Consider the following 286,386-nt stretch of genomic DNA (forward strand, 5'->3'; position numbering starts at 1 on the left):
GTTTTCAAAAGTGGCTTTTCAGATGCTTTTGGACCACCTTTCTTTTTCCTTTTCAAGACTTCAAAAAATATATATATGTATACATATATATATATTTTTTCAACGTTTATGCAATTATTTTTCTATGAGCAGCCAAGATTCACTTGGTAGTGGATGATGAAGAAAGTGGTAATTACATTTCAATGAAGGGGAACTCAAGGCTACTCACCTCTTTTCTTCAGGGAATTTTGTTTGGAGTTGGGGTCGAAGGTCACAAGTTTTATATGTACCTAATTATTGACCAAATGAAACAAATCCAAATGTTGGTCTTTTTAGTGTCACTCCATTTAGGCTACAATACTAGAAGAAAGTAGAAGCGACTAAAATGGGGATTAATTAGGAGGGGGAAATCCCATGAACAGACATCTTACCAACCATCTAATCACTTGTAAGTGGTAACAACCAGGGAATATGATTCACCAATTAATTATGTGCATCTAATCTGTCATCAAAATGTTTAATGCAAGGTTCTTTAGATCTTAAGTAATGTGGATGACAAGCAACACAAAAATAATTAATGCCGAGTACTTGTTCTTTATCTAACGTTACATATTCTGGTTTGCAGATGCTATGTTCAAATACTCACTCATGAGTTGGTTGGTTTTTCCAATTCTTCACGGCAACGTCTTCTAGAGCACTTAGATAAGCTTTAGCCTTTGGCTAGTGGAGTTTTCCATTATAAACTTCACGTTATACTTTTTACTACTCCCTCCATCCCATTGTTAATGTCATGTTTCACCTTTTTCATTGTCCCAAAATTAGAGTCACCCTACACTATTTTCCTTCTAACGTTCCGTCCTTGCCCTCATAGTGCATGTGCTAGAAAATCCAAATAAATTTGGTGGGACCTGCTATTTATTATCCATTTGGAGAAGCAAGAGGAGTACGTGAGACTAACTCTCACTTTATAAGGCCAATAATAGGGCGTGTCTCTAACATTCAAAGGGATGCTTTTGGTTAAGATGGGACCCACGAAATCATTACTCCATGAAAAAACACAAAGTGCAGCTGACCATTGTACTTGCGACGGGGCAAATTTGGAACAAAGGCTTGGCTGTCAATAATGATACCACTGTACATAAAAGGTTGCATTCCCTATAAACGTCTCTAATATTGGGACGGAGGGAGTATTTTTTATTTATCTAAATAAAATATACCAATAAATTATAATTTCACCGTGAATTTTTAAAAGAATAGAAGTAGAAGTATATATGACAACGGGTAGTTAAACATAAAACAATAGAAGTAGAAGTGAATTTTTTTTTTTCGGCACCAATAGTTTTGTACTTGTACCCTGTTAGAATAACATTATTGTTCCGATGGATATATTCTGAGTAATTAGCCCAGTAGAGAGCCATGTCATATGTTCTACTAATTTAAAAACTCAACACCCCATGAAAATAAAATAAAAATTGAAAAATAAATAAACAAAATAGAATTTTGGAATTTGGGTTCTAAAATAAATATATATCTGATTGCGCAATTTGTCGGGAATCTGGAACTCTTAGTCGCTGTTAGACGAAGTCAACAGATCAAAGAGACGATTAGTATATCGTCAATCATTCAATATTCAATGACATCAGTCATTTTCATTGAAACATGCAAAAAAAAAATGTGTTTGACAAATTTCCAGTGTTAGTTTCGGATTGTGGAAAAATATAAAGGCCCCCATCAATTCTGTTGACTCTTTCGCTTTTGATTACGCTCTATCCAACTTCCTGCGTCAAATAAAATAGAGAGTAAGATATGCATACGGAATCTTGAATGCGATGGCAGCAGCAATAATTCTGCATCTCCTGAAATTATCGGCCCACTTTACGTGTGTAAGTTAGCAGTTTAGTAAAGGGGTTTGCAATTTTGGGCTCAAGCGTTTCAAAAATGGCTACAGCCCTTTGTTTCAGTTGCTCTTCCAAGCCTAGTACTGTTACAGATAAGGATTTCTTGCCAGGAAGACGCAAAGCTGGAAAGATTATTGAAAACCTTGACGTTGGCATCAACGTGAGGAGTCCCATTTCAACCGGCGATTCCCCGAACATGACTAGAGGCATGAAATCCTCACTTGAACAACGTAGGAGATTACTGAGTTGTGTAGACTCGGGTTGTTTTGAAAATGCGCTCCATGTGTTTGAAGAAATCACTAGACCAAGCACGTTTATTTGGAATGTTTTGATAAGGGGATTAACAGATAACGGGTTCTATCAAGAAGCCATTGATTTGTATTACAGGATGGAGTGGGAAGGAGTTGGGTCAGATAAATACACTTTTCCTTTCGTAATTAAGGCGTGTGTTGGGTTATTTTCTTTGGTTGATGGACAGAGGATTCATTCCAGGGTAATTAAGATGGGGTTCGATAAAGATCTTTACGTTTGCAATTCCCTTGTTATTATGTATTCAAAGCTCGGCTGCATAGAGCAGTCCGAGAAAATATTTGCAGATATGCTGGTTAAAGACGCGGTATCTTGGAATTCTATGATCAGTGGGTATGTTGCATCGGGCGACTGTTTGAGCTCGTTGACTTGTTTCCGCGATATGCAGGCAGCACGGATAAGTTGTGACAGATTCTCTGTGATCAGCATTCTTGGTGCTTGTTCTCTTTATGGTTGTTTGTTGAAGGGAAAGGAAGTCCATTGCCAAGTAATCAGGAGACAACTGGATTCAGATCCCATGATCGAAACGTCACTTATTGACATGTATGGTAAATGTGGACTGGTAGAGTACTCTGACAGATTGTTTAATAGGGTCTCTCAAAGAAGTGTAGCTGTTTGGAATGCTATTATAGGAGCATATGGTCTTAATGATGAACCCGTAAGATCTTTTTCTTGCTTCGAGAGAATGCTAGAGAGTGACAATTTGGACCCTAATGCAGTGACATTGATAAACCTACTGCCATCCTGTGCAAGAATGAGAGCTCTCGTGCAGGGTAAGTCTATGCATGGTTTTGCCATTAGAAAAGGAATGTTTCCTCATGTAGTATTAGAGACTGCACTACTTGACATGTATGGGAAGTGTGGTTGCCTGAATTTAGCAGATTCTATGTTTGTTCAAATGAAGGAGACTAATCTGATATCATGGAATGCAAGAATCGCGGCCTACGTACAGAGTGGTAATGAAAAAGGAGCATTACATGTTTTCCAGGATATGTGCAGTGAACATCTTCACCCAGATGAGATCACATTTGTGAATATCCTACCTGCCTACGCTGAAATTGCCTTACCAAAGGAGGGCCAGCAAATACATGCTAACATCATAAAGTTGGGATTTGGTTCAAGTATTTTCATTTGTAATGCCTTGATTTACATGTATGCAAAATGTGGTGATATCCAGGCTGCACAGCTTGTTTTTAACTGCATAGTGTATAAGGATGTCATTTCCTGGAACACGATCATTCTGGCCTATGGTATTCATGGATTTGGAGAAATTTCAGTTCGATTATTCTCTGATATGATGGCAGAGGGCATCAAACCCAATGGGAGCACATTTGTTTCACTTCTAGCATCTTGCAGTATTTGTGGCATGGTGGATGAAGGCCAGAATTATTTTAGTTCAATGAAAAAAGAGTATAATATTGATCCTGGAATAGAGCACTATGGATGTATGGTAGATCTTCTAGGACGCAGTGGTAACATTGACCTAGCCAAACATTTTATAGATGAAATGCCATTGGTCCCAACTGCAAGGATATGGGGATCTCTTCTGTCTGCAAGTCGATACCACAGAAACATAGAACTTGCTGAACTTGTCGCAGACCGTATTTTGTCATTGGAACACGATAATACTGGCTGTTACGTGTTGCTTTCTAACATGTATGCTGAACTAAGGAGATGGGCAGATGTAGAGCGCATAAGATGTTCCATGCAGAGCCAAGGGTTAAGGAGGACCACTGCATGCAGTTTGATCGAGTATAATGGGAAAGCTCTCCAAATCACCAATAATGATTGTTCGCATGCTGAGGCCAGCATGATTTATGACGCATTAGATATCATTTCAAGAAAGATAGGTGATGACCCGCATGTTTGTGGAGTGTTGAAGTTCAAGCCACCGGATCTAATCAGAAGAAGAGCACATTCTACAATGTACCACAGCGCAAGGTTGGCAATTTGTGCTGGTTTACTATCCACACCGGTAGGAACTCCCGTTCTTGTTAGGAAAAACGTTAGGATCTGTGAAGATTGCCATAATGCTGCAAAAATAATTTCAGAAATGACAGACAGGGAGATAGTGGTGGGGGATCCAAAATTCTATCACCGCTTTAGTAACGGGAAATGCACTTGTAAAGATTATTGGTAGCTATTGTCTAGGTAAACAAGTTTTGTATGCATAAATTCCTTTCATCATTAAAATATGGATTTGTACATAATATATGTATGCTCCATCAAGTTTCTACATAATATATGCACTTCTTGGATTGTTGTTTATACATATGTTACGTCTTTTGCAAGAACAGTACAAGTTTGACAATTCTCTCTGTATGTTTTCTTTTCTTGTATCTTGAAAATGTATGATGCCAAATTAGCCAAGGGCTTTTATAACATTTGGTATGCCTTTGTTTATATCGCTGGAAAATAGACACAAGCGGGAATAAGAATTGCCAGGGATATATAGAACTTTCTGTGCTAAAAATATCATTAACTAAATTAGGTCTTACAACTGACGGAAGAGGGAAGATTGAATTATACCATCTAACTCATCTAACTCCGGTGTAGTTTTTGAGAACTAAAGATTCTTTGTTACGATAAGTTCTGCACTGCTAGAAACAAAACTCTGAGCTGACGCATGTGCTGGCCAGTCTTTGATTTCTGCAATCATCTAAATCACTGGTTAAAAACCCTTTAATGATGATCCGTGGTTGCAGTTGAGGATAATCTTGAATCACAACGGTCTTGAATGCATGTTTTTGTCTACTATCATTGTCTCAAACTCTGCTGCATGTATCAAATTCGGTAGAGTAGCATTTTGTCACATGATCTAACTGTAACTTTATCCGGGTTCAATTCATTTCTCCATTTCCTATTTACTTTGTTCTCTTGTTAGTCATTTGATCGTAATTGTATATTTTGTTCATCTCCTCTGAAGAATTCTCGGATTCATCTGGTTCATTTCACCACAGCATTCTCAATCTCCTTATCAAGAAGCCACCCAGCCTAACAACCAGTCTTAAACCTCAAGCTGATTGTTAGAAGCTGTGTCTGTGCAAGTGAAGAGGATAATGTGCATAGTTTACTCTAGAACTAGAAATTAAACATTCCTCATCAATGATTAAAAGTACAGCTCTTTTCGCAGCGCAAACCTAGAGGTAAAGCAATGACTGCGTCCACAATTGGTCGGTAAAAGTGCTGATTGCTGTAACCGTCCAAAAAGAAAAAAAAAAAAAAACGAGTAACATTCAAAGGCGAAAAGCAAAGCACTAGATGCTGCTCCCTTCCATCTTCTTTTTGGTATAGCTAATTCAGGCTGTGATCATTCTAATGATGTGCAAGCCATGCCATGTGTATCAAGAAATGAAAGGTGCAAAAGCTCAATGTCAATATGTGAAATCTAGTGACATTAATATTGAGAAAGAACATCATAGATTTTGTAAGAATGGGCAAATGATATTGGTGCAGTGGGCTCAAATGATTAAAGAAAGCCCTCCCTACTCCAGCGCTGCTCTGAGTACCTTGCTTGGCCCCAAATCCAGTAGTGTCTCCTGTTGGTGGTGGGGCGTGAAGTGAACGAGCTGAAGATGATTGGGTCTAATGTGATCATTGGAAGTCTCTTGTGGATTCATTTTCTGTTTGTTCTTGTTCAAGCAGCAACAATTAATTGATGTTCCATAATGAAGTCATCATGTTTTACTTAACGAAATTTATCGACAGTTCTGTCATAATATGCAATACATAGGCATTTTAAATACCAAGAGTTAAATATCCACGTTTGGAATGTGAGTTTTTGGGTATTTGTCTAAAACTTTACTGTAGCTTACTGTAGAAGTTTTTTAAAAAATTTTTGAAGTGTATTTTTTTTTGAATATTTTGAAGTATATAGTTTAAAAATTTTGAAAAGTTTTTTGAGGTTATTGTAACTAAAGTTTTTAAAAAACTTGTAGCAGACAAACTTGGCAAAAAACTTGACTTCCAAACAAGGCCGCATTTTACTGACTTTTAACTAGAAAAGGAATATATATATATTGCATTGATCCAGTGGAGATTAATTAAATGAAGATGTACAATGGGAGAGGAAACATTTCCAGTAACTGAGGATTATAGAATTTTTATTATTGGTAGCTTTCATGACGCTAACCTATATCAAATATAGCATGCTAGTTCCTCGAGCTTGTAATTTATTGTAACTGAAGTTCAATAACCTAATAAATTAGGCAAGGAATTAGCAAGCCTTTCACAATTCAAAAGACAATAATACAATGAATTCCTAATGCTGGCTCTTTTTAATAGACACCCAACGACGGACCTTTTTTTTTTTTTTTAAATCTGATATCAATTCGATGTGTAAATATTAGTGATTTTATTTTCTGGGATATAATTTTAAATATTAAGTAATTTAAAGTTCTAGTTTGCTAATATCCTTTTAAATAGTCAAATTGCTAGTAATATGCATCTTTTATATTATGACAGGCAGCTATCAATTTTTTACGCTATACAATTTGTCTTGAATTTTCTAATAGTGTAAAATAAAATAATAATGAAATTAAGTAAAAGATAATTACAAAATTATAATAAGCATACAATTTAGTAATACTAATTGGAAAGTGAAATAAAATAGTGACACGAGAGAAGTGAAATAAAAAATAAAAAATAAAAGAAAATAATGGAAAAGAAAAAAAATGGACGAATGAATACACAAAAAATAAAATAGTAAGGACCCTTATGTCTTAAAATATCAAATAAGTGGGTAAAGTTCTTATTTAATGAATTCGGGGGGCAAAGCGCGACTAATGATAAAGTTTAGGGAGGTTTAGCGCATATAACCCCATAAACTAATAATGTACATTATCTCACTGACTTGCCTGAAACTGAAAGGTTGATTGACAACTGTACTGCTCTTATGTGTTATCCAAATTTGGTTCCTCATCAGAAATTGAATAACATGGAACATCAAGAAAGACAAACAGTAGAAGAACCAAAATACAAATGTTGATGATGAAAAATGATAGTACTTGATTATCATCGAAGTGATGAAAATTTGCAGAAACAGCAACGTTGTTAAGCACATGGAAGATGGTAGATGGCAACAACTGATACATGTGGTGCCGCTTTAACTTCTTCCTTGACGACAGTATAACTCATTCCGTTCACCTGCTCCTTTCCTTTGCCTTCGTTGTTCTAGGCCTCATCTACTGTTATGGACTGTTTGAGATTGAGCTCCTAAGTTACACCAACATGGAAAAAGAGATTCTTCTGCTGTGTCTGTCCATATTCTGGAAATAGGGAGCATGGTTTCGGAAATGGCAAATGAACTTTGACAGGTGCCGAACCTGTGCAATAATAAATACCTACTCGAGAAAAATACAGATTTTGTATATAGCGGTGAGTAGGGTCGAATCCACAGGGACTGGGGATAATTCGTTTCTTCTAGAGTCCAAAGTATGGGGGGTTTTGGATTAAATGCTAACTAAATAAATTAACTGCAGAAAATAATTAATTAAAAGAAATGATTGGGGAAACTCCAGCCAAGGGTACACATCAGAAATGGTTCATGCACTGATCATTGATGCAGAAATAATTCCAACATTTAGCAATAGATTAGTTATAGTTGTCATGCACACGATAAACAACCAACCCTTCCTTAATTTCTCGATAGCTAAGGTACGACCGTTAGCTATTTCTCTAACCCAAAAATAACCCTAGGTACGACCGTAGGATTTAATTTCTAGATTGCATTAATAATTAGAAAGGCCCAATCCTAACCAACAAACACGCTACGAGGGTTTGTTTAAGCTAGATCATATGTTCCCCAGACATAAATCCAATTACGCCAGTTGCTACTGAGATAAAGATAACGAACAATTACGGATTCAATTACCCCTATTTAGCAAAAATAGCCTATATGAATAATTAATTATTGCGCACTAATCAATCATACACAAGGCCATAGCAATTAAAATCAAGGAACATATAAATACCAATAAATGAAGAAAACAATTAAAACAGATTCGATCTCACAGTAGTTGTCGAACCAAATCGTCAGTTGTCCCCTTGACTAGAAAAGCTTAACCACGCCTCATGAGAAAATCTCCCCGTTGGGGAATATTGTCGAATACCTGGCGTGTGTCAGAGGCCAGTCCAAAGAAAGAAAACTAGAACTAAACTAAAAAACTAAAACTAAAGCCCTAGATATCTTTTTCTTCTGTACGTTGTCTCCTTTTAAAGCAACAAAAGAAAGATGACTAAAAGCTATCTAGGTGGTCCCCACACATGTGGACAAAGCCTCCCAAGTACTTTTTGTTCCAAGTCTCTCTACGTTGCTTTCTTTGAAGCCCAAATGACCAAATGCCTTTCACTAGCTTGTGGTCCCCCACCAATTCAAGGGCCCAAGGATTGAAACCCTTAGAAGTCTCCATATTTTTCACAAAGTCCCTCCTTTTTGGTAGTTTTCTGCTTCATTCCTGAAATTGATTCCAAATACCAAATATGAGTAAATATCAGCAATTAACACAATATTTGTCAGGGATAGAAGGGAAAATTAATAATAAAAATACCAACAATTAACACCCTATCAATTCCCCCCACACCTAAACCATGCTTGTCCTCAAGCATGAGAACAAGAAACAAACACCAATATTTGATAGTGGCTATTGCTCTATCCAACAAATTGCCAAGATACCAAGAAAAATAATATTCAAGCATCAATGGTCAAGTCCAAGAAACATCACTCCGGTTAGCTTCTAAACCACAAACTCCTCTAATTCTAGGTTAACTAATCTAAGAAAAAGGAATGACACACAACATTTATCAGCAAATGGTCCAACTATTAACCAAAATCTCAACATTAAATCCATAATTCGGCAAGCTGACTTTTATTACACACTAACACAACCTTCACTTTTTTTCACATTTTTTTCTACTTTTCTCTCTTTTTTTTTTTTTTGATTCTCTTTTTTTTTTTTTTTGATTCTCTTTTCTTTTTTCAATAGTAACAAAAGACTTAGTCGCTAGCCATTAGAGCCTTTTGACGCGAACTCCAACATTGGCCAGATGAAGGAGCCCGGTTACTCAGCTTCTATCGCCACGTGACCACGTACTCATATGAATTACTACCTTTTGACGCGAGAATCAACACTTTTAGGTGCAGATCCCCGGTTACTCAGTAGTAACTAATAGCGGAGTACAGTCAAGTTTATTCATAGCTAAAAATCACAAAAACTCAATATAACACAAGAACCAAAAGAAAACTTGCATCAGCTAGCCTCATTTCCAAACATGGAGAACTAAAGTTAATAACCGGACCAATTCACATAAAAAATGCCAACTATCATTCCCTATGCCTAGAAAAGTTAACCAAAAATTGGAAAAGTCAAGCAATTACCGATATTCACCAGAGAGATGTTCATGAACTCAACCACATTAATTTAATACCCTTTTATTAATAAAACTTGGCAATAGCATAATTAGAGGCAACAATCCAGCATCAAAACTTGGTATTCATTTAAGGACTGACCACTAGAAAGAAAAATAAAATAAAATAAATGAAAGATAGGCAAAAACTAACTAAAAATAAAGGAAAAGCCCCTAGAAACTAAAAACAAAAATACTAGCACCACAACGATCCCCCCCCCACCTAATTCACACATTGCCCTCAATGTGATAATGTAAAAGCAGAAGGAAGGAGAGGGGCAACGGTACTTCCCTGAAATCATCAAAATAGGGACGGGGTCACAGCGGCGGTTGAGGTGGAAATTGAGGTGCAAGACCCGTATGGTACATAAACACTCCAACAATGATGTGGGTCGAGGGGTCCTAGACAATTCAATAACAACTACAGCCACCAATAAGGACAATAAGCAAGTCAATATCCACCAATGTGTCTCACTTAACAATCCGACCAACAATAGAAACTGGTGTCCCAGAAAATGTATTAAACCAGTAAAGCAGAAGTCGCACCTAAGGGTAAGGCAACAATCAAGTGAGTAAACAATATTATCCCGCAACCGGACAATTAAATGCAAAATGCGTCCACCCAAGTACTCGACAAATGTCCCCCCGGTCAATTTCTCCCAACAATAGCAAATTGTTCCCAACAAGTCAATGAAAATCAACCAATGGCAATAACCAAACAAGGGACACAGGTGCCGCGAGAGTCAATAGACAAACCCAACAGTTATCCTACTAACGGCACAACAGAAATTCCAAGCAAAGTAGCACTTCGTCACAGCCCAAAATATTCCAACATATCACGTCAATGGACTCAATACAGAAATCAGCAAAATAGGACTCAAGTGATACCAAAAATGACCCCAACAAAGCAGTGAATTCAACCAATTCGAGCAAGTGAAACTCAATAAATGTCACCAATTGGACAGTCAATTACCCACGTCAAACGCTCAAAAGTAGCACTTGAGCCACGGAACTAGCAATTCCAGCAGTAACCAAATAGAAATTGAGAATTAATAATTTTAAGCAACACTGCAACCAGTACCACTGGTGCTCAGACAGGAAAGTATTAAATCAACGGCAGCAACTCAACCACGAGAACTTAAACTTTAAAATAAGCAAGTAGCTTCAAATAGCCGCAACAACGATAGGCAAAAGATCTCAACCAGTACCACTGGTGAGTCACAGGGAAAAATTAGTCAAACGGCTAACAATGCAATAAATAGCAGAAAATATCCCCATTAAGGCAGCAATTCAACGTAATAGCACCCTCAGAATGAAACCCAGAAAAATGCCCAAATCACCTCCTGCCTTATCCAAACACTCAATCACAGGGTGGACAGGAACGACTCAATCACAAATGCCCAGTAGTCACAACTTGCTTAATTAGGCAATCCAGAACACAAGATTATCAGATGCTAAACAACTACCATCACCAGTACCACTGGTGAGTGTATAGGGAGAAATTAAAGCCAATAACCAACAAAGTGAACAAAATAGATTCGAACACCCGAGCAGCGCCAAAAATGAGCGGAAATTAAAGCCAGAAGCAATTGGCAACTTACTCCCAAGGTACCCCCAAATATCGCAGCAGTTTAACTCAATTCTACCCAAAATTAACCCCAGAAAATGTCCAAAATCACTGCCTGCTGTTTTCCAACAAGAAGCTCAAGCAAAGGTACAAAATTTCGCAATTTAGGGTTCAGAATAAGACAAATTGAGGCAGGAATTGCAATACCTCCACCTGCCAAAAATTGACAGGTGGTAACGTGCTGGGGTGGACGGCCGCGAGAGGGTTAGAGCTGGAGGTAGGCGCGATGAGCTGGTGACGTGGCTGAGGTGCGGCGTGCAACACAGGAGAAGCTGCGGCCGAGGGCTGGTGGCGGTTGTCGTGGAGTTTGGGCAGGCGGCGGCAGCTGTGGGAGAGTGAGGGAGAAAGAGAGGGAGACTGGCGGCGAGCGGCGATGGCAGTCCGGGAGCTGTGCGTCGCGTGGGTGGAGCTGCTGTGGTGGTGCGCGGCTGGGCAGGGGGAGCTCGAGAGGGAGGAGCGTGTGCGGTGGAGCTCGCGGACAGGCGGCTGAGCTCGTGAGCAGCGTGGCTGTCTGGCGCGGCTGTGCGCAGCGTGTGGCCGAGCTGACGGAGCGTGGGCAGGGGAGTTGATGGGGTCGCACTGCCGCGCGATGGGGTCGATCTGTCGGCTGGAGTTGCGCGCGCGCGAGGTGGACAGCAGCTGCGGTGCAGAGGTTGGTGGTGGGAGAAGGCAGAACTGGTGGCGCAACGTGAAGCTTGGCCGCGAGCTGGCAGCTCGCGGGCTGCGTGGGATGAGCTCAGTGGGGGCTGGAGCTTGGCGGCGATGGAAGCGGGTCACCACTGGAGAAGGAGAAGGAGATCGGCGAGGGGAGAGTGGTGGCGCGCGGCTGACGAAGTTGGAGGAGAGCTTGTGGTGGTGGCGATGGCGTTGGTGGAGCGTGAGCTGCGGTAGCGGCGTGAAAGAAAAAGAAGGAAAAAGAGAGAAACAGGGGAGCGGCGGAGAAGAAGAAGAAGAAAGAAAGAAAGAAGAAAAAAAAGAAAGAAAGAAAAAGGAAGAAAAAAAAAAAAAGAAAAAAGAAAAAAAAATGGGAATTTTTTTTTTTTTCAAAAACTATCCGAACGTAGATCTGAAATCTGAAATTATTTTATTTTTTTTTTGAATGTAATAATAATAATAATAATAACAATAAATTTTTTTTTTTAATAAAAAAACATGGTTTGGGTCGTCCAACACCGCGCGGGCACGCCAAGATTGGTCTTCGTCCTCTGGTCTCAGAAAACACAAACACCGCGCGGGCACGCCAAGATTTCACTTCCTAGTCACAGTAGAGGAGATATTAGCCTTGATACTACCCAATGGAGAAATGACAAAACGAAAAAAATAAACAACTAAAACCAATAAAATCAATATTCGGGTTGCCTCCCAAACGAGCGCCTTTCTTTAATGTCTTTGGCTAGACATGCTATGCTTGTTCACGGAGGATAAAATCTTGTAGCTCGTTTCAATGCTTCATCTTCAATGTGATCCTGGTAACCCTCATAGATGGAGTAATCTTTGAGCACACGAGCTACGATCTTCCATAGACTAGTTGATGGCGCCAAATAATCAAGTATTGATCGCAATTCTTCATCTACTCCTCCATCAAGAGCATTCGACGGTTCAAGATATTTGACCATAGCTACTCTTAATTCATTCCTGCCATGAGACTCAAGAACTTCTGGTATAACAAAATCAATCTCATTAACAGAAATCATAGAGTAAGAGTTAAGAAAATGCAGGTTAGGGAATGGAGGTGGTGTCACCACATTTGCTGATTCTTCACTGGATTCTTTCACTTGAATGGGTTGCAGTTGGGGTTCCATTTCTTCCTTTTCGGCTTCTTTTTCAACTGCATCTGCACATCTCTCTTCTTGAAAATCTTGCAGCTCCTCATCACTAGTCAGGCAAATTGCACTCTCATTTTCTTCAAAATCAACAATGGTTTTCGAGGGCAATTCTTCAAATTGAGAAGCCAATCGATTTATTCTGGATGTCAATAGACACATTTGATCTTCCAGATTACTCATTGCCTCCTTCATCATCTCATTTCTCCTTTGTGTCTCCTGTTGGAATTGATAAGTATTAATAACTATTGATTCAACTATTTCTTCAAGAGACATACCTGACATAGATGATGATTCTTGAGACTCATACTGTTGAGAATTCATTGGCCCTGTTGTATAATCATAACTGGAGTTATCCCACCATCCTTGATCATACCCGTTTGGATTAGGGTTATACCACGTTTGAGACCAGGGTGAAAAATCTCCATAATTATTGAGGGGGACACTCAGATTATCTTGATATTCGGGGCACATACCGGTTGAATGATCCCTGGCATAACAAATTTTACAGGTTGCAGCAGCCATTCTTTCTCTAATAGAGTTTAGTGCCTCTGAATATGTAAACTTAGAAAAGAAACTAGTCTCATCGCCTTTCCCGGAAACAAAATCCAGACTTTCACCAAAATATGGAGTGTTAGAAGCCATAAACTATATAATAATAATAAAAAAAGAGATAAATAAAATAAATAAATAAATAAATAAAATAAAATAAAATAAAATAAAAACAAGATGAACTCCAAAAGAAATAAATTAATCTGACACCAGTCCCCGGCAACGGCGCCAAAAATTGACAGGTGCCGAACCTGTGCAATAATAAATACCTACTCGAGAAAAATACAGATTTTGTATATAGCGGTGAGTAGGGTCGAATCCACAGGGATTGGGGATAATTCGTTTCTTCTAGAGTCCAAAGTATGGGGGGTTTTGGATTAAATGCTAACTAAATAAATTAACTGCAGAAAATAATTAATTAAAAGAAATGATTGGGGAAACTCCAGCCAAGGGTACACATCAGAAATGGTTCATGCACTGATCATTGATGCAGAAATAATTCCAACATTTAGCAATAGATTAGTTATAGTTGTCATGCACACGATAAACAACCAACCCTTCCTTAATTTCTCGATAGCTAAGGTACGACCGTTAGCTATTTCTCTAACCCAAAAATAACCCTAGGTACGACCGTAGGATTTAATTTCTAGATTGCATTAATAATTAGAAAGGCCCAATCCTAACCAACAAACACGCTACGAGGGTTTGTTTAAGCTAGATCATATGTTCCCCAGACATAAATCCAATTACGCCAGTTGCTACTGAGATAAAGATAACGAACAATTACGGATTCAATTACCCCTATTTAGCAAAAATAGCCTATATGAATAATTAATTATTGCGCACTAATCAATCATACACAAGGCCATAGCAATTAAAATCAAGGAATATATAAATACCAATAAATGAAGAAAACAATTAAAACAGATTCGATCTCACAGTAGTTGTCGAACCAAATCGTCAGTTGTCCCCTTGACTAGAAAAGCTTAACCACGCCTCATGAGAAAATCTCCCCGTTGGGGAATATTGTCGAATACCTGGCGTGTGTCAGAGGCCAGTCCAAAGAAAGAAAACTAGAACTAAACTAAAAAACTAAAACTAAAGCCCTAGATATCTTTTTCTTCTGTACGTTGTCTCCTTTTAAAGCAACAAAAGAAAGATGACTAAAAGCTATCTAGGTGGTCCCCACACATGTGGACAAAGCCTCCCAAGTACTTCTTGTTCCAAGTCTCTCTACGTTGCTTTCTTTGAAGCCCAAATGACCAAATGCCTTTCACTAGCTTGTGGTCCCCCACCAATTCAAGGGCCCAAGGATTGAAACCCTTAGAAGTCTCCATATTTTTCACAAAGTCCCTCCTTTTTGGTAGTTTTCTGCTTCATTCCTGAAATTGATTCCAAATACCAAATATGAGTAAATATCAGCAATTAACACAATATTTGTCAGGGATAGAAGGGAAAATTAATAATAAAAATACCAACAATTAACACCCTATCAAACTTGGCAACTTTTGTAATCCAACTGCTAAATTTTAATGAACGAAGAAAAGAAGAGTCAAGGGAAAAATAAAAATTGGAGGGAAGGGAGTAAAAGCAAGGAGGGCCCCAGCGGATGTGGTTATTCCTCTTTAGACATGTCTATCAAAGTTCGAGTCCCGCTGTTAACACGTGTTCGAAGTGGGTTGGGACGCCCTCTTCCGAACCACAGGGGATTAGTCGGGTCGAATGCTCGGACACCCCTGTGTCGACAAAAATAAAGTAAAAGCAGGGAGGTCAATTCTAACCTGTCCTGCCTTCTAGCCTAAATTAATTAAAGAGGTGCCAAAACAAGGGCTGCAAATAATTCCCACTCTCAATAATATTAGTGCTGAGCAGAAGGTGCAAAAATGCTTTGTCAATGTGATGTTTGGTGTTCAACTAATTTTTAAAATTTACCGCATTGCCTTGCAATATGATTTGTTTAATTATTGAAATGGCAATTTTTAATCTACTCCTACCTTAGGGGACGTAGCCCGTAGGGGATCACTGGGGTAGTTCATATGGTGGGGAGACTAGAACCCCGAACCCAACACTCAGGGTAATTTGTAAATCTTTATTGGTGGCGGATTCAGCTGGTCTAAATAGTATATCAAAGTATTTTATCTCTGGACAAATTATCTGGTTGGCCCTCAAACTATTTGGTAGTACGCTTTTAGCCCTTCAACTATTATTTGTATATTTTTAGCACTCCAATTTCTAAAAGCGTGTACTTCTGACCTTTTTGTCTATTCAAGCCGTTAAAACCAATAGAAACTACATCATGCACAACACATGAGCAAAAATCTAGTCATAACTAGCATGATTCATAAAAATTTGAGTCCAGATTCAGAATCTACTCAAAAAATAGAGTTAGAAATTGTTATTTCATTTAAATTTGATAACTCTGAAATAATGATCAACTATTGGTCAACAACGATCAATGGTTGTCGATCAGCATGTAGTAGCTGCGATAGTGTTAGATGTGATTGAAAAATTGAAAATGATCAAAATTATGCCATTTTGAGGTACATTTCGTTAGGAGTAATAGTTGAAATTGACAAAAGAGCTAAAAATATAGTGCATTTTTAGATGTAAGAGAGTTAAAAGTATACGAATAATAGTTAAAGAGTAAAAAGTGTATAAAATTAATAGTTCGAAAGCCGACCAGGTATTTTGCCCTTTATCTTTTACGAATACTTGGAGGGAAGATAAACATTCCTCGATAAATGTAGGCCTATCCATTTTCACATATAGTAGGAGGTGGAAGTTAGTGTAGTTAAAAGTAATCGTTATTGCTTAGTACGTTCCACATACATCATTCCATTGATATAAGATGGCTCATATCTTTCCATTCGAATTAGTGACTCTTGTTCCAAAATCATACTTGGAAGTCATCACTTTTTTATATCATACATACGACCACGTTTACTGGTAACAATGGACCGTAAATATGTAGTATATACTTGAAAATTTATGTAAATTAATTATTCATTTAACAAAAGATCTATATAATTTGAGGCAAACACAAAAGAAAAATGAAAACTACATATCTAAATGGGAGGGAAATTGCACCATTCTTTATGACATGGGATTTGGGGGGGGGGGGGTCAAGTTTGTAAGTGTACGAAAGTGGATTCACTTTTATTGTCTCTCTTTTCTGTTAGGACGCAAAGGTGAAACTGAAAGTGCCCAGAAAAAAGTGAAATATGGCGACTAGGGCCATCCATCCATCTCTTTTGACCTTTGTTTAATCGAAAAATAAACTATATGGAATTCAGGCTTTCTTGCGAGAGTGTCGGTGGCAATGGTAGAGATTGCATTATCTATTACCAAACCAGTTGGCGACACACATAATCAAAGCTTTAAAATTCTTAACCTCTCTCCTAATTGCAGGTATCTTTATCATCATTATGGGTTACCATGCAAGTCACTTGCCTATAATGTCTTGTTTATTTGACTTTTGGGTTAAGTTTAATTTAATGTGGCTTGGTACTCATTGGTGACTCCATCAAATGCACTAATTACTTTGGCTCATCAAACTTTTGATTTGTTTAATAGGGGACAATCACAAACTCACTTATTATTCCTCCAATTTTGGGCTAAAGGGTTTACTTGGGTTGTTCGCATGTACGTCTGTCTTTATTCCGGTAGTGAGTGAAAGATAGCTTTTTGGTGGCTTAAGCTAAGGTTTTCAATCAAAATTTGATCACGAGAAGATGATGGTGAGGATAACCCTTCCTATTTAGGGATTATTAGATTTTTTGCCCAAATTCAATTAATTCAAATTAAAGGGAGGGCTCCAAAAAGATAGTAAAAAAGAAGGTAGCACAGGAAATTAATTAGCACAAGTAGATCTTTAGCATTTAAGTCTTGCTGGATTGGGAGACAGAACAAAAAGAAAAGTACGGCAGATGGAACACAAGCCACCTTTGCTCGATAAAATGAGACGTTTCGGCATTAATTTCCTTGCTCCTGGATGATATAATAAATACTACTCCCTCCGTCTCACTTTGATAGTCCTAATTTTTTTTCACACAGTTTAAGAAAAAGTAGTTAACTTTGTTGGAACAATCAATTGAGGTAGCTATTTTCCTAAAATACCCTCTCATTAATTAGAGTACAACTTTATGGGAACTTGAATTAATAGTAAAAAAAGAATCAACTCTCATTAAATGAAGTTGGTTTATAGTAACAACAATTTACATTGAATAAGGGTATTTTAGGAAAATTAAAATATAACTACATTCTTCAATTGGAAAGTGGACTACAATTTGGGACAGACGAAAAAGGAAAACAGGACTATCAAAGTGGGACGGAGGGAATAAAATATACTTCCCCACTTATCACCTATGGACCTGTTTGGCAAACAAATTTTTGGTTAAATTTATCTGTTATAAGTTTTTTAACAACTTTAACTACAGTAATCTTAAAAACTTCTTAAAATTTTTAAACTTTACACTTCAAAATATCCAAAAAAATTCACATTTAAAAAATTTTCTTACAATTTTTATAATAAGTTACAGTAAAATTTTAGATAAACACCCAAAAAACTCATTTGTCAAACAGGCCTATATTTGACTATTTTGTAATGGGTTTGGCTTTGGTGGCATTGGCCACCATAATAAGCCGTGAGCTGGTGTTTTTTTTTCCCCTTCTTTTTTCTACAAAATGATTATCAAAAGTGTTTGCCATTGGGGAGTGAGCGGTAACTCTAAAGCTTTCACAATAGGTCCCCTCTCGTTTTTGCGTGTAGGACTATCAAATATCAAATCGGGTTTTGTGCGTATCCAAACTCAACTCACTAAAATGGTAAAATTCATAATGTGAGCCCCATGCATACATACTGAGCTCTTTTTCTTTTCTTTTTTTAAAGAAACATATTAAGTTTCATGCCTAATTCCGGTTCTGTCCAAATTCATATGTGTATAATATCATACATTATTGTTATGTAATTATATAGATTATAAGTTATACACGTTATAATATACATATAATTGTTTGATTATACACATCATTTTACATATTTAATATATGTATAATTATTCGCGTTAGGCATTAATCGAGCCAAACCTATTAAAGCCTAGTCTCATCTCACAATTTTTTGGATATTATATTTATATCTAAACTCAATCCAACTTGGTAATATATAAGGATTGGTCTTAAATTTTTGGGTCAGTCGAGCTAAGTTTGGTTAATCCTTCCCATTAATAATTCTGTGTATGTGTGTGTGTTAGAAAAGCTTTTCTTATTTGTCATAACAAAGATGGATTATAAGTGCAAAAGATCCTCCTATCACCTTTCATTATATTGTTATTTTTTCTTCACAATCATCCTTTTTCAATTTTTTGTTGTTTTATTAATTTCTAATAACTAATAACAACATAAAAAATAAAATAGAAAAGACTAAAATAAAATAAAATATCAGAGTAAAGAAGAATCTTTATGATTTTTATATTGTTTTTTTTTTGTGTCGTATAGTGTCGTTTTAACATGTTGTATGTATTTTTTTCTTACCTTGGTAATAGTTATTAAAACTTAAGAAAACCAAAAAAAAAAAAAATAGAATATTTAAAAAAAAATGATAATATGATGAAAGAAATGATAGAAAGTGGGATAAGAAGTGAAACAATAGATTGTTTGCAAGTCATAAGACTTTATCATCTAGATTGTAGTTGGTCGTGAAGTTTCACAATAGTTAACATTACATACTTGATATTACCAACAATGCCTTATGTACCATGCGACCAATATGCTTAAATACGTCATTGGATGGAAAATTTTTTAGAATGATAGTTGTAACATTTTTGTGGCGTGATGTATGTAAAATAAGAAGGCGATTAAAAAATATACTTGTGATGAAATTTAGTTGCGTGGATTGGTTTTCTTGAAAAGCTGTATAAAGTGTTTAGCTAATGGATTATTTGTCATTTTTTATTTATTTATATCATTAACATATTTTTTAACCTTTTTTTATCTCACATACATCATATTAGAAAGCGCTATAATATTTTTTTTACAAAAAAAAAAAATATCCAAAATAATTTATCATCCCAACTAGTGATGTAATTGAACCGATCTACTAGTGAACTTGACTCGCACTCGATCAAAACCGAGTGCGAGTCGAGCTCGAGTAGCTCGTTAATATATCAAGCCGAGTTCGAGTATTAATTTGTCAAGCTCGGTGGCTCGTCGAGCCTTAACGAGCACAAATTAATTAATTAAAAATTATATATTTAGTTATTACAATTTTACTCTTTTAGACTTGGAGTTGCTTAAATTACCAAAATGTTGGCTATAACTTTAAAATATTTATAGGTCATATAATCATTTCACAAGGCAAAAAAATAACTTGAGAGGTAAAAAACAAAATTGGCTTTTCCTAATTCCTCTTTGCTCCTCAATTTATAACTTCTACTTTCTAGTTTCTACAACTGTTTATGGACCTTTCTTGTGACGAATTGCAAATGTTCCAACTTGTTTCAATTGCTAATAGCCTGTTCTAAATCAAGAAATTGGGTTTGCATCAATCTACTTTGCATGAAGAGTTATATTCTGCAAATATGGAAGTGGACATGGATCTCGAACTTGAGTCAAGTACTCGAGCTCGATCATACTCGCAAGAAAATCGAGTCGATTTCGAATTTTCGAGCAATTTTTTCAAGTTCGAGTCCGAACTCAATTTTTGCTACTCGTTTGAGCTTGAACAATATATCTCTGCTGTTGAGTCGAGCTCTAATATAGCGATACTCACGCTTGATTCGATTCGATTCGATTACCGCCCTAATCCAAACACAAAAATATCTTGGAAAGAAATCAAATTGCAAGAGGAAAAGGTTAAGAAGAGGACTAGCATACGTCCAAGGTTCAAAGATGTGAATGTCAAACCGTGAGAGGTGAGGAAGCGGCGAACGCATTTGTGGTCTTTGCTTTCACCAATTCCTGGTTCCCCAGCCCATGTAGGCGGATCCCACTAATTTTATTCTTTTCTTTATACTTTTCCCACGTGTCAATGCCTTGCCTAGATTACATGGATAGACGGTGTCGTGTGTGCACCTCAGAATCAGAGATCTCAAATCTGTACACTCCACCTCTCCACATATTTATGCAGCAGCCCCCCGCCCCCCCCTCCAAAACCCAACTCAAAAAGTACAACTACAAGTCTTCTTCCAGGTTCTATCACTTCTTCTTACCTCTGCTAGGACAGTGGTAGTTTAACATACAACTAACAGAAAAAAGAAGAAGAAGAAGAAGAAGAGAGAGAGAAGCAAAGCCAAGCCCACAGGCCACAACAACAAAAACAAGTCTTGGTGAGGTGGAAGAAGCATCCCTTTTGGTTTTTAGTCCCTTTCTCTTTCACTCTCACACGTTCTGATGCATATTCTCTTTCTTTCTCTCTCACACACTACACACACTAGGTCACATTAGTGTCTGAACTCAACATAAACATAAGTAGTAGAAAACCAAACGATAGCAACTCTTCCTTTAGCTTCACTTCACAATTTCCATTGCTATTCTTCTAAAGCTTCTTCCTTTATGACATAGCAGCAGTATTAACTTCTTCTTTCTCTTCCAACACCCCCCCCCTCCTCTCTTTTTTTTTTTTTTTTTTTTTGCTTTTGTCTCGCTCTTTGTCACACACACACGCGCACACACACACACACACAGAATCACACTTAAATATTGTATAATTTTCCAGATCTAAAGTGAGCACATTCATTTTCAAGAATGACGGACAGGGTGTACCCATCAAGCAAGCCCAATGGCACCGCCGCCACGGCCGCCACCGCCAACCCCACGCCCACCAACAATCCACCACAGTTCCCACCGGCCAAATCCCACGTCTACAATCCCATGCGCCACCCTTACCGCCCCAACCCGGCCCTCCACGCCCGCCATAACCACCGCAGGTGCAGCTGCCGCCGCTGCTTCTGCCTCTGTTGCTTCTGGTCCATCCTCGTATTCCTCTGCATTCTTCTCCTCGTCGCCATTGCCTGTGCTGCCCTCTACGTCCTCTACCGCCCCCACCGCCCGGCCTTCTCCCTCTCCTCCTTAAAAGTCTCCCAGTTCAACCTCACCACCACCCCTGATGACGTCACCCGGCTCACCTCGAAGCTCAACTTTACGCTTTCCTCCAAGAATCCCAACAAGAAAATCACGTTTTACTACAACCCCATCACCGTAAATCTGTATCTTTCCGACCAACAGAAAGTTTTGCTAGCAAATGGGACTTTCTCAAACTTCACCAGTCAGCCGGGGGACGTCACCATCCTGCACTCCACCCTGTCGACGACGTCACAGGTGCTGGATGCCGACTCTGTAACTTCACTGAAGTCAGATCTGAAGAGGAAAAATGGGTTGCCAATGGCTATAGAGATGGAGACCAAGATGAAGGTGAAAGTGGAGAAGCTCAATAGTAAGAAAGTTGGGATCAAAATCGTTTGCGATGGGATTCATGGGCTGGTTCCGACGGGTAAAACTCCAGCAGTGGCTTCAACTGCTAATGCCAAGTGTAAGGTTGATCTTCAAGTCAAGATCTGGAAATTCAACTTTTAATTACACTTACATTAATACCATTTTCCAAATTAATACACTAGTACCTTAATTTGGTTTGATTTTGTTTTTGTTCAATTCTTGCTGTAACTCTATAGTTCCTTTTTTCAAAAAAAAAATTAAATTAAATTTTTTTTTGAAGAAAGTAAGTTTTTCTTTTTTTATTTTTATTTTTGGGGGTTGTTTATAGGTATTTCATAGGATGTTTAGTAGAGACAGAGTAGAATGCAGACGCGGTGGATTGACAAAATATTGGTGGGATTCAATCAAATTCAGAAGAAAATGAGGAATTATATAATTGTGTTAACCTTAATTTTTGGTATATTAGGTGAAGTGTAATAAGAGTGTACTGGACTACTTTTCATTGATATCTCAATTCCAAATCGGCGATTTTACTTGGAATTTGTTTACCATATTCATGCATATTTAGTCCGTTTTATTCAGCTTTGATGCTTTTTTTTTTTTTTTCAAAGTTACAAATCTCTTATGAAATGGAGCATAATACTCGGTTTTATACATTTTTAATCTAAAATAAGAAATGTAGGCAAATTTGACCATTTCTGTTTGGAGGCAAATTGCTCCAGTTGCAGAGGGAAGAAAGAGAAATTATTGAATAAAATAAGAAATACTCCACTTAATAGTAAAAGGGAAAAAGAAAATTTATTGACCATCAGAGTGGACTCTTTTAAGTAATTTTTCTGAATAAACTTTCTTTGCATTGAACGGGTTTCAATTCTTTGGTGTTTTTCTTTAATGTCATAAATTTAGTATAGTACTAAGAAATTCAATTTCAATAACGCATAGAACCAGGAATTCGGTCCTTTGCGATTGCATTCATTGATGCCTCCGGCCATTCCCACTAAGACTTGAAAGTTTTTTTTTTTTTTTTTTGCTTTTGGGGTGCTTAAAAAGCCACCAGTTCAAGTAAAATTTAAAAATAAAGTAACTACAAAATTTCATTGAAGTCTCAAAAGGTGACATATGATGAAGAATGAAGAGTTGCTAAAATTAGCAATCATATAGTAGGAATGTCCGTATTGAATTTTGTTTGGTGTGCAATTTTTACCTTGTTGCCTATCACAATTGTTGCCAGAGGAGCCAAAAAATGGTTGGTAAGGTCATTTGCGACTGACTATACAGGGGTGGAAAATGGGATGTTACTGTACAGTCAATGGATCAAATCCCTTGCCTTCATTCTTAGCCTTGTTTGGTTAGCATTTTCTAGGATTTTTTATAAAAAATTTACTGTAGCGATTTGATATATGTGAGGAAAAAATGTAATACGAAAATATGATCATAGAAAACGGCGTAATTTTCCGACGGAAAATGATTGTCCAAAAGGGGCCAAATCAAATCCCTTGTCTTCATTCTAAAAAATTTAGGTTTTTTTAAAAGTGTCGTCAGTGGATGTGTGGATACCCGTTTGGGTCAATGGTGGTTCAGTCTTTTTCGGATTGTCCTTGGGATATTTTCAGGTTTCCCTCCCTCTAGTATAGAATAATATAGGTCCATCGTGTTTGGTAATAAAAAAAAAAAGGAAAATGGGATATTACAATTGTTGTTTTGATTGGCCCAGTTGGGACTCTATTTGTCATGACGAAGACACTAGAAAATAGAAGTTGTAAATAAGGGAATGGGATATACGATACTATTTGGAGGATTATTATGTGCATTGCATGACAAGCATGCATGCGCAAAAGAGTTGGTATTGAGTTTGTGAGCGTCGAGTCCAGGCCATTCTATTACTAATGACTAATGAGTTGGTAGTTGCTGCCATAAAAGGTTTTACACTTTTGACTCCTAAATGGGTCCAAAACCAGTACAGGTTTACAGCTAATAGTTTGCGTGCATGCCTTTCCTTCCTAGTCCAATTACAAATCTATCTCATGGATGCTGTTGGGGTTTCTCTTTTTCTTTGTCTTCTTCATTTTTTTTTTTTTTTTTGTCTCAGGCCACTTTTTTTGAGGGGAAAGGGAAAAGGGATTTAAATTTAGTACCTCTAAGTTTTGACGAGGTATCAATCTTAAATGGCTACTAGACCAAGGCTTTTTTTTTCTTGCATCACTTTCTTTCTTTCCTTTTTTTTTTTTTGTCTTTTTTTCTGGCCTTTGAAGCTAATGAATGTCTTTCTTCTAATGTATCGTTTTCTTTCAATTTTATTTTTTTAAAATTTTTTTTCCTTCTGAAGCTAATAAATTACTTTCTTCTCTCAACTTTTGTTAGCATTCGGAAGAAAAGTTATAAAAAAAAATGAAAAAGAAAAAGAAAAAATGACACCTTGCTGCAAAACTACTTTCATTCCCTTCCTTGTTTCAGATTGATAATCTAAAAGATAGAAAACCTTAGAGAAGAATGGAATGTTCATTCATTATGAAATATTCTATGAAAAAAATTAGTAATACTTAATTTCCATGAGTTTTGAAGGCTAATAGTAAATCTAATAGTAAATCATCAGGTCTACCATTTGACTGACCCGCTGATTGCACATGCATCTAAGCCTAGCTCTAGCTGGTTGAAATTTTGACCGGTGCAAATGACAGGCAGCGGATGCATGTAACATGATGGATTTCTTTCGCGGACGAAATTCATAGGAAGATCGAATTGGCAAAATGAATATGAGTAGAAGATAAGGTAATGATGGATGTAGAGTCTTGTTGGCAAAATGATAATTGACACTAATCAGATGCCACATTATTGTTCTCCAGCGTCATTAGTACTGAAGAAGTGGCTTTTACTTCTGTGCAAACAAGCAAAATGATTTCCAAGTGCCAGTGGATGATTGAGGTGATGCCCCAACAAATGTGGGAAGGATTGTGCTGTCACGTATTGACCAGAGACTTGAAACAAGCTGTCTTATTAGTAGATTGGTAAAACTTGAAAAACAAATGCACTTTCGTGGGAAAATCTTCTTGTGTGCTAAAAGACACATTCTGCGTTCAAATAAGATTCAAACAGATGATTCGAAACTGAGACACCCAATTTCCACAGCGTTAATTTATTGTCGCTGGAGATTGATGCAAATTCAAGGGCTGTGTGCTTACGAGGGAAGTCGGACGATAGTGTGGTAAGGATGAGGATGTGTGGAGTGCACTTATGAATTATGATGTGTGAGTAGCTAGTTTTGGATTGCAGATTTTCAAAGAAAAATTATTAGGTTTTTCGTGAATACATTTTTCAATCACCTTTTTATCTTACATATATTAAATCGCTACAGTACGTTTTTTTTTACAAAAAATCCAGAAAAATGTAATCCAAGCACATCCTTAATTCTCCAATAAGAGACCTACCATTGAAATTTGAAATTTTAACCTAAGGTTTTATGGCAAAAGAAACAAGGATTTGTTAGGTGTTGATTCTTTTTTTTTTTTTTTTTCCATTTAAGAGAGACTCTAAATCTATAACCCCTTGTTTGATACGCCGAATGTTTAGAATGAAAAGGTCTTTTCTACTTCGAATGCATTTTTACCCAAATTGATAGAGAAGAAAATTTATTATCAATCTCTGCAAGACTAGTTAGAGTGAAATGTCCATTCCATTTTCAATGCTTGATATAATCAATTTTTAGATGTTAGAATGAAATGAAATATGTACAAATTTATTTAATTAGCCTGAAATCTATTGTAGAGCATTGCATGCCTTTTCTTGCTATGCAATTTGTTTGTCTTATACAATGAAATTTGACCTTTTTTTGGCATTAAAAATAATCATGTACTTGTTACAATAATTCAATTATAATATTTCATTTATTTTGAAATCTAAATCTTTATTTTACCTTTTTGTTTTCATTAACAGTATAATTACTAGCTTATAAAAAATTAAATCACATGGAATCAAACATTCATATTTTCTCTTTATTATATTTTCACTATCTATATCAAGCTAAAAAAGTCATCAAAGAGAAAATAAATATTTTAAAAATAACTAAAATTCTTTGTTAAAATAATTTTGATCAATTATTGATTAAGCTAACAAAAAAGATTGACATTTGAGAATAAACTTGACCCCCACTAATTTCAGGCATTTCAGGATAAAGTTGCAAAGTGCTTTCCTTACAATTTTGTGAGGGGTAGTGTTAGCATGAAAAAGCTTTAATGAGTTTTCTCGGGAAAAAGATCTTTCCAACTCAAAAGGTCCGTTATCAAATATGAGAATGGAATGGACAAATCGGAAAGGCATTTCCATTTTAAACATTCCTGCATACCAAACCAATTAATAAAAGGAACTGATTTCAAAGTCCAATCAAGGAAATCATTTTTTTTTTATCCCTAACTTGGATTTTGGAGACAAATTGGTTGTCTTAACCATTGTCCATTGACCTTTTTGCACAAAATCCAACAAAATGTTGCATTGCCCCCAAGGCGGGCTTTTAGTAGTACGTCCTTAATCAAGGTTTCTTCTAGTCAATGCATTTGGGCTAGATCATATTGGGTTTGTTACCTAGCCCAAAATGAACTTCGCAATGGCTCACAATCTTTAAGTATTCGGACCTTGGCACTGTACCACTCAAACTTCACCAATTGCAATAGACAATTAATCGTACAAATTCTTGATCAGGTGATAATCAAATTAAGTATCACTTGACTTGATTAACATTTTCCATAAAATTCATTGCTGTTACTGTTGGGCCTATTTTTTCGTCTTCAGTTCCATCCATACTACTAGTAGCCAATCTGATCTGACTGAGCATAATGTACGATTTTGGATCACAACGTCATAATTTGTTGTCTTTTTGTAGTTTGTACTTTGATGGACAAGTTTAGCCAAAGTTTCGCATTCAACTAAAACCATTTTGGAACAAAAAAATGTTTACTGGGTTGAGTTTCAACTTTTGGAAAGTTGCCACCTTGAAATTTCGGTTACCCCACAAAAAGAAAAAAAAAAAGAATCGAAGTTAACAAAGACTTGTAGTCTAGTCTAATAGCTGCAAAAGGAATTGCAAGGGACAGGTTTAAGAGTCCTTAATAGGTGTCCAAAATACTGAATTTGACAAGTTCAGCACTTGTTAAAAATCCACCCTGAAATCATTGGCTTTGGGCAAATGTAGCATTTGATCAAATTAACTTTAAGTTTTTTTTTTTTTTTTTGCTTGAGTTTTAAATTGAAACAATAATCACTATGTTAGTTGTAACCCCCCTTTTTTTTTGGGGGGGGGGGGGTTCAACAGAGATATTAAACCTTACAAGGGGGATAGAGGAAAGGGAAAGATTTGAAAGTCGAATCCGAGACCTCACGGTCATCTAATTAATATTTTTACCGGTTAAATTGGATTTTGAAAACATGTTAGTTGTAACGTAGCTACTGTTTATAACCGACTACGAGTTATGCAAATTTAGGGTGCTGATTTTGGACTCGAAAAAGCTCTAGTTTTTTTTATTGTCTTTCTGTTGGATTTGAGTTTTATCCCATCAACCATTTGCGGTCATACTATGTAGTTCTATAAGAGGAGCATGTATGGCAATTTCCTAAAGTCGAAAGCTCCAAGAGCTCTGCTATAACATCATCCCATGCGAATTTGATTTGAATTTGCAACTATCATAAAGTAGAGCAGCTACAATCCCATGGTGAATGGCTCCAATATGAAGCTCCTGGTCACGAGGGGTTCCTACTTCAACAGCCTCCAGGCTCCACCCCTGCATACATATGCAAACTTTTCCACTGCGTCTGATCGTGTTTAGGCATGTGAATTTGAGCCCACTCGAGATTTTGAATCACATAGGACAGGAGGACCATTCACCAATCTGAATTTGTCAAGGTAATGAATGGATTACTCAATTGTACTGATCTTTTAGCCAATAGATGGTATAATTGTATTATTACATTAACAAAATTAGTAAAAGAAATTAAAAGCTAGTCGTAGAATTTGGCTAAAGAAACAGGCATTGGTCCCCATCTTTGTATTTTATGATGTATCTGAATACTTAACTACGAAAAGGATGTCCTGTGGGCTCATCTTTAATGCTCCACACAAAAGAGAGATTCTGGCATTTCTTTTTTTTTTTTTTTCAGGTCCTGGCAAATTTTATTTATGTTGCCATCAATTGCAGGCTACAACTTAGCTGGAAACAACTTGAAACGTCCAATAAGTTGGTGAACGGCCCTTAAAGAAATTGAGATTTATAGCCCTTGTTAATTGATGATTGCCTTTTACTTTTTTTTTAAAGAAAAATTTGTAGAAAAAGATTGGAAAAAATACAAGTGTAAAAGCCATCAGCAGTATGAGCTGATCCATCACTTTCGAATGTGATGTGAACTTCCTTAACTAGGGGATTGTCTTTGATTATATTCATGTGAGCTATTAATTTTCCTTTCTTTCCCTTTTGGTCCTCTTATACGAAAGGGCAAAAAAAAAAGGTATAACACATGTTAAGTCTGGAAAAGAATTAAAAATGGATCAGAAAATATTGTGCATTAATCATTTGCAACGACACATACCAACCTCCAACAATCCCACAAATACCACATATCACTAGACGGTGGACAAGGTAATACGGAAATTGAGGGCCATTCCTGTTGTCAGTAGTTCATTCCTGTTGTCAGGACAAGGTAATATAGTCGGTTGGATTTTTAGTCCTCCCACGAACGAGATTAATATTTTCTGGAGTTTTTTTTTTTTAGAAAAATGTATAGTAACGATTTGATATACAATATAAGATGAAAAGGTGATTGAAAAATGTATTTAGAAAAAATGAAATTTTTTTTGAAAAAAAAAAATGGCAGTCCGAAAAGAAATTAGTATTTCTCTTTCCAACAATAGGCAGAAATAAATTTTAAACCTTAAACCTCAATCCAACTCAAAAGGCAATTGCTAGAAATTAGTATTGCTTCACTTGATTGTTTGACAGTATTTTTTAGATTTTTGAATAAGTAAATTAGCAGAGTTTAATGAAATTGAACTAGTATTATGGTACAAAATAAAGAAAGTATTTGTGTATCCAGTCAAAATTTTGAGTTAAAATATTTGTTTACACACCATCACCAATTTCACTACTTGTATATCGTTCACCCAGAAAAAAACAAAAGTATTTGTGTATCCAGATAATATCACAATACCATGAAGTATAAATGAAGACAGTAGAACAAATATTTCAAAATGTTGTGGTGGAGAAAAGCTTATAGCAATTAAATCTAGGAGTACGTGGTTGTTCAAGAAGACTGAAAGAACACTACTGTAGTGTCATTTTTTTTAGTTTTATTGATTTTCATACAAATTGAATTGATTGTCCGAAGTTCATAAAGTAATCTGGCACTGCAGGTACATCATTTATATCACCATCCTGGCATTAAATACAACATACAGAGATGGAGAAAATAGTCATAAGAAAAGCCATAGAAACACTCATTATTGGCTCAAAATGAAAACGACAAAAAAGGAATATTTTTTGTTTGAATTTTATTTTTTATTTTTTTATAAATATATATCTATATATCTTTATGTATTGTAGAAGGGGTTTTTAGCAGAGACCCTCTCAATAACTTCCAAACTTCTCATTCTTTTTTCTAGATTTTTTTATTTATTTTAATACATAAAAAGTAGTGGGTTATAACCAACCCTATCACCAGTCAAATTTAAAATTTAAAACTTTCTCATAATCTATTTCATAAACCGTTTATAGTTTGTTATTTATACTTTAAATCCTTTTTACTCTTTAATTAAAGACAAATGCTCATTCACATGCTATTTTAATACAATTTTAATTTTCAAGCATACAACATGATCAAGAAACAACAGAACCAATTAGGACTAGATTTTGACCCAAAAAAAATTAGGCCTAGATGGCACTGGAGCCCTTCTCTTCGCTTGTTCAATCGGATGCCTCCCCGAGCCATCCTCTTGAGGAGTTTACTGAGTTAAATTGAGTTTTGTTGCCCTAACCAGGACGTTGCCGTAACTTGCGATGCCAATTAGGACTATTTAGTGCTTTTTTTTTTTTTGCAAGGAGTTAGGACACTGTAAAGTTTATTTAAACAAATTTGACTCATCGGTGATTTGAGTATCAAGTTATTGAATATACTACAAATCCTATAATATCAGTCTGCTACAAAAAAATAATATTTTACTAGCATACGGTATTTGTGTACGAAATTTCAGAGGTAAATCAAATGCTTTTACTTATACTCTATATAATTTGAATAGTTTTTTAGCGAATATCCATACTATACAGGACCATCACTTTGTACAATTGAAACTAGCAAATTGTGTATCAATCACAATTTAGATTTTGCTCAATACCTGCGCAGTTGGTGAGTTCCATCAGTAAAACTACATCAAATTTTTAATGTTTTTTCATACTCTTATCAACATGTATTTCAAAAAATTGTAGGTTTGAAAATGATACATGTGTTCGAAAGTTAGTTACGTGGTTGAGGTTAAGCAATTTTACAACATCACAAGTATTGTTGATAGCAAATTCAAAGAGAATATGGATATCCGAATATACAATCATGCGTATGGTAAACTTATTCTATTTAATTTAATTACTGCACAAATTTTTTAAATTTATAATCCTAACCTATACCTTCTTTCATTCTTAATAGGTTAAATATTTTGGAATACTTGCTTACATTCAGAGCATTAACATAGAAAACATGTTCTATGAGCTATGCAAAAATTGTGGATAACTATGTGAAGGTCGTTTTTCAAAAACAGTGTGTATGCATTGTAATGACGTGGTCGACATTGTTGTTAGATAATTAATTTCATGTACCTTTAATTTTAACAATTTTTTCTGTATTGTATATAACTTTTTATTTGTCAAATAGGTACAATGTTAACATACAAATCAAAGATTCCAGTTGTAACATGCATCTTAATCTACATAACAGACATGCACGATTCATATTTGATTGTAATGTTTCTTATATCAGAAAATTACAAAGGAAGATATAATTTCTTGATATATATTTATTTTTTATGATGCTATTTATAAACTATGTAAAAAAAATACACTAATTTTGAATTTTGCACGTACTTAATTCTCAGAACAACGGTGATAGGTTGTTCAACTAACGAATCAATTCATACAAAGATCGTGCATTTTCATTTGTAGTACGCATTCCATAAAATTCAACAGAATTAATTAAATCACCAATTTTGGCTTTCGTACTAAAAGTTGATTTGTGTGAAGAGTGTTCGCACATTCATGCAAGATTATCAAATCGAATGCATAATATTTGTAAGTATTTTATTTTAACAACATTTAATTACATTCATTTTTATTCATATATCATTCATTTTTTAATATAAATTTTTATTATTTTTTCAGGATCTATCTTCCGAAAAAAGGTAATTTTTGAATAATATACATATTTTATCATATTTCAAACTATTGTTAGACAGATATTATATTTTAATTATGTTGGTACAGTTTTTTAACCTTTTTTAATTAACCATTTTATTTTCATTTTTTCAATAATGTTAGCACCGTGCGTAGTACGGGTATTCACACTAGTCTATATGTATTGCAGAGGGGGTTTTAGTGGAGAAGCTCTCAATGGCTTCTAAACTCCTAATTCTTTTTTCTAGATTTTTTATTTATTTTAATACATAAAAAATAGTAGGTTATAACCAATCCTATCACCAGTTAAATTTAAAATTTAAAACTTTCCCACTATCTATTTCATAAACCGTTTATAGTTTGTTATTTATACTTTAAGTCCATTTTACTCCTTAATTAAAGACAAATGCTCATTTGTATGCTATTTTAATACAATTTTACATTTTTATAATTAAGATATGTTTATCACTAAACTAATCTTATAACCACCCTGCAAATGAGCATTGCAAATTGCAATCACGTTTCAAAAAAATCACCATATCACCACCACGTTTTCCACTTCAATTAACACTCCTCCAATTTAAGAATTTCACTCTAATTAAAACTCCTTCAAGACATAGCATCCTATAGTTCATTCTTTCAACCAAATTACCCCATATGCTCATTTGTCATCTTTTGGTTAATAAAAGGGGCATTCAGATCGTTATTTTTTGGAGTGTTTATCAAAAATTTTAAAACAAATATTTGTTTAAACGATTATCTTGGGAAATCATCACAAAAAATAGTAGTATTTCACCAAAGTTATGCCCAATTATTTTTCCTTCATGATTATAATTCTGATTCTTTATTTGAAAAAAAATCTTGAAAAGTAAGATAATGAATTCTAAATGATTAAAGGAATAGAAAGATTGGAGTATAAGGCCGGAAAGGGTAAAAATAAGGTAATGAATCCTAAATAGTAAAAGGAGTATAAAGACAGGAGTATAAGATTGGGGAGGGTAAAGTCAAGGAAGCTATAGTTGTGGGTTGGGATGAAACTATCAAAATGGATTATTTATATGGCTTAAATGGATATAATTTTATGTGATTTTGGTTATCTTATCCATTTATAATCCACTACAAGATTTTATTTATATTTTCTCCCATATTCTTTCAGCAACAAAAAAATAGATCATTGTAATCAACAAAAATAAGAACACGTTGCATTAATAAATAAAGTTTAACTAAAAAATTACATAGAAGAACCCATAGTGGTGATCATAAGGAGTTTTAATTTTGTCACTCTACAAGAATCTTAAAATAATTTAGATATGAATGCAAGAAATCAATTTATACTTAATGAGTTAATTAAAACTTTGAAAGAGGGGAGGGAGGAAGTAGGATAAAATTTAACAAAATTAAAAAACAGGAAAAGAATTTACAAAAAGTATAATATAATTATTGAATTTGTTACTAATGAATTTGAATCTAAGTCTAATTTAATTAGGTCCAAATAGGTAGTCCCAATCTATCCATTTAATAGCCACTAATTAATGAGTTTAATTGGGTTACCGATTTAAAGACAATAAAATTGCATACCCATACCCATTTGTTGAAGAGCAAGTTGAAAAATTGGTCATTATTTACAACTATATATGGAGAGTAACAGGATATAAGGTAAATATGATGCGAAATTGGGTAAGAGATTACATAATTTGATAGAAGTAAGTTAGAGTGAAGGAAAGGTAGAGTTTGCAGGATAGAGAAGAGTTTGAAGGAAATGAAAAGTTTTGGTTAAAAAGGTGAGGAAGAGAGTAATGAAAAGTAGGAAAAAGTCAATAAGACGTGATGCAAAAAAAGAGAACATGGTAGGGAGGGATAACATTTTATGATTGGTATGCTTTTAGTATTTCTTTAGATATTTTTGTGACCTTTGTTCATATTTTTTAATATACGGCAAGGTTTTAGATAAAGTATATAAATACAATATAAATTAAATACTAAAATAGTACTCTTTTGATTTTTTAACCTTTTTTCATGTAATTAATATAAATAATTCATTTATTATTATTATTATTATATTAAACATTAATCCGTGCATTGCACGGGTTGCAACACTAGTATTACATGTATTTAAAAGTGTCATTATAGATTATTCTTAATCTTTTTTGTCATGTTTCGAAAATCCAACTATTTAAGAATAGTAGTTTAATTGTGATATTTGTACTTTTCTTTTCAGTCTTGCCTTCACAAATTCAAAATTTAAATTTAAATGATAATATGCATATGATTAAAAGGAGCAACTATATTAGAAAAAAGATTAAAAAATACCTTAACTTTCTTAATATGATAAATATTTTGAGATATATTTTAAAATAAAAAAATGACGCGTTCAATAACAATCATGAAAACATGACATTTTCAACTACAAGGAAGAGTAGAGTAGTAGAATATTCCGTGAGAAAGTTTTAGCCATTGTGACATAGTCTAGCTTTGGAAATGCGCAAAAGGCGGAAAAAGCGTCTTTCCGCTGCCGTACGGCCATAGAAACGCAGCATCCTATATAACATAACATAAACAGTAGTGGTGCAGTGGGATCCAACTGCCAACAGGGAGGAATCAATCACCAGTTCTGCTTCCATCCCGTGTTTGCTTTTCCACCACGTATGGGAAAAAAGGCTCTTTAACTCTTAGTGTCATGATTTGTTTTTGCTCTTCCCATCACCTTTAGTCCGTTGTATGTTTTAATAATCAATCATTAAGGCAGCATAAAACAAAAGCATAGAGGTAGTAATTAACATGATCATCAATAATCACAATGCACTACAACCTCGTAGCACCATGAAGAAGTCTCTTCTTGTTTATTACTTTGTTGCAAGTCGCCCCTTTCTTCACGCGCACATTAGCATTTGAGATCTTTGTTTTCAGTCTTTGCGGCCGCAAAATCAGTCTTGGCAATTGAACCATACACTCGTCACAATTTGTATGTTTGTATGTTTGAGGTGTGTGTGTTGGATATAAGCTCCTCAGCTCAACCCATAAGTCAGCATATGCCTTTTGGGTTGGGTTGTGGGTTTAGTTTATATCCGGTGTGTGTGTGTTTCTTAACTAAGGTATGAGAGGTATCAGCTAGTAAACCACCAGCTTGGGTCGGTTGCCACTACCAAAGCGTTAATGCTTATAGGGCGGAAGGTGAAAGATTTAAATCTTGTCTTTCACCAATTGCTATAATATATGGATCTATTTAAAAAATTTATATGGATACGTAGTGCATCCGTTTAATCCGATAGTGGTTTAGTCCCTTTCAAATTATCCTTCGACCTCTTCAGGTTCTCCCTTTGCCTAATATAGAATAGTGTAAGTCTATCGTATTCGATCAAAAAAAAAAAAGAGGTATCAGCTAGTAGAATTAACCGTGTCAACTTGGTTTCTTTTTGATAGTCTTATTTTTTCTTTTTGTATCTGCATCAAATTATAATTCACTTTTTAACTGAAAAATATAGTTAATTTTTAAGTTTTAAAATATTTTTATTTAATATACTTTGTTATCAGTGCTTTGATTCGACCTTCTATCAATAATTGTTCTGATCCACGTCTTGAATAGTGTAACTTTCCATAGGTATTATTGTTGTAATTAATACAAATGAATACTGGTTAGTAGGCTTACTCTTAATATTACCATACTAACACCTTAAAAAAAATTAACAGATAAGATTTCCTCTTCCAACAAAAAGTTAATTGATTGTTTTAAACTGCGTAAAAAGAAATTAAGACTATTAAAGTGAAGAAGTATAAATTATCTATAAACGGTTTTATGATATTTAACGGGAGGTTCTTGAGTATTTGCGGTATTGACGTTTGTGTAGCAAATTTTTTAAATGTCCAAAAGGTCATGTTGAGACATGTGCTGCTTAGCACTTAAAAGGAGATTAGCGTCAAAAGTCAAGAAATGAGTATCCAAAAATGTAATATTAGAACACCTTAAGGATAGGATATACTCCTACCATTTATTTGTGTAAGAAATTAGTGTAGCTTTCTCGGTAACTCAATTGGACTCTTGGTTTTGTTCGGTATGGCAAATTAAATTTTATGCTTCTTTTTTCTTTAAATACATTTTTCATGGAATTTAACAAATCTTTTAATCGCAAAAATAATCTCATCGCCAGCCATCAATTCACCCTTATTAAAATCCAGCTACTCATCACTCTGTTTCTTGCAACCTAAATTGCGATTGGAAATTTGGGACCAAAGCCAGGCCACCACATTGATATCAGACTGTCAAAGCAAGCTCGTTGCAAAGCATTATGGCATGTCATTATCCAGATATCAAATATAGACCTAATAAGATTTGAGTCTATCCGTAAATTGCAACGCGGGCGTATTAGTTAGAACAACTCTTGAAAGGCTAATTGACTTAAATTTGTTACTTAAGTAATGTCCTCAAAAAATGAATTCATTCTAATTACGCATTATTTTTTAGCTCACTTATTTATCAATAATTAATTATATTGTTGTTCATATATAATATTGAGTTTGTTTCACTAGCCATTATTTTTTTTAAATGTTAGTATTTCACTTGCATCACAATTACAATTTTTAATCAATTTTTTTTAATAATTTTTTTATTTCACATGTATCATATTAGTATAAAAAAGGATTAATCTTCTATATTCTGACAGTGTATACACTTTCACTATTAGATGCATGACACATAATCTGAATTTGAACTTGAAACTCAAATTTTACATGTGTAAAATCTCAAACTACGTTTGGACAGCCATTTTCTGCCGGAAAATTGCGTCGTTTTTTCGTGATCACATTTTCCTATTACCTTTTTTCTTCACATACATCAAATCGCTACAGTAATTTTTCTGTAAAAAATCCTAGAAAATGCAATTCAAACAAGGCTTAGATTTTATAATTTTAATTAAAAATTATAATTTGAAACTCAGATTTTACATATGTGTTGTATATCCAACGTGATAGTGATAGTGTATGTATAAGATTTACTCTTTAAAAAAAAAGAGTATTAGCATATTATTTTAAATAATTTCTCAAATAATCTCATGTCCAAAGACGGTCGATCCATATTCCCACCCACGTATTTTATTTTATTTTTTTTCCGGAAACGTTAGAAGGTTGTATTGATAATCCCACGTAATGACAAGTAGCATATTTAGTAGACGCTCGTTTAAAAAAAAAAAATCGAAATTCAACCCATAAATTGTTCTATCCGTTTCAGACACCAGTAACAATCAAGAAACTGGAAGGAAGAGAGAGAAATGGTGGTTGTTGGATATCACAAGCAGCTCCGGCAGATTCCTCTCTTGATCCTTGCGTTCTTCTTCTCTTCCTTTTTTGCCTCCTGTAGCAGCCTGAAAGCTAATGTCAAGAGTGATTTTACTATTTTGTTAGTTTTCAAATCTTCTTCTGATTCTTCAAATTCTCTAGCTTCCTGGACCAACATTTCTTCCCACCACCCTTGTTCTGCATGGCTTGGGGTTACGTGCAACCCCAAGACTCAGCGGGTCACTAAACTCGTTCTCAACTACCTTAACCTGACTGGGTCAATCCAGGATTTAGCTGAGCTCACTCAGCTCCGCCACCTCAGCCTCCACCACAACCGCCTCTCCGTCACGCCCAATTTCACCGCTTGGCCCAGCCTTAGGCACCTTTACCTCTCTCACAACCACTTCACCGGAAAATTCCCCGCCGGGATTTCCCATCTGAAGGGCCTCCGGCGCCTCGACTTGTCCTTCAATTATTTCTCAGGCGAAATTCCGGTGACCGAGTTGACTCAGTTGACTCACTTGCTCACTCTCCGGCTTGAGTCTAACTGGTTTAACGGAACTTTGGGTCCCGATAATTCGTCTCTTGAATCGCTTTTGAACTTCAACGTCTCCGAAAATGGCCTCACCGGAGAAATCCCATCGTGGCTGTCCAAGTTTCCTGCGTCGTCGTTCGCCGGAAATGTTCGTCTCTGCGGAAGGCCATTGCCGTCTGATTGTTCATTTAAGCCAGCTGTGGTTAATCCAAGAGCTGGGAAGGATGGTCCCCTGCCAATTGGAGTTACCGATGTTAAAAAGGAGAGGAGCTCCAAAAATGGGATGGTGCTAATGATCATTATGATCGATGTAGTCGCAGTTATGCTGATTACTTTGGCCGTTGCATGTTGTTGTTACAGGAGAAAATACAGTCAAGCTCGAGAAAGAAGGAAAAATGCGAAAGGTACAACTGGTATAGCGTACGGTACTACCGCGAGGGACGGTGCCAGTGGGGAAATGATTTGTTTTGAGGGCTGCAAGGGTTTTGCTAAGGTTGAAGACTTGTTGACGGCGTCGGCAGAGATGTTAGGGAAGGGGAGTGTGGGGACCACTTACAGGGTTGTGATGGACGGTGGTGATGTGGTGGTGGTGAAGAGGGTGAGGGAGAAGGTAAAGAAAATGAAGGATGTTGATGGGTTTTTGAGGGAGATTGGTGGGTTGAGACACCCTAATATCGTCAGTCTCAGAGCATATTATTCTTCCAGGGAGGAGTTGCTTCTGGTCTATGATTTTCTCCAAGCTGGAAGCCTCCACAATCTATTGCATGGTATGTTCATACTTGATGAGCATTTCTGCAGCGTCAGGTTTCTCATTCTCTTGTTTTCTGATGGAAGTATAAATTCAATTTTTTAATGATTCCTTGATGTTTAATACTTTCTGCTAATTATCCAGGACTCCAAAGTTTGTGATTAGCCCTCCACAGCTCTTTAATTATTGCGTTTTTTCTTGGATTATGTGCCATGAACAGAGTGATTCCCCTTTTAGTTTTAGTTGTTAGAGAGGAAAAAAAGAGACAGAGATGAAAGTTAGTAAAGAAGCCAACAAGAAATTTGCTCTTTTTTTTTAAAGTGAAAGTGATCCTGCCTACAGCATTTCTTTTGCAGTACTAACAATAATGGTGTTTTTTGTTGTGGTTTTATTATAGGAAACCGTGGTCCAGGAAGGACACCTTTAGATTGGCCTACGAGATTAAAGTTTGCGTTAGGATCTGCAGGAGGCCTTGCTTTCCTGCACTGTTACACTAAAGCCAAGCTCTTTCACGGACATCTTACATCGGCCAACATACTCATAGACTATCAAGGCAATGCCTGCATCTCTGATATTGGCGTCCACCAACTCTTGCAAGTGCCGTCTTCATCAACTAATAATAGTAATAATGCCTACAAGGCACCAGAAATGCTGCTTGGCAACGCTGCTGCTAATTACAATCAAACTAGAAAGTACTCCCAAAAGTGCGATGTTTACAGCTTTGGCGTGGTCTTGTTGGAGATCTTGACAGGAAAAATGGCAACCAGCGAAGGGGAAACGAGTTTAGCCAAGTGGGTTCAGCGGGTATCGCGTGAGGAGTGGACGTGGGATGTGTTTGATTTTGAGCTGGTGAGGTTCAAAGAGATGGAAGAAGAGATGACGGCTCTATTGCAAGTAGCAATTCTTTGCTTGGCTTCATCTGCTAAAGATCGTCCTAAAATGACTGCAGTGCACAAGATGATTGAAGATATTATTAGAGACCAAAAGGGGTGAATAGCAGCTAGGACTTCCATGAATGAATGAATTATCACGATTCTTATTCTTGACCATTTTTCTTTGAAAAAAAAAAAAAAACAGTCCAAATTTCACTAGCAGCCGAGCATGTTGATCACTTGGATATATGAGTTGGTTATTATAGTCTGCATTCATTCGATTTGATATGTTGCAGAAGTGAAATAGACTCGTCTTTAATTCATGTGTTATTCTTGTATGTCTGGTCTTTTTCTCTTTATTTCTTTCTTTCTTTCTGCTGGATGTTTTGCCCTTTTGTTTTTGGTTGGGGTACAAACTACAAAAGGAGTTGTTAGGTCAATTTTAAAGACCAGAGAAATCGAAGCTCCTAAGGAAGCTCGTCACTCGTGAGCAACAATTTGTGGAAAATGTGAGAGATAAGTAAGTAGTAACAAACAACAATGGAGGGGTACTTTTTGGTATCAATTCTATAATCTAATGAATGGAGGGGCCGCCTAATATTTGAGTCAAAATATTTGGCACAATCTGTCGAGAGCTGGTTAAGTGATTGACAAGTTTTGGTATGTGCACGATCAATTGATTTGAGGGCCACCTGCCATACACAAAGTCTTATTGCTGGAGACAAACTGTAATCACATTCCCATCTCCATGCTCCAAAAGTTTCTGTATAGATACTTCCGACAAATCATATATAGACAAAGGACGATTGTATCCTGCTAGCTCCCCGACACTTTGTCTTTCCTCGAACCATTAGGGAGTAATCTAACTTTTCCAAGTAACCCAAGACCAGAAGAAAGTTTTCTATTGATGCAGCCTGTGGCTTTCTTGTACTCCTTACTTCCTTTCTAATCGAAATTTAGTACTACTTTCTTTTCTTGTAGTACTTCCTAGCAGTATAATAATGAGTGTGTTTGGATGGTAAATTATTTGAGATAATTTTGTGAAAATTAAAATAAAAAAAATACTATAGCACTTTTTAAATGTGATATATATGAGATAAAAAGATGATTGAAAAACGTGTTGACGATACAAGCAAGTCGGTATATAGTCAGTGTATATAAATAAGGTATAAATAATATGCAATCCAAACAAATTGTGCGTGAGCACAAACACACTCGATATCTTTGAGTGAACCCAAATTGACCAATCATCCATTTTTAAAATTTTTGTTTGTCGGAATCCTAACAGTCATTCACATAGCCCATACCTAGTGTTGGCCCAATACGTTCTTGGGGTTAGCTAAGAAGCCATTGTTTTACGAAGCCCAACAGGAATTCACAGCATTCGTGGTCCAGATGTTTCCTTTAACGTGTTATTAAAATTTGGCACTTATACGTATACATATATTATGTATGTTTGTATGTATGTGTATATATATATATATATATATCCTTCACGTTATTACAACTTACAATTAATTAAGCTTAACCTCGCAAATGAAAGAAGATTCGATCCTAAGGAGCTTGAATGAAGTGAGAATCCTGATCGTTTAGAACTAAAAGCTCGATTAACTTTCCATAATGTCCAGATTCGACGGCAACTAAAAGATTATCAATCGCCATTCTAGGTTCTCATCATTTGGTTTGGCCTAATTAGATTTCTACTGGTTTAGTCTTGGAAAATATTTCAAACTCAAGCAATTAAGCGTTAAGCATTTGATAAGTTCTCCAGTCAATCTGTCAAAATTATTTTGATAGGTTGGAAACCAAAAAAATCAAGGGGCATATTGGTCTTTTTAAGGACCATATTAATCCATCTAATAATGGTCAGAATTGTTAACTTCCATAAATTAGTCATAATTGAATATTCCGAATTACGGAAATTAATTTGAACATGATATTACTGGTCTTGTATTCTATGGTGGGGCTAAATCCACACCCTTATAATCAAGTCGATCAAAAAGCCCGTAGCATTTACGGGGCTTAGTAGAAACTTTTTTCAGTAAAAAATTAATCTTTTTTTTCATGAAAATGGATGGTGCTAATTTGAATTTAAAATTTACATCAACCAGAATGGTCTTAAATTTTCCAACATTTTTTTTTCATTCCCTTTGATGGTATTTATGTTTCCCTCTTATTTGGTAGAGAGAGTGCTTTTCTCTCTTTTTATCATGTAAGAGGAGATGAGAAGTTTTTTTTTTTTTTTTTAAATTGTGTTAAAAAAAACATTTTTACCTTTTTGGTATGTTGCACTTCAAAATTGATTGAAGTATAATTTTAGAAAACACTATCAGATCAACAATTAAGATGATGGTATGAAAGACTTTCAATTAATTAAAATGTGTAATTGACTTTTAAAACATCCCTTGTCGTGTGAATACCAAGTTTTTATATTGAAAAAAGTATGTATCAAACTGATCCTATGGGCTTTATTGTCATCTTAATGCTAGGGTTGGGTGCATGGACTTAGATTGAGGGGTGTAGATTTAGTCCCCTCCTATACTTCAACCATGAGATTTCAACTTATCCACCCTTGGCAAAAGTAGTTTCCATGGTCTTATAGTTAATATTTAAACCTTTCCTTTTAAGTTACTCTAATTGAAGAAAAAAAAGGTAATTCTATCTTATAACGAGATTGGTTTTCACAGGACATCTAAAGACAATGTACATTAAATTTCTCCACTTTTTTCCAACCTATTTCTACTTACTATCTTAAAGTATATCTTTTAAGTTTTTTTTTTTGAGGGAATATCTCTTTAAGCGCTAGGCTCTAGGGTTAGAAGAGCAGATTGGTATTGTGATGAGAACTCTCTAACCCCTTAAATACTACTAGCAAGCAGCTGCTGTCATTCAATATCCTCAGTGAATTACCAAGCGGATGAATCATAATCAAATCAAATCGGTTAACATGTATGCTCAAATGATTATGAAAAATGAAATCTTGTAGACGTGGGAAAAAAAATCAATTTAATTTACAACTGGGGAAAATAAAGTAAAATTTCTAGTTTCTCCAACTATTTGTAAACCATAACCCTAAGGAAATCCGTACAAATATAAAAACTATGTGCCGCTGAAGGAAAAAATACAAGTCTCTTCTTTTGTACTCTGCTTCTGCTATTTATTTTGTTCAAATTTAACAAAACAACAAACATCCGTGAGGAAAAAAATGAAAAAGAAAGAATTTTTTTAAATATAACCAATAGTATGCCGTCAACTTTGGCCTAATGTTGGTCCACTTTTGTCAAGGCAACAAAATTGGACATGCAGGTAGAGCTGTAAACGAGCTGAATTGAACCGAGTATCTCTCATGTTTGAACTCTGTTCGTTAAGCGATTCGAACAACGTTCGTGTTCGTTCGTTAATTTTCGAACTCCAAACCTGTGTTCGTGTTCGGCTTGTTAAGCAAAGTTCATGTTCGAGTTCGAGTTCGAATTCGTGTTCGACTCGTTTAACATAAATGAGCCGTTCGCGAACATACTTGAAATGCTGGATCCACATTATTTTAAGTCTTAAATATGCCATATAAATCATTAATCATTCTAAAAAATAATTAAAGCACTAAGTGACTAAATTCTATTATTCATTAACTATATAACTAACATTAACATAAAAATAACAAATGAAACCCTACAAATATAAAAGTCTAGCCATAAAATTAATCCTAAAATTTGTCAAGTGATAATTATGTTCGTGTTCGCGAACGTTCGTTAAAACTCGCGAACATGCTCGTGTTTGCTCGATTATTAATCGAACAAAAAAATTCGTTCGAACTCGGTTCGTTTAAGGTTTCGAACGAGTCTTTCACTAACACGAATATGTCGAAACAAACCGAACTACCGAACAGTTCGGTTCATTTAACAGCTCTACATGCAGGTGACTCATAAACACTACTATTCCAAAGTAACCCTCTAAGAACTTAGGGCAAATATTAATGAGAAACCCATAATCAAGTTGCATTCTCGATGTTTTCTTGCTTGGGCTGTTTTGGAATATTAACTTCATCTTTTGGCTCCTCGTCTTCACTGCAGGAAAAGAAAAGATTTGAATTAACAAAAAGCTTAAAAAAAATTGTAAAAGAAAGTAGCATCTAAATAAAATTGAACATAGAAACTTCCTTTAACTAGCAAATCAAACAAGTCAATAAATTACATAAGCAAATTTTAAACAATCTTTTCATGAAAAGCTAAGTAGTTAGTGGGGAGTTAGCCGCAAACCTTCATGCAAATGAAGACTAAGTGAGGTTATAAGAAAAAAAAATAAGATGGTGACTTCCTATAACATTCCTTCTACAAATGGTGGAGTTCTGGTTGTAATTGAAGTTTCGAGACAACAGTTTAAAGAACGAAGATTTGGTTCGAAAAAACATGTAACTTCGTGTTGTACCACCTAAGATACTGACTCTCACTCAACTAGTTGCATTTTTTACTTGTAATTCAGTTTTTTTAAGTGTTTCTTCACGCCTATAGATTAGCATAATTATAGCAATGCAATCAATACAATTTTAAAATCTTCCGTCAATATAATAATTAATATAATTGTAAGAAATCTGCTAATATATTTAAGATTTGGCATGCTTCCTAAATGATAATTCAACCTTTATATTTTCAAATCTTCCAAAATTATTTCAAAATCTTTTCGAGACATATTTTTCCACATTACCTTTTGAATTTCTTATTTTTATTTCCTGTTTTAAGTAGGGATACAGTTATAAGCATTATTCATCTTATTCAGCTCTATAAATCGCAAATAATCACCTTGAACACCATGAAAAAACTATTAATTGATTGATAATAGAATGAAAATGAAACCATTTGAAAGAAATGACAGTACCTTGACAGATTTAAATTTTTTGACTCGATTAAATCGGGCTTGATATCTTCATATCCATCAAACAAAACTTTGATATCCTCAGATCCATCAACCAATAATGGAGTTGGACTAAGATGACCATACGATGTACTGGGATTAATATCACCCTGGATATCTTCATCTTTATGCCCTACGTACAAATCTGCATAACCACCAAAGTCTTCAGGCTCAGGCTGGATATGCATGGATTGTGCTCCAGCAACATACATGCCCGGATTGATAGGATTGGGTAAAGGTTCTTCTGCACCGGTCCCGGCGGCGCTTCGAAGGCTATGAATATGGGCCAATTGGGTAAGAACAAGGTCCAATTCAGCCCTACAAAATTGTATTTGTTTTTGCAGCTCTTGAATGACTCGATGACAGCCGCCAACAGGGTCACTTGCACGTATATTGGCTTGAATAATCATTGATTGCATCGCACGATGTCGGTCGTTTGGATTAACAGTATTATATACCTTCATCATATTCCTCAACCCAAACAATTTGTGGGCATTTAGGAACTGTTTTTGGTGGTCGGGAGGGAAGTATCGGGCCAAGGGACAACCCGGAGCACATTTCCTGCGGTGGTATTTGCATGCAGCACAAGCCCTTGTGTCACTAGTGCTTGCACCAGCGGTTGTACGCTTAGTATTATTGCTATTGCTACTGCTACTGCTTGGTTCGGCTGTGTTGTTGAGAACTTTGCTCTTGTTATTTTGGTGGTTATTAGTACCATTCATGGTAGAAATGGTAGTAAAGATCGGCAGCAAATGTGCCGAAGGAGGATCCCTATGTTTTCTCCACTTCCGTTAAGCACCTTGGTTTATGGGAGAAAAGAGAGAGAAGATCGAGGGAGAGAGATCTCAGTTATGATATGGATGCGGGGAGAGGCATATGCCTATCGTGTGTCGTGGGGAGGCATACTGGGGCTACGACTCTTTTCTTTTGCATTGAATGGAAAAAAGGATATCAATCAAATATTTTTGTTCAATTAGCAGGCTACTTTCCTTTCCCCTTCTTCTCTATTTCTCTTCTGTCTGCTTTCTTTCCTTTTTGTTTTAGTTTTTTTTTTTTTTGTGTAAACCCTTTTTTTAGTTTCTTTAGTGGCAAGGAACATGAAATTAATCTATATCACCTGTCAAAAAAATCAAGATTTATTTTCTTTCATTTTATTTCTTACCTACTTTTTAACTAAATGAAACCTCTTAACCTTACTAATCCAGAATTTTACTATATGCCAATAAGGAAGTAATGAAAAGAGGGTGTTGTCTACTATGACAAAAGCTTTCAATGGGGGATTATTGTTGGTTTTTGACTTTGGAAACCACATAAACCTACATGTCTATCATGGTACGATCACCTTAAAAGTTTTTAAAATTTTAAATTTTAAAGCATATGCTCTAAAGGCTACCAAGAAAACCTCTCTTCCTCGTTAATTACGTAGAATACATTTCCAACCAGAATGATATAAACTAAAAAAATTAGGGTGAGATAATAAGACAGTAATTTAAGGTGATATAAACTAAAAAAAAAGGGTGAAGTTTAAAAGCTAGTGATTAGAAGTACAAAATTTTGGGGTTCGATAATTCTGATTACTTCTTATTCGAGGTTAGGACTTTTGCAGCTAATTAAGATAGTCCTTCAACAACATTATCCTTATCTTGGTAGATCTAGAAACGAAATTTGCAGTCACTTTGTATGGTAGAGTTTAGACCACAGCCTATTTGGACCATGACTTAGCATCTGCAATAACGAATAATACCTTTGATTTGCATGCGTCTTAATATATCGTTGGAGCCCATTTGGACCATGACTTAGGCTAAAACTTGTAGTACTCTGTGTTGTTGGAAAAGCTAGTACTATAAATGGGCATAATGCAATGCAAAACAACATGATGGTGATCCCGTCTTATGACCACATCATATCCCTTATCTTCACTGAGATTTTGTTCGAGTAGAAGTTTAGGTACAGTTGATTTGTTGGGAGAGATTTTGTTCGAGTAGAAGTTTAGGTACAGTTGATTTGTTGGGAGAGATGGTAAAGTGTAGATTGGAGAATTTGTCCATCCTTATAGAAGAGGTGAGTAAAAGGAAACTAGGAAGTTGATATACGGATTAGGGACCTCCATTCAATCATTGCAAAGTGGAGTTCAAACAGCCCAGGGCCAGGCCTTACCCATGAGCAAGAGTCGGACTCTGCGGGCGCAACCTGAGCCGAATCCAGATTAGTCTGAGCAATGGCTCTGGATACCGGGTGGTCTGACCAAAAAAAAAATATATAGAGTTGTACAAGCGAATAGTTTAATGACATTCGGTGCAATTTGCTCAAATAGTAATTATGTACGCTAATACAAAAATATATAAATCTTGAATTTTGTAAAGTACCATCATATAGATATTAGCATAGTATTGATTGTATTGTACACTAAATACTAATACAATAGTTATGTGCCCTAACCCTAAGACCTAAGGTACCGATGTACAAAACATTAACATTTATTTAACATATTTTCCCGAGTTTTTTCTTTTTATGTAAGTGAGAAGTTTCGAATTCAAAATCTTTCACTTATAGTCACTCCTTCGTACCGTTCAATCCATCCTTTCCTTCCTTTTTTTTGATTAAATCTAATCAGGGTTGTTCAATTCAAAAAGTACTTAATCTAAACCATACACTACACTCCACCATCCTATTTGCAACTGTAGAGACTCCTTAACCATCGATATGTATACTCGTCCCTCAAACCAACAGCTAAATTCTTGTATTATTCTAGCAAACAAGTACGTTAGCGACCAAGATTTTTAGGTCTTGCTGGATAGACTAGGTTTAATTCCATACCGTATCGTTTAAACTCAAAATTTAGGTCCTAAATTTATAAAATGGATAGAGTTCCAATTTAATGTCTATAAAACTTTAGTAATATTCTCAACAAAAGATAAATGGTGCATTTCATAAAATTGAAATCTAAAATTTGAAATCTGAATCCATTAAGTTACTGTATTATTAAGTACTAAATTTGATATATTTAAATATACATCACATTAAGGGATAAGTGAATGGTTTATCACTTATTTTTGGAGCAAGTTCAACGTAGAAAATTTAGTGTCATTTAATTAATTTAAAAGTTATATTTTAAGTTATCAAACATGTCTGAATATGTTAAAATCTTAATTCATTAAACTTAAATATTGAATTAGATTATTAAATAGGACCAAAACGTTCATTAAAAAAAATTTCCCTACAAATATATATTTTCTAAAGAATAGGAATAAAATCTTTGTTGAAGATTCAATTCAAACAAAAGTCATCTATTATTTTATTGTACTAAGGATTTGTTTAACGAATCCCTAGGAGTACTTGTTAATTGGAGTTTTTTGCATTAATGTAATGAAAAAGTACGACTAAAGCCCTATATGATAATTCAATTTACCACCTAAAGTTAATAGATTTAGAACTTCATATGTTCAAACATGTTTGATAGTAAGAAAATAGAATGTCTTAATTAATTAAGTAGCTCTGAATTATCTAGATGAAACTTACTACTTTAATAAATAAGTGATAAAATGTTCACTTATCACTTAATGCAGAATACGCTCAAATATTAATATTTTAGTATTTCATAATGCAATAATTTAACATATTCAAATTTCAATTTCAATTTTATCAAACGCTTCTAAATCCAAAAATTAGCTGAACGCAATGCGAAATAAAAGCTAAGATTAATTGTATTTATATGGAATGTTGTAAGCGTCAATAAGTGCCCATTACAAAATTTAAACTCAAACCCCGCTTGAGCTGACCCCGTGTGTATTTGGAATGCAATGGGCTTGCGTCTAAATTTGGGTTATATAGACTTGGACTTTACCCAAGCCAGTGATTGACTTACCAGTCGACAGAAATTTGAAAATTGAGGCCCAAATTAACAAAAACTGTGATAGCTTGGATGCATTTGAATAATATTCAAACCATTGACATGTTGCCATGATCAATAGACAATGAAGAAAATAGGGTACATGAATTTGAAAAACTTGGCCAAATTCACAAAACTATGATGGTTTTAGGCCCCAATATTTGGATAGACGCAAACAATTGACATTACTGCAATAATCAATAATCACTTGGATAAAAAAAATAAAAGCTAAAAGAGACGGGAAATAAAATGTTGACCTATTAATTACATCTATAAGGCACAAAGAACTTCCCTTAGCAAATAATATTAGAGTATATTTTTTATGCATTGTCAGTTTATACACATGCGTGCGATATTAGGTGTATGCCACGTAGTTTAATCTCAAATTTGAAATTTAGTTTTCGTACAAATGTCATACATTTATAACTGCTAGTGTAAAACTCTTTACATTGACAGTGTATAAAAACTTAATTCATAATATGAGATCAACTTCTCACTTATAATTTGGGGGCACACCATCCAGTGATCCAGTACACATCCTTAAATTCACACACTTATCAGGATGAAAACTAGACCATCATGCTCTCTTATGTTCCCTTTTTTTTTTCTTTCTTCTTTTTCTCTCCAGGCTAGTATTTTCATTATTTTCTAAACCTTGGAAACTAGGCCTTTCGCTTACATTTAAAAAGAAATATATTTAAAAAAAATAAGTATTAATCCTCGTCAATATGTCAATTTTCTCTAGCCTACTTAGTGGCTCCCTGATTATTCAGAAGTGCAAGAAGTTCCATCTTGACATAGAATTTATTCAACATTGATACCAAGGTAACTAAGCCAGAAAATTGCAAGTCTATTGCTGAAATACATTTGTTTTAGCTCATGGACATAGAATTGATTCAATATTGATACCAAACTAACCCCAAAAATTGCAGATCTATTGCTGAAATACATTTGTTATAGCTTGAATACTGAGGGTGCTCACCTTGGCAACCCCGTGTGTCCGAGGTGAACTCACCTCGTCCCTCATCAGAGCTCATCCGTGTCTCGGGCATATCCCCTAAAGCGCGGCCGGATCCCTAGTCTACCGTATAGGTGACCTCGGCACCTCCACCTCAGCTGCACGCGGATGAGGTCAGGACACCTGACATCACCCAGGATCAGTGATTTATCTGAAAAGCACTGTCGCACTTAATGGCTACTGCGAAGGACTCCTCGTCACCCTGTCCAGGCGGCTACAGTGTCAGAGTCAGGCCACCAGACAGTGAGCAGAGCCGTAATGGCAGGGCATGGGTCCCACCGACATAAGACCTCCGTCCTGCCCTCCGCTCTCACTCTATAAATACCCCACACACTCCCAACAAGTAAACATACTGTTCATTCTCATATACCATTATCTTTCTCGTTCTCATACTAACTTAATCGTCGGAGTGATACCAGGGGAGAAGCCCCGCCATCCACTTCGGACAAGCAAAGGTGTACCACCTCATCTCAGAGAGGCCTGATTTAGGTCGGTCCATTTACCCACCAAAAATCACCTCTTCAAATACAAATTTGTTTTACCGTCAATTTGTATTGTAGAGTTTAGACCACAACCTAATCGGAAATTGGACCATGACTTAGCATCTGCAATAACGATTAATACCTTTGATTTGCACGCGTCTTAATATGGTAAATTCTGTAGTGTATTCAGCTAATCAAAGACAGGTGTGAAAAGGTAAAGAATATGACAAAGAAATCGACACGTTGCAAGCTGACATGTACGGACGATGAAGGGAATATTTCTACAAAAGCAAGTGGTGACCTATAACATGCGCGGGCGGTTTGGAAATGTTGTGTACTGCAGAAGCTGAAAATGTATTGAGGTGTCACGGAATTAACATAAATATAATGGATCTAGAAATAAAACACCGAAGAGGAAGCGTAAGCAGTACTAAACACAGCCATGCTTGGCTTTGAAGCAACATATGGTCATTATTGAATAACGAGTTGAGGGCCTTAAGAAGTGAAACTTAAGAAAATAAATGTTTGAAATATTAAGTTTTTTAATTATGTAATCTCTTTTGATTATAGCTGTTCCAATATATAGTCATTTGGAGGACTTCTAGAGCTGAAGTGCTGAATCCTTTTTGGATTTTTAATAAATTTGAGTTATTTTTCTTTTGGTTTCTCACTTTTCTAACAACTTTTATCTAACCTACTACATTTGAATTATTGAAATTGATTTTAATTGTTATATTAGTAAAATATTAACATTTGTGGAAATTGAGTTCATGGAAAAACAGATTGTTGTCTGTTTCACATTTAATTGAATACAAATATCTCTACTTTACATAAAGCGTCCAAGGCTGAGGAACAGTGGATTCCAATTGATTCTCCCGATTATGGGCATTACATCAACAAAATACTATCTATTTATGGATATTTTACTCTGAATCATTACATTTATGTAAAATATATAAATGTTTGTAACTAAAATTGAAAAACTGTTACACTAATATTTTTACGAAAGGGAAACTGGTTGTCCTGTATTTAACATAAACTGATTTTTGTGAAAGTAAAAAACATATTGCTCATAACATACTTGCTCTTTATGATTTTTTTGCATTACATCAACAAAATACTAGCTATTTATGGGTATTTTACTCTGAATCATTACATTTATGTAAAATACATAAATGTTTGTAACTAAAATTGAAAAAGTGTTACACTAATATTTTTACGAAAAGGAAACTAGTAAATTTTGTATTTAACAAATTTTAAATATGTGAAAGTAAAAAAGTTTTTGCCCATAACATACCAGCTTTTTATGAGTTTTTTGCATTACATCAATAAAATACTAATTATTTATGGGTATTTTATTCTGAATCATTATATTTATATAAAATACATAAATGTTTGTAACTAAAATTGAAAAAGTGTTATACTTATATTTTTATGAAAGGGAAACTGGTAGATTTTGTATTTAACAAATTTTAAATATGTGAAAGTAAAAAAGATTGCGCCCATAACATACTAACTCTTTATGGATTTTTTGCATTACATCAACAAAATACTAGTTATTTATGGGCATTTTACTCTGAATCATTACATTTATGTAAAATACATAAATGTATGTAACTAAAATTGAAAAAATATTACACTTATATTTTTATGAAAGGGACACTGGTAGAATTTGTATTTAACATAAATTAAATATGCTAAAGTAACATTACAGGTGATTTTATTAGTTACTTAATTTGTTGGCAAGAAACAATGTTTCTTTTACAAAATTTGTTCATTAGATTTTTCCAAATAATTAGGGTATAAAGGTAAATTTTCACAATCTTTTGCTAGCAATAGGCCCTAATTTCCTCATAGGCAGTGACGAAGCCAAGATTTTTTCCTTGGGGGGGAGGGGCCAAAATGATTGACAAACAAAATTATTTTAATATGTTATGTTCAAAATAATTTTCATCTATTTAAATATATGGCATCCTAAACTATCAAATATTAACTTTAATTATAAAGATATGTCTATTTAATAAATATGTAGTATAGTCATAACTAAAATTAAGACAATAAATAACATTTGATTAAATGTCTTATAGGAAAAAATGGACTTTTCATCTTCAAAGTTTGGGTGGTTGGCCAATTTCATCCTCTAAGTTTCACCCCAAACACATTGCATCCTCAAAGTTCCGTAATTTTAACAAATTAAGGACAATTGACGGAAAATGAAGAATTGATCGTTAGAACCAACGATTTTACCCATAAATGGTACTCTGTTCTTATAATGGAGGAAAGCCATAAAAAACTGGTGTTTTATTGGAGAACGGGTTTATTTTTATTTTATCCGATAAATAAATTTGTTTATGGAAAAATGGGTACTCTGTTCTTATAATGGAGAAAAGTCATAAAGAGTTGGTGTTTTATTGAAAAACGGGTTTATTTTTATTTTATCCGATAAATAAATTTATTTATGGAAAAATGGGTACTCTGTTCTTATAATGGAGAAAAACCATAAAGAGCTGGTCTTTTATTGAAAAATGGATTTATTTTTATTTTATCCGATAAATAAGTTTATTTATGAAAAATGGGTACTCTGTTCTTATAATGGAGAAAAATCATAAAGAGCTGGTGTTTTATTGAAAAACGGATTTATTTTTATTTTATCCGATAAATAAATTTGTTTATGAGAAAATGGGTACTCTGTTCTTATAATAGAGGAAAGTCATAAAAAGTTGGTCTTTTATGGGAAAGTGATACTTTATAGAAAGTGGCTGCGATTTGGTTTATGAAATTATCCCAAATAAAAATTTAGAATAAATTTGTTTGTTTTAAAAGTTATATAACGGTCGTTAAAACTCTAGAGATTGGCAAAAAAATTTTAGGGTTGCAAAAAGGCAGAGGGAAGAAGGAGAAGAATGGAGTTTTTCGTCCGTTGCAATTGTTCCGTTAAAAATGGCTCCATTCGATTTTACCCATTTTTTATTAGGTAAAACCGTTGGTTCTAATGATCAATTCTTCATTTCCCGTCAATTATCCCTAATTGGCCAAAATTACGGAACATTGAGGATGCCTTTCTGCAACCCCAAAATTTTTTTGCCAATAATTCAAGGGAGGAAAAAGTGTATTACTATAGTTTAAGAAGTAAACTGCAATTAAATATATAGTTAGTGTGACGCCCCACATCTCCCTAAGGCGGACCAAAGGGTATCCGCAGACGCCTGCCCAACTCTCGCCAGGACTCAAGCAATTCCATTCAATTTAAAACCGGACTAAACACTTCGAAAAGAACAACATGAATACAATAATGCGGAAGCGTTCAAGCTTATCAAGTCACTTAACACGTAACCATTACATCGGTAATCATAAAACAACTTAAATTCAACATACACGTCAGGGCCCAAACTTTCAAATTTACAATTTCCAAAAGTACAACCCAAACCAGGGCCTAGTCAAAATATAGCAGGAGTCTTAACAAAAGTGTAACGAATGGTTTCTCCATACTTCTCCAAGATTCGGTCCTGTTAAGGAAAACAAAACTATAGGGTGAGCTAAACGCTCGTGAGGCCAAGAACACACATGCAAGCACTTTGTTCAAATAGCAATCCCAAATTTAATAAATAAAACCATGTCCCTTCAATAATCAATCATTCGAACAGGAAAAGTAATCAGAAACAATTCAAGGATATAGTAGCTCTCAGGAGCTAAGTTCCACTCGCTCTGCCGATGTCATTCGTATACCTTCCCGCGTTGACCCTCCTATCAACCGGGTCGGTATTTCCATTTTCGTAGATCACCACTTACTTCCCTCCGTCCACCGTACACCTCAAGGGCCCACAAGTCATTTATAAGGCGATACTCCACGAGTATGCCAAGCAAGACCTCTCATTAGGTCGAACTTATATATCTCATGGCTCGCCCAGGTTCCCGACCAAACCCATTGCCGGCTCGAATCCAAGGACGGCCTATGAGTTTGGGCGTCCCCCATTCATTTGAAAGTCGAGGAGGTTCACTCCAATGACTTATGTAATCATAACATAACATTGCATTTCATTCATTCAATACATTTCAATCATTCATTTGAAATTAGAACGAGTGCGGTGAAGTACGCACCCGCCCTTATTTTTAAAACTTCCGACAATTACCACAAATAAGCAAGTATCACAGATTCACACACTTGATACTCACCGAGCAATTCAATAAGAATTATTTTCTGGGAGTTCAAGTGTCCACAGTAAGATCCTCTTGAATGCCTTCTTGCGCGCCTGGCAATTAATAGCGGATAATCACACAAATAACCCACTTGTCAAGGAAGATTGTACACTAGTACAATCTAAGGAATATTTCACGAAATGAACCTCAATTACTCGTAAATCGAGGTTCAACTTGCCTTTTATTATGTACAATATTATTTGAGTTTTTATCATGAAAAGCGAGGGCAAAACGTTTGAATAATACTAAGAGAATTAAGAGTTTTGGAAAAACTCCTTTGCCTTGAAAATTGAGAAATTTCAGTTTTATCCTAAATCTTTGAAAATTCGTATCTCTCTCGATATAAGTCCAAAACTGGAAAACTTTATACCGTTGGAAACCTTTTGAAAAGTGTTAAAAGTTCTTAGAAGACACCTTTCCATGAATCTAAATGAAAAGTACTCAAAAATGAGCTTGAAGATACAGACTCGGCGTACAAGGCAGAATTAAGTTGGATTTCGGCCAACTTTGAAAATTCGGCACGATTCACACATTGCAAACCGGCCTCTGAAATTTGTAACTCAATTAGAGTTGCAAGTGAGGTTTATAGAAAAACAAGCGGATCAAGAATCGGAGTTTCGAGTACCGAGATACGATAGCTCAAAGTTGAAGAAGATTCAAGACTGAAGAAGAATTTCCAGTTTTGAACCTCAAACACTAGAAATTTAATTCGGTATCGAAACGAACTTGAATTGATGCCAAAATTGGCAGTATTTTACTCCTATATGCAAGGTACTTCTCTTTCAAATTTCAGGGAAAAGTACCCTCGGGAAGGTAGTTAACTAATCATCCAAAGTTCCGGAAAATTTCTAAGGCAATCTGCCTTTTGACTTTCATTTCCAAATTTCAAATCGTTTAACCAAGAAAGCTATCCAACCATGGTTCATTGGTGAAATAAAGGTATAAGATACATCCATGATACCTTTGGTAATGGTTTAGCATCAAAATTTCAATTAATAAGATCACTCCCAAGTTTTTGTCCCACATCAGTCCAAATACTACGTTTTTCCAAAACAGGGCAGTCCTCTTGTTTTGGTCACAAATCAATCAATTTAACTCAGAATGAGGCATTGTTTATGGCGTTAGAAAATACATTCATAGGACTAAAAGTTTACAGAAGAAAACGTTCTGAAATTTGGCAAGCAACCAGCTCAAAATTGAGCCTCAAGTTGCTGCTTCTACAAACCATTCCAGCAAATCCGAGAGACAGGACAGCTATCTTAAAACATTTGGTTCGGCTCACTCACAAAGAATCAGAACGTGCATTTTATCTCAAATTAAATCCAGGAATGTCTAGTTTTAAACGCCACCAACGGCACTTGATTTCGACACCCGAGGACAGAGTTATGGTCAAAATGTTACCGCTGGACAGGGTTACCCGAAAATAACTTTCCAGCTTGCCTAGTCCACGAATAAATTCATTTGCCCATCCAAACGTTAATGTTTTCCAACGAAAATTTTTACACATATAATATAGTATATAAACATCAGGTTCATGCCAATAAATCACCAAAAATTGGCCTTATCATGGCCGAACAAAACAGGGGCAGTTTCAGAAATTTCTTGTCAAGACCTCTACTTTGAGTTTCCAACAATAATACTCCATAAATCCATCATTATAACCATTAAACTACCATTAAATCCAACATTAATCCTCTATTCAGCAACAACAACCCAAGTGTGGGAATACAAAGAGCCCACTATCACATTTTACAACCATATCAAGCCACCCATCCACATGCAATAGCTTAAAGATGCATATCTACCATCATAATCCAAGTTTAAGGTATAGGATGAAGTTATACCTCCTTAGTGCCTTAACCCAGAAATTTTCGGCCCTCAAGAGCTCCAAGAAACCGTGAAAATGCAGCCCTTTTTGTTAGCTAAATCCAACCTCCAAGTAGTATGCTAGATGATCTTCAAGTTTGGTGAAGATTGGTTGAGGTTTTGGGTTGATTTGATGAAGGAATTTGTGAAGCAAGAGAGTGAGTGAGAGGGGGGTGTTGGCCGGCTGCTAGGTGAGAGAAGGTGGAGTGAAGTTTGATCAAAATTAGCTTCCAAGAGAAGATTAAATGAGTGGTACACATTCACTCCAAAGTCAACTCTTATTAGGGCTCGTTTGGCACGTTTTAGGTTCGATTTCTCGCGCGTTTGGTTCACTAATGCACTGAACCTCCAATGCATATATATTCATGTAAGTATTATTCACTCTTAATTGTCCCGAAATAAGGGTGTAAAGTCCCTCAAATAAAGTCGCGCGTGTGAAAACGCGTACCTTCAGTTTTAACGCTATAACGCGAAACTTCCAATAAATTCTTATAACGATTGCACTACTAACTATCACTTGAGTATTTATTCATAAGATTACCTATTTTAGGACCATAGTACAAGTCTCCAATACTCCAAGCTTATTGTGCTACTACGCGGATAAAATCTCCAAGTACTATTCACTATTTTTATTAAACGTACTCCAGGAAATTAATTTTTAGAACGAGTCACTTTAAAAATATAACGAAGTTATATTACCATGTATTTAAGTCTAATAAGACTAGAAAATATTCCTTGGGATAAAATCCAATTAAATAATTTATTAAGCCATGAATTAGGCATAAAATAATAGTATTTTACGAGTCCTCACATCCTCTCCCCCTTAAGAAAATTTCGTTCTCGAAATTTACCTTGGTTGATGAACAAGTCTGGATACTTCTCTCTGATTGTCTCTTCAACTTCCCATGTTGCCTCCTCGACTCCATGGTTCTTCCATAGAACTTTCACTAGTGGTATCTGCTTGTTCCTCAATTCCTTCACCTTTCGATCCAGAAGTTTCACCGGTCTCTCCTCATAGGTCAGGGTTTCATCGATCTCAATATTCTCCGGTTGTAAAACATGAGAGGGGTCTGGATGATATTTCTTAAGCATGAACACATGAAACACGTTATGAATACGAGATAAGCTCGGTGGTAATTCCAGCTTATAGGCTACATTCCCAATTCGTTGAATAATCTTATATGGCCCTACAAATCTTGGTTGTAGTTTCTTCCCTTTTCCGGACATCAAGCTTGCTTTTAAAGGCGTAATCTTGAGAAATACCACATCTCCAACAGTGAACTCCAAATCCTTTCTCCGATTGTCGGCATAACTTTTTTGTCTACTCTGAGCGGTTTGAATCCTTTGCCGTACCAATTTTACCTTTTCATTGGCCTCCTCAATCCAAGATACGGTAGTCGGGTCTAAAATTTTTCGTTCACCTATTTCATCCCAACAAATTGGGGATCTACACTTCCGACCATAAAGTGCTTCGTATGGAGCCATTTGTATAGAAGAGTGGAAACTATTGTTATAGGCAAATTTCACTAAAGTCAAAAACTTACTCCAACTCTCTCCAAAATCCAGCACACAAGTCCTTAACATGTCCTCAAGGGTCTGAATTGTCCTTTCCGATTGTCCATCAGTTTGAGGATGATAGGTGGTACTAAAGTTTAACTTAGTCCCCAACACTTCTTGCATCTTTTGCCAAAACCTCGAAACAAATCTTGGATCCCTATCTGACACAATACTCACAGGTATACCATGTAGTCTGATGATCTCATCCAAGTACAACCTGGCCAGCTTTTCTAACGAGTATTTCATGTTAATCGGTAGAAAATGAGCCAATTTAGTCAATCTATCCACTATTACCCAAATGGCATCATGGCCTCTCTGTGTCCTTGGTAAGCCTGATACAAAATCCATGGTAATATTCTCCCATTTCCACTCAGGTATTTCTAGAGGTTGCAAAAGTCCTGATGGTTTCTGATGTTCGGCTTTAACTTGTTGACAAATCAAGCATGTCTGAACAAATTGAGCAATTTCTTTCTTCATATTTTCCCACCAATATAGACTTTTCAAGTCCTGGTACATTTTATTCCCTCCAGGGTGTACCGTAAACTTCGATCGGTGTGCTTCCTCCAAAACTTCCTTCTTAAGTGTTTCATCCTTTGGTACTACCATCCGATTTCGAAATCTCAATATTCCATCTGATCCCAAATTGAAATCCGTCTGGTCTCCCATCTTAACTTTCTCCACCAACTTTTGCACTTCAGGGTCCTTTTCCTTAGATTCCTTAATGCGTTCCATTAAAGTGGAGGTTATCACAATATTCTCCAAAATTACTTTGCTTGGTTCTAATCGAGGATTCCAATAGCTAACTTCCTCCAACAAATGAAATTTCTTAACCATCAATCCAGCCATTTGTACCTGACGGCTCAAAGCATCGGCCACTACATTGGCCTTTCCAGGGTGGTACTTAATCGTACAATCATAATCTTCCAGAAATTCCATCCATCTACGTTGCCTTAAGTTCAGCTCCTTCTGAGAAAATAAGTACTTAAGGCTTTTGTGATCTGTAAAAACCTCAAATGTTACTCCGTACAAATAGTGTCTCCATTTCTTCAAAGCAAAGACCACAGCCGCTAACTCCAAATCATGGGTCGGATAGTTTCCTTCATGCGGTTTCAATTTCCTAGAGGCATAAGCTATCACTTTATCATTTTGCATCAAAACACATCCCAAACCTTCCTTAGAAGCATCTGTGTAAACCACAAAACTATCCTGTCCATTAGGTAGAGCTAGAACAGGCGCTCTAGTCAACCGTCTTTTCAACTCCTGAAAACTTCCTTCACACTTAGGACTCCAAATAAATTTTTCATTCTTCTTGGTCAACTCAGTCATAGGCCCAGCAATTTTTGAAAAATCCTGGATGAATCTCCGGTAATACCCTGCCAATCCTATAAAACTCCGAACTTCCGTTGGGTTTTCCGGTCGTTTTCATTTCGAAACAGCTTCAACTTTAGCTGGATCCACTTTAATCCCATCCTGAGAAATTATATGCCCTAGGAAAGTCACTTCTTTTAGCCAAAATTCACACTTGCTAAACTTAGCATATAACCGATGTTCCCTCAGGATTTGTAAAATAATTCTCAAATGTTTCTCATGATCCTTCGTATTCTTAGAATACACCAAAATATCATCAATGAAGATCACCACAAATTGATCCAAGTAAGGCTTAAAAACCCTATGCATTAAATTCATGAAAGCGGCAGGTGCATTGGTTAACCCAAAAGGCATTACTGCAAACTCGAAGTGCCCATACCTCGAGTTAAAAGCAGTCTTAGGTATGTCCTTCTCCAAAATCCTCAATTGATAGTAACCTTGCCTTAGATCCAACTTTGAAAACACTACCGCCCCTTGCAGTTGGTCAAACAGTTCATCAATGTGGGGTAGTGGGTATTTATTCTTAATCGTAACATCATTTAAGTCTCGATAATCTATACATAACCTCAAACTCCCATCTTTCTTCTTTACAAACAAAACTGGGGCTCCCCACGGGAAATCACTCTCTCGTATAAAACCCCGTTCCAACAAATCCTGTAATTGTAACTTCAACTCTTTCAACTCAGCTGGAGCCATCCTATATGGTGTCCTTGAGATAGGTGCTGTTCCCGGAGTTACATCAATTTTAAAAGCTATTTCCCGTTCCGGGGGTAAAGACTCCAATTCTTCAGGAAAAACATCGGAAAATTCTTTCACTACCGGTGTGTCCTCCAGATTCACCTTATCGCTAAGGGTATTAATAAGAAAAGCCAAATATCCTAGAGCTCCCTTATTCAACAATTTTCTAGCCCGAATTCCCGAAATAAGTGCAGATGAGGCTAACTTACCCCTCACATCCAATTTCAGGGTTGCCTCCCCTGGAATACACAATTTTACAATTTTCATCCTCCCTTTTCTCTTGGATTAAGGGCGGAAGAAACTTTTCATTAAACTCCCTTGTGAAATTCTCCCAAGTCCAAGGGGTTCGAGCCCTTTCCCATTTTCCTTTTATCCAATCCCACCAAGCACAGGCCACTCCCTCAAATTGGAAAGCAGCAAAATTCACTCGTCTATCCTCAGTGTAGTTTAGAGCGGTGAATATATTGGTCATCCTTTCTAACCAATTCTCCGCTACTTCAGGGTCAGGTTCACCCATAAACTTAGGCGGGTTAAACTTTAAGAATCTTTCCAGGGCTCTATCCTCTCCTCTATCCTGGCCCCCAGGTTGGTTAAATGGTCCAGGACCCTGTCTCTCCGCTAGACGTTCTAGGATATCAGTCATCCTATTGATGGCAGTAGCCACTTGGTTACCCTCAATGTTTTCCTGTCCCTGGGTCGGTCCAGTTGCCGATCCCTGGTCATCCCCCTGAGGTTGGGCCTGTCTAGACGCTCGCCCACGGCCTCGACCACTCCTTAATCCTTCCATTAGTCTAAAAGTGCCTAGTGCAAGAAATAGATTTATTTAAGCAGAAACGAAGTAATATATCAAAATTAGAACCAACCAAAAAAGCATTGAAATTAACAATAATTTACATTCATAAGCATGTCAAGTTCGTACAATTAGCAAGTTAGGGACAATTCACAAAAATATAGCACACAGGTGCTCAAAAGTATACTTTTGGTCACAGAAGACTAAAGTAGGAACAAGTGCCCAAAAGTAGGCCACACAAGCATGCAAAATACAATGGCCTCGGCACTCGCGTCACCCTAACTAGTCCTAACTGTACCGGTCAAAAGTCAAAAGGGGTCAACGACTAAGATCATAGTCCACAGCAGGGCTATCGGGAGGAACCTCCTCCTCGGGATCCTCCTCCTCAGCATCAGGAATCACCTCAGTAGCGTCCTCAACCAATCTAGAAGCATCAGCCAGGATCTCGAAAGCCCGGTTACGGACATCCCGTCCTAGCCTAGTGAGTCGAGCCCTAGTATCTCGAAACTCCTCATTAACCACTGCAGATGTGGCTACCTCACCCTCCAGCACCTCCTCGAGCTCGGCAATCCGCTCACCCTGAGCGCTAACCATCTGCCTAAGCTCGTCTACCTCAGTCTGTAGATCGCGGTTGGCATCCACCAACTGACGACGCTCGTCGTCCAGAGCATGCACTATATGGCTCGGGTAGGCGAAAGTCAACCTACACGGACATCGAGGGTATCTATCATACGGTGAATAGCGTACTCGAGCTCCTCCCGCTAGAGCTCGGTAAAAGATAGTCCTAAGAGGCTCATAATGACCATTCGCATAGCCATTCCCGTTAGCTGTCGGGGCTCCATTTCCGTCATCCATCCCTGCAAAATAATAATACTTTTCAGGTTAGAAACTTAAATCACTACTCAGTTCCATTATCCTGCAATGCATGCCTAACTTAATCGTTGGTTCATCCCAATCATCACTTGAGGTAGGACTAACTTAGTTGCTAGCTCGCCTCAAGTATCACTTAGGGTAGGATTAAGTCATCCCGTATCGAGTCTTAAAGGTAGAGTACCTAATATGTCTCCCATATAGACCTCTAACCTAGTGCTCTGATACCAACTGTGACGCCCCACATCTCCCTAAGGCGGACCAAAGGGTATCCGCGGACGCCTGCCCAGCTCTCGCCAGGACTCAAGCAATTCCATTCAATTTAAAACCGGACTAAACATTTCGAAGAGAACAACATGAATACAATAATGCGGAAGCGTTCAAGCTTATCAAGTCACTTAACACGTAACCATTACATCGGTAATCATAAAACAACTTAAATTCAACATACACGTCAGGGCCCAAACTTTCAAATTTACAATTTCCAAAAGTACAACCCAAACCAGGGCCTAGTCAAAATATAGCAGGAGTCTTAACAAAAGTGTAACGAATGGTTTCTCCATACTTCTCCAAGATTCGGTCCTGTTAAGGAAAACAAAACTATAGGGTGAGCTAAACGCTCGTGAGGTCAAGAACACACATGCAAGCACTTTGTTCAAATAGCAATCCCAAATTTAATAAATAAAACCATGTCCCTTCAATAATCAATCATTCGAACAGGAAAAGTAATCAGAAACAATTCAAGGATATAGTAGCTCTCAGGAGCTAAGTTCCACTCGCTCTGCCGATGTCATTCGTATACCTTCCCGCGTTGACCCTCCTATCAACCGGGTCGGTATTTTCATTTCCGTAGATCACCACTTACTTCCCTCCGTCCACCGTACACCTCAAGGGCCCACAAGTCATTTATAAGGCGATACTCCACGAGTATGCCAAGCAAGACCTCTCATTAGGTCGAACTTATATATCTCATGGCTCGCCCAGGTTCCCGACCAAGCCCATTGCCGGCTCGAGTCCAAGGACGGCCTATGAGTTTGGGCGTCCCCCATTCATTTGAAAGTCGAGGAGGTTCACTCCAACGACTTATGTAATCATAACATAACATTGCATTTCATTCATTCATTCAATACATTTCATTCATTCAATACATTTCAATCATTCATTTGAAATTAGAACGAGTGCGGTAAAGTACGCACCCGCCCTTATTTTTAAAACTTCCAACAATTACCACAAATAAGCAAGTATCACAGATTCACACACTTGATACTCACCGAGCAATTCAATAAGAATTATTTTCTGGGAGTTCAAGTGTCCACAGTAAGATCCTCTTGAATGCCTTCTTGCGCGCCTGGCAATTAATAGCGGATAATCACACAAATAACCCACTTGTCAAGGAAGATTGTACACTAGTACAATCTAAGGAATATTTCACGAAATGAACCTCAATTACTCGTAAATCGAGGTTCAACTTGCCTTTTATTATGTACAATATTATTTGAGTTTTTATCATGAAAAGCGAGGGCAAAACGTTTGAATAATACTAAGAGAATTAAGAGTTTTGGAAAAACTCCTTTGCCTTGAAAATTGAGAAATTTCAGTTTTATCCTAAATCTTTGAAAATTCGTATCTCTCTCGATATAAGTCCAAAACTGGAAAACTTTATACCGTTGGAAACCTTTTGGAAAGTGTTAAAAGTTCTTAGAAGACACCTTTCCATGAATCTAAATGGAAAGTACTCAAAAATGAGCTTGAAGATACAGACTCGGCGTACAAGGCAGAATTAAGTTGGATTTCGGCCAACTTTGAAAATTCGGCACGATTCACACATTGCAAACCGGCCTCTGAAATTTGTAACTCAATTAGAGTTGTAAGTGAGGTTTATAGAAAAACAAGCGGATCAAGAATCGGAGTTTCGAGTACCGAGATACGGTAGCTCAAAGTTGAAGAAGATTCAAGACTGAAGAAGAATTTCCAGTTTTGAACCTCAAACACTAGAAATTTAATTCGGTATCGAAACGAACTTGAATTGATGCCAAAATTGGCAGTATTTTACTCCTATATGCAAGGTACTTCTCTTTCAAATTTCAGGGAAAAGTACCCTCGGGAAGGTAGTTAACTAATCATCCAAAGTTCCGGAAAATTTCTAAGGCAATCTGCCTTTTGACTTTCATTTCCAAATTTCAAATCGTTTAACCAAGAAAGCTATCCAACCATGGTTCATTGGTGAAATAAAGGTATAAGATACATCCATGATACCTTTGGTAATGGTTTAGCATCAAAATTTCAATTAATAAGATCACTCCCAAGTTTTTGTCCCACATCAGTCCAAATACTACGTTTTTCCAAAACAGGGCAGTCCTCTTGTTTTGGTCACAAATCAATCAATTTAACTCAGAATGAGGCATTGTTTATGGCGTTAGAAAATACATTCATAGGACTAAAAGTTTACAGAAGAAAACGTTCTGAAATTTGGCAAGCAACCAGCTCAAAATTGAGCCTCAAGTTGCTGCTTCTACAAACCATTCCAGCAAATCCGAGAGACAGGACAGCTATCTTAAAACATTTGGTTCGGCTCACTCACAAAGAATCAGAACGTGCATTTTATCTCAAATTAAATCCAGGAATGTCTAGTTTTAAACGCCACCAACGGCACTTGATTTCGACACCCGAGGACAGAGTTATGGTCAAAATGTTACCGCTGGACAGGGTTACCCGAAAATAACTTTCCAGCTTGCCTAGTCCACGAATAAATTCATTTGCCCATCCAAACGTTAATGTTTTCCAACGAAAATTTTTACACATATAATATAGTATATAAACATCAGGTTCATGCCAATAAATCACCAAAAATTGGCCTTATCATGGCCGAACAAAACAGGGGCAGTTTCAGAAATTTCTTGTCAAGACCTCTACTTTGAGTTTCCAACAATAATACTCCATAAATCCATCATTATAACCATTAAACTACCATTAAATCCAACATTAATCCTCTATTCAGCAACAACAACCCAAGTGTGGGAATACAAAGAGCCCACTATCACATTTTACAACCATATCAAGCCACCCATCCACATGCAATAGCTTAAAGATGCATATCTACCATCATAATCCAAGTTTAAGGTATAGGATGAAGTTATACCTCCTTAGTGCCTTAACCCAGAAATTTTCGGCCCTCAAGAGCTCCAAGAAATCGTGAAAATGCAGCCCTTTTTGTTAGCTAAATCCAACCTCCAAGTAGTATGCTAGATGATCTTCAAGTTTGGTGAAGATTGGTTGAGGTTTTGGGTTGATTTGATGAAGGAATTTGTGAAGCAAGAGAGTGAGTGAGAGGGGGGTGTTGGCTGGCTGCTAGGTGAGAGAAGGTGGAGTGAAGTTTGATCAAAATTAGCTTCCAAGAGAAGATTAAATGAGTGGTGCACATTCACTCCAAAGTCAACTCTTATTAGGGCTCGTTTGGCACGTTTTAGGTTCGATTTCTCGCGCGTTTGGTTCACTAATGCACTGAACCTCCAATGCATATATATTCATGTAAGTATTATTCACTCTTAATTGTCCCGAAATAAGGGTCTAAAGTCCCTCAAATAAAGTCGCGCGTGTGAAAACGCGTACCTTCAGTTTTAACGCTATAACGCGAAACTTCCAATAAATTCTTATAACGATTGCACTACTAACTATCACTTGAGTATTTATTCATAAGATTACCTATTTTAGGACCATAGTACAAGTCTCCAATACTCCAAGCTTATTGTGCTACAACGCGGATAAAATCTCCAAGTACTATTCACTATTTTTATTAAACGTACTCCAGGAAATTAATTTTTAGAACGAGTCACTTTAAAAATATAACGAAGTTATATTACCATGTATTTAAGTCTAATAAGACTAGAAAATATTCCTTGGGATAAAATCCAATTAAATAATTTATTAAGCCATGAATTAGGCATAAAATAATAGTTTTTTACGAGTCCTCACAGTTAGTCATGATTTTATTGCATTTAACCCCAACAATTTACGTTAGACATAGTGTATTCTGGTGCAAAAATTTCAATTATTATGAGCATTGGTTATGACACACTGAATAGGTGTAGTAATAATAAAAAATTATGATAAAAAATTAGTTTAAATGTCAAGCAGACAAAGGCACTTGAAAATACTTTCACATTAGTGCTTAATAAATAGTTGGCAGTTTGTTTTACTGTTACCAACTTTGTTTCCAAAACTTTTAATAAATGAAAACCAATTTTGTTTCCAAAAGTTTTAATAAATGAAAATTAAAGAATAGGAAACACTGGATAGATATGACTTTGCAAAAACTTTGATATAATTATTGTGTATACGAATTCAAATTCATTTGCTTACTAATGAATTTGAATTTACGTCTACTTGAATTAATTATAAATAGGCAGTCGAAATCTGTCCATTTAATAGCCACTAATTAATTGGTTTTATTCAGCTATCCATTTGAAACTAATAAAATCACATATCCATTTGGATTAATATGGTGAATAAGAGAGCAATGAAAAGTAGAAAAATATCTAGGGGAAGTGCTGCATGAACAGAGAATGTAGAAGGGAAAGAAAATAATGTTGTGCTTTGCTAGCAAATAATAATAGTAATTCTATTACTATTATTATTATATTAAAGGCAAATCCGCCAACCGCACATATAATTTAGGTATTCAGGTAAAATCTTAGAAATAGTTTTATTCAGGCAAAATATGCTCCAACTGCACAAAAAAAATGGCCCATTACACCAAAAATTATTTCTATTATTAAACAAATTCAACTCATATACATGTATAAGGGATATTTATGGAATAAACAATTAAGGGATATTATTATACTCCCATTTTTTCACTTCACTCCCCCATGTAAAGTAATTTTTTTAATATTAGTAAACTTCGTTGGAATTAAATTTGTAATATAAACCTTAAAGTTTTTGAAGTTTTGTATAGTTTTGTAAATGTTAGGGAAGGCTGTGTGAATATGTCAAAAACCTATAGGAGGTTTCTACAATTATGTCTAATTTTATAATTAACCAAATCAAAAGGCAAGCAAATGCATGTACTATTTTACTTCAAGTAATAGCAAGTTTAATTCAAGTAATAGTAAGTTTTTATACATAAATAGTAATTATTACTGATAACATGGCAAATTTGATTAATAATCAAGATTTTCTGATTTATGGGATACATGTACTATTTTACTTTAAAACTTATCTCAAACTAGTATTGGAAAGTTTATTTGAAATAATGATAAGATGTTTTATCAATGATTAAAGCTTAGTACCTTAGTTAGTAAGTACTCATAATATACTCGTATGATACATGATTATAGGTATAATTTCAAATTTTTTTGTACTTATATATTTTTAAATACTATGAAAAATAGTATGAACTAAACCTACTCTCCAAAAAGTAAATTTCGGATATAGAGTAGTAATTTATTTTTAAAAAAATTAAGTTGCATATTTATTCCAATTTATGCATGAAGATACATCGATCGGTGCTCTCTGGATGCGTCCAAACTCCAGTGAATGTCTTTAAACTAAATTATAATTAAAGTAGTATCCAAGATAAAAAATACTACTCGTATAAAAAAAATCAATATAATTTCGCTAATAGCAATTAAATTTGAAGTTTTAAAATATGCGTAAATAGTAATTTAGTTTAAAAATATAATTAGTATGAAGAGTATAATTGGCATAAATAAGTGTATTCAGTAAGTCAATATTGTAAACCTCCCCTGAGGTTTCTCTTTATTTCGCCTGACACCCCTAAAGTTCTAAAAATATCACTAACCTACCTTACTTTTGTTGTTTGTATAGCAAGATTTTTAAATATCCTAACTACCTATTTGCTCGCTAGATAGGAATATTCGTAAACCACTTTGTTTATTTGAAAAAAACTATCATTATTTACATGGTATTTCTTTTGTATTACTACTACATCATAATGCTATACAATCACGGATAAAACTATAATTTGAAAAGTAAAAATGAAATTTGAAAACAAATACACTTGCATAGTCATACCTCATTTGATCACAATCACAAAAACTACAAGAAAAACAAAATTCTATTTATTATAATTTAGAAATACATTATTGCATAGTTATCCATTATTCCAGGTTCAAGTGAACAGCAGTTTGCATTGACATTTGCATGTCTAATTGTATATATGAATTTACCATATAGACATACATATGTATATATATAATTATATATTTTGAAAATGTATGTATGTATACACATTGTAAAAAAAGTAAGAAATTTAGAGAATGAAAGAAAGATTTAAAATTTAAATATGAGGGTAATATTTGAGAATTCTTCACTTTTGATATTGACATATTAAACTACTATCACGAAAAATGAAATTATACTCATGGGAGTTCAATGATATTTCAGATAACTTCATCCGAGGCTCTACAAAGTTATCCCATTCACAATATATTTATATAAAGACATACATATCCATATATCTATATATATGTATAAATGTATATTTTTAAAATGTATGTATGTATACACGTTCTAAAAAAAGTAGGAAATTTATATGTAAATGAAAAAAATTTAAAATTTAAATATGAGAGTATTGTTAGATAATTTTTCACCATTGATATTGGCATATTAAACTACTATCACGAGAAACGAAATTATACTCAGTGGAGTCCAATGATATTTCGAAAATATCACTTATCCGAACTTGTACAAAGTTATACCATTCACAAAAATATATATATAGACATACATGCTAGGATATATACAAATATATATTTTTGAAGCATTTATTTCAGCCGCCAACTCCATAACGAATATGCTTTTCGCGGTAATTCCTGTTCATTTTATATGCAGTGTTTAGCTTCTCCGCCAAGCTTGGCGCCTTTTTCAATGCCCTTAGTTTCACCCGCAACCCTCTACCTTTGGCAGTTGATTATTTTAGGCACTCCACCTTTCCCATTTATGCTTTCAAATCCCCCAACTTTTCATATGGCCCTTCCATTCAACTTCAACACCCAATGGCTATTCAAGTTCCAGGTTATAAAATGCCTTTACACGTGCCCATCCAAGACACATTTCCTATCATTTGTGGCCACAATCGCTTGTCCCGTCTTTTTCCTTACCTTTCCACACCTCTTTTTTGACCAATAAACATGCCACAGCAACATCCGTCTTAATATATCGTTGGAGCCTATTTGGACAATGACTTGTGCTAAAACTAGCAGTCCTCTGTGTTGTTGGAAAAGCTAGTACTATGAATAGGCATAATGCAATGCAAAATAACATGATGGTGATCCCGTCTTATGACCATATCATATCCCTTATCTTCACTGAAATTTTGTTCGAGTAGAAGTTTAGGTTCAATCGATATCTTTGGACAGATGGTAAAGTGTAGATTGGAGAATTTGTCCATCCTTATAAAAGAGGTGAGTGAAAGGAAACTAGGAAGTTGATATACGGATTAGGGACCTCCATTCGATCATTGCAAAGTAGAGTTGTTTAACGAATCCCTAGGAGTACTTGCTAATTGGAGTTTTCTGCGTTAATGTAATGAAAAAGTACGACTAAAGCCCTATATGACAATTCAATTTACCACCTAAAGTTAATAGATTCAAAACTTCATATGTTCAAATGTATTTGATAATAAAAAAAATAGAACGCCTTAATTAATTAAATGGTTCTGAATTATCCAGATGAAACTTACTACTTTAATAACTAAGTGATAAAATGTTCATTTATCACTTAATGTAGAATATGCTCAAATATTAATATTTTAGTATTTCATAATGTAATAATTTAACATATTAAAATTTCAAATTTTAATTTTATCAAACGCCTCTAAAGCCAAAAATTAGCTGAATGCAATGCGAAATGATAGCTATGATTAATTGTATCTATATGGAATGTTGTAAGCGTTAATAAGTGCCCATTACAAAATTAAACTCAAACCCCGCTTGATCTGACACCTGTGTGTAGTTGGTATGCAATGGGCTTGCGTCTAAATTTGGGTAATATATGGATTTGGCTTTTCCCAAGCCAGTGATTGACTTACCAGTTGACATGAATTTGAAATTTGAGGCCCAAGTTCACAAAAAACTGTGATAGCTTGGGCTGCATTTGAATAATATTCAAACCATTGACATGTTGCCATGATCAATAGACAACGAAAAAAACAGCGGCCATGAATTTGAAAATCTTGGCCAAATTCACAAAACTATGATGGTTTTAGGCCGCAATATTTGGATAGACACAAACAATTGACATTACTGCGATAATCAATAATTACTTGGATAAAAAAAATAAAAGCTAAAAGAGACGGGAAAGAAAATGTTGACCTATTAATTACATGTATAAGGCACAAACAACTTCCCTTAGCAAATAATATTAGGATATATTTTGTATACATTGTTAGTATATACACATGCGTGCGATATTAGGTGTATGTCACGTAGTTTAATCTCAAATTTGAAATTCAGTTTTCGTACAAGTGTCATACATTTACAGTTACTAGTATAAAACTCTTTACATTGACAGTGTATAAAAATTTAATTCATAATATGAGATCAACTTTTCACTTATAATTTGGGGCACACCAACCAGTGATCCAATACACATCCTTAAATTCACACACTTATCAGGATGAAAACTAGGACATCATGCTCTCTTATTTTCCTTTTTTTTTTCTTTCTTCTTTTTCTCTCCATGCTAGTATTTTCATTATTTTCTAAACTTTGGAAACTAGGCCTCAAATTTTTAGTTGCTAACTACCTAGACAGGAAAAAAATTGACCAACCACTAAGGACTTCCATTCCATGTAAATGGTTGGCCTCAATTTTTAATGTACTAATGTACCTTGGTGCTAAGATAAACAAAATTTCAGTGTGCTTGAGATAAAGGAAACAAGTACTAATTTGGTGGGGGGGAGGGTTGTGTAGTTTGGGGAGAGGGAGTATAAATAAGAGATCTCTGTTTCAAGCCTTCCGCTTACACTTAAAAGAAATCTATTAGAAAAAACAAGTATTAATCATAATCAATATGTCAATTTTCCCTAGCCTACTTTGTGGTTCCCTAATTATTCAGAAGTGCAAGAAGTTCCATCTTGACATAGTATTGATTTAACATTGATACCGAGGTAACTAAGCCAGAAAATTGCAACAGCCTACTTAGTGGGTTCCCTAATTCTCCAGAAGTGCAAGAAATTCCATCTTGACATAGTTATGATAGTTAGTGGGTTCCCTGATTCTCCAGAAGCGCAAGAAGTTCCGTCTTGACATAGAATTGATTCAACATTGATACCGAGGTAACTAAGCCAGAAAATTGCAAGTCCATTGCTGAAATACATTTGTTTTAGCTCATGAACATAGAATTGATTCAACATTGATACCGAGGTAACTAAGCCAGAAAATTGCAAGTCTATTATTGCTGAAATACATTTGTTTTTAGCTTGAATACACTTTTGTTAGTTAGTATCATCCTTGACTCTTATGGTTGGGAAGTAGGGTTACAAACACTCAAGTATACTTCCAAAGAATGTAGTATACATTGACCATTTCAGTAATCAACAAATTGAAACCAACATTGCAAAGGAGGAATCTAAAGATTGCATCAAGAAACAAGTTTTGTAAACTCTTTAACTATCAATTGATAAGAATACGAGTAGATGCAGACGAAGCCAAGGATGACTAAAAATTCGCTACTAAGTTCCTGGACCAATTCTCTCATTCCAGGATGTCCTGTCGACGTCAAATTTGTTGTAACCATTTGCACAGCTATTTCATTGAATCCGTCTATTTCCAAGACAAAAATAATTTATCTTAATAATTAGAAGACTGGATACGATCCAAAGACCACATGTTTGGATCACATGACTTGTCACTGAGTTGAAGTTTCCTAAGCAGTTTTTCTTGCTGACGAGACACCATAATAACACAAAACAAAAGTTGTATTACTTTAACAGCAAAAGTGAAGGGAAGGGATAGTTAACTGTACGTGGTGGAATAAGGAAGAAATGAGAGCTATAGCACTTGCAAGTAGAAAAAGCACGTCCGAAAATTGCAACCTAGATCCAATCAACATTCCCAAAATTTCAAAGAGACTCTGAAAACAAAGAAGACAGAAAATAAACTTGAAGACAATTACAGCCTAGGTCCAATCAACAAAATCTTGTATTGGAGCAAGCTAGATGAGAAAGATGAAATCAACTATCCCAAAAAGATATGACCTGATCCACAGCCAACATTAGCTGATATCACTCAAATGCAGATTGGAGACATTTATTCAAAGCCTCCAAAAAATGGTAGAAGATGGACTATATGAATGTGTCTGACTATTACACATATGAGATGGGAATTTTTTCCTGATATCACAATAATAAAGCATGAAAGATTGTAATGGAGAGACTTAATCTCGCACCAAAAGCTGCAATAACCATAAATAATTTGACTTACAAATTGTGACTAAAAAATAAAGCTTTAAAGATTTTGCTCTCAACCGTGAGTATTAACGGCTTCCCAGACTAGATTCTTTGGAACAGGCTTGGTGAAATCACGAGCCTGCAATGCTGCATTTCTAAGTGTCTTGCATGTCATCACGTTGGCCTCCCAAAATGATGCAGCATTATAGGGCAAACCATGCTTCTTGCAGAGCTCCTTTACAAAAGGTGAAATTTTCCGAAGTTGGCATGTGGGCAACCTGGGAAACAAATGATGCTCGGTCTGAAATTGCAAGCCACCATGAAACCAATCCATCCAGGACGGGCACAAAATATCAAGAGTTCCACTAGTTTGCTTCTCAAACCAATCATGTCCAGTAGGTGGCCCAACATAAACACTAGTGGAGAAATGGTTCAAGCAAAATTGAACATGCTGAATTCCAGTTACCGTGAAACTAGCCACAACAAACATTAGCCTTTCACCCCAGTTGGGCAAACAAGACACCAGAAGTGGGTACCAAATCCAGAATACAAGCAGCCCCAAGAGCTCCTGACCCCTTCGTGGCACGCTTCTCTTGGACGACAACAACAATATAAATGATTGAGCAAACAAATTGATTCTAGCAAAACACATAACAGGATAAAATGTCCAATGCTGATTACTAACTAGGAACCTAGCAACTGAATCAAAAGCCATCTTCCTCTCATAAAAATAAGAAGTGAGTGAATTGAAAAGCTTGGGAGATACCGCAAAGAAAGGCATGTGTTGAAGATCAGGGTCAAATTCAAGACTGTTGCAAGCAATGTGATGAGCATTGTGGTTCCACTTCCACCAACTAATACTGATTCCTGCAAGACAATTCCCACTCAGGATCTGAGCGAATCGGTTGATGCCACGAGTCGTCATTACCTGATAATGCCCTGAATCATGCCCGATCCACCCACTCTGAATCCAAAGGAACCCCATCAATCCACCACAAATCAAATGAACCAAAACCCTTTCACAGCATAAAACACCATAGACACTCAAACAGAACAGCACTGCCATGAAGCACATCCTCAATAAAACCCCGTGCCCTTTCTGCTCAAACAATCCCATTTTGTTAAACTCATAAACGAGCTTCCTGTAATCCTTAGACACCTCAGAGACAGAATGGTCTTTCAGATAAAACCCATTAAAGAACTTATCGAGGAACTTCCAGGCTGTGCCTGGATGAAATGCTACAAAGGCATCAGTCGCATCTTGGCCTGAAAGATTCAAGAGTGGGAATGCACCACCTGGATGGTCTTTCACCCAATCTGAGACATCATAAATCTTGCCCTGAATGGAGATCCACAGATCCCCTGGTTTGTTATGCTTCTTGAGCTCATCAGAGGTAACGTAGCTCTTGGATTCAGCCATAGATCCAAGAAGGGAACCCAATAAAAAGTGCAAATCTTTTTAGTAGTAAAATGAGAAACGGATCCGAGAAGAACCCTTTTGTTTCTTCTCTTTCCCCCTTTCTTAAACTGAAGAAAATGCGAAAAAGTAGAAGAAATTTTTTAGGTCATTGGAAGAAGGACGGAAGAAGGATCAATTCTTGGAGCGAAGTGGGGTGAGGCGGAGTGTGAATGCACAGTGATAATGTCTGATATAGTATGTGGGGATTTAAGAAGCGCCACAGAATGTTTTAAATGGAAATATGTGATGTTCAACAAAAACAGAGGAGAATGGGCGTCAGCTAAATACTACACAGATTACTTGAAAGTGGTAGTATTTATTTTTTTTGTTTCCTTTGAAATGGCATGTACAACTTTTCTCATAAATTGGTGCAATTAGCTTATGGACCGAGTGTGTTTGGATAGGAGATTATTTGAAGTAAAAACTGTAACACTTTTTATGGTGTGATATATATAAGATAAAAAAGGTAATTAAGAAGATAAAAATATGTGTTTAAAATTGTATTTGTGATGCAAGTAAATAATAATAGTTATCCAAAGTATAAAAAAACTTTTTTCAATAATTTCTTTTTTACTTATATCATAAACACGTTATTAAACCCCCTTTTTAAAATTTTCAAATATTTTTTTATTTTAGATGCGTCATATAATAACACATCATGAAAGTATTATAATGATTATTTAAAATAATGTTTCAAATAATATTATATCCGAACTAATACTAATGCAATATTAGGATACAAATTCCACCTCAAGAGTTGATCCAATAACTTCATATTTTTGGAGGTCAAGACATTAATTGCGTTCATGTTAGTGAAGAAGAAGTGATGGTAGATTAACCACTAATCAATTCATTTTCATGCATTAAGGTATCTATTGTAGAAGTTATGAAGATGGATACTCTTGCATTAAATTGATGTGTGGAGAAAAATATCAATTTGGGAACTATAAATAGTATCATGGAAACTTTTGATGGCATCATAGGGAGTACTTTTAACTGGAAAGGATATCATAAGAACTCAAGAAGTAAGAAGGGGACATGTTTTGACTTAAATTGATCTCATTATTTGAATATGTCCAGTGTTACCCCTTAAACATCAAACCCTTATATTGCTTAAATTGGACTCATCATTTTTTTTTTTTTGAAGGAATTGGTCTCATCATTTGAACAAGTGTTACCCCTCAAACACCAAAATCTTATAGAACTTTCTCGGGTCTTTGGCTGCTTTATCCGGAGGTGTTTGCTTCGCATTTTAAAAATCAATATCAGAAACCATAAAAAAAAAAAAAACAATATCAGAATCAGGAAGATCAACCCCTCTATGGGCATGGGTATAGGTTATCGACAATCCCCCTGAAATATTTGGTTTGAAAGTAATATCATTTTTATCCTATTAAGAATCAAGATAGATTTAAGTGTTAATTTCTTCAAAAATAAGTATAATTATTTCTTCAAAAACATGATAAATTAGGTGGAAATACATCAAATGCCCATCCATCAATTTGAAACCTAAATAAACTAGGCAATAATAAACGGTTTTTCTAACGGATGTCCGATATGCAGGTGTTAATACATTTAAATCATAGCTAACCTACCCTGTAAATACATATACTAGCAATTATTATCTTCATTTGTATCTATACACTTTTCCTAATTAAATTTACATTTTCAAAAATTAACACTCGAGCTATTTCCTAATGAGTGACCATTGGATACTTCTAATTCTACCGAATGATTCACCAAAAATTATTGGGCACTCTTCACACAAACCAATAATAAATTGCAACAACTAACACTTCTAGACTCTCTATTATTGAATGATTTTGGTAGTCATCTAGGAACAACAAATACCCTTATCAAATACTCTTTAATGATACACTCCATCTTATTAGGGTGACAGTCTCTAACATGATCCTTCATTATGTATGGGCGTACACACCAAAAGATGTAGGTGAGGATCCAAAACCCCTGCCGAGATCTGAAACTTGTGTTTGGATTGCAATTTTTCAAAGAAAAATTGTTACGTTTTTCGTGGACACATTTTTCAATCACTTTTTTATTTCATATATATCAAATTATTACAGTACTTTTTCTATAAAAGATCCAGAAAAATGCAATCCTGTCGAAATTCGTCCGGATTTTCTTTGAAATGCAAGATTTCCGGGGGCGTTTAAGACGGTTGAAACGTGAAATTGGTAGGCCGGAGTTGAATGGTGGTTCGGGGCAGTTTTGTATGGTTTTGCAATAACAGGTCAGTGACTTAGAAATGCACGTGGTGGGGTGGGAGTATGGTACAACGTTGGACTTGTGCGGCTGGCGTCTACAGTTACCTGTTCCCTACTTTTTTCCTACAAAAAGTATTGGGTTCGTTTGGATTCTTGTTTTTGGGCTTGTTTTTGAAAAACTGTTTTTCACAATCCAAATGCTACAGTAAATGTGTATTTCAAAAACAACTCCAAAAACACCATATCCAAACAATATATCAAAAACAACTCCAAATACATATTTAATATGTTTATTTCAATTTATATATTTCAATTATGTATAGGATATCTATATATTATATTAATTTAAATATATTTATTTATACATATTATAAATATTTTATTTTATATAAAATATATTTTTATATATTTATATAAATATTATATATTATATAAATTATAAATGTGTTATTATACATTTATATAAATGTTATATATTATATATATTTAATATATACATAATATATATTATATATATTGAACATTTATAAAAATGTACATTTAAACATAATATATATATTTATGTATATTTATAATATACACTTATATTATGTATTATATATAATATAATACATTTATACATTTATATTAATATACATAATATTAATTATAAATTTATACATAATATTAATAAATTTATACATTTATATTTATTACATTAATACATTTATGCATAGTATTAATATATATTTATAATATATTAATTTATACATTTATATAATATTCATTTATAATTTATACACATTTATAATAATATACATTTATACATTTATAAATATATTTATATTATGTATTATATATAATATAATACACTTATAATACATTTATATATTTATTTATAAATATAATACATAATAAATAAATATAATACACTTATTTATTTATATATAATATATAAATTTATTTATAAATATAATACACTTATTTATTTATACATAATATATAAATATATTTATTTATAAATATTTATAATTGTATTATAAATGCATAAATGTATATAAATATAAAAACATAAAAATTATAAATTATAAATTATAATATACATTTATATAATATTCATTTATAATTTATACACATTTATAATAATATACATTTATAAATATATTTATGTTATGTATTATATATAATATAATACACTAATAATACATTTATATATTTATTTATAAATATAATATATAATAAATAAATAAATATAATACACTTATTTATTTATATATAATATATAAATTTATTTATATATATAATACACTTACTTATTTATAATAATATATAAATATATTTATTTATAAATATTTATAATTGTATTATAAATGCATAAACGTATATAAATATAAAAACATAAAAATTATAAATTATAAATTATAATTTACATTTATAATTTATATATTTATAGTAATATACATTTAAACATTTATATATAAATATATGAATATATTTATTCATAAAAGTATAAATATATTTATTTATAAATATTTATAAATGTATTATAAATGCATAAATGTATATAAATATAAAAATTATAAATTATAATTTATACATTTATATAATATTCATTTATAATTTATACATTTATAAATATATTTATATTATGTATATTTTTATATAAATATATTTATTTATAAATATTTATAAATGTATAATTGTATATTGTTATAAAAATTTAAAAATTATACATTATAAAAATACTCGAAAATATGTTTTAAAAATACATCTAAAAATAATCCATAAAACATCTACAGTAAAAGTTTTTTATATAATTTTTGAAAAACAACCCCAAAAACAACTAATCCAAACGGACTTGTATTTGAAAAACGAAATGCTACAGTGCTGTTTTTGAAAAACAACCCCAAAAACAGCTAATCCAAACAGTATAAGGTTTATTTAACAATTTTCCGTTGTGCTTGGAGTTGGCTCAAATGATTTCGGAATAACTTAATTAGGTTCTGAGATCGTGTGTTCAAATCACTTTTTTACTGCTTGTGTATTATTGGGAGGTGGGTGGGGTGCACAGACGCAGAGAAATTAGTCTGACAAAACTGGAATATTTCCTGTGTTGAAAAAAAAAAATTAACAATTTTCCAAATGAGTATTCCTTAATATACCTAAATGATACTACATGACTTATTATGTTTTTTTTTTTTGATAATTACATGACTTATTATGTTAATATACACAATCACAATGAACACACACCCCTTACATAGAACAGAATTGTTATTGAAATCTACTTATAGTTTTTTTGTGGTGACGCAAATTAATTCGGAAAATGACATAAGAATTATTTTTTTATTCTTTTATTTTAATTCAAAGGAGATTCTAAAGTTTACAAAGGGAAAAAAAATAGAAGAGAAGATTTGGGAGTTAAACTAAGGATGCCATGGTCTCTAAGTTAAAACTGGATTGGATCTTAAAGGGACGTACAGAATCATGTATGTTTAGCAACTTAGCATTTGCACATAATGTTTGGAGCTTTACAAAAGACCATTTTCATAAACTAGAAAGCGTTGCGGATGGCAGCAAACAAACTCTCTTACTATAAAATTAGGAGAATAGGCTTTTTGTCCTTCTTTTTTGGTTATAAGTAAAACTTTACGAGTGTAGGTTTTTCCTCTTGAAACAATTTTATCACAAGCTCTAAAATAGTGCTTCAAAATCAAGTGCTGTCACAATTGTCCTGATTTGGTAGGTATTTGATGCCAAACCAAAGATAATTTTTAGACAATTAGAGTAATAGCTGTCTTACCTAATCATCCCCGAAAGGAAAATAAAAACCCAAAAAAAAAAAATTGACTGTTAGATATTGTTCATTATGAAAAGAAGAACTCCATCAAGAATCGACTCAAGTAAGGTTGATCTTGATCCTATCATATTTTTTTACGTGTGACAAACACTTTTGGATATCAAATTTTTTTAAATAATATTTAGCTTGTATCATAATCATATTTTTAAATTATATTTTTATTTTATATACATCACATCATAAAAAATATTATAATAATTATTTTAAATAATAACTCTCTATTTCTGTCCAGACAAACTTACCTAATTATAAAAGGCTGTACCGACCATACAACAAGCTTTGGTTGCGTGGCTGTACTGACCATACAAAATTAAATGAGTGCAACTTGCATGATGGGAATGTACCTCTTGCATGTGCTTTCGGTCTATGAATGAAAAATATCTGTCCAAAGGCAAAGAAATTTCGTGGTAGGTGGGATACAGTGATAGGATGGGACAAGATCTATAAGTAATTTTGGCTTTTTATTGTGTTTGGCACTGGTGTCAATGTTGAGGTAGGTTTCGTGACAAGGGAGGTTGAGTGTCAGTCATGAATCTAGCCGGGGGACACGATTATGCAAAATGAGCAGCAGGGCACCCGTGGGGTTTCTATCCCACATTACTTGGGGGTTTGGGTGTTGGGTTTATCAGTCTCTTCAGTATCCTTCCTAATTATCGTGACTTTTGAGGTGTACTGTAGATTAAGGTTTATCAAAGTTAATAGTCAAGTTTCTTGCCGTTTGACAAACAAAAAAGATTTCCTTGTACTGTGTTAAGGTTTGACTAAGGACTAATCATTTGCAATTGACCTACAAAAACATCAAAGGTAACTAATTTCAATTAATTTCGATTGTTGAAAAAATCAAGAAATTTGGAGTGGCAGTGCTCCGCGGCGGGGCCAGCATCCATCCCACATCGAAAGATTGTGAGGTAGTTACCCTGGGTTTAAGGTCCTCAGTCGCACTTCTAGTTATCAATTAATTGGATGGTGTTGGTTTGTGGGTTCCACCTTAGATTGTGTTTAGCACCAGAATTTTCATTACCTCTGAGTGTTAATCTAACTTTGTTGTGTGATTTCAATTAATTTCGATTGTTGAAAAACTAAAAATTAATTGTTTGTAAAAGCAATTTTTAATAAAACAGCCTCATGGATACACTTTGCATCGAGGGAATTGTGGGTTCAGTTCCTCAAAGTCTCCAAGTTAAATTTTATGGTATTATTATTAGTATCTTATTGATATACTTTGCCGTACGTAGTTTAGGGTTGTTTTCACTTCAATATGGTAACAAGAAGAAGAAGAGGAGGAGGAGGACGAGGAGAGGAGGATTGTTGCAACTTGCAAAGCCAATGAACTGGTGATGCTAAATCGAATAGTTGTATAGTTTTTTTTTTTTAAGTAGATTTTGTTTTATTTTCACCAAAATACATCGTACACAAGGATACCTAAATGCACTCAAACGCTCGTGTGTTTTCTTTAACTTGAAAATTTGAGGTCATCAACCAGAATTGGCACTCGTGTAACCTTCAACCTTTTTGGTAAATGATATAAATATTATTGAAGATTAATATTAGTGGTTGTGAGAGTTCAGAAATGAGAAATCCTGATGGAGACTAGATACCAAATGACGGGGGAATAAGTACGATCGTTAGTATAAGCGTTCTTGAATAATGTAATTATTATCGGGAGAATGGATGGGTTGGGTGATTTGAAAGGAAGGAACGTAAGTGAGAGATTTCGAATTCAAACATTCACGCTTACACTAAAAGGACAAAAAGAAAAGAACAATGTAATTGTTATTAAACACATTGTAATGCACTATAAACTATATGTATAATTTTATAACATAGATATTATACTTACTAATGAGTCCTTACATGTTCGTTGTATAAGACTTAAGTGAATTCTCTCGCTTATGCATTTTGAATTTTGGCCTTATTGACCAATTATGAATCATTTCTCGTTTTAGATAACAATTATCCTTGCCCTGTATCCTGCCAAAGCATGACTAGATAGGTTTTTTTTTTTAAAAATAAAAAATAAGTATCTATAAAAGGCAAACACTTGTTGGATCATGTATTGGGGCCACTTTATTTGTATTTGCATCCTTAATTTTTATATTTCTTCAAATATGTCTTAATAACTTGTTTGTACAGTCACAACGTGTATTTGAAATTTTAAAAAATCCAAATTGGAGTTAGATTTGAAAAGTTTTGAATCATAAAACGTTATCAAAAGCAATGGAAACACAAAAGGGGCATTTGTCATCACAAAAAGTAAAGACAAGGAAGAAAAATTTGAATCCGGAAGTTCTAATTTCAAGGGTCTCAACCTCTCCCCCTTTGCAATGGGCGTTGTAATAGATTAACCATGATACTTGGTAGTATTTATTAGTGATTCACATTTTATTAAATAACTGATGTAGAGGAGGCGGGATGAATTGGATGATTTGGACGGAGGGAATATAGGTGAGAAGTTTTGGATTCAAGTCTTCTCAATGACACTTAAAAACAAAAAAACTGGTGTAAGAAAAGATGGAATCTATTCCAGAAGAAGTAGAATTAGAAAAAAAAATAAAAAGTAGTGGAATTAGCAAAATTGTTCGGGCCAGCCCAACCAAATATGAGAAGACAATAATTCAAAAGTGCTTGGGCCTACGACTAAGTAAAATGAAGGAATTCGAGGGAAAGTGTCTTCACAGTTGGTTTGTTTTTGTTTGGAAAAATGAGTAGGATAATTCCACTTCTGATCCTCGGCCCTCCTCACTCATCAAATCCTGACAAATTCGTGATTTAGACACAAGGAAAATGGCAGCGGAAAAACCACAGCCGGTTCAAGTTCCCTACTGCCAGGGTTGTACGTTACCTGCAGAGTACTGCGAATTCGGGCCGGATTTTGAGAAATGCAAGCCGTGGTTGATCCGCAACGTTCCCAATCTCTACCCACACCTCCTCCAAGGTTGCACTAATCCTTTTAATTTTTTTCCCCAATAAACATTTTCTCTTTTTTATGCTAGAATTAAATACCATACTTGCTCACCAGTTTCATTTTCTTTTTTTAAATTTTAATTCTTTTGGGGGGTTTTGTTTGGTAGAGGCGAATGATAAAGAAGCAGAGAAGCTATCGGAGCAGCTTCAAGGGTCTGGTATATCCCCAGCTGGATCACCAGCTGCAACCGCTGGTGAGTTTTTTTTTTTTTGTTTTTTAATATACTCGTGATCAAGCACATTTTTGAGATTTTGTTTTTGTTTTTATATTTTAAGCAATTGCTAATTGGAATCTGTTATAATTTTGATTACTAGAATGCTGAAAGTGGAAAGTTTGAAAAAAAAAAAAGAATGTTTAAGGTATAGATATCTGTATTGTTTCAGCCATTGTTATGCATCTACATCTTTCAGCAAATTTTTACAACAGGAAAGAAGTGATTTTTTTTTTCCTGTGGAAAAGCTTATCAGAGAGAGATGAATTGGCATCTTATTGAATCATATGTAGAATGAAATTTCTATGACAAGCAGATTAATACCTGAAACCATTTTGCCTTCAAAGTTTAGTTTCTAAGTGAGCAGCTTGTAATCTGGCAAACTGTATATCTAAGTTGTAGCTGAAGAGTATCTTTACTAGACTAGAGATGTCTGTATTGATTCTGGTTATACATTACCAAGTTTCGGTGCATTTTAGGGGAACCTTCAGCCAGCAAGCAAGAAGATGTCAAACGACTTCCTGGTGGAAAAATTAAGAGAAAGGTAAGTCTTATCTTCTAAGCACCGTCAGTTTTGGTTGTTTAGCTAGCTGGGTAAAATGTTTTGGCAAGAAGAAAGTTTTTCATATCAATAGCTAATCTATGAAATAGGGTACTGTTTCTTTGGTTAGATAAATAATTTTCAATATTAAGATGCGAATTGTACATGTTCAGGAAGGTTGCATAACGAACTACATGCAGGATTACATATGAATCTGGCATATACTATTGTTTACATGTCTATATGGTGGAAATTTTGACATATATGTGAACATCAGTTAATTTCACACCCACATCTATTCATTTTATTCATGGACATCCATGGCTTCAAATTCTTCATGCTGGGATGTTTTCATGCTCACTTGTTTTACAGTAAGCCTGAATCCTGATCAGAGTGTGTAACCACGTTAATTTGTGTTGTTGTTTGGCTTTTTGGCATGACTTTTATGTGGTTTTGCTTGATATGAACAGCACATTGGGTGGTGGTGATTCATGAAAACAGGAATTTAATGTATCTGAATCGACGGCATACGTAATGAGAAGTTTTTTTTGAAAATCTATTTTAATGCTTTATTATTCAAATTTTCTTTTCGAGCTAATAATCCAAAATGTCTTCTTGCAATTGCTACCTGATCTGTTTATTCACAACAATTCGTGATACACAAACTTTGTAAAATTTTAGAGCAAATCAGTTGTTACTCCCCCCCCCCCCCTCCTCCTCCCAAAAAAAAGGGAAAAAAATCCTTCTTGTACTTTATTGTTGTTTGGTCGATAGATTCCCATTGCTCAGATACAGTATATGTGCAAATGAAGGAATTCTGTTTCTGTTAACACTTTTGTGTTTTTTGATGCTTGACATTTTGGCCATTAAGGATGGTTAAGTGATGATGATTCTGCTGGAAAACTAACAAAGACTGACACATGCTGATGGAGATATTTTGCAGGAGAAACAAGAAGTTGTTATTGAAAAGATTGTGCGGAATAAACGCAAATGTATCACCACAGTAAAAGGATTAGAACTATTTGGTAAGTATGATGCTGATTTCATTCTATGAAAACTTGAAATTAATTTGATGTGGAGTTCAGACATTGTTAATACATGTTGCAGGTATTAAACTTAGTGATGCTTCAAAGAAGTTTGGAAAGAAATTTGCTACAGGTGCATCTGTAGTTAAGGTAATAGCTAATTGGGTGATGCATTTGTAGCATTATATCTGTTGGTTGACTGTACCATTTGTTGCTGGTTGTAGGGACCGACTGAGAAGGATCAAATTGATGTTCAAGGAGATATTGCTTATGACATAGTAGACTTCATTAGAGAAACATGGGGTGAGGTAACTTCCTGAGACCGCTTCTCTTTTGGTTGGATTTTGATTCAAAAGACTTGATTTTGCGAAATAGGAAGACACTTTTGTGGTAGAAAAACATTGACAGTTAAATGTACTCCTGCTGAATCAGAAGGCTATATAAATTGTTACTGGAAATTGATAAAGGCGCATAAGGGTTAGTCCTTGCTCCATAATGTTGTATATGACAGTTCATTGACATTCTCGTATGTTTTTTGTTTAAATGTTGACTGTGCTCGTAGCATGCCGCTAGTCTGTTTTTCGTTTTTGGTTCTTGTAAAATTGCATCAACTGTGAGAATTATTTAAAAAGGAATACAATTCCTGAAAATCCAGGTATTTTTGTTCAGTCTAAATTATTCTCTTTATGCTGTGCCATTCCAGGTGCCAGAAAGCGCTATATTCTTTATTGTGGATGGGAAAAGGGTATCTGCAGCTTGAGCTTTTAGTTTGTGCCATGAGGAGTTGATGCTAAATTTCGGTCGCATGCTAGCAGAGATTTTGAGTTGATGACATGCTGGAAAGCAATCTCTCTTTTGTACCTATTATGACAGTTGATTCAGATGTTAAAATTTGCAAGATAATATCTACTTTAGGTCTAGGTAAACGTCTTACAATTACATTAGCCCCTCCATTCTTCGATAGGGATGTTAAAATTTGCAGTTGGGGTTTAAATACAGAGCTTTCTACAGGAAGAAGAAGAGAATCCGATATACCGGTGTACTATTTATTGATCAAACATGGTGTCGTATTTTTCATGGGAACGTGTTCCTTCTTAGTTAAAATTTTGAATGTCTTAAACATGTAACTAACCATCAAGGACCCAAATTTGTACTGATCGATATTTCTCAGCACAAGAAAAAGATAAACCTTAGCTGACAATTGATCTATTTGGTCTTCAAAGTATCCCTTCCTGCTAATGGATTTTTTGTTGTTGCTGGTATTTGCTGCTGCTGCTTGGTAATGCATATTTTCTGTTGCTAAAAACCCTTAATTTGGAAATTCTACGCCAAATCTGAGGGAATTCCTTCTAGTTGCTATTGTTTACCTGTTAATATTATTGTTTTGGGAATCACATTTTCTGCCTTCGATTTCTTTGTGTAAGTTCTGAGCAAAAGAACGGACGCAAGGTTTCTTTTGACAGAAAGTGGTGGCTTGTAACTCGAATATAATGTTCAAAATAGATGAAAGACCTCGGCAGAGTATTGGGTTCGACTCCGAGTGACTATTCTCAGCAGTATCATTGCTGCTGCCTCAAGCAATGAAGTGTAGTTGAAATTATTTGAAGTCTAGTCGTGTCTTGCGAACGCCAAAACCTTTCTCTAAAGCTGGGAATCGGGGTCAGCAAAGCAACAAAAATTTCGTTACTGTATTTCGTGGGCAAGATCAACAAGCCAAATGTTACATTCATCCATGCAGTAAAGTTACCTTGTTTGAATTGTCATTTTTATTTTAATTTTTTTAAAATATTTTTTATGAACATTTTTTTCAATCGTTTTTTTATTTCACACATATCAAATTATTACAGTACACTAAAAAAAAAAAAAGCAATTCGAAAGGGCTTGCAATTGAAGGTTTAAATCATACTCTCTTTATTTACCTCCTAGCACCGAAGAAATAAATAAAGGTCCTGTTTGGATTGTTAGTTTGAGGATTTTTTGTAAGAAAATATACTGTAACGATTTCATGTATGTGAAGTAAAAAGGTGATTGCAAAATATGTTCATAAAATACGTAAATTTTTTTGACAGAAAATCACAATGCAAACACAGTTTTAGGGAAATAAGAAGATCAAATCAAATCAAATCACGAGAAAGTCAACAAAATGAGAAACCCAGCAGGAAGGTTTGGAAAATGTAAGGGTACAAATGTAACTTAACATCTAGCATTATACTATCGAGCATATCCAGAATATCCCCTTGAGCCATTGCTATTGATGCTCCCGAAAGGACGGACCAGTAGTAAGTACCTTGAAAAACACAGCCGAAGGAAAGTCCATCCCCCTGGAGACTGGAGTGGAGCTCGTAGACACTGATGTGAGTGATCAATTTTCATCTGGAAGTTGGATTCTTGACAGACCCTTTCGGATTTGCTCTCTGATTCTTCTGTCGTAGTAAGGTAAATAATTTTCCAACTCGACTAATTCTCATCAATCTCTCTGGCTCTAAAGTTTCAGTAGCATGCCTTTTGCTGCGGTTGCTCTCTCTCTTTCTCTCTATCTGTTTATGTAGTCCAATTTTTACTGGTCTATGAACCGTAATTTTTTAGCACAGCTTGGTTAATTCTTGACTTGGATAGTAGGTTGAAGACTGAAAAAAAAAAAAGGTAAAGCAGGGGTCTTTTGTTCTTGGGATGGACTGGGCATTCAAGTAGCAATGGACTCGTTAAATAATGCAGAACTGTTGGAAAAGAAGTAAAAGGCTCACTCATTATACAAATTTTCATTAGAACTTTGGAGTTGGTTAACTTAAAAAATTGAATAAAATGGGTTGTTTTTATCACAATGATTCTTTGTCAGTCTGCTTCTTGTATTTATATAGAGCAGCAAAGTAGTGACTTTGAAGATTGATTTCGAGTTTAAGTACAGACTGTGCAGGTTTAATACAGTTTAAGAGTCCAATTGGCAGCTACTATGGCGCATTTGCTTTCTACCTCTTGTTCTTTGAATATCTCTCCAAGCTGCAAAAAGCCAAAATGCTTGTTAGTGAATCAGTGTTCATCATCGGGATTTCCCGCATCTTTTAGTTTGCCAACTTCAACCTCTCGTTCGAAAAAGCTCATCCTGCATGGAAAAGGGCCAAAAAGATCCTCCACCATCTATGCTATGGCTGTTTCTCTGAGTCAAGAATCCAAAGCTCAGCCTGGCTCTAGCTTTCCTCAAGAAACCGGTGAAGCTGGTAGTCCAAAGAAGGTCATGGTTATTGGTGGTGATGGTTACTGTGGTTGGGCTACTGCACTCCATCTATCAAACAGAAACTATGAAGTTGCTATTGTTGACAACCTTGTTCGTCGCCTTTTTGACCACCAGCTCGGTCTTGACTCCCTCACACCTATTTCGTCTATCCATAATCGTATCCGTTGTTGGAAGTCCCTTACTGGCAAGGATATCCAACTTCACATCGGGGATATATGTGACTTTGAGTTCCTGGCTGAGACTTTTAAGTCATTTGAACCTGATGCTGTTGTCCACTTTGGAGAGCAGAGATCTGCTCCTTACTCCATGATTGATAGGTCAAGAGCTGTATTTACCCAACAGAACAATGTCATTGGGACACTTAATGTTCTGTTTGCCATAAAGGAATTTAGAGATGAGTGTCACTTGGTGAAGCTTGGAACCATGGGAGAGTATGGGACCCCAAACATAGACATTGAGGAAGGTTACATTACAATTACTCATAATGGAAGGACAGACACTCTGCCTTATCCCAAGCAGGCAAGTTCTTTCTATCATTTGAGTAAGGTCCATGATTCCCATAATATTGCATTTACTTGCAAGGCGTGGGGAATCCGAGCCACTGATCTAAACCAAGGAGTAGTTTATGGTCTGAGAACAGATGAGACTGCAATGCATGATGAGCTATGTAATAGATTTGATTATGATGGAGTTTTTGGAACTGCGTTAAATAGGTTTTGTGTTCAGGCTGCTGTCGGTCATCCACTTACTGTCTATGGCAAAGGGGGCCAGGTATTTTCTCCTTTCATGTCTCTGTCACATTAATCATATGATATTTCCTGCAGAACTGGAGATGCTTCTCAGCTGCAAACTTCGAGTAGTTATATTGCAATAGGCACAGTCTAATATCTATTTCTTTTCCTGTGTGAAAGCATCATGAATCGATAGATGGGTAGTTCCTACTGTTATTAGTCACTGGAAACAACAAATTTAAACTCTTAGCACATTCAGCAAATAAAACTGTGCAACACATATTGCATAAGCCTCCTCCATCGGATTACATGTGACCTAATAGGTTTGTCTCTCACATGCTTCATAGATCTACATATTGAAGCAGTATTATGTTCTGAAATGGTATATTAATTGACAAAGTCTTGAGTACCTAGGTAAGATTAGTTTTTATAGTTCACATTTTTGGTATGGTTTTGCTAGAAGGCGGCTGAAGCTTCCTCTTGAAATCACTTATAAGTCCATCCCTATTTTAGGCTAGTTATCTGGAACTTCCGAGGAAAGTATGTAATAACATGAACCTGCCATTATAACGGATAATAACCGAGTTGCTGCCTGTTGTCTCGAGAAGGTTAAATCTGGATATTGAACGTATAGTTATGCTGATTTGGAGATTACATGACCTAGGTCCAAAGTACTCTTGGCTAACTACCTTCTGAACTTGGATGTAAATTGATGCCCATAGACGATAGTTTGAAATCTGCTGATATGATGTTGGGTTTGGATGGGTAAAATGACTTTTTTTATCTGGATTGCCATAATCTTTATGCAGCCTCTGTAGGGTAAGCCACTGCTGGAGAAGCTACTCCAGATTCCTTTCTTATTTTTTAAATTTTCTAAATTTCTTTGGCTGAGACTCACTGAAGTATTCTGACTATAGGGCTTGAATTTGGAAATGCATCATTCTGATGTTAATAGGAACTAGGAAGTGCTTTTTGTTTTTGGCTGCATAAAAAAAAAACGAAAATGCACCTGGTGGAGAGGCAAAGAAGGGGTGTGGCGCTTGAAGCTAGGGTGGTTTTGCAGTCACCAACTCACTCAAGTGCTTCAATTGATACTTCTAACTTTATTTCATCTTCATCCATGTTCTTTTGTGATCTACTGAATATTTTGTAATGCATTCTTTTTGTACCATGCAGACCAGGGGATATCTAGATATAAGAGACACAGTTCAGTGTGTTGAGCTTGCAATTGCTAATCCAGCACAGAGAGGAGAATTCAGGGTCTTCAATCAATTCACGGAGCAGTTTTCTGTCAATGAACTTGCGGCCCTTGTCACGAAAGCTGGAGAAAAACTTGGCATTGAGGTGAAAACAGTATCTGTGCCCAACCCCAGAGTAGAGGCAGAGGAGCATTACTATAATGCCAAACATACAAAACTCATTGAGTTGGGTCTCAAGCCCCACCTTCTCTCTGACGCTCTTCTTGACTCGCTGTTGAACTTTGCCATCAAGTATAAGGATCGTGTTGATCCCAAACAGATAATGCCCAGTGTTTCTTGGAGAAAAATTGGTGTCAAGCCAAAAACTGTTGCAGTATAAAAGAGTGTTGAATGGTACTAGTTTCAGTACTGATTGTCTACTATTATACTGCTGTAACCGTTTCTGATGGGGTGTCGTATCTTACTGAACTCCTTGCATATTGTCGGCATTAGCATCCAGCAGCCTTCCGACTGTAAATTTTGGTAGGACGTAGAAAACTCTAGCAGTAACTCCATCATCCCTGTAATGTCAGTAACCTAGAAGAGTCTTTGGTGTATCACGTTTATTAATTTTCTAGATGAATAAAGTTGTTTTCTAAATTTGTTGAAAATTGAACAAATGCCCTATACATGCGACTACAATCTTATGCTCCAAAAATTTTTCCTGTCTTCGACAGATCGGGGGACATGTATGAATACTCCTTTCCTTGACGATGACAATACAGCCTACGGCAGAACAAGCATCCGGTTGAAATACATAATCGAAGTGCTTAGCTGTTCTATTGATTTGAGCTGGTGGATCTTGTTTATATTCATAATGCATATGACATGAATTGCTTGTAACTGGTCTTGAGAATCATAAAGCAAAACTGAATACTAAAATTGAATCTTCGACTCATTGAGGAAACAACATATGAAAGAGATGGTTCATATATTTTATCTTCTGCACAGCGTTTTTTTTTTGACATTTTGTGCTGTAACATGTTTTTCAGTAAACTACAGTCCATGTACTAATCCCTAGTTCTTAAAGACCCTAACTGCATCATTATCCATCGAGGTAGTCTTCAGCTATCACCGTTGGTTGGTTCCATGAGGGGGGAATCAATGTTGTCATCCAGGAACCATGTTACGGTTGGTATGAAGCAACAGAGTCAGACATGTAACTGGATTCTCTTAAAATCCATTTGTCCAGAACCATAATCACTATCCTCGTATCAGAATCGGGAATGGATAAATCTATGCACTCTTCTGCATTCTGTAAGCCCATTCGTTACAAAATCCAGTACAACTGAAGCCAATTCATGTTGATGCGAAGTGAAATAATGATCTGCGCCTTCAAAAATGTGTAGTATATGATTAGGTATGTGCTTTGCAAGCTCCTTGGCATCACTGACAGGAACAAGTTCATCCATGGAACCTTGAACTGTCAACACCCTACATACACGTACAGAATTTGGAAAGATAATGACAATATGTTTCATAACGAAGATCCTGATATAGAATACTATTCAAAATTGAATTGATAACAACAGTTCAATCATAATTCGATAAACAAGAATCACCAATCCCTACCTGCAGTTTCTGTTGATCTTTTGGCAAGCTGCACGAGTATCAGTTGCTAGACGGTCCATCAAACTTTCCTTAGATACACGATACTTGGTCTTTCCTACATAGAAATACCCCCATGTGAGACATAACTTGGCTCGAAGGCAATTATTTATTTCCTTATCTCTCATACACAATTTTTCCATAAGTGATTTCTTTCTGGACAAATACAAGGAAACCAACATGCAGCACTCGAGTACAAAACCAAACTCATACAAGAAGATGAATCACGGTCTTAGCTACCCCTTCTGTTCTTGATGTCAATAAATCCATTCTGCTCAATTTTCTCCAGAAAGTCTTTACCCAAGCGACCTTCAATTCCTCGCTCAAGATTGAAGCGGCCAGCGATATTGACAATAATTTGTATGTCATTATCCCTTGAAGCATACAACAGCACAGCATTTCCTCCTAAAAAATCTCAACTGAACAGCTTGTCAGGTGACTGGAAGGAATCTAGAAGTTCGGACAGTAAATCAATGTTTGAACTTAGTCGAATAGCTTATGTACCTTTACTATGCCCGACAAGTGCAGCTACAAAACGTTTCTCTTCCTGGAAGTGTTGAACCACTGCACGCAAGTCATCTGCTTCTCTACGATAGTTACCATACTGAAATGATCCTTCACTTTCTCTGGGAAGCAAGAATACCACATGTTTGTCATGAATGAGTTCGTACAAAAATCAACTAAAGAAAAGAATGTGGAGATAGCTTTTTGTGCTCAAATGAAGAAATATTGTCTTCTTCAACTCTTTTACAAGCTTTTGCACCAATCTTTAGCTATGTATTGGCTCCAACCAGCTTAAGTTCTAATATGAAAAGGTTTGAGAAGTGAGTGCCCTACTACTTTGCATCAAAGAAAATGAAAGGCCTGTCAGAAAGAAAATCAAAGAAAAATTACTTATCTAGTTCCGTTTTACAAGCCTTTCTGCTAGGTACTTCTATTTAGATCTATTTACAAGATTGATCAAACACTTGTGAAAAGCACTCAGGAACTATGTGACAGTGATCAGAAGTAAGATAAGCATATACATGACAACTCTCAAGAAAGGTTCATATAACAAACTAAGCAGACTGTCATTTACTAATTGCACAGAAACTTTGACTAACAACATCTGATAAGATACTCAGTATATGTTCAAAATTCATGATTTGAAGGGTGGACAGTATGTAAATTACACTGCATTTACACAAGTTAATATTGTTTCCCTTCTTTAGTCGTCTTGGGTAATGTTCCTCTCAATCTTTTACTAGCACTAGTAGGTAAGATCTGTTGGATTGAATTGTAATTGGTATCAGATAAGATTCGTGAATATTCTTAATGTTTGAATGTATATCAATTAGAGATATGATATGAATGATTGTTATCTATTAGTGGTTGATAGATATCTGTTAGTGATTGATAGGTGATAGTATAATCAATGACCTTCTTGTGTAAAGCCTATAAATAGGCATCGGTACCATCATTAGTCTGCATCAGAGAAATAAAGAAAATCTTCCCAAAACTCTCTCTCTCTAAATTTCGTTCCTTCAAACATGGTATCAGAGCAGGGATTCTAGGATCTCTGCTCCAAAGTGTTACTCTGATAATTTCTTCAACAACCAGCCATGGCCGAATCGTCTACGCTCACGGACGGTGGGAAAGGACAAGCTGACGTAGTTCTAGAGGATTTTGCCACTCGGATGGTGGAAGTCCTGAATAGCTGCCAGAAGTCTACACCGAGCATGGATTCGTCTTCGGCTCAGATCGGCATCAAGTTGGATGATACCAACTATGCCTTATGGTCCCAAATTGTCGAGATGTATATCTCAGGGAAGGACAAATTGGGGTATATTAATGGTGAACTCCCTCAGCCGTCACCAACAGATCCAGCGTATCGACGGTGGCGAACTGAAGACTCTATCGTGAAAGGGTGGTTGATAAATAATATGGCTCCATCCTTGATCGGTACCTTCGTTCGTTTTCCCACAGCAAAAGCGGTATGGGATGCTATTGCTACCACATACTTTGATGGAACCGATACATCCCAACTGTATGATCTGAGGCGGAAGGTGACTAGACTGAGACAAGCTGGTGGGCTGATAGAAAAGTACTACAACGATTTGCAAGGTTTGTGGAGGGAGATTGATTTTCGTCGGCCGAACCCGATGGAATGTGCTGCCGATATCAGCAGGTATAATTCTCTCATACAGGAAGAGAGAGTCTACACTTTCCTCGATGGGTTAGATGACCGACTGGACCAGATTCGCAGTGATGTTCTGCGGATGAAACCATTTCCAACAGTAGAAGAGGCATATGCCTATGTCCGACGAGAAGACAGCAGACAATCGGTGATGATGACAGGGGGAGACCACTCAATCGGCTCTGTCATGGCTTCCAAGGGAAGGAAGAATGAGCCGATTTTAGTACCCCGAGCCGAGATGCCAACTGAGGAAGTTAATTGTGCCCACTGCAATAAGAAAGGGCACACACAAGATACGTGCTTCAAGCTGCACGGATATCCAACATGGTGGAAAGAGCGCAAAGGGCGAAATTGGCAAGCTGATCGACTGAATGTTGCTGGTCAGAACGGAAAGGTGGCCGTTGCAGTTGCTGATATCAATATTGCCCAGGTGCACTCTACGTCTTCTACCAATCAGCATCAAGGTATGAACTCCTCACATCGACGCGATAGTAATTGGATTGTCGATTCAGGAGCCACTGATCATATGACCTATGATCCAACTGACTTCTCATCCGTAACTCAACCACGACGGTCGAAAATTTCCAATGCTAATGGTGTGCAGTATCCAGTTACAGGAGCTGGAACTGTTACTTTATCTCCGTCTTTATCTCTACCGAATACTTTATTGATTCCCTCACTGTCAAATAAGTTACTATCAGTAAGTCAAATAACTACTGATCTTAACTGTATGGTACTGATGTATCCAACCTTCTGTCTTCTTCAGGAAATTCTCACAAAGGAGATAATTGGTCGTGGTACTAGGAGGGGGGATCTATATTACATTGATGATTTCAGTATCGGTAGAGCCAATTAGACAAGGAGTACCGATAACACCAAAGAACGAGAGATTCGACTGTGGCATCAGCGACTAGGACATCCTTCTTTTGGGTATATGAAGCACATTTTTCCAGCACTTTTTTCGAGCATCAAAACTGCCGATTTAAAATGTGAGACCTGTGTATTAGCCAAAAGTCATAGGGCCTCATATCCTGTCAGTTTGAATAAGTCGAATACACCTTTTGCTTTAGTACATTCTGATGTTTGGGGACCATCCCCGATCACTTCATCTACTGGAGTCCGTTGGTTTGTAACTTTCGTAGATGACTGTACTCGAATGACTTGGTTGTATTTGTTGAAACATAAGAATGAAGTTCTTGATATTTTCAAGTCATTTTGTTCCATGATTCATACACAGTTTTCAGCAACAGTCAAGATTCTTCGATCTGATAATGGTGGTGAGTATGTTAATCGGCCACTACAAGAGTTCTTTAATATCAATGGTCTTATACATGAAACATCATGCACCCAAACTCCACAGCAAAATGGAGTAGCTGAAAGGAAAATTCGACATATCCTTGAAATAGCAAGAGCATTACTGATTGGTGCCCATGTTCCTCGCCGATATTGGAATGATGCAGTCACAACAGCAGTCTATTTATTGAATAGACTGCCTTCAAAAGTTATCAACTTCCAGACACCGCTGCAAGCACTGTCTCAACATTTCACTCTACCATCGGTTCTAATGCTTCCGGCACGGGCGTTTGGTTGTGTAGCATTTGTTCATCGGCACAAGAATCAACGAAGTAAGCTTGATCCCTGTGCTGTTCGTTGTGTCTTCGTGGGGTATGCAGTGCACAAGAAGGGCTATCGGTGCTATGATCCAACCACTAGCAAGATGTATGAAACCATGGATGTTACATTCTTGGAGTCGGACACATTTTTCTCCTCGGCATCCAATTCTTCCCTTCAGGGGGAGATAAGGGATACAGAAGAAAAGAATTGGCCAGGATTAGCATGGCCGTGCTGTCCCACTGATTCTGTCGGTGAAGCTACTGTTTCTCCCATTGCCGAGCCCACGGAGCCCACTGCCGATGGAACCGATAAAGCTGCTGATGAAAGTACGGTTGCTAGCTGTCCTATTGATTTTGTCCGTGGAGCCGTCGATGGAGGAGCTGCCGATGGAAATGCTGATGCTACTGATGAAATTGTTGATATAATCCCTCCCTCTTCAGTACCTAACTGCATGTCTCCTGAGAATGTTCCTGAGGTAAGTACTCCTGCTGATTCTAATGTTATGTTAGATACTACTGCAAGATATGTATTACCTGACAGATCCAATCGAGGTAAGCCACCGACTCGGTACTCTCCAGAAAGTCATGCAAAGCGATCAAAGTATTCCATTGCCAATTATATGTCCACTCACAGGCTATCTGAACCTCTTGAAGCCTTTGTGAATAATGTGTCGTCAACTGACATTCCAAAAGATGTGCATGCTGCTTTCAAAGATCCAAACTGGACTCAAGCAATTAAGGATGAGATGTCGGCATTGCAAAAAAATGACACGTGGACTTTGGTCCCATTACCAGATGGGAAGAGGACGGTGGGATGCAAATGGGTTTTCACAATCAAGTATAAGGCTGATGGATCAATCGATAGATATAAAGCTCGTCTCGTGGCTAAAGTATACACTCAGACCTATGGCATCGATTACCAAGAAACTTTTTCACCAGTGGCTAAATTGGATACGGTCAGAGTACTGATATCTCTTGCGGCAAATTTGGATTGGCCGTTGCATCAGTTTGATGTGAAGAACGCTTTCCTGCATGGGAATCTGGAGGAGGAAGTCTACATGGATATCCCACCAGGGTGTTCTACAGTATCGAAAACAAATACTGTGTGCCGATTACAGAAAGCATTGTATGGACTCAAACAGTCACCACGTGCTTGGTTCGGCCGTTTTACGCTAGCTATGAAGAAGTATGGTTTTCAGCAGAGTAATGCCGACCATACTCTTTTCCTAAAACATCGGCATGGAAAGGTAACTGCCTTAATAATTTACGTCGATGATATGATTATCACAGGCAATGATGAAGAGGAAATCTCCAAACTACAAAACCAGCTGGCGGCTGAATTTGAAATGAAGAGTTTAGGGAATCTCAAGTATTTCCTGGGAATTGAAGTGGCAAGATCGGCACAAGGCATCGTCCTATCCCAGAGGAAGTATGTACTTGATCTGTTGGCAGAGGTTGGGCTCCTGGATTGCAAACCTGCTGACACGCCAATTATGCTAAGCCACAAGTTAGGAGAATATCCATATCAGAAACCAACTGACAAAGAGAGATATCAAAGATTGGTCGGTAAGCTGATCTACTTGTCACATACTCGGCCCGATATTGCCTATTCTGTCAGTGTGGTCAGGCGATTTATGCATTCACCCAGTAATCGGCACATGAAAGCTGTGATGAGAATTCTTCGGTACTTAAAGGGTTCTCCTGGGAAGGGTCTCTTATTTTCCAAAAATGGTCATCTTAATATTGATGGTTACACTGATGCCGATTGGGCAGGAGATGCTACCAATCGAAAGTCAACCTCAGGTTACTTTACATTCGTCGGTGGTAATCTAGTTACTTGGAGAAGCAAGAGACAAAAGGTGGTAGCATTATCAAGTGCAGAAGCTGAATTTAGAGGCATGGCTAGAGGTATGTGTGAGCTTCTGTGGCTCAAACGGCTGATGGCCGATATCGGTTTTTCTCCTAGATCTGAGATGAACTTATTTTGTGACAACAAAGCTGCTATCGATATCAGCCATAACCCAGTTCAACATGATCGCACTAAGCATGTTGAGGTCGATCGGCACTTTATCAAGCAGAATCTTGAAGAAAAAATAATACGGCTTCCGTTTGTGAGATCTGAAGATCAACTAGCTGATATACTCACAAAAGCCGTGCCGACTAAGGACTTTTACAACTCACTCGGCAAGTTGGGCATGCATGACATCTATGCACCAACTTGAGGGGGAGTGTTGGATTGAATTGTAATTGGTATCAGATAAGATTCGTGAATATTCTTAATGTTGTATATCAATTAGAGATATGATAGGAATGATTGTTATCTATTAGTGGTTGATAGATATCTGTTAGTGATTGATAGGTGATAGGATAATCAATGACCTTCTTGTGTAAAGCCTATAAATAGGCATCGGTACCATCATTAGTCTGCATCAGAGAAATAAAGAAAATCTTCCCAAAACTCTCTCTCTCTAAATTTCGTTCCTTCAAACAAGATCGCCCCTATCTTGTGTTGCATTACGCACCTTGAAGAGTTTGATTAAACATATCAACAAAATGACAATATAGAAGTAAACATTTCCAAGAGTTTCCCCATATATATTTTGTCCTACAAGATCCTCTTCAGAAAAGTAAAGCAAGCATCATATAAAAAATTAGGGAAATGGTAAATGTCAAAAAAGACAGAATGTACTCGATCCTTTGTACTCCGAAAATCTCCTAAAAGGATCATTCCATAGGATGAAGAGGGAACATAAGTATACAGCCAATTTATGTGCAGGAACCCAAATCTGGAGGGCAATGTTAATCTCTATCTTCACACCTAATTTTCACTGAAAAGGGTCTCAGATTGAAGATATAGTACAATTTTATTCTTAAATTTTTTCTTCTCTTAGACCATTGTTTGAAGAGGATGTCAAATTTTAATCTAAACATGCATTTTTTCTCAAGATGTCTGATGTCCTGACTGGGTCAAGAACAAAAATTTTGGTGATATTTCTGAAGAGACATGTCGGGAGGAGTAGCGTGTCAGTGGCTAGTCACTTACCCATTCCCAGCAAAATCAAAGCGGAAGGCACTAATTCCTTCTTTTTCAAAAGCAGCAGCTAGATTCACCATGGGAATGCGATCCTGAAGTTTATGAGAAGGGAACAACATTAATGGATTGAATGATCAAACTAGTCCTTAGCAACAAATATACTGTAGCAATCAAAAAGTAATGATACAATGAAATTGATTTAGAAATGGGATCTTCCTGATGATCATACAACAAAGTGCTTCTAACAAAATACAGAAAAAAAGACACTTCAGGCTCCCAACACATACTTACAAGAACATGTTACCTCTCCACTGTTACACACTTACAAAAATTTTGAAGATTATAAAAACTGTATGTGATTTGAGTGTATAATATCAGGGATATAATAAGACCAGGCGTTTATGATTTCAGACAAGTTCAGGCAGGCAGGAAAATAGACTTTTTTTTTTTTTTGGAGCATGGGACCCGTCAACATTCCTTCTTCAGAAGTATTGGCGAATGCCATCTGTAAGGAGGGATGCAGATAAAATGTTTGTGCATATGACATGCATCTAAAAAAAAGTTTTGTTATTTTCAATTCACCTACAGCACCAAATAGGATGGAGATTGCAAAATTTGCAAAGATGCTCATCAGGTAATGCTGAAAATGAGATTGCAGATAATTCCACCAAGTAAATAAAGAAGCAAACAGAGCATTAGAGTGGAGAACTACCAAAATATAGAAAACTTTCTCCTCCTAAAACATCCAGTTATAGAGATGGCATACACCAACCTTTGAAGATCTAAATCCATGACAGATAATCACAACCTCCTTCGACCCCGTTTCATGCAATATCCCCACAAGCTTCTCACCATATCTGTTCTGTATACGTACTCTCTTTTGTTCATGGGTCCCTGCCAAGAAGTTAACAAAGAAATGAGTCCTGATCACCTCAATAGGTCACCTAAATCCAGCAAGTTGCCAACTTTTAGGGGATCATCACTGACAAGTGAATTAACTGAAGAACTCTGTATCAAACATTTCTCGCTATATGCACCGGGACCAATCCCAAAAGGCTTTGCTTAGTGCCTTAAACAGCACATTTGAACTGACTTAGTATTCTGCTTGCCTCCACAACATCTGCGAATTATGGTTGACTAAATCCCTTCTATTTCAATCAATTGGACATTTTAACTTGAAATAAGGCAGCCAAGCGGCATTTGACAAAATCCTGAAAGACAATTGTTTTGGCAACTTCCCCAACGCAATCTTTTTACTAGAGAACCTCCCCAACCCAGAATTCTCAGGTCATTAAATAAATTTAAATATGAATGAGAGAGAGAGAGAGAGAGAGAGAGAGAGAGAGAGAGAGAGAGATAAAAGAGACCCTGATAATGTTTTTTTTTTTTTTTTGCAAAATTGTGTGAATTCCCCATAAATCAAGAAGCCAATAATCGGAACCAATTCCAGCACGCAAAATTACACAAGAAACCAGGAATAGCTAACAGAAGATATTTCATTTTGTATAGAACCCATAATTTGTACAAAGTAGAAAATGCTACGGAAGCCGTGATCACCAGCAAATTTGATAAAGTTTGAACATTTTCTTGAGAGGTTCTGCAGAAAGCAATCAACTTTCTGATGGCCCCCTTCTTCTTGTACCCCATTCTCTCAATTGTACTATATAGTATCTTTTATTTCTTCACTTATTTTTGTATTGGTGTGTTAACTTACACGAGAATATTAATGGACCTACCCGGCTGGTGGCTGCTGTCGTTGTGGTGGTTATGGTGCTCTTTGCCTTCGTGGATTGCCATTTTAGCTCCTGTATTTGACCTTTCTGGATTACTACAATGATTAAACTATACTTTCTTTTCTGCTCCTGCAACTTTTCTTTTTCTTTTTATTTATTATTATTATTTTGGACAACCTTGCAGGACCCATCGCTTACGAGCAAAATAACCACCCTTGTTTCAAAAAAAAAAAAAAAGAAAATTTTTTTGTATGTACACATGTTTATGTGGGATGAAGCGATACAACACGAGTAGTAGGAAACCTACCTAAACTAAAACGAAAGAAAGAGATGGAAATTTGGATGTACATGATCTTATTTGTAAATTTTTTTTTTGTCATATTATAAACACATTTTTTATTTTTAATATATTTTTATGTCATATACATCGTATCATCAAAATAAGTACTATAGTATTATTTTAAACTTATTAATAAATCATTTCTTTGAATGCTATAACACCTACCATATTCACATAAAAGTGAGCTTTTATAAGAGTGAACGCTTGAAATAAGCGTTTTTTTATATAAGTGTTGAAATTCACTTTTTTAATTTCATTTACTACTAATATGGGAGAGAAGTTTAAACAAGTATTAATTAATTTTGAGGTAAGAATGAGTTGGATAGTTCAAAAGAAAGAATATAAGCGACAAGTTCCAGTTTTAAGCCCTTCCATTTACATAAAAAAAATTATTAATTAATTTTATTTAAGGTCACCTTGGAACTGTCCCTACGTATGGATCACGTAGATGTCTAAGATAAACAAGTAATTCGACCATCCCTTCGTATTAAATGGCGCGGCAAAAAAAAAAGACGTTTCTTTAAGAATAGAATTCCAGCTCTTTGAGCTTCGAAAGAAAGAATAGAATTCCAGAAGTGGAGAGGTACACAAGAAAATACACAGAAAATATCTCTTAAGTAGACAGCTCTTTGATCGAGGAGCACCTACTTATCAATGGATTGACAAACCAAGAATCCAAAATTCACTTTTAGTGCCTTCAATTGCAAACCAGCGTCCTTGAACTGCTGGTCCTAATTGTGATGGTGAAGTTTTGAGCAGGAGGATCCTTCTCTACTGATCCTGCATTCACTTTGCAATTGCCAGTTGTTAACGATCCCCATACATGTGGCAACTGTTTCTATTTTTGTTCAAGTTTAGTCATAATTTTCACTCTTTCTGCGTATTACTAGCATGCAAACACCATCAAACGTCTGAACATTCACATATGAATGGGGATCTTTAGTGCGCAAATCTTTTCACCAACAGGTTGGAAGGAAGCAGTCTAATCTAGACTTAAATGAGTTAAAAGAGCCAAATCCTCTTATGTACTCGTTACACTAATCCCGCATTTACACCCTTCTAGCCCTCACCAGGCTCCAATACAACCTTCTGCAGATTCTACATTTGTATAGCACAAAACAAGCACGTGGAAAGATTCACCTGGACTTGTTATCTTAGACTAATATTGCTGACAAAAGCATCTCGAAAAGAAAATTTGCAGATTCCTGATTTGGAATCGCAAGACAAACAGAAGCCAATGGCATGGAAACCATTTTCTACCGCATGAATACAAAATGTATAGCAAACAAACTGGCCTTGCCAAGGCACTAACAGCATCACAAGGACCATTCAAGAAATATAGCTACAACCACATTTCTCAACAATGCAGCATCATGTTGACTGAGAGTTATACAGTACATCCACTGCACAGCAGGAGTCTATCTATCGAACTAACAAAAATGCAATAAAGAATAAGAAAATAATAAATAACAGAAAAACATAATGCTATACTGAACTGGCAGATCTGAACCCACTGTTAGCTATGTGGTCAAGTAGGGAGAACGGACGATAAAAAGTCATTGAATAGAACTCAATGTAAGTGGTACACCGAAAATAGCACTCCCTGCCTGCCATTCATCTTCTACACATTCCATTCAAAAGCATACATAAACATGAACTTGGAGTCCGCAATTAGCTACATTGTTTCTCACAGGTTAAAAGGTTTCCATGTAAAACACTATATGCACATTAAACCTGATAGTTATGAATAAGGGACAGGATTGACCTGTGCATCTCCTCCATGCTACGATCCAACAGGTGCAATTCCCTTTGCCTTGGCTGCAGCAGTTGCTGCTGCAGCTGCTGCAGCGGCGGCAGCAGCCGCAGATGCTGCTGCATTGGGTGTTGATGGAGGAACAGCACCGGATTGCGATGTGCTTTGCGTGGTAACCATTTGTTGTTGTTGTTGTTGCTTCTGCTGAGAGTTTACCTGATCAAGCAGGGCCTTGATCTGACTTCCAGAGAGTGTCTCATGCTCAAGTAGAGCATTAGCAAGTGCATGGAGCTCCTTGCTGTTCACGGTGAGAATGGTTTTCGCATTGTTGTAAGCCCTCTCCAAAAATTGTTTTACTTCTTCCTCAATAAGGAGCCTAGTCTCAGTGCTCATGCTCTTGCCGTTATCATCATAGTTGTGAGTAACAAGTCCCACGTTTCTGCTCATACCATACTTTGTAACCATTGCTCTTGCAAGATTGGTTGCTTGCTGCAGATCGGAAGATGCACCTGAAGTCACTTCATTTTCTCCAAAGATGAGCTCTTCTGCTACTCGTCCACCCATGCAAACATCCAAACGAGCAAGCATCTGCTTACGAGATATACTTGTCTCATCCTTGTCAGGTAATTGGGCAACCATACCAAGAGACATTCCACGAGGAACAATGGTTGCTTTGTGAACTGGAAGGGCCCCTTCAGTATGGATAGCCATGAGAGCATGGCCACCCTCATGAAAAGCAGTCAGCCTTCGTGATTCATCAGATATAACAGCTGATTTCCGCTCACTTCCCATCATGATTTTGTCCTTTGCATGCTCAAGATCAGCCAGTGTCACAGCTTTAGCACCATCCATCGCAGCCTTAAGGGCAGCAATATTAACCAAGTTTGCAAGATCAGCACCAGAGAATCCGGGAGTTCCTCGGGCAATGATAGTCAGATCTACGTCTTCCGCTTTAAGAACCTATCAGCAAAAAAAAAAATTTCAGATTAGAATCCCCTGCTGAAATTTCCTTCTCCCAAAATGTAGAATTGTCTAAGGAATGCGCTAATCAAAGATAATTCAAGTATCAGCCATGCATGTCAGATGGATGTTATCCATATGCGCATCACTATAATGGCCAGTACATCAAGCAGTAACTTGGCGTAGGAAAGATTAGCAAAGATCACCTATATATGTCTTCAAGTAAGTTACATATGTAAACTATAAAGAGAAATATTGCAAAAAAGGAAACTTTCAAATGAAGTACATGGTGCAGATGCTTATGTAAATTATAGCATATCAAATGGGAAATTTGCTCTTGCACAAAAGGAAACATCCAAACAGAAGTACACAAAGCAGGAGCTTGTCTACAGCACCAGAATCACATATAGGTGAGCAAACGAGTAATGACCAGCTAGTATCTCACAACTGATCTGTCAGGGATTGAGCACGGCAGAGAAATACACTTCACCAGGCAAACAAGGGTAGAGAATTTGAAATAAGAGCTTAGTGGAAGGAAATTAGATTGATTCATCGAGTTGGTTTATGCAACCTGTGTTGACATGGCATGGGGTGTGGTACGTGGCCAAAAAGAAGAATGAACAAAGTACAAATCTTTGCACAAATCTACATTGCAAGACTTGAAAAATGTCTTGAAAATGGCCAAGGAAAAACACAAGCCACTAAGCCACTAAAAGACTCAGTAGAATTGTTCTCTTGGACAAAGTCAATCAACAACAGGCAGAACAAAAATAACTTTTTGGAGACATTGCAAGACTTGAAAAATGTCTTGAAAATGGTCAAGGATAAACACAAGCCACTAAAAGACTAAGTAGAATTGTTCTTTTGGACAAATTCAGTCAACAACAGGCAGAACAAAAGTAACTTTTTGGAGTATGCTAGGGTCCTAACATATCTTCTTTGGCAAACAAAGCTTCTACTTTTTACATAACATTGCAAGGGCCCCTCCATCTTATTTCTGAATTCATCACATATATCTTCTTCCTTTCCAGATCGCCCTTTGGGAAATATGCACACTAATTCAGAGACTACAATACAAAATTATCCTCAATTCGCAAACTAAAGCTCTTTGATTCAGTAAGTGAGAGATGAACAAGTGGGACAATTAAATGAAAAAACTGGGGAAAGAGTAAATAAGAAATAGAGGTTTTTATCATCAAAAAAAGCAAAGTACCTTTGACATATGTGATTCCAAGATCTGTCTCCGTCCTTCAACATCAGGATTTGGAACAACAATATGACGATCAAATCGTCCAGGCCTAACCAGAGCCTTATCCAATGACTCCGGGAAATTGGTTGCAGCAATCACAATAATTCCCTCATTCTGCTTGAAGCCATCCAGTTCAACAAGTAACTGATTCAGAGTCATTTTCATGTATTGCTGGTCCTTTGGGTTGCGGCTCCCACCTATGGCATCAATCTCGTCAATAAATATTATACATGGAGACCGTTTCTTTGCAGCAGCAAAGAGATCTCTAACCCTGCGGGCACCAACACCAACAAACATTTCTTCAAACTCACTGCCGCTGCAAGAGAAAAAGGGCACCCCAGCTTCTCCAGCTATAGCCCTTGCCAGCATAGTCTTGCCGGTACCTGGGGGACCAACAAGTAGAACACCTTTTGGGAGCTTACCGCCAAGTCGAGTGAACCGCTGCAATAACATAAAAGGTGAGCATAATGAAGTCTGCAACGCTTCTTGACAGTTTAGGAAGGCTAATCTAAAATCATTAAAATCAAAGTTCTCTCCCAGAAAATAATTCTAATATCATGTCAATTGCTTGTTGATCAAGAACCAAATGAAGGGCAAAATTTAACCAAATTTAGGTAGCTAAATAAAGCTTTGTAGATCCATATGAATATTCTAACTTTTGCTAATGGAAAGAAGGATGCAAGAAAAACTATTAACAACTGCAAATTATAGAAGTTTAGATATTCTGCACAGAAAAACAGAAAAAATGCACGAGTTATTCACTCACAGATTCATGTGATTGGAAAGGGAGGTGAGCCAGCCACCCAAGAGATTGTTACAGATCAGAAAGCACAAGCTGCAATTACCTTAGGGTCTCGAAGATAGTGAACAATTTCTTCAAGCTCAGATTTGGCTTCATCAACCCCCTTCACATCACTAAATTTCGTATTAGATTCCATACTAGGGTGCACCTCTTCATTCAGACCCAGTCCTAGTAGAAAATGGTAAAGAGCATTAGTCAGCAGATAACCTTTTGTTTGGTTACAGATTCATCACCCAAAACCACAACAATAACACAAAAAAATTATAATAATAACAAATACAATAAAATAAAATAGAAAATCTAAGACCTTCCAGCAAAGCTCATAACTACAGGTACCTTTACTAATTCCTCTATCTTCGATGAGTGCACCAATGCCTGAGATTAGAAGGAAGGCCATACCAAGAGCACGGACTGTCCGCCATAACTGCTCCTTAAAATGGCCCCCTTCAGCAGCCACCATATGTATAGGTGCACTAGCAGTACCAAGAACACCTTCCTTTGTAGATTTCCCCACATTCCTAAAAGCTGAAAGACCTCCAACCATTTCTTCTTCCACCTGGGAGCTAGGAGCACCTGTAATTCCTGTATAACATACTTATCAAATTCCTCAAACCAATGAAACGTCACAGAATATCAAAACTCTTCAGTGGTAGAACTAATCAAGATATGCTACAAGAGTAGTAGACCTGGTAAAACTCTATCCATGTATGTAGACCCAATCAGAAAGAGTAAACCACAGAAAGGCCAGAGAGAAGATAAAAAATAAATTAATTAAAAAAAAATAATGACACTAGCCTCTCTGCAATGTCTTGAGCAGCTCACTTTCGTCCAGCCTATCAACCTTAACCAGTGCCTTGACATACTCTGCAAGCGCTGCAGGGTTAGAGTGCAGTGAGGGTTGGCTTTCGAACACCCTAATGACTGCCTCAGGCTCGTTTCGATGATATAGCTCTTTGAGGTAAGCAGCATCGCTTAATTCATCACTTCTCCGAGCTAGGCTAGCAGCATAACTTGATCGAAATCTTTTGGTGTTCCCAAATGCATATCCTGCAAGAAGAAATGGAGGGAAGGTGAAGAGGAATGCTTCAAACTTGTGCCAATGAGCAAGTAAACAATATAACCAAGGGAAATTCAAGAGGAATCATCCGCCATGCATCAATTTATCTTTCATCCAAAAATGGGCAGAATAATATTATTGCACCACAATCAGAAAACAGGGAATCTGCCATATCAACAATAAGCGACTTCGATTGCGTACCTAACTCTTTCTGGGCATTAGGTGAAGTGCGATAAGCTCTAACTAATACATTGCTCAGTTGCCTCAACTGCGACTGCTGTCGTTGAACCTGTTATAACAAAACACAGGTCCTAACACAATTAGAATGAAAATTCGCACATATGATCAACATGAAACCATTATTATCAGAGCTAAAGCTCATATAACCATCCCTCCTTATCCACATCAATCGGCAAAAGTCACACCTACAATACAAGCAAAACAGACCTAGAAAAAGCTAACTAGAGTCATAAAAATGGAGTCTTTCCAAAACCCATATCATTAATTGCACAAAAAAAAAACACATAAAATCAGCAACTTTCACCCCTTTTAAAAACAAAAAAAAAAAATTTCTTACCCAACAACCCTTTTGGCTTTACACCTAAGACTGATAGCTAATTACTCCTAAACCCACCAAAGCTTATACCAAACGATTAAATGACCTATTTCTAGATTAGGGCTTCATCATCCTATGCAAAATAATAAAAAAAAACTAAAAACCTTGGCTTGCATGTTATATTTCTGATGTTCATACAATTGATTAAAAAAAAAAAAGTGTCAAGAACTGACCCGACTGATAAGGCGAATTAAAGCCATTCCCTGTCCCCAAAAGAGGGCTGATCTCTCTTTCGCCAAACTCTTCCCCTCCCCCTTTCTTTTCCCAAATGAACTATCCCTATCCCTAAATATAGAAGTGTAAGTTATTCGGATATATTTGGAGTTCAGCAGATACTGCAACTCAGGAGAGGAGGGAGGGATGGAGAGAGAATAGAGGGAACTGGGGAGTGCAACCAGAGATGGATTTTTTCCCTGGATCAGTAATTTTTAATGGGCAAAACTGAGAGATTTTTTGTACGCATATGACTAATCCTCATAAATCATAATACCGTATAGTATAGTATAGTATAGTATAGTATAGTAAACTTTGGTAATATTTGACCTCAGATCTTGGGATTTGGTGAGGAAGTGTCCATGGCTTGTTTAAGTGGACCGGTACGGTATTAGAACTATGGGGAGAACGGCGGAAGATGTTTGTGGGCTGTTATTCTCCAAAAAATATCAATGCTTAGGCCCGTCAACAAGGCCTTGTAAGTGAGTCAGGCTGTCCACAACCTTGAGGTTAAACTTTAGCCCATTGAACATTAACAACAACCAAGTCCAAATTCAGCCCATTCACTACATCAGGCTTTGGGATGAGATGAGAAAGGACGGATTCAAATTTTTTTAAGTCAAACAAGCCCAGTTGAGGAAAGAAACAAAACCGATAAGTTTTTCTTCTCAAATTCGTAGCGAATTCTTGATTGCATGTTGTTATTTCTATAATTATATATACGAAAAATGAAGAACATTAATCCGAAAACAAATGCATTTTATTTATGTAGAAAGGGCAGGGCCTCAGTGGGCTTAGGCCTGTTAGTTACTTTTTATAAGTTTTGGAGTTGACATGTCCAAACTCAGTTCACGTAAACAATTACTGATTGTTGAAGTCCAAAATCAGCTCATAAGTGATATGAGGTACAAATGTGGCTCACAAGGAAGTAATTACGATGTTAGGAAGTTTTGTTGTCTTAAGCATAGTTTTCACATGTTATTCTATTTATTGTGTGAAGATTAGACAAGTCATTTGGCACTCAGCGAGAGGAGGTAAGTGCATGCACAATCTGCAATCATGACAAACCTCATGGGAGATTTGTACACAATCCCTTTTTAGTAATAAAGTAACAAGTCATTTTCTTAAAAATTAATAAATCTTGAGAACGAAATCGTTTCTATGCCGACAGGTTAAGAGAAAATCGTTTAAAATGTTTCACATTTCGTCAAATGAATCTTTTCATTATTTACTTTCAAAATGATAACTTCTGTCTCTTACAAAATTGAAACCGTAAAATTTGGTTCCAATCTAAGTTTTTTATCTTTTTTTTTTTAACCTTGAATCCATTAAGCAAATCAACATAGTCAGTTTTTTTAGGGAAAAAAAAGGTAAGATCCCATTTATCGTTAAAGCAAATGATCCGATCCATATTCATTTTTTTCCCTCTAAATAAGTGAGATTTGACCCAAATCATATTTATTTTTCCCACTAAAAAAGTGGGATTTGATCTTCTTGTAGATAAAAAATGATTGCATATAGATGACGTGGTGATTTCAAGACCAAAAAGTGATCAAAATTTAAGTTGGAACTAAATTTTACTGCTAAAATTTGTAAGGAATACAAAGTTAACAAAGTGAAAGACGATAAAATTCATTTAGCCAAATGTAAGGGACATTTTGAACTATTTATGTTTCATTCTAGTTGACCTAAAACTAGGATTAACAAAGTTATTGCATCAAGACAAATCTTACCATTAACATTTCAAGAAATACTTAAATTCAGAAAATTTAGATGAATCATTCTTTAAGCGTCACTGATGATACACACTCTACCATGTCATTGCCAACATTTGAAAAGTTAGGGTACCTTCCCTTGTCACCCAACATCTACCTGCCTCACGCCGAGAAGCTTCCCTGTCGGCGCGCATATATATTAGCATTACATCGCCTACGTAAAGGTCACCCCCCATGCTCATTCATCTCTTCTTATTTTAGGGAAACAATACACCAGGACAGGAAGCTTCAATATTCATAATTTAGCCAAAAAACAAAGAGAAACTTGTGCCGATGATCAGTAGAAGTTGCCGTGTCCCAATCACAAAACATCAACGATTCCCGAGCCGAGATATCTATCTTGATCTTTGTGGGATTTTTAATCCCGGGCTCAATCTGCAATCAACTGAGAGAGGAAATGCTAGTTTCATTACCAAGTGATTAAGGGTGCAAAAATAATTCCTCATGTGTGATACTTTTACCAAATGTTTTAAGGGCCTATTTGGTTGGCATGCTAAAAGTTACAAAATGATAAAAGGAATGCAATGGCGGATATGCAAAGGGAACGTAAGAATAACTTTGATTAGAATTACTATCCAACTATTACCTATTTTTCTTCCTTCACTTGGGCTCCATTGATTTGCTTAATTTCTTGAGTTGTGCATATATAGTATTATATGCATCTCTCTCCCAAGAGATCCAAATCATTATTGTTCAATGCGACAGAAAAAAAAACAATTTGATGCTTCAAAGAAAAGGAAGATACTATAATGTACAACAAACTATCCAATCTAGTAAATTATGCGAATGCAGTATTCGAAATATGTGCTTAGAAAAAGGAGATATTAAGAAGTTGTAATGTACTACATGAGGTAGTTAGCTATACGCAAAAAACTTTGTTTCAAGAAGTAATCATTCGTTAGTTGTTTATCATTCTGTATGATAACCTTTTACAAACTAATATTTTGCATTAAGTTCTACATGGCCAACTGTAAAGAACTTAAGGTGCATTTACGTTCGAAAAATTGTACAACATTTTTTTCCCGGTTTTAGAACGTGGAGGCCAATTGCGAAGAAGTACATTACTACAACCTTGTCTGAGTCTATGACCTGAGGTAGAATCAGAATATTTTTTTCATAATTTTTCATGGTTTTTTCTACCAAATTAAAGCTTTACTCTAGCTTTTGTTTTATTTGATCCTTTTTTTGAATTTTTTTTCTTTTTAATGTAAGTGGAAGATCTCGAATTCAAGATTTCTCACTTATATTCCCTCCTCCTGTACCATACAACATATCCCTCTCCCTAGTTTTATTTGATTCTTTGATAGTCATTTGGAATAAATTTCATAAATCTATTTTGCTTTTCAGGGATTAATTTCCCATAAGAATTTCCCTCGAAAAAGAAAAAGAAAAAGAAAAAGGTTCCCATGAGAATTCACTTACCCAAGTCTTCTTCCCTTATACAGAAAGTAACAAGGGTAAAATAAAGCAAATTACCGGAAAATAATCACAAAAAGATGTCTAACTCGAGTGGTCACTCCAGAATTAACTAATATTGTCGGACGTAGTAGGTATTAAGATTCTAATTTGACTGCCAAAAAGTACTAGTAATCAATGAGATGTTTATTGTATCTTCTACATATCAATCCGAAACCTTTTGATAAGCGGATTGGAAAAAAATAAGTATAATTTTCACCTTTCAAATTCAACAGCCAACCATTAAACTCTCTCTCTCTCTCTTGTGGAAGCAATCAGAGTTCAGTGCCACATGTACAAAAATTTATCGAGTACTAATTTCAGAAACAAGGAGAAAATCCACGATTATTCCGGGATGGAGTAGGTACATTAATTAAGATTTTAGTACGGTTATTGTTCAATTGTTGTATATTAATTTACACATAATTTGGTGTTAACTAACATTACTTTATTGTAAATTAACGTGAATTTTGTTCATATACACCAACCCAATATATGAATCCAATCACATAAATGTACCAAAGCCAATTGTACACCTACCCCAAATGCCTACAAGATGACAAACAAAGCTTACTGGTTGCCCTTGGATGTTTTTGTACTATAATAATAAGGAGCCATTAAATTGATAATGATTCTTTAATTTAGCGGCAAAACCAAGAATCCACTTAGTGGTCTAGCCACCCTGAACAAAAATGTAAAGATAAAAAAGGGGTGGCTGGGGGATGAACACACAAGAAAATGAAAGATCGCCTTGCTACAGTTGAAATGGTCCTGCTAATACATTGTCTAACACAAAATGACAGATATACCAGTACTAAATTGCAGCAGCTAGCCAAGGAATTAATCTCGATTGCAATAACCAGTTGGAATCCTCTGTGCCACTACTCGATGTCAAATCCAGTGCCAATCCCACTAATCACGTGATGGTAGAAGAAATTTAAATAAATAACATATGACAAATTAAATAAATAGGATATTTGGTATAAATATAAAAGTGGTACTGAATTGTCACTAGAAAAGTGACGCTGAGGATCCCGTGTATTCAACAATCATAAAACCTTGTCATTTGTAAATGTGAAAAGAACTAGGAACTGGAGGACGGTAGCAGCACAGATACACATATACATATATATGGGACAAAATCAACTAATAACAATTAACGAACAAATTAATAGGAAAGAAGAAATCTCATATGCTCAACATAAACATAATTACTTCAAACTAACTCTCTACCATGGTGCTGCTGGATTGTGATGACCCTGCTGGCCATTGAAAGATGAGCCACCAAGTTCATGAAGATCATCCAGACTAAGAAATGTTTCTCTAGCAGTAGGGAAGGCTTTTAGACCCAAGAAATCCCTTGTTAATCCGTCATTAAAATTGTTGCCACGGCCACCAAATACGCCACCTTCTTTACCGCTACTACTTCCATTATTCTCCCTTCTTGAAGTCAATAACACTTCCTGAAAGTTCTCCCCGAATCCATCGTGATGATGAGAATTTACCATACCCATCAAAGCTCCTCCTCCTAGATGATCATGAGTTGTTAATGGACCAACACCTATTTGTTCTTGGTGTGGATGTTCCATGCAACCTGCAGAGGTGATAGCACTAGTTTTGTTCCCAAAAGATGCCATCAGCCCGTGATGATGCATAAGCCCAGATCCAGAACTAGACCCTATTCCCATCTGATCTTCACGTGAGGCCAGACCCAGGCTAGAACCAGCTGTAGAAGTGGCCAATATTATTGATGTTGAACCCATCAAACCAGTACTCACGTGAGCTGCTTGGTGGGGTCTCAGCATCGTTGTTGTCGCCGAGGCAGCGGCCGCCACCACGTCCGCACCAGCAGCTGATTGACTTGATGCAGGTTTGCTGATTGTAACTCCCATTTGTGCTGCTTTTTGCAGCAATGCAGTTGCAGACATGTGGGGTGATGCCGATGCCGCGGCGGCTTGGAATGAGGAGGAAAGAGTTGGGTTAGGGTTAGGGTTGTTGACATTTTCATGATGATGAATCATGGTTTGGTCCAGTCTCGGGCTGCTGAACAAGTCATGACTTGTTGGAGGACCTCCCCCTGGATCACAGAGCCAAGGCGGCAGCTCTGGTGGCCTCAAGTTGCTATTGAAGCTTTGTTGTCGTTGTAACTGTAACTGTAACTGATCTTGTTCTCGCTTGAGAGGAAACACGGGGAGGCCGCCGCCATGGAGAGGATGGTTTTGGAGGTGGAGTTGGACTGAAGATGTAGTACTATTGCCGCCGCCGCCTAGTAGTCCTAGTGGGTGGTTGTTTGTTGTAATTGCCCGGGCACTCTCTTCTGCCAAGGCGTCGCAGAAAGCTCTATGGGTGATGAAACTGTCCCTCCTGACAAACAAAAACAAACAGAAAAAAACAAAAGGAATAAAACATCAAAATGCTGCTGCAGATTAAACAATAGACAGTACGGTACCATATATCTATGAACGATGCTCCCTCTTTTTCATCTGAGTCCGTCTCTGTCGTCAACTTTTTCTGCGCTTTCATCTATGGTGGCAGAATAGATAGTAGTAGAGTACATGATTTTTTAGCAGTAAAGTTTTCTTTGTTTTTAGCTTTTTGCAGTGAAAGAATAAATAAAGTAGTGTTAGGACATACTACAAAACTTGTAATGATACAAATTCACTGCACATACGCACATACACACAAAGACAAAGACAAAAGATTGCAAGAACAACACAAGATTCACAAGGCAAAGATGCTTAAGGTGGTACCACGTACTAATTGCCTAGTAAAACTGAATGTGAGCAAAGTATTTTTTTTTTTTTGGTCAAAAAATGAGAGCAAAGTATTTGACATTGGGTATTTTGGTAGCTTCTTTCTAGTGTGCATGGAACATCCATTTGACCCCAGATTCCTAAATTAAAAAAGAAAAAAAAGAAGATCGATTACCTTGAGAAAAGGGTTCCACAGTCACATCTATATTCTCTAGTACCACAAATCTTGGAATGAGCTTTCCAATCTGATTGAACAGCGTAACGCTTTGAGCACTTTTCACACTTCCATTTCTTCTCACCATGCTTTCTGGAAAAGTGTTTCTTGACTCCAGTGAGGTCCCCAAGTGCCCGTGAGGGATCATGGTGCACGCATGTAGTTTCCGGGCAAATATACACCTTCTTCCTTATTACTTCTTTGTTGCTTCTTTGCTTTAACTTCCAGGGTAAATTATGTCCCCTCCTGTGCAATTGGAGGTTTTGATCCCTTTGGAACCCTTTGTTACAGATCTCACATATAAACCTGTTTGTTGCCAGAAGGGTTCTTGGAGACAAAGCTATCACTTCTGCCTCAGGGTCTAATTAAGGAATTTCCCGATGGCAATAGAAAATCAGGAGATTAATATCCAAGAAGTTTTTCCTTTAATTTAGTACTGTTTCAGTCTACAAGAGAAGGGATATACTGCAATAGTTATATAATGCTGGACTTTGTTACCTGGATTGCCTGGAAGATTTCTCTTTTTCTTTGAAGCTGGTTGAGCACTTTGATTAGTCGGTGATGATGCTAAAGGAGGCTGCTGCTGCTGCTGTGGGTACACAGCACCAATTTCTAGTCTGTTGCCAGAAGAAATGCTAGCATCATTAGATCCAGATGTCAAATTTGACATGCTGTCTTCTACCACCATACCTGCAGCCTTCATCATCTTAGAAAAGCCTCCTTTTGATACAACCTTGATCTCTCCTTAGTTTCCCCTCTAAATATCTGGGGTATACCCTTGTATAGAGCTATGCAGGTTAGAGGGTTGGTTTATAATCTTGGACTCCGGCCAATTAGATTCATTGATGAGCAACAGATGATATCAAGCTTCTTTTTTTCTCGAATCAGACAACAGAATCCAATACAAACCCTAGTTATAATTCAAGAAGATTCTAAATTCAGCTAGCTGATGAGTGATGGTGAAAGAGGCACTGATAAATAAAAGCTTGTGTAGGTTGATTTTAGTAGCTTCTTGTAGAATCATATGAAGCTAGCTAGCTCCTATCTATTGTTTGAAAACCCTAGACGACTGATTTGAAAAAGGAAGAAAAGGTTTCTTGTTATAAGGGTGAATCAAAAGAGAGAAAGATTACAATATCAAGTGTTGAGTGAAATCTTACAGTGTCGGCCCTTTTCTTCAAATCATATTTGAATTAACCAAAATTGCCTGATAGCTGTTAGCACCATCAAGATTCAATAAAAAGCCACACAGATGAAAACAAACAAGACCACACCATATTCCTTTAGCATAAACGTAAGAGAAGACTTCCGCTGTATGTGTTTTGCTTTCTCAGTATATGTATGTGTCTTGAGTGTGTGAGAGAGAGGAAGATAAAGATGGAGAATGAGAGAGAGAGAGAGAGAGAGAGAGAGAGAGAGATGTGGATGAGAAGGTATCTCTACTAAGTCCTCCACCCCATGAAAAACCATACCTCAAGGCCAACAAGCTTATTCTGACGTTGTCCTTTGTCTTTTTCGTTGTTCCCTTCCCAATTGTAAAAACTACATGTACTTTGCAGCCTCTTCCTTCACTGTTTTTACTTGATCAAAATTATTCCGTTTCAAAAGAAAATGATGATTAAAATACCGTGCAAGTTTAAATTAATTTTCATTAACCAAGTTTGCTAATTGATTCCAAAAGTGTACTAATTAATCAAGAAAGGAAACCGCAATACTCAATCATGCATGGCAAAATGGTTAAAGTGGAGAATCATGCATGCATGGATGTTAGAATGTAAATGTTTTTGGAGGTAAACAAAGCTCAATTTATGGGGACTGTCTTGCAGCTTAATAGTCACTTCACTTTCTTTCTTTCTTGCTTGCATCCACGCACCTACTGCCTACATACATTCACATGATTGGTTTGGTGATTATATTCGAAACAATCATGCATGCTCAAGAAAAAAGTTGTTTCAATTATTCTTACCGTCCTGTGATCCTTAGTTTGAATAAACAATACTACTGGTACTTAAGCTCTTTAAATTTTATAAAAGGTAGAATAGTGATTTCAGATATGCAATGAATAAGGTTCCATCAACTATCACTTTAATACTTCGAAAAACCTGACAAATTCACGGCTTCTGAACTTAAAAAAGTGGAAAAGAGAATACAGGACTTGGTCCCCCATGCTGCCATATCCATCATCACTTGTTACTGTGCATTACATAATCGAGACGCTAGCCCCGTCAATTTAACTTGAGTGTTTATAGAAGCATGTTTTGAATTAATACGTGTGAGTGATCATCGGAAGAGCTAATGATCATCGGAGTGGAACCTAAATATCTGTCATGAAATGTAGAAAAATAAAGTGATTAATACAAACCTTGTTTTAATCCAAGAAAACTTTTGTATTTTAGATTGTAAGAACCGTCGTGGCAACTGGTGCAAAGGATAGTAATTATACCACCTGTTCAAACCTTGCCCTCATTCAAAATTGGACTAATTTCACTTTACATCCCCAAACTTAATTGTACTCGATAAATTTTAATTCTGGACGTTTTGTATCTTATAAATTTCTTAAGTTCGTCCTACTTAATTCTGATCAATAATAGTATCAACAAAATTAACGAAATAAAAGGACACGCGTACAACGCATATCCAAATCACTCTACTAAATTATAGTGTATTATCATCAATTCACAATCCCTATTAGTCATGCAAAAAAGTGTGCTCTACGCTAAAACAAATAATATTATCAATTGGATTTAAGTGGGATAGATGTATCTAAGAGGCTAAGATATAAAGTAGTTAAAATTGAAGTTTAAAGTACAAAATGAAAAGAGAAAACAAGTTTGGAGGTGCAAAGTGAAATTAGTCCTTAAATAAAATGTCTTTGCATTTTTGCTTTTCCTAATTTCAATGCTTCAAGAAAAAAGTCCCTTTCTTACCTGACTTGATAGATGAAGAGCACTGGCGAGCCACGTTGTTTTCCCTTCTCGTTTTACAAATTTAAAGTGGCTGTTAAAATTGGAATGTGTAACCACCTGTCTATGACTATGACATGTATGTTTATCAGCCCTTGATTTTCTAAAAATGGCGGATATTCTCCCTCTTGTGCTAACATGCAATCGAGTGACAGTCCTCTAATGAGTCTAAAATGTGAGGAAATGATGTTAGCATTTCATACCTAATGGAGTTGAATGCCCTTTCACAACCATACCTCACTCCATCGAAGAATAGACAATTTTGTTATTTCAGCTAAGGAAATTAATTGTGTCACGAGAAGATGGTAAGAATGTGGGACATTTAATTTAATTAACCACCACTTTCTAATTAATGATGCAACTATTTACATAGGAGAAGTTCTAGTTTTGTAGTTTTGTTTTACGAGAGGGTTATTGGAATACCTTTTTTTTTTTTTTTGGCTAATACAGGCGTACGAATTCAATTGAATAATTCTAGTTGCCAATAATAGAAGCATATTCTTCAAAGGGATACTGATGACTGGTGGAGAAAATAGAGAAAGCTGATCTTGGGCAGCAGGCACATCACTAAGCGATTACCACAAATGCATTTCTTGCATGAAGAAAAATAGAGGAAGATGCTGTTTAGTATGTCCTCATTTGCTTCCAAAACATTGTTATTAACACGTTATCCACAATTTTGAAGTGCTTCAATCTTTGCCAAGTAATATCGCAGGGTCAGATTCTCAAATTTTTCTGCAGATAAACCGTCGTTTTCGGTCTATTTTCCTTTTTTTTTGTCCTTGTTTTCCGTCAAGGGAGTTTTAACTCTTCGTTTCACGAGTTTTATTTATAACTTTATCCCAGCATTGGAAAATAAATTAGCCAGTGAAAAATAAGCAAAGTGCCTTACAAAAGATTGGATCCTACGTACTTAAGTTCATGTTCCTATGAGATTGGAAGCAAACAGGGATTAAGTAATTGTAGATCCCTTGTAAGCGAAATTCATAATATCACGACTCCTAGCTGTTAATTAAAAAGGAATTCATGATCTTTTGAAACTTCGTCTACTTTTATTGAAATTCTACACACACAATAATTACTTAGTTATACCAGTGACCATATATCAATTGCAAATGGTCTCCAATGGAAAAAAGAGCTTGAAAGATAGTCAATTGGAATCCGACTTTCCTGTGTGACATGATAACTCGGGAAGAAAACTTGTTTGGATTGTGGCTTGCGCAGAAATTTTTTTACATTTTCTCTGAATACCATTGCTCAATCACTTTTTTATTCCACATATATTAAATCTTTACAATATATTTTTCTGCAATAACTCGTAAAAATATCAATCCAAATAGGCTCTAAATTGTGTGTGGAAAATAACAAATTGAAGCCATAAGAGATTCATCTAGTTGTCTCCTTTTTCTCATAAATTGACTATATCATTTACGAGTTTCTTGAACCAAGCACAGACCTAAATCTAAAAGATCAAGAAACATCTTCTTTTCAGATTTTACGCAGAGGAAAATTAAGTTATGACGGTGACATTTATATGAAGTTATATTGCCAAGATATTTAGCTGGCCCCTCTATAATAGGAAAAAGAACCACAAAATAATTCTATACTCAAAAGCAGGTGACTAGAAAACAAACAACGTGACTCGCTATGGAGCGACATTGTCTTTCTGTTTATTCACGTTATGAAACAATTATTCTTCTTCTTGCAATAGTATTAATTATATGGATTAGTTTGTTTTCACTTGATATATATATATATATATATATATATATATATATATATATATATATATATATATATATATATATATATATATATATGCTATATAAACGTCAATATTTTATGTAAACTCTGCAGCATACAGATAGAGGGTCATGCATGCACGTTCATGTTTCATTCCAAATTCCCTCTGCAGACAGCATATCAATCTGTACTCTGTAGCAATTTTTAGCTGTTTGTTTGAATATGAGTATGATAAAAGAAGAATACTGATTGACCTATTTCTCCTCAAATCCTGTTGTTGACATTTCGGAAGAACCGCTATTGACTCGAGTTTTTTTTTTTTTTTTTTATCACTATATTAGAGAATGAAATTTGTTAGAATGTAGTTCCACTTTAACTATTTTGGAGACCTGACAATGAAGTAATTCACTAATAAAAGGCAGACAAGGTTGTCACCAACACAAAAAAAGTCTGAATGAAAGATTGAGTGAACATCACGTAATTCTTTTTTTCTTCTTTCGGTAATGAAAAATCAGTACTACGTATTAGAGCATATACTCTCAAAATCATGAAAAGTCGCTGATAAAGTTTTCACTAATCGTTCATTAATACAACATTGATATCGACACCACAATTCGAACGTACGATCTTTTATGAACAAATAGTCTATTACTCCTATCACTTATTACCAACTCACCTAACTTGTCTTAGCTGCCTTATATATGAGTCTACGTAACGTCAACTACAGAACTGATACATACAAGTCTACATAAAACAATATCTAAATATTACATCTACATATCTACCTATTATATAAGAAAAAAGCCAAGTTACTATTGCACCCCATCTTTTTGACACATGTATGTGCAATCTTTTTGACAAGTGGATGCTTGGTCATTTTAGCTAAACTTTTCCTTCTACCTATTATATAAAAAAAAAGCCAAGTTACTATAACACCCCATCTTTTTGACACATGTATTGCACATATTTTTGACAAGTGGATTTTTGGTCATTTTAGCTAAACTTTTCCTTCCCTTTTTTGATTCAATTGGGCCAAAATAATTAAAATATTTTTTCTCCTTCAGAAAATCAACTGTGTCGCTTCTTCTTCTTCTTGCGGCAAGTGCTGTTATTTTTTATTTTTTAAAACTAATCTAACTAAAATTGTTGTCATGTTCTTTTTTTTCGTCGAGATGATTAGCTACTTAACAAAGAGAAGTTTTTATTTTTTTTATCCCATTTTACATTTTCTTTTCTTCCTTTTTTTTCTTCATGTCTAATCTCTCATATTTGCTCTATTCTTCGATCATAATGTTATAGTCAACTGGCATTTGTTTGTTAAATTTATAGGATGATGCTATTATTTGGTATTTTTCATGGATAAAAGGTGAAATATTAAAATATGTAAAAAGATCTTAGAATTCATTTTATACCAATGATAATTTTCTATGAAGAATAGAACAATAATTCTTTCTTTTCTTTTCTCCTCCCACGATTTGATTTCTTACTTCACATTTTTTTTCTTTTTCTTTGTTTTTTGGTTACATTTTGTAATTATCTACAATTTTGTGTATTTTTTAAAGAGAAAAGATATATCATGTGATGCTTCCACTAAGATAAATCTAGCTAGGCATTCTTCTACCTCTGTGTTCTATATTAATTTTTGTTTGTTTTTTAATTATTCAGGTTCTGTTTGGGTTGGCATATAAAAATTGTAGTTGGTGGTAGAAGTCACAATTAGAAATTGTTAGACAATTCAATTTTGATTAGGAAGATGTTTTTGCAATAAAAAAATGGTTCAATTGTAATTTGTATATGTAGATCTGGAAACGTAGCAATTCATAATTTTTTATCTAACCTTGCTATTTATATTCTGGAGCTGCAGAATAATGTTGTCACCTTTAAACGGGATTTAAATAAATAAAGAAAGAAAAATGTGAAACTTTAGAGTAAGTTATATTGATGTTGAAGATTGTGACATGTCTTAGTAGCTTTCTAAACTTTTTTTCATTATTAAAATACTGGAAGCATTATGACTGCTTTTGATTTAGTTACAACTAAGACTATGCTGCTAATTAATACAGCAATGCACTTGTAGTGTATTGATTTTCTCTCTTTTTTGGGTATTATCATAATAATAGTTCAAAAATCTTTATTCAAATCACAATAAATAAGGGTATTAACTTCATAGATGGAATTTCTCTTCACAACAAATTTTGAGGGAAATTTTATTTATATTCCATATTTTATTAATTGTATTCCTACAATAAATAAAAACTATATGATAAAAATAATAGTGAAAATGTGATTAACAAAAATGAGAGTTCAAATAACATTTGTTAATTTTAATTGTTTTGAGGCCCAATTTTCTCCTATATTTCTATTGATTTATCATGTGCTAAAATAATTTGATGTTATGTGTTTGACTAAATTTCTAGGGGGCCCAAGCTGTGCTTTGCACAGCTCAAGTACCTCTAGTTATATAAGAAAGAAATGAACTTTAGTGCCTTACTTGCTTGCTCATCACGTGGTTTCCTAATAGTTTGACAAGTGGCTTGTTAATATTTCTTATACATTGCTATTCTTGCCATTGCACTTTTTTTTTTGGCCTTTTGTTCATGCAATATCAAACAAATCTAGCTCTTATGTTTATGGGTGTTCATCGGTCGATAATCAAAAATTCGATAAAAATATTTTTTGATAATTTGGGAATTGATTTTTTAAGACCAATATCCAATTAGCGTCCAAACCTTAGTTTGATCAATTGGATCGGAGAATCAATAGTGAGTTAAAATATTTTAATTTTCTCTTAAAAAATTGTTATAACAAAATAATATCCCATATGTTTTTCAACAAAATTAATCGACTTACTCAAACAAAACATGATATGCAAAAAAAAGGGTTCATAATCCTAAGTTCTAACTCATAACCTCAATTCTTAAACAATATTAAAATAAATAAGAATTTCAAACTTAATTGTTAAGCTAAACTCCAATGCATCAACTTCCATTAAAAATTTATCTCCAAGTATAGTTATAGTTAGTTTAAATAATTAGTAATTACTAATTAGTATTTAGTGATAGGATTAAGATTTACTCTTGTATTTAGTAATAGACATAAGTGGGCATATGTTCTACTTTTGTCTCCTATTGATTTTAAGCAAAAGAATGGTTTCCACTTAATTATTCTGGAAATTTTAAGTAGGCTAAGCACAGCCTGAAGTCTACTAGTCCTTGTTATAAAATAGTGTATGTATTTTTCAACTCCAGTGAATGACTTTTTGTTGAAATAATTAAACCTAATCCCAGATTAACCTCCAAAAGCCGGCTATAAAATAGTGTATGTTGGTTGCGACGGCTTATAATCCATTTAAAAAGTTATACAGTGTTCAACAATGGTTATCCAGCACTTTCCTTGTAAATTAACTTTTAATGATGATGAAGCCTTCCATGGACTTTTTTGACCTTCCTTCCCTGTATGAATAATTCAGCTCACCTATTCACTACAGGGGCGAAGATAGTTCAGCTGTTCAAGCTTCACTTGTCTATCTGGTTAAAGTAGGGACAAGGATTTGATTATCCCATTTGAATTGCTATTTTTAAAAGTTTTGTGAAAAAATATATTATAACAATTTGATATATATAAGGTAAAAATGTAATTAGAAAATATGTGTACAAAAAACGTAAAATTTTTGTGTGAAAATCACAAATCCAGACAAGGCTGGTCGGCCTTGAATTTTAGCTCAATTAACAAAGGGCCGAAACTTGAGCCCAGGTAGGCTCCCCCAAATACGGCTTGGCCTTTCATGTTTCGGACTCTATTGCTGTTATAGTTCAACATCTTGGGTTGCATCTGTAGCCCAATTAACAAAGGGCCGAAACGTGAGCCCAGTTAGTTTCCCCCAAGTATGGCTGGGCCGCTTTTTTTTTTTTTTTTTTTTGTGTGTGGAAAGATGGTTGTGTACTGCCCTTTGTAGTTTCCAACTTATAATTGATGTTTTAGTTCAGTATCTAATATTGCGTTTGTAGATGGTATTTTAAAATGACTATATCCACATGCAAACAAGAACTTGTGCTGAAATTTCATTCTAGTTCAAATATTTCTATATTGATTCTAAATAATTTTATTTGTTTTGATGGTTATGTTAGTATTTACTAAAACATGATGATCTTTTTGAAATTTGAAAAACTAAAAATACTAAATATGGGACAATCAGATGTTGGCAATGCATAACACACCGAAAGGGGATGATCTTGAACCCATTTCATGCTGCCACTTTGGTTAAAGTTCGATCTTAGCGTAAGATTGGTAAAATTTACTGATCTTTCATGAAGCATTATGCCATAAATTAAGACAGGTTTGATGGATGCTTTGGTTGAATCTGTAGGAGATAAAATATCTATAACGGTAGTCACTGTTATATACTTGTTTAAGGATAGAGATTCCTTTAAATGCTCAATCATGCATGAAATTTAGCTGGCTACGCAATTGATTCCTTCCTTGTAACTAATGAGAAAATAATTTATGTTTTGGACGGCTCTCCTACCCATATAGGTGCCAAACTATTGCCAAAATGTTGCCTGCTGACCTCAGGTGATACTACTATAATTTTCTGTAAAATATGAAAATGCACGTTTTTGTATTCCTTTGGCTTGAGTAAACAAGTGAACTTCTCTAGAGACTTGATTGGAGAGGGCCTTTCTTCAAGCTCCAGTACCCTTAAGGTAATTCTTCTTATTCGAAGTTTGATCGAAGAAAAGACATGGAGCAATCCTTGTTGTGGGTAACTGTAGTACAGATTTTCTTAGTGATTGCCTATCAAGGCATAGATGGGGCATCTGATCGAGTTGAAAGCATTCTGGATTACATTCCAACCGAGGAACGAGGGAGGACAGCCTATCACTTCCAGCCTCCCAAAAACTGGATGAATGGTATGTCTTTCATGTTCTTGGTTTCTTTCTTGCAATTAATTTCTTGGCAGTTCTTGTCTATAACATTCTCACTTACTGTATGTTTTCTTCTTGTGCTGGCATCTGTTTATGCATACTTCTGTCATTTGGCACTCTGGAATCTTCTTCTTCTGCTGCCTTCTGTCCTTGGCTTCTTTCTTCTGTCATTTGGCATTTATGATGGTGAAAATGGCAATTGGGTGACATGGAATGGAACCGGTAGATCCAAATGGTAAGTATTATATGTTTTCCATTTCTATTACGTAGTCTTTTGATCTATTTTCAATCTCTGGAAGTCCAAAATTTGTTTTATTTTTGTTTCTTTGCCCGTTGATCAAGTACAATTAGACAGATAGCTTCCCCTATGACTTCAGGATTTAGCATATCAGATTATGAAGCAGCAACTGGTATAGATACATGGACTAAAGAAGCTCCCGTCTCGGTGATCACATGGAATTTCAGTCCAGTGGTTCAGTGATTTGCTTTCGTTGAAACATTTTGATCTGACATTTTTCCATTATGTATCATGCAGGTCCAATGTACTATAGAGGAATTTACCATCTGTTCTACCAGTACAATCCATATGCTGCAGTGTGGGGTGAAGGTATTCTCTCCTGGGGACATTCTATATCTTATAATCTGGTTGATTGGATTCATCTTGAAGACGCTCTTGATCCAACGGATCCTTATGACATTAGAGGTTGCTGGTCTGGCTCTGCAACAATTCTTCCAGGTGGAGATCCTGCCATTATGTACACAGGAGTGGAATCTACGAACCGTCAAGTCCAAAATATAGCAGTGCCCAAAAATCTATCTGACCCGTTCCTTTTAGAATGGGCGAAATTGGATCAAAATCCTCTGATGACTCCAGTTGATGCCATTGGTTCAGAATTTTTCAGAGATCCAACAACTGCCTGGCTGGGGAAGGACAAAAGATGGCGAGTGGTCATTGGAAGTGAAATTAATGGTCATGGGACAGCACTTCTCTATCAAAGTGAGGATTTTGTACACTGGACTAAGAGTCATAAACCCCTTCATTTCTCAAATAAAACAGATATGTGGGAGTGTCCAGATTTTTACCCTGTCAGTACCAATGATACAAATGGAATTGACACTTCTGATCTAGGTAAAACTACCAAGCATGTGTTGAAGGCAAGCTTTTTCGGTCATGATCACTACATAATAGGAACCTATGATTCAGAAACAGATGATTTCTTTCCTGATACTGACTTCATGAATAGCAATGTGAAACTGAGATATGATTATGGTATATACTATGCTTCTAAAACATTTTTCGATGGAGCCAAGAGAAGGAGAATATTGTGGGGATGGGTAAAAGAGGCAGATGATCAATCAGATGACATCAGCAAAGGATGGTCTGGACTTCAGGTTGTTTATAGCTTTGACTTCTATTCTTTGCAGTTAGCTGACTTGATTCACTCTTCTTTCTGCATTTTCTGGTTATCCTCTTCTATTGTTTTGTTTTAGAATTTCGGGAGCATGTCATTAATCTGTTTCTCTAGAAGTTCAGGTTCTTCTCTCAGATTCTCTATTTGGTTGCTACTATACAGTTTTCTTGAAAAGAAAATCTAAATTTGAGTTTTGAAACAGTAGCCTTAAAGTCCTTAGACGCTATAATTTGATTAAATAACTTCTCAAGACACGCTTTAAATCTGTGTATATCGCTAAACTTCAATACGAGTGACCCAAACTGTGTTGTAGTCATTCCCTAGAACTATCTTGCTTGACAAAAGTGGAAAGCAACTATCACAATGGCCAATCGAAGAAATTGAGGGTTTGCGCAAAGATGAAGTTAATCTTCAGAATAAGGAGATAGAGGGAGGTAACATATTCGAAGTTACAGGCATCACAGCCTCACAGGTAAAAGAATTCATCCATCTATACTTTCTGTTATCTGGTTGAGTTTACTCGTTGCCGAAGAAATAACAGAAACTTTTGCTGCACAGGCTGACATAGAAGTCTCATTTCACCTGCCAAATCTTGATGATGCTGAGTTAACACATCCCGAATGGCTTGATCCTCAACTTCTTTGCAGCGAAAAGAATGCATCAACAGGAGGAGTTATCGGTCCATTTGGCTTGTTGATCTTGGCTTCAGAAAACTTGACTGAATATACTGCTGTCTTTTTTCGAGTATTCAAAGGCCATGACAAGTATGCTGTGCTCATGTGCAGTGATCAAAGCAGGTAAGCATGTAATTCAAGTCCACCTAAAGTCATGCAAATCATAGTTTGTTCCATCATATGTTACATATTTTTACAGGTCATCTTTGAGAGAGGAGGTCGACATATCCACCTTTGGGGCATTTGTCGATGTAGATCCTGCAGAAAAAATATCACTAAGAAGCCTGGTATGCTGCCCACGCTCCAGCAATTTTCTTTTGCTAATAAAGTTGAACCAAAGAACACATAGATCCCTATTACTGTCAGGTTTTCTTTACTCTCTGATCTTGTAGGCAAAACTATATCTATACTTCAACATGATAGGCATAGATCTGCAATTCATGAACTGAAACATCTTTTTCTCGGGGTCCCTTTCCTAAGATTTTTCCTGGGCTAGACAAAAAAAAAAACTCAAGGGATAGATGTTTCTGCTTTTGCTACGAGGAAGTGGAAAACTGAACGTGTTTCTGTTCTTCAGAGTCAGATTTATGCTTCACTTTTTTTTTTTTTTTGGTTTCTTTTCTATAGATTGACCATTCGATCATTGAAAGTTTTGGAGGTGAAGGAAAGACTTGCATCACTTCTAGAGTCTATCCGACGTTGGCAATTGGTCAGGAATCCCATCTTTATGTATTCAACTATGGCACAGAAAGTATCAGAATCGCCAATTTAAGTGCTTGGAGCATGAGGAGAGCTCAATTTTTCCAGTCCACAAAGGAAGAAAAGCCGAAATTGATTGAGGAATAGGTTTTTGGCGATCAAATTCAATGCTTCTGAGCTCCTGTTGCTTTATGATTCTTTCCAGTATTATCAATCGCATCTTTGGTAGGATACCAGTATGTAGTCAAGGCATGATGAAATTAATTAATCCAGGGCAGGTTTGCTAATAGATACATTGCAATCTGCCACTTGTCTGTAATGACCTTTGTTACTTTTTCTGTTTTTTTTTTTTATTTTTAAAATGAATCATTTATATATGGCCCGAACAAACTCAATCAGACTTAGACCCGGACCCTGTTGGGTTTGAAAAATTAAAAACCAGATTGGAACTCAAAGTCAAATAAATTACTAATCTAACAATGAAAACTATCCTAAGCAAAGTTACTCTATTCTTATACTGAAGACATAATTCAAATTTATTACAAGAGTAAAGGCTATTATTAGGAGGGATAGAAACCATAACAAAAAAATAATTTGATAAGAAGTTAGATAAAGAAAAGGGTAATTAAGACCGAGATATCTTTTTCTTTTTTCTTTTTCGAAAAAGTGATACAAATATCTAGTTGATCCATAAATTCTCTTCAATTAGACATATTGTTAAGAGGGAGGAAAGAAAAAAGTTGATTAAATTTACTGTTTTAGCATTCTCTTTTTCTTATCATGCTATCACGCATATGAAGTGCATGATACATAAGGATGTCAACTAAAATGCTCTGAATTCTAATCTGAAACTTTGATAATTTACGAACAGTGGAATAGTAGAAGATTTAATCCAGTTAGCAAGTAAATGGTATGAAACAAATAAGTAAATAAATAAATAAACACATGCTATATGGATGCTTTGGGCTATGCTAATTGTACTCTGCAAAAAAAAAAAATTTAAAGATTTTGTTTGCTTTGGACTATGCTAATTTTACTCTACCAATTGAGAGGAGAATTGGATTGAATGATAAAGTACGAGGGATTGTAAATAGAAGGTATTGAGTTCAAAATCTTCCACTCACTCAATGTATGTATGTACACACACACTAGAGTCTAGATTGCTTGAAACAGAATCCGTTTGATTTGAAGTTTTGTTAAAAATAAAAATACAAAAACATTTTGTATACATGATATGTGTGAGGTAAAAAGATAATTTATAAATATTTCAAAAAAATTCTAAAAACTTTTTTAGGAAAACTCACAATCTACAATCCAAACATTAATGTAATGTGAAATGAAGATATATGGATGCTTTGCAATCTATTTTCTGCAAAGCAAATATTGCAATATGTCTATTTATAATGACAACTTAATCATGACTTTTTGTTGTTTGGGGGGGGGGGGGGGGGGGGGGGGGGGGGGGGGCTGTTTGTTGTGGGGGGGAATTGAAGTAGTACCATCTCCAGGCTTCTTTGAGCTTTTGGAAAGCCAGAAAGGATACTGTAGCATGGATTATTTTACACGCTTAACCATGCATTCAACTTATTGCTAACTGCCAATTTGAGGCCTAGTTATTCATCCTAATTTAAACAATTCTACAATCAGTATGACAGTCCTTGGAACCATGTGGAGGTTAATTGTTAATCAAATCTTGAACTCTATTTTAGGTTGCAAGTTGCAACTTGATTGGCTAATTAGCTCATCGAGTATGATATACTATTAATATCTGATTTTATTTTAGGGTTAATTACATTTACCTTCCTTGAGGTTTGACCAAATAACGAATCGATCTCTAAAATTTGACCAAATAACAAAAAGGTCCCTCAAATTGAAAGATGTATAACAGATATACCTCTGCCGTTAGTCTGTTGCCGTTGACTGTTAGGGTTAATTACATTTACCTCCCCTGAGATTTCACCAAATAACGAATCGATCCCTGAAATTTGATCAAATAACAGATTTCTCCCCCACACTAACTTCTGTCACTTATATGTAACGGATATAGCCAAAAGTTTGAATAACCCTTATTGATTTCCATCAAATTTTTAAGGGTTAATTACATCTACCTACCTTGTGGTTTGACCAAACTACTTTTAAATCCCTGTGGTGTGGTAATATTACAAGTACCTCCTTTTTAAGTAATCCTGTCAAAGACACTTAAATAGAAGTAGTAAAATGTCATATTTACCATCTTTGTAAAACTTGTAGTTAGAGAAAACTTACCGTTAAAAAATCGAAGGTGGTTTCAATAATAACCGACAATTGAGCGATGAAAGAAAATTTATAGAAGCAATGTAAAGGTTCACTCAATCCACCACAAAAATGAGACGGGCATGATTTTAAAAAATGAGACCATTACCAGATTCTCAAATATCCTTTTGACTATTGAATCAGCCATGACAAAGTGTTTTGTGTAGAAAAGCCTTCTGCTGGTTTGGTTTTACAATGGATTACTAATAAATAGAGTAAAATGCCAATAGAAAGCTGGTACTTCGTTTATATAATATAGGAAAAGTATAAGGAGCTGGTACATTATGGAAAGAAAAAATGCGTACTACATTTTCAACCCTCTTATTCGCTGGAAATTTTAATTTTACTTTATCTTTTAAATAAATTATTTTTTGAAAAAATGGGTACTTTGTTCATATAATTGGGAAAAGTCGTAAAGCACTGGTATTTTATGGGATAATGGGTATTACCCCATGTAACCCAAAATTTGTCACACTATTTCACCAAATTATAAAATACATGTATGGCAAATTTTGCGTTACAAGGTCTACCAGAATTTACTCTGATTTTATCTGTTGAATAAATTAATAATTTGTTGGATTCAAAATTTTATCTGTTAACCAAAATTTTTTTTCTGAAAACACAAAAATCGATAGGTCAAAAATTTGATGGAAATCAATAAGGGTTATTCAGACTTTTGGCTATTTCCGTTACATATAAGTGACAGAAGTTAGTATGGGAGAGGTAAATGTAATTAACTCATAAGACTAACGGGAGGGGTGTATCTGTTATACATCTTTCAATTTGAGGGACCTTTTTGTTATTTGATCAAATCTTAGGGATCAATTCGTTATTTGATCAAATCTCAGGGGAGGTAAATGTAATTAACCCTTTATTTTATTTGTACTTTCCCGGAAGACAGAGAATGCAAGTTTTGACCAACAGAGGATGGCTGGTTTACAGTTTACACCTTAATTAAACTCCATCCTAGTCTAGTAGTTCAGCTATTTCTTTGCCATTACAGGAAGAAACCATGGAGGGGTACTTGTTTTGGAGACTGATACTGCAGATTTTCTTCATTGCTTATCGAGGCCCAGTTGGTTATTCTCATGAAGTTCAAAAGGATCTCCAGTACAATCCCAAGAACCAGCCCCATAGGACAGCCTACCACTTCCAACCTCCTAAAAACTGGATGAATGGTATGTACTCTTAATCGTGATTGGTCCTGATAACGTTTTTCAAATCTATGTTAGTCTAATCTTGTTAATTCTGGTTTTTTCTTGTGCTTTTCTTTGTATGATTTTGTATTTGTTATGGCAAACATGGTGACTGGTCAAAAACGAACCTGCAGATCCAAATGGTAAAGATTTCAAAGTTCTTTTACTTTGTTCCTTCTTGCTGATCTCAAAAAGAAATAATCACATGAATTATCACTCAAGTGGTTTTTCGGATATTGAATCAGGTGAAACTGGCATATTTTGGTCTGACATTTGTCATTGTACATCACACAGGTCCGATGTACTACAAGGGAATTTACCATCTTTTCTACCAGTATAATCCTTATTCTGCAGTATGGGGTAATATATCTTGGGGACATTCTGTATCTTATAATCTGGTAGATTGGATTCATATAGAGCAAGCTATTAATCCAACTGAGCCTTATGACATCAATGGTTGCTGGTCTGGTTCTGCATCAATTCTTCCTGGGGGAAATCCTGTAATTCTTTACACTGGATCAGACTTCAGAAACCGTCAAGTTCAGAACATAGCAGTGCCCAAAAATCTATCTGACCCTTACCTTAGAGAATGGATAAAATCTGATCATAATCCTTTGATGACTCCAATGAATGGCATTGATCCACAATTCTTCAGAGACCCTACAACTGCCTGGGAAGGGCCAGACAAAATTTGGCGAGTTGTCGTTGGGAGCCAAATTAAAGGTCACGGGACAGCTCTTTTGTATCAGAGTAGAGATTTTGTGAAGTGGACTAGGAGTCATAGACCCCTTCATTTCTCAAATAAAACAGCAATGTGGGAGTGTCCTGATTTCTACCCTGTTAGTGTTGATGGCATAAATGGACTTGACACATCCGTGCAGGGTACAGGTACCAAACATGTGCTCAAGGCAAGTTTTAATGATCGTGACTACTACATAATAGGAACCTATGAACCAGAAACAGACACATTTAGTGTTAATCCTGATTTCATGGATAGCAATGTCAAACTGAGATACGATTATGGAATATTTTATGCTTCTAAAACTTTTTATGATAGCGCGAAGAGGAGGAGAATACTGTGGGGATGGGTATTGGAGGCGGATGGTGAACCAGATGATGTCAACAAAGGATGGTCTGGACTTCAAGTAATATAGCACAATACACTATTTTCTTCATGTTTGTCACGACTCAATTACTTGGTTGATTTGCATTTTTCTCGCATTGGTTTTTGCTTATCATTTTACTTTCTAGAAGGGTGTTACTCATGGTCGAGGCAAGTTGCTATTATGCCAATTCTTTACTTTACTAGTTTTTCTAAAGAAAGCATATTTCGTTCATTATGTAGGAACAAACAACAAATGGTTAGAGTCCTAGCTGCTCAAAAATCCATCAACTGATATGCTACATTTATTCTGCAGTCGCTCCCCAGAAGTATCTTTCTAGACAAAACTGGAAAGCAATTATCACAATGGCCTATTGAAGAGATAGAGACATTGCGCAGAAAAGAAGTAAATCTTCAGAATAAAGAGATAAAGGGAGGTACTATGTTTGAAATTACAGGTATCACAGCTTCACAGGTAAGATGTCATCCTGTTTGTTTCTTTTATGGGTTAATAGTTATTAGATGGAGTCTGCTGGAGACCTAATGAAAGATTTTCTACATAGGCTGACATAGAAGTCTCTTTTCACTTGCGAAATCTTGATGAAGCTGAATTGATGCATCCCGAATGGCTGGACCCTCAATTCCTTTGCAGTGAAAAGAATGCAGCAACAGGCGGAGTTATTGGGCCATTTGGTATTTTGGCCTTGGCTTCAAAAGATTTGACTGAACACACTGCTGTCTTCTTTCGGGTATTCAGAGGCCATGATAGTTATGTCGTGCTTATGTGCAGTGATCAAAACAGGTGTGCTTTTCAGCAATAATCAACTTCTTCAAGTCAAGTCAATGATAGTCGTCGTTCAAGTTTTGATATCATTTACAGGTCATCTTTGAGAGAGGAAGTTAACAAATCCGCTTTCGGGGCTTTTGTTGATGTCAATCCTGTAGAAAAGATTTCGTTGAGAAGCTTGGTACTTACTCATGGTCCTTCAGTTTACGTTGGCTATAATTGTTAAACTGAATTGACCAATAAATCGCTTATGCTATCAGGTTTTCTTACACTATTCTATCCCAGCAATCATGCCTGCATCTATAAACTTATGTTATTCTTTAGCTTCCAAGGCGAGATGAAATGGTTAATCTGCAATTGACAAACTGAAACATTCCATCATTTCCGTTCTCTTTGTAACAGTGTTACAGTCCAGACAATATTCTGACTAGATGTTTATGCTCTTTCCACCAAGAAAGACAAAGGGGAAGATTTTTCTGTTCTTAGAAATCAAAAATTTCGGTTTATACTTTACAGTAATGTTTCTCCCTTTTTCGGCAGATCGACCACTCAATCATCGAAAGTTTTGGAGGTGAAGGAAAGACCTGCATCACTGCTAGAGTCTACCCAAAGTTGGCTATTGGCAATGAATCACATGTTTATGTATTCAACAATGGGACAGAAAGTATTAGAATCTCCAATTTAAGTGCTTGGAGTATGAAAAGAGCTCAAATTTTTCCATTGCATAAAAGAAGAAAACCTGAAATTGATTAAGAAACATATTTCGTTGGAAATACACTTGATTGATTTGTTACTATCCAATTCAAGCTTCTTCGATCTTCCGTTGTTTTCTGTTCCTTACATATTTTTTTATTAATCTGCAACTGTTGAATTACTATTTTTTAGAGTTTTTGTTAAAAAATGTACTATAGGGATTTGATACATATGAGATAAAAAGATGATTAAAAAATGTGTTCATAAAAAAACGTAGATATTTAGTTTTAAGTTTCTCGGCCTTTACTTTATCCTTGATCTGATCTAGCTCAATCAAGCATGATCAAGCTTAAGTAATATAAAATTAGTATTTTATATAATTTTAAAATTAATATAAATTTAGTATTCTATATAATTTCAAACAAGAGATACGGTATATATTTCACGCCAATATACATAAAACTTTAAAATAGACATTCTCGATGAGATTTCAAACTTCATATATGAGGTTTGAACTCAAACTAGTCAACCAATTTAAATTGCTCGAATTCAAACTATTCGGGAAAATATCTAAATGTAACGGTGTAATAATTGTGATGGTATGTTTTGATGTAGTAATTCATGCCTATAAGATACCGTTAGAAAAACATCCAAATTTAAATTGTAAATACAGAATACCATACCTTCCATTACAATATGGATGATTGAGAACTAGATAATAGAGACACCCACATATTAACTTTCAGTGTTTATTATAAATAATGTCAATTGTAGTCTTGTTTATTGTATTTTATATTAACTAGTAATACTTCACGTGCTTTTGCGCATGATTTTATCATCCCAAAATGTAGTCTTGTTAGAGGCTAAATTTTTTTTTTATAATTTTGATTGTCAATTGCATAATATAATATTCCAGTATTTTTCATTTTCATTAACCAATTCTTTTGAATGCATTAGTTCATAAGCTTTCTCTTTTTTTTTTTTTTTTTTTTTTTGAGCCTTTAGAGAATTTATATCTTTTAACTCTAACAAACAAATGTCAATACAGTCATATTTTATCAAAGTCATTGTACACTTTTAATATCATTACACTTAAACCACAAAGGGTAAAATGTAACATCAATTTTAAAAAAGGAATAAGAGTAAATGAATTAGTTTATATTAGTTTTGTAATTCCAACTCAACTATCATATTATATGTTTATCTCAGTCCTTTCTTCCTTCTGTTCCTAACAAACTCACTTTCTTGCCGAAGTGTAAATCAGAACCATCAAACTATATAATCCTTAAAAGCAAGTAAGATTTGACAAAGATACAAAATGCTTTAACATAATCATTAATATTCCAAATAATATGGCAATATCAACACCTTAGCTTACATACCTTTTTTTTTTTCTTTTAAGACAAAGAAATTGTAATAGTAGAGTTAGAATAGGTTGATTAATTTATAGATTTTGACATAGTATCAATATTTGAAACAATATGCATAATATGTTGCTTGCTTTTTTTTTTTTTTTTTTTTTGAGGACTAAAGTGAACAGATTGTTATAGTAGACACTGTAGAGTAAATCTTAAGTCTTGCATAAATGTTTCCATGTTCTACCTTTATTATTTTCAAGTAATATGAGCTAAATTTGTAAGTGATTAAATAACATGGTTCAATACGAAATCAGATGCATGTTTCTTAATTTGAATAGATGTAAATTATCTTCATATTATTCTTTTTTTAGTGTTATTTTTGTTAATAATGAAATATAAATTATGCACCATATTTAATTGTTTCTCTGTTCATTTTTGTTAATTGAAATTTTATTAGGAGAGATATTTGCACATACTTTTTTCTTCATTTTTAATGCTGTTTTTACTTCACTTGTGTGTTATTTTATTTTTAGCTGACTCTATTAGAAAGAGTTAATTACACTTTACCCACCTGTACTTGGGGGTGAGTAGCATTTGCCCCCCTATACTAAAGAAATATACACTTTATCCCTCCATGTTAACATCTTGAGGGTTCTAAATCACATCATCAATTCTCATTCCAAAACTAACCCTAATTGAAATTTTTACAGATGGAGTACAATTTGTAATACTATGCCAATGGTCACATTGTTACCTGTTGCTCAATATTCTCTGCAAATTTGGCTATAAAAAAGCAAATTGAACTCTTGCACAATATTCCAAACTAAAAAAGCACTTTATTCAGCCACTATACCATTTGATAAACATCCAGAAACCCAACCAAAATATATAAACTAGAAAAGCAACTAGAAAGCAGAAGATGCATAAAGCCTCATGCTCATCTCATTGTTCATCACAATGCTTAATCAAGAAAGGAAATACTTTGAATTAAAGGGCCATCAATTATAATTTTACGAGAGGAATCATGATGGTGCAAGATATATAGGAGTATTAGTTTTGGAAGAATTTTAAATGCTTTTAACTTGTTGCTGATGACAATTAAGATTATTTAGTCTTTTTTTGTTTTCCTTTTTAAACGTCACATGAGGTTTTATTGTTTAGACGCTACTATTCTCACCTAATGGATATCTATACAAATAATATATATGGGCATTAATATCAGTTCACTAATTTTTTTTTTACGAAATTCTAAAATCTAATGTTAGTATGAAGTAATATGTATATATTCTGAGTTTAAGGGGGTAAAGTGTTACTTACCCCTAACTTCAGGAGCGTAAAAGTGTAAAACGTAATTGGCCCCATTAGAAAGCATACGCAAAGCATAAGTAAGGACTCCTGTGTCCTAAGAGTACTTTTTTTAAAATAAAGATAATGAAATTTATATATATTTATATATATATGTTATATATACACATACACATACACAAAGCGAAATTTGAGGTGGGTTGCAATGGTAGTCAAAGAGTTTTATATTCAACAACCATTATTATTTATCATAATTCAAATTTAATGTTTCATTTTTGTAAATGTTATCACAATTTAAATATAGTGAATATGATTAACGTAAAAAATAGGTAGTTTGGGTATAATGAAAAGGACAAACTCCAATTTGTATCTTAGAACTTGTATCACTTTCTTATTTTGTATCCTAAACTTTAAATTTGGACATTTTGCACTCTAAACTCTCAATTTTAGATACTTTATCTTCTAAATTCTCAAGTTTGTCCTATTTAAATCCAGTTAATAACATCTTTTGCAAAATTAATGGCATAAAGGATTCAATAAATTAATAATAATGTGCCGAAAGTAATCAAAAGGTGTCAAGGTATCATAACAAAAATAAAACAATGCATCATCATTATTTTGCACCATCTTTTATCTTATTAATTTTGCTAACAATATTAGTAATTGAAACCATATAAATAAAGAATAATATGCTAAAAATGTTCAAAAAAGCTAAGAGATCATAGTTGGAATAAACCAGTACCTTGTTATTAATTTTTATTTTCACTTATCTTGTTAATTTTGCAAATGTAATTATTGATTAGATTTAGATGGGACAAATTTAAGAGTCTAAGGTGCTAAGTGTCTCAAAATGAAGTTTATGATGTAAAGAAAGAGTGATACAAGGTTAGGGGTACAAAGTGAAGTTAATCCTAATGAAAACTAAGACAATTTTGTGGTTGCATCCAAAATATCAAGTCTCACGGTACTTTATGTATAAATAGATAATTTTTTTTTAATCAGGCGGCAACAACTAACCCAGTCTACTTCTAGTCCTACTCTAGCCTACACTAGGGGAGGAGAGGCCCAACAACAACTAGCCTAGTCTACTTCTAGTCCTTCTCTAGCCTACACTAGGGGAAGAGAGGCCCAACAGAGTTTAGAGAAATTGATGGAGACTGAACTACCATTGGACCAGCTAGACTAGTATACTTACTCTCAGGGGTACTATCCAGCCAAGTTGAGCTCGAGTAGCACCATACTCGAGCTCGAACTTGATTAGAATCAGTGCTACTCGAGCTCGAACGAGTAAATAAATTTGGACTCGAGCTTGACTCGATAAAATAAAATTAAACTCGAGCTCGACTTGTTTGAGCTCGAGTAAGCTTGAGTAAATATTAAGCCCGATCTACTCGAGCTTGAGCTCGAGTTTTGAACTAAACCTATAAATTTTTTCTCAAAATATATAATATAAATATAATATGAAAACTCGATTAAGCTCGTCAAGTACTCGAGTATTTATTTTTGGAGCTCGAACTCGACTCGTTGAATGTAACGAGTAGCTCGAGCTCGAGCCAAGCTTTTGACCAAGCCGCTCGCAAGCTACTCGTGAGTGAAGTGACTTGATTGCACCCCTACTTACTCTAGCCTATATTAGGGAAGGAAAGGTTCAACGGAGTTTAGAAAAATCGATGGGAACTGAATCACCATCGGACTAGACGGATGCATAGTGCATTCATATAAATTTAGAAGAAACCACATATAGTGACACATTAATAGTAGGCAAGGTTTGAACCTTTGATCTCCCATTCCACCAAAAATTAAAATCTTTGGTAGTGGCCAACAGTCCAAAGGGTGGTTGGTTATGTATAGATAGATAGATAGATTGGTATTTTACTTCGGTTAGGAAGCTAGAGATTGGAAACTCTATATTAATTATGTTAATTGGTGTCTTACTTTAGTTACATAGAAGTCTCATTTCACTTGCCAAATCTCGATGAAGCGGAGTTGATGTATCGCAAATGGCTGGATCGTCAATTTCTTTGCACTGAAAAGAATGCAGCAACTGGAGGAGTTATTAGGCCATTTGGTATGTTGGCCTTGGCTTCAAAACAGTTGACTGAACACACTGCCGTCTTCTGTTGCGTACTCAGAGCCCGGAGGCCATGATAACTTCGTCGTGCTCCTGTGCAGTGATCAAAGCAGGTGTGTCTTTCAGCATTAATCAACTCCTTCAAGTCATGTCAGTGATAGTCAAAGTCCAAGTTATCTTTGAGAAAGGAGGTTGACAAATCTGCTTTTGGGGTTTTGGACTTTCTGTAGAGAAGATTTCACTGAAAAGCTCGGCACTTACTCATGGTCCATCATCTTACTTTGGCTATGTATCTGAATTAACCGGTAAATCGCTATTTCTTTTACGGAAAAAAAAATTGCTATTTCTTCCAGGTTTTGTGACGCTATTGCATCCCAGAATCTTGCCTGCATCCATAAACTGGACATTTTCCCTTTGGCTTCCAAGGCGATATGAGATATTTTATCTGCAATTGACAAACTGGACATTCATGATATTATTCAGGTTTTCTTATATTTTTTGTGCTCTTTCCACCAGGAAGGAAAACTGAAAAAAATGTCTAAGTTCTTGTAAGTTTGATTTCTCAGTTTAAAGTAATATTTCTCCCTCTTTTTGGCAGATTGCCCATTAAATCATGGAAAGTTTTGGAGGTGAATGAAAGGCCTGCATCGCTGCTCGAGTCTACCCAAATTTGGCTATTGGCAATGAATCACGTGTTTATGTAGTCAACAATGGAACAGAAAAGTGTTGAGACTCTCCAATTTAAGTGCTTGGAGTATGAAGAGAGCTAAAATTTTTCCATTGCATTAAAGAAGAAAACCTGAAATTGATTAAGAAACATATACCACATGAAATATACTTCATTGATTTGTAGATATTGAATCCAAGCTTGTTGGGTTTTTCATTGTTTTCTGTTTCCTTGATTTTTTTTTTTTTATATCTATTTCTTTTTGTATGATTACCATTACCTCAGCTTCAAGACTTCAAAAAAAAAAGTGGTCTAGCTACAGTAGTTGGCCTTGAACTCAAACGATAATACGAGATTTAAAATAAGATTAATTTTTTATATATTGACAGTGTATACATTGTTATGTTCGAATAAATGTCACATATGTCGAATTTGAATTTCAAAACTAAATTTTACTTATGTGGCATTTATGTAATCGTGATAGTGTATACAAAATTTACTTCCTAAAATATATATTGCAAAAAGTTTAATAAGGGGAAGGAAACTCGAGTATGGCTGCCTTTGAGCAGTGTTATACATCCCCTTTGGATAAGGACTCCAGTTACTCTCCTACTGTGCATAAGTTTAATGTGCTGGATAGCCCTGTGTAATAGGAAAACAAAGGCATCATAACCTCAAATTATTATCTTTTCCATGAGCAGTAAATGACAATTAAGAGAGTTGTAAAACTCCAGTTACAAAATGCAGTATCGAATAATAACACAGACAAAAGTTTGTCACAAGTCTTACTGGCTTAGTCCAGATCTGATTGTTGTGCATGGGAAATGAAGTTGAACGGGCATATCCAGCCAGTTTTACTACTACTTAACTGATATATATATCAACGGTTGGAAAGTATGCAGATCCTTCTGAACGCTTAACCAATTGGCATAGTTTTAGCTAGCTAGCTAGCTTCCAATTTAAGTTATAGTCATGGGAGCTGATGAGGAAATTCTTATGCCCATATGGAGTTTAAATTTTATCAGATTTGTCATTACATGTATTTTTGAATTCGGTTTCAATTTTACAAGCTGCAAGCTGACTGTTTGGTAGAATACGATGCTATGTACCTATTTTGGCGTGACGCATAGGGGATAACTTCTTTACAGATTAAACAGAGAGTACAAGCCTCTAAAACTCCATCCTTTTCCAGCAGTTTCGCCCCTTCTCAGTTCATCATCTGAAGAAAACATGGAGGGATCTTTGATCTGGATTCTCGTTGTACACATTTTGGTAATTGCCTATCAAGGTGAAGTCGGTGCCTCTGATCGAATTCAGAAGAATTTCCAATACAATCCCAAGCAGCCGCACAGAACAGCCTACCACTTCCAACCTTCTAAAAACTGGATGAATGGTGCCATGTCTTTCCATTTTCACGAATGCTATATTCTACTACTGTTTTTTTTCAAATTTATGTGTACCATTTTGGTTTCTTCTTGTGCTAATGTATACAAATTTGCTTGTGCCATTTTGCATGCGTCATGGCGAAAATGGTGATCGTGCCACAATTTGAACATGTAGATCCAAATGGTAAGATTTCTAGGTTCATCTTTTACCTCGACTTGCTAAGAGCTTCATTTCCACGACTTGGGAGAACCTTTCAATTAGTGAAACTAAGATATATGCATATGGCACAGGTCCAATGTACTACAAGGGAATTTACCATCTCTTCTACCAGTACAATCCTTATGCTGCAGTGTGGGGTAATATTACCTGGGGGCATGCTGTATCACATAATCTGATTGATTGGATCGATCTTGAGCATGCTATTGAGCCAACTGAGCCTTATGACATCAACGGTTGCTGGTCTGGCTCTGCAACAATCCTTCCAGGAGGAAATCCTGTAATTCTGTACACTGGAGCTGACTTTAAAAACCGTCAAGTTCAAAACCTGGCTGAGCCCAAGAATCCAAGTGACCCGTATCTGAAAGAGTGGATAAAAGCAAAAAATAATCCTTTGATGACTCCAATTAATGGGATTGATCCACAATTTTTCAGAGATCCAACGACAGCCTGGCAGGGGCCGGATAAAAGATGGCGAGTGGTTGTTGGGAGCCAAATTGATGGTCATGGGACAGCACTTCTATATCGCAGCAAAGATTTTGTAACGTGGACTAAGAGCGAAAAACCCCTGCATTTTTCAAATAAAACAAAAATGTGGGAGTGCCCTGATTTCTATCCTGTGATTGTTAGTCGCAGAAATGGACTTGACACTTCTGTGCATTCGAAGAATAGTAAGCATGTTTTGAAAGCAAGTTTTAATGATCAGGACTACTACATTATTGGAACCTACAATCCAGAAACTGACAAATTTATCCCCGATGTCGACTTCATGGAGAGCTATTTGAAACTGAGGTATGATTATGGGATATTCTATGCATCTAAGACATTTTATGATAGTGCCAAGAGAAGAAGAATATTATGGGGATGGGTAACTGAGGGGGATGATAAATTAGACGACATCAAGAAAGGATGGTCAGGACTTCAGGTAATTTGGCACATTACTGTTTTACATTTTGCAATCTGACTTTTCTGTCTCCTAGTCCTAGCCCAATCCATTTACCAGTTTTCTTGCAATGGAATTGGAGATTTTCATTTCGAAACAATATCTTCCTTCTCAATATCTGCTTTGCACAGATCTGTCATTATGCTCTACTGAAAAGCACTTAGCAAAGACATTCTGTTTATTTTGCAGTCAATTCCTAGAAGTATCGTGCTAGACAAAAATGGCAAGCAATTAACACAGTGGCCAATCAAAGAAATTGAGAGATTGCGCCGAAAAGAGGTTAACCTTCAGAATAAGGGGATCAAGGGAGGAACGGCTTTCGAAATCACAGGCATCACAGCTTCACAGGTAAAACATGCCCAAGCTAGTACTTCTTATTCTTTACCCATTTGTTGTTTGGTCAGGGGATCAGTGTAAAATTTCCTTCATATATAGGCTGATGTAGAAGTCTCATTCCACCTGCCAAATCTTCATGATGCTGAGTTGATACATCCGGAAAAAGTTGATCCCAAAATTCTTTGCAGCGAGAAGAATGCCTCCACAAAAGGAGTTATCGGGCCATTTGGCTTGATGGTCTTGGCTTCGAAAAACTTGACTGAACGAACTGCTGTTTTCTTTCGGGTATTCAAAAGCCATGATGATAAATACGCTGTGCTCATGTGCAGCCATCAAACCAGGTAAGCCTTCTCAATCCACTCTGCTTCAACAGTATAACTTACATAATAAAAAAATATATCTACTTAATCTGTAAGCTTTGGTGGTATTTTACAGGTCTTCTTTGCGAAAAGTGGTTAACAAATCCAGCTTCGGGGCTTTTGTTGATGTAGACCCCAAAGAAAACATTTCACTGAGAAGCTTGGTAAGTTGCTACTCCATCAATTAACATTACCTCTCAAATGTCAAGTGAATTAGCGTACTATGACTAATGATTCTCTGTTACAACTACATTACGTTCAAGTTAGACTTGCTCTGATAACTATCACGTATGATCATCACTATCTGATTAGATTAGAGATTCTTCTTCTTTTTTACAGAAAAAGTTTGTTAATTGATAATGCATTCTTGATGTTTGCAGATTGACCATTCAATTGTTGAAAGTTTTGGAGGTGGTGGAAAGACTTGCATTACTTCTAGGGTTTATCCAGAGTTAGCTGTTGGTCAAGAAGCCCACCTTTATGTCTTTAACTATGGGACAAAAAGCGTTACTATCTCAAATTTACATGGTTGGAGCATGGGAAGAGCTAAAATTTTTCCAGCACATGGAAAAAAAATGTTCCCTACTCCAAATTAGTTGTCATAAAGTTTATCCATGGTATCGGTTTTTATTTGCTGGGAATCAAACTTAGGTTTCTCTCTCTTCTTTGTGTCAGTAATTCGCATTAGTTTGCTTTGCTTTTCAATTATGTACCAGTTATCCAGAAGCAAATCAAGTCAACCAAAACTTTCAGTAAATGATATTGGGCTTTGAATCCAACTATTGTTTCATATTGTTTCTTCCTCTTCTTTCTTCATCTAAGGTCGTTGTCATTTCTTACAGATTGGATTTTATTTTTATCTTTATTTTTTTGACTTTGAGTTTGACTTCTTATCTTCTACAAATGTATTGATACATATTCCTATTAACACATGGTAACATTTTTCCCCAATAGCAGTATGGGATTGTCAAGAAATTTCAGAGAATTCCACAAATTGTCTCAGACGTCAAGGCAAACATCACAAACCAGATGATCATTCATCAGCCTAAATCAACTCTCTGTATAAGATGATGATGGAAGCAATGAGACAGCCTTAGGAATCTTTTGAATTTAAAAATTGTTGATTGTTTTTTATTTGGAACTCCAATGTTGACTTTCTGATTTTAGGCCTAATGGAATTCTTTCCACAAAGTATAAACTTGGTAGTTACTGAGAAAGGCTTATAAATGCTTACCATGTCCCTCGCAAAAATACAAGACCAGAAGCGCTGAAATTAGATATACCTACTCAAGTTGAAGTTGAAGCTTGAAAATGAGGGAGGCCAACAATAGCTCTGTGGTGGTGGTTGACTTTTGGGGTAATGGTTTTGGCATGAGGGTGAGGATAGCTTTGGAAGAAAAAGGGATCAAATATGAATACAGGGAAGAAGATCTTACAAATCCTCAACGAAGCCAACTATTTGGACATGAACCCAGTGAGAAAATCAGTGCCTATCCTGATTCATCGAGGACAACCGGTTTGTGATTCTGCAGCAATACTTGAATATATTGATGAAACATGGAAAGATGGTTTCCCTTCATTGCTTCCACGTGATCCTTATGACAGAGCCATTGCAAGATTCTGGACTGATTTTGTTGACAATAAGGTTAGACTGCTGTGCTTTTCTAATGCATTTTTTTTTTTTAATAAAAAAGAAACTAATTCAGCTATTCTTGATAGGATACTTGTTAATTGAAATTGGAACAATATCGAAGCATTTATGTGTTTTCATCCAGTAAAGTGATGTTGACCTTTTTGGTGCTCAGTTTTCGTTTATTTCTGGTTCTTTGTAACGGATCGAGTAGTCGATCATAGCATCAATTCTTTTTTCTTTTTTTAGATAAGTTTATTGAGTTTTCCATTGATACTCAAGAAGCTGTACACAAGTGAAGGGGCATACCCTTGAGCAACTTCAGATATCATCAAATCTTGCTACCTAGTAGAATGTGTTGGGCTTGAGAGTTGAGCCCTGCTACTCCTCCCATCAAGAGGGGAAAAAAAGAAGAATATATGTTTTCCATGTTTAAAGTTTTTTGTTTTTGGGTAGGTTTTTAGCACACAAGCTGTGTTCTTGAGGAGCAAAGGTGATCGAGCAAAAGAAGAAAGGAAGAACGAACTGATTGGAGAGTTGAAGCAACTGGAGGCAGCGCTAGGAGATGAACAATACTTCGGAGGTGCAAATTTCGGATACCTGGATGTTGTCCTCATTCCCTTCTCAAGCATGTTTTATGGATATGAGAGTCATGGCAACTTCAAACTGGAGGAGGAGTGCCCAAAATTATCAGATTGGGTCAAAAGATGTTTAGCAAGGGATAGTGTTCGAAAAGTTCTTCCTGATTCTGTGGAGATGTACGAGTTACATAAAAAATTCTATGGAATTGAGTAGATTGGCATCTCTAACACATGTTGAAGGAGTGAGTCCAGATTTGATTGGGGGTTTTTGCTGCTTTTATCATTGAAGTTCAGAACACTTTCTGAATCTGGTTCCATTTTTCAAGAAATTGTTGAACTTGCTACATATGTTTCAGTTTTCACAGGTGGTTCTCTTAATAAACCAAAAAGGAAAAAGGAGAAGTGTCTATTTATAAATATTCTTCCGTGTTTGGTTTTGTACTTCATAGTTTTAGTATGTGTTTTTGCTGTTTCGTTTATTAACCATTCAATGATCCAAAAGTTTTGGAGGTGGGGAAAAGAAAAGCATCGATGCTCAAGCTTTTCCTCGTTCAATGATGCTGCGTTGATAAATCCTACCTTTTGACTCTCTCCTTTTTAGAGGACAAATAATTGCTTGGACGGCGATGTCGTGTTTATCTGGCGAAGGAAAGCTCAAAGTAGAGTGTCCCAAAGGGCACTGACAAATGAAAGTAACTGGCTAACATATTCTGTTAGTTGGAATTGGATTGGATAATGGATGGTCACTTATTACGGTTTTCTCATTCCACGAGGCTTCCAATTTACTCTTCTCTCATCTCATTGTCATGGGACTAGGGATAAAATGAATCAACTAGTGGGTATTCCAATTAGGTTCAAATTAAGTTCAGTTCATTAAGAGTTTATTTCATATTAATTTATCAACTAATTAAACTAAGATTGAACAGTATTTTTTATACTTGATAAACTTTTGAAATCGGGCTAGCTCGGCCTTAACTTGATCAGGATAAAATTGAAATTTATAAATAAAAAAATTCAAATTGCTTGGACTTAATTCAACTCTGAGTATTGCTCCATAAAAGTTCGTTTGATTTCAACTTGATAAATAAACAAATCAATTCGAACTCATTAAAATAATCATACAAAATTGAATATTAGGATGTTCAGTTTGATTATATTTGTTTACATCCTTAGCCTCACATGCTCATTCATTTTTCTTCCTTTTTTCCTTTATTATCATTTGCTTCCATGGTACTAGGAAATAAGATCTTGCCCCTTATATAGTTGAATTAGATCATCAAAGTCAATTTCATCTTCTAGGGTTATCAATAACTTCACGTCAAATCAACCATGTGTTCTCAATAAAAAAAAAAAACAACTCAATTTGTAAATAAACTTTGAAGAATATAGAGATGAAACACGTTCACCTCTTCTTCTTTCAGGAAAGGGGGAAAAAAGAGAAAGAACGTGTGCTATCTATCAAAATGACATTTGTATCATATTTACACATCCAAATTTTTATTTTTCCAATCAAAACTTGAATTAATGATACATGTATAACTACATAATTATCAACTTAATCATGAACTAACTTGATAGAACAAAATTAGATGTACATATACATTTCAATCAATAAAAAGCACACATGCCTAGCTCATGATTAAGTTGATCATAATTATGTAGCTCATGGTTAGTGCTACATAATTATACTATATGATTATTATATCAAGTGAGCTACTACTACTTGCGACAAATAAAAAGTCAAGAAAAATGTAAAAGTTCATACATAGCACCTATGAAACATTATTATCACCGACTACGTTACGCAATGCCTTGAAAAAAAAAGTAGACATATTTATCCATCTATTAGGCTAAAGATTGTCATTGTATAATTTTGACTTATTGAGTTATACTCATTGGCAGGTAAATAAGTGATTTTGATATCTAGGTCCTGTTTGGATTATGATTTTTTAAAGTTTTTGGCAGAAAAAATATTATAGCGATATAATATAAGTAAAATAAAAATATGTCAGAAATTTTTTAAAATTTTTTTGCTAAAGCAGAAATTAGATAGTAACAATTTTTTAATTTGGAATATAGATAACAATCATTCTTTGAAAAAAAAAAAACTATCACTCTTAGGAAATACAAATTGAAGGGAGGGTTACCATAAAATTTTTCGAAATGGTTATAAGCCCCGAGAATCCTTTAGTTTGGTTTACGGTAATGGGTGAGGGTTCTCTCCGTTTAGGGTTAAGGACACGTGGGACAAAACAGGGCGTGTATGACGTGGACAAACATCCGTACTAAATCCAATCCAATCCCTCCCTTCTTCCGACTTCTATAAATTCCGCTTTTATTTTTCAACCGTGACTTTGTCTCAGTCTCAACAAACGCATTCGGAAATGGAAATTGGTGTACTAAGGCTACCATTCTCTTCAAAATTCCGTTAAATCACCAACCTGACTCGAACGCACGGAGAGCCGAGCCCAACCAAAAGAAAAGCAACAATCTTGACGGAGAAAAAGTGAGGTACTGATGAGAATTAAGAGTAGCCCAGAAGTCATATATTAGCTTATCTTTTTCAAACAACAATCGTAGTGGAAATTTTTCAAGCATGAACAGAAACCCGTTTCCAGGGAAGGCATATATGCTGATTTAAACAAACATATATGCATATTGTTTTAAAGGGGAGTTGGGTTTTTGAGGGATTTTAGTTTGGTGCCTAGATTAAAGAGGGATGATGGTGGAGGATGGTGGTGGTGAGGCAGAAGAGAAAAGTGGCAGTGGTAGTGGTGTTCGGTTTTCATCGAAGGCGAAGGCTTTGGGTTTAAGAGAATCAGGGCAATCAAATTGGTTGACTAATTTTCACAGAGATCTGTTGGCAGGCGCAGTGATGGGGGGCGTCGTGCACACGATTATAGCCCCGATTGAGAGGGCTAAGCTGTTGTTACAAACCCAGGAGAGTAATATTGCTATTTTATCTGGGCCGCATAGGAGGTTTAAGGGGATGTTTGATTGCATAGCCAGGACAATTAGAGAAGAAGGGATTCTTTCTCTGTGGAGAGGCAATGGGAGCAGTGTTCTGAGATATTACCCTTCTGTTGCTCTCAATTTTTCTCTCAAGGTACCACCACTCTTACCCTACTATCTTGCACTTTCGTTGTGTTTAAAGATGTAATTTTATTCGTGGGTTTTGTTTAAATTTCAAAGAAATGGTGATGTTTTCCGTAAAAGGAATGATCCCTTTGGAATAGAGCACTGTCACATTTAGTTTTCTGCTATCTGTTTCTTTGTACCCGTGCACTGTTGCATCTCAGATTGTTGTACTTGTTTCTGTTTTGCGGCATTGAGCAAGTGTTTACATTTGGCTTTTCCAGCCATGTGTCAATCTTTGTGCCTTATGGTTTAACATATTTCCAGAAATGATGATCTTTATGATAATTTCTTTGTTGTGGAAATTGGTTGTGGCTCAAATTAACAAGAAAAAAAGTTCATCTTTCTGTGTTTTATGATGTTTAGGCACGCAAAAGTTGCTTTTCACTCAAAATTTGTACTTTATGTGCCAGTTGTTGGGTTTCTGCGTTTGACCCTGTGGTGAAGATAGAGCAGGAAACATAAACTTCTTCTCACTGTTAGTGGTGGTGAGAGTTGTTTTTGTAAGTTGTGACTGAAAAGTATGTCTTCCTCCTAGTGTTCCAGTGAGATATTGATTCCTGTTGTACAGTAATGATGGGTAGGACTGGGATATGTTGTTCATTTAAAGTGTTTTGGTTATCAAAGCAACTTTTCCAGATTGGTTAATTGATATGTAGGATACGCTTAGTTGATAGAGAAGTTTGAATGGCTTTGTTATGAGGATGTCAAATTGTCTGAAAAATTGGCATTTGTGGTGAAGACATTTAATGAACTAGAATTCTTAAGTCATTCAAGTTTGATTCTGTCCTTTTGAATCTAATTAGGTAATCCAGCTCTTGATGTGCATCTGTGTCTATGTCTACTATAGATTATGTGCATTTGGCCAACTTTCTTCTCAACCTAATGATAAAGTGGTGTTGGCCAAGTAAACCAATACATATAGTTCAACATACTTCTGCATTTTCTTCAAATTTAACCCACAAGCTTGACTCTCGGTTTGAAGATTTTTCACCTCCTCTTTATGACTAACGCTGAGTGAAGTTAATACAGTATTGAAGATAGCTTGTGCAGATTTTGGGTTGTTTAATTCAAAGCTCCACATGCTAGAATTTGTTTGTGAATCATGCATAACTGCTACACTGCACCCTGGTAAAAAACACAGCTGGCTATCAAAGTCATAATGTTATCCCTTACTACTGCTTTAGGGGTCATTACTGTGTCCGTCTGCACCAACTAAATATGGCAAAAAACATAACGCCGTCGTACAATGATATTTCACATAAAGACAAATGGAAGCAAGGGTTGGAACTAGGGGTGTGCAAACTCGAAAAATTTCGATTTCGAAATCGATTTCGAATTGAATTCGAAATTTCGGTAATTCCGTTTTCGAATTGGTCGAATTCGGGTCGAATTCGAAAATAGAAATTTTGAAATCGGATTTACCGATTTCGAATTGGGGAATTCGAATTAGGAATTCGATTTCTAATAATAATATTTAAATATAATTATAATATAATAGTTTTTAACATAATAAGTTTACTAATTGAAATCGAGCTTCCGAGTTCCGACAAATTGAGCTTCCCTATCTGCAAAAACCTAATTTCTCTTAACTCACCTTGAGCTTCCGCCGCGCCGCCTCTTCCTTCATCGCTTCTTCGTCACCGCTTGACTCACCGAGTCACCGACAAAGCTTACTATCTCTCACTCTCTTTCACCAACTCAGTTTACTCTCTCACCGACACCCCTACTCACCACGTCCAGTCTTGTTCGCGTCTGGGTGGGACTAACATGGCCGCAACTAGAGGGGTAGTGCTTATGGTGGAGGGGGAGTCGAGGAACGCGATGCGGAGGAGAGAGGTATGGAGAAGATGGCTGTAAAGGGGAAGAGCGGGAAGGAAGAGTGGGTTGGGAAAAGTGAAGGCGATGTATCAAGAAGGGACTATGGTTTGGAAGGTGGTTGGGTCCAGCAGAGACATTTTTTATGCAGAGAAATTTCCCAGACTTTAATCAGGCAATCTTTGGGAGAATCTGGGTCCGTTCGCGAGAGCGAGAGAGAGAAGGCGGACTTCCTTTTTGCAGTTGGACCAATTTTCACACCAACAGTTGATGAATTGTCATCTAGATGCATTCATCTTCAGCACAAAGATGCACAAAGGAGATTCTTGTTTTTCGTTATGCAGTATCAGATGTGAAAGATTTGACAAGCCATGGTAATTCGTTGCACCTCCAGCTCGATATACACATATTCAACTTAGACCGTCGGACAATTTGAGGAACGCCAGTGCTTTTACTCACATTTTTCAGCTATGTTTCTTACGCCAGTGATTTTTCATCAATAATTTCAATGGCATGCTCAATCCTTATTTTTTCTTAGTTAAATGCGTTCTTTGGGTACTAATACGCACAAAAAATGGTTTTGAGTGTTAATTAACAAATTGTATTATTTGACCTTTTTAATTTCTTTGTTTCTTCTTCTCCCTGACATACACGGAGCAACATAGGTGCAACAGAGGTGCTGAACTTTTGTTTTTCAACTTTTGTTTTTCACTTATGTGTTTTCCAAGCACATCTTGAAAACCATCCAGCAGGCAGACGCCATTGTAAATTTTTGTGCACTGTATGTGTTTTCTGTTCATGCTTCTGGCTGTGAACCTTTTTGGTTGGAGGAGGAACGGCTTTCAAATCTCCTCTTAAATAGAGGCGAAATTAAGTTTATTTCAAGAGAAAAAAAAATGAATTCGGTGAATTCGGAATCCACCGAATTCCGAATTCAATTCGGTATCGAATTCGAAATCGGAATTAGTCATTTCGAAATCGAATTCGGTCGGGAAAACTGAAGCCAAAATTTCGAAAATTTCCGATTTCAAACTTCCGAATTACCGCTTTCGATTTCGATGCACACCCCTAGTTGGAACAGGGTACTGTGCTTAAGGCTGCACCTTTGGAGTTTTGGGTGGCATGCCCTCACATGTGTATGCAAATGTTAGATAACTGATATTGGAAAAATAAGCATGTTAATGGCTTATTCAGAATGTGGTTTTAGCATTGCAAGAAGTCCTTAGATTCGCATTCTTGATTTTTCTTTTGGTGCAAGCTTGTGAAGATATTGTTTCTGAGTGCCAATTCAGCTTATAAAAGTATGATGTTGTGCTGTTTCTTAATAGCCATCACAGTGTTTTTATAAGTTTTGATGCCATTTTGTAGGACAATAACCATATGTGCTTGCCTCAAAATTTTAGGGGCCATTTGGTAGGGAATCTGCTTAGCTGAAAGTGGATTTTGTTTCCTTACCTAATTCTTAAATTTGTTGTGCGATAGGTACAAATTAAGGTTACTGGCCTATCATGTTTTAAATTTCCCATGCACAGATTAATACGTGTACAGTTGTTGTAATCTTAAGGATTCAATGGTTTTTTATCTCCCGCTTATCCCATATTCAGTTCTTACCTGGAAGAAACAACTAGCAGGATATGTGAGTTACTGTATGTCTTTTTCTTTCTTGAAAATTTGATGTGTTGGTGGGGACATAAAGTTATACCTCGATCGTCACCATTTAGCTATTTTTTTCAATCAAAAAGTGCAGGAAACCCTGAACTTTGTTACTTCTTCCGTGGCGAAAACCCAGATAACTTGCTTATTTGAAATGGAAAACATGTATAAACTGTATTTAAGCCAACCTCCTGGAGGAAATCTTGAGTAAACTGCCTTAGGAAATCTTGCTATCAACTACTCTGCAATAAGGTATTCTAGGCTAAGCGTGCTCATTGCCTATTTTTTCTCGTTTTCAGGATAGCAACGTAAAATTCCACCATTTAGATCTCATGCAGCTAGTTCCAGTACCAGGAACTGAATTTCCCATGTTGTCCTTGCATGAATCCTCAGCCCTTTCAAGACTTGGGCATTTATGAACACCCGTTCTGATGCTGTTCCCTGAAAGAAGATTACTCTTGTTTAGGTGAGTCATATCAGTTTTTCAAGCGTATGGGTGGATAGTGGGTAGTGACTAAAAGATTTCTTCTAGTGGCCTGAACAAACTTCTTATTAGAGCATTAGTGGTTCTTTTCCTTAAACAAAAAAGCCAGAGAAGAGATAACATCTTAAATTTCAGAAAAATTACTTTCTTATTATGAGACCAGGTTGCAATCAGATGAAAGATGACTTTTCAAAGTAAAAATCTTGAAAATTTTCTGCTTATAGAATCCAGTAGTTGTCCTACAAGGATAATGGATAAATGGACGAACTCAGATGTTTTCAAGCTTGAGTTTTCTTATAATAACCATGCATGATGACAGCAAAATACTGTATATGTCGATGATAACAATGATTATGAAAGACTTCTGGGTTCCTGCACTTGATATTGCATCAATGACATTGTATGAAATAAATTTGATGATTATTGTCACCTTTGTTAGGATGCCTCAGTTTCACGCTGGAGGAGCCTTGTTGGTGTTACCTTCTCCTGTCTTCTGAGTTCAAATACTTTTTGCTGAGTTTAACAAGGAGGAAAGAAAATAAAAATAATCATAAATTATCATCTTAATGGTCCTTCAGTTAGTGATTAAAGTTTGAGCCTGTAGGATTTGTTAGTTCTTACATGATAAGTAGGGAAAATGTGCAAATTCAGGTGTTCCTAAAATCCAGCTATGGTAATTGGACACGCATAATGCGGCGCTAAGGCTTGATATACACTAATGAAGATGTCAAGCTGCCATGCCATGGGTTACCAGTTGTTGGCTCTTTCTGTATGATGTTGCAAAAGGGTTCTTAAATATAGGTCAAGAATGCTTGATTTTGGTGTTTTAAGTTAAACAACGATCAAAGAGAGAAAACTATTATTAATCTATAATTCCTACTATAGATTTCCATTCATAGGTTTGTTTGATCGGGGATACATTCATTTGAAGGTGAATTTTTCTCGGGGAAAAGCAAAGGGTGGTCTTAGCCCCTATCCTCTACAGATGGAAATTCTTCATTCTCATCGTATTGGACTTTCAAATTTTTGATACTTTTTATCTTGCGTGAGGAAGTTCCAAGGCAGTTAACTTTTCTACTAGTAATAAACATGTTACCTAAATTTTAAATGCCTCAAGCCATCATGAATGTATCCTATATACCAAGAAGTGTGATTTTAAATTCCAACATGGTAAGGATAAATCTGTCCAACTGTTATCTCTTACCCTTTATTATTACTCTTGAACATTTTCAAAATGTTAGAGAGTGCGAAAGGTAATCAAATATCCATTGCTTGAAACCCTTTTCCATAGATCAAGTAGAGAGTTGGGGTGTTTTGGCTCTCGGTAATCTAATTTAGGTTGGAACGGTAAGTCGTAACAGCCATTATAGCCTTTTGATATCTTGAATGCTATTTTGTCATATGTTTGGAGGGTGAGGAGTAGTGGCTGATATATGAGCCGTGAAGATTTTAGAACATGAGGCCTTCCTGCCCATTCTGTCCATGCCATGTGTACCTTTAATAGGTTCTGAAGTGGTTGGGACATTCTGACTTCATGTTTCCCTAAAGATAGATGTGTTGATCTTTCTGGTATTTTGTCTTTGTTTGCAGCCATAGATGTGGCTTGGATGGAAGTTTCTTGTGTCAAAAATAATCTGATGATCTATTTTCCTTAGTTACAGTATCTTGGCTTCCAATGCCTCGTTAGATTGTAAAATGAATTAGGCTAACAGATCATCAGATTGCCCAAAATTCAGAAGTCCTCTGCCTCTATGCCAATTATAGAATATATTCTCATAATCACAAAGATGTGCCCGAAAGACTAAGCGCAACTTGACTGGCTGATCTTATCCCTGTCTGGTCAGCTAAAATGAATCATGATCGTCTTCTCACCTTATGGTTTAGATTCTTTATGGACATATCAGATGTTGTCTCATTTAAATTTCTGTCGATATATGTCTTTCCACTGTACTGCTCCTTTATTGTGGGTTTAAGTCCATTAAGTCCACTGTCGATATATGACTTTCATTGACGGTAGTTAGCTTTGCATTGTCCCTGCTTTTTAACAATGCATTGACTGTTTTACTTTGGGAACAGGATCTCTATAAGAACATCTTACGTGGTCAAGGCAATCCTCTTATATCTGGGCCATCTGCTAATTTCATTGCTGGATCTGCAGCTGGTTGTACGACCTTGGTCATCATCTATCCACTTGATATTGCACATACACGCCTTGCTGCTGATCTTGGAAGGACAGGTACCCGTCAATTCAGGGGAGTTAGCCACTTCCTCAGTACCATTTATGAAAAAGATGGAATAAAAGGAATTTACCGGGGGCTTCCAGCCTCTCTGCAGGGGATGATTGTGCACCGGGGCCTTTACTTTGGTGGTTTTGACACGATGAAAGAGATTATGTCAGAAGAAACTAAACCAGATGTGGCCCTTTGGAAGCGTTGGATAGCAGCTCAAGCAGTTACAACATCTGCTGGGTTGATATCTTATCCATTGGACACTGTTCGGAGGCGGATGATGATGCAATCTGGCTTGGAGCAGCCAATGTACAGAAGTACATTGGATTGCTGGAGAAAGATTTACAGGACAGAAGGGTTCTCATCATTTTATCGTGGAGCCCTTTCAAATATTTTCAGAAGCACTGGTGCCGCTGCTGTTTTAGTTTTGTACGATGAAATTAAGAAGCTCATGGATTGGACTGGCTTATAGCAGCACAAAATTTTTGTATTCCTCTTTGTTCATCTCAAGAGTAGGTTTTAGACTAGAGTGCAGGAGTGATACTGCCCAGCACAGAGAAAGCAGAAACTGAACATTGAATGCAGTCGATACTTGAGCTATCTTGAGGACCTAATCAGATTGATGTCGAGTTCAAATTTGATTTCTTCATCTCATAGTAAATAAAGAGCCGAGTTTTTTGGTAATTCCTTGACATCTTTGCTCTCTCTTTTTGGTTTTTTTTTTCCGTTCAGAAAACATTGCCAAGGCTTCATACCGCTATGGCAACTTAATAGTTGTTGCCTGTATACCAATTCGACCTTTTCATTTGCTCTAGTTTTGTCCCCAAGATACACCTCCCCGTTTCACCATTGTAAGATTTAGAATCTCTTCTTGACCAAAAGTTTGTACGTTTATCACTTGTTACAAAAGCCCACTTCACAGTTAAAACTGGAGCATGGAGGCGACTGGAGGTAGAGGGTAATTCCTCACATATCAGACCATACTTGTACGTCTGTCTGTCATCGAAAAAGAAGCCTGGAAATAACCGCACAAAGAATGGTTTCCCTGACAACTATACATTAAAATGGAAAAATATTTAGCTAAACTCGATCTTCCAATATATCACAACTTTAGAGTCCGTTTGAATTGTTATTTTTAGGAGGTTTTGTTAAATATATATATATATAATGTAACAATTTGATGTATATGAGGTAAAAGGATAATTGAGAGATGATGCGTTCACAGAAAACGTTAAAATTTTTTGTTGTGGAAAATGCAATCCAAAATTTGCTTGTTTCCTTGTCTAAGGTAGAAGGTTTGGGGAATTTAGTACAAGGAATTAAAGTGCCAATTTTATAGTACTGCTCATTAGAAAATTGCTTAGGGGACCTCATCATTATTTCAAAGAGTTGTTTTAGTGAAAAAGAAAAAAGAAAAAAGAGTTGCTTTAGGGGACTTGGCATTAGGATTTGTATAATATCATCCGTTCCTCAATCAAAGTACACCTTTGGTGATTCAGACTTGATCTTGTTTCTAGATAAAGAAAAAGTAAAACAAGTGTGCTTACTTTTATGGCTTTGGAAAAAAAAAAAAATTTCTTTGCTTTTTGACACTTTATTCGAAAAATATGCGAATGCTTCGGCTAACAAGGCTGCCTCATGACTGGGCCATGGAGGAATCCGGCGGAGGCGTGGACTGGTGATAAAAAAAGAGCTTAAACACTAAGTTAAAACTACCAAAGTCTTGAATTGATTAGGCCATGGAGAAATTAAGCCCCAATACATGACGTCACCCCCAGAGGTTTGGAAAAATTTGACTAATATCCTTAATTTATAATCATCGTCTTTTCTTATTAATAATCTACGTTGCTTTGCTTTTAATCATAACTCAGGTGATCAGGGCTTGCTTTCAAAGATTTAAATCTTTTTTTTTTTACTTTGCAAGTTTTTTAAATTAAAAGTTGTTTTCAAGTATTCTCAATTGCTTTGGACTTGTGTTGAACTTTAGCATATTAATAATAATGTAAACCAAAAATGGCTGATTATGATGAGCTGTTTTGAGGTGCTTTTAAAAGTAGATAAATTTCGACTTTTACGTCACTTTGAAAACACATTATATTCTTTCAATTATTTTTCATGGGTTTTTAGAAACACCCCCCCCCCCCCCCCCGGCATTCTTCATAATGAGTTCGAGAAAAGAAACAAGAAAATGGGAGGGAGGTAAATGATTTGAAGTCTGATTTAACACCTTTACATAACTAAAATCCAAAACAAATGCTACTATAGCAATATACGAAGCAGGACGACTCAAGAAAAATCTCGCAACCGAATGCTTGGTTTTATACATGTTATCAAGCATCTTCGTAACTAACTAGTATTTTGACCCGTGTCATGCATATATATAGGTTTTACATTTTAAACAAAAAAATTAATATTATAAATAACAGCTAATCTAGTGCTTTGAAAGGACCACCATGGGAAGGAATGGCATAAAACAAGTACGACCCAAAAGTTAGGTTTAGGGAGGCTAAAAGAAGAACCAAGAGTAGAAAGTAAATAAAAGGACCTTGGATGCCATATATGTACACATGACATCACCTTGTGGAAAGAAGTGGGAAACGAAATTGTAGCTTAGGAGCTAAAAGACACTTTTGGGAAACTTTAGACTAAGTTGTTAGAGACAAAATATAAACCAAAGCTTCCAATTAAAACGAGTTTGAGTGGCACTTGTGGGGTGCATGAATTTAACATAATCAATTCCCATTTCATTTCCTGAAGAATTTTGTAAAGAAAGAAACATCGTATCCGGGTTCTTCTTTATTTTTTTTTCTCCCCATTGAATGATGTATTAGTGTTGAAAGTGGCGTTAAATTATGGGGGGATTTCTTTTGATGGATTCAGTTGTAGATTCTCCCAGGTTAAGGTGTGAAAAGATTCTCAGAAGGGTCCTACAAAATTGTGTGCCACCCTATGGGTGCATAGCGGGTGTGATTCCACAGAAATTGATTCCCAGACACACAGTTTTGGGGATCAGTGGGTGAAGTGATGATCAGTGGTGAGTGGGTGCAATTGTAGGGCTCAAGTTGCAATTTACCACTGCTCTTCTTTGATGTTGTCATCACTGACCTGTCCATTCCAAGTCCAAGGGAAAACCATGGACATGGAGACACCTCCTCCAATAATGGTTTCATCTTCTTCTGCATTTCCTTCCTGCTTTTTTCCTTAAATGGGAAATATTTTATACGTGAGTTTGGATAGTTCTCATTTGCCAAAAGAAAAAAAAAATAGAATATTTACGTGCATCACAAACGCATATTTCAACATACGTTTTTATTTTCTCAATCATCTCTTTAATTATCTCACATACAGCACATCGTACAAAGTGCTACAGCAGTTATTCCAAATAATATCCGATCCAAACACAAGTGTGCCACTCTTCATCGACGCACAAACATATTTCATGTTAAAAAAAAAAACTAAAAGCAAATCTTAAGCGACTAATTAATAATCTGATTGTGCATCAACATGTTTAGAGAATTGAATCTTATATTGTTGACTGTGTATTTGCAGAAATAAGTGCTCCTATATATATATCCCTGCACGTTCGTGCTCGTACTTCAACTCATGAAGACTTGTTTATAATTCCACTCCTTTCCATTTTGTCCAGTTTTCTGAACTGTTTACGTACGTAGCCAGCAAATATTATAGTTCAGCAAGTTTTAGTAGTATAATAATTTCTTTGCTTTATCTCACTTCAAACTTGTTGTTGGAAAACAATAGCGAAGAATATGTTGATATACCCGACGATTAATCCTACGTATGCATTGCGCTGAAGAATACACCCAATTCCAGACAATAGCAAAAGCCAAAAGATCGAGACATTTACACACTTAAACTAAACACATTTTCTGTAAACACTTTCTTGAGGGCTTTTTTAAGAATATTCTTTTACACATTTTTTAATCATTCTTTTCTCATGTACGCCGTCACATCTCTAAAAAGTGCTACAATGATCGTTTTTCCATAAAAACTCTCAAGAAAAAAAATGCAATCCAAACCGGTTCTTTGGGATAGCTGCAAATGTTTTGGCCATGTTTTATACTTGTTGAAGAAGGTAAAGCTTGCTGCCATTGGTGAGGTGAGTATCAAAGTCTTGAATATATGAAGCACGCAGGTATTATGGAAGAAGTATCCTGTGCAAACTAACCACGTTTGCTGATGGCCAGCCAAAGGAGTGGCTGGCAGATTCAGGCATAAATTTCAATCTTAATCACATCAATGAATAATTTTCTTTTCTGGTTCTTTTTCACTATTTTTTTAAAAATTTTGGGAATCTTTATTACAATAATTCCCCCGCCAACTTCTTTCCACCTTTTCTATCTTTTATGGCCACCAGTCACTACTACTGTTGTCCCCCAGATTCTTTCTTTTGTGTTGCTTCATCTTCCATGTATGCAGCTGCATTTACGTGTATTTGTCTTTGTCTCCCCACTCTTCCTTTTCTGAGATGTATTATTCAGGGAGAAACATTATGCTAGCTTTTGTCTCTTTCTCTTCAGACACCACAAATTCCGTCAACCCAACAAAATTACAACACTTAAAGACACTTCTCGTCTTTGGCACTTGGCAATATGAGATTAGTACCAATTCATATATGATTTAGCGTATACACCGTCACAGTTGGATACACCGTCACAGTTGGATGATTGGCGACTGTACCAATTTTGAATGTTGATTTAAAATTCGGATTAGCTGTCAAATATTCAATGATGATAGTGTCTATATAAGATTAATTATTAATATTTTATGTATATATCCTGATGTTTAGCCTTGGTTATCTTATTAAAAATGCCAATTAACCACAAATTGAACGGCAATTAACAACTCAAGAAAATGTGTGACTTGTGAGTTCAGCAATATAAGTTCCTCCCATTTAGGTGCCTTTTAAGCAGGCCAAGCCTAAAAATTAGTTGTAGTTCAACTTCAACTAGTTGGCAATGGTATCTAGATTAATTACAAATGAAGTTTCATTTTACTAATGGAACGACCTTTTAATTCAACAAGATGACCGATCGAACAACTCCACATGGGATATCATGATCATATAATTAGCCTATCTATATTCATATATAGCTGCAGAGCAGCAAACAAAACTAGTAATCAAGGGGCCTGTTGGAGAAAGAGCTGTAAATTAATTCAAGCAACACCCTCGAATTTTTAATACGAATATGCTAGTGAACTGAAATGAATCATGCAACAATCTTCCCCACCAATTTTCATGGTTCAGGATTCAAAGCTTCTTGGGATCTGACAAATTTTAGTAGTAAAAGATACTTAATTAGTCAAGGCTAACAACTTGCGATGTTCCAAGTCTTCAAGATGTCTTATATAAATTGATTGAGCAAAACTTGGTTGGATGGAGCAGGCATCAAATTCGTTCATCATCAATCGTAACCCAACAAAGATGGATGGTTGATTCCCTTTTGGTACCATTTTTAGTCAGAAAAAGAAGTGTGAGCTGCTGATGCAAAAGTAAAGGCACCACAGAAAAGAAGAAGTTGTGATTCCAAAATTGTCCATGAAACAATGTCCAAGTTCTATATGAGAAAATCAAGAATATTCCTTCACACATTGATTGGGATATTCATATTCAGTGACTGGCCTCACCTTTAATTAATTAAAATACTGCTACTACTACAACTCCATGTGCTTTTGTAAGTTTAATCACTGCAAACTAGAAACCCCCTCTGGTCCCTTTCAATTATAAAGCTGCACAGAATAATTAATCACGCATCATTGGAAAGTAAAAATTATGGCAAAGTGGAAAACCCCCCATAGTCGTCCTTGGGACCTTTTAAATTTAAGGTCTTTAATTGCGTGAAATGAAGACGATTATAAAGCCGCAAAAAGCCACTCCATTATATATCACAAAATAAAAGGTCTGACAGGTATCTCCCTAACTAGTTAGCATCAATTGAATTCATCATACCACAAAAAAGCTGCCAAGCTCTACCACAATACTCCAACTCAGGAACCAATAATACAACAACCTCATGGTACTAGTACTAATAATTTCTGCTAAATTTAGTACACAAATTTGATTGAACCACACAAGTACTACTTAGTACACATGACAATTGCCACCTCATTAACTGGAATATGTTTTTCCTCATTAACTATTATCCTTTCAACTAAAAACCTAGTACTACACTTAAGCACAATCATGGGAAAACATCAAACAAACTAAGAACCAATTATTATATTTTTTTTCCCTAATTTTTCTTCTTCTTTTTTTTTTTGGAACTTTCCTAGGGGACTTCAACTTGAGCTTAAATTACAAACTAAACATATTTTGCTTCTTTTTCCTTCTTCCCCTTAAATGTCCCCAAAACAAACATGAAAATATAGTATAGTAATTAATAGTAGTACTGCTTAGTATAATCATAATACCATATCCCTAAGAGCACCAACTTCCACGAGCTTAGGCACAAGATGACCGCTTAAGTGAAGTGCCACCAGGCTTTCCCAACCACCAATACGTGTTCCGCCAATGAACAACGCCGGCGCACCACCACTGCCACCACCGCCACCACCATCTCCGCCCTCTTCACCATCCTGTCCGGCGGGAAGTGCGTCGATCTCTTCCTCGTCTAATTCTATGACGGTAGGGTGGACCCCGATGGCAGCTAGCAAACGTCTCATAACGTGGCACATGCAACAAGAAGAGCGGCTAAAGATGATCACCGGGTTTTCCGATATCAGCCGCTGGATTCTCATCTCAGTCGACTCGCTCACGTCTATAGCCAGCGGAGAACCGGTGGATGGCGTCAGCTCTAGCCTTACTCCGCCATCCGACAGCAACCCATATCGCCGGGCACCTTGCATGACCACCAGCAGGGCAGCAACACTAGCATAAATTGAAGTGGCTGAAAATAAGTAAACTTCTTGGAAGAATGGTTTTTGTTTGTCAACCGGGGAGGTAAAGCCTTAAAAGGAGAGGAGAAAGAGGGTGTGGGATACATATATATATATATATATATATATATATATATATTATGCTAAATCAAATGAGAGGAGAGAAATGAAGAGAATGATTAAATTATACTACTACGAGTCCTACTAGGTAGAAGTAGAATTTTTGCACTAGCTGTTGTGACGTCATATAAAGTAACATAATGCGTAAGTTACTTTATGCTGCTATTTTGTGTATAGAGAAGTCAATAGTTGTTGTTGTATAGTACTTTGCTCCTTGTGTGGAAATGTTAGAACATGGAAGTCACACGCGCGAGGGGCAAAGAATGTGGTGCTACGTACTTGCACCTTAGGACAAAGGAGGAAAAGACATCAAATTCGTTCATGACGTGTTCCTTCTTGGCCTCTACTCAGACATCAGGAGCTACAAGTTTTCATTTTAGTACAAATGTCTCCTTCTTGGAGAAATACTTCATTCTTAATTAAAGTTTGCCTCCCTAACTTGCTTGCTCCTTAGTGACACTTTACTCCTCTAAATTTTAAATATATACACTTTTTTTTTCTTATAGTGATCAGTCAAACACTAGAGATGAGCTTTCCATCCAAAATTTTTATAAATTGACCTGCTTGCACGCGCGCGCGCACATATATATATATATATTGATTATATGGAGCACGTTACAGTTTAAATGAAAGAAACTTAGCAGGGTTGTATTTTGATCATGCAAAATATAATGTATATTTTGACCCATTAAAAAGTTAGTGGCTGATAAATTGAGCATAGCTATAGTTTAGGGAGAAAATATAACTAGTGCTCATTTTATAATACCTACGTCCTATTATTCATATTATTTTTCACTTTTTAAATGTCCTAATTAACATAAGAGACGTATTTAAAAGTCAATACGAATTCACACAACTGGTTATTTTACCATTCAAAAATAGTTTTCACATATACCAATACACTTCAAACTATTTATACTAATAAGGGTTATATTGCAAATTCACCACATTAGACTAAATAATTTATTGTTTTGTGAAAATAGGAATCCAGAAAAACTATTAGTACTTTTTTAGAGGAGGGATTACTTTTCTTCCCCCTAAAGTTACGTTTTTGTTTCTATTGTTGCTCAAAGCTCAATGTTTGATTCATTTAACTATTGGGATGATTTTATGCAGTATTCCATATTTCATATTCTAGGGTTAGGATTTAGGCAAATCATATTCTATTACTAATAATTCTTGGTGCTTGTGGCTGTAGTACGGGGTATTGTAAGAATGAATGGATATATGATGGCTTGAAGCATATGCTTTTTGATAATTTTTTTAATTGATGAAACGTCTATTCTAAATTAGACCACTAATTACTCATATCCAATCCAAAATACGTGGACAAGCTTATGTTTTGAGCAAGATGGGCCATACCGGTGTCTAATTTCACCTTTTCCTTTTTCTCAATGAAATGATGAAGTGCTAATGACAAAGAACCGATACACTAATTCCGTTGAGAATTCATAATTAGATGCCAAGTATGTCAAAGGAGAGGTATAGTAGAAGAATTTCTTTGTTTTCCTAATTGAGACTAATACCAATCTTTATGTGGTCCTTCTAAATGTGAGGTGACTTCCCTGTACTAAATGAAGATTTATGTACGTGTCTTGGGAGGACATTATCTCATGATTCAATTATTTTTAAACAATTTCACTAATCCCAGTCCATTTCATTTAAGATTAAGAAATCAAAAGAAGCTCTTTGAGCTATCCTGTTTAGATTGCAATTTTTTTGAAATTTTTGTAAAAAATACACTGTAGCGATTTGATATACATGAAATAAAAAATAATTAAAAATAAAAATGATCGATTGGCTAAATATGCCACTCTTACCCGGGATTGGTGAGAGCTACAAGGCTATCAAGATATACGGTCGACAAAATTTGTGGAGGTTTGTAGGGTTGGCTCGTTTGGCCGATCCTTAGAAAGAAAAAACGATTGAAAAATATGTTTATGAATATGTATAAAATTTTGATAAAAAAATGAATTTTCAAACAAGGCTGGACTAAAATCCAAAAAATTCGATAATCACCATTGCAAGTTTCTGAAGAACGTCAATTGGAGTTGGCCGTTGACCACCTAATACCTTTGATTCTTGGGGTAACAATTACTAATACTATAGCAAACAAACAGCAAAGGGCGTGTGAAGTCAAGACTCGATATTTGGGTATACGGTCCCGATTGGAGTGGCAAAGGGCAGATCACATGGACTGTTGGCGTACGCTAGAATTATTAAAATGCCGCATGACGTCATCTTGACTTCGACGCCGATTTTGGTGGGCCCCGTGTGGTGGGCCGACCGCTGACGTAACTCAATGCCAACTAGAACTGAAGCTGACGTGTAGTAATTTACTGCTTAGTCTGCTGCTACTAAATTGTCTCCTTATGGTGGACTCCAACTCCCAAAAGTGGGGCCAGACCTCCCTCCGGGATGACGTAATCATCGGATCTGAGCTTGCAGTCCTCGTCACCCTGACGTCGTCATCTTGACACGTGGCTGGCTGTGTAACTTCCCTTCGGCTATGGAGATTGTGGGCTTAGTTCCATTAGTTGCTTTTTTCGTTAGTCTTGGGATGGAGTGGACCACTGGGAAACCACCACGTGGTTTGTCAGCGTGCAGCCCGCATTTAAGTGAAGATGATGTGCGCCCTTTTTGTACAGTAGAGTACCACTTTTTCGATTTTATTTTTAATCTTTTACGTGCCATCAATGTATATACGAACAAACGGGTATTAAATATATGTCACGTATATTTAATTTTAAATTTAAAATTTATGTCAGCTTGTAGCATGTATTTAAATGAAGATGATCTACGTCCTTTTAGTATAGTAGAGTACCACTTTTTCCATTTTTTGTAATTTTTTTTTATGTACTATCAGTGTATACATGAACAAACAGTATTAAATATATGTCACGTAATTTAATTTAAAATTTTATACATATAGAATAAATTTGCAATTATTAGTATAAAAAAATTTTACTTTGCAACCACTTTTTCTTTTTCTTTTTTTTTTAAAAAAATTATTTATGTACTATCAATGTATCAACGAATGGTGTTAAATATGAGTAGCGCACCACTTTTTCCTTTTTTTTTTTAATTTTTTATTACTATCTACCTACAAATGGTGTTAAATACATGTCATGTAGTTATATATATGTCAAATAGTTTTAAAAAATTTTACACTGACAGTATTTACAAACTTAGTCCATTTCTTTTTGTTTTATTCTTCTTATTAAAGAGGGATTTGGGGTAGGTTGTGCTTTGTAATTTCTTGGGGTTGTTGTAATTTTTTAATTATTTAATACAATAACGTGGATATTGCATTTGCATTTTAGTATAATATATGTTGTATGAAATGCAACCAGATGGAGACGGAGTATAACAATAATGGGTTTAATTAATTGTGTGTGGGGAGCGAGTTCCCACCCCCATTGGTTTTACGTCATTCAACCCAAAAAAAAAAAAAAAAAGCGTCAAGCTAAACCGTTGATGGTGGTAACCATAGTGTCTGCCATGACCAAATTTTAAGATTAGGGATTGCATCAGTCATAGAAGGAGGGCCCTTTTCATTTGCTTTTGTCTTTGCCAGTTCCTTAACTGCCTGGAGCCCGTTTGGATTGGCACTCTTTTGGAGTTTTTACTTTTTATTATAAAAATACACTGTAATACTTTTTTTTAAAATAAATGATAAAAATGGTCACTAAATTATCTATAATGGCACGTACGGTCTAGTAGCCAATATTTTTTGGGGTTAAAAAGGCCTTTCAACTCATTAAGACGAGCCTTTTGGGTCATATTGTCCAATTTAACTAGTAAATCAATCGAAAAAAACGCATTTGAACTACTATTATAAGTTTTCAAGGGCAAAAAGCAGGTCATTTCCGATTGATTTAGCAGAGAATGACTCAAAAAGCTTGTTTTAAGGAGTTGAGTGATTTTTTTGGCTAAAAAAAATCGTTGATTAGATTGTCTCATTTTAAATTGTTTAGTGACCATTCTTGATATTTTCTCATATTTTCTTAAAATGTGATGCACATAAATAAAAAAAGTGATTGAAAAATATGATAAAGAATATTCTAACAAATATTCAAAAAAAATTTCTACAAAAATGTGCAATCCAATACGTAGTCATTCGACTTTTAGGCCCTGTTTGGCACTTGAGTTTTTTACCAAATTTGTCTGCTACAAGTTTTTTAAAAAATTTTAGCTACAGTAACCTCCAAAAACTACTTAAAGTTTTTAAACCATACACTTCAAAATATTCAAAAATTTACACACTTTAAAAAAAATTTTAAAAACTTCTACAGTAAGTTACAGTAAAATTTTAGACAAACACCCAAAAAACTCACTTACCAAACGGGACCTTAGTTTTCAGTTGTACCAAGCACATCTAGACTTCCATGTTAAGATTTTGAGAGTTTTGAATATTTGTATCACAACTCAATGGATCGATGACAATTTTATGCTGTCAGTCGTAAATAATTATCAGCCTATGAATCTTGATCGATTTTTTTTTTCCTTGTTTCGTATCAATTCTTAACTGCTGACTTGGTTTGCTTATTATCATTCCTTGTCCGGTTATATCGACCAGATTGTGGCGTAACTGATGCTACTAACTCTCCTAAGAACCTTAAAATCTTTATGAAAAGATTCTTCGTGTGATTGGAATCTTTCTACTGTTTCATAAATATGTTTCCCCTTGAGAATGATTTGGGATTCTTGAACTGGAATTGACTTAGCAGTCAGCAACCACTCCAGCACATTCCTGAAAGACAAAATGGTCGTCAAAGCAGATTCACTTTGGCCTGCACAGCCTTGGCCCCAGAGGGAATCGTTTTCCCAACTTCCCCACCCACTTAGGCCTTTGCCATGCAACTTTAAAGTCGATCAATGGGAGGGGGATACAAGTGTTGTTCATAACAGCACTCAAATGAAATCATTTTTCCACTATCTCTTTGTTTTTTTGTACCGAAAGCTAAATATTGATTGGACAGCAATTTTGAGAGATTGGGATAGACGATGAATAATTGGCAAATTCGTAGAAGGTGATGAAGAGATGTTATTGGACTTCTTGTATCTTATATGGTCGAACTCCAAGTTCATACATTCGAAAAATGCAAAAACTATTGCAGGCAGCTTATATCTCCCCAACCTTTATTTTTGTAAAATAAATTTCTACCATACTTTGATAAAGTTGTACAACAGGTCCTTGAGTTGGTCAAAATGATAAAGTTTATGTCATGACTTTCTGTCAATTCAAATTTGAACCTTTCCTTAGCACGTCTTATTTCTCATGTGATTGACAAATTATTGCACGAAACAGAATTTTCTAAATGCGTACTCTTGAGCAGCGACTGGAAGCTACCTTAGCAGCAACGAAAACAACAAAAGAAGTTGTACTAGTACAGTTCACTATTGTTGGTCTTGTTTGGGAGTGCGGGGGTAACGGGACCCTTGGTTTTGGTCACCAATCACCATGCACAGGGTCAAATCGCCATGTCAACGATTGAATAGTGATGGAAGGGATTTTCTTCTTGTGCGATTATCCGGGCCAATTGTATCTTAAATATTATGTGTTAACATAATAAATTTGGATACAAAAACGACATATATATATGTATACTGTGAATACCCCCAATTCCTAATTTGAGGATTTGAATTCTGAATTTGATAGTGAAGAAAACTTTAAGAGTTCTCCTCTAATCACTGAACCAGTGAATCCCAAATAATCACCATATTTGAGACAACGTTTTTTCTTTATAGTTTCCCTGGGAGCAGGGTTTCAAGATTCAAACTTTGGACAGCCTACAACTTTTTAGGGCAATTACTTAATTACTGGACTGCCAAGTTTAATTACTTTATTTTTGTATTTTTTGTAGAAAATTTTTTCAGCTAATATTCCTTCTCACATTTTTTAATTACCCTTTTTTTTTAATCTCACATACATCACATTTTATAATAATAAAAAAATCCTACTATAGTAATTTTTTTTCCCCAAAAACTCTCCAGAAAGTGCAATCCAAACCAATTCCTTGCTTGGTATCGATTAGCTAGCTAGCCTGAAAATAATGCAGATTTGACGGACGGTAGTAATGTTCGAGAAATTGCTGAGTTGGAAGCAGCCAAGACAACACTAACAACCATTTGTTTGCTTGTGGCTGTGGGACAAATTATCTCTACGTCACTCATGTGCTTTATCATCTAAATAATTCCCCCATATCGGGAGGCTGTTACTGGTCTGCACCACCACTAAGCAACAGCTCTTAAACCACAGATGTAAACTAAAACTTTCGCATGGATAATGATTTTGGAACGAAGCAAATACCATTGTTGACTTTGAGATGATCTAAACTACGTCCTGCACTTTTGTACCAATAATGGTGGTAATATCCCATCATTACGAATACAATCTTGTAGAAAACGTATTCGTGTCAATTAGATGAATCATACCAATTGAAAGATTCTATGTCTGCCAGCATAGGCAACTCATTTGTGCACCCGAGGTTTTACGTTTTATAGAAGTTCATGATAAACATAGTACCTAGGTCTTATCATGAATCCCATGCATTTTCTTACGAAAGTAAGAATTCGGCAAATAAACCTGAAGCTCCAGGTTACTTTCAAAGGCCGACAAGTTTTGAAGGCTCCCAGGAAACTTATCTACCCAAACCCTTCCCCCCCAAGACCGATGTGGGAATGAAACCCCGACAAGGGCCAAGCCTCCATGTGCTGCTGCTACAAGGTGGCTTCACTAATCCACGCACCCACACCCCAAGCTAGACGACCCCAGTGGTATGTTTCTTTCCATGCATTTTCTTACGAAAGTAAGAATTCGGTAAATAAACCTAAAGCCCCAGGTTACCTTCAAAAGCCGGCAACTTTTGAAGGCTTCCAGGAGACTTAAATTATCTACCCAAACCCTTCCCTCCCAAGACCGATGTGGGATTGAAATCCCGACAAGGGCCAAGCCTCCATGGGCTGCTGCTACAAGGTGGCTTCACTAATCCACGCACCCACACCCCAAGCTAGACGACCCCAGTGTAGGTCTTATCATGAATCATCTCACGCACTTTACGCTCGACTTTGTTTTAAGGTTGTGATTGAACAATCATCGAATCAGACTAGTGCACGAACTGATCGGGACTAAAATTCAACTATAACTGAACAATCGTGCATGATCAAAGTTAAGTAACATAATTGATGAATCTCATATGTTACTGAACAATGGAAATAACAAAATTTTTACATCAATAAAACCTGATATATGGTACTTAACTCGATCAAACTCAATGAACTTTTGGACCTCTACATATATGTGCTTGAATTCAAGTTCAAAAAGTTATTTGAGCTGCTTAAACATCATCAAGAAGTTGCTTGGCTAGTTTACACCCTCCTTGCTTTGGGCAACCATATCCTCACTCCATGAATTATGCAGAGTTGCTCGAATTGTATTGGAACAATTAGATCCCTGTTCCCTTGACTTTATTCACGCTTGCCCTGATTTCTGTGTTCCATAGATTGAATAAGTGCATGAATATAGGGTCTGTGTAAACTTCCGTGCATGATTGCTACTACCTAATCCCAATGCCAAGCCAAGTTATTTAGCACTAAAAGTTGTGAATTATGGTTGGTTCATCAAAGCTTCAAGAAATTCTACAGGGTTTACAATTATGACTCCAATAACTGCCCCAAGCATATTATATTTCACCTGAAAGTCATAGGAACCAGGCTGGCAGTGGTTGCAAACTTCCAATCTAAACAGTATAGAATTGAAGTTTACTTCGCTATTTTCAAGGACAATTAAAATATTATGGACTTTCTAAATTACTCATGCAACGTCAAGCGATCAGGAATATATTTGTTGTTATTTATTTGCTGGAGAAATACTATTATATTGTTTCGCTAATCGTGCATTACTGAGGCAGTAATGAAATTCTTGCAGGACACTAGAGGACAAAGTATCCGAAGGTGCACGTGCAACAGGTAATTAAAGAAACAATTTGGCAGCAATCCCTCCCAACGTCTAAGCAGACAGCAATCACCTTCCTTCCGATGCCGGCGATCGCCCGTACTCCCACCCCAGACCATGTGTAGGTACAACTTCAGGTACGACTCATTGGATCGTGTGAAATGCCACCCCATAACATTTATCTATTAGGACCTTATGCTAAAATATTAATCAATCTTTAGGCGTATAGTCTTGGAAAAATGTTACTTTATCAAAGTCTTGTGAATTGAGAGACAAGCTGGGAGAGCTTTCTCCCGTTGCGTAATTTGACCCGACTCAATTCTGTATTAGTTGGGGACCAAATTCGCTCCAAGACACCAAAGGGTTTATTATATACAAAAAAAAAATGAGGGGGTCTTTTTTTTTAAGATTTTTTTTTAAAAAAATAGGAAGAGATGAAATTCAAAAAACAAGGAGGGAAAACAGGAGAATTGACCCGACTCAATTTTAGTCATGAAAAAATCATCTGATAATCAATAAAAAGTGAACTCATTGCCAATTTTTCAGACGATGAATGAATATTAATAATTCTAGAGTTTCTAATAACGAGTTTACCTTTTTGGGCATGTAAAACATTAAATACAAAGATATATATATATATAAATGTTCTATTTCATCTCTAATTAAACAAAATCAAGACATTGTTCATAATGTATTCTCCAGAAGATTTTTTTTTTTTTTTGAGTATTGTGGTACTATCTAGTATGTAATACATGTAAAGTGAAAACATAATTTAAAAAATATGTTAAGAGAACATTATTGTTTAAAAACTCAAAAAAAATTCAAAAAAATTGCAGTCCAAACAAGCCGTTAGTCTATGCAAATTTTGGGCCTCGTTTGGCAAATGTGTTTTTTGGATGTTTGTCTAAAATTTTGCTGTAATTTACTGTAGAAGTTGAAAATTTTTTTTTAAAAGTGTTTAAATTTTTTGAATATTTTGAAGTGTATAGTTTAAAATTTTTGAGAAATTTTTTAAGATTATTGTAGTTAAAATTATTAAAAAATTTATAGCAGACAAACTTGATCAAAAACTTATTTGCCAAACAGGACCTTGATTTCTTCTTGCATGATAAATTTAAAGTCATTTACAATCACGTACAGACAGTGGCGGAGCTAGGAATTAACTTTGGGGGGGGCGAGTCTATAACAATGAAAGTAAAATATATTTACAAAAAAAAATAATGTGAACATATATACCACAATATTAGAAACAACCTTATATAGAATGAAAATTACTTATACGCTTCACATATACAAAAATATCATCATATTTACAAATCTAATTGACTGTGTGAGACATATGAAATTGTGCACGACGACTTTTAATTTTATCAAAGTCATCAATGATTGAATTTACATCAAAAGTTCTAGCAATTTCTTTCTCAATATACATTATCATAGAGTTGGCAAGAAAGTCTTCCTCCATCCTAGAACGCAAAAAAGTCTTGATGATTTTCATAGCAGAAAATGCACGCTCTGTTGTAGCTGTTGAAACAGGAAGAGTCAAAATAAGATGAATCAATCTATCAATAAGAGTATAGCACATTGACTTTCTTGTCTTCGCTAACACTTGGCACAACTCCTGAAGTGATGACAAATTTTGAAGTTGAGAATTACAGGAAAACTCAATCTGAAAAAGCTCTAATTGAGTTCTTAAGTGTAACTTCTTTTGATCTGTGAAGTCAGCTGAATAAAACTTGTTTGCAAGTTGACAAATTTGTTCAATATTGAAAGCCTGAAAATTATCTTTGGGGTGCAATGCTGAACTAAGAATAAGCAACTCTATTACATCTTCCTTAAACCTATTCTTCATTTCAAGTATTTGAGAATCAACCGTTGCCAAAAACACATCAATCCTGTAGTGATGCTCCATGGTAATTGGATCATTTTGTTTTCGAATTCTTCCTCGACCTGCTTTATAAATGACATTCATATCAGGCATCTCTATATTTCGTGCATCACCAAATGTCTTTACATTGGTGAACAATTCATTCCATCCATTATCTCTGTAACTTTGAAGTCGATCCTTTGTTACTGAAACCAATTTAAGGGCATTCAAAATATCTTGAGATTTGCACTGTAAAGCTTGAGAAAGTACTTGTGCAAATCCTAAAATGTCCCTCATCATATGCATAACAAGAACAAAATCAAAGGATGTCATGAAATTATAAACTCTGTCAGCTTCACTTCTTTGAGTTGATGTATTTCCATAATTGACAACATCAATTAGGACAGAGCAAATGTCTTCATATTCTGTGAATAAGCTACAGATAGAACTAAAATGTGACCCCCATCTTGTAGTCCCTGGCCGTTTTAAGGTACCCATCTGATTCTGACCCCTACCAGTCTCAAGTTCATCAATAGCAATCAATTCAGCAATTCTAGCAGCTCTAGCAACTCTAAGTTGGTCCACCCGTTTGCAAGAAGATGAAACTAAATTTATAAGAAGAGATAAGTTTGTAAAGAATTGTTCCACAGGAATTACCTCTTGAGATGTTGCTACCAATGTTAATTGCAGTCGATGAGCAAAACAGTGAATATAATATGCATAGGGGCACTCCTGAATAAATAATGCTTGCAGTCCATTCCATTCTCCACGCATGTTACTAGCTCCATCATATCCCTGGCCACGAATGTTTTGCACACTAAGATTATGGCGAGAAAGGACATCACATATCTCCTTCTTCAAAGTCAAGGAATTGGTTTCGTGCACATGAACAATGTCAAAAAATCTCTCTCGAATATAGCCTTGCTTGTCCACAAATCTAAGAACAATAGCCATTTGCTCTCTTTTTGATCTATCTTGAGCCTCATCAACAAGTATAGAAAATTTTGAATCACTAATCTCCTCTCGAATATGCTTTTGTATCTTGATCGACCAAATGGACAATATCTCCTTTTGGATCGTAGGAGAAGTATAAGATGCATTTCGAGGAGCATTATCAAGAACCACAGCAGCCACTTTTTCATTATAAGAAGACACATGCTTGATCAACTCAATAAAATTACCTCGATTGTTAGAATCTAAACTTTCATCATGACCCCTAAAAGCCACCGCTTGAAATGCACACCATTTTGCAGCATCTATGGAAACTTGAAGTTGCAACCGATTTTTTGCAACCTGCTCAGAATTTTGCTTCTCAATAATTTTGTCAAGATGTTGCAATGAGTTTCCCAAATCATGATAGCATTGCATTGCCACTTTGTGTGATGAGTTAGGATCTTTTCCAATGTGATTTAAAAAAGCACAATTTTTTCCATCATTTACCTTCTTCCAAGATCTAAATCCACTAGTTGTGAAGGCCATTGATCCAAAACGGTCCGTTGGCTTGGAAAAAAGTGAGCAAGGAAGACAAAAGGCAGCATTCTTTGTTGGAGAAAATTCCAACCAATCTGGAAACAATTTATACCAAGAGAAAAGGAAACGTCGGCCCTTCTTGTCAACAACCATTGATTCAATCGGAAGCTCAGGTTGGTATGGCCCAAACTTAATATATGCTCTCCGTACCTCATCCCTTTGATGCTCTAGATATTTCCAAATGGATTTTCTCTTTCCAGGATCACGTTCTATGGATGAAATATCAAACTCTAATGATTCAGCTCTACAAAATTTCTTTGTTTGATGCTTAGGAGAAGAATCACGAAGAGGACAAGGAATTTCACCACTTCCATTTGGTTCTAGGCGTCTTTTCTTGAAAAAAGAATCAATTGTCCTGTTGGCCATTACCACTACATTTGCAACAAACAACAACATGTAATCGAAATAAAATTGATTGAGAAATGCTGATTATGGCCTATAGAGATGGAATAAAAGCAGCAAGAACATTTGCAACCTAAGTAGACATAAGTGACATGCACAAAGTATTATTCAATAATAAAATGCAAACAAATGATAAAAGATCTCCATTAGAGCAGAACAAGTTCTCATTTCAAACATATCTCAAGGAAGTTTTCATAGCTTGTTATTAAATCGGCTGAACTTGAACAACTAACACCTACTTGAACTCATCAACTACTGTAATCCAAAAAATAATCAATAACTATCCATGCCAGTAAAAGTTTCTATAGTCTAAACAAGCATTACTATTTACTATAAAGTATAAACGGAAACCGACCATAATAAATATGTACAATTTAAACTCCTTAAATTGCATAGCAAATTCTCAGCACAATGTCGAGAAACAAAGATAGACAATTCTAGAGGAACAAATATTTAGGAGGTCTTACTGCTTGCTGTCTAGAAAACCATGATAAATAAAGCAATGATAAAATAAAATCAGTAAAATGACAAGCAGAAAACTAAAACTCAATGCGACAAGTTATTTGCCCAATAAAACTCAATGCTACAAGTACGAAAAATAATACAAGTCCCTCTCGATCAATTCATCAAACAACTAGCGGGCGAACTTTTTTACACCCACATTTCACTAAATAAATTTCTAAGTAAAAAAAAAAAAATTTTACACCCCTCCAATTGTTAAAAAAAAATTACCTAGACGGCTAGACCATGCAAAATGCAATGGTACAAATGTACAATCCTTAGCCAGCGGGGAAAGGTCTTCACAGGAGAAAGTTTCTTCAAGCCTTCACAAGAGAAAGTTCTTCAAGGCTCAAGCCTTTGACGTTTCTATTTTCTACTTTGACGTTTCTACTTAGGAAGAAGAATTGTGGCAGTCAATTGCCAAGTTAACTAAGTGGCGTCTGGCTATCTTTTCTTTGCACTCCATACGTTAAGAAAATAATTCTCTGTTATTTGGGCTTTCAAATATTATTATTTGGGCCCTTGAGGGGGCAAAGTAAATTTTTTGATTAATTTTTGGGGGGGGCAAAACATAATAATAAAATTTTTTTTACTTAGAAATTTTTTTTTTTAACAATTGGAGGGGGGCGGTTGCCCCCCTGGCCCCCCCCCTTCCCTCCGCCCCTGCGTACAGACAAATCCATTCCTCCAAAGACCATTAGACCACACCACCCGCCGGCTCCGTGCCGCGATGTTTTTGTGCACAGAATTTATTAGGCCATCGGCGCGGGAGGCTTCGGCTTTAATAGCAGACGAAGACGTAGAACGGAGGGAGAGTGGAATCATTGGTGACTGACGACTAAAACTTTAACAAAAGAAACAAAAGGAATCATGGGTGACGCAAGCAAGGCAGCAATTGAGCTGAAATGACAGGTCTGTAAGAGAGAATGGGGTCCTACTATCCAACGTCATCATCTGAATCTATGTCGGCTCAATAAGTGCTGGTAGTGGAGGAGTACTCGTTATCTTTCCTTTCTGGACTTGTTAGTAGTATTTGCCAATTCCAATGGCCACCTCCCTCGTCCCTCAATCACCAACTATGAGTTCAGTTGCAGTTGGTCCTCATCAAGCAAGTTCTAGGTCTTTGAGGGGTCCAATGCATTTGGTCACAAACTTGGGAATTATTCGTGGGAGAGTTGGGGCAAAGCTCAAAAGGGGTGCTTTTGTCCTCTTGGGAGGTTGTAATAGATGGGAGTCCATCTTGATTGGATCATTTGGTTATGGCTATGATGATGAATTTTTTTTATTAGTATTACATTAGCATCCCATTCAGCAAAGTCATAGCTTAAAGCAAAAGGAAAAAAAAAATGGGATGATGAATTTGTGTACATAATACTTGTGGTAGTCAATTTATGGAAGCAAAATTCAGTATGTATGGCCAAAGTTCAATTTAAAAGAATGCACAAATTCGTGCCTTTCTTTTTTGAATTTTTTTCAGTATAAGTGAGAAGATCTCGAACCCAAAATCTATCATTTACACTATCTCTCTCGTACCATCCAACTCATTATTCATGGTTTTTGTATATTGCTATCTTCAAACTAAACGCTTTAGTTTAGTGTGGATGGATTTGGATTGCAGAAAAAGAATAGATTCCGAATTTCCAAGCTAATCTTTGGTGGTACATCTGCAGAAGTTACTACCCTCCCGCAAGGTTATGGTTTTTGGTCGTCCTCATTTGCCAGGCTTAATAGACCGATGGAAGCCAATTTTGGAGAATGCATCTTGAGTGAGCCCAAATGTGGTCCACACATCCCACAATTGTAAAGTTAAATCCAAGCCTGGCCTGCCGAGTGAGCTCAAGATGGAACATTTCAGGACTAAAATAGGAAGAGCCCAACTATGGAGGAAACCAGATGTTCTCTAATTCTCATCCATTTTCATATATATATTTTTTACAGAAACCAGCAGGATTCAAATGGAGAATAAGAATTAATTTGAAACTAACTAATGAACTGGGCTGACTTTAAAGTTATAGAATTACAAACCCGCCCAGTACAAGGTGGACTCCAAACACGTAGAATAACAAACAAGGGCCCAACAGAACCAGTGGAATTTGTCGGTTTTATCAGCGCAAAGGTGCTTTCTATCACTTTAATTTCTTTTGGAGGTGAGGAGGTCAAGGCATGCCATTGTTTGGATTACACATTATTTTCATCTTATGTATTTGTATTATTAATATATTTTTCAATCACTTTTTTATTTAATATACATTACATTAAAAAAGTGCTACAGTATTTTTTCCACAAAATTATTTCAAATAATTTACTGTCCCAACACAGTGATTCTTATAGATGGCTTAGCAATGGTGTTTCAATTGATAATCAAACGGTTTATGATGATTTTTACAATTTATCTATCAATGATAGTTTAAACAGTAACAAGATTCAAATTAAAATGCCCTCAATACAAATGCCAAATCTTTACCATCTTAATTACCAGACAAGAACTACTATACCAAGTAGCTCATAAACATCATGGGTGTTTACAACACAAAAGGAGAGATAGAAAGAGAGGAAAACAATTGAACCCTTTAAATTAGGGAAATAAGCATGAAAATGCCATGAAAATGTTAAAGAAGAAGGACTGTATGCATTCCCTCCAATAATTTGAGGTATTTGTTTTTAGGGGAATAAAAGGACCCCAAAAGAAATAAAGGCTTATTTATGCCTAGGGAAAGAATAGAGGTCCAAAAATCAGAAACTTCCGGAACTATCAAGAACTTTCTAGAACTATTTACAAGCGTCCTCGTGTGGGCACCACAGCAGACCAGCTGTCCCACAAAATCTCAAGACCCATCACTGACTTCCAAAGGACAGAATTGTCAAAGAACCTTCCCATAAAGTTCCTCAAAAGGCCAACGAACTCTCCACTCCCCTCTAAATATCTCTTCTTCCCTCCAGAAAATTCCAATCCTGCCCCATAAATAACGCATCATTCTCCCTCTCTGCCCCCTAAATTCTTTCCAACATCCCATTTCCTAATTCCCTTCTGCCAAAATCTTCTTCACTCGAAAATGACTTAGCTCCATAACTCCTCAGTCCACCGCCTGCCTGCTCAGTACTCAACCCATATACCAAACCCAATAAAGATTGAATTTTTACTTCACAATTAAGCTATGGAAAATGTGACCATCAAGATAGAAGAAGAGGAAGAGGGCTTCGTCTTTCCATTCAGTGAAGGCGGAAGCACTGGTGCTGCTGCTGGTTCATCTTCTTCACCGAGGCCAATGGAGGGCTTGCATGACATGGGACCACCACCGTTCTTGACCAAGACATTTGATATGGTGGAAGATCCTTCAACTGATTCAGTAATCTCGTGGAGTAAAGCTAGAAATAGCTTCGTTGTTTGGGATTCCCATAAGTTTTCCACTTCTCTGCTTCCCAAGTACTTCAAGCACAGTAATTTCTCAAGCTTCGTCCGCCAGCTTAATACCTATGTAAGTACTGACTACTACTTTCTCGAATAGTGTAATCAAGTTTTGATATTTCTTTGATGTTACTGACTAATTGTGCCTAATTCCTCATGGGTTGCTTTCCATTTTCTGTTTCATTTGAGTTCAGTTCAACTTTGGGTTGTGGCCGAACCGTTTTATTGGATTCAACGTTCTAGCACAATTTGATCTTTTCTTGGTTACTTTGTCCGCTGAATGCGGTTTAGTATTTGGTTTTGATGTTTTGTCTTCATTTTCTTTGTGGTTTGTAAATTGTTGAGATGTTCTGCGTAATGGGGATGTGATTTGAGTGCCCCGCCCTCTTTACGTTTGATGCAAATTGGTGCACTCGACCAAATGTTGTTGTTTGCTTCCTGCTGTTATAAATGTTCCATTGAGTATCTTTTGATAATCCTGCTGCAGCTTTTATATTTTTTTGGTGCATTTTTATCGATAATAAACTGCTGGTGATCTTGATGAACTTTAACAATAGCATAATATGCTTAGTTGGCACTGTGACACTATTAGGTTGATTCTTCTTCTTGTGATGCAGATTAAGTTAACGGTAAGTAGATGCTGATTTTGATAGTGGATTAGTTGGTCCTGAATGAGTGCATTTGATTGCAGGGTTTCAGAAAAGTGGATCCCGATCGATGGGAATTTGCAAATGAGTGTTTCCTTGGGGGGCAGAAACATCTCCTGAAGACCATCAGGAGGAGAAGGAATGTCATACCAAGCATTACCCAACAAGAAGGAGGCGGTCCTTGTGTTGAATTAGGGCACTATGACTTGGAAGAAGAAATTGAAAGACTTAAGAGCGACAGAAACTCGTTGATGGCCGAAGTCTTTAAACTTAAACAACAACAGCAGACTGCAAGGGACCATGTCATGGCGATGGACGAAAGACTTAAGGGTACGGAGAAAAAACAACAGCAGACAATGAGTTTCCTAGCCAGAGCTTTTAGTAATCCGACTTTTCTCCAGCCATATGTGGATAGACATCGACAGAGACAAGAACAACAGCGAATTCAGATTGGGCATAAGAGGAGGCTGACAATGACCCCCAGTGTGGAGAACCTGCAAGAAGTGGCATCAATCGCTGCGGATGCTGATCAACTTCTCAATGACTCAGGCGGAGAGCAAGAACTGGTGAATATGCAAAGAGAGATGGAGACTTTGCTATTTACTGCAGCATTGGATGACGAACCAAGCAGTATTGTAAACTTGAATTCACCGTCAATTCCTACTAGTGCTGCCAATGTCGATCCAGTTGCTGAACACATCTGGGAGGAATTGCTTACTGGAGATCTTGTTACTGAAAATGAAGCAGAAGTTGTGTTGTTGGGAGATCAACCAGAGGCTGATGTGGAGGTTGAGGATTTGGTTGCTGAAACACCTGAGTGGGGTGAGGGTTTCAGTGACCTTGTCGATCAAATGGGATATCTTATCGCCAAGCCTGACGATACAAGCAAATGAGGCTAAATGATTCTCTGATGTCCTTGACACACATTCCTGTCTGAGATTAAGTATGCCTCAAAAATTTCGACTGGCCTTTTTCTGCTGTTCTGCAGCAGCTAATGCCTAATGCTTTTTTACCGTATAGGCGGGAGGTGATGGTTGCATGGAGGCCAATCAACTGATCCTGCTTTTCTGTATCCTTTTAGTATCTCATGGAAAATATTTGTATTCTAGAGTTTCTTAAAGTCTAGAAAGTTTTCCTCTTTTTGACTAGTCTACATCTTTTGGTGCGTTTTGCAGATGCAGATGCTTAGAGAATGTCACGAGGGAGTCACCTCCATCATTCTTTACCGTGTCTTTTGCTCTTCTTGTCCCGTCTCATTTTGTATGTTGTTGACTTGTAGTATCAAGTTCAGATTTCTTTTGTGTATGTATAAAGGTATTCTTTTATGCAAAAATTTTAGCAGTGTCATCTTATCGTGGTTTCATTCTGCTGAAATTTCTATATTTGCTTTTCATGATTGAATCCATATAGCCCAAGTGCTCAATTCTATGCTCGGCAAATGGTTGTCCGACAAGGTTTTATGCTTGGGGCTTGTACTGATTAAAGTGATATAGCATCACGCTGAAACTCTTTTGCAGGAAAACTAACCTGGCTTCACACAGTAGCTGTAAAATCTTGGAGGCTGGACTCTGACCGGAGAGGTGGCACAACCTATTCGATGTTGCAGAAGGTCGAAGCAGAATGCAGGTGGGTTATGGATCAGGCCTTTTAGAGAGAATTAACGGACCAGGACAAGCTATGCTGCTTCCAACCACTCCCCATAAAACAGAATATTTGAGGCAGCGTTTGGCTTTTGATTACAGGGTTATTGTGAAGCTTCTCGATCTCCACCTGTGAAAAGGGAAGTCCCAAGTCTGTTACATTACGCGTTGAGGATTGCAGCTGCTTGCTTAACCTTGACAGGAGTGCAAAGTTAACATTTTTGCTCCATTTATATTTAGCCAACAAAAGAAGATGGAAACGTTTAATCAGGGTACCAGCAGCATTAATCTTGGATTCAAGAATTCTTTAGCGGTTTTACTCTTTTTCCTTTTTCGTGATTTCTCCAGCTGATTCTTTTTGTATTTTTGTTGGTGGCAGTCTGAATTGACTTTGGTGGTTGCTTGGTATTGCAGTTTTATAGTGGTGCCCTTCTTTTACTTAATTGTGATCAGAAACAGTTGTTCTTTAGAGTTCATTGGATGCTAAAACTTGATGTTTCCATTTATGTCATGATGATCCTCTCCATAGCAGAATGCGAAAATCTAGAAAGATTGTGCATCAGATTGAGTCCCTTTCAACATAATGAGTGGTGGGCTAATGACAACTATTGTTATTCATGACATGTTATAGATTGAAGGCTATCTAACTTTGAAAATGCTGTTGCCCGTGTCTTCCAGATTTGACATGGTAATTACCCATAACGAAGGATAGAGATTGAAGCACAGTTTTGGCAATGGCAGGTCCACTTCCAATACCCTGATGATGTTCTTGTAATACGGGGCACATGCCACTCACCAGTATGGACTATGGAGTCAACAAGAAAAGATCAGGTTTTTCCTGCTAAGTGTCAGTTTTTGATTTTGTAGGGATTTCAAAGCTGGTATCAGATGCGTGTTCAGATGAGAGGATAAATAGACAAAAAGGAGAGGTTTATATTTGACGAATACCCTCGTCTCATCCCTCTCAAAAGCATGTAGACGACAAGGAATATGACGGGCCAGAATTTGCAGATGCTGTGAATTGTGATCCTGAGTAAAAGACAATTTTGACATAAAGGAATCACGCATGATACCAATATCCAATCCCAATCTAAGTGAGCATATTCTTGTAGGCTTAGCCAACTAATGTCCAAACACAACACAACTCTCAGAACTTTTCTAATCTCACCAATGGCTATTGGCTTCAAGGATCCAAGAAGTAATTAAATCTCAATATTGAAGACCAACAGATGTCAAATTCCCAGGAAATTAACCGACTATTTCTTTATGCAGAAGAAGAGAAACGAAAATATGCAGATCTTCAAAACAAGAGGGTCAACCACAAAATGATATCGATCAACTTAAATTTTTTTTTTTTACAGATGATATATAGTTTTTTGAGTGGTCAATCTTCTAAATCATTTTGTTAAACAAGTTTTTCTGCATATGGCAATCCACTACCAAGTATCAGTCAGAAACTTCTGACATCAATACACCTTCTGAATGCCCCAGTTGGAACTTGCTGATGTCAATTTAGACACAGAAGCTTTGTGGGCCGAATTTTATCATTTTATGCCATCACAGTTGCCTTTTGGGAGTAAATCTAAGGCAAGAGAAGCTATCCTCCATGGATAGTCCTGCGACTTTCATCAATCCATCTCTTTCTCTGCTTTGTTCCATGCAATGGTAATTCTTGCTGCTGAGTTCGGTATATGCTGGTCCAAATGCTTCCTCGCACTTATTCAGTTTATTCCTTTCCTATCCCTTTTATCCTTCGTTTAACAAAGACCTATAAGAAGTGATCATGGAAAATATGAAATTTGCAAATTAAAGCCTCTAAGCGGTTCAATTATCACATCATACTCTGAAATTGCTAAGGACCAAACTGCTCAATAAGGCCTTATTAGTGAACCAGTCCTCAATAAGGCCACGTTTAGTTCGAAAACGGTAAATTACTTAATTTGAATGGAGAAAGTTATGTGTTTGGCACGTAGTCGTTAAGCAAAAAAAATTTCTCAGTCAAAATCAACGGCTACGTCAGTCTTTTTCGTCTAAATTGAATATTTTACCGTTCTTTGACTAAATGTGATTCAAAATAATTAATTTGTGTACTAAACGTGATGCGTCTAAAAATTTGAGAACCAAATATGCCCCTAACTCAAAGTTTAAGGACGAAAAGTGGATTTTTTTCTTTTCTTTCCTGTGATAATTTTCACCCACTGTTCCTTGACAAATTCTAATGTTAACAAAGTTTCCAATTCGACTACCAAACCCTCCATTTTCCTCGTAATATTTGGAGTCTCTCTTTAAAAGAAAATTAAAAGAAAAAAAAGCATACGCAATACATGAAGCAATTTTTAGATATTTATCATTTACAGACTAATTTATTGACTACTTGAGATTAAAAAAATGGAAGAGACAAATCGAAAGGACCCACCAATTACCCCTTCTCATCATTAAAAATAGACGGAAATCTACAGCCTGACTATTACAGGACGAGCAGTTTCAAAGAACCCAAAACCCGCGTGCGTTCCTTGCTACAGCCAAATGCCGCCCTTGCCAATCCTTTTCCTTTATATTGCGATCCTCCCACAATGAAAAGCTCACTACACTTGGTGACTTTGCCAGCAATAGGCTCACATTTGTCTGTCCCTCTCTCTTCTGCGAGGAAAGATGGACTTGTTTGGTGCAAAGGTTCAAGAGCTGATGGAGTTTGGAAGACCGTTAATTGAGGCACCAGTTGTATCAGTAACATTCACCGTATTGGCTTTATTGGCTGGGACTTTGTGGTACTTCTATAGACCTTACTGGGCTGTCAGGAAAGTACCTGGTCCTCCATCTCTGCCCCTATTAGGACACCTTCCCTTGCTTGCTACATATGGCCCTGACGTTTTTGCTGTTCTTGCCAAAACCTATGGTCCTGTATTCAGGTCAGTCGTTCTCTTCTGTCGTTCTCTTATTCTGTTCATTTATCACCAAACTATAGAAAGAAAAAACAAATACTGCCATTTGTTACACAGAGTAAATCATTAGGCAGCTTCTACCTTTGTTTCATGCATCTCGCAATTCTGCAGCTACTAACATAGTTGTGCTCTTTGAGCTAAAAATTTTCATGGCTTTGACGGTTGACTTTTGCAAGAATGTTTCTTTTCCCATTTTGCTGATGTTAAATCTTGACATCTTAATCACCATCTTGTCTGTCGACGCTTGTGCTGACCCTTTTCACTTCTAAACGCATAGGATTTAGGTCCACTTGCTTGCTTGCTTCAAGAGAATGAGGTCACTAAAGTAATTACGTGGCTGACTTAAAAATCTGATTATAAGTGTTTTGTTTTACTGAGTTTGTCAATTGCATCTCTTCTAGTGGGGTAAAAAGAGTTTGATCTCTGCTGAAGAAATTGCGGTTACTGTTAACTCTTTTCCTCAGTGGTAACTCCACCTCAGTATATCATGTCGGCTCCACGAAAGATGACATAATTCATAGTCCCTGTACTCAATCAGCCTGTTTGGTTGTACAAAAGTTTTTCTCGTCCTGAGAGGTAAAGGGACGAGTGCAATAGAGTTGTTGTGAATGAATCTGAAGATTGTCCAAATTTCGACTTCAAATTATTTTTGTACACGTTGAACTTGACATGATATGAGTCACAAGGATTTTAGAACAACATAGAACTGCAGTTGGTCCAAAAAGTAATAGTATTAGCTTTTTTAGAATTCAAGCAAGATTTCTGCCCCAGGATCTGGTATGTGACATTGTGAACTGGTTACCTAGAATTACAGTTGCACCTAAAAAATAATGGTGTTTTGTATTCAATCAACATTTTTTTACCCTGGATCTGTTATTCTTATTCTGAGTGTAACAGTAGCTATCCTTGGCCTTGCTGATGCTACAGAATTGTCTTGAAGTAAATTGATGCATTGGTGCTGGAAAGCTCTTTAACTACTTTCGAGAAACAATTTCATGTTCATCTCATGCGTGCTTGCCTCATAATACTTTCAATTGCAGGTTTCACATGGGCAGACAGCCTCTGGTAATTGTGGCTGATCCAGAACTTTGCAGAGAAGTTGGGATAAAGAAATTCAAAGACATCTCCAACAGAAGCATTCCATCTCCTATAGCAGCATCTCCCCTGCATCAGAAAGGTCTCTTCTTCACCAGGTAATGCAATGACTACTGTAATATGTTAATTTCTCGCCTCCCCGATCCAAATATAACTGATCTAGTATAAAAAGCAACAAATAGACTTGGATTGTGGTCATTAAATCTGTATACTACTTGCAATGATGCCAAACTCCTGGGTAACTAAAAGCAAGATGGCAACCGACTGCGAAATATGTAATAATAAGAAGATAAACTTGGCATTGGATGTCTCAGTGAGATAGGAACTAAGTTGTCGCAATTAATCAAGATTAGGTTTCATGAAATTTAACGAATCATTAAAGACATGTCACTTGCAACCTTTACAGGGATGCAAGGTGGTCAACAATGCGAAATACCATACTGTCGGTGTATCAGCCATCTCACCTTGCCAAGCTGATACCAACAATGCAATCATTTATAGAAGCTGCAACTGAGAATCTTGAATCGCAAGGAGACATGACTTTCTCTGAACTCTCCCTGAAATTGGCTACAGATGTTATTGGACAAGCTGCTTTTGGAGTAGACTTTGGTCTCTCCAAGCCCAAAGCAGGCAATGAATCTGCCAATAGAATGAGCCACCAGCAAAATGATAATGAAGTCCAAGACTTTATCAATCAACACATATATTCTACAACACAGCTTAAGATGGACTTGTCTGGATCCTTTTCAATCATATTGGGGCTGCTTGTTCCCATACTACAAGAGCCATTCCGCCAGATTCTTAAAAGGATACCTGGAACTATGGACAGAAAAGTAGACCAAACCAACCAGAATTTGACTCGCCGGCTTGATGGAATTGTGGCTAAGAGAATGAAAGAAAAGAGCCTTGACTCAAAGGACTTTTTGTCGCTCATATTGCGTGCAAGGGAGTCAGAGATAACATCAAGGAACTTCTTTACACCAGACTATATCAGTGCTGTAACTTATGAACATTTACTTGCTGGTTCAGCAACCACATCATTTACATTATCGACTATTATCTATTTGGTGGCTGGACATCCAGAAGTTGAGAAGAAATTGCTGAAAGAGATTGATGAGTTTGGTCCTCGTGATCAGATGCCTACTGCCCATGATCTTCAACACAATTTTCCATATCTTGATCAGGTGACTTAGCCTGCCACTCCCATTTTCACCAGAACTTTTAGTGGAAAAATTCATCAACAAATTCATACACATATTCATAACTTTACGAGGATCTTGGATTTTAGTAGGATTTCTATTGTGCTCAACAATCTAATCAAAATTGCAACTTCTTATTTGTCAAAACTTGATTCATCTTCCCTAACTGATGAAACCTGTGATGTTCAAGATCTCTTATGAATGATGTAATAAAGGATTTTATCTCATTCTTCTTTTAATTCTTTGACTCCAGGTGATCAAAGAGGCAATGAGGTTCTATACAGTTTCCCCCTTAGTTGCAAGAGAAACATCAGCAGAAGTAAAGATTGGAGGTTACATCCTTCCAAAGGTTGGTTTTACTTCTATCTCGCAAGGATTATGCTTATAAGCTATCGCACTTATTTTAGAGAAGGAATGGTTTAATTTCAACAATACTCCTCTAGGGCATCTTTGATGGTCAGGAAAGGCATATTCAGTTGAGTAACTTTGAGTTCAATCAGTTTTATAAAGTTAAAATTCTTTAAGATGTAAAGAAGCTGAAAAGTAGTGAACGCATTGCAAGAAATTCTGAAATGGTGAAATAGGAACTAGTGCATTATTTATTGCATAGTAGTTGTATTAGATCACTGATAATCAGTAAATGGTTTAGAAGTATCATCTTAAGATAATGTCCTCTGCCACAGGGTGGCTTCATTTTTGCAGTTAATTGTGATAGATTTCCAATGGACAAAGCCCAAAAAAATGGTAATAGTACTTCTTTTTTAATGCCACGGAATTGCTTGGTTGTAAGCCGGGGGATACCCTAGAAGATGAAATTGTATCATCAATTTTCATTGGAAATCTTTTTCTGTTATCATCCTTTCTTTGTTTTTAGTAAGCGATGTCCTGATTTATCTCATAATATGCATATGCAGGGTACATGGGTTTGGCTGGCTCTTGGAGTTCTTGCTAAAGATCCAAAAAATTTTTCAGAACCAGACAAGTTCAAACCTGAGAGATTTGATCCAGACTGTGAAGAACAGAAGCAAAGGCATCCTTATGCAAATAGTCCCTTTGGAATAGGGCCACGAGCATGCATAGGCCAGAAATTCTCCATACAAGAACTTAAACTTTCGATGATTCATCTGTACAGGAAGTATATATTTCGTCATTCTTCAGACATGGAAAAACCTTTGGAACTTGACTATGGCATAGTACTGAACTTTAAGCATGGTGTCAGGGTAAGAGCTATCAAACGTACTTGAATGACAATAAACAAAGGAACAAGAAAAGAAAGAAAATCAGCTTGGTGATCGTTCCATATAATGGTGAATTTGATTTTCCCAATGTTACGATGATGAATGAGCCATTCTACGAAATGCATTCCATGCAGCAGATGATCTTATTATGTACCTAGTTGGTTCCAGAGCAGATGTTCATGTGATGGACCAAACACAGCTATGATCCTGCCATCTTCTACAGGCAGGGTGGTAGCAGTCTGGTGGATTGAGTAATTTGGGAAAGTTGTGCTTTGGGGTCTTGCAAGGCTTTTTAGTCTTCCATTGGACCCGAAGAAGAAAAGTTCTACTTTGTTCAATTATTCCACGGATCTCTACTAAATATGCCACATTAGGGCTTTGTTTTGCTCCTGTTGTTTGCACTCTTAGCTTCCATCATACAGGTTAGTGATTGCCATACAAGCACGACTGCCGATCAGCAATAACAAAAAAAGAGTGATACTACCCTTTTTTTTATGCTTCTCTCTTTTTTGTGGTTTTGGAAGGGGCAAGGTTTCAACTAAGGAATAACAGCCAAAGAACCACTAACCAGTCACTAGATGTGAATTAGCTAAACCGAAGCTCATCCCAAATGCAATCATCCGCATGAGATCATCAATTGTTCTGAACAACTGAGTGCCATAACGAAGTTATCGTCTCCAAAATCACAACTTACACGATATCAAGAACCAAAGATCACACACGTCCTAGTACTTCAACAAGGGGTTTTGGCACATCAGAAAAAAAAATTAGAGCATTTGGATATATAACAACAAGCTGTTGTAAACTACTTGCAACAAATTTGATGGTTGAAGATCCTTAGCCTTCCCATCCTACTGATAAAAGCAATTATCCCTGATGGTTGAAGAACCTTAGCCTTCCCTTCCCCTACTGATAAAAGCAACTATCCCTTTCTGTCAAGTTCATTGAGAATTTCTCCATCCTAGTAGGCAGGCACTGAGGCCTAGAAAAGTGGACTGAAGATGGATCAGACCCATTGCTGCTTTTGGAATCACCATTGGAGAATGCTGATGATTTCTTGAGAAATTGAAATTCATCCATGGACTGCCTTAGAATCCTTTGATTTCTCCGTTTAGCTTTAGTTGATTCAGTCAGGTTCATGTAGCTAGGCCTACTGTTATTCCTCTCCTCCGTCCTGTCTGACGTCAAAGGAGTAGTTCCAGATATAGGAGTTGTTGATGTGCATATTGAAGATGAAGCTGAGCTCTCATCGTATCTAAATTCAGAACTCGGGCTCGAGGATGAGCGAGTAGCTAATCCAACTAAAGGAGGTTTTGCTGAAACCCTAGTAGTGACATTGTTCCTCTTTACCTTCACTGACCCAGGTTCAGATGACCTTGATCTGTTGTTACCCTTGGAAGAATCCAAACAGGTCTTCGAATGTGGAGTCTTTTCAGCAATATCGTTGTTGGCTTCTTCCATCAGTCTGTTTTCCCATGGTTTTGCTGCCATCCAACGTTCCAACCAACTCCATCCCCAGCTATTCTTGTCAAGTTCATGACTTTTAAGGGAGGGGACCGAGACATTTGTTCGGGAATCAAAATTTTGGCTAAATTTGCACTGCAAGGAAAGTTGAAGGATTATCCATTTTCCTCCTTGTTAGGCAGATTAAACAAATTACGAAGTAATATTTGAAACTGTAAGCACCTTCTGGGCAATAGAGTAAGCAAATGCTCTCTCTCTCTTGAACAATCCCTCTTGCCTCATTTGTATCTTTGTCTTAACCTCTTCGAGTGTTCCCCTACTATCGCACCATCCGTCCTGAAACTCACAAAGAATCAGAAAACTACTTCAGTTAATTAAATTAAATTACATAAACACCCCAAAGTAATAAAAGAGGCATCACCAGATATACTCAAATAACAGCAATAAGGGAAATCTACCTCTGCTTCTTTCAAGCGATCAGCTTTGCTGCGATGCTCATCTAGTATTTTCTGCACAGCCTGTCCCTCTATGGACATTCTTACACGGCGAGCCCTAACCCGTGCCTGTACCCTGACCAGGGCTTGCATGCACCTAAGGGTTACAGCAGCTTGCTTTCTCACCTGCCGGCCACGGACTAAAGCTTGGAGCCTCACCAGTCCTTTCAAGGCCCTCAAGGCTCTCCTTGCCTAAAATCATAATTCAACACCACTTTCAGATCCGATACCAAATTAGATGAATTCAACTAATATCCTCATCTACTGTTTTGAATCAACACATGGCCACTCCAATGAATTAATGCATAAAAGTTCATACGACTAACACATAATGTATATGTATTAAGTTGGATAAACTTCTACAACCTCTTATAAATAACCCACACAAATATTATTACAAGCACTTGATAAAACAGATAACAGGCCATAATTAACCAATTAAAATGATAGGAAACGTTAGCAGAGTTCAAGGAATGCCTAAGATTAAATTGCTGCATTTTTTTCATCTTGCGACCACTGCTGCTAGATAGGCAAAATCAGAGAGAGGGAGAGAGAGATGGATTACCAAAAATCCACGAAAGGCAGTTTGGATTCTGATTGCAGCCCATTCTTGCCTAACAACCCTGAAATCTTTTGGAGGAGCTCTAACAACAGTAGCTACAGCAGCTGTGAAAGCATCATTATTCACTGATGAAGAATCCGAGGCTTCTGATCCACCACTGTTCCTACGATACCCTTTGAATCCTTTCCATGATGAGGACCCACCCAGATCCCCTGATGAACTCCTCCATAGCCTCCATTTCTTGCCTTTTCCCCCCAACTTTTCCTACATAAAAAGCCCATGCAAAAAGCAAGCAAAAGACATTTGAGACCAACTCACAGCACATATACAGGAAAAAGATCAAATTTTTGTGGAATCCTTCGAGCTATAAGCAGAAAGCAAAATTGAATCTTTTTAAAAAATTTGAGCTTACATAGTCATCTTTTTCTGGTTTCTTGTATCCTATTAAAGCTTTTACCCATTTTCCTGAAGCACCCATCTGGGCTAAGCTCTTGATCTACCAGATTTCAGCTCCAAAAACAGCTCAAAGATCAATCTTCCCTCAGATAAAGGAAAAAAATATAAGCAAAAGGGATGACCCAAAGGATGAAGAAATAGCAGCTTCCCACCAGATTAAAGCAAAGCAGCTAAAGCTAAATTTTTAGCTAAGAAGAGAAATTTTAAGTATAAAAAAAAAAGAGGGGATTTATGTAACTGAAAAAAAAAACAGACAAGCCCACAATCAGGCAGAGAGAGATATAGGCAGAGCTTTAATAGGGCATAAATAAATTACTGCGTGTTTTCGTGGGTGAGTGGTATGTGTGTTGAGGAGGGGAGTGGGGTGGGGAAGTATAGCTATTGGTCCTGGTGGTGGTGGTGGTCGTGGTGGGTGGTGTGGGCAGAGAGTTTCTCTGTCGCATTGTCCAATGAGCCGTTGGGTTTTGATATTTGAAATTCAAAGAAAACAGCGGACACCACTCCAGGACCCTAGGAGGATCCGAGGACATTGTTCCCGCTCGAAATGTACGACGAAATGACAAGAATGGGCTTGAATGCTGCTGGAAATACGACTCTGTGTTGTCCATTGACCCTGCGGACAGGGCAGCCTAAAAAGGCACGAAGCTTTGTGGAAAGCTGAAAAATAACACCAAAGGCATGCAGACAAAGAATCTCTAAAGTCACTGCGGTGAAGATATCTCTGCTGGTGTTTTAATTTTATCCATCTGCCATCCAAAAACACCCCACTTTCGGATCAAATGGTCACCAAGCATAAATTTGATTTGGATTTTATGGGGGAACATTTTATCTTTCTGTGTTCTTTTGGGGTGGTCAACCTGATCTTGCAAAAGGTTTCTCATTTTCCAAAATCATGGTTAAAGTTTTCAAGAAAAATGAAGTGATGATGGAGTGGAGTTATAGAAGAGTTTCAAAGAAAACGGTTGAAAGAGTTCATAATTACCCGGAAATGACCAATGTGACGTTTGGATTGAACATTTTATTCGAATTTTTTTTCCCTTCGTGTTTAGTATTACTTACTGTAACACAATAATGTGTTTTATTGGGAATAATAAGAAGGAATTTTTCCAAATAGATTTTTTCTATTTGGATAGTTATTTTTGGAAAAAATTTCTTGTTTCATGATAAACACTTGTTAAATTATTTTTTTTAATTAACTTTTTCTTATCTCGTACATATTACATCACAAAAGGTATTACCAAAATTATTCAAAAAAAATTTTCAAATCATCTTCACTCCAAAATCACAACTTTGGAATTCACACAAAATTTCACAAATTAATCCAAACTCTTTCTTGCAAAAACTTTAGAAAATTAGCATAAATTGCTCCCACATCTCTCATGTATAAAGTTTGTTAACATTTTTTTATTTGGAAAAGTCGTTCAAAATATCTCTCGCATGTCACTGAATGAATTTTTTTATCATTCATTTTTAAAATATTAACTTTACATCCCTTACATATTCAAGTTAACAAAATTTGGTTTTAACCTAAGTTTTCGATCACTTTTTAGTTTGATTTCACTACGTGACCTATATGTAGTTATATTTTATATACAAAAAGGTTAGATCCTACCGTTTTAATGGTAAAAATAATCATGGATTGAGTCAGATCCCGCCTTTTAGGGAAAAAATAAATATGGTTCTAATTAGATCATACTATTTAGGTTAAAAAACAAATATGGATCGGATTATTTATTTAATTACAAATGGGTTCTAACTTTTTTTAATTTTAAAAAAATGATCATATGTGAGTCACATGATAAATTCAAGATAAAAAAAGTGGTCAAAAATCAACATCAGGATCAAAATTTATCAATTTAATTTTATAAAGGACGTAAAGTTATCGTTTTAAAAGTGAAAGACGAAAAGATTTATTTAATGAGATATAAGAGATGTTTTGAACGATTTTTCCTTTTTGTTTCACAATGAAAGTATACCATTTCATAGTTTTATATAACCAAGACGAATCTGTATATTGTTTTTAATTTTCCTCCAGCAAATTGAAAGGGCATCGTGGGTTGTACTTATTTTTTCTTTTTCAAAAAAAAAAAAAAAACAGTGGTCAATCAAGAACATTTTTTTTTTCTTACTTTCCTTCTACTTCCCTATTATTTTCGGTTTCCTTTCACCCATGGGCTATGCTAAAGTGACAAGGGGAAGGATTAGTAATTTCACATGAAAATCATGGTAAAACAAAAATAACTGCAAAGATATGTCACATTACTAATGCTTAGCTTAACTTTGCCATTGATGTTCTACATTATTGTCTGTTTCCTTTCGGAAAAAGATAGGGAAGTACATTAAACTCAAATTAGTGCCATCTCAAAATTTTCAAGTGTATATTGCATAAAATTGGACACAGAAAATGCTGACTAACTGGAAAGTGTGAAAGAGAATATGAGAAAATATTAAGGTTCAAAAATGGCAGACTGCAAAGAATGAATTCTTTTATTTACTTGGTAAATTGGAGAACAGCTTATTTGTCCAAGGGACAAGGAAGTCTTGAAAAATAAACTACTACTCCCTCCCTTTTTTTATAACTGACGTTTAAGGTTTTGCACACCAATTAAGAAAAGTTTTTCATTGCTTAAATCTGTACACTACTTTCCTTTTGTACCCTCATTAATTATCCAATTCACCCATATTTTCTTTCACTAGAGTACTAAATGGTGCTGTTTTACTAGGCCAAAAGCAATGCAAACTAACTCCCACCAAACTAGGAGTAGTAATTAAGAACCCTGTATTGGAAAAGAGAGATAAAAGGGTAAAATTGTGAAAAAATAATTAATACTATATGGGGATAATAAAACGACAGATAAAAGTACTAGAGCAAATTTCTTAAACGTCAGTTATAAAAAAAGGGAGGGAGTACAAGGAAAAAAACAACAAAGAAGAACACTACTCCTTTTTGTATCTTGCCTTCTGTTTTTTGGCCTTTATTTTCAGTGCGGTCCAATGCAGTTGAAGAAGAAGCATGATTAGTCGAACACTAAAAAGTGTAAAAATCACTACTGTTCCAAGCGTGATCTTTGAAAATTTGCCAAATACAAAAATTGTCGGGCAATGAAACCAAGATCACAACAACTTCAGTGAGAGTTCCTGCACCATTCTAACTTCTTAACTTCTTCATTTGGCCTCTACCTTTTCGTCCCATTGTGGTCTGGTGCGGTCCTCTTTCTAATTTCAAATGCATCACATGGGTTTATAAAATTTTTTTCTTCTTTGAATTTTGAAAGTGAAACAGGTTGGTGCCCTGATCCTGAATTGATTTTGGATTCTTATTTTATTCTTACACCAAAACAAAATAGAATAATCTCTCTTCTTGTCATGGAAATCAATTCTTGCACGATCTCTGACTCTTTACTGGCTAAACTGGCAAAAAAAAAAAAAAAAAGACCCATCATGATTCTTGAACCATTCTACGCATGCAAGTATTAAACAAAAATTTTTGAATGCATGTAAATTCTGTTCACATTTATTTAGTAAAATAAAAACCAGTAACTTTTCATCATTTTTTCCCCTTGTCATCTTGCAAGAAATCATCAAATTTGTGTCATTCTAATTAGTTAACACGGTGATAAGGAGAAAAATATGTTTGCATGCCAGAAAATGCACGAATTACTGTGGTGATATAATTGTTGTTTCCCCTAATTGTTTGAACATATTAAAGGGATAGCCCATTTCTACACATGGAGAAGAAAGCCAAAGTGTAGAATCAGTCTGAGTTCTTTGGCACTGTATTCAATTTGTCAATCGAAACCTTTGGCCTTGTGGAGTTTGGAGTGGCAACTGGCATAGAGTTGTTGGAATGCTAGCCGTTTTGGAGCTTAATGCAGAAACATCTCAAGACTGAAGCCTATTGGGAGTGGGGGGAGGGGAATACAGAAGCCTAATTCACGCTGGGGAACAAAATAATTAATTATCTCAGAGTTTGCTCTACCAACTAACTCTCCTGCCACCTAAATATTCGATGTTTGACCGACAAATTGACGTCTCCATTCTACTGTCAAAAAGACAATTTATAGCTAACAAATAGTACACACTAATTCCGGATATACTACACGCAGTTACCTTGAAATCCGAACATGCCAACAAAATGCTGCACAAACACACAGATTTTAGAAAAATTTCATGCACTTTCGTGTACAAGTTGATGGAGATTTGAGGCCATTGCTTGTCAGCAGATTGATGGGGTTCTGTGTCGGATGCTTTAAATTTTCGGGACCAATTCTCCTGGTCCTCAAGGTCGTGTCCTAAAGCTTCCCCACAAGGGGCTAGATTCGACTCTAACAGAATAAGTCGCAGAACGTAAAACGGATACGAATATTTATGGATTATAAAAAAAAAATGGTCTGTGTCCTAAGTACAAGTTTGTGATGGAATGAAAAATCATAAGACCCTATTAACAATATGTAGTCTTAAATTTTGGATAACAGAGAGGGAAAGACGGACTAAAGGCGATCTTTCAACTAGGGAGTTGTTGCAATTTGCTTCACAAACTACAAAATTAAGGCTGTTTCAAATACAATAAGAATTCAAGAATAAAGTCATCTCTCTAAGCTAGTCCTCTTTCAATTCACTGAGCTATAAAGAACTGATGACTGAGGGCATAAAAAAGTGCCACAACGTCTTCATCTTTGCAGACTCTTGAAGTCCACTTCATGTACAACAAGAATAAAAGAATGAAACAATTAAGGCTCCCTTTTGAGAACTCAAATGAAAAAAAAAATTAAATAAATAAAATGAAACAGTTAAGAATTTTGCAAGGGCTGCCCAGGAGCGGCCTTGTACCCTCCAGGTGATAGTGTAGGTCGTTCCTCTGTTGGGATGGCAATGCAGTATTTAACTAGCAGAAGGAACAGACACCCTTGGGCTAGGAAGTCCCATGTATAAGAGCCTCGGTGACATGCGAACTTTAGGACTTGGTCGCGGGGAAGGAATGGGAATGCAACTCTTGGACTTTTCCAGCCCAGGCCTAGGCGATAGATTTACCTTCTCCAGTGCCTGAAATTGAAGGTGCATCGGATAGTCTCGAACACAACCAATTCGTGGTCCAACACCACTGGACCACTTGCAAGATAAACGCTTGGCCAAGTCAAATTTGGGTTCTTTAATACTTGGTATCTTTGCAGCCTGGATATTTTCTTGACACGCAGGTGCAAGGGAAACTTCATTGCAGGGACCATCAGAATCGGTAGCAATTGCATCCGTAGCTGTTGCAGTTGTGGAAAGATCTTGTAACTTCTCTTTCTTAGATTTGGATTCCTCATCAACCTCTTGAAATGAGGTCCTAGCATCATCAACTGTGTAGCGCTGCGGTACAAATTGGACGATGAGTCATTTTGTCTAGCAGCAACTTGAACGTTAATTAGGAGAACGAATTAGACCAGCATGTGGTTGTTGATGTAGATTTGACAATTGCAATTGAAGTTGGACAATCAAAAACAGATGCAAATTGATGAAACTATGTTTCTGACCAAATTCGCTCATTAGCAAATATTGATGCAAGGTAAAATATATTGCAGAGTGATTACCTTGACATTGCTTAACTCTACATGGTGCTCCTCAAGAAAGCTTATGAATTCCTTGAAATTGTCTTCTGTTGGAAGGTAGTGACCACTGTATGGCCATATTGCCTGAAGAAAACGAGAAAAATTAAAGCTTAAATAAAGGCAATGCAATGTGTATGTAACAATGTGTATCCTTTTCATGCGCCTAAAAGAATGCATACTTCAAGAATCCCATCATGAGCAACGAGTCTACCCGCAGCTGTTGTAGCTCCTCCAGATAGAAAACTGGAATGTTGAAAAACACCCTTCTTCTTCTGTCCTACGTATAGGGACCTTGATGTGCTGAGAACAAAAATCCACTTTGAACGGTCATTTGTATCCAGAAGCATGCCAGTTTGCTTGTACGCTAACTTGCCATCCTCCACAATTACTTCATAGGCTTCCCTCTCTTTCTGTTAGTACAAATACATGAAGAGTTTTAAAACCTAATTCTTGCATATGCATCAGTGATACCATTTAGTATGTTTGTTACGTGCACATATTTGGTACATCTAGTGAAGTATTCATAATTATTGCAGCAAAGGAGATGTGTGTTGCCTGAAAAAGAAGAGGAAAAAAGGCTTACAGGTCCAAGATATTTAATAAATTGGCGTTGCATGTTAACTCTTGGACAGCTTGGAAGATTTAGTTCTTTGCCACCACCAACGTCCAACCTTCAAGAAAATTGGAGATCTTAAGAACACAGGAAACCACTATCGGAAGATATGAAGAACTTGTGCACAAAAAGGCAGTTTCGTCATGGTAGTCTTACCAGTAGAAAAAGGGTTGATAGCTTCTGCTTTCAGACCATGCATCATAATAGAAGTGCAAGTTGTGTCCGTACCTATGCCGCGGATCAATCTGCAAAACCAAGAAGGGAAATGCATCAGTATTGTACAATTTCCACTTGTTCAGCGTAAAGTTCTTTAGCATATTTGATAGTCTGATCAGTAAGGAACCGCATGTATATGATGCAATTTCAATCAATTCTTTCACCCTGTTTCAAGTTTCAACTCGTACTAGTCAGAACTCAAGACGCTCCAAAATTGTGTCCTTTGACTACAATAACACTCACAAGTTTGCTTGCATGAATTTTTATCAACAAGTATCAGATATTAACCGTTTAGATGCCATCACTTTTCAATAAGAATGCAAGGGCATGCAGTTTGATTAGCCATTCCATGCACTGTTCTCATCTCTGTTCCTTAGGATTTCAACTAAGAAAAAGATATAGGCGAGGACAAGCATCCCCTATTAGATCTTCAGAGAACATCAAAGAACCCGTGGTTATGCTTTAAAATCCTATATCCTCATTTGATCAACATGAACATTGTATACGAAGGAAGCACAAAATAGAGGAAAGTTCTAAAAGAAGTTATGATCTTACAGCTTCAAGCCAATGCTGTAGAGCTAACTTCTGAGCTTTTTCATCCTTTAGTAAACCTTTTCCTACCTGTAACCATGTTCATCAGTAGAGTGCAATGGCTTTAATGTCAGCCTTAGAAGTTAGCAATAGCTTAATGTGCCTAATTGTTATAGCATACCTTGGCAGCCTTTGTCCTACCACGTGCCCACCGTGCGACAGCAGTTTCATGTTTGGTAATGTCAAAGAATGATACGGAATTTCGCTCTAGAGTTGCAAAATCCAAGGCCTTCCACCTAAAGCATTCAAGAAATATATGAGAAACCAATAAACATAAGCAGAAAATGATTAGTTATTTCACAACAAATTAATAATGAAGAGCTGACCAGAGTTCTTCAGCAACAACTGCACAATCTGCAAGATTCCTTCTTGTGCGGTAGCTTTTATAGACTTTCTGAAGCTTAGTTGCTGCATCATCAAGCTTAGTAATAGGTCGTGGAGAAGATACCACAACGGGCGCTGGAATCAGAACTTCAAGCTTAGACTTATTAACAGCTTCTTGATCATTATCTCTAGACAGCGAATTCTTGGATTCCTTATCGACAACTAAACCCTTCGTTGGACCAACAGTCTTCAGCTTTTGTGTATCAACCCTCGGGCTTACTTTTGACTCATCAAACTTGTGAATAGTTTCTAATTCTTTTTTCTTAAAGCTAAATGTTCTGAAGACCAGTTCTCCTTCTCTTCTCCCAAAGCTCACAGATCTCACAACTGTTTCTGCTTTGTTAAATAAACCGAATATCTTGTGTTCCAGTATCTCATTCCAAGCTGACAAAATTATTGAAAGACAAAGTCCCATCTGTTATGCCTCGAAACAAACCGAACCCTGTTCAATAAGAGTTAAAAACACATGTTAAGCTCGCCAATTCTCCAAAAAAAAAAAAAAAAAAAAAAAAAGTTAATGAACTTCTGAAAGATCAAATATTAGGACTTCAAGATTTTTTTTCCTTAAGGTATCCGTAAAATGTATTGTTGCTTGGTTTTTTCCCCCGTGTTGAGTTTATTCAACTTGCTCGGTCTAATAATTACTGAAAAGAATATTTACATGTAAACTAGGGAAGTACAGCTTATATGCTAAAATTAGACAAAAATGAGCTGTGACTGTTCCTTTCCGGAACACCCTAGCGTCCTTCCTGTTAAATAAAAGCACACAAGGGAAACCTTCGTATAACAGCACGAGTTTTCTTACATAAAAACAGTAAGTAGTTAATTGCAGGCAGTAATCTCCAGCAAGAAATCTTGGACTAAAGAGACAAAGGTGCGAGATTTCAACAAAGCAATTGTATACCCTGATTCCTACTTATCCTCAACAAGCACAGGCATTTTTGGTACCACTGACTAATGAAATCAACAAGGGAAACACAATCAAGAAACCAAAACAGCTCAGAAGAATTATAATGCAAACCTTGAAATACAAAGATTCAGCCTATAGCTTCTCTATTCCTGGCTCCTCTTTCTCTTCTTTAGCGAGCTTCAAAGTCACAGAGCCCCTCAGCAACTCAATGCATGGTTTCGACGCTTCAATTTACTAGCTTATATACATGTACTTATGCAGTGCAGCCCACTTTTTTGAATGATCAAAGCCGTCAAAGTAAACTATAGCAAGTAGCAAATCAATTGAACACGTAAAGAAAAAGGTCGTGAGATGGGAAGGGGTCTACTGGGCTTTCACTGAAGTTCACAGGAAGGATTCAAGAAACACGCCAATTGAGCCTCGTGTTTTTACTTTTCAGTTTTCACTGGTTAAAGAATACTGCTGTGCAAATCCAAAAGAGCTCGCCCCACCCTCAGATTAAAATAAAACTAGTGGCTTTATGACGAACAGATCATCTTTTTTGGGACCCTTTTGACCCTTATGGGGATCAAGAGCTCCGTTTCAACTTTTCTGAATCGTGACCTGGTCGTTTGCTCTTTGCTGATGCTGTGGCTGTTTTAGCTACAATTCCTGTTCCTTTTTTTTTCCTTCTGTAAGTTAAAATCAATTTTAGTACATTACATATTTTCTTTGTGAAATCTTTTCCTCCTCTAAGTTCAGTTCGCAAGAACATATTTGAAGCAACTTTTGCAACAGTTTCCAGGCAATTGTGAGGAGGAAAAGTTTACAGCTTGTATGGATTGCCATTTTGGGAAAATATTTATGAGTTTTTCGGGAACATTCATTATAGCAATTTCTTTTGGCCAAAAATTATTTCAGAAAATGCGATCCAAACAACTCGATACTGTATTGTTGTCTGGGGATTTGCAATTCTCGCTTCCTAAATCTTTCAATTCGAGTTTTAATTCACTAGATAGCGTTTAGTCCATGGATTGCTGATGTGGGATTTCCATTTGTCGTTCTTCAGCTATTTTAGAAACATTTTATTTTCTATCACTTTTATTGATTAATGTATCTACAAAAATAAAAGGTTGTCTGAAATATGTGTTTGATATTTTATCAAAAAAATGTGTGTCAAGTGTGAAAGCGGTATAAACACGAGCTTTTTGTCCCTGGGAAGTTTGTTTGACAAATGTTACATGGAAGGAAGCAGTCTAGACAACAACGTTAACCTGTAGAAGCCTAGAAGGAGTTGTAAAGCTATTAATTCCGTGAAGGGATAATTTCTGTTCCACATTCTGTGTCACTCTCCACAAAATATGAAATGATATATTATTTTTTGATATTATATTTGATTTGATTCCTAATGATAAACAACAAATTTTAGTGCTTTTCTTTAATGTGTGGGTTAGGATTAAATTAATTAAATAATGTAGTGAATTAGGGGTAATAATGGAATCATATTATTTTCTCTCTTATAATATCACTTTTTAATTATCGACTGGGCATAAATGTTACAATATAATTAACTTCATGGGAGGTTAATATAATTTTTAAAACTTGAAGGAAAGCTAGTGAAATAGTCAAAAATTTTACGAAAGGTTTCTGAAGTTATCCGCAACGGATCTTCTGTTCCACATTCTGTGCCACTCTCTGTACCACTTTTTATTATGTTGCTATTTCTCCTACATAAATATCATGTTTTAGTTCTTTTTAGTTTTCTTAAGATCCAATAACTATTAATTGAGTTATACACAAAATTTAACATACTCAAAAAATCAAAATGCATAAAAAAATGAGATTTTTTATGAATTTTCTGCTGTATTTTTTAATTTTCTATTATATATTAATTTTTTTGAAGCTGCTGTATTTATTTTTTACTCAATTAATAGTTATTGAATATTAAGGAAACAAAAAAGAACTAAAACATGATATTTATGTAGGAGAAATAGCAACATAATCAAAAGTGGTACAGAGAGTGGCACAGAATGTGGAACAGAAGATCCGTTGCGGATAACTTCAGAAACCTTTCGTAAAATTTTTGACTATTTCACTAGCTTTCCTTCAAGTTTTAAAAATTATATTAACCTCCCATGAAGTTAATTATATTGTAACATTTATGCCCAGTCGATAATTAAAAAGTGATATTATAAGAGAGAAAATAATATGATTCCATTATTACCCCTAATTCACTACATTATTTAATTAATTTAATCCTAACCCACACATTAAAGAAAAGCACTAAACTTTGTTGTTTATCATTAGGAATCAAATCAAATATAATATCAAAAAATAATATATCATTTTATATTTTATATTTAATATAATATCCAAATTACTCTTTTCAACTACATGCTCATTGTCAAACATAATCAACACTAAATAATCAAAAAATTTGCAACCAAAATATTATAGAGAACAAACTTTAACATTATAAATATTCTTGTCAACATATTAAGATTAGTTGTTGAATTTTTTATGGTATTAAAATTCGCATTTTGTAATATTTTGGTTATAGATTTTTTTTTTTATTATTTGTTGTTGATCATGTTTGATAACTAGTTTATAATTAAAAAGAGTATTTAGATCTTAAATTAAATAAAATATATAGAATGATGTACTCTTTTTTATACCATATGTGATTTAATCTCTGATGTTAAACAGCAAATTATGGTATTTTTTTTATTAATGTTTGGCTGGGTATTGGATTAATTAAATAATTTAGTAGAGGAGGGACAATTGTGAAATTATATTATTTTCTCTCTTCTAATATCACATTTTAATTGCTAGTTGGATGTAGATATTACAAGATAATAAATTTTAAGAGAGGTTAGTTTAATTTTTAAAATTTAAAGGAAAACCAATGAAATAGTCAGAAACCTTTATCCCTTCCGCAAATTGCACGTTGCAAGCATTTACTGCGAGTTCCTGAACATGAACGAGGCCACAGACCATTGAACCAACTCTCTCAAGTACTAGCACGACCAGTGCCCTTTCGCACAGGGGAAACATCCTTGTCCAAATTCCAATTGTGGCTTCATTACTAGTGATAATGAACTTCATTGACTATTTGCGTTGAAAGAAATGGCTTGTTTAACATGGTATGGATGAATTTGCTTGCTCTGTTGTTAAAATGATTGGTGGACTGGATTAGATAAGTAGTAGTAAGCTTCATACCAGTCCACATCTGCTGCCGTCCGACTGCCGTCCTCTTATTCCCTGTTTCAAACGGCACTCTGGAAAACTCTGAGTCATGACCATTGACTTTTGGAAAGACAAGTCGGTGATCTTGATTTTCCCTTCCTCCTTTTGGATAAGGGATTTGTGTGTGGATGTGGTAGCTCCATATAGATTGGGTGTTTTTACGAGTGTTTTTCAAAAGCTTTCCTATAGGTATTTTTGAGGGAGTGATGACACTGCAAAAAGGAGGAAGGGAAGGAGGTGGCGGTGGTGACGTGTGGCGGCTGGTGGGAGGTGGTGGGTAGAAGAGAAAAGAGGGTGTTGGTTTTTATTTATTTATTAGGTATCTTTGAACTTGTATATAATGCTTTTGGGGTAATAATGCTTTTGGGGTTATATTTGAGTTTGTTAACATAGACTTCACTGGTTGGTAGGAAACTCTCCAATCCAAGTAGAATTGGAAATTTTTTTAGATGTTGACATTAATGAAGAAAAAAATTCCTCTCGCTTATAAGTTTTATTGAATTGACATTTTTTACTCAAGAAAATTTTTTAACAAATTTCCACTAGTTTAAGGTATTGTCATTTTCACTTAAGAATTGTATATATCACGAACAAGTAATATCCTAATCATTTCTCTTCACTAATATTATGAATTTATTTATTTAATATACATTCTGGTGAATTTTACTAGCATTGCATTGATATTTTGGTTAAAATAGAGTAAATTATCTCAAAAGATGTTCTCCCAAAAAAAAAAAGAAACTAAAATAGAATGAAATTGGATAGTGAACTTCATTCTCCACCATGGCATAAGAATAATTTAGTATCCGGAGAATGCATGAAAAAGCAACACAGCTGAAATTGTATAAACATTTATAGAATTAAAGTTAATGATGAGGATCACATTTAAAGATTTTACAGTATATATAATTGGTTTTAGAATCAATATATGATCTAGGATTTTCATTTATTCTAAGAAACATCAATTTCCAAGTTCCATTTGCTTTGATTTTCTTTAATTCATTATCAAGGAAAACCATCCAATGCACTTATGCATGTAAATAATTTTTAAAAGAAAATTGTTGTTGAGTCAAACAATATAATTAGCTACCAAGAGTTGATAGTCAGCATCTGGACAAATGGTGGTAAACGAGCAGTTACTCACAAGGGGTTAAAGCTTGACTCGAGTTCAAACTATTCAAATAAGATTAAAGAATCAAACTCGAGCATTTAGGTATTTTGCTCGAAAGCTCATTGAACTTTTCGAACTTCACACACACACACACACATGTGTGTGTGCATGCATATATGTGTATCATTTTTCATAATTGCTAGATTACCTGATGACCTATGTTTTTAGAAAAATTATATATCTTACCATTTGAACTCGAGCACAAGTTCAATCTCAATTTGCATCTCGAGCGAACTCGAGCTCAAATTGAGCTTCCTATATTTTACGGGATAAATTGCATCTCAAAATCGACGGTTCACAAAGCTCAACCTTGAGTTTGGATAATACAGTTCAAGCTCAAGCTTGAGTACATCAATGTTCGAGGTTGGTTTGACTCATTATCATCCCTAATACGAAGAGAATCTGCAAGGAGAGTAAATCCTACACAAGAGTTACCTCCCCTTGAAAAATGATTCAGCCTACATGTCTTAGTTAGGCTTACAAAAAAGTCACAGTTTAAACAAGTTATTCGCAAGCTTCCTTGATCAATCCTAAGTTTGAACTCACGTTGATCAAATTTAAGCTGAATTCTAGCAGTTTGAATAGCTGGACAAGTTCAAACTCAGCCTTATACTTGAGACTCAGAAGTTCGTCAAGTGTAATCAGATTCACTGGGAACAAAGGGCGGATAAAATATAGACACCCCACTGATTAGAAGACGGTACAAGCAGAGTTGAACATTATAGGGGCCACTTAAAGGCGAGCGAGGACGGGACCAGGGGCTGAGCCAAAATCACATGGTAAGTGGGGTCAAATTTCAATATTGTAAAGTACTGCTGATGAAATTTATCATTGGCCCATAATAAGTAAAAAGAGGTGGAATTCTTGATCTTTGATTTATTATTAAAAATTACTCACACAAATTACATAAAAAAAAAGAAAGAAACCAGCAGATCACTATATTTTCTAAATACACAAACACATAAATAAGATAACTATTACATCTATATTCAATTGGATCAAAAAGGTAATCAACTAACAAGATTAATCCCTCATATAAATCAGATAACTAATTGCCCTAATCAAATGCCTCCCTTTAATTAACTTTCAACAATTTTGTCAATAAATTATTTCTATTTTCTCAAATGTTGAACTCTTTTCTTTCTATAAGAAAGACCAATTTTTAAGTTTTGATGTTTGAGCCTCTAGATTTTTTTTTTTTTTTTTTTTTGCATCTTTAGTTTTATCTAATATTTACACAAATGTATAATTTTTGATGGGATCATAAATCGACAACAATAGAGAGAGTTAAATGTCTATCATATTCTTTGTCTAAAATTATATAAAATATATATTTGTAGTACTTCAAGACGATCGAACTTCATTAAGTTTGATTGAACCCAATTTCAATTTCGAGCAAATTAAAACTAAATCGAGATCGAGCTCAAGTTTTAAGAGCTCGAATATTTTGGCTCGAGTCCAGCTCAAGTACCATAGAGCTCGAGTTTTACTTTGTTCATTTACACTCCTTTCCTCGATCACAACTAAGCAATCATCAAATCATTCACAAAAAATTAAAGGGTAGCTGAGTGGTTCCACCATGATGAACTAGATAAATACTGACTTAGGGAATTAGTTTCGATTTCAACATGCTTTAAGCCATGATACCCTGCTACAAGCAGCCCATTGCCACGCTGCTAGTTGCCCTAACAAGGTCGAATTGTTTGATCACAAAACCCAAAGGGCAACCAATATTGAATTACTGATCCGCGACCACAGAGTATCGTCGCGGATCAACCCACCATCTGTGGTCGCGGATCAACCCACCATCACCAGCCATATCTTAGTATGTGAGCCATTAAAACTAGTAGGAACAGTAATGGGCCTTTGATGGGCTTAATTTGCAGACGCCGTGGCTGACATCAAATCGACAATATATATAATCGCAAACCCCTAAAATAGAACCATTCTCCCACACTATCCTTCGATCTCTGCGGCTGCCGCTTGTAAGGTCACTGTGTGCCTTACCTCCTCCTCTAACATCGCCGCCTCCTTCTCTCCATCTTTTTTTCCTTTTCTCGGTAATATGCCCGCGACCCCCTTTTATTTTGCTCTAACATAGCTAGATTTTGCATAGAGTTAGTTGCCTTGTTTGATTGATTTGTTGATTTTTGATCTGGGCTGTTGTTGTTTTTGGCATCTATCTGGTATAAAGTCTTACTTTTTCCATCTGGGTTTGTTGTTTTTTGAGCTTTTTTTTGTATGTTGACTTGTTGATTAGCTTATTTAGATCTAGATCCAATCTGGGTTCTCGGAAAACTTGTTTCTTTGAAGGATGGAAACTAATCAGTTTGCTGTTCTTGATGAGTTTTTTTTGTTGTGTCTAAGCAAACCAGAAACGATGAGTGAATATATGCTTGCTTTATTCGTATTACTATTCTGGAGTTTCTGCACGGGGTCATCGATAAAAGAATCTTTCATTTATGGGAAGAAATTTTCCTGTCTGTGATTTTAATAGTAGCTGTTGCTGATCTGGATTTTTTTGTTTCAGTTTATTTTTGTGCTTGGCAAATCTTTTTCTGGATTTTATGCCATATTCTGTTGTTTCAAGTCTGTTTGTTCTTTTTGTTTGAAAGGGCGATATAGTTTGTTGTTACCCCTGTTGGAAAAGAAGTTTTCCTGGATCCATTTTATCTAATAATTGCTCTTTTTTGGAAAAAAATTTGCATCTTTTTGTGCAGGAGTCTTTTCTCCGTGCACAAGCTTTATTAGTAGGGTGTGAGGGAGCAATAGATATGGGTGCAGCTTTATTAGTAGGTTATTAGTAGGGTGTGAGGGAGCAATAGATATGGACTCAGTCTTATTTTTATATGAGAGCATATGCAGGAGTGTGTTTTCATTTTTATTGTTGCTGAAGATGGAAAGGATATTTTTTGAATTCCGCAACATATGACAGTCTCATTGCATAATCTAGCGTTAGGGAATTATGGAGAACTTTGATGACTGTTTCTATTTGTTATCATGATGCTTTCTGTCTCTCCTCATTTTCTGACTTTCTTGATGAGCAGGTTCTGTGAATTATTTTTATCCAATCCTCTTTTGCGGTTAATATCTGAAAGCCTATCAAGATGGTAAGTCAGTTTTTCCTCCGTTCTACTTGAGTAACATCAACTGTTGCTAGATGTTTCTTACTGATGGTTAATTTTATGGGGCACTTGCAGGTGAAGTTCACAGCAGAAGAGCTTCGAAGGATTATGGACTACAAGCACAATATCCGTAATATGTCTGTTATTGCACATGTTGATCATGGTAAGTAGGACTGTCCATTATTCTTTTGGGAGAACCCGATCATAACCCTTATGTGGATAAGAAAGTCATAAGAATTGATTTGAAAGTGGATTAGTTAATCCTTCATTAAGTAAAGAAAAGATGAAAAGAAATGGTTTTATGCCATCATTTGTCTGTATTTTCTCATCCTAATGCATTTATTCTAAACAACAATCATGAAAATGGCGTATGTTACTATAATTGCATTTCAACTATTAGAATTTTCCTCATGACACAGCTTATATATCATCATCTCGTATGTCTTGCTTGTTAAAATTGCTACTATTTTTTTTTTAGTTTCATCTTCATTTCTGTTTTTACTTCTGCTTCTGTTTTTAATTTCACTTGTAAGATTTGTTTTGATTCTGTGGAAGTTTCTTTCTAACTCATGTTGACATCTCACAGGGAAGTCCACTCTTACTGATTCTCTTGTGGCTGCTGCTGGTATCATTGCTCAAGAAGTTGCTGGAGATGTTCGAATGACGGATACAAGAGCAGATGAAGCTGAGCGTGGTATTACAATCAAGTCCACTGGTATCTCACTTTATTATGAGATGACTGATGAAGCTTTAAAGGCCTACAAAGGGGAGCGGCAGGGAAATGAGTATCTTATTAATCTTATTGATTCCCCTGGGCATGTTGATTTCTCATCTGAGGTGACTGCTGCCCTTCGTATTACTGATGGTGCATTGGTGGTGGTTGATTGTATCGAGGGTGTGTGTGTCCAAACAGAAACTGTCCTTCGACAGGCTCTGGGAGAAAGGATTCGGCCTGTCTTAACTGTCAACAAAATGGACAGGTGTTTCCTTGAGCTCCAGGTTGAGGGGGAGGAGGCTTACCAAACATTTCAGAAGGTTATTGAGAATGCCAACGTTATCATGGCGACATATGAAGATCCTCTCCTTGGTGATGTCCAGGTTTACCCAGAGAAAGGTACCGTTGCTTTCTCTGCTGGTTTACATGGCTGGGCTTTCACTCTTAGTAACTTCGCCAAAATGTATGCCTCCAAGTTTGGTGTTGATGAGTCTAAGATGATGGAAAGACTGTGGGGTGAGAATTTCTTTGACCCTGCTACCAAGAAGTGGACCAGCAAGAACACTGGCTCACCTACATGCAAGCGTGGTTTTGTTCAGTTCTGTTATGAGCCCATCAAGCAGATCATCAGCACTTGCATGAATGATCAGAAGGACAAGCTGTGGCCAATGTTGTCAAAGCTTGGAGTAACGATGAAGTCTGATGAAAAAGAGTTGATGGGAAAGGCACTCATGAAGCGTGTCATGCAGACATGGCTTCCAGCAAGTAGTGCTCTACTTGAAATGATGGTCTACCATCTTCCATCTCCTGCCAAGGCTCAGAAGTACCGTGTTGAAAACTTGTACGAGGGTCCGCTTGATGATCAATATGCTAATGCCGTCAGGAACTGTGATCCCGAGGGACCTCTTATGGTCTATGTATCCAAGATGATTCCAGCATCTGACAAAGGTAGATTCTTTGCTTTTGGCCGTGTGTTTTCTGGAAAAATTGCTACTGGCATGAAGGTTAGAATCATGGGTCCCAACTATGTTCCTGGAGAGAAAAAGGACTTGTATGTTAAGAATGTCCAAAGAACAGTTATTTGGATGGGTAAGAAGCAGGAAACAGTTGAGGATGTGCCATGTGGTAACACAGTTGCTATGGTTGGTTTGGATCAATTCATCACCAAGAATGCAACCTTGACCAATGAAAAGGAAGTTGATGCTCATCCAATTAGAGCAATGAAGTTCTCTGTCTCCCCTGTCGTGCGTGTTGCTGTGCAGTGCAAGGTTGCATCTGACCTCCCCAAGCTTGTTGAAGGTTTGAAACGTCTGGCGAAGTCTGACCCTATGGTTGTCTGTACGATTGAGGAATCTGGAGAGCACATCATTGCTGGTGCTGGAGAACTGCACCTTGAAATTTGCTTAAAGGATTTGCAAGATGATTTTATGGGCGGTGCTGAGATTATTAAGTCTGATCCAGTGGTGTCTTTCCGTGAGACAGTTCTCGAGAAGTCTTGTCGCACTGTGATGAGCAAATCTCCTAACAAGCACAACCGTCTCTATATGGAAGCTAGGCCCCTGGAAGAGGGGCTTGCTGAGGCCATTGATGATGGTCGTATTGGTCCAAGGGATGATCCAAAGAATCGTTCTAAGATCTTGTCAGAGGAGTTTGGATGGGACAAGGATCTTGCAAAGAAAATCTGGTGTTTTGGTCCTGAGACTACTGGACCCAACATGGTGGTTGATATGTGCAAGGGAGTTCAGTACCTGAATGAAATTAAGGATTCTGTTGTTGCTGGTTTCCAGTGGGCTTCAAAAGAAGGTGCATTGGCTGAAGAAAACATGAGAGGTATCTGCTTTGAGGTTTGTGACGTCGTCCTGCATGCTGATGCCATCCACAGAGGCGGTGGCCAGGTTATTCCTACTGCTAGGAGGGTTATCTATGCTTCCCAACTTACTGCTAAGCCCCGACTTTTGGAACCCGTGTACCTTGTGGAGATCCAAGCACCCGAACAAGCTCTCGGTGGCATCTACAGTGTTCTGAACCAGAAGCGTGGACACGTCTTTGAGGAGATGCAGAGGCCAGGCACACCCCTTTACAATATCAAGGCCTATCTTCCTGTCGTCGAGTCATTTGGTTTCTCAGGTACATTGAGAGCTTCTACATCAGGACAGGCATTCCCCCAGTGTGTCTTTGATCACTGGGATATGATGTCCTCGGATCCATTAGAATCTGGATCGCAAGCTGCTCAGCTTGTTACTGAGATCAGAAAGAGGAAGGGTTTGAAAGATCAGATCACACCACTTTCAGAGTTCGAGGACAAGCTGTAAACCTGCTGAAATCAGCTACTATATCATTGATAAGCGCATGAAAGCTGGGCGGAGTATAATTTTGTCTTTCATCGTTTTTGAACTTTTTTTTAACATTTTAGGTGTTGAGTGAGTTGTAGCCCTTTTTCTTGCCGTGGAGTCACACTCTAATTAGATGTGTCATGGGAAGACGCAAATGTCGTGTTGTTCTATGTTTTGATTTCAGTTTCCATGAGAACTACAAGATTGGTTGGAACTTCAATTTATTTCCTGTCTTCCCCTTATTTTATACTACTGTTTCTATTTACTGGTTTTTTGGCTAATAAACACGAAGTAATCTGATCAGTCTTGCGCTCAACTGGTTTAGTTTGAGGAATACGAATCCTATTGCTAGACACAGTTGCCCTCGAAGATTAAAGATGTGGAATGGAACTCCGGTTAAAACTCAGGTTCCTTTGAAAATTCAGATCCAAACTAAATTGTTTTGAAGTGGCTGTTCTGAATTAGGGGGTTAAAAATCTTTCGCCTTTTTATTCATCATTTTCGATTGTGCAACATGTTCGAGTTCTTGTAAAAGTTGAAAAGGTTAGGCACCAGCATTTGGAAAACAAGATGCATATTGTTGCCTCGTCTATTGTCAGGTTGAATTTAAGTTTCCTTTGAATCCTTGGATTCCGCCATGCCCTGGCTACTGCACTGTTCATTAGATGATTATTTTGTCGAAAGAGGTTCTTTTTTGGCCTTCCCTTGTAGGGTAGGGAAAGTTTGACACGCAAAATGATCACCACACCACAGTGATTCTCCTTGGCAATTCCATCCTCCTGAAAGGTGCAACCAAGTGCCTCTCTTCCTGAGGAATTGCATGAATAATTAACCTGACACTTGAAATCAGCTGCCCTGGTCTCAATGTATTTACAGAACATCCAGCTTGATTCTGTCAGAGGCATGGACAACAACAGAACAAAAACTTTCCTTATTGCTGTATGGAGAATTTCAAGCATATCAACTTCCAGACCCCCCAGTGTCATCACCCGCCGGACATAAACTACAAATGTTATGATAGTGCAAGGAGTGAAGTGCACTTAACAGAATTATTAACAAAATCTAAAGATTAAAGGCTAGTTGGTTGGGGATTTGAAAGCCATAATAATCTGTAAGTTAAATCAAGCAAATTCTAATGGAACTCTCAGGTTGGAATTGAATGTCATTCATGATCACCGAATTTAACATGATAATATGACTGAGAGTCAGACAAATCCTGCATTACATTCTAATGGAACATTTTGTAATGTTGCATGTAACTGTGTGTTTATGCAGTAGAGATTGATTTTGATTTCTGCCGAGGAGGTATATGAAGCCAGGTCTTCATCATGTCATACATTGTGAAACCAATTGCCACCGAGGGAACAATCTGAAACAAAATCAAAAAGCCAGCCACATCAGCATGTTGGAAGTACTTATATCCCACCTAATTTTCAACTAGTCTCAATTAAAAGGAAACTTTGAAGCGGCTGTTCTGAATTTCGTCCCAAAAGGTTTCCATAGAATCTGTTAACTATCATCAAAAACAATTTAGTTTGGAATGCATCAGGCATAATGATCCATTCCAGGTCTAGGAGTTTTAAAATTTTACCTTGATATAATTAATGCTGAGGCCAGCAAATAATTGCTTCCAACCTTGATGACGGGCGATAGTTAACAGCCTGTCCAACGTGCTCTTGTGCGGTGCACCAGCTTGCAATGAAGGTTGGAGATGCTCAACCTGAAACAGTGACATGATAATCCAATCCATGATTAGCATATATTCCTAAGACTAGTCATATATTTAATGCACAAAATCACATCCATGTATTTCTGCCACATTAGAATGTCAATGGCACTTCAAGTTGGAAAAACATACGATTACAAAATAACAATCAAAATGATTGGTTATAGCATCAAGGTTATATGTAAAATGCAATTTTCAAACAAGATTGTCAAGAATCAGCTCAAAATCCAATTACAGTATGCTACAAGACACGACATCGAAGAGGGAAGAAAACACAGAAAAAAAAAGTGAAACTACAATATATCCCAACCAAAGTTCGTGCAGCTTACCTGCATTTGTCTTCTTACAACATCTAAAGGATATGTAAAAGTCTGGCCAAGTAAACCAGCTAGTGCTCCACATGATAACCGCATCATAATAGATGTTTGGTGTTCTTCAGGAACATGTCTCTTAAGTTCTTCATAGATGTAAAACTTTAAACCAGCATAAGGAAGAATACCAACAAGTGTTGGACCTGCTCAAAGTAATTACAACATGACGTCAATACAAACATACAGCAAATACCTATTAAGCTAAGCAAACTAAAGAGCAAACCAGACAAATAGTTGTAGAAACCAACCATCAACTTAGTACAAATGCAACATCAATGAACAACATAACTCCAACAAAGAGTCACCATCACGTTTTGACAGTGCAAAACTAGAATTGATTCCAAACACAATAAAGAAGAAGGTGGCATAAAGCATGAAAAGTAGACGTGCCTACACCCCTATCTATTCAAATCTTTTAGGCATCAACAACTGAAGTTGAAAAAAATGCAACCACAGTAAGCAACATAAGTGCAGCCAAGAATCAGTATCATTTTAGCAATGCACAACTAAAATCAACTACAACACAATAACAAAGAATATGACATAAGTTAAGAAATAGCATGAAAAGCAGATATTTACCTACACCCCTATAAAGTGCACGGACTCCCCCTTCTTTATATACACTCTCTATCACATTTCTTATGCCAGTGTAGGCAGGTTGCACATAAATACATCTTGTAGCATTCTGCAAAGTTGTTCTTGTATCAACAACCTGCAAAAAGGACGAAGAAAAAGAATAACCACCAGGTAAAAGAAAAAACAAAATTTAGAAGAATAATAACCATCAGGTGAAGCACAACATAAACCATGTCAAAACTTCTTTAGCATGTCCAGGAGAAGAAAATAAAAAATTTAGAAGCATTGAGGGTTAATGCAAAAGAGTGGTGGCAGCCAACTGGAAAAATTGATTACTGCCTATTTCTGTCTTCAGTCCACATGTTCCACTAAACCATCTGTACAGATAAATGAATCATTCATATTTGATCTCTTTTGGATGCTACTTTCAAGCATTTGACACTTGCAGTCTCAGAATTTCTACGCCCAAAAAGGGGTGTCTGATCACAGTTGCCGATTCTCTTTGATACAAAAGCAAAGTGTGCTATACAACTTACAAACAGAATCTCAAGTACTCATGCTCCTTTCTCAAGGAAATGTGGATAAATATCACTAACTACTGAGTACACAGTGGTTTGATACGGTTGTGCAAAAACTTTAAAACATCGGGCATCATTGTTTACTAAAGGTCAATTTTAGACAGCCCTTCGGCACACCACATCAGGAAAGGACAATGTACATCTCGATGATACTGATATTCTAGCACATTGTGGAACCATTTCTTCAAAAAGTAACAAGAATGAAATCATAATATCATAGGCCAAGAATGCAAAACAAGATATGTAGGAGCATCACTTAAGAGTGCCATGTATTACATCTACCAACCAACATCAACTCTGAAAAGTTAATAATAACATTCTAAACCCAAATAAAATTCTCAGTGGAAGAAACAAAAGTCCCAAAATGGTTCCCAAACTATATACCTGATAAGCAAGTTTGGTACGGGCTAAATCCAATGGATAGGTACACAAAACTGCTGTTCCCCCAGCAGCTGAACCTGCTAAAAGATCTACAACAGGCCCTGTCCCAAAGACAGAGCAGTTATCCAATATCCAAGACCGGTACTGCTCATAAGTCATGAAATGTAGTGCAGCATATGGAACAATTCGAAGGACGCTAGCTCCATTTCCTCTAAAAGAGATAATAAGAGTGAGTCAGTCAGAACTCAGAAAAGTTTGAGATGATATATAAAGAACATTTAGTGGTAAGACTCAAACTTACTTGTAAAATCCCATCACACCTTCATGCTTCATTAGCTTCTTTAGAGAATGATAAACACCAAGAGAATGAAATCCTGCTGTCCTTGTCTGCATATTCGAATAGAGGGTGCAGTGGGTGGAACAACGTTAGGAAGTTAAATTTGCAAATGTTAAATTAGGTTACAATGGATAGTGTGAAACAGACATTGAACATTTGTCTTTCATAATCAGAAACAACAGATGATGAGTAACAGCTCGATTCATGGCTATCCCCATAACAGCAGCCAAGATGATCATTATTTGCATATTGAACCAATAGGAATGTCATGGCAACTGGTTAATTGAATCTCAATAAAAGCAATCAAAGCTTAAAAATCATTTTGCAAACATGTCTTGGAAAGATACTGGACCAACTCCAATGACCAGATCTCGGGAAACAATTCTAAGAACCAAATTCTTGAGACTTTAGAAGGATACCTATCTAAGATAAAAATAAAATTCTGGAACTCTAGGCTCAACGTCTGCACTTGACATCTAGGATAATCATTGTTTATGAGGGAATCCAGTTAGTTAAGAAAATGGCATTCAATGAAGTTATTTTGAAAGGTTAATCTCCAATTATTATAGAGCTAGGAGTAGTATACATTCAGCTGATCCACAACATACAAAAAGTATGTAATGCAAACTGCTAACGAGGAAAACATCAGTTGATACAGAGATACACACACAAAATAAACTAGAAAGGGAAACTTCGAATATAAAAAAAAAAAAAAAAACAAAAAAAGTCTCAAGATCAAAAGATCAAAAGTCTTGGCAGGAGCCATGCAAAAGCAAAAGCCAGTCACCTGCAAAAGAATTTTAGTCCGTTCCAGCGGAGCAACGGCAGTTTTAGAAAATGCACCAGCAGCTCCTCCAGCAATCAGCTCCTTGACATAGACGGGCAAATGATCCACATATGAAACTTGTCTGCGAGCAGAAGATCCATCAACAAACCCTGCCACATTTGTGGATAAAGAGGACCCTTGGGAGGAACCCATCTTCAAAAAAAATCAATCTGAAAATTCAACTAGTATCCAAGAAACCAAACACTTCTCCTAAGTTAAAAAACCAATCCAATCCAATAGGGCTAAGATTAATTATCCACCCTGCAACTTGTAAAACTCCTTATCCCATCTATCCAGTGGGATACAAAATGGGAACACTTGCTGCTCAAATGGCAAAGCCAATGGCCTGAGAACACCCGGAATCGACCACCGCTTGTTCACAAGCCCAAACTCCTCTTCAGCAATAACAAGATACATCAAACAGACAAGAGGACAAAGAGAACTGATCAAAGCCCACCACTACAACTAAATCCACACGTTCTCGATTAAACAAATAAACCCCATAGATCTATATCAAAATTCATCACTAAGGGGAACAGCCCTAGGTCCAAAAACGGATTAAAAATCAAATCTTTGGAACTGAATAGCCAAATTTCAGATCGCAATACAGATAAAAATACAAAATTGCCAATAGCCACGGTTGGCCTAATATCATGTGACGGCAATAAGGTTCCAGGAACCCTCTTGAGAATTGCAACCAATAGAGAAAATAATCAAAACCCAGATGTAACCAAGGCGAAATCTTCAGGACCCACAAGAAATTAGGCGCAAAAACTAAATGTTTCGGATACAAGCTTGATGAAGATGCTGAGTAATTTAACCTTGGATAATTGGGGAATCTTCCTTGGTTTTGAGATATGTAGGAATAATAAGCTGGTAAGCTGGGTGAAGAATCTCCCTACTTTCTTGGAAACTTACGGGAATCAAAACCGAAATTTTCAGATTGAAGCTAATGAAGAACAGGTCTCCCTAATTCGGGTCTTGGAAATGTCACAGGGGGTCGATGGAGTCGCGCGGCGTTGGATGACTTCAAATTTGGAGGAATTAATATTGGGGTCTGCACCAGAGTGCGTAGTGCAGACCCTACCTACATACTTGAGTTATTTTTTTTTTTTAAAAAAAAAAAAGAAAAGAAAAGCACTTGAAACTAAAATCTTTTAAAATGCCAACAGATGAATGGTTTGGCCTGTGCTAAAGGAATATCGAGAAATCCAACTACTCCTGTTTGGGATGATGAATTTATCAGTACATAAACTAATGTTATGGGATTTCCGCACAATCAGCCTTAGACAATCTAAAGCCTTGTTTTTCCATAATTTACGCTCACCACAAGGCAGATACCCAATTGAAAAGGCGGAAGCTGGAGTCCTAATGGAGCAAATGTTATTTCCAGGTCCTTTCAAGATTTTAACACTTTATAGCGAAATTCAACCTTTTATAAGTATATATTATCATGATTAGATGCAAAATTTTGAATTTCAAATGTAAATTCAGATTGGTTATCATGTTGCAAGCAATGATAGTGTATATATGATATAGAAGATTAATCCTAAATATTAATAATGTATGCTTATATTTTTTGAATGTTGCGTTTGAATTAAGTTAAAGAGGTTATCCTCAATATGGGGTGGGGGATGGGTTGGAGCGTTTTGAAAAAGGGAGTGTACATGAGAGGCTTCGAAGGACTTAGGTCGAACCCTCCCATTTACGCTATTACAAAAAAAAAGGTTATCCTTAAGACTTATTGCTTAGACAAAAATAAATTAGAAAACGTTATTCGTAATCCCATTTTTGTTAATCAAACTCATATTGACATTCTGATCATATAATTTTGATTTATTAGATTATGTGACAAAACAAATGTTATGAGTGCAAATAGCAGAAAGTAGAGTGCCAATAATATTTCTTGAATAAATTCTGTGAGTAGTTATTCAATCGAAAATGACATTGGTAGGTTTGTATTCTAACCCGTGATTAATACTCTCCAACTCATACTTAAAGAGTTTTACGTCCGTCAAAAAGTGGAGTTGATTAATGATGCATATTGAATCTAATGAAAAAAAAAATTGAAAAAGAGCATAATATATGTTCAGGCCATTAATAAACGATTAGATATAACCAATACGATTATGATGCTACAAAGATCTTCCAACTTTTGATTTGCTTGTTTAATCTCTGGAGCTTCTGGATAGGGCTGCAAACGAATCGAGCCGCTCGCGAGCCGCTCGCGAGCGGCTCGAGTCAAGCTCGAGTCGAGCTCGTTATTAATCGAGCTCGAGTCGAGTTCGAGCTCAGAATATTAAGCTCGTTAGCTCGCGAGCTTGGGTATATATATATATATTTTTTTTTATTTTTATTTAATAATAAAATTACGTATATTATATATATTTTTTTTTATTTTTTTATTTTTATAGTAAAATTACGTATATATCCTTAATATTTTATTATTTATTAAGAAAAAAATATTATTTTATTTTATTTTTTTTAAATAAAATAATTATTTTTTATTTTTTTTCGAGCTCGAGCTCGAAATTTGCCGGCTCGTCGAGCTCGAGTTTGGTAAAATTTAGTCGAGGCTCGGCTCGATTAGCTCAAAACTCGACTCGGCTCGGCTCGTTTGCAGCCCTACTTCTGGATAAGAACCCTCTGAAAAGCCATCTTCACAAGTATCAGCTCCGGTCTCAGCAGCCGAGGCCTGGATATTTAGGCCATCAGCCGGGGTCCCCCAGAAAATTTGGATAGCAAATTTTTTCAAAAAAAATTTTCGCTTGCATCATAAATACATTTCTGAATCCACCTTTTTATCTCACATACATCACATCACAAAAAGTGCTACAGTAATTATTTGGAAGAATACTCTATCGAAACAAAGCCATTAATTCCTGCCTTCACCTAGGCTGTCAATTGACTCTTCATAATTCTCCAGACATGCTTGGTAGACGTCCTTCAATTTTGGGTCATTTGTTTTTCTCGCAAGGGATTCAATCAACTTGTACGTGGAATTTGCATGGGATTCTGCCAAGTCAATTGAAATTTGGGCTAAATCCTCAAGAGAAGCTCCGGGAGTACGAGGATTGGAGTTTAGGGCTTGCAAAACAAAAAGAAGGGTTTCTTGTTTTGTTGCATATTTCATCCATCACAGGGGTCAATGCTTTGATGCTATTGCCGGGCTCTGGAAGCTTGCGGCTGCTGACTAAACTTGCTACCAGAACAAAGACAAGAAAGAAGAATGCTGCTTTCTTCATTGTTTTTTGCCTTTTCTTTGAGTGTTGAATTCATCAAGCAAGTCACGCGTACGTACTACATACAAATGCGTTGCTTGTAGGCAAATCAGGAAATTGAATGTCTTGTGATGCACTCCTAAATTCTAATCGCTGATCAGGTCCATTTCCTCAGTTCATGTATAAGCCATAAGATCTTTGACTGGTAGTTTCCGTATCCTGCAATTATTCTAATTGCTCAGGTCGATGCATAAGATCTTTGATTGCTAGTTTCCGTATCCTGCAATTATGTTACTGATTGTCAAAACGAGATCTTTGACTCTCGGCACAAATTAAATAGACATCTATTTTACTAGGTCATAATCATAAAATCTAGCTTGGCCTAGTGACATATTCGTAATAGAAAAATCGGGTCTGTCTAAAACAAGGTGCCTAAAAGGTAAGATTGATTAAGAAAAATGTATATATACAAGGGAGGATAATAATTATTAATGTGTACATATATATGATAGGTTGAATAAGTAAAATTAATTAAAAAAGTATATATATATATATATATATATATATATATATATATATATATATATATATGATAGATTGAATAGAATTTAATTGCATTAAAGAGTATCCATTGAATACCCGTTAGAAAAACCTTAGCAAATCACCTAAATAAATAGATGATAGGCACCGCAAAAAGGAATTCTTGTTTCTTTTTCTTTTTTTTAGGAAGCTCCAAGGAGGAATCTGTTGGGTTGATGGGCAAATAATGAAGCTTGATATTTTGGAAACTCAAAATCGGTTGTCATATCATTCTAATTACTCAATTAATCAGTTTCCTTGGCTTATGACTAAGATTTTTTGATTGGTACTTCCCATACACTGCAGTTTGGGTCATTGAAACTTGAAATTAGATCTTTGTATTGTACTGACAACCTGATTATCTCTACGACAATTGTATAATCTATCTATTTTAAACTATTGGGAAGGAGGAGCCTAAAGAGGCTTTGTATTGGGAACTAGTAGGTATACAAATCTTACTAAACCAAGGGAGTGCTTTGACACAATCCTTGAATTTTTTTTATTGCAAGTGGGATTTGAACCCTCAACTATAACCCAAACAGGGTCTTAATTAGAAATTTCTTTTGCTTAGCTAAATTTGGTGAACGAGTTCTGTTGAATATTTTGTGAGGACTACTTCTGTAGAGTATAGTTAGTAAAATAAGGGACGGTGAATACTTTGAAGTATAGCACGTAGCTATATTGTACAATTTTTTTTTAAAAAAATAATACAATTAAAAGTTTGACGAAAAATATAAGTTCGGCCAAATTATGTGTATAAATCCTTACATAAACAATAAAATATATTTGAAATTTACAGAACCAAAGATACAAATAAAATTAGTATAATTCTCAAAGATTATAATACATTAATACCAATTTTTTACTCAAATATTTGTGTATCAAACATATAATTTAAAAAAAATTCATCATCTTACTATGTTTATATGTATAAGTATACAAATGTTATGATACAAATGTTATTTTGTATATAATCATAAAGATATGTCATTGTCATTACAAATTTTAAAACTTCAAAGAAATTGAAATATAATTCCTGAAATATAATAAGCAAATAAGATTATGTAAGAAATATGAGTATTTCTCAGAATATTTTTTGAAATATACAAAATATGGAATTTTTTTGAGTTATATATAGAACGAGTATAATATGAATATTTACTGACTAGACCATGCACAATTTTGTGATATTTTTTAGAATGATGTCATACAAATTAACTAATTTCAGAGATGGAAAGCATCTATGAGTAATTAAACTTTTATCTAAAAATCTAAATTAAGTTAATCAGGTTACAGCAAAGCATCAATACTTAAAACGAAAATAAAGTAATCATTCTTGAAAAATGACTAATTGAATGAGCACACATTATTTTGCGTTCCCATTCCCAACGGCAGTCGTTGGAAGGGCTCAAGCGCTAATTTTCTGAAAAACTATATAGTTAATTTGGAATAAATATCTAAATATGAGGATGTATGAATTGTGATCGTATGTATTAATGTGGGGATTCAACACAAAATTTGGATGTATACTAAAGTAGTACCCTTTGATTAACTGTAAAGATTGACGTTATAATTATTTTAACATTACAAAATTGAGAATATGACACTTTAATGGGACGGAGGAGGAGGAGGAAGCAGCAAGAAAGCCGTAACAATCAATGTGATGCCAGAAATAACTTCAAACTTCTGGTCGGCATCTTGAAGTTCCGAAGGTTCTGGAGTAGAACTCCCTGCAAAGCCCTCGTCACAAGAATCAGCATCGGCATTAGCAGCAGAGACGTAGCCACCTGATTCCCTGGGATTGCCAGCGTTCAAGGCATTCCTCCCCTGATCCAGTTGTTTAATGGAATCGTTATAAAAACCCTGGCATGATTTGAGCTGCGCCTTCAGTTTTGGATCAGTTGCTTTCTGCAGGAGGGATCCGATCAATGTTTGCGTGGTTTTAGCCTGGGATTCTGCTGCGTCAAGTGAAATAAATCCTAGGTCTTTGAGAGTAGCGTTACGGGAACGAGGATCGGAGCTTAGGACTTGTAAACACAGAGGAGGGTTGGATGATCTGCTGCAGACGAAATTAAGCAGATCCCTTGATGCTTTGATGCTAGGATTTGCATGGGTGGTACGGCTGCTGCAGCCTGCCGCAATTGTTACCAGAAGAAATGCAAGAAAGTGTTTTCTTGGGGAGAAGGATTCTGAAATTGCCATTGGCTTGTTTCTCACTAGTACAAGTTACTTGTTATTCTTTGAAAATGCAAAACGTAAATGAGTGAATAAATAGGCATAACGCCTTAAAAAAAAGTAATCTCAAGATTTTATCGGAATTAAATGCTCAATCTTCATATAATAGAAACATCATCTTGTTATGTATTGCTAATGACTGCTTCTTTTTGAATTTTCTTAATGAAATCTTTGATTTATGCTTTTCATGTTTTAATGTGCAGATGTACATGGACAGCTTCCCTTTTTATTTCCTAATTTAAGTCTCAATCAAACTTTTTTTTTTCAAAAGGAGTTTTAAAAATTTACTCTCTGAAATCCCATCAAATATTTATTGACTAAGCATATTAAGTACTAAAATTCTAACATACTACAATAATTTTTTCCCCAAAGTATTACATCCTAAATTGCTTATTTTTTTGGTTCATAATTGCTGAGGAGTTGGACGATAAATTTCTGAAAAATTTCCCTTCTTGTGCTTACATGTGCCTCTTCCATCTGTTCTCTTTTTGAACCTTTATTTATTAGATTTGATATTTGGTTTCACTCAGATTCTGATTTCATTCAAAATGGATTGGAAAAGCCAAAGACAAAGCGATAGAGGTGAAAATTGGAGGAAATTTCTTCCGTCTAATTAGTTATTAAAGTACTTATTTACCAAAACCCTATTTCCACCATATATTTCTAAATTAATTAGGACACAACCCTATCAAAAGTAATGAACTCTTTACCCCAAAAAAAAAGTAAAAAGAGCGTGATTAATTTGCCTGTGTGCACGGGCCTAAACATAGTGAAAACTCAATCATGAGATTCTTTTCCTTAATTTTTTGGGTTCTTTTTCTTAAATTCCCTGGTATAATCTTTGATTGATGCTTTCCATGTTTGGAATAAATAAATACTGAACACAGAAATCGTGCAAAGGATTAAAGAGAAATAACCATCATAAAGGATTATATCCAAAATTAGAAAAAAAAAAGACAAATAAATGAAGTTAAAAGAGCCAAAATGTTGTGGTATTGGCTTTTAAGGGAAGGGTTAGAGAATCTTTTTGTACTATTCATGATCAGCAAGGTGCATTCATTTTCCTGTTTTAATGCTTAGTACTCTTGTAAATCTTAAAGAATACGGTGTACCACTCAAATATTGAAATTAGTGCATGGCAAGTCTATTTTTCATATTTTTATGCTTCACTTCAGAGATGAGAAAATTTCCAAATTATGATAGTTTTTAAAAAGAAATCCCAAACAGTGAGAGCCTTGAAAAAATTTGTCGAGCAAATGAATCTGTTATATGATTCATGAACTACATTTGATAGGTATGTATTAAGTAAATCTTATATACACTGTTAGTATATACACTATCATGATTGGATGGATGATACATGAGCAAAATTTTAATTTCAAAATTAAATTTGCACATGTGTTGTATATTTAATGACGATTGCATATACACTGACAGTGCATATAAGATTAGTCCATACTTACTAGATAAATTTTTCACCCTTTACAGATAGGTTTCAACAGTATCATCATTTGATCACCATTTGAGATTTTTTTTTTTTTTTTGGCTAGATTCCCACTTTTTGGAGGGGGAGGGTTGAGTAGGATGATAAAATAAGAGGATTTGTAAATAAGAAATCCTGATTTCAAGACGTCTCACTTTAAAATAAAATAAAATAAAAGAGTCCCACTTTTTGGAATTCATTGAAGAGATTGACATAAATGGTAGGTAGGTAGTTACACTCTCTTTCTTAAATCCCAAGTAATACATTTTCCAATTACAAACTAGTAAACTCAAGGATAACGAAATTAATTTCTTCAACGTCTGGAAAGATTCCTTCTATACATCTCGAGTGATCATATATCATTGAAGATTATGCTCTATACAATCTCAAGTGATCATATATCATTGAAGATTATTCTATACACAATCTCGAGAGTGATCATATATCATTGAAAGATTCCTTCTATACAATCTCGAGTGATCATATATTATTGAAGATTATTCTCTATACAATCTCAGAGTGACCGTATATCATTGAAGATTATTCTCTTATTGTTATTATAAGAAACGTACTTTTAAATCTTAATGAGACGTGCTTGTCGACTTAGAATCCATATACTGCAAAAGTAGTAGAGTGAAAATTAAAGGGAAAAAAAGGATTGAAGCAAGATTTATCAGTAAATCATACTTTCTGAAAATTAACTTTCACATGTCTTCTTTTTTTAAAAAAAAAAAAAATCTGTTATCGTTACATTTTGCTTATTTCAAGTGAAGAGTGGTGAATTTAGAGCTTCGATTTGCGTTTTAAATATTTGAATAACATATATATCCTCTCAATTTCTTTAACAGCTTTTTCCAAGCTTCATTAATGACAAATTTAACAAAGCTAAAGTAAACTAGCAAAGCCGAATATCTGGTGATTATATATCAAGCTGCATAAATAGTCAGTCATTGCTTCTCTGCTCTATAATTCAGTCTCTGATTTCATGAGTTCAGATAAAGGTTTTCCAGTCCAACTTTTGGATGGAATTCCCAAATCGTTCTACCAGAGTCCAAATGCAATATGGATTTGAAAGAAAATCCTCGTAAATGCTACTGCCTGGAATTTTTTTACCAGTCCAATTTTGGATGAAATGCCAAAATTCTTCTTCCGGAGTCCAGATGCAATTTAGACTTGAAAGAAAGTTTGCCATTATACCAAAATTGATGTGGAAATTACTACTGGTCTGTGACAATATCATTAGTAACTATTCAAGGGTTCCTCTATATCAGTCCACTACTTGTTGCAAATTAATTAACTTTTAAGATTTGAATGCATGAGTCGTTCTGTACTTATTTGATGCACTTTTCTGCATGGCTTTTTTTAGATGCATGGAACCAAAGTTTGAAGTCCAAACCTATCCCTAGCTGCAGAAGAACAATTTTTCCGCTCTACCTGAAACAATCATATTAATTGAACCAGTGCAAGAGTTTTGTGCATCTTCTCGAAGATGTTTTTATGATGACTGCACTATTGATTGGTCTCCTTTGTCTTCCATGACTTGGGTATAGATTACTAAATCCCAATAAATTAAGACACTGTAAAACAAGGGCAAACTAAAGCATCTCAAAATCATAATTTTCATGAAGAAAATCACTTGCAATTCCAAGATATCACAAGAAGAGAAGACGAGAAAATTGAAAAGAGGAGAAATTAACATTTCTTCTGATATATAGTAGTATTTATTTACCTAGCTAGGAAATTTTTAAGATATCATCTTTCTGTCCCTCCAAAGTAGTTGGAATTGCATCCGGATCAGTGTTTGAATTTTGCCTAGACAAAGCCATAGAGGTGGACTTGCGATGATAGGTTGTAATTCTATTTCCCTTTTCATCGTAAACAATTGCATCATCATCCTCATCCGGGACTCTGCATTTCTCTCCTAATATAATAGTCTTCTTCCAAATAGAATCCTCATGTTTCAATTTCTTATCTCTCTTTTTACTAGCGTAATCATCATGGACATTCTCCTGATCCCTCTTGGACGATTGTCTGGATGATATCCCAATCCCATTTCCCAGCGCCCTCATGCTCATAGTTTTAGGCAACTTTTTCCGGGATGAAGAAGAAGCCGTTGAATTCGACCGGTAATGGTGAGAAGTTGAACCTGATAAATGCTGGAATCCAGGTGGAGGTGGCAATGGTTGATGAGAAAGTTCTTCATTTTTTGTTGCATTATCAGAATCCGACGATGATCCCGGGATTGTCAACGTTGTAACTTTCTCGGGTGGCGATCCGCCGTTACCAGACGTTGGTGAAGGAATATTTACATCCTTATTTTCTTTAATTTGATTTTCAGCACCTGATGAAGAGGAGGAGGCTGTTGCCTTTTTTCGAGATAATGCACCACATAAAGATGAAACTATTGCAATTGTAGCGGCAATAGACGCAAGAAACAATGACATCGATACAAATGGATGGTTTTCTACAGCACTTTCACCTACGGGAAACTCCCTTCCCATATCTGTGGGGGAAAAATGGGGAGGATAAGAGGATCCCTCTTTTTATTTTTTTTTTCCTTCACTTTCTTGTTCCTATTGATCTTAATTAACCTACTCTGTACAGATTCTAGGTTCAATTTCTTGAAAGAATCTATAAAAATTTTTTTTTTTTTTTGAATGCTGAAGGCAATGGTGCTTTAATTACTGGAATTGAAATGAAAGTTTTTGTTTAAATCTTCTCTTGCTCTCAGTTGGTACCCGAAACAAATTGCTTGAATTGAGGACTCCATGGCACAAAGGTGAGGCTCAAAACCAAAGTTTTTTCCTCGTGTTAAGCGTTTCTTTTGCTAGTTTTGGAATTCGCATCCAGCGCGTACAATTTTTTCTTTTTTCTTTCAAGTTCTGCTTTTGGCGTATTTTTGTAAGTGCAATACATGGCAATTCTCACTACAGTTGAAAGGAGTAAGTCGACTGTCTCGAGTAATGAAGGCTACATATTTATGTTCACATTTAAAATTGTCTCCCTATCATTTTTCATTGAAGGGATTGTCTAACTAATTAGAGACGGATTTCACCACCATCTTCAAGTGCTTTTGATAATAAAAAAAATTGAAAATCCGGATTAATCAAGTGACACTGAAATTTTCTAAACAAAACTTGTTCCCAAAAGTAAGTGACGAGCTATTCACTTATCACTTAAATGTGATTTTCATTAAAACATATCAAATTTAATACTTAATAATTTAATAACTTAATAAATTCAAACTTTAGATTTTACATTTTAGATTTTAATTTTAAAACTTCAGTTTGATCGAACGCACCTCCTTTTAGAAAAGAGAGACGCCAGAGTTGTCTTTTTAAAAAATGAGTGTTTGGATACAAAACTTATCCCAAATAATATTTCGCTTGCATCATAAACACATTTTCCAACCCACCTTTTTATATTCCCAACCACCTTTTTATCTCACATACATCACATCACAAAAAGTGCTACAGTAATTATTCCAAATAATATTTCAAATAATACCCTATCCAAACTGGTTCGAAGTTAAATCAAAGAAGGGTGTTCAATTTGATATTCAAAAAAACTCTCTTCTGGTTTTTTTTTTTTTTTTTTTAAAAAAAGAACTAGTGTAGCTAGAGTGTACCTTAAAATAGTTGAGGCATTGCCTTCAAGACCGAGTTCTTTTAGGACAGACATTAGTCAGACTATCGGGAAATTTTTAGTTTGTTCTCAAATTCTTCCTTTTTCTTTTGTATAAGACTAAATTGTTTTTGGGCGGGGGGTGGGAGGGAAGTAGCTGAGGCATTTTAATTGGTCGTTCAAAATGAGCAATTGAGCGGTGCGTGGCCTAAAAGCAGCCCACTAAGGCAGTTTTATCATCATGTACTAACAACCATGGACTCATAGTCTCATGATTCTCATCTCTCACGTTAATGGCCCAACTCGTACGAATCCACCAAGCTCGTTCAGAATTTATAAACTCCACAAATTGTTAATTCTAAAATCGAGTTAACGAGGTTTCAGTCTAATAGTTAAAGAAAAAGTTTGAGACTCCAGGAAAATGTAGTACGTTAGAATCCGAGTACTAATAATGAATTCAGTATAACTTTTTTCTTTTTATTGTAAGTGGGAGGTCTTGAATTCAAGCCGACCTTACACTTAGGGTGCGCTTGATAAAACTAAAGTTTGAAAACTGAAATCTGAAAATTGAATCCATTAAATTATTGAATTGTTAATCAAATACATTGAGTGTATATCACATTTAATAATAAGTAAATAGTTTATCACTTATTTTGGAGGAAAGTTTTGTCTAGGAAATTCAGTGTCACTTAATTAATTCAAATGTTCAAATTTTGATTATCAAACGCATCCGAACATATTAAGATCTGAATCCCTTCAATTTAAATACTGAATTAGATTATCAAACAAAGCCTTACACTTTTCCTCCCCTTGAATTTAGTGTAACTAATATTGGCATTCATCCCACAATCGTGAGTTTAGTGTAATGTTATTGAATTGTATATTTGTATCGATCCTTCCATTTTGTGTTAATTGTGTGTTAATTGTTCAAGTCTTACTCTTGGCATGAGCAGAAAAGTGAAAATCCTGAATTCAATGCTATGAGGTTCCGAATTTGAAACCTCCCTTTTACACTTTAAAAAAAAAAAGGCATGAAGTTGGTCTCGGATTCACGTATTGTAAGCTTTACTTATTAAAATGAAAATTTTCGCCTGTTCTTATCATGTTTCATCTGCTAATTTACTAAATTATCTTCTGATTCTATTTGTCAGAGGCTATGGATTTTCCGATACAAACAAAACTTAGATAAACTGTTAAAAGGAATTATGAGATGTCATGGGATTCTCAACCACAGAATTCTTTATTTTAGCTGGATTCATATCAACTAATTCAGTTCCTCACAAACATAATGTTAAGATTCTCCTCTTATCTTGTGCAATAGAATTTCACAGGGAATCTAGCTGATTACTTTGAGCTAAAAAAAAAATGAATTTAAAACATCAAGAAAGGAAGTTCCAACAACCTTCAGTTAAAAAAAAAAAAAAAGGAAACAACGCTATACCTTAATAAATTGAACAAGCAACAGTATAGCTGAGTAGCAACTGATGAGGATAGAATCAACGAAAAGCCATAGATGATTGGTGATTGCTAATTAAATTTTAGCTCATGTTAAATTAGTATATACGACCCTTTCTTTTAATCCGGCAAGTAAAGACATGTTGGATTGTTCCTGTTTCAATTCAACCTCATAATGTGGAATCTTGATTCTAGTGTCTGCATAAGGGTTAGAACCAGACATGTGTCCATTGGAGAGTCGTTAGATTAGCAAGGAAAGAGAGTAGACAAGAAATTAAGTATAGAAAATGAGGACAGAACCTATGGGTACATGGAGCCTGGAGCTGCATTTGGTAGGTGAATGTAGTTGAAGATCTGACATGCTTCTGAAGATGCATGTTTCTGACGTTGTTGTTGTTTACGAGTAATTCATGAAGAAGTAGAAGAGGAAGGAGAATGAAGACCATATGATAATAACAGAAACAGAACTTTCCCTCCCTGCCTCTTGAAGGCTATGCTTGACTCCCAAGATTAGTTTGATTTTGATTTTGATTTCCAGACTACAGTCTAATGTTTATTTAAATTTGGGTAAACTATCTATGGAGCTCCTACATAATTGCAAGGGATAATTTCAGAAACCTCCTCTGAGATAATATCACTCAACTCCGCTGAAGTTTTTAAAATCTCATTTATCTCCCTTGAATTAACATTTATTGTAACATTTTAGCCCCTTTGGAGGAAATGCAAGAAAGATAAAAATTTTATTCCAGCACTACCCTTCTGTTATCTTACTTATAAAGTTTACAACAACAATAAAAAATAAAATAAAGTTAACTTTTTATAAGGTGTAAATTTCTTGACTTAAATTATTTATTTTAGTTGTTTTGGAACAAAACAAAATTTACGCCTTGAAGAATTCATACATATGAAGATATTATTTTAATTTTCAATACAACTTAAACTACATCATGTATTAAAATGTATTTCCTAAAAACATTGCTTGACTTTCTTAAAACTGTCTACGAAAGTTTTCAAGGTGTTAATTATTCACCAAATTCTTCCTAAGTGGTTGATTTTAACTAGATTTAATTATCCACATTCTTTGCTGTCTCACCATGATCTCGACATAGAGAAATATAGATCATTATTAGATAAAATTTTATTTTTTGTTTTAAAAATTTGATTTTGTTTTGACATTTTGGTTAAATAGTTATTAAAAGTAAGGGTAATATTGTCAATTTGTGACATTTGATAAGAATATTTAGTTTTGTCAAGCTGATAGGGGAGGTAAGTGAGATTTTAAAAACCTCAAGAGAGCTTAGTGATATTATGAGAAACCTCAAGGAAGATTTCTGAAATTATCCCTAATTTTAATTGTCAATTTTGACTCTTTATCTATTTCAAATCTTAAATTGACCCCTTAATAATACGATATGTTAGATTTTTATTCTTCCGTTTCTTTTCCACCATTCAAGGTGATAGATTTAATGGCCAGGCTCCAATGGTAGAAATGGACTAAATGATCAAAATATGACTTTTTTAAAATTATTATTGAGGGGTCAATTTCAGATTTAAAATAGATGAGGGGCAAAAAACTATCTGTTGAAATAATTTAGGCATTCCCTAGATAGTTTACCCCTTTAAATTTAAAAGAAAATCTCTATATCCAAAAAGAAAGAAAAGGATTTCAGGGTGAAAGCAAGAATTGTGTAAGTGATAATTGGTTATTATCTTATAAATAAAAGATGGATTTCTCCAAGGTGTGCCTGGACTCTTTAGGCGACTATATACATATATATATATATATATATATATATGTATATAGTGCTAACCGGGCAGTCATCCGAAAAACTCGTAAAGACGTCAATTTAAAGAGCTTTCTAAAGTAGCTTTCAACCCATTTGGGAAGAAAAGAAAAGAGTAATAAGTTCTTAATTTTATGATGGTAGGAGTAGTAGAAAATTATTGCGGGATGCAAAACACAACTTGCCCAAAAGTTGTGTACAACCAACGACAAATGCAAATAGGAACCTCCCCAAAAGTTTCAGAATTTACTGTAGTAGCCTCTCAAGAGTCAAGACATTACTATGTACCTCAAAATGGATCTTTATGAATACAATTCTGTTCCCACAAGATATAACTAAACAAAGAGATTGTAAATAAGAAGGAATGCGAGAAGATAACCGTTTCTGATGCAACAGGAAAAAGAGTTCCAAAATTTTCAAATAATATTTTGTTTACATCGTAAATACATTTTCCGACTCACATTTTCTATTTTCAACTATCTTTTTATCTCGCATACATCACATCACAAAAAGTAATATAGTAATTATTTCAAATAATACTCTATATTTGGATTGAGCTCCTCTATGTTTGGATTGGCTTTTTTTTTTCAGAAAATTTTTACGTTTTTCATGAACATATTTTTTAATTATATTTTTACCTCACATAAATGAAATCACTCTAATACTTTTTATTTTTTAATAAAAACTTCAAAAAATAGCAATCCAAATGGGTTAAAAAAATTAAAGCCTCATCAAAGATGTGAAGGCTAAAACAAAGAGTAAAAGCCTATGGAACCCTTGAACTATCATTATTGTTCACTTTTGATCCTTGATCTATTCTTGTCTCCGATTGGATCTTGAACAATTAAAAGTGCATAGTTTAAGAAATTCTAATCATTTTAAACATAAGTTCAACCAGAATCAAAGGGCACTTTTTTCCAATCTTAATCAAAAGTATGAGAGCTTAATAAAAAGTGTCGAGAATAGGAGTATAAGTCTTGAAAAGAGAAAATCCTTCATTTTTCTTAGATTCTTCATTATATTTCTCTGCAAAATTCCTAAATTCATTGATTTCAAATCTGAGTAGCGAAAGTTTTATCAGATTTTTTATGCACCTCTCAAGTATGAAATCAATGAATTTAGGAATTTTGTAGAGAAATTTGATGAAGAGTTTAAGAAAAATGAAGGTTTCTATTTACAACTTCTACTCCTACCCTAGATGCTTTTGATTAAGTTCTCGATACTCTTGATTAATATTGGACAAAGAGGCCCTTCAATTCTGGCTAGACTTATGCCTAAAATGGCCAAAAATCCTTAAACTATGCATTTTTAATTGTTCAGAAGCTAGCTGGAAACAAAAAAATAGATCAGGAACCAAAAATAAACAATGATGATAGTTTAAGGGTTTCCCTAGATTTGTTACTCCTAAACAAAAAAAGGGCACAAGGGCCACAAGACCTAGGAAACAAAGAACAAAACATACACAAAAAGTCATAAAGGGCATGAAACATTACATGGTTTATTTCCTACATTACTTATAAACTTTGTCACGTTGATCGTTTGGATTGCTATTTTTAGGAGTTTCTGTTAAAAAAAAAGTACGATAATAACTTGACATATGTGAAATAAGAAGTGATTGAAAAATGTGTTCAAGGAAACATAAAAATTTTTTGATGGAAAACTACAATCCATTAATTCAAAAAATGATTAGAAAAAGTATACTAAAAATGTTTTATAATACTAAAAAAAAGATAGAAATAGCTTTAGGAACCAAATATATGGGGAATGATGAGAAAAAGGAGCAAGAAAGGGACGTGAGTCCTCTCCCACTCCACTACCCACTCCACAGCCGACTTCTAAATTGCGGAAGAATTTGGGAAATTCACTTTTCTAGTGCAACTGCATGCTACGAGTGATATAGTACCTACCAAGAAGGTTCAATTTCCTTCCCCTGTCTAAAAAGGGGGGGAAAAAGAAGAAGAAGAAGTAGAAGAAACGCCCATCACGAAGTCCCTCTTGTCGATTTCTTGTGTAGCAATTTTTTGTTGCTGCTGCCAATCTATTTGATTAATTCAATGTATGAAAGCCGACAAATTGAATAAAGAAAAGGGTGATGTGGGCTTTAGTGCTGTCAGATATATAACCAGAAACGAAGCATAGATATACATATATAAAAGCACATTTTTCTTGACTTCAATTGCTATTACTACTGGTATATATTCACTCTATCAAGAAATGTCCAGATTGTCTTCGGTATCACTTGTCTTTTAATAACACCCCATCTTTACTTTTTGATTTGCTTCTTTTTCCTTTGTATCATAAAATACTGTTACTATACAGAGGTAATACAACAGATAAGCAATAGTATAGAATTTTACAAGTAAATTTGCCGTGACAGACAATACAAGTTTTAATATGGAGGAGAGCAATAACAGAAGCCAATTCAAGAGAATCTGTGTGTATTGCGGGAGCAATCCAGGCCACAGGAAAGTATTCAGTGATGCTGCTGTTGAATTGGGGAATGAACTGGTTGGTTGGTCTTACTTATATAGGATATCCTAGTCAAACAACCAATCTAGTCTTTTGTGTTGATTGACAGTTTTGTTTAAGGTTATGTTTGTTTTGTCAAAGGTTGAGTCTTTGTTTTGTGAAAACTGTGACAATTTCTGAATTGGGTTTTGATGTTTTTGACAAAGTCTCAATCCTAGCTGATAAAAGGGACTCTTGGGTTTTGACTTTTAACAAGAGAGTTAGAGAATCTTACACATTTTAGTACTAATGGAGTTCTGATATAGTCGGTGGTTCCTTTATTTAGTAAACTGGTTTCCTGCATTTGACAATAGGATTAAGGTTTAGGCTGGATTGATTTTTCTAAGGATCTTTATACTTTATTTAGACTCTGTTAGCAGTACTTCTCGTTGGATTGTTTCTTGTGCTTGGTTTGACTATATTTTGGGCCGAATGTTTGCCGTGTCTTGCTAATTTGACTTTGTAAATGGATGTTCATTTCAGGTGAGAAGAAAGATAGACTTGGTATATGGGGGCGGAAGTGTTGGATTGATGGGATTGATTTCCCAGAGAGTTTATGATGGAGGTTGCCATGTTCTTGGGTATGCAATACAATTTGGTTTGAATTGCATTATGTACTACTGTTTATTGGTATTATGCCTGGGGCTTTGTTTGTTCTACTGATGTGGTTTCACTATAATCTTGATTGCTCTTAACAAGCAGGGTGATTCCAAAAGCTCTCGTGCCTATTGAGGTACCTGCATTCACTCTGCAATATCATGCTTTTTCTCCTTCTCTTTCTGTTTTTTAATTGAGACAAACTTTTTCCCTTGCACTTGTTGCAATATTTTAAAGTGCTCAAGTATTCAGAGATCATATCAACATTTGTTAGTTACTCGTTTGATTATGTAAGTTACGCAATAAAATCTTAGCTGTTTCAAAGGTCATTGAAAGGGGAATGTGGTTCAGAATACATGGAATTCTTACTAGTCTCTTGCTGGTGGAACTGATTTTGAGACCTAGATGTAAACTTACAGTTGAAATTGGTTATTATTAACACAAGAAGCTAAACAGATATCTGGTGAAACTGTTGGGGATGTGAGAATCGCCTCCAACATGCATGAGCGCAAAGCTGAAATGGCTAGACATGCTGATGCATTTATTGCTCTTCCTGGTGAGTATGAAAGAAAGAGAACTGATAGGAAAATTTGTTGCTTAAAACAAACTTATGAAGTCTATTTATTTTGTTTTAGGGGGATATGGAACTATGGAAGAAACACTGGAAATGATAACATGGTCACAACTTGGCATCCATAAAAAGCCGGTCGCTCATCTGCTTTCACCTGTGAGTTCTAATGATATAAAGTGTTAGATTTCCGTATGATGACTAGTTGATTATTCTTACAGGTAGGTTTAATTAATGTGGATGGCTATTATAATTCCTTGCTGGCATTGTTTGACAATGGAGTTGAAGAAGGCTTCATCAAGCCAGGTGCTCGGCACATAGTCCTCGCTGCTCCTACAGCAGAAGAACTTCTAGACAAAATGGAGGTACTCGCCAGCCATCCTCTGTGTGTGTGTGTTTTCCAAAGTTTTATTGCCTATTTTTCCTTCATGAGCTCGGATGAATTTACTTTGAAGATCAATGCCATGCACAGATGGCAAGATCAAGTTTCTATTTGCTTCACATGCTGATTAAGATTCTTGGCTTACAACTATAACTATCAGATCATAAGTTACCTCTGAAAATAATTTTTGGATTTTGATTTACGTGATTAGTATACCATTTTTTTTTTAAAGTTACATGATTGGTATACTTGTTTTATAAGAATGCAATCAAAGCCTTACAGCGTACTGTCTGAGGGTTGTTTTAGCTTTACTTTGACTTGGGGTTCTTTAAGGTCATGAAAAAGTCAAGTATGAGCCAGCCACAACTTGTGCCATTTTTTTTCCTTTTAATGCATTAGCTGTGTAGAGCTGTCGAGGATGGTTGCTGATCTACATAGAAGTGGAACCATTATACTTGGAATCTTATAAATCGCTGTTTAATTTTGCAGCAATACACCCCTTCTCATGATCATGTTGCCCCTCATGAAAGCTGGCAGCTGGAGAAACTGGGTGACTATCCAAGTGAGCAGAGTCCCCAATGAAATCCCTGTTTGTGGTAGGCCTATGTCAAAAATAGATTCCTGATGTGATTTGACCATCATTTGAGTTTTGTATGAGATTCTGGTTCTTTGGGGCCACATATAACTATAATTACTAGGTGCCCCTTTCATTTTTTGTGGTTTACATTTAATTAGAGTCGGCATTCCTGATTTGCACAGCCAATTCTGGATTGCAATGTTAGAATGCTCAATCAGTAAACTGTTCAGTAGTGATGTTGGCTGTTAGCCTTTGCGATGCACATTTGATGGAAGAGCTATACAACTGTTTAAAAACAGAATGTTACAGTGGCATTTTTTTCTTTTCTTGAAAAAGGGGTGGGGGTGGTGGTGGTGGTGGTCCTACTTAGCATTTAGTAGTAAATCTGGCATACCACATTTAGTGATGCAAATTGCAAATCCTGGCTTTAGAAGGTTCTCTTGGAGAGCCCCATTTCCTTTACCACTAAAAAAACTTTGTTCCTCTCAACTAGAAAGTTGCAAATTCTGCCAGATCAACTTGTGGGGTCTATGCTGACTTCCTCCATACTAGAAAAACCTACTAATCTTTATTCCTAAGCTGTCTTTTGAACATTGCAGATAACTATTTCTAGAATTGAAGTAATCAAAATTGAAAACATACCTTCTTGTCATCTTTTGACGAGTTTTCTTGTTATCTTTTGAGGGCTGTGTGCAAAGTGATACAGAAGATGCATTGCCCTTTTTCGCCTCCAAATTTAAAAATGTTCATTCAATATAATGGGTTTTGACTTTACAACAGAAGGGAAATTCTGTACTACATTAATAAGTCTTTTGGTGGGGGAGTGGATAGGGTGTTCATGCACCTTTGATTAGTTAAACTCACGACTGAGAGAAGACGTTTCACTGGTGCAATTACTGACAATGACAACGTTATCAATCAACCAACTGGCTGAGCTTGACATGATGCACAGAACGCGTTAAAGAAAGCTTGGCTTGTGTCTTGAGTGTCTTGAGGGATGTCGTTTTGGAAGTTGAAAGGTTCCCATGATGACGATTTGAGAGAAAGTACGGTACCGTGTTTAATTTCAAATCTCTTGTAGTATCCATTAACACGCATTGTGCCTCGTGTCTTTCTATATTCTAAACAAGTGTAGACACAAAGGAAAAGCCAGTTACCTGCCCTGCATCTATATATCGTCATCATTCATCAAGTTCAGACTGGATTTCTTGTTTAGATTGCATGTTGGCAGCATCATCTCTCTGTTGAACTTCATGATGCGGAAATTCACTACTGTCTTGTTCGTTTTGCTCTTTCTTGGGAGAAGATAGGGCCAAAACTTGTGCTCATTGATCTCCACAACTGAATCTTGATTTTCTGATGTGTTTTGTAGTGTCCGTACCAAATTTGGACTGTCATCTACTCTTCCCCCCCCCCCCCAGCTGGTAGATAATTTTATTAGATTTATGTATGAACTATACACTTAGTGAGCAAAAACTTAATTAGATCTATACAAGTGTTTAAAGACACTGAGAATTTAACCACTTTACATCAAAAGATGTGCTTAACGCATGATTACAAATATTATTTGTCTTAATACTATTCTCATTTAGGCCTGTCAATCAGGCCTAATGAGCCGGGCTTCGGGTTATGAGCTTCGGGTTCGTAAATGTGAAGCTCATACTCAGCTCACATAATATTCGGGTTGTGAGCCTTAATCGGGCTTAACCCAAACTCACTTATTACTCCTTAATTTTCTTAATATAATTACTATAACTATTAAGTTGTAAAACTAATTTAACATTTACAAGACTATAATATTAAAACTAAACATGAACAAATAATAGTTCTTAAAACGTATATAAACCAAAAAATTTTCAACAATATTTATATTTAATCCATTCAAAATGCATGAAAAATAGTAATAAAACATGCGATCATAAGCCAATACATCTTTAAAAGTTGAAACTTTTTTTATAATCTTGTGATTTAAATCAAAATATGCTTGATGATTTTTGTGTTTGTAGACCAAAAAAAAATCAACAAATATTATGCCAATACAAAAATTTACTCAACCAATAAGAAAAATTAGAGATTTAGTTATGCATTACCAATATTGGCTCTCAAGAAAGCTCATGAAAGAGTTTTTAGATGTATTTTTGTGTTTTGTAATTTATGTATATATTTATTATTTAGTAATAATATATTTGGATATATAATTATACATAATATCAAAATATAAATATTATATATATAGGTAATTAAAGGGCCGGGCCTATATCGGGTTTGAACCTAATAAGGCCCAAACTCGGCTCACATTTAATTCGGGTCTAATTTTTAGGCTCAGACTCAGACCGGCTCACTAAATGATCGGGCTCATCGGGCTTTCTGTCGGGCCGAGCGAGCCGAGCTCGGGCTGGCCCAGCCCCATTGACAGTCCTATTCTCATTCCTAGCCAAAACAAATGAGCGTTCCACAAACATAGAGTTTAAATCTTTAATGTCCTTTAAATGAGAGAACAGTCTAATATCACCGGTCTTGGTTTCTATCATCTTCACCAGCTACAGTTGTGGGATTCCCACTTCAATCCTCCTCCATTGTTGTTCTCCTGCCTTGATCATTGCAAGTTTGAGAGCCACTACATTGTCCATCATACTGTTCCCTACACTAAATTCCCTTATTGCCCATTGAGCTATCAGTTGGTTGTTCTCATTCAATGCATAGATGCCAAGTCCCATTTGACTGTCTTGTCCTTGAGTTTTTACAGCAAAACTAATGTGTATTAGGGCATCTATGTCTCTGCTTTCTTTTTGTGTTGCTTTAGTCGCTATTGTTTCTGGCATGCTTACCTTGCTCTCATTTGCATTTGTATCTTGAAATTCTATCCTCTCCAACTAAGCTTTCTGAATTTTCTTGATTGATGATCTTCTGTTCTAATAAAAATTTTCTCATTCCTGGCATTCCAAATCTACCAAAGAATATTTACCGTTAGTGCAATATGTTCCATTCCTTCAAGTCTATTACTAGTTTCTGTTAAAGCATTTCACCATCTTTTGAAGTTTCTTTTTTGGTCTTCAATTGTATCCCATTTCACTGGTAATAGGTTCCATGCTTCCTTAGCATGTCTGCAGTGAAAAAGTAGGTGTTCCATAGTTTCTATGCCTTCACAATAGTTTTCACATATTGGAGATCCCTTCTTTGTCCTATTGAAAACAACTTCATTCATAGGCAGGGCTTTCTTCAAGCATTTCCAAATAAATATCTTCAAGTTGTGATTTACATTGAGTTTCCACAAGTGTTTCCAAAGGTGTTTCTTCTCCAAACTGGACTCTTCTCTTGACTGTTCTTTTTGCTTCTAATTGTCTTCCTGCTTACTGAGTTTCTTGTATCCTGATGCAACCATGTGGCCATTCACACTATGTATCTAGAAATGACAATCCTTTCTGTTTGCCAGACCTCTGGGTATTCTCAAGACTTTCTTTGCCTTTTCTTCGTTTAATAATCTGAACACTGAGGGTCTTTTCTATCTGAAGTTTTGGATTAGGTCCTTCGCTTTCCGTATTTGGCAATTTTGAGATCTAATTGAAACAGGCTTCCCTTAAAGATTTTCTGGTATCCAATTGTCCTCTCAAATTTTTGTGCTTCTCCCATTTCCTATTTTCCTCTTAGTGTCTCTCTGAACATCTTCTCTTATAGCCATTAGATTTTGCTAGATCCATGATGCATTGTTATGGACCTTACAGTTGAAGATGGTCTCTGTTGGGTAGTATTTTGTTTTCATCACTTTAATTACCAAGGAGTTTGGCATTGTTATTAGCCTCCAAATTTGCTTACCTAGCAAAACCTTGTTAAAATTGTGCAAGTCTCTGAAGTCTAAGCCACCATTTTTTGTTGCCAAGAGCACCAATACATTTTCCTTTTTCCATTTTCCTCTCCCGACTAGTAATTAGACATCATTTTGCTCATTTCTTTGCATAGTCTAACCGATAGTTTGAAGCATGACATTGCATATATGGGCATTACCATAGTTATTGCTTTGAGGAGAACTTCTTTACCAGCAATCCTGAACAGCTTATTTTTTCAATGTTGCATCTTTTTTTCACAGCTTTCCTCGATAAAGTTAAACACTAGCTTTTTGGATCTAGATATTGTTACAGGTAATCCTAGGTATCTTCCTTGAGCTACTACTTGTATATTGCTAAACTTACTGCACACCTCCACTTGATGTGATTGAGGAATATTCTTATTGAAGTAGATCGAAGATTTCTCTAGATTAACCACTTGTCCTGAGCCTCGCTTTTACTTTCTCAAGATCTCCATAAGCTCTTCTGCTTCCTTGGGATCTGCTTTGTAGAAGATAAAGAAGTCATCTACAAAATATTGATGAGTAATTGCTAGTTCTTACCTGCAAATCTTCATCCCTGTGATCTTCCTCTTCCTTTTTGCTTTCTTGAGCAAGTTGGTAAAGCCTTCAGAGCATACTAAGAACAGATAAGGAGATACTATAGGTAATCCAAGGTATCTTCCCTAAGCCACTACTTGTATCTTGCTAACTTACTGCACACTTCCACTTGATGTGATTGAGGAATATTCTTATTGAAGAAGATCGAAGATTTCTCTAGATTAACCATTTGTTCTAAGCCTCGCTTATAGTTTCTCAAGATCTCCATAAGCTTTTCTACTTCCTTGGGATCTGCTTTGTTCAAGATAAAGAAGTCATCTACAAAATATTGATGAATAATTGCAAGTCCTTACCTGCAAATCTTCATCCTATGATTTTCCTCTTCTTTTTTGCTTTCTTGAGCAAGTTGGTAAAGCCTTCAGAACATAGTAAGAACAGATAAGGAAATAAACAATCTCCTTGTCTGATTCTTCTCATTGAGGTTATATAGCCTTTTATCTCACCATTAACATTGAAAGAGTAGGTGACTATTTTGATGCAGTTCATAATCTAGTTGATCCACTTTTCACATGAACCCATTCATTTCATTATTTCCTCTCGAAACTTCTACTCTATCCTGTCATAAGTTTTAGACATATCCAATTTCAAAGCGAAAAATTCATTTCTTCTTTGCTTTTTGTTTTTAAGTAGTGCAGAAATTCATGAGATATAATGACATTATTTAAGATATGCATACCAGGGACAAATGCTACTTGATTTCTATTAATGCACATATCCACACTTTCTTTAGTGTATTTGCAAGGATTTTAGATATTATTTTGTACAAGACTTTGCAAAAACTTATAGGTCTATAATGCTTTAGGGTGGTGGGGTTATTTACTTTAGGAATTAGTGAGATCGCAATGTGATTTAAGGACTGAGCATGTGACTAGAATGGGAAAAGTTTTGAATGGCATTGATGACATCATCTTTTATGATGTACTATTCCCTATCTCCCATATATTTAGTCATGCTTGGGGATATGTACTTTTTATGCATGGTACACTCCACCAAAAAGTTTTTTCTTTTGTTTCACTTTTACCCTTAATCATGTGCTGGTCAAAGTAAAAAGTAGAAAACAATCCCATCATATTTGTCTTTATGCATCATTAATGAAGGGCATAAGGGAAATTTCAACGTATAAAGTACTTAGAAATGTCAAACATGACAAATATTTTAGGACAGCTAAAAAAGAAAAGTATAACACTTTCAATGGGACGGAAGGAGTAGAACTTTTGAAAAAATAAAAGAGTCATGCCATCAATATATGGGGATTTATTTGGGTTCATGGAGAAGACTGCATTTTTTATTTCCCCTTCTCCACCTTCCTAGTTAGCTTGTCATTCATTTGTTGGGAGATTGTATATGATATACCATCCAAAATCTCATCTAGATAGTCCACCCCTAAGCTGCTAACACAATTGATGGTAGTGATTGGCTATCTCTTCTTCCAACTCCTCTTCATTTCCAGTCCATGTCCTATCTCCTCTCTGTAAATTCTTCATTCTATTTCTTTTTCTCCTCCTTGTGAAACTGGCATGAAAGAATTGAATATTTTTATCTCCTTCTTTCAGCCAGTTGCATCTTGCATTGTTGTTTTAGTGCAATTCTTCCTCTGCATGTGCCTGCTTCAGTTGGTTTTTTAGTTCTCTTCTCCTTTCTTTTCTATTTTCTCCCCCTGATCTTTGCATCTCCTCCAACTATTCTTTGATTTGTGTTATCTTTAGCTTCGCATTGTCTTGAAAAGTATTTCTCTACAATTGGTTATCTTTTTGGTCACTTTGAACATTTTGTAACCTTCAAAATCCCTATTCCAATTATCCTTTATCACCTGCTGAATCTCCTTTTTTTGTATCCACCTTTTTGTCAAAGTAAAATTTTTTCTTTTTCCTATGAGTATTTGGATTAGTGTCAATCATCAACATGCTATGGTCTAAGCTAAAGTTTTCTACATGTCTACATTTAGTTCTGTCAAAAGTTTGGGACCTGCTATGACCACTTAAAGCTCTATCTAATCTCTGCCTTGCATCACCCTCATTGCCCCAGTTATTACACCAAGTCTGTAGGTACCCTTCAAAACCTACATCCACCAATTGATTGTCTGAAATGAAGTTCCTAAACTGATTGAAAAACCACTCTTCTCTTGCTTTCCCACCCCATTTTTCTTCATTTGACACAATATCATTAAAGTCTTTAGCTATTAGCCTCTTGTTTTCCCAGAGTCCCTTTCTTTCTCCAATCACTTTCCATTGTTCCCTTCTTAATTGATTCAAGCAAGTTGCAAGTATGCCAATGAACCACTAATCTGTTTGCGTCTTTAGATCTTGCACATGAATTTCAATTGCGAAAGTTGTCTGATAGATCTCCAGCATTTTAATGTTACTATGCGACAGTAGTGCCATACCACCAGATCTGTCCAGAGCCTCTACTACATAACATTCTTCAAAGTTCAACCTACTTTTTACCTTCTCCATATATTCAATCTTGCTTTTGGTTTCACACAAAAAAATCATATTAGGGGAGAGGAGGTTTTTAACCCCCTTCAACTAGAAAATTGTTAAGGGTTCCCTGCACCTTAGACTGTCATCTACTCTACAATTTAAAAATTAACTCAGTTTCAGAGAGTGGCACGTCAAGCAGACAAAGTCAATCCACTTATCAAAGTATTTCAGAGAGAGCATTAACTTTGCCACAATTGATGATACTAATAAGAGGATTATTTGATCACGGAAAGCCGTTGAAGTTGTTAATTACTTGTGGGGTCAATGTTGCCTTTTCTTTAGAGATAAACACCTAAAATCATTACTAATGAGCTTAGTTTAGTGGTATTCGAGTCATCTCCAGGCTAGGTCTCGAGTTTGAGCCTCATACGAATCCAAGCAACTGGAAAGAAAAAAAAAGAACTCAAACTATTGAACTGTACACAGTGTGTTCATCTTAAAATTATTAATGTACATCATTCTGTGGTTATTCGAGCTTGACACAAGAAACCCACATGTCCTAAAGTTTAGGAACCAAACTCATTCGACACATCTGTGGGAGTTCAGTTTATGTCTGAAGCTTTTTATTTTAAATAAGACTGTCCATTTTGCATGTGCCATTGCAGCTCTCACATGCATTTTTCTCTGGCATTGTGTACTTCTAGGACCAAATCGCCCAGCACAGCTCCTCTTTTTATCTTCTCGAACTGAACTGCTTTAGTTGTTGGAGCTATTTCTGCTGGTACCATGACAACCATCATTGTTACAAACGTGATTGGTCCAACTGGATATTGAAATCCATGTTGCCTCTGTGAATGTTAAAGAGGGGAGAAGAGAACATCAAATGATTCAATCTTACTTCTTGTTTGGGGCTTTTAAGGTGAATTTTGTCTGTGGCCAAGCTGGGTGGATAGGACTTTTTCCGTTTGATGTCATTCTCCTGTCTTTCAGGTTTCTTTTCTTCTTTAAACTTTCAACTCTATCATGGAAAGGCCGATAAAGGTACTGAATTGACGTGTGAATCGACTGCCAAAATGGCGCGATTCAGAAGGGTAGGCCCTGAATTGTCCTTTGAATGGAATCAAGAGAATCATCATAAGAAAGAGGTTTTTTCCAAACAAGGGCAGTGACTTTTTGACCCATTATTTTTTGGCTGTTTACAGAAAAGGATCAGGTGGCTGAACCTTCGAGGTTAAGACCAGAGAGATAAATCAAATAAAGATAAAAAAAAGTGATAGCCGCCACCTCAATCGTGCTTAATTGGGATTACGTGCATTCAACTACTTTTCCTAAAGCTAAGCAGACATTTATTTGTTTCTAGCTAATCAGCAATGACAACAGCTGAATAGCTGATGCTGTACTGAAGCTTTTGGTCCCGTTTGGATTGCATTTTCCGTCATTTTTCATGGAAAAATTACTGTAGCGATTTGATGTATGTGAAGAAAAAAGGTAATGGGGAAATGTGTTCACGGAAAATGACGAAATTTTTCTACGGAAAATAGCAATCCAAGCAAAGCCTTTGCTTTCTACCCCACATCAAAGTAGGTAAAACTAGGGAAGGCATTTTCCTGCTTCTTTCTTCTAATTTTCTCACAGGAAATGTATCCTAATCATACAAAAAAGAAAGCAAATAGTTACTGATCTGATCATCAAGATTCAAATGTGCTTCCTTTTGTGCTTAAAGCACACACAGACACAGATTGGGTGGACCCTTCTCTACCATAAGCCAAAAAGAATGCACAAAAGAGGACTGCGTATAAGACAGCAAAGGAATCAACTGAAACTCTTTTGAAATAGGCTTATACGAGCATGCCCTAAAATGCTCATCATAGTGAACTTCACCCTTAGTATCACTTGTAACATGCGGTTGTGCTCTATACACTCCAGAACCAAAAACACCAAAAATTATGTCAAGTCAAAATCAAGCTCATTTACAAAAAAATTTGGTGCATGCTAACTGGGTGCAGTGTTAATCAATTTAAGCTTTCTCTTTAGGAGATGTTATCAAATGATGTAATGCAGACGCTTGAATAACAGTACTTGGACTCTGTTCTCTACCACGGATGGAACTGGAATGCCTAATGCCAACGTTCCTCTCAACACTGCTTCGTAAAACACGTCGCCAAGGGCGTGGAAGGTACCGCACCAGCCTTGCTGAAGTTACTAGTAGAACCACGCCGGATATAATCAATAACCTGTATTAGATGTTCTCTGTGTCAACAAGAAATCACCAGATAATAAACGAGAAATATGAAAACTATCTATTTGGCCTGAATATTAAGAAAATGTACAGGCAATGTCAAACATGATGACAAGATCTTTTGGATTACAATTGTTCAGACACCCTTGATGGTAAAGCTCAAAATACAGTAGCATATTAAGTAGAATATAGATTTAGAACATGCTGAGTAACACATAGGAAAAGGACGCATAGAAAATTTATGTACCATCCAAGTAAAAGACAGAGACGAGCAATGGGTGCTTCAGGCAATCGTTCACCTAAAGCAAGCATTCCAGCCAGTACACCAGTCACAATTGATGCAACAGCAGCACATGTGGACACCACAATGGCCCTCCCATGCTTCAAGCCACGTGTCTGCTTTACAAAAGAGAATAATAAGCACTTAATGTTAAGGCTACACTAGAAGCATCCATCCAAAAGAATCTATTTTAGCTTTCAAAATGTTCTGATGGGTCTCTGATTGTTAGAACTTGTCTGCCTTCCAAGAAGCAAAAGTGTTGATTATTATTACACAGTTTATATACATTGTTGTGGGTGCGCTAGCCTTTGCATTGGACAACACAGCATTTTCAAACGTCGGAACAAAAAGTTCCCTTGGCCTCTTAATATTTGTCCCTAAGTCAGATCATGGGAATCGAGCATATATGAAATTGATTACTGTTCAAATAACCTGGTAAACAAAACCAGAAGCACTGCAGCATATACTCATTAAAATACAAATGGGGACCAGTAAGTGGGAGAAGCCCTGCTCCAATAGTACAAAGCCCATCTTTGACACCACAGATGAAATCCTGCAACCAGATCATCAAAGTAGTTTCTCACAAGCAGTTCCACAAACAAAGAGGACACTTTCAACAGGTAAGATTTTATCGGAAAAAATGAAAAGCAATTTGCATCCCTTTAATAATTAAAACATCTCTATGGTATCAGATCAAGGCACTTTGCAGTCCATCTTCGTCAGTAGACAGATATATGGACATCATGATTCAGGGCAGAAATTTGCTTACATTCCACAAAATTCACAATCCGGAGTAATTTTGAAAACATCATCACTGATACTAAAGCAAATAATCAGCCAAGCAAAGATCAACTATACTTGCCTACTCTGCTAGGTAAAACTAAAACATTGCCCAAAAAAGGGATCACCAACAGCACTAGAAACTTTTTTTAGAAGGCAGTCCAGAAATCTCTTTAGGTTTAAGTTTACCACCACTATGCTGAACCCTATAGTGCTTTGCAGGAGAAAATTGGAAAATAGATACACAACGAAAACATAAATCTATGGCAAAACTAAAATACTCAGCACTCTAAGAATTAGAAGGAAAATTGATCAAACAAAGAAACTTCCAGTTTTGAAACTTTCAGAGCCAATTCTCTTGTGGAAAAGAATGACGTTATAATATAGTTAACACGGCAAAAGTAGAAAAAGAGATCGCATGCTTACAATCAGAAGTACAAATGCATGGACAAGAAAGGAAGGGAAAAAATATAGAAGTTGCTAACTAGAAATTCAATTATGAAAACATAGTAATTAAAATCATAATAAGGAAAAAGTAATAGAAAAATGTCTAAGCTACATATGAAACCAAGAATTTTATCTTTTTACTTAAAATCCAGTTCAAAAAGTACCCAAATAAGATGCCAGATTCCAAGCCATAAATTATTTCCTCAACAACTTCATACTGCATCTGCACAGTGAAAAAAGGTTCTCATTATAAAGAATTCTTAGAAGATAAAATGCAACAGTCAGATCAAAGAGTTAAAATAAAATAAAATAAAAAGGTAGAGACTAAAGGAGATTACCAATTCGTGCTCCCTTCTTTGCCTTCTGTACATTCGCTGCCATCCATTAAGAAGGACCTGTAATCAGCAAATTAGTAAATGCAACAGGTCTTAGTACAAAAAGTACAAACGCACCACCCCCCCCCCCCAACACGCCAAAAAAAAAATTCTTTTCCAACATACATATAGATGTGTTCTTGCAACTCGTTAGATATGCAAGATACCAGTTATAATTCAATGAAACGCACTCCCATTTGAAACTTCTTGTCCGCAACACAAAGATTCAAATTAAGACACAGAAATCTCCAAGCAAGATGTTCTCTTATCCCAATGGACAACATGCACTAGACAGTAAAAGGGTAAGAAAGAGAATTTCTGTTTACATGTTAGTAGAATGTGTCTTCCAAGTATTGATGCTTCCAGTCATACAGAAAACATTATATGTATGAGGATTCCTGAACAATAACGCAATGTAACCACAAAGGGAATTAAAAGAATTAGGAACTTATAAACTAACTCTTTACATTATAGTTTAGAACCTTACTCACAGCAACTTGAATCACTTGCTTCTCATTATTTTTTTTTCTAATATACTTTTTCAAGCCAACATCTTCCTGCAAATAATGACTTTAACATCCAACCAAAGGTATGCCCCACTAGCATTGCTGTTTTGCTAAAAGTCCTCAGAATATCTCAATTCTGGACCTATATATGATAATCAAAGTTTTGGATGAACTTCATTGTTCTGAACCTGATAGTTTACTATGTAATGGCTCAAATTGACCTATTAGTTTCACTCCCTGTTTTTCCATAATCTTACTTTCTCAAATTTGCCAGCATTTAGCATCTGGATCTTAAGCAAATTAAGTGGCTGAACTGATGAAACTGATATTTCTGAATTGATGGCACAATCTATTATTCCACATCAAAAATATCACCATCATTTCTTCATTTTCTTCTTATTCTTCTTCATGGCCATTCTCCATGCAAATAATATCTTCACATGTAACAAACAGGATATAAGTGGAACCTTTAGCCATCAGTTTATCCATTCATCTCCATAAAATAATTCATTAGTTTAACCTTTTAGAGCCAAAAGTGCCATTAGACTTGACACTTGCATTGTTTTGAAGACATAAACCACAACCACCAAACAATGCAAGCAACACCAATGGTTGCTAGCAAATGGGCTTTTGTCATCTAGTTAAAGAATAGTTCACAAAGTTTCAAAAAAATGTTAACTAAATTTGTACCCAGATGGATTGCAAAATTCTGGGCCAGCAAGCCGTGGGGTTTAGTGCCTCAAACAGAAAAACATATGACTCTGAAGTACCTCATTCCTCATTCCATGTTACAATAAAAGATTTAAAAATGATTAACAGATTGTTGATTACCATTTCTAAGTTGAGGTTTCAAGTAACATATGCCCTTTTTTCTACAAATGATTCACTAAGTTGCAAAATCAAAGACAAAAAAAAATTCACCCAAAATCAAAGAAGCTTTGGTTTTTTGGTAGCTAGAAATCCTGTAAACAGAAATATACAAAAGATGGTCCAAAGAGTAAGATACCTACAAACAAGATTGCAACAGCACATGCTAGCCAAAGTATACGGAACATTGAGATTGACGATGACTTTTGCTCCTCTCCTCCAGCACCAACACCTGCATATCATAGGATACTGACAAATTAAAGCTTGAGAAGGGACCTAATCATTGAAGAAGATGCAATTAATCATCAAACTTTTTCCAAGTCCTTGTTCACACTTTGCTTCAAAATGGAAATAGCAAACTGCATTAGGCATCAGGTGACAGAAGATACATGAGGCAAGCAATATGCATCTCCATGAAAGAAAACTTCAAAATATGACTTCTTGTGAAGATATTTATTTTAATCCTGTTACCAGAAAATGGACTTTTCTGTCCTTAACAATTTACTCAGGTACTTCATAAGTTCCATTTTGTTTCTCTTATCTTTTCTGGCATGTGAAAAATATTAAAGGAAATAATGAGGATCTCTCATGAAGTTTCTTATACCTATTTCCATTCCTTCTCTTTTGTATCCATTTTGAATGCAACGGTCATTTTGAGGTGAAAGCATGAGAGCAGTGGCTCATCAAATATGCAGACAACAGTAAAAGAAACCCCAACAGCAATTATAACATCAAACATCATAAACATATATAATTATGGTTGTCCACAAAACAAAACAAATTTAATTGTCTCCAACCTTTAGTTCTTCTAGATTGTTTGGACAAACTAATATACTGATGTGAAGATAAAATTTGGCCGAAGATGTTCTAATATATTGGACAAGAAGAAATGTTGAAAGTATACAGTGGTCTTTAAAACCTACATACAACAAAGAATAGCCAAATAGATAGAACACAAAGAAGAAAGTAGCAATTTTGCCACCGAAAACCTGAAAATTATGTTTGAAGATATTTTTGTACTGATTAAGTCAGTATTTAGTTTGAGCTAGGGGAAGAGGTTATCTTATTACCAAACAGAATCAAGATTGACTGTTTCTTTGTCTGCAAATAGAAAAGACATACCAAAGGAACTTGCATTACCTATGGTTCCAATGCCAGCCAAAACAATTCCAATCCAGTCAACAGCATTCATGATCTCCTTTAAATAAAAATGGGAAAATATTGAAAGTATGGCAAGTCCACAGCCAGAAACTGGTTGAATAACAGACACCTGAAATCATAATTAAAGGAAATTTACATGTTCAGCAACATCCATAGCATCTGAATCTCTGGTAAATTTTTCCTCATCACCTTAAACCCCTTTGTCCTACTAAGAAAGTCCTTAAGTGCAAATTGATATGCAGGAAAAACAGTTTCAAGGAACATTGAAACTAAGCACAAGTAATCTAAGAAATTACAGGTGATGATGCACTTACAGGAGCTAGGGATAGTGCTCGCAACATCAACATGGCTCCAAAAATATCCAGCAGAAAACCCATAACCCAAGCTTTGTTAAAAGCATATGCTTTTATTACCTACATACACAGATCATTCGTCATACAACGCACACATAACTTCTTATCGACATTGGCAGTAGCAAATAAAATACAGCAGATTTTGCACCAAGTTCAGTTCTAAATTCCGGTTGACCAAATTCAGCTTATAATGGAATAACAGGACTATATTCTAAACTTTAAAGAACTTTATTTCACCAGCTAATCTATCTACTGAACTGAGTCATATGTTTGTTCCTTACAATTGTCCTCCACAGATGCAAAAGGAAGCCGAAAAGGGTGGCTTCCACCGAGCATAATTACGTTTATCTTAAGAGTATGGAATTTTGCAAAGAAAGCAAGAGATAGAGACAATTAAGTTCGAAACTCGGTTCCCATTCAGTAACATATTCAATTTGTCTGCTTTAAACATCTTAAATGCTAACATTAGGCATTTCCATGACTGCAAACATATAACTATGACAGTGAACCAATACCAACTTTTCTAAACAACTCTCTCGCTCCTCCACCCTATTAACGATAAACATTATCTCAAGCATAAGATTTGTTTAAAAGCAAAAATTAATTTGCAATTCATTAAGTATAACTTACAATTACATCTATGATAATCAGTTGATTTTCAAAACCTTGCCTTTTGACATAGCGAATGTAAGTTTGACAGAAAAGCTAGTAAGGCACGTAGTGTTGGAGTGATTTATTGCTACATGTAAGTATAGTTGTCATTGATAAAAGTGTAGTAACATTCTAACCACATAGAACTAAAAGAAGCATTGGCATGTTGGGAGATTTGCCATTTAAGAGAAACGAAAAGGAATTATATGCACAGTGTAAACAAAAGACAGTCAAATTCCACCAGATGGCCACAAAATCTTAAAAATTTTCTAACTAGTGAAGCTGAAGATATCTCAGTGTAGAAGTTATGGATCTACATATATCCTTCTCCAACTGTCATTTATATCTACTCCAATCCGAATCAAGCATTTCACGAAAAAATAACTATAAGCCTGTTAAAGAGAGTAAACATAAATTTCCGAAATATTTAAAAAAAAAAATCAGCAAATTTCTGATAAGTACACTTAAGTCAATGTAACTCATAGGAGAAGTCAGTAACAAGAAATCTTTTGATCCAAACACAAGAATTTTCATCCAAGCAGCCTTTTTTTAATTTGTTAAATAAATTGTACAGAGGAAATGTTTCATGTGCATTACAAACAGGATAACCTAAGTCAAAGAAAAAAAAATTGATAATGACGGAGTTATTTGCGAGATAATTAGTCATTAGAAAAAATATTGCTACTATTGGCAGCATCAAGTTAGTTAATCAGAATTTGAGTCAGAATAAATAACGCTTGCAAAATACTTTCAAATACCCTACTTTTCTTAGTCCTTATTGACAAATTACTATACCATACATGTTGTTGCGTGTGGTGGCACAATTGCACTGAATCACTTTTATGAAAATAGAATTAGTACCCCAACGTTCAAGGAAAAAATTAGAACCAAAAATCATACTCTAAAACCAAAAAGTAAAATAAAAGAATCCAAATAGGCCATTATTTTGTTTCGAGAATCGGTAACAAGTCATCAGACTCTTACAAGCTTAAGCATTTGCTAACAAGAAACAATGGTACCTCCAAAATACAATCTCTGAAAATCCAAATGCTAGGCATATCCACCCACACTATATCATTTGATAAGGTTACATTGGGAGGCTTCAGAGCTCGGCCTCTGTCTCAGGACTCTTTGACAAGCACCATTGTACCATCTATACCCTTCTTGATTTTACTGAGGTACAGTACAATTCTTATACTTAATATTACCCATATATCAACAAGCAAAATAAACCGAAATCATCAGATAACCCAATACAAGATTCTAATCATGTAACGTTCCAGTCTTCCACACAACCAAACCTTCAAATAAATGGGCATTTTGAATACAGAACCTCAGAATGTGAAATGGGATCAACCAAGACTCACCAATAAATAAAACATTAGATAGAAAACTCAATTCAAAGCATACAGGAATTCGAAAAAAAAATGCAGCTAGCACTGGAAACACAGAAAATGTTTATTAAAATAAAAGAAAGGGAAAGAAAAGGCCCAGGAAGAATTTTCAGATATACCTTGAGCTTGAAGGAAATAGGGGGAAGAATAAGGGTGCCCTTTTTCTGAAGAACTTTGCCGATGTTGTTACCGGCCGTAGCTGCTATGGTTAGGCAGATCGATTCCCACATCTTTTCGCGGCCTATCTTTTCCCGAGCATACCAGGGAACTGGGTTATACTTGTACTTGCCAGATTTAATGAGGTGGCCGGTGGGATTTCCTGTTATCAATACGTTCCCAAGGCTTTTGCTTTCAAAGGTCTCTTCAGCTGCTTTCCTTTTTTAAGTTTTTATTACAACTGAACTAATTACAAATCAACCCAAACAACCAAACCCCAACACACCCCCCACAAAAACACAAAAAAAAAAAAAAAAAGACAGTAACCTCAATTTTTGTTTTTAGTTTTTAGTTTTTTATCTAACAGATTAAAGCCTCGTTAAAATCATTAATTTGCTGTTTCTAATCTTGAGTTCTATTTCTTGGACTATTTATTAGTATAATTTTTGTCATATAATTTTGCAGGTGAGAGATTTATCCAAATTTTGCTTGCAATGAAAAATCAAACCAAAATTTAAAAAGTATAGTCAAATTTTGGAGGCAGCTAATTATTTTTATTGTAAGTTTGCAGTCATTCAATAATTAAAAGTTTCAAATAGTTTGCAAATCCTTAATTGTGTTAATTAATCGTTATTCCGTCTATCTTAACAGTTCAATTTATTTAGTGGTTCAATTCTGTCTATTTTTACTTCTGTAGTTCAATTTATTTAAATTAGATAAATTGAAAGGCATTTATGCCTATACAAAGACTTTCCTAAAACTTAAAGAAATAAAGAAAATTAACAGTGAAGATAGAAAAAAATGAATAATAGTATATAATTTTAGGAGTTAAGGAGTTATTTGAAAATTTTAATAGTTTTATTTTGATAATTAAGGGAGTTATTTGAAAATTTTAATAGTTAAGTGGGCAGAAAAAATTTTTTTTTTTGGTCAATCGTCACTTTTTTTTTTATCTGTATCCTACTCTATCTTAATTTAACTAAGAGGGAGGCCGATGGGGACAGAATCACCACGGGACCAGACGGGTGCATTATATACCCATTTAAATTTTTTAGAAGAATCACATAATGTGGTAATGGTGGGAGGCAATGTTTGAACCCTTACCTCGAGTGTGGGCAGAAATTTATGAGTACAATTCTTGAAGGATATGTCTGGTGAGTATCCAAACAGCACTAAGCCACTACTTGGTTGAAAGTCAAAATATATATTTATTTAAAAAGATTAAAGTTAGATAAGAATATAGTAGTAAATAATGCAAAGGAGTTACTCGGCAATGTATGCAATTATTTGTTCTTTCTCCTTTTTCCTTTTCAATTGTACAGATCCTTCTTTTTCTTTTTTCTCTCCTTTTCTTTTTCTTTTTTTCCCAAAATTTTCAGATCCTTCTCTCAAACGGCTTTTAACTTGGGCTGCACTGTCCATTTGTTAGAGGTTTGATCGAGACTGTGTCGCTTTTGAGTGATTTTTTTTTTTTAATAAGTGAGAGATTTTAAATTTATAATTTTTTTCACTTTATTATCGAATTCAACTCTCTCTTTTAAGTGGCAATTCTGTCAACTTGGTATATTGCTACAAGAGACTAATTGTTCTGTGTCACGGAAAAAAGTGAGAGGAGAGAAAGAAGAAAAAATATATATAAAATTAAAAAAATAAATACAAAAGGTAAGATTTTTTTTTTTTTTGGGGGTGTAAAGTGTAAACCAAACCTTACGTCCATAAGTTTGTGCCAAGTCTTGTTTATTATGACCTATGTCTATTTGAGTTGGACACGTTTATGTCCCCACTAATTCTTTCGATGCGTCAACTCCACTCTGATAATAACATGGGGATGAATTGCACTTTTTGCTCTCTCTCTCTCTCTCTCTCTCTATATATATATATATATATATATTTTTTTTTTTTTCTTTTTTTTTGAAGTAATTTTTTTATATCCAATCTCACTTTACCCTATTCTCTACTGTATTTCTCATATTTAGTCCCCGATTAGTTGAACTTGTATTCAACCAACGACGATGGCTCACCGCAACAACAAACCAACTTGCCCCTAAAAGAGATGGAATTTAGGCACAACAAGTTGAACCGTTTCTTGAATATTCAAGTGCACTTCCCTTCTTTTGAATTCATTTCAGTGATTCAACAATTAACTCTACACATCCACAATCCTCCCAAGTTTACCACCGGTTTGTCTAGGGCACCTGTTAAAATATAGTATATATCAAGTGTTATATTTTTAAAAATATAAAATTAATTAAAATAAATAAATAAATAAATACAAGAGAGGATGGATAAAATTAAATAAAATATATATATAAATATAAGAAAGGATTATATGAGAACGTTTGATCTTTCCAATCTAGTGAGAACGTTTGTTTACCATAATCTCAAGTTAGAAAGATATTGAAAAGATCCAACGTTCTCACTAGATGAATTATATATATGATAACTATAATATATATGATACGCTAGGTGAATACTAGATGTGTTAACGAGGGACACATGTTAGAAAAATCCTTTTACCATAATCTCAAGTTAGAAAGACATTGAAAAGATCAAACGTTCTCACTATTATGGAATATCATGACTAAATGAGAAGCTTAGATTAGTAGATACTAAATGGTAGTGCTTTTCTCTCACAACACCCTGCGCTTCTTACCATTCATTAATCGTTTTCACTCTTTCTTCTTTTTCTTCTTCTTTTCTGGAAAAAAGCCCTGTTGACAAGAGGGAAAAGTTTGGTTATTTCAAGAGGCACATTTCTAATTCTTATTATGATTTTGCATATCTCCAACCGGTGCCGTGAGTTATTTGCTTGATAAAATCCAACAAGACAAAATTCGACCCTTAATTCTTTGACTTTTCCAGGCACAGTACCCTTTTTCAAGATATTAAATTCACCCCTCGATGCAATTCGAGATAACTTTCCTTGACTCAGTAAACTAGGATATTGCAAAGATCTTTTGATTTTTTTTTTTTTTGGCTTCTTGTTTAAAAAGGATGGATAGCGATTCTCAATTGATGACTCAAACCTGTAACTATCCCTGACAAATTCACAGCTGAATGCATCATGCTCAGGCTTCAGATCATTCAACGAAGACTGCAAAATTTCAAGCATTCACATCGAGAGAATCACAACATTTTCTGACCTGAATCAAAAGACGTCCTTTCTTTACAACTTTGGCGGCTGATAAAATCAAGGACTAGTGATGATACAAGTCATCCAACAGTTATGTATAGTTCTAATAGGAATCAAAAGTAGTAAGCTAAATCATCAGCTCACCAGCCTTGACATTTTAAGCCGTTCAATTAGATTGCGTTGTGTTGATTGCAGATGAAAGCATAAACAATTCACATCTGACGATCCCAAATGACTACCATTTGCATTTGCTCGACACATTCAAGAATCCAAGACAGAGTAATATTTAGAACCAGATTGGATGTCCACAACATTATGAGTTTTGACAGGGTACAAAAATCTTAAGCGAGTTATGGACCAATTTGGCAAGCAAATAAACGAAGATCAGTTATCGATATCATCGAGTTCACAAGGATTTTAATCCAGATCACTCCATCAATCTCCCTTTCTTCCAACCTGTTTCCAAATACTCTCTCTCCCTCTCTCTCTATTTGGCATTTGGAAAAGAAAACACTACTGAAAGAGCAAGAATTCAGAAGAGAATGTGCACAAGATCAACCATGTCCCAAGCAGAGCTCAATCCCCAAATTGCAGAAGCAACCAACTCCAAGTATCCAACCCAAAAGAGGAATTAGTTGATGGTGGAAATTGAAACCCAGAAGATGCCCAACTTGGTTGAGTCCAGGAATTTAAAACACACAAGTTAAATATACCATATTGGATACATGTATTCTGTAAGGACAAATCTCATGCCTGACACCCTTATAGCCAACTGCACAAGATTGATCTAGTTTATCAATGCTGATTAAAAGATTAACTAATTCCATGCTGACAAATTGACAAGTACTACCCAAAATTCCAAATATCCTTAAAAACAAAATCTTGCCAGTTGTAAATTCTCCATTCCGATGCAGATTACAGAGATGTCTGTCATTTATCAAGCCAGTTAAGCTAACAGTACCAACATCTTCAGTAACAACTTCTAATTCTGAATGTGAAGAATTTTCAGATAGAAGCTTTTCAGCTTCCATGACCAACAAGGACAAATAACCACAAAAATTACATTTCCTTCGATTTTGCATCCGCTTAGCAGACAACGGGTTGTGCTTGGCTGGCGGAATCTTAGAAAAATAGGGACTATTTAAACTACATAAACAAAGCATATCTGATCACGCAAGCAACTACTACATAAACAAAGCATACCTAATCACGCAAGCATGGTACAGAAGAAAAAGTAAAATCAGATCATAATGGAGAATAATGAAGCGTACCAGGATCAAGTAAAGTAGTACTGCTAGATTACTCCAGAAAGGGAGGCATTTAATAATAACAGAGCCCAGAAGAAAGAAGAAAAAAAAAGTTGTTGCAGAACCAAATTTACAGCAGGAAATAAATAGACATCAAGAAAATTAAGTCCAATTTTGTGAAATTTTATGTTTGATCACAGAGGGGAAATAGAAAAAAAAAGCACAAGCTCTTGCGTTTCAAATCACATAGGAGTAGTTTCTTTTGATTGAGAAGAGCAGAAAAACAAGCAAAATAAGTATAAATCACCACCAACCATAAACAACTTGTGTATACTTGTCTTTAAGCCACCTAAAGCTCCTCCTAAAAGACCCTTTGACTTTGCCTTCGACAGAGTAGACTTTATAGCTAGCAACCCTTTTCTTCCTCTGGAACTCTGGATCATTAAAGCTCCAAGATTTTGAAGCTGACCCACCCATGCTCTTGCCTTTCTTGAGCTTCCAGTCCTTCAGCTGGGCCGGTCCAGGAGGAGGAGGCGGCAGCGGCAGAGGAGGCGGCGGTGCATCATAGGAAGAAGAATATGAAACGCTGTAAGACCTGAAGTCATGAGGAGGATTATTATTAGGATACGCAGAAATGGACCTTGGTCCATCATATGATGATCCATAGTTGTAGTAGTTGTCCATCTGCATATTATTATTCCTGTGATGGCTCGAATAAGAGTAGGATTTTGATCTGTTATAATTATAGTCTGCCATGGGGATGGATGGATGGATGGATGGATGGATGAAGGAGAAAAGTATGATCAGTTTTTTGAGTTTTGACTATGGACCCTTTGACAAATCCTACTAGTAAAAGCAGGCAGCAAAGGATCCTGCCTGCTTTTACAGGAAAAAAATGGACAGAGAGAACAAGAAAGTACTGGGGCTGGTTGCCTATAGTCTATAGATGGTGAAGGATGGTGGTGGATAATAGTAGTAGGGATGTTTGTGAATAATAGAGTATTGTTTATGTTTGAATTTGGTAGGCATAGGTGATTCTTGATTGCGTAATTTTTATTTTTATTTTTTATGGAAATCATTGGAAATCTGAAGTGAAGACCAGTCAATCAGGCCGTTTTATCGAGTTGCTCAAAGTCTTTTTCGGTAGTAGTATTACTACGTATTATTTTATCTCTACATTTAAGTTACTTAATACCAGCTTAACTTTGTGGGGTTGTATGCAAATATATTTCTCTTTTTTTGGTCCTTTATACTACTATTAAAACAGTTGTTTTTTTAACGTGTAAAAGAGTTGTATTCAAGTATCTAAATCCCATTTATTAATTATTACTTCTTTGTCACCATAAGGAAAAGGAAGCATTTTCGTCCGAAGACTGAGTACCAAGCAAGAAGTTAGAGTAGCAAAATTGGAATACAAAACTTTCCATGCAACTTGAAAAATATGCACATGAAAAGTTGGTTTGATTGAGGGAGGAATGAGTGCAACGTTTTAAATATGAATGATTGAAAGGAAAAATTTACAATTGTTAGAAACCATTGGTGCAGTTTTTTTTTTCAATATCTCCTAAGGTTGGGTGTGTTGCCTAATTGCCTTGTGAATATTAGGTAGTGTCTGGGAGTGTTTAACCTGAAAATGGTCCCTTACCATGTGAAACCAAGTACTCTTATCATTGTTAAAGAAAAATTTTCAATAAAATCTTGTAAATTTGATATTTCAAAAAAGTAAGATTAGTGTATTTTTCATTATTTTAAAAAAAAATTCTGTTTACATGATCAATAGGGATTGATGCTAGTATACATTAATACTGATACTAATACTAGTAGCTTGTAAATATATTTCCCACTGTCGAATTTAGAATTCAAATTTTGTGACTGACAGTTATTGACGAGAATGGCACGAAGTACAACATCTAATTGCATTCACTAGAATTTTCTGGATATATACCGCCGGCTAGTTGGCTCATTGAGGAAAAAAAAACACAAGGCGCCTCAACTTTTGAAAATTTATCATTGAAATTATATGGAAAATTGAAACTTGAAAGAAACCAAAAATAGTCAAAAGCAACTTTTTCTTTCTTCTGAAAATTTTGATTGACCAACGTGGCAGTTACTTCAACAAGTAAACTAGGCACGTCAATTAATAGTGTTTGGGTTATATTCATTTAATTTAGATTCAGACCCATTAAATTTAATTAAATTCAAACTAGACCCTGATCCTTATAAGTCTAAAAAAATAAATTTAGATCCAGACCCTTGTGGATCTGGATATTCAATAGACATCCGTTGTATTTTTCTAAACATATTAAAGTAAAAGTATATTAAAAATATATACAATTTAAAAATAATAGAAATACCATCCAATTTATACTTTAGAATAATGAAATTAATATTCAGTAAGTTGAATGCTATATGATGAACAAAAAAAAAGAAATATTATTGACTACTTCTATTTAATGTCAAAATTCTGTATCCATGTCCAATCTTTCATTTGTTTGTCTTTATTTTTCTCCTTTTTCTAAAAAAAGAGTTTGTACCAATTATAATGGCCATTGCAATTAGTTTGAAAAAGAAAACAATCATGAAATCTTATTATGTTCGATTTAATGACCATAGAATATTAAATTATAAATTTACTAGTACGTATGTATATACTATTGAATTGGATTAAACTTATATACACTATCAGTGTATACACTATTACTATTAGATAAATGATACATGCGTAAAATTTGAATTTGAAATTTAAAATTTGCTCATGTATCATCTATCCAACCATGGGAGTATACACACTGACAGTGTATATAAAATTTACTCTATTAAATTATTTATACACGAGTCTAGATTTGGGTATGGATCACGAAAAATCAAACCTTACCCAGCTCCATAACTCTCTTATAGGATTTGGATATGGGTTTCAGAAATTAAATTCAAATCCCACCAAAATATATTGGATCTAGATTGAATTTGAGTAAAATCTGTCCCATTGACGTACCTAAAGTAAACATACGTACTTAAATCCAGCAAAGGACATACAAAGAAACGTTGCTCTACTGTGTTTTTATATTGCCGAATGAATGTTGCTTTCCTTCCACCGTTTCCTTCTTTATCTTCAGCGTTTTTTCTTTTTTGACGTGTTCATAGGACGAGAAAGAGACACATTAGCATCTAATATTAGAAAGGAATAAAAGAATATCCAGACATGCATTTTTACTAATCTTTCCCTGGTATCTTTACTGATACCATGTTACACGAACCAATTCTCAAAAAGGGTATATCCTTTTTCCCCCCTTTTCCTTAACTTGATAGAAAGTCAGATGTTCATTGGACACTCGTTAAAATGTATTTCAGGTGTTAGATTTCTTGAAAAATAAGATTAAACAGGGCGCATCACACAAAAAGCCTATGCATAAATGAGGAACGACAACCAATGTGAAAGTTCTTTCAAATCACAGCTATGATGGGGTGGCTGTCTAATTATTTTTGGGTGTTTGTACAGGTATCAGTGGAACCGTGCCATTCCCCACTCAAGCCTTTAAGCAGGATAAGGGGTTTTGGGGCCGCCTCTCTTATGGCCATGAGCTGCTTTTTCCGGCATGCCCAGAAGCATCAATTAACTAACAGCTGTGGGGTTCGGTTTGTGGAGTATAATCATCATCATAGCGAATAGAGTCTTCCATCAAATCCAAGAGAAATCTTTGGCCATATTCGGGTGAAAGATGAACCAGGAGGTTACGAAGTTGGAATGATGAGGGTTTCATAAAAGTCCATTTCACTCCTCATGCATGTGCTCTTGCTGCTAAAAAGTCTTGCTACCAATCAATCTGTCCCACTCATCCTCATGAATAAGCAACGACCGATCTTCTACTCTTACTACCCCTTCCTTCTTCTTAGGGTCTTCAAGAAAGTCCGATGGATGGAACAATTATTCTATACTTTTTACACCTGATTATGAATTTCTACCGTGCCATGGTTGGCAACTCGTAGCTGTGCCTACCGTCTGTTTTTTCACTTCAATTTCAGCAATGCAGTTCATCCAACGATGAATCTACACCCAAATTATGGATGGAGCTTTGACACAATCAAGTCAGAATGAACGAAACGTCGTTGAGCTGAATGGGACCAATCTATACTGGAAAGCATTACTCGTTTTTGTAATTGCTGCATTATTTTCAAACTCTTTCTTCAATCAATCGGTAGATTACCCGTCCCCCAACTCCCCCGGCTCAATTGGCCTGGCAAGGTCTCACCACAGCGCTTGAGAAAATGAACCATATGGACGAGGACAAATTTTTACCTCAATTAACGCCACCAATGCGTTAACCTCCCCTACCCCCTACATTCCCTCACCCCCCAAAAAAAAAAAAGTTGCCGGTTCAAAACCCTTGCAGCCTCTTCCACATTTCTTGGAATGAATGGCTTGAAACATGGTACAAATTTCCTTGAATTCAAATTCGAAAAACTAATGAACATCAAATCATTAACCAAATGAATAATTTAGGCGACTGCATATAGGCCGGCCAGAAGCCTCCCAAGACAATGAGGATAAAAAATCACCACTGAAGCTTATGTAATTCTTTCAAGGGGCACAATTGCATGTATTTGTCCCTATACCACAAATCATGTCCAATTTTTCATCATCTCATCAACCCCCTCCTCCAAACCCCCACCACAAAAAAAAAAAGGGAAATTCATAACTGAGCTCCACCACCGCTACTCAAAAAAGACCTTGCCAACTATGTCCAAAATTCTAGCTTTCCTCGTGAACACGCCACGTACATTTGTGGTAATTCACCAAAAGCTGCAAGAGGACCCTGTGGCCTCCGATCAAAACATAGACCACCATGTTAACTAACATTAGTTCAGCCAGCAGCCCAAGCAATCAACAAAGAATTCCAGCAGGCTCATCCTACGGCCAATTGGTTGGTCAATGAACAAAGCAGTTGAGCACTCTAATAACAAGCACATTGCTTAAAAATAACGTACCATCGTGCATGCTAACATCAAAGAACAATTCCTACCAAATTGTGAACAGCATATACATGGTCAAACACAAAGACAAGCTAACTGTAGAACTCAATAATATTCAAACAACTCCAAATCAGCAGTTATTTTGAGCACTTACAATACAAAGACAACCAACAAAAATTTCCAAGAACAGGTTCTGATTTTAAACCAAACTGAGAGATGCAAGTGCCCTTGGTAAATCATTGCACCCGCAGCTCCCAATTTCAAGTCTGGTACACTTTTTAGCTAAACCTACGAAATAAGATATAAAATTACTCCAAACAAGGAAAAATTTACCTTGCCCTTACCAAAACCTCTTCAAAGGAGATCAGCAACATTGGCTGGCAGCTCCTCAATTACAACATTATAAAACTTCTGTATGTCAAAGAGCATGCGCTCGTCATCACGAGTAACAAAGTTGATAGCAACACCCTTCCTTCCAAATCGTCCACTACGACCAATACGATGGAGGTAATTTTCTGGCTGAGTTGGGAGATCATAGTTGATAACAAGTGAGACTTGTTGGACATCAATACCACGGGCCAGAAGATCAGTTGTGATAAGCACACGAGAGGAACCAGAGCGGAATTCCCGCATGATGATGTCTCTGGTGTTCTGGTCCATGTCCCCGTGGGTGGCTGAGACTGTGTGGTCACGGCTACGCATTTTATCAGTGAGCCAGTCCACCTTACGCCTGGTGTTAACAAAGATGACACTCTGGGTAATGGCAAGGGTCTCATAAAGATCGCAAAGTGTTTCAAGCTTCCATTCCTCCTTTTCAACATTGACATAGAATTGCTTGATACCTTCAAGAGTAAGCTCATCACGCTTCACAAGAATCCTTACTGGCTTGTTCATGAACTTCCTTGTGATTTCAAGTGCCTCAGGTGGCATTGTAGCTGAGAATACACCAACCTGAATCTTGGGTGGCAAGAGCTGGAAAATATCATAAATCTGAAATAAAGAAAGTAAATTTATCAGAGGCAGTTTATATTAAAATTATCTGCAACCCGCAACACAGTCTTCCAAGAAATCTAGAAATATGCACACATGACACACACAACCTCTCTTAAAAGGCTGAGAGAGGCAACTTTTCCAACATATACATGCACAACACAAAAGGTGGAAATGACAAATATGATTATGTAAACCTAGCTGCAGAAGCCAACAAAACTACACTATTAAAAAATGAGAACCTGATCCTTGAAACCTCTGGAAAGCATTTCATCAGCTTCATCCAGCACAAACATCTTGATGTAATCAGGGCGAAGTGACTGTCTCCTCAACATGTCAAATACACGACCAGGAGTACCAACTACAACATGAACCCCACTGGAAAGAATGCGCTGATCCTCACGGACACTGGTACCTCCCACGCAAGCGTGAACCTTCACACCAAGGTAGTCACCCAGAGCACGCATAACCTTCTCAATTTGCTGCGCAAGCTCACGGGTGGGGGCAAGAACAAGAGCCTGACACTCAACCACACTATAGTCTAGCTGCTGGAGGATTCCTGAACAGAAAGTTGCTGTCTTTCCGGTTCCAGACTGTGCCTGCTGAATAACATCCAGTCCCTTGCAAAAAGGAACAATTCCCCTTTGTTGAATAGCAGAGGGCTTCTCAAAACCTTTGAATTAAAAATCCAGAATTTATTAGTCAATATTTTTAGAAAAACTATCAAAATAGCCAAACTAAAAAGTTCATAGCAGAAAACATAACAAACAAAATGTACAAGGAGGCATGTATAGCATATCAAAAACATAAAATCACAATGACAAACAAAATCAGTTAAGAATGGAAAAAATTAGCAGCCTAGTAACATATTGAGCAATAGAAAACAAAACTGTCATCACAAAACCAAAGAAGCGTTAGCTTGATGTGAAGGAAACCAAAACAGATGGCAACTTGAGTAAGTAGAGTGCCTCACAACACTAAGGGAGTAATCCAGAAGATTATGGGGCAGATAGAAGCATCTAACCATTCACATAACCGCTAACATAAATAATCTTAAATCAGATCTAGGTCAATCGTATACTAATTTACACATGTATCTGCTTAAAACTTTATTCAAGAACCCTTATTGGTGATCAACAGATTTTATTTTTTCAACCTTATTAGGATATATTATTGTAGCTGTACTCGATACCAATATGCCACATGTTACACAAATTTTCTTAACCAACTATGACAAGCTAAATTTAAAACAAAGTTAGAGAGAAACAATATAGAGATGCCAGCAAACCAATCTGCAAGGGATTAAATTTAGGCCTATGCCACATGATTGACTAGGCAAACAGCGATTCCCAGCCACAGCTTACCATAAGCATAAATGCCCCTGAGAAGGTTCTCTTGCAACCCCATTGAATCAAAACTGTCATAAACCTCATCATAAGAAGTGAAGAATTCCTGACCACCATCAGTACCAAGCCTATGCAGATGAAACAAAAATCAACAATAAGAAATAGACTAAAACATCATAACCAAATCATAGGCTAATCAGTCTCAAGCACAAATAAATTAATGGGATGTAGAACTGGATAGTGGTGTATTTTAAACGAACATATAAAAATACATAACTAGGAATCCAAAAATTTTCAATTTTGATTTTGTTCTTATGAGAGGAGACAAATGCCAGGAAGGACATACAACTCGGTCATTTTAGCATCATATTGACGCGCATCAAATTGAGATCCCTCCGGTGCAATGCCAGCCATGACTGCATTAGTAACAACCAAGTATCAATTGAGTAAAAAGCAATAACATGAATATTCCAATTGTTAGAGATACAATTCAAGAAACAAAGAGCTATATATTTAGTTCTTGCAAAAAGATGCTTCCACGTAAGAAAAATTCATATCTCCATTTACAGAAATACAGTTCAAGTCCAGTGCATCAACAGCTCATGTTGCATCTCCTTAAATCATGAGATCTATCACAATATCATACTTTAGCTCCAGTCACCTAATTAACTTATTAGACACAAAGGGTCATGATTTGGTATTCATGGATTACTGGGAAAACCATAAAGCCAATTCTTACAAACCAATGATCCAGAAAACAAGGGGAAAACGTAAGCCATAGTCTACCAAACATTGTAGTGCATAGAGAACAATCACACCAACAGAATCATCTCATAACCATCTAACTCAACAAGAAAAAAAGCAACCCAAAAAAACCAAACAGGACAAAAAGTTGGTAGCTTCTTAATAGAATTGGGTATCTCCATGCAGACGGTAGGATGAGAATCTACGTCAATGGATTAACATCCCACGCTCCACACTGCGATTCTTAAGCTAGCTTCTGCAGAATATCTACACAATGACCCTAATTAAATTTACAAGCAACTATTTTTGAATCTTCTGACTCTTCAAAGAATGAAACATAGACACACCCCTAAAACATTCCACCAAGAGCAAAAAGCTGAAATAAGAAAAGAAAAAAGTCGGACCCACCATAATGAACCACAACCCTTCATTATAGAAGCATACGAAGAGACACATGCGCCAAAACAATCCATCTTCAACGAAAAAACCACCACAAAGGACTCATCTTTTATTTGACATATAAAAGCAACAAGACGCATCAACAGGTACAATACAAACACAAAAAGCACAAAAATTTTTTAACAAAAAACATCATAAGCAAATAGATCTTCAATCAACGGAGACCCAAAAAAAGAAATCACGAAACTTAACGACTAAAACAAGACGAACCCATCAAAACATGAAGAAAACCCATACGGACCATCATATGCAATCTCAGAAAGGTCATCAAAATCCAATCTTCCACAAATCTAGTAAATCAAGTCCAAATAAGCCCGCAAAATAAAAGAGAAGAGCTACACATAATAAAACAACAAATAAATAGATAAAGAAACACAGCGATGAGATGAATACCTCGCAAATAGTAGCGATGAGATGAAGATCTGAAGAGAAAAAGAGAGGTTTGCGAAAGAAGGCCGAAATAGGGTTTTGCTAAAGCTGTGATTTTGTTTCCGAAACTCCTCGGATCTACGCCGCGGAGTTAAGGAAAAGAAAGAAAATGTGAACTGATGAAAAGAGGGAAAACAAAGACTGCTGCTTTGTTTATTTTTATGCCTTGAAAGGGCGGTGGGCTGCGGGGACGCTGAAAGGGGAAAAAGAGAGGGGAGGAAAAAGCACACAAAGCCTTTAGGGATTGGGATTTGCTGCCCTGGTGCTTTGTCTTCTTCTTGTCAATTTCCAATTTTGCCACTCAGGGTTGCTCTGAACGATGTCGGTTTGAGTGATTTATGGTGTGAACGATGTCATTTTGATTGGGCTGGTTAAAAGCTGTGACACCGTGATTGGGCTGTGGGTTCTTATATGCGTCTCTGGGTGGAAAGTTTATGGGTCTGATGATTGGGCTCTTGGGTAATTCCATTGGCAAATCTGGGCTCTCCTAACCCAAGACACAGTTGGTTGACAAAGACAGGTTCAACCTATTCAACATGCGTCAACTTTTTGACTTCTTGATATGCAAGGCGGCACAAATTTGTTGGTGGGGGGAAAAAAAAAAGAGAAAGTCAAAGGACATTATTATTTTTATAAAAGTTTCAGAAAGAAACAGTCTATATTCTATAGGGAAGTTTTCCAACATACGCTTTCTTGAAGTGTGATGAGCAAGAAATAAAAATATTATTGCAAGATAAGCTAAAGGTGCAAGAAAAGGCCAAGTTACAACACTTGAGGATATATTTTAGTTTGGGAAATTTTACATGTAAATTATGATGGAATTGTGTTTCATATTTGAAAATCGCTTAATCCACGATCTTCGTGAAACAAAAAAAAAAGATTATACAAAAAGAGAGAGACCACTTTGAAAAGAAAAAAGAAACAGCTACTAAAAATCTTCATGTAAGTTCAAGAAGATGGTGCTTAAAAAAAAACATGTAAGTGATGTTCCTCTTTATCATTAGGATTTTGCTAATGCCAAGTTAAATTCCCAAAGGATTTTTTTATTTTTTTTTTGAAAACTCCCAAATCTTACTACTAATGAAAATGGACTTGAACCTTATCTTATACTGATTTTGCGGAAAAGCCATAGGTCTATATTTCTTGCAATAGCATGTATTCCTACCGTCGGCTAAATGGAGTAGGCCCACAGTGAGCATTTAACTTGGGCCAAAACATCTCTCAAGAACGGCTTAATGAATTGTTTAACAGGCCGAGAACAGATATGTCCAGTTTACTAGAGCCCTATATCGTAACTCCAAAGGGCTTAGATAAATAACATCAAATTCAACGCCACGATTTGGTGGAGAATTCCAATGGAAAAATTGAACCAATTGTCCATTCCATCACGTAAATGATGTGAAAATTTAGGCTGCTTGGTTAAAGGGTTTGGGAATCAAAGAATGGAATAAACACCTTATTTGTTGCTTGGGTTAAGTCTATTGGTATGCAATTTTTGGAATCATTTCTAAAAAATCATTCCCGAGCAAATTGGGAGATTTTGGACAAAACCCTTAACTTATTCTCTCAGACAACATTTATAACTCCTCTACCTTCTCTTTCTCTCAATCACCATGACTTCACCATATTCAAATCCAATTCCACTTTTCCGTTTCTTTCCCAGGAAGCTCAACTCGCCGAACCACCTCCGCCAATATCTCCGTCGCAAACCACCAACACTACCATTCGTTGCCTCCTAACCCGGTCTCCGGCAATCCGCTTTACAATCAAAACTAGCGGAACCCTTACCCGTCATCCCTCAATGAGAATTCCTCCTCCCTAATGCCGCTAGGGATTTTCAACCAATGGGCGGGTTCTCGATTGCAAGCGCTGTCGCAGACCCTGGATGTTCAAGGATTGATGGATCTTTTCGCCCATTGGATGACGTCACATAGTTGGAATAACATGAAGCAGTTGTTTGAGCTGTGGGTTATGTCATTAGATAAGAATGGGAAACCCAAACCTGCAATAAATCTGCAATTACATATTGGAAACCCAAATCCAAGACTTTGTAGGCGTTGTGATTTAAAATTATTCTGATTTTATCCAACTAATAAATTAGCTTATGGAAAAATGGGAAAATGGACAATTTATGGAGAAAAACCATAAAGAGCTGGTGTTTTATTGGAGAACGGGTTTATTTTTATTTTATCTGATAAATAAATTTATTTATGGGAAAATGGGTACTCTGTTCTTATAATGGAGGAAAGCCATAAAGAGCTGGTGTTTTATTGGAGAACGGGTTTATTTTTATTTTATTCAATAAATAAATTTATTCATGAAAAAATGGGTACTCTGTTTTATTATGGAGGAAAGCCATAAAGAACTGGTGTTTTATTGAAAAACGGGTTTATTTTTATTTTATCCGATAAATAAATTTGTTTATGGGAAAATAGGTACTCTGTTCTTATAAGGGAGGTTCCTGCAATTATCCCTTTGTTTTATAAGAATTGTTATATCAGGGGTAAATTTGGAATTTAATTGCATTTAATTCCGAAACACTCATCAAACCAAGCATCAGGAATTGGAATGATGCTAATTCCAATATGTGAACCAAGCTAGATATTGGAATGAAACCAGAGTCTATGATTCCATTTCCATTTCCGATTCCAATCTGTGAAACAAGCACCCCCTTAGTCATTCGGAACAAAAAATGAGCAATTTTAATTCCTAACATATAAATGTACTTATTTTTTGCCCTCAACGCCTTTTCAAGCTAATTTTATTCGAAATGAGCTACTGACCTATCACGTGCTCCATATTTAAAGGATAAACTTGACAAATCACTTATTGCGTTGAATCAAATGTAAAAGGACTGATGGTAGATATCATGGACAATAAACAACCATGCCATTTATTTGAATTTTTTTTTAGATTCGAAAATTTTCACTTACATTCTTTCTCCTACGTACCATAAAGGAAAGCTGAGGTTTTTTGATTCGCAAGAAATTAGAAGAACATCCAATTGTAGACTTTTCCTCACATTCTCCATTGAATTCTTCCTTTGGATTCTCAAGTAACAAGCTACTAAAGACAATTTTTTTGACCGTGATTTTGCTGTATCCGCCCAAATTTCCCTTTTCCATGACCTGATTTCTCAATTGAAATATTCTTCTAAAACCCTTCTACGAATTCCATTTCCACACCTCTGTCTCATGCTGCTGCCGCCATTGTCATCATGGCCACCCACAAAAGCAATTGAAAATTCCTTGGAAGGAATAAACGAACTCAGCCAAGTTCCGTTGCCATGGAAATAGATCTATATATCTGCCTTTGGGTAAATATGAATTTACTGTTTGAATTTGAAATTTTGGTGTGCTGCAAAATTTTTTATTTAGGAGTGGAGCGTTTTGTATAACTTTGATTAGCAGAAAAAGAGAAAGCTATGTGATCTAGATTTTTTAAAAGGACGTTTAGGTATTAGATTCTAAATCAGTAATTTTATATGTATTAGTCCAATATTTATTATTTGACTTGGTTGGGCATTACGTTAATGTGTAAAAAGACTAGCCATAGGTATATAAGCCTAATTTTTTAAAGTGCCATAGGTATACTAGCCATTTGGTTCTTTACATTTAGGTCAATGGAATAAGTGATTTGCCAAATTTACTCTTTAAATATAAAGCAGTGATACTATGGCTCATCCTAGCTAAAATTAGTCCGAAAAAGTATCGAAGGACTAAAATACGACCACATTTTATATACGAGGGATTAAAATTACTCGTTTTCATTTTAAAGTATTAAATTTTCACATCAGTGATATGTGAGGGATGATTGATGCAATTTTTCTATTTCCAATTTCATATTAAAAATTCAAGGTCCCAAAAAATAAAAACAAAAATAAAAGAGGATGACATTTATTTTTTATACACAGAGTAGAAGACATTTGATGGTTGTTAGTACGTTAATTATTCAATTCAACTCGTATCAGCTAGTTCTAGGATTAATAAAGGGCAGAATGATTACCAAAACAATGAATTTTGTGGTCCTTCCAAGAAGTGTACATCTTATAGTTATCACTATCTTAAGAAAAAAAAGGTACGCAATTAAAAAAAAAAAAGTTACACACGAAGCAATTTTAACGTGTTAGACAACTTAAAATGAACCACATGAAACATAAAATACAGCATCGCAGGTTTAGGGTTCAAACCTCTGCACATGCATTAAAGTCCAAAAGATGAGCGATAATGCAATCCTTTGATTTAGAGGTGGGATTATTTTCCTTTAACTTCCCTTAGCCTAATTGGGCCCTCTCTTAGTACAGATGAATAAGCCTTGGGGTAGGGTCAATCATCAGTGTTCCCGAAAGGTTCATGGTCATGATTGATCAAAAAAAAAAAAAAGATTCAGATCATTGTATGTGCGTTATTTTTAACGCCATCCACAAAAAATTGTTCTATATTTATTTTTTGTGTTTAAAATGAGTTACATTATGAAGAAATGAATGTATATCTCGTACAATTGGACAAAGCTAGCAAATATGGTTGACCTGACAACTGCTCGTGCTGGAATCCGATTAGAATAGAAGCAGGAATATAATATGAGGATTGTCAAAAAAAAAAAAACATATTGAATCAACAGGTCATTTTTGTTATGGATCATTTTAACTTTCCGAGGTTAACTAGCAGAATTTTTCTCTAGATTAATTTGACTATAATTGAACATTCCATAGGAAAATAGAGTGTCATATATGAGAAAAAGCTGAACACATGACCCTTGAATCATGAAAAGTGTTTGTTTGGATAGCAAAATTTCCTCAAATATAATGTGGCGAAACACTTGACATAAATCATTGAATTTTCCATTGAAAGAGATCCTAGGGGATGTCTAATTCTTATCCTTGCTGTCCTTGGATTTGTCACTTCAACTTCATCTAATGTGTGATTGGTTCCTTCAAAAAAAAAAAAAAAAAAAAAAAAAAAAGATGTGTGATTGGTAGGAGCTTTGGGTTGATGATGGCCCTTCGTCTCTCCCATCGCTTTGCATATGCTCTCCTCTCGTTGCAGATAGCGATGAGCCATCTGCCATCATCCTCCTACCCATCTTCCCTGCCCTTTAAAGTCCCACGCTCAGAAGCCAGATACGGCTATGGTAAGCGTTACGTTGCCAAAATGCACTGTTAAAAAATAAAAATAAAATGAAAGACATAATTTCGCTACATGAGATGAGATGTGCCCTAACCGTAGAAAATACATGGAAGATGTCATAGGTAAAATAATTAAATCTAAAAACCCACGAGAACTAATAAATCTAGAATATAATAAAGACTACTGTGTGAAACGCTAACATATTCCGAATCCAGATAAACGCCAAATATTTGGGATTATATAAAATTTTTCGAACGGATACCCGTGTTGTTGATTACCTAAACTACACCTAACTAATTTATCATTTGCATATACTCATCCATATTTATTATACTTCCTCAAATAAGATTCACTTTTGCAAAAATTTAATATTTGAAATTTCTCTTAGCAAATCAACTCTCTTTAGACGAGTAGGCCACCAGGTGAAATATAAAGTGTAGGTCTCTGCTCCTACAATAAAATCTAAAAGGCGTGTAATAGTGCACTCTTTTGGTCTAAATGTGGGATTCTCTCTCTTACTCCTGTGGTCTAGAGGAGGAATTTTCTTCCTCTAATCTCTCCCCCATTCTCCCCCCAAAACCAGTTAGATCCTTACCTAATATAAGTTAGAGTAGGAGTAGAATATGATGATCAACAAAAAAAAAAAAAAAAGGTTAGAAAAAAGAAAAAGGAGTAAGATATGATGATTTACCCCAAAAATTTTTTTTCTCTTAACATTTGGAGTTTGCAGAAGCAGAAGTAGGATATGACAATTGACCCAAAAAAAAATTCTTTTAACATTTGAAGTTTCTCCTAACAGGTAGAAGAGATTTGAGAGTAAGAGTGTAAGCAAATCGAGCTATTCTCAGGGAGTTGGATAGGTTGAATAATTTGGAGAGAGGGAGTGTCAATGAGAATTTTTGGATTCGAACGCTCCCACTTACAATTTAAAAAAAAAATCAAACTATTCTTGACTTGAAAAAAGGTAGATTCAACTCAATTTTGTCAAGTTCAAACTCAATTAGCTCGACTAACAAAATCCAATCGAGTTCAAGTTCCAATATACTAGGTTCATTTCGAGTTCGAACTTGATTAGCTTGAGTAACAAAATATACTAGGCTTAAGCAGTCATGAGCCTTATCATGTATTATATATACTAGGCTCTCGTATATTTTTCCGCCAATTATGTTTCTTACATCATTTTTCTTTTTCTTTCGTTAATCCTCTTATCATCGCTCCCAAGCCGCTTCCCCGCCTCTCTCTATATATCAGTGTCCACCTCTCTCCCTCCATGTAATCACTCGAGATGGTTTAGTCTATTTAGCCAAGGTTAGTAACCTTTTTATCTCGATCAAAAGAACAGATTGCAAAAGGCTTCAGATTCAAAGTGATAATTAATCCGGATGAGTAATAGTCACTTCCACTTGAACATGGTAAATTTGTTTCTTTTGCTATTTGAATATTAATTTTTGGTCAGTTCTTTTGAAAAATTGCATAAGGATGAATTTCTTGATTTTTTGAAGGATATGAAAATACAAATTTTATACATTTTTGTTTTGGAAGTTGATTAGAAAAATATTTTACCGACATTTCTAGCTTTTGAAGCTTGGATTTGAAAAATTGGACTGTTCAACTTGAGTTTGAACTCAAGTTTAAATATGCCTCGAGTCAAGAAAATACATACTCGATGAACTCAAGTTTGAGTATATCTACTTAGGATCGAATTCGAGCTCAAATTTAGTGATACTCAAATTCGAACTGGACTCGATTCGATTACAATCACACTTGACAGATAGGATCCAAAGGCTAAAAGCGAATTTCTGAAAAGCAAAGAAAATGTGCTTATGACTGATCGGCTAGTCCACTGAAGATAGCCCACCATAGACTTGTTACATTCGATGATGCTATCTTCGACCTAATTCCACTACTTGAGAAATCTCGTCATTCTTATCCAATAATGGCAAAGAGTTACTGAAGTCTAGAGAGATGCTTCAAGTTTGCCCATAGATATTCAGAAATCTTCAACATTTCAAACAAGTCCTTTTTTTTCCTGGATGAAATTTAACATTTCAAGTTGGCGCAAAGAATCGTTCAGATTATTTACAGCACCTGAAGTTGTTCGCTTATGGGATACAGCAAAATAATTGTCCACTCCCTAGACAACAAAATAAATGTTGCATATTCTTTTAACTTTTTTCTTAACAATTGTCACATTGACGATAATAGATGTTCACAATAATGGTTGTATATTCTTCTAATTAGGTTAGTTGCTTAGTCCAGGAAGAGTTCACTTTGTAGTCTGTAATATCAATTTGGTCAAAGTGACTCGAAGTGGAAGTCTCTGATGATTAGATTGCCAGTTTTTTTGCAGAGAACTTATGAAAATATTCCTTGCTACATTTTCAATCACCTTTCAATTTACATACATCAATCACTATGGTATATATAGAAACTAAAGTTAAATATTCAAAAGCAAAATCAGTGAGGAAAAAAAAAAGCTAGAGAAAAGAGTGCCATTACTTTTATTGTATGGTTGACATCACAAATTCTGCACGCACCTCCCAGACTGATCGATCTTGCTACCATACCTCACACACGATACCTACTATCAAAGCACTAAGAAGAGTTAAGTGACATGGTCTCAACAGCTGCTCTTTAGCTTGAGGAGTAAGTTTTTCAGTGTTTCTTATCCATGCAAGCACTGCTTTATGAACAATAGTATTCTACAAATTTTATATCCACAAAAGCTAAGCTATCGTGTATATAAAGAGGTATTTTTTGTTAGATGCCAAATGTTCTGATTTCCTGAAAGATTGGATAACCTGCATTTTGTATGTATTCATACAATATGGTAACCTTGTTCTTTGGAAAAAAATGTTTTTGAAACTTTTTTCCATTATAAGAAGAGCAACAAATTAATATTCCTTGTGGAGATCTGAAATCATTGGATCTTCAATCTTCTTTTCCCCTGTATTGTTGGACCTACATTTAGTTATGCAAGCAGAGGGAAAAAATTAGGAAATATAGTTTGTATTTAGGTACCTTGTAGACACCAAATTTTTGGTGTAATTTCTTTTACTTTTTATTCTCATTTGTCGTGGTTGCTTTTAGTTTTTTTAGTTTCTAGTTTCTATTTTAATTTTTAAGTTTTAACGTAGAAAAATCATGGAAAAAGAGAAAAAAAGGAAAATTGTTCACAAAAATACGTTCAAATTTAATTTTTTGGCATTTTGGTTTATTTTTGTTAATTTATTTTGAAAAAAAAAAAAAGAAAAAAAAATGATGAGAAATGATGAAAAATGAAAGAAAAGATCGAAAATGGTAATTTTGTTATTTTTAGTTTGTTTATTTCGATGTGTTTGTAATTAAAATTGTTGTTTTTATTATTATTTAGTTTTACTATTATTTTTGTTAAATAATTAAGGTGAAAAAAAAATAAAATAAAATAAAACATCTCCATAACCACGGCACCACTTCATTCATTCCACTTCACATATCAAACCACAGCTGCACCTCACCTTCATTGTAGCGTCCGAGAGCAAGTGAGTGAGAGCTGCTCCTCGTGAGTATCGACCAAAGGAAGCCGCGCGAGCTGCAACCTTTATATTCTGTCCGAGCAAGTTAAGTGAGAGAGATAGAGAGAGAGAGAGAGAGAAAGCAAAAGGCAGTTGCGGGAGCTGCTGATCATCACCACCTTCATGAGCTCCAGCCATCAAAACCACAGCTGCAACCATCCGCAACCAGGACCAACACCTGCAGTCCTTGCGCGAGCCGAGAGGAGGAGAAGTTGACAGCTTTCTTGTCGCGTGTATAAGCTTCAATTTAAGGTAATTTCCGAGCTAAGATAACTTGATCAGAGGTAGATTAAATTGTTTATGGCCATGCATGTGAAGTTTAGGCGTTCGGATGATGAATTGAATAAGAGGGAAAATCTGATTTTGAAGGAAATGGGTTTGCTGAGAAGCTGAAATGGAACTGCCGCTTAATCTTGTTTCTCTGAAGTAATCTAAGCTCATAAATGTGATTAGTTAACTAAAAAACTAAATGATTAAGTCTTGCATGAGGTTAGTTAGCTCGGATTAAGCCAGAAAAATAAGAATGAAATGGATTCTGTTGCATGCAAGATTAGCCGAGAAGAGCTGGACAAATTTCTGGAATTTTGGATGAATGTGGCTGTTGTCCGAATCTGATTTTTGAACTAGAAACGTTAATTAATTAGTTAAGGAGTTGCATGCTGGATTTGAGTGCCAAATACAAGGCTTTGGCCGAAAAAAAAGCTGGATTATGACCAACTAAGTGCTGGAAAAATTTCTGTTGTGCCGAGGGAGTGAAGCTGGAATTGCAGCTTGTTTTTGGAAATTTTCTTTGGAAATGATGTTTAGAAATGCCTGAAATATGTGTGTCTTAAGTCTTGTAAGCTATATAGATGTGAAACTCTTGATATGCTGGGAGATTGAACTGGAAATAGTTAAATGAAACTGCTGGAATTTTTCCAGTATAGCCGAGTGAAGAAGAAAAGATTTTTCCAGTTTTCTTTAGGAATTTTGGGATTCCAAATTGTTCCATTTAAAGTTTGACAAGCTGTAAAATATTCCACACTTGTTGATTTCACTCTAGAATATTTTAAGAGGGTCATGCATGCGATTACTGTTAAGATGATATCCGGAAGTCTTGTCTGAAATAAGAAAAGCTGCGCTTCATTGCTCCTGTTTTGTTCATTGGCTTTGCTTGCGTCTATAAGAAATTTCATGTTTGGGGACATTCGATGGTAATGGAGGGCAAATTCCTTGCATTTGGTCTGTAAATGACATATTGGTAGAGCTTGTTGGAGTGTTTGCACGCAAATAAAAATTGCTGCATCTTTCTTCTTACTGTTTCTTTCCATGGTTGTTTTCTGAGCTTGCATGCTTAATTCTGTGTGGAAGGGAAGAAGTGGAAAGTTTAGTGTTGAGTTCATGTCTTTGGGTCAAAAAAGTATTTGAATCATGCCTAAGCACTTGCTGGAAAATGCATTTCAATTTGCCAAATCAGTTTTATATGTTCCAGATTTTTCAACTTGCTGAACGTATTTTATTTTTGTTTGCACTGGATTTTGCTCAGTTTTTTTTTTTTCTATTTGTTTGGATGATGGCTTGCTGCCTAGTTTAAAGCCTTGTGCTTGGGTTTGAAATCTGAACTGGAAAACAAGTTGTGTGTTGGGCTTTGTTTAGTTGCTGAAGGCTGAATAAGAAAATTGCAGAAACGTTTCTCACATCATTTTTGCTGCATTAGTTTAATGTTCCATTCGGCAACAGCTTACAAGTCGGTTTCATCACTTTGTTTGTACATTTAAATCTTGGGTTTGATTTAGTTGATAATTGATAGTTAAAATCTGGGTTTGGTGAACTCGTTTGCATGATGAAATCTCGACTGAAATGGTGTAGAAATCGCAAAGAGATTGCAGCAGCCTTTTGTTTTGTTTTTTTTTTTTTTTTTTTTTTTCCCTTGACATGTTTTGCATGATTTTCCAGAGTTTGGCATGAAATATTTCTAAATTTTCTACCTGATTGGATGGTGGTGAGTATGAAGTTTGGGTCTAGATTAAAGTTGTGTGTTTGGGTTTGAAATCCGAGCTTGAACAATAAGCTGTGCGTTTGGTTTTGTCTTGGAAGCAAAAGAGAGCATGTTGCATTTTAGTTGCAGTAGTTTAAGTCTCACGTAGCTTGCATGAATTTGCATGGAAAAATTGTTTCAAAATTGCCTCTTAACCCCCTCAAGTTTCCCCTTATGCCAGTATGACCCAAAAAATTGGGAAAATCAATCAAATTGACCCCTCAAATTTCTTTAGTTTTTGCAATCAAGTCACTACTTGTTTTAAATTTTACATGGGCTGTTCACCTTCCTTTAAATGCCTTGGATTGATTCAATTTCATGTTTACTTTTATCTTTTGTGATTATTTCTTGATTAAAGTGATGCTTTGACTCTTTTATTATTTTTGAGGGTAAATAAGTGGTTCCATTCCATTTGGGCCCAACTCAAGGGAGGTACACCCTAATCCTTCATTTCTTACTTGATTTTGACTCTACGTGCTCCTATGTGTTATGTGTGAATATGCATGCTTTAATTCGCTTTTCATTTCATGTTTAATTGCCTATTTCGCTTTCTTTTTATTTCATTTTTCTTAATTTGCAAGTGATTTGAAGGCACTTGAATGCCAAGTTGTAATAGCTAGGTTATTATTTTTATTTTTATTCCGTTCCCCCTCCTAGATTGTATAGGCCTTCTTCCCCTAAAAATGTGATAGTTAGGGCCTTAGTTGCCTTATGTGTCTTGCATGTCTATGTGCTATATGTTTCATCGCCTTCTTAGGTTTTGGCATCTAGATATGCATGCTAAATGTTATGTGCTACGTGTTTATAAGTGTTTGGCATGTCTACTCGCTTTCCATGGTCATGAATGAATGTGATGGACGAATGTACGTTTCCACTAGTCCAACGCTAGTCGGAATTCATAGAATGGGCTAGTCCAACGCTAGACCCTTAGGGGTTTCCCCTCGTTAGTACATGTTTGTATGTTCATTACATGTCATGCATTCTTTTTAGTTTTGTCATTTTTTGCATGCCCCCGATTCCCTTTCCCTTCATTTTAGGCCTTTGCATTTCATGCTAGTTATAGGGTCCATTTGCCTGAGAAACCCCCTTGGGTAAGGGAAACGAGCGAGTGTGGCTTCAAAATAGCCTTAGCACGCTAGTTTTTCCTTCTAATCAAAGGGAAAATTAAAATCACAAAAACTAGAGGTCATTCCCGTACCCGACCTGATGCATTCCTCTAAGTTCATGCATTTTCATATCATTTTCTCACTATTTTCCTCACTAATTATATATTTTAAATCCACATGTCATATTCACACACTTATTCACTTTCTTTACTTTTCACTTCACACATTGCACCTATTTTACTTATATATTTACTATTTTCATTCACTTGCACACGAGCATTTATATTTCATTCATTTGCACACAAACACTTTCAAATTGCACACATGCACTTTTTTCTACACTTTGCACACTTACACTCTCATTTGAGTCCTCATTTGCATCATTCATGATTTTCTATGAGGACTTTCCTTATTGGCCGTCACGACTCGTGTGAATGGGACCAAAAGCCTCATAAGAAACATTTCTTAGACTTAGGATTGCATTTCTCATTCATTAGTCAAATCCAATTTGCAATACATACTTTGGGTAGAAAATATAGGAAAATAAGGGTTAAATCACGCAACTAGCCTTGGTTAGGTCGAAGGGGTGCCTTGGATTTTTATCCTTGCCTTCCCCTTCGTCAAATGTGACTCCCGAACCTTTTTCTTTGTTTTACGTGGACTAGGAGTCGTTTAAAAAGGGTTTTCTTACTTTTTTCTTTAAAAAATTCATTTTTTGGGTGACTTGGTACACCCTAACTCTATACCAAGTGGCGACTCCATTTTTCATATAAAAACCCTTTTTGAATTATTTTTCTTGGGTCAAATCGTCGCATTTTCAAAAGTCCCATTTAGACCCATTTTTGTTTTTATCAACAAAATTCATTTTTCCCAAATCAATAAAATTCAACAAAAAAACAATTATTTTATTTTTTCCAAAAAAAGTGGGGCGCGACAGTTGGCGACTCCACTGGGGACTTCCTAAGTGGGTCCAAGCATTTGACTTAGCCATTCGTTTCCTTTTTCTACCCTTTTTATGCATTGCATTTGGATATTAGGCTTGCATTTTCCATTTTTAGGGCCTTTTTGCCTCGCGCGCGTATCCAACTATTCCCTCACTCACGTATGTGTGATTGGTTGATTGGATGTGTGTTTACTTGTTATCTCGCGCTTGCATTGCATTTTGGGAGGTATGGGTCACCCTAGAGCCTCGCGCTGGTTCTTGACCCTTCCCCTCCAAACGAGCACTAGCATACGAGCATACGCTTTACTTCTTTTATCCCTTTTATTTTTCTTTAGTGGCTTGTCACGCCACTCCACCCTATTAGGATTAGGTGACTCACTTGGGCATGTGATCACGACACGATGTGTGTGTAGCATGTTCCAATGGGTCACTCAATCTTCCGCTTAAAGCTATTGGTTGATAGCCTTTAGCTTTTGGTCGAAGATTGAGGTTTTGATAGATTCACTCAAACACGTAGCCGTGACACGATGTGTGCGTAGCGGTGTTTGGGGAATCGCTCGAGCCACCGACAAAGAACCTTGGGATTGGTGACCCTTGGTTTCTAAGTCTGAAGGCTCGGGGACCTGAGCTCATCGAGTCTAGATGCATTAGTGAACCCCAACCTCATGCATCCATGATAGCTTGCCTAGGGTAGAGTCGGCCTTATCCTAAGCTAGGGACACTATTCACGAGGGGAGGGGTCCAACCTTTTTTTCCTTTTTATTGCTTTGATTGCTTTATCTTGTTGTTACAATGTGTTATGTGTACTATCAACTGCACTAACCATTTTTTTTGTTTTCTTGGCCTGCATTCATGTGCCATAGCAATAAGGGGCCTCTTTGGCACTCTTTTAGTGACTCATCCACTAGATAGCTCACATGTCTAAATTTCAGTCTTTGCACTTACCTTTCAGTAAATACATTTCATGTTTAGACCTTTTCCCCCGTTGCATTATTTATATCCTTTAGGCCATATTTGTCACATATTTATATCGCTTTAATAAACTGGCATCACGCATAAACCCTAGGAAGGGAATGCCATTTAGGGGATCCCGTGTTAGGAATAAACCACCCCATGTCTCGGATATATAATCCAAATGAGACTTGCACGTTTACCTTTCTCGTACCATCCGAAGGGGTAGTGCACAAGGTAAGGTAAGATCCGATCATTTTCATGAAGCAATTTTTGGAATATGAGCATCTAATAATCACTTTTTGGCCATTTTCTCAAAATTGGTAAAATTCCCTTGCGTAAAAGGACATTAATTCGAAGAAAATTCACAAATGATTCCTCATTGTTGAGACGATAAATATAGAGGCCAAATTTTGATTTTAGAGGCTCATAGACCAAGGCATTGTAATGATTTCTTGAAACCACCCAGTGGGCGAATAATTCAATCGATTTTTGAACAAATCATCCATCTTATCCAATCCATTTTTTTCAATTCATTCAATTTTAGTACAATCTAATCATTTTTGAATAAATTCATTTCATCCAATTCATTTGACCAATTTACCCTTTTTAGGGTCTTTTGACCAATTTACCCTTTTTTAGGGTCATTCGGTCGATTTTGAATAAATCGTCAATTCATTTGACCAAATTACCCTTTTTAGGGTCTTTTGACCAATTTACCCTTTTTAGGGTCATTCGGTCGCTTTTGAATAAATTATCAATTCATTTGACCAAATTACCCTTTTTAGGGTCTTTTGGCCAATTTACCCATTTTTAGGGCAACCGAGCCGATTTTTGAATAGATCAAGTTTCGTTCAATCTATTTGATCGATTTACCCTTGTTAGGGTGATTTGATTAATTTTGGATAAATTAAATTTCATTTAATTCATTTGACATGTTTCCCTTTTAGGGTAATCCAGTCAATTTTTAATAAATTGTCAATTGACCAATTAGGGTTTCGATATCAAATTCCAAATTGGGAAATCTAGTCAATTTTTGAGAAAACCATCCATTATATCCAACTATTTAATCAGTTGGGTTTTTGACTCATGCTTCACTGAGGAAATTTGTCGACAAATTCCAATCTCTTCGATAGGAGTTCGTCAAGGTCAAACCCATGCGTTTTGCAAATCAAAGGTGATCAATCTATTCAGACTTGTCCTCATTTTGACAAATCCCTCGTCACTCCAATGGTCAAATTTTTCAAATTATTTTTCACTCAATGAATTGATCAGATCCGTCAGGTATGGTATAGTGCTTACCCTAGAGGATTGCATTTTCATGCTAGGCCTACCCTTGGCATAAAAAGGGCTCCCCAATAGGACATGCATCCGAATTTTTTGGATAGTTACTAACTCTTGCCTTTTTCTTTTCCTTTTCTTTATTTTTATTGGAATAACTAAGCAAGGGTTGAATCTAAAGACAATTCCTTTCAAAATTCTCAGGTAATATTTAAATATAGCTTCTCGTCGAAGCCCCATCATAACGCGGTCCCGTAGTCAAGCCCAGAGGAGTCGTGTAAACATGAGTTCACAACCGGAACAGTCAGATAGGTCTGCTACTACCGCTCAACCCGAGACTGCAAGTTCGGGGATTCAGTTGACTGAGATGCTTACCAAGTTTGGAGAGATGGCGTCTGAGATGGCCGCCCAAAGGAAGTTGAATGATGAGCTAATTAGCAGCGGAGTTCAACCCGAACCTGTACCCGCCAGACAGCCTGAGCAAGAGCCGTTTGTCCTACCTTCGGCCCATGCCACTGTTACTCCATCATTTCCTATTGCACCCGAAGAAACTTTCACCTATCCCACCACAAATTTGCCATACACTTACCCTCCTCATCCTTCATTTTTTCTTACTCACACGCGAGGTCCACCACCCCAAATCACTTCAAATGTACCACCTGAGCCACATACCTTTTATTACCCTGTTGCTGAGCCATTCCTACCAGACCATATTGTTCAAACCAAGGCAGAAATGGGGGAATCTTCTGCTCCCGTTGATATAAAGCTGCTCAAACGCCTTGATCGTTTCGATGAGTTTATGAGGAAGAGTCAGGGGTTGAACAAGCAAGGAGTCCTGGATTACGATGAGCTTTGCCTTTTTCCCAATGTGAAATTGCCTGAAGGGTTCAAAACCCCTAAATTTAACAAGTATGATGGGACGGGTAATCCCAAGACACACCTCCGACTATTTGTTAACAAGTTGGGAAAGCCTGTAGACGACGAGAACCTGCCTCTAAGGTTGTTCCCGGAAAGTCTGGAGGGGGATGCCCTCGACTGGTACTCAAATTTGAAGTCCGAAGAAATAAAAACCTGGATTGACTTGTCCAATGCTTTTGTAAGGCAATATGAGTATAACTGCGAGCTGGCTCCGACACGAACCACGTTGGAAGGAACAAAAAGAAAACCCTCCGAGGATCACAAGACTTATGCCAAGAGGTGGAGGAAAATAGCTGCCAAAGTCGAGCCACCGATGACTGAGGACGAAATCATACACACTTTCATTAAAGCACATGATCCCCCGTATTTTGAAGAAATTTTCCGCATGACTGGATGCTCGTTCGCCGCCATTGTCAATAAACTTGAGGAGTACGATGACTTCGTGAAAGCTGGGAAGATTGTTAATGTCTCTGCCCTCAAATCCCAGTTGGATGCTTTGCAAGGACAGGGGACTAGTGAGAAGAACCCGCAATTTAAAAAGAAAGAGGGGGAAACTGCCTTCACCTGGAATCAAAACCCTGTCCCAAGATCCAGACCTCGACAATACCCTACCTACTCAAACCCTTACCCCTACTACTCAAATCCTCATCCTGTTTACCACACCAATATCACTCATCCTCGACCTCGCCCAAATTATGCCAACCCGCCTACAACCCCTTTCCAAATATCTCAACCAAGCTTTCAACAAGCTCGTCCTCGGCCTCCTTACCACCAAAGATTTCCCCCACCAAATAGACCCACCTACAACTATCCCCGACCCACTGAAACCTACAATCAAAGCCGTACTCGAACCTTCACCAACCTAGGCAGGCCTTTGGACCAATTGTATGAGCAATTGAAGGTTGCCAACAAAATAGGCGTGATTCCCCCTCCAACTTACCTTCATGGCATGCCTGCTGGGTACAATCCACATGCTATTTGTGCCTATCATTCGGGAGTACCTGGCCACTCAACCGCCGATTGCAGGGCACTTAAGCACAAAGTCCAAGACATGATCGAGGCAGGAGAAATAGTGCTAAGGAAAAGAGGTGAACAAGGGCCGATCATAAGTACAAATCCTTTTCCTGAACACCAGGACACCTTCGAGGCATCCACCTCCAACGACGAAATTTGAAAATCCTGAAGGAGCTTTGCACAATTTGGATGGCCGAGTATCTTCTCTCACGAAGGGAATTTCGGTAAATCTAGGGGTTGTTATTTACTAAAGTTCACAAAAACCATTTCTTGCATATGTGAATAGCTTCATGAAAACATCTTTCGCAATTAAGTTTTTGTCTTGTTTTCGCTTTGATTAGTTTTTCCATTAAATGCACAATTTGTTTATTTGATTATTGTCCTGAATTTTAATTCTTTTAAATGGCCAAAGATGAAATTATTTGACCCTTTGAATATCACTGTTCTGGATTCCGATAATACCATTCATCTAAAAATCCCTTCATTAAGAAATCCTTTCATTGAAAAATCCCTTCTTTGAGAAGGTCAGAAATCCCTTCGTTGAAAAATCCCTTCTTTGAGAAGGTCAGAAATCCCTTCGTTGAAAAATCCCTTCTTTGAGAAGGCCAAAAATCCCTTCATTAAAAATCCTTCATTGAAAAATCCCTTCATTAAGAAAGCTCTTCATTGAAAATCTTTTCGTTAAGAAAGCCTTTCATCAAGAAATCCCTCCTCTGCCAAGTTCTAAGCTGATTGGTTAAAGCAGCGTCACCGACGATTGATTTTGATGGATGAAAAGCAGTTGAATGTCGTATGGCCTGTATTCATAACAAAAAGGTCCGCCACCGGTCCTTTAGAGAAGAAGGACAATGAGTTAAAGCGAGATTTGCCAATGCAAGATGAAATCAAAGACGAATTTGGCCTAAACTGGTAAGGCCATTTGTCATTCAAAAAGGTGCTACCGAGTGAAGCACTTATCCTTGAAGAGATGGACGGACAAACAGTCTCTCAACCTATCAACTCAGACATGTGTAAGAAGTTTTATTTTTGATTATGCAAATTTCTTTTGGAAATCATGCAAGGGACGAGGCAAAGGTCAGGCCATCTTCCTTTCCAATCAAAACATTTCATCCCTAGTCATCCCTTTTGAGCTATCAGAACAATAATTTTCGTTTGGCAGCCCCTGAGAATTGCAAACCCCACACTGGGGCAAATTCATTTTGAAACGAGATTATCAGAGAGGGAAAAGGAAAAATCCCCATACTGGGGCAAATTCATTTTGAAAAAAAAGGAAAAAGGAAAAAGAGGAAAAGAGAAAAGAAAGAACCCCACACTGGGGCAAATTTAGCTTTGAAGAAAAATGCAAAAAGTGAGGAAAATGCAATGAAAATGCAAGGAGAGAGGATTCAATCGAACTAGGGCAAATTTCCCTCAGTTTCGTTCGAAATTGAAGATGATTTCAAATGATGCAATCTCAGGTTATTTCACCTCTCATAAGAGCAAATTGTTTTCAAGCCTTAACTTTTCTTGACATACCCCACCTGACCCCATTACAAAAGCCCAAAGTCCTGGCTTTCGTCACTTGCAGTATTTCTATTGGAAAGTTTGCTAATCAACTGACAAGTGATGTCCATAATGCCTTCGCCTAAACTTCTAAGGGAAGTGCATTTTACTGATGCCAGAAATCTTCAACTCATACTCCTGAGTCGATCATGGTTGAGCTCTTTCATTTGCGTCTTTAGGTGAAAACTCGAAAGGGCACCTCAAAAAAAAAAAAAAAAAGAAAAAAAAAGAAAAAAAGAGAAAAGACAAAACGAAACAAAAAAGGGGGGGCAACCTTGGTAAAAACCCGAAAGGGCACCAAGGTAGGATTTTGCAGCGAGCGAGCACGAGGAAGAACAGCTTGTGATTTGGTTCATTTGGATTTCTCCTCATTTTGTCATACTTCTGTCAATTTTGAATTCCAGAACAAAGATATCCAGAGAATTGAATATGACATTTGTTGGCCAAAACTGTGTCATTTTGTAAAACATTCTTTTGCAAATACATTCTTAGGAAGCTCATTTTTCCAAATTACTTGAATTCATGGCATTTTTGTAGAATTTAAGCACAAATGGTTATGTGTGCATTCTTGTGCATATTTATTCTTTCATGACATGTGAATTTTCTTGCATACTTCATTCTTTATCTTTGAATTTTGGTGAATAACAATCCCCGTGGTTTATTCGAAGCATACTTGGGTTCAGTCATCTTTTGAAAAGGGTTAAGGTTCAACAAAGTCAGTTACGCAGACTTCACAATATGGCAAAGCACATACCTGATCAGTTTGTAAATCGAAAAAGCCTTAGGGTGAAAAATCCAACTCAATCGACTGCCGCAGCAAAAGTTGATAAAGGCGTTGAAAGACTCATGTTTACACGATTCTCAAAGGAAAACGGATCAAATGATGGTGGCAATTTCTTTGTTTTTTTCTCTTTTGCAGAAAAATTGCATACACAGATGAAAGTAAGCACACCTCGCACTGGAATAGGTGTCGGAAAGAGTCCTCCGGTGAACAAAGGCAGATTGAAAATGTCGCAAGCAAATTTCATCAAAAAATGCAACAGCATGGCGATACAGAATCAACTCTGGACTCACATTGCAAAAATTCATCATACTGAGGCAAATTAATTTTTTGGAAAGATTTTCAAAAGTCAAAAAAAAAAAAAAAAAAAAAAGGGAAAAATCATCAATCAAAAAATCAACACAGATTTTATCACGGCAGGCTCGGGTTTAATCCCACTGACCGATTGTCAAAAGCATTTTCGGGTCAGTCCCATGATCAAGAGCTTATTCGGGTCAGTCCCATGATCAAAAGGATTTTCGGGTCAGTCCCATGACCAAAAGCATTTTCGGGTCAGTCCCGCGATCAAAAGCATTTTCGGGTCAGTCCCATGATCAAGAGCATTTTCGGGTCAGTCCCATGATCAAAAGGATTTTCGGGTCAGTCCCATGACCAAAAGCATTTTCGGGTCAGTCCCGCGATCAAAAGCATTTTCGGGTCAGTCCCACGATCAAAAGCTTATTCGGGTCAGTCCCACGATCAAAAGGATTTTCGGGTCAGTCCCATGACCAAAAGCATTTTCGGGTCAGTCCCGCGATCAAAAGCATTTTCGGGTCAGTCCCATGATCAAAAGCATTTTCGGGTCAGTCCCACGATCAAAATGCTTTTGGTCAGTCCCGCGATCAAAAGCATTTTCGGGTCAGTCCCATGATCAAAAGCATTTTCGGGTCAGTCCCGCGATCAAAAGCATTTTCGGGTCAGTCCCATGATCAAAAACATTTTCGGGTCAGTCCCACGATCAAAAGGATTTTCGGGTCAGTCCCACGATCAAAAGCTTATTCGGGTCAGTCCCACGATCAAAAGCTTATTCGGGTCAGTCCCACGATCAAAAGTTTATTCGGGTCAGTCCCACGATCAAAAGCATTTTCGGGTCAGTCCCACGATCAAAAGCTTATTCGGGTCAGTCCCATGATCAAAAGTTTATTCGGGTCAGTCCCACGATCAAAAGCATTTTCGGGTCAGTCCCACGATCAAAAGCATTTTCGGGTCAGTCCCATGATCAAAAGCATTTTCGGGTCAGTCCCGCGATTAAAGCTTGTTCGGGCCAGTCCCATGATTTGAATTTCCTTCTCTAGTCAGTCCCAATTTTTAAATTCCTGTTCGGGTCAGTCCCGCTTTAAGTTCCTGTTTGGGCCAGTCCCGTCTTTAAATTTCGTTCGGGTCAATCCCACTTTAAATCTCCTGTCTAAGTCAATTCCATTTTAAAAGTTTTGCCAAAAGGGGTCAGTCCTTATCTCTAAAACGTCCACCGTTCGTGACGTTTGCCACCGAATAAAGCAGGTAAGTATTTGGTGTCTACTTCTTTGTCTCAAGTTTTTCCAAAACTCAGACAAAGAGGGGCAAACTGTAGACACCAAATTTTTGGTGTAATTTCTTTTACTTTTTATTCTCATTTGTCGTGGTTGCTTTTAGTTTTTTTAGTTTCTAGTTTCTATTTTAATTTTTAAGTTTTAACGTAGAAAAATCATGGAAAAAGAGAAAAAAAGGAAAATTGTTCACAAAAATACGTTCAAATTTAATTTTTTGGCATTTTGGTTTATTTTTGTTAATTTATTTTGAAAAAAAAAAAAAGAAAAAAAATGATGAGAAATGATGAAAAATGAAAGAAAAGATCGAAAATGGTAATTTTGTTATTTTTAGTTTGTTTATTTCGATGTGTTTGTAATTAAAATTGTTGTTTTTATTATTATTTAGTTTTACTATTATTTTTGTTAAATAATTAAGGTGAAAAAAAAATAAAATAAAATAAAACATCTCCATAACCACGGCACCACTTCATTCATTCCACTTCACATATCAAACCACAGCTGCACCTCACCTTCATTGTAGCGTCCGAGAGCAAGTGAGTGAGAGCTGCTCCTCGTGAGTATCGACCAAAGGAAGCCGCGCGAGCTGCAACCTTTATATTCTGTCCGAGCAAGTTAAGTGAGAGAGATAGAGAGAGAGAGAGAGAGAAAGCAAAAGGCAGTTGCGGGAGCTGCTGATCATCACCACCTTCATGAGCTCCAGCCATCAAAACCACAGCTGCAACCATCCGCAACCAGGACCAACACCTGCAGTCCTTGCGCGAGCCGAGAGGAGGAGAAGTTGACAGCTTTCTTGTCGCGTGTATAAGCTTCAATTTAAGGTAATTTCCGAGCTAAGATAACTTGATCAGAGGTAGATTAAATTGTTTATGGCCATGCATGTGAAGTTTAGGCGTTCGGATGATGAATTGAATAAGAGGGAAAATCTGATTTTGAAGGAAATGGGTTTGCTGAGAAGCTGAAATGGAACTGCCGCTTAATCTTGTTTCTCTGAAGTAATCTAAGCTCATAAATGTGATTAGTTAACTAAAAAACTAAATGATTAAGTCTTGCATGAGGTTAGTTAGCTCGGATTAAGCCAGAAAAATAAGAATGAAATGGATTCTGTTGCATGCAAGATTAGCCGAGAAGAGCTGGACAAATTTCTGGAATTTTGGATGAATGTGGCTGTTGTCCGAATCTGATTTTTGAACTAGAAACGTTAATTAATTAGTTAAGGAGTTGCATGCTGGATTTGAGTGCCAAATACAAGGCTTTGGCCGAAAAAAAAGCTGGATTATGACCAACTAAGTGCTGGAAAAATTTCTGTTGTGCCGAGGGAGTGAAGCTGGAATTGCAGCTTGTTTTTGGAAATTTTCTTTGGAAATGATGTTTAGAAATGCCTGAAATATGTGTGTCTTAAGTCTTGTAAGCTATATAGATGTGAAACTCTTGATATGCTGGGAGATTGAACTGGAAATAGTTAAATGAAACTGCTGGAATTTTTCCAGTATAGCCGAGTGAAGAAGAAAAGATTTTTCCAGTTTTCTTTAGGAATTTTGGGATTCCAAATTGTTCCATTTAAAGTTTGACAAGCTGTAAAATATTCCACACTTGTTGATTTCACTCTAGAATATTTTAAGAGGGTCATGCATGCGATTACTGTTAAGATGATATCCGGAAGTCTTGTCTGAAATAAGAAAAGCTGCGCTTCATTGCTCCTGTTTTGTTCATTGGCTTTGCTTGCGTCTATAAGAAATTTCATGTTTGGGGACATTCGATGGTAATGGAGGGCAAATTCCTTGCATTTGGTCTGTAAATGACATATTGGTAGAGCTTGTTGGAGTGTTTGCACGCAAATAAAAATTGCTGCATCTTTCTTCTTACTGTTTCTTTCCATGGTTGTTTTCTGAGCTTGCATGCTTAATTCTGTGTGGAAGGGAAGAAGTGGAAAGTTTAGTGTTGAGTTCATGTCTTTGGGTCAAAAAAGTATTTGAATCATGCCTAAGCACTTGCTGGAAAATGCATTTCAATTTGCCAAATCAGTTTTATATGTTCCAGATTTTTCAACTTGCTGAACGTATTTTATTTTTGTTTGCACTGGATTTTGCTCAGTTTTTTTTTTTCTATTTGTTTGGATGATGGCTTGCTGCCTAGTTTAAAGCCTTGTGCTTGGGTTTGAAATCTGAACTGGAAAACAAGTTGTGTGTTGGGCTTTGTTTAGTTGCTGAAGGCTGAATAAGAAAATTGCAGAAACGTTTCTCACATCATTTTTGCTGCATTAGTTTAATGTTCCATTCGGCAACAGCTTACAAGTCGGTTTCATCACTTTGTTTGTACATTTAAATCTTGGGTTTGATTTAGTTGATAATTGATAGTTAAAATCTGGGTTTGGTGAACTCGTTTGCATGATGAAATCTCGACTGAAATGGTGTAGAAATCGCAAAGAGATTGCAGCAGCCTTTTGTTTTGTTTTTTTTTTTTTTTTTTTTTTTTCCCTTGACATGTTTTGCATGATTTTCCAGAGTTTGGCATGAAATATTTCTAAATTTTCTACCTGATTGGATGGTGGTGAGTATGAAGTTTGGGTCTAGATTAAAGTTGTGTGTTTGGGTTTGAAATCCGAGCTTGAACAATAAGCTGTGCGTTTGGTTTTGTCTTGGAAGCAAAAGAGAGCATGTTGCATTTTAGTTGCAGTAGTTTAAGTCTCACGTAGCTTGCATGAATTTGCATGGAAAAATTGTTTCAAAATTGCCTCTTAACCCCCTCAAGTTTCCCCTTATGCCAGTATGACCCAAAAAATTGGGAAAATCAATCAAATTGACCCCTCAAATTTCTTTAGTTTTTGCAATCAAGTCACTACTTGTTTTAAATTTTACATGGGCTGTTCACCTTCCTTTAAATGCCTTGGATTGATTCAATTTCATGTTTACTTTTATCTTTTGTGATTATTTCTTGATTAAAGTGATGCTTTGACTCTTTTATTATTTTTGAGGGTAAATAAGTGGTTCCATTCCATTTGGGCCCAACTCAAGGGAGGTACACCCTAATCCTTCATTTCTTACTTGATTTTGACTCTACGTGCTCCTATGTGTTATGTGTGAATATGCATGCTTTAATTCGCTTTTCATTTCATGTTTAATTGCCTATTTCGCTTTCTTTTTATTTCATTTTTCTTAATTTGCAAGTGATTTGAAGGCACTTGAATGCCAAGTTGTAATAGCTAGGTTATTATTTTTATTTTTATTCCGTTCCCCCTCCTAGATTGTATAGGCCTTCTTCCCCTAAAAATGTGATAGTTAGGGCCTTAGTTGCCTTATGTGTCTTGCATGTCTATGTGCTATATGTTTCATCGCCTTCTTAGGTTTTGGCATCTAGATATGCATGCTAAATGTTATGTGCTACGTGTTTATAAGTGTTTGGCATGTCTACTCGCTTTCCATGGTCATGAATGAATGTGATGGACGAATGTACGTTTCCACTAGTCCAACGCTAGTCGGAATTCATAGAATGGGCTAGTCCAACGCTAGACCCTTAGGGGTTTCCCCTCGTTAGTACATGTTTGTATGTTCATTACATGTCATGCATTCTTTTTAGTTTTGTCATTTTTTGCATGCCCCCGATTCCCTTTCCCTTCATTTTAGGCCTTTGCATTTCATGCTAGTTATAGGGTCCATTTGCCTGAGAAACCCCCTTGGGTAAGGGAAACGAGCGAGTGTGGCTTCAAAATAGCCTTAGCACGCTAGTTTTTCCTTCTAATCAAAGGGAAAATTAAAATCACAAAAACTAGAGGTCATTCCCGTACCCGACCTGATGCATTCCTCTAAGTTCATGCATTTTCATATCATTTTCTCACTATTTTCCTCACTAATTATATATTTTAAATCCACATGTCATATTCACACACTTATTCACTTTCTTTACTTTTCACTTCACACATTGCACCTATTTTACTTATATATTTACTATTTTCATTCACTTGCACACGAGCATTTATATTTCATTCATTTGCACACAAACACTTTCAAATTGCACACATGCACTTTTTTCTACACTTTGCACACTTACACTCTCATTTGAGTCCTCATTTGCATCATTCATGATTTTCTATGAGGACTTTCCTTATTGGCCGTCACGACTCGTGTGAATGGGACCAAAAGCCTCATAAGAAACATTTCTTAGACTTAGGATTGCATTTCTCATTCATTAGTCAAATCCAATTTGCAATACATACTTTGGGTAGAAAATATAGGAAAATAAGGGTTAAATCACGCAACTAGCCTTGGTTAGGTCGAAGGGGTGTCTTGGATTTTTATCCTTGCCTTCCCCTTCGTCAAATGTGACTCCCGAACCTTTTTCTTTGTTTTACGTGGACTAGGAGTCGTTTAAAAAGGGTTTTCTTACTTTTTTCTTTAAAAAATTCATTTTTTGGGTGACTTGGTACACCCTAACTCAAACAATTATTTTATTTTTTCCAAAAAAAGTGGGGCGCGACATAATGTATATGTAATTTGTGATTTTTTGGACGGCTACGTGATTTTAGATCTTATATTTGGATGGTTGTTAAGAATTACACTTTTTGATTTATGCAAAGTATGGAAGAAAATAATTGCGTATACTATATTTTTCTTTCTTAGTTTTGTATACAGGGCAATTTAGGAGTTTTGAAAGAAAATTTAACTTGTTGGATCTACATTGTTATTAAACAATAAAAATAGGGGAGGTATATGTAATTTTTAAAACTTAAGGGAAGCTCTCTGTAATTATTAGAATCCTCAGGGGAGGTTTGTGAAATTATCCCCATTTTTAATGGACCATTAGATTCAACGTTCTCAATGTTTTCTATCTAAAAAAAAGAATATAAAGCAATTGTTTCTCTTTGAGTGTCTTTTTCAAAAGGAAAAGAATAAAGATCAAAGAATCTCCATAGGCAAGAGAAGTCAAAACCTTATTACTAAATACAAGTTACTTGGACAAACTCAACCTGCATGCCAATTTGAATTGTATTTGTCTATCTGCATAAATCTTTAGGTTCTCTTTTGAAAATTACAATATGAATTCTTTATATGTTTGTTTAGGAGAAGTAAGCTTTTTCCCTTTTTTCTTCCCATCATGATTACAAGTTAAACAATTTTACATCCTTATCGTGATCATGAATGTACACACAATTTTCAATTCAATGAAGGGTGAATAAAGGATGGATGTTCACATAATAAATTAATACAGCATGAAAATTATATTTCAGGAGAACGCTTCTTCTATTATAGATAATGGTATTTCATGTGAAAATTTTTAGGGTTAATTTTCTTTTCCTTTTTTATTCACAACAACAATAAAAGAAGGCTCCTATTTGCTTATACTAAATTCAAAAGGATTTATCCTTATTTTCTCACTAAGATTTCTTCTTCCTACTTAAAAAGAAATAGATTTATTCTTTCTATCAATTTTACGAAATTGAGATTATCCTGCCACAACATGGATAGCAATTAATTTTAGGCTTCAATTGCTTTTCTTCTATGTTTCTAGAGTCACGCTGGATAAAAAACGGGCTCTTAACGTTGACATGTGAGAACTAAACTAGAAATTTTTTTTCATATAAATCTATCGATTTAGAGCATATTAACTTGGAATCGAGCACTGTTAAATCCCTTTTAGGAGAATGGCTCTTCCAACGTGTTTTTTCTATTCACAAGATTCGACCATGAAACCTTGCTTACAAGATCATGAAGTTTCTTATTACTTGACCTAACAATTATTGGTGAGAACTAAACTAGATGCTTCAACTTCCCTTGGAGTTCTTTCCAAACCTATCTATCATATACCAGTACAATCCCAATGGCTGAAATACATCGATCTTATTCACGCGTTAGAGAACAAGAAGAAAATAGAGAATCTCCCGGACCCCGCCATCCCCCCTCCATTTCACTCTCAATTATTTTCGACTATTTCAACTGTTGTGAGGAAAGCAAATTAACGTATTAAGAGCTTCCATAGGTATCTCTATCAGTCTGATTTGATCGTAGAAACAATCTCAGCATGTAGGAGGTACATAGTCAACTATGTATGAACATTACAAACTAGGGAACAAGTTAAAAATAAATAGAACATTTATATGTGGATAGGGCAAAGCCACCAAAAAGTTAATCTATAATGCCTCTTTGTCAAAGAAGGAAGAAAGGAAGAAAGAAGATAGGGTGAGAACATGGCAGACCAATCAGTAAGCCATATGGACTATTAACCAGCCATTCACAGATTCATTTGCTAGAAGATGCTTATCATCAATAGTCCTAGTGGATGCCCATTTTGGATATTTTAACCAAAAAAATGTTTCAGATCATTGTAACATGAAAGAAGAGAATCCAACTCGTGCAGTTGTATGTAAGCAATCTTCTCATCCTCCACTCCTGAAAAGGGAAAGTCCAGAGAATTCAACTCCATCGTAAAGAAATTCCCACTTCCGTAAAGGGAAAGTATTTTTAATCATTCTTTTGTATCCACTCCTTGTCATCATTGCAGCGAGAGTATTAGCAAGACTGCTTTGGGGATCAGTTAGCAAGTACTTCTACTATTACTTGCTAACTAGATTTGGTGATTAGACCTTATAGCTTTGCTAATTAATTCCTCGCGCAACCCTAAGTAGTATCGTTCAATCATTTAATCACGATGATTGTCATGCTTTTTTGACAAGAAATTGTGTCTTGCGATGTGCCTACTTAATTATGTGGACCTTTTGCCATGAAATTAGTTTGTTGGGCAGCTTTGCGGTTGTATATTTGGGATTTAATTTTAAGTAATTCCATTCTACAACCACATAACCATACATCTCCGACCAGAAGAAACAATTGAGTGGCACATATAAGTTTGTAACTAAAAACTGCTTAGTTATCGCAAAATCATTCCACTCTACACATAGACTTACCGCTTTTCACATTTTCAAGGCATTTCAAAGGCTATGGCTGCTTTGGTAATTGCAGTCATGAACGAGCACTCGTTAACGAAAGCCCTAGTTAAACATTCAACTGTGAGGCTCCTCATTTGATTTTACTATGGAGGCCTACAATACACACCTACTTGACAACTGATCATATCAAAAAGAAATTAATTACTCAAATAGCTAGCAAAGGGCCCTTTAATTAGGCTCGTAAAGAAGATTTTTCAACTAGTAACAACAGCAAATTAAACACATGTAAAGTGGATAGAAGAGAATGAAATGATGCTTGAAAATTGGATGATCATCGTCACAAAGTCATTCTCCCACCACTGAACTAAACATGAAATACATTCCACATAGTCAGATTCCTTAATTACCTTAAAAAAAAAATTAAAAGATCTCCCTAGTGAAGTTGATAACTCCTCAGCCTAAGAAGCTAAGACAAACCCTACTCATTAAATATAATTATCCAAGCAGCAAAAGCCATGAGACACGAACACTAAGAACAATGTCAATTTGTCCCCAAACGAAGATCTTAATTGATGTGCTCCCCAAATGATGTAATCCTTACCTTATATGGCACGCATGCATGATTAAAGAAATGCTTATGCTCTAACAACTAAGGGATTTAAGGGTTTCTTTATTGATTAATAAGACTTTAGCTATATTTTATAGTCCCAATCACGGTTTACTAAATCGAACCACAATCTATACAGGGTGTGACGTCCTGCAAATCACGCTTTTGTACTGATTATTTCGAGCTAGCATTAATGTGAATGATTCTTTTGCACTAATTACAGGTAATTTATACAAAGCATATATACTTTAAGCTGCTTTAGCGCCGTAGAAGATCTTGGCGTGGGTTCATGCGGTTGAGGCCCTGTTCAACTTTCATTGGTTCATCAATTTATAAATAATTATATGCCTTTATCTTTAATTCTTTTTCTTTATCTTTGTCCAAAGAAAGGGGCCCTTCCCTCATGATTCTCTGTTTCTTTTCAGTTCAATGCCCTTGACTTCTTCCTTTCTTCATCACCAATGCATGCATATAAACAAAGGAATATCTGCAGCATAACATGTGTAGATACAACTATAGGGATGCACTGACTTGTTCTCAACTGATTTTTTGAAAAACTAAAATCAAAATCTAAAATCACAAGTATTTTTGTAGCTTTTGACTCAAGTTTTTTCTTGGGTTTTAATTAAAAAAAAGTCAAAATTTGAAAGAAAAATTAGTTGAGAATATCAAAATATTGATTTTCTTAAATCAGAAACTAAATGTAGCTCCAAAAACTCAAATTCTGACGTGCTTTTCAATTGGAATCAAATCCATGCTAGCTCAAGAAGCATATATCCAGCACTGGCTAAAAAAGTGAAGAACAACAATTGGGGAATTTGAAACTTGATAGGACTTGGGAGAGGAGCCATGATTCGTTAATGATTATAAAATTACTGATTTAACTTTTTATGCACTGACAGTGTAATAATTTTTTTACATTATCAGCTATAGATGTATGTTATATTTGCATGATTTGAATTTCAAATTTAAATTCATGTTATTTGGCTTGATCTAAACATGCTATTGTAAAAAAAAAAATTGTACACAAGAACCTACTCAATTACAACAATCTACAACAATCCGAACTACAGAAAATCCATTATGCAAAAAGTGTCCATTTTGTGCAAGTTATTATGGAAAAGAAAACGACATAAATATAATGAGTTTCCAAATTTTAGGATTTAAGTGAGCATGCATCTAAGTATTAGCAGTGCATTGTTACTTGGAAGCTTAACTATTATTCCTCAAAAGATTGACACAGTCAAATTAGTTGGTAGCAAAAAAACAAGGACTGGAGTTTGGGACCACTGTTGATGCAGATTTTTCATCCCAAGTTCAGAAACATAAAATACTTCTTTTCTTTTCTCTTTTTATTTTGGTCAAACTTTTTTACATTCTTGTGAAGTTTGCAACCTAATCTTTTGACTAAATGGCTGATTAAATTTTTTCCGTTCTTGCCAAACAGAATTCCATATCTTTGAATTTGATATGAGGCCTATAAATTTTGAGTTAAAAAAATTAACTTTGGAGAAAATTTCTATTTTGCTTTAGTATATCTAGATTACTCTTTCGTTTAATTAAGATTGGGTTTGTCTAACGCTAAGATATATTTCAGGTGTCATATTTTTAGAAATGCAAAATTAATTATGAAAAGTAAATAAATATAATGGATGGTAAGTAAGATTAAATAGGAAAAGTATATAAATGTAAGGGATGGTAATAATTATTAATATATGTATATATATGTTAAATTAAGTAAATTTCAAATGTGTTAACGAGTACCTATTGGGCAAGAAAAACTCATTACGATTTTGTAGATATGAATTAATAGGGCAGCATATTGCTCCAACTTTTCTTCAGCCTGCTCTAATGCTTGCACTCTTTGAGAATTATTTAATAAAAACTCAAGACTTCCATCACTAAAAAAATAGAAAATAAAAAATAAAAACATCTCTTCATCATTTGTGTCATGTTTTAACCTGGATAACATGTGGGGCACCCTCATATGGATGATTTCGTTCGATTGATCTGTTATGTGTTTTAGTCATATTGGTTCTTTTATATGTTTGATCCATAACTGTCTTTCTTTTTTACTTCAACAGAGGTCAGGTTTGGTCCCCCTCTAATTCGCTGTATTTCTTTTTTCGATATAAATAAATTAGGGGTTGGCATCCCTACCCCAATTTGGGGCTTTGCCCAAAAAAAAAAAAAAAAAAAAA

At 35.9% G+C, this 286,386-nt stretch overlaps 25 protein-coding genes and 1 pseudogene across 56 annotated transcripts; 14 read left to right on the top strand and 12 right to left on the bottom strand.

The window, feature by feature from the left end:
* Window positions 1-1,547: 1,547 nt before the first annotated feature.
* On the top strand, window positions 1,548-4,458 carry LOC113704955 (pentatricopeptide repeat-containing protein At4g35130, chloroplastic-like). Its single transcript, XM_027226819.2, has one exon. It carries the CDS (start codon window positions 1,918-1,920, stop codon window positions 4,324-4,326), a length of 2,409 nt encoding a protein of 802 aa, XP_027082620.2. The 5' UTR covers window positions 1,548-1,917; the 3' UTR covers window positions 4,327-4,458.
* A 16,210-nt stretch (window positions 4,459-20,668) lies between these two features.
* On the top strand, window positions 20,669-22,219 carry LOC113702829 (NDR1/HIN1-like protein 13). 4 transcript variants are annotated; one of them, XM_027223980.2, is made up of 2 exons: window positions 20,669-20,914; window positions 21,332-22,219. In XM_027223980.2, exon 2 carries the CDS (start codon window positions 21,333-21,335, stop codon window positions 22,158-22,160), a length of 828 nt encoding a protein of 275 aa, XP_027079781.1. In that variant the 5' UTR covers window positions 20,669-20,914; window position 21,332; the 3' UTR covers window positions 22,161-22,219. The 4 variants fall into 4 exon arrangements, with proteins under 4 accessions (XP_027079781.1, XP_071918204.1, XP_027079783.1 ...); XM_072062103.1 differs by having other exon boundaries at window positions 20,728-20,919; window positions 21,304-22,219; XM_027223982.2 differs by having other exon boundaries at window positions 20,728-20,919.
* Window positions 22,220-36,618: 14,399 nt separating this feature from the next.
* Window positions 36,619-39,193, top strand: LOC113702977 (probable leucine-rich repeat receptor-like protein kinase At1g68400). Its single transcript, XM_027224174.2, has 2 exons — window positions 36,619-38,002; window positions 38,381-39,193. Exons 1-2 carry the CDS (start codon window positions 36,694-36,696, stop codon window positions 38,974-38,976), a joined length of 1,905 nt encoding a protein of 634 aa, XP_027079975.1. The 5' UTR covers window positions 36,619-36,693; the 3' UTR covers window positions 38,977-39,193.
* Window positions 39,194-70,673: 31,480 nt separating this feature from the next.
* Window positions 70,674-72,655, bottom strand: LOC113703695 (acyl-lipid (9-3)-desaturase-like). 2 transcript variants are annotated; one of them, XM_072061728.1, is made up of 2 exons: window positions 71,713-72,654; window positions 70,674-71,538 (listed from the first exon to the last, which is right to left on the bottom strand). In XM_072061728.1, the coding sequence occupies exons 1-2, from the start codon at window positions 72,364-72,366 to the stop codon at window positions 71,020-71,022; spliced, it is 1,173 nt and encodes a 390-aa protein (XP_071917829.1). In that variant the 5' UTR covers window positions 72,367-72,654; the 3' UTR covers window positions 70,674-71,019. The 2 variants fall into 2 exon arrangements, with proteins under 2 accessions (XP_071917829.1, XP_027080947.1); XM_027225146.2 differs by having other exon boundaries at window positions 70,674-72,655.
* A 7,471-nt stretch (window positions 72,656-80,126) lies between these two features.
* Window positions 80,127-83,288, top strand: LOC113703031 (translation machinery-associated protein 22-like). 2 transcript variants are annotated; one of them, XM_027224237.2, is made up of 7 exons: window positions 80,127-80,404; window positions 80,541-80,627; window positions 81,125-81,189; window positions 82,130-82,211; window positions 82,294-82,361; window positions 82,436-82,514; window positions 82,915-83,178. In XM_027224237.2, the coding sequence occupies exons 1-7, from the start codon at window positions 80,254-80,256 to the stop codon at window positions 82,977-82,979; spliced, it is 597 nt and encodes a 198-aa protein (XP_027080038.1). In that variant the 5' UTR covers window positions 80,127-80,253; the 3' UTR covers window positions 82,980-83,178. The 2 variants fall into 2 exon arrangements, with proteins under 2 accessions (XP_027080038.1, XP_027080039.1); XM_027224238.2 differs by having other exon boundaries at window positions 80,129-80,404; window positions 82,436-82,519; window positions 82,915-83,288.
* A 1,170-nt stretch (window positions 83,289-84,458) lies between these two features.
* LOC113703178 (UDP-sulfoquinovose synthase, chloroplastic) lies at window positions 84,459-88,023 on the top strand. The gene is made up of 3 exons (XM_027224458.2): window positions 84,459-84,647; window positions 85,117-86,214; window positions 87,351-88,023. The coding sequence occupies exons 2-3, from the start codon at window positions 85,162-85,164 to the stop codon at window positions 87,750-87,752; spliced, it is 1,455 nt and encodes a 484-aa protein (XP_027080259.1). The 5' UTR covers window positions 84,459-84,647; window positions 85,117-85,161; the 3' UTR covers window positions 87,753-88,023.
* Window positions 88,024-88,324: 301 nt separating this feature from the next.
* Window positions 88,325-97,817, bottom strand: LOC113703180 (uncharacterized). Of its 5 annotated transcripts, none has more exons than XM_027224459.2 (7): window positions 97,580-97,770; window positions 96,616-96,737; window positions 95,853-95,935; window positions 89,525-89,646; window positions 89,261-89,425; window positions 88,985-89,078; window positions 88,325-88,846 (listed from the first exon to the last, which is right to left on the bottom strand). In XM_027224459.2, the coding sequence occupies exons 1-7, from the start codon at window positions 97,638-97,640 to the stop codon at window positions 88,627-88,629; spliced, it is 867 nt and encodes a 288-aa protein (XP_027080260.1). In that variant the 5' UTR covers window positions 97,641-97,770; the 3' UTR covers window positions 88,325-88,626. The 5 variants fall into 5 exon arrangements, 4 of the variants coding, with proteins under 4 accessions (XP_027080260.1, XP_071916764.1, XP_027080261.1 ...); XM_072060663.1 differs by lacking the exon at window positions 97,580-97,770 and adding an exon at window positions 96,843-97,394; XR_011819702.1 differs by having other exon boundaries at window positions 88,640-88,846; window positions 88,985-89,073; window positions 97,580-97,817.
* Window positions 97,818-99,460: 1,643 nt separating this feature from the next.
* Window positions 99,461-104,838, bottom strand: LOC113703674 (ATP-dependent zinc metalloprotease FTSH 4, mitochondrial). Of its 2 annotated transcripts, none has more exons than XM_027225117.2 (7): window positions 104,527-104,838; window positions 103,939-104,026; window positions 103,476-103,727; window positions 103,017-103,262; window positions 102,724-102,848; window positions 101,843-102,319; window positions 99,461-100,629 (listed from the first exon to the last, which is right to left on the bottom strand). In XM_027225117.2, exons 1-7 carry the CDS (start codon window positions 104,551-104,553, stop codon window positions 99,700-99,702), a joined length of 2,145 nt encoding a protein of 714 aa, XP_027080918.1. In that variant the 5' UTR covers window positions 104,554-104,838; the 3' UTR covers window positions 99,461-99,699. The 2 variants fall into 2 exon arrangements, with proteins under 2 accessions (XP_027080918.1, XP_027080919.1); XM_027225118.2 differs by having other exon boundaries at window positions 103,017-103,253; window positions 104,527-104,770.
* Window positions 104,839-108,756: 3,918 nt separating this feature from the next.
* LOC113703710 (protein indeterminate-domain 7) lies at window positions 108,757-112,212 on the bottom strand. 2 transcript variants are annotated; one of them, XM_027225166.2, is made up of 4 exons: window positions 111,924-112,106; window positions 111,262-111,673; window positions 110,725-111,124; window positions 108,757-110,160 (listed from the first exon to the last, which is right to left on the bottom strand). In XM_027225166.2, the coding sequence occupies exons 2-4, from the start codon at window positions 111,467-111,469 to the stop codon at window positions 109,026-109,028; spliced, it is 1,743 nt and encodes a 580-aa protein (XP_027080967.1). In that variant the 5' UTR covers window positions 111,470-111,673; window positions 111,924-112,106; the 3' UTR covers window positions 108,757-109,025. The 2 variants fall into 2 exon arrangements, with proteins under 2 accessions (XP_027080967.1, XP_027080968.1); XM_027225167.2 differs by having other exon boundaries at window positions 111,262-112,212.
* A 7,807-nt stretch (window positions 112,213-120,019) lies between these two features.
* Window positions 120,020-123,498, top strand: LOC113703335 (beta-fructofuranosidase, insoluble isoenzyme CWINV1). The gene is made up of 7 exons (XM_027224657.2): window positions 120,020-120,379; window positions 120,621-120,629; window positions 120,930-121,786; window positions 122,120-122,278; window positions 122,365-122,603; window positions 122,680-122,767; window positions 123,108-123,498. Exons 1-7 carry the CDS (start codon window positions 120,211-120,213, stop codon window positions 123,324-123,326), a joined length of 1,740 nt encoding a protein of 579 aa, XP_027080458.1. The 5' UTR covers window positions 120,020-120,210; the 3' UTR covers window positions 123,327-123,498.
* A 2,906-nt stretch (window positions 123,499-126,404) lies between these two features.
* On the top strand, window positions 126,405-129,374 carry LOC113702893 (beta-fructofuranosidase, insoluble isoenzyme CWINV1). 2 transcript variants are annotated; one of them, XM_027224053.2, is made up of 7 exons: window positions 126,405-126,649; window positions 126,802-126,810; window positions 126,962-127,812; window positions 128,086-128,244; window positions 128,333-128,571; window positions 128,650-128,737; window positions 129,097-129,374. In XM_027224053.2, the coding sequence occupies exons 1-7, from the start codon at window positions 126,484-126,486 to the stop codon at window positions 129,307-129,309; spliced, it is 1,725 nt and encodes a 574-aa protein (XP_027079854.1). In that variant the 5' UTR covers window positions 126,405-126,483; the 3' UTR covers window positions 129,310-129,374. The 2 variants fall into 2 exon arrangements, with proteins under 2 accessions (XP_027079854.1, XP_071918288.1); XM_072062187.1 differs by lacking the exon at window positions 126,802-126,810.
* Window positions 129,375-135,795: 6,421 nt separating this feature from the next.
* LOC113703453 (beta-fructofuranosidase, insoluble isoenzyme CWINV1-like) lies at window positions 135,796-138,680 on the top strand. Of its 2 annotated transcripts, XM_027224821.2 has the most exons (7): window positions 135,796-136,043; window positions 136,211-136,219; window positions 136,327-137,177; window positions 137,385-137,543; window positions 137,631-137,872; window positions 137,967-138,054; window positions 138,271-138,680. In XM_027224821.2, the coding sequence occupies exons 1-7, from the start codon at window positions 135,881-135,883 to the stop codon at window positions 138,484-138,486; spliced, it is 1,728 nt and encodes a 575-aa protein (XP_027080622.1). In that variant the 5' UTR covers window positions 135,796-135,880; the 3' UTR covers window positions 138,487-138,680. The 2 variants fall into 2 exon arrangements, with proteins under 2 accessions (XP_027080622.1, XP_071916685.1); XM_072060584.1 differs by lacking the exon at window positions 135,796-136,043 and having other exon boundaries at window positions 136,125-136,219.
* Window positions 138,681-138,746: 66 nt separating this feature from the next.
* LOC113702721 (probable glutathione S-transferase parC) lies at window positions 138,747-140,520 on the top strand (annotated as a pseudogene).
* A 1,810-nt stretch (window positions 140,521-142,330) lies between these two features.
* On the top strand, window positions 142,331-150,103 carry LOC113703091 (probable ADP,ATP carrier protein At5g56450). 2 transcript variants are annotated; one of them, XM_027224316.2, is made up of 3 exons: window positions 142,331-143,207; window positions 149,268-149,427; window positions 149,515-150,103. In XM_027224316.2, the coding sequence occupies exons 1-3, from the start codon at window positions 142,821-142,823 to the stop codon at window positions 149,889-149,891; spliced, it is 924 nt and encodes a 307-aa protein (XP_027080117.1). In that variant the 5' UTR covers window positions 142,331-142,820; the 3' UTR covers window positions 149,892-150,103. The 2 variants fall into 2 exon arrangements, with proteins under 2 accessions (XP_027080117.1, XP_027080116.1); XM_027224315.2 differs by having other exon boundaries at window positions 142,332-143,207; window positions 149,268-150,103.
* A 5,244-nt stretch (window positions 150,104-155,347) lies between these two features.
* LOC113703408 (glutaredoxin-C6-like) lies at window positions 155,348-156,406 on the bottom strand. The gene has a single exon (XM_027224761.2). It carries the CDS (start codon window positions 156,281-156,283, stop codon window positions 155,840-155,842), a length of 444 nt encoding a protein of 147 aa, XP_027080562.1. The 5' UTR covers window positions 156,284-156,406; the 3' UTR covers window positions 155,348-155,839.
* A 9,302-nt stretch (window positions 156,407-165,708) lies between these two features.
* LOC140012828 (uncharacterized) lies at window positions 165,709-168,153 on the bottom strand. The gene has a single exon (XM_072061150.1). It carries the CDS (start codon window positions 168,151-168,153, stop codon window positions 165,709-165,711), a length of 2,445 nt encoding a protein of 814 aa, XP_071917251.1.
* Window positions 168,154-171,600: 3,447 nt separating this feature from the next.
* Window positions 171,601-175,404, top strand: LOC113703340 (heat shock factor protein HSF30-like). 15 transcript variants are annotated; one of them, XR_011820005.1, is made up of 6 exons: window positions 171,601-172,166; window positions 172,788-173,686; window positions 173,764-174,696; window positions 174,798-174,973; window positions 175,062-175,124; window positions 175,251-175,404. XR_011820005.1 is itself a non-coding variant. In XM_072061718.1 (2 exons), the coding sequence occupies exons 1-2, from the start codon at window positions 171,846-171,848 to the stop codon at window positions 173,634-173,636; spliced, it is 1,170 nt and encodes a 389-aa protein (XP_071917819.1). In that variant the 5' UTR covers window positions 171,601-171,845; the 3' UTR covers window positions 173,637-174,881. The 15 variants fall into 15 exon arrangements, 1 of the variants encoding a protein (XP_071917819.1); XR_011820009.1 differs by having other exon boundaries at window positions 173,764-174,655; XR_011820011.1 differs by lacking the exons at window positions 175,062-175,124; window positions 175,251-175,404 and having other exon boundaries at window positions 173,764-174,057; window positions 174,261-174,369; window positions 174,486-174,881.
* A 1,479-nt stretch (window positions 175,405-176,883) lies between these two features.
* LOC113704035 (cytochrome P450 711A1) lies at window positions 176,884-181,242 on the top strand. The gene is made up of 5 exons (XM_027225659.2): window positions 176,884-177,292; window positions 178,366-178,518; window positions 178,827-179,604; window positions 179,873-179,968; window positions 180,534-181,242. The coding sequence occupies exons 1-5, from the start codon at window positions 177,036-177,038 to the stop codon at window positions 180,861-180,863; spliced, it is 1,614 nt and encodes a 537-aa protein (XP_027081460.1). The 5' UTR covers window positions 176,884-177,035; the 3' UTR covers window positions 180,864-181,242.
* Window positions 181,243-181,611: 369 nt separating this feature from the next.
* On the bottom strand, window positions 181,612-184,297 carry LOC113704036 (protein IQ-DOMAIN 6). The gene is made up of 5 exons (XM_027225661.2): window positions 183,790-184,297; window positions 183,381-183,641; window positions 182,780-183,007; window positions 182,544-182,657; window positions 181,612-182,456 (listed from the first exon to the last, which is right to left on the bottom strand). Exons 1-5 carry the CDS (start codon window positions 183,853-183,855, stop codon window positions 181,764-181,766), a joined length of 1,362 nt encoding a protein of 453 aa, XP_027081462.1. The 5' UTR covers window positions 183,856-184,297; the 3' UTR covers window positions 181,612-181,763.
* Window positions 184,298-188,422: 4,125 nt separating this feature from the next.
* LOC113704034 (IQ domain-containing protein IQM1-like) lies at window positions 188,423-192,645 on the bottom strand. Of its 3 annotated transcripts, none has more exons than XM_027225658.2 (9): window positions 192,250-192,645; window positions 191,171-191,670; window positions 190,966-191,080; window positions 190,809-190,874; window positions 190,194-190,282; window positions 190,008-190,095; window positions 189,604-189,834; window positions 189,407-189,508; window positions 188,423-189,185 (listed from the first exon to the last, which is right to left on the bottom strand). In XM_027225658.2, exons 2-9 carry the CDS (start codon window positions 191,641-191,643, stop codon window positions 188,715-188,717), a joined length of 1,635 nt encoding a protein of 544 aa, XP_027081459.1. In that variant the 5' UTR covers window positions 191,644-191,670; window positions 192,250-192,645; the 3' UTR covers window positions 188,423-188,714. The 3 variants fall into 3 exon arrangements, with proteins under 3 accessions (XP_027081459.1, XP_071917986.1, XP_071917985.1); XM_072061885.1 differs by lacking the exon at window positions 192,250-192,645 and adding an exon at window positions 191,890-191,908; XM_072061884.1 differs by lacking the exon at window positions 192,250-192,645 and having other exon boundaries at window positions 191,171-191,883.
* A 5,831-nt stretch (window positions 192,646-198,476) lies between these two features.
* LOC113703677 (elongation factor 2-like) lies at window positions 198,477-202,954 on the top strand. The gene is made up of 4 exons (XM_027225122.2): window positions 198,477-198,594; window positions 199,582-199,644; window positions 199,735-199,822; window positions 200,246-202,954. The coding sequence occupies exons 2-4, from the start codon at window positions 199,642-199,644 to the stop codon at window positions 202,684-202,686; spliced, it is 2,532 nt and encodes an 843-aa protein (XP_027080923.1). The 5' UTR covers window positions 198,477-198,594; window positions 199,582-199,641; the 3' UTR covers window positions 202,687-202,954.
* An 883-nt stretch (window positions 202,955-203,837) lies between these two features.
* On the bottom strand, window positions 203,838-208,523 carry LOC113702704 (mitochondrial carrier protein CoAc1). The gene is made up of 7 exons (XM_027223832.2): window positions 207,464-208,523; window positions 206,641-206,726; window positions 206,343-206,550; window positions 205,384-205,516; window positions 204,763-204,947; window positions 204,299-204,427; window positions 203,838-204,076 (listed from the first exon to the last, which is right to left on the bottom strand). Exons 1-7 carry the CDS (start codon window positions 207,653-207,655, stop codon window positions 203,975-203,977), a joined length of 1,035 nt encoding a protein of 344 aa, XP_027079633.1. The 5' UTR covers window positions 207,656-208,523; the 3' UTR covers window positions 203,838-203,974.
* Window positions 208,524-212,910: 4,387 nt separating this feature from the next.
* LOC113704957 (pectinesterase inhibitor-like) lies at window positions 212,911-213,504 on the bottom strand. Its single transcript, XM_027226821.2, has one exon. The coding sequence runs from the start codon at window positions 213,502-213,504 to the stop codon at window positions 212,911-212,913; it is 594 nt and encodes a 197-aa protein (XP_027082622.1).
* Window positions 213,505-224,081: 10,577 nt separating this feature from the next.
* LOC113703099 (cytokinin riboside 5'-monophosphate phosphoribohydrolase LOG8-like) lies at window positions 224,082-226,829 on the top strand. 2 transcript variants are annotated; one of them, XM_027224335.2, is made up of 7 exons: window positions 224,082-224,391; window positions 224,875-224,972; window positions 225,091-225,124; window positions 225,445-225,544; window positions 225,624-225,694; window positions 225,778-225,921; window positions 226,428-226,829. In XM_027224335.2, exons 1-7 carry the CDS (start codon window positions 224,278-224,280, stop codon window positions 226,518-226,520), a joined length of 654 nt encoding a protein of 217 aa, XP_027080136.1. In that variant the 5' UTR covers window positions 224,082-224,277; the 3' UTR covers window positions 226,521-226,829. The 2 variants fall into 2 exon arrangements, with proteins under 2 accessions (XP_027080136.1, XP_027080138.2); XM_027224337.2 differs by having other exon boundaries at window positions 225,094-225,124.
* Window positions 226,830-235,185: 8,356 nt separating this feature from the next.
* LOC113704417 (probable magnesium transporter NIPA9) lies at window positions 235,186-242,795 on the bottom strand. The gene is made up of 9 exons (XM_027226321.2): window positions 242,548-242,795; window positions 240,345-240,443; window positions 240,010-240,139; window positions 239,013-239,101; window positions 237,461-237,517; window positions 237,287-237,345; window positions 236,328-236,448; window positions 235,863-236,011; window positions 235,186-235,610 (listed from the first exon to the last, which is right to left on the bottom strand). The coding sequence occupies exons 1-9, from the start codon at window positions 242,656-242,658 to the stop codon at window positions 235,394-235,396; spliced, it is 1,032 nt and encodes a 343-aa protein (XP_027082122.1). The 5' UTR covers window positions 242,659-242,795; the 3' UTR covers window positions 235,186-235,393.
* A 9,223-nt stretch (window positions 242,796-252,018) lies between these two features.
* On the bottom strand, window positions 252,019-256,139 carry LOC113702812 (eukaryotic initiation factor 4A-14). The gene is made up of 5 exons (XM_027223959.2): window positions 255,865-256,139; window positions 254,615-254,684; window positions 254,287-254,396; window positions 253,165-253,595; window positions 252,019-252,922 (listed from the first exon to the last, which is right to left on the bottom strand). The coding sequence occupies exons 2-5, from the start codon at window positions 254,680-254,682 to the stop codon at window positions 252,287-252,289; spliced, it is 1,245 nt and encodes a 414-aa protein (XP_027079760.1). The 5' UTR covers window positions 254,683-254,684; window positions 255,865-256,139; the 3' UTR covers window positions 252,019-252,286.
* Window positions 256,140-286,386: the final 30,247 nt, after the last annotated feature.

This window comes from Coffea arabica, chromosome 8e (genome assembly GCF_036785885.1).
Source record: "Coffea arabica cultivar ET-39 chromosome 8e, Coffea Arabica ET-39 HiFi, whole genome shotgun sequence".
Classification (NCBI taxonomy): Eukaryota; Viridiplantae; Streptophyta; class Magnoliopsida; order Gentianales; family Rubiaceae; genus Coffea; species Coffea arabica.

Coding starts and splice junctions, on each gene's coding strand:
- LOC113704955 (XM_027226819.2), top strand. CDS start 1,918: ATGGCTACAGCCCTTTGTTTCAGTTGCTCTTCCAAGCCTAGTACTGTT.
- LOC113702829 (XM_027223980.2), top strand. CDS start 21,333: ATGACGGACAGGGTGTACCCATCAAGCAAGCCCAATGGCACCGCCGCC.
- LOC113702977 (XM_027224174.2), top strand. CDS start 36,694: ATGGTGGTTGTTGGATATCACAAGCAGCTCCGGCAGATTCCTCTCTTG. Junction 38,003..38,380: donor CCTCCACAATCTATTGCATG/GTATGTTCATAC, acceptor GTTTTATTATAG/GAAACCGTGGTCCAGGAAGG.
- LOC113703695 (XM_027225146.2), bottom strand. CDS start 72,366: ATGGCTGAATCCAAGAGCTACGTTACCTCTGATGAGCTCAAGAAGCAT.
- LOC113703031 (XM_027224237.2), top strand. CDS start 80,254: ATGGCAGCGGAAAAACCACAGCCGGTTCAAGTTCCCTACTGCCAGGGT. Junction 82,212..82,293: donor AAAAGGATTAGAACTATTTG/GTAAGTATGATG, acceptor TACATGTTGCAG/GTATTAAACTTAGTGATGCT. Junction 82,515..82,914: donor CTTCATTAGAGAAACATGGG/GTGAGGTAACTT, acceptor GTGCCATTCCAG/GTGCCAGAAAGCGCTATATT.
- LOC113703178 (XM_027224458.2), top strand. CDS start 85,162: ATGGCGCATTTGCTTTCTACCTCTTGTTCTTTGAATATCTCTCCAAGC. Junction 86,215..87,350: donor TCTATGGCAAAGGGGGCCAG/GTATTTTCTCCT, acceptor TGTACCATGCAG/ACCAGGGGATATCTAGATAT.
- LOC113703180 (XM_027224459.2), bottom strand. CDS start 97,640: ATGGCAATCCACGAAGGCAAAGAGCACCATAACCACCACAACGACAGC. Junction 95,936..96,615: donor ATGGATTTAGATCTTCAAAG/GTTGGTGTATGC, acceptor CATAAACTTCAG/GATCGCATTCCCATGGTGAA. Junction 88,847..88,984: donor AAGATCAACAGAAACTGCAG/GTAGGGATTGGT, acceptor ACGTGTATGTAG/GGTGTTGACAGTTCAAGGTT.
- LOC113703674 (XM_027225117.2), bottom strand. CDS start 104,553: ATGGCTTTAATTCGCCTTATCAGTCGG. Junction 103,728..103,938: donor TAATGCCCAGAAAGAGTTAG/GTACGCAATCGA, acceptor TTCTTCTTGCAG/GATATGCATTTGGGAACACC. Junction 102,849..103,016: donor AGATAGAGGAATTAGTAAAG/GTACCTGTAGTT, acceptor ATTTTCTACTAG/GACTGGGTCTGAATGAAGAG.
- LOC113703710 (XM_027225167.2), bottom strand. CDS start 111,469: ATGATGAAGGCTGCAGGTATGGTGGTAGAAGACAGCATGTCAAATTTG. Junction 111,125..111,261: donor AAATCTTCCAGGCAATCCAG/GTAACAAAGTCC, acceptor TTCCTTAATTAG/ACCCTGAGGCAGAAGTGATA. Junction 110,161..110,724: donor TGTGGAACCCTTTTCTCAAG/GTAATCGATCTT, acceptor TTTGTTTGTCAG/GAGGGACAGTTTCATCACCC.
- LOC113703335 (XM_027224657.2), top strand. CDS start 120,211: ATGGAGCAATCCTTGTTGTGGGTAACTGTAGTACAGATTTTCTTAGTG. Junction 122,604..122,679: donor ATGTGCAGTGATCAAAGCAG/GTAAGCATGTAA, acceptor ATATTTTTACAG/GTCATCTTTGAGAGAGGAGG. Junction 122,768..123,107: donor AAATATCACTAAGAAGCCTG/GTATGCTGCCCA, acceptor TCTTTTCTATAG/ATTGACCATTCGATCATTGA.
- LOC113702893 (XM_027224053.2), top strand. CDS start 126,484: ATGGAGGGGTACTTGTTTTGGAGACTGATACTGCAGATTTTCTTCATT. Junction 127,813..128,085: donor AAGGATGGTCTGGACTTCAA/GTAATATAGCAC, acceptor TTTATTCTGCAG/TCGCTCCCCAGAAGTATCTT. Junction 128,738..129,096: donor AGATTTCGTTGAGAAGCTTG/GTACTTACTCAT, acceptor CTTTTTCGGCAG/ATCGACCACTCAATCATCGA.
- LOC113703453 (XM_027224821.2), top strand. CDS start 135,881: ATGGAGGGATCTTTGATCTGGATTCTCGTTGTACACATTTTGGTAATT. Junction 137,178..137,384: donor AAGGATGGTCAGGACTTCAG/GTAATTTGGCAC, acceptor TTTATTTTGCAG/TCAATTCCTAGAAGTATCGT. Junction 137,873..137,966: donor ATGTGCAGCCATCAAACCAG/GTAAGCCTTCTC, acceptor GGTATTTTACAG/GTCTTCTTTGCGAAAAGTGG.
- LOC113703091 (XM_027224315.2), top strand. CDS start 142,821: ATGATGGTGGAGGATGGTGGTGGTGAGGCAGAAGAGAAAAGTGGCAGT. Junction 143,208..149,267: donor CTCTCAATTTTTCTCTCAAG/GTACCACCACTC, acceptor CTTTGGGAACAG/GATCTCTATAAGAACATCTT.
- LOC113703408 (XM_027224761.2), bottom strand. CDS start 156,283: ATGCAAGGTGCCCGGCGATATGGGTTGCTGTCGGATGGCGGAGTAAGG.
- LOC140012828 (XM_072061150.1), bottom strand. CDS start 168,153: ATGGCCAACAGGACAATTGATTCTTTTTTCAAGAAAAGACGCCTAGAA.
- LOC113703340 (XM_072061718.1), top strand. CDS start 171,846: ATGGAAAATGTGACCATCAAGATAGAAGAAGAGGAAGAGGGCTTCGTC. Junction 172,167..172,787: donor TCCGCCAGCTTAATACCTAT/GTAAGTACTGAC, acceptor ATTTGATTGCAG/GGTTTCAGAAAAGTGGATCC.
- LOC113704035 (XM_027225659.2), top strand. CDS start 177,036: ATGGACTTGTTTGGTGCAAAGGTTCAAGAGCTGATGGAGTTTGGAAGA. Junction 179,605..179,872: donor ATTTTCCATATCTTGATCAG/GTGACTTAGCCT, acceptor CTTTGACTCCAG/GTGATCAAAGAGGCAATGAG. Junction 179,969..180,533: donor GAGGTTACATCCTTCCAAAG/GTTGGTTTTACT, acceptor ATGCATATGCAG/GGTACATGGGTTTGGCTGGC.
- LOC113704036 (XM_027225661.2), bottom strand. CDS start 183,855: ATGGGTGCTTCAGGAAAATGGGTAAAAGCTTTAATAGGATACAAGAAA. Junction 183,642..183,789: donor AACCAGAAAAAGATGACTAT/GTAAGCTCAAAT, acceptor CTTTTTATGTAG/GAAAAGTTGGGGGGAAAAGG. Junction 182,457..182,543: donor CTTACTCTATTGCCCAGAAG/GTGCTTACAGTT, acceptor CTTTCCTTGCAG/TGCAAATTTAGCCAAAATTT.
- LOC113704034 (XM_027225658.2), bottom strand. CDS start 191,643: ATGGGACTTTGTCTTTCAATAATTTTGTCAGCTTGGAATGAGATACTG. Junction 191,081..191,170: donor GTTGTTGCTGAAGAACTCTG/GTCAGCTCTTCA, acceptor TGAATGCTTTAG/GTGGAAGGCCTTGGATTTTG. Junction 190,875..190,965: donor GTAGGACAAAGGCTGCCAAG/GTATGCTATAAC, acceptor ACATGGTTACAG/GTAGGAAAAGGTTTACTAAA.
- LOC113703677 (XM_027225122.2), top strand. Junction 199,823..200,245: donor TATTGCACATGTTGATCATG/GTAAGTAGGACT, acceptor GACATCTCACAG/GGAAGTCCACTCTTACTGAT.
- LOC113702704 (XM_027223832.2), bottom strand. CDS start 207,655: ATGGGTTCCTCCCAAGGGTCCTCTTTATCCACAAATGTGGCAGGGTTT. Junction 204,948..205,383: donor TGCACTTTATAGGGGTGTAG/GTAAATATCTGC, acceptor TACTTTGAGCAG/GTCCAACACTTGTTGGTATT. Junction 204,077..204,298: donor TCAGCATTAATTATATCAAG/GTAAAATTTTAA, acceptor ATTTTGTTTCAG/ATTGTTCCCTCGGTGGCAAT.
- LOC113704957 (XM_027226821.2), bottom strand. CDS start 213,504: ATGGCAATTTCAGAATCCTTCTCCCCAAGAAAACACTTTCTTGCATTT.
- LOC113703099 (XM_027224335.2), top strand. CDS start 224,278: ATGGAGGAGAGCAATAACAGAAGCCAATTCAAGAGAATCTGTGTGTAT. Junction 224,392..224,874: donor TTGAATTGGGGAATGAACTG/GTTGGTTGGTCT, acceptor TGTTCATTTCAG/GTGAGAAGAAAGATAGACTT. Junction 224,973..225,090: donor GGAGGTTGCCATGTTCTTGG/GTATGCAATACA, acceptor GCTCTTAACAAG/CAGGGTGATTCCAAAAGCTC.
- LOC113704417 (XM_027226321.2), bottom strand. CDS start 242,658: ATGTGGGAATCGATCTGCCTAACCATAGCAGCTACGGCCGGTAACAAC. Junction 240,444..242,547: donor CTATTTCCTTCAAGCTCAAG/GTATATCTGAAA, acceptor CTGTGTATGTAG/GTAATAAAAGCATATGCTTT. Junction 236,449..237,286: donor GAATCTGGCATCTTATTTGG/GTACTTTTTGAA, acceptor ATCTGGTTGCAG/GATTTCATCTGTGGTGTCAA.
- LOC113702812 (XM_027223959.2), bottom strand. CDS start 254,682: ATGGCTGGCATTGCACCGGAGGGATCTCAATTTGATGCGCGTCAATAT. Junction 254,397..254,614: donor GATGCTAAAATGACCGAGTT/GTATGTCCTTCC, acceptor TCATCTGCATAG/GCTTGGTACTGATGGTGGTC. Junction 253,596..254,286: donor CAGGGGCATTTATGCTTATG/GTAAGCTGTGGC, acceptor TTTAATTCAAAG/GTTTTGAGAAGCCCTCTGCT.